Source organism: Lynx rufus, unplaced genomic scaffold (genome assembly GCF_022079265.1).
Source record: "Lynx rufus isolate CCGP_SWC_20201006 ecotype Redwood Valley unplaced genomic scaffold, mLynRuf1.p SCAF_2, whole genome shotgun sequence".
NCBI classification, from domain to species: domain Eukaryota; kingdom Metazoa; phylum Chordata; class Mammalia; order Carnivora; family Felidae; genus Lynx; species Lynx rufus.
The window spans coordinates 210,842,831-211,116,802 of NW_025814834.1; the positions used below are offsets into that span (position 1 = coordinate 210,842,831).

Genomic DNA, 273,972 nt, shown 5'->3' on the forward strand with positions numbered 1-273,972 from the left:
TGCCAGGCCCATCCCAGGCACTGGGGATTCTGCCCTAACAACACAGAAGCTGTCCCTTACCCTTGAGGAGGGTGAGAGATAGCTGGTTGCAACTGAGGGACATTAAGGTTGGGAAGGGGAAGCAGAGGGAGCTGTGGAGTACATTGCAAGGAGATCCAACCAGGGGAGGCTTCCAGGAGGAAATAATATTTAAACTGAGGCTTGAAGGATGTGGAGCAATTACCCAGCAAATGACGGGGGAGGGAAGGGCATTCCAGGCAGAATGAAGATGTGTCTTCACAGAGATGAAGAGATGTCTTCACCGAGAGGTGCTGGGGAATCAGGAGGGGGTGTGAGGGAGGAGGGGGCCAATGGGTGAGGCTGGGAGGTGGGTTTGGCACCCCATCCGGCTTCCTGGACAAAGACGGGGCTACACTTGAGGGAAAGCAAAACTTCCTTGACCTTCTGTGCTGAACAATTCCTTTCAGGAAAGGTCCGAGTCCTTGGCTCATTCCAATCCCTCAGCTTTGGCCCCCTTCCTCTCCTCCTGCCCCGGGCCGAATGGAGGGAGGCCACATCCTCTTGTCACAGGAGAAGCAGGATGTGGAGCTGAACGAAGCCACAGAGACTCTCTTCCTCAACGGCCTCTGCCAGAGTGTCCTCTGTACAGGCCCCGGGGCCCTTCCTGTGGCGCCTCGGACACCATCTTGTTTGACTTGGACGGGGTCCCTGACAGAGAGGACGGATAGGGTGTGGGGGCGCTGAGCCCTGAGCCCCAAGCTTTGAGGAAAGGTTCCAACGAATACTGTCCTCTGCATAGCCAGGATTCTAGTGACGGGGGACAGATGGGACCCCAGTCCCTCACCTGCTCCCTGGGTCACCGCAACATCAAGCCTGGGAGGTGAAGGCTGATTGACCCAAGGGAGCCAGGAGTCGAGGGGAGACTAGATTTCTGTCCTGACCACTGAAAAGTTTATAACACAGAGTTGGGTGAGTGATCCTAGCTGGGGAGGGGTTCCCCCCCATTATTTAATCCACTGAGCCCACCCCACCGCACCCTATTATCCAGATGTAGAAATTGAGGCTCAGGTCACATGACTAATGAGAAGCGGAGGCAAGGCCTGAACCCAGGTCTTCTGACTCCTGGCTCAGCGCTCACTTCCTCCTCTGCTCCTCCCACACGCATGCCTGATGCCCATTTCTGGTGGTTGTGGTGGTGGAAGGGGGTTTCAAGGCCCACACCTGGGCTGTGGTGGATGGGGCTGACAGGTGCTGCAGGAGTTCACCGTTCCCCAGCCCCGAGAGCCTGAACCTCAGCCTCGGGGACAGAGGGAGCTTACAGGCTCCTCTCCCTCCGGGGTCACGCCTCATCAGAGGCTGTCGTTTTCCTGGCCGGTGGCTCCAGAGGCATCAACAAAATGGGCTGAGCAAACACATCTTGCTCAGTTGTTCTAAGACTCTGCGGATGCTTTCCGGCCAGAGACCGCCAGAACCACGCCCCCAACAACGCTGGGCTTCCTGCTCTCCGGGAGGAGGGAGAACACACCCCTCAGAAGGGGCCGGTGAGAGGGAGCTGGTGGGGTCTAAGAAAGGGTCTGGGCTGGAGATGGGTGCTCCTGGGGAGGATTCCAGGGGGGTGGATCCTCGCTCTGGAGCAGGGGTAATGCTGTGACTGGGTATCTTGATCATTTTAATCTAGAAGGGAAGAGGAATGAATTGAAGTGAAAGCTGTGTTTGGCAAAGAGGCAGCTGTCATTCATTTAGCCAGATAGAGGGACATCTGGTCATTTTCGTGGTTTGGGCCATGGTTACTTTTGTCTGTGTTCAGACATGATTACGGAGTGGTCTTGCCTTTGTCTTTTTTTTTTTTTTTAAGTTTATTTATTTATTTTGAGAGAGAGAGAGAGACAGAGGGAATCCCAAGCAGGCTCTGAGAGCTCAGCACAGAGCCTGACGCAGGGCTCAAACTCACAAACGGTGAGATCGGTGAGATGGTGACCTGAGCTGAAACCAAGAATCAGAAGCTTAACCAACTGAGCCACCCAGGCTCCCGGAGGTTTTGCTTTTGTCTTGATCCATCAAGGTCGTTGAGCAGCCTCGTCCGATATTGGCGATCCGTGAAACTGCACTTGTTCCCAGGAGCACAGCATAGCCTGACAGGGAGGGCTCCGCTGTCAGGGGCTGCTTTTCTTTCTCCACATGAGGGGAAACAGCATGGAGCCTACCTGTGAGGAGCCAATGTCAGCCACGCCTTGTCGATCTGTCCCAAAGCTACAGAGGAAGCCAAGAGGCTCCAGAGTCAGACCCGGGTTCAAATCCTACCTTCTTTCAGGCTCTTGGACAAGTCACTTCCCCTCTTGCAACTTCATCCACTAGACAAATATCGAGCAAATACCTGTTGCATGCCGGGGACTGGGGACCTGGGGCAAGTGCACTTAATTCTCTGGGATTCAGTTTACCCCTCCAGAAAATGGGAATCGTACTGGTACCTGATAAATGAGTGCCTATCTCCCAGGGTTACTGTCGGGTTCGATGAAAAACTGCGCGGAGTCTAAAGCACAGTTTGGCACAAGCCAGCTACACTTCCCGGGGTCCCTGCCTCCCTGGCCACCCCTGCCTGGGGGGTCTTCACTAGTGGGGAAGCAGGAGGGGCCCATTCCGTGTACAGCCTGCTTTGGAGAGCGAGTCCCCTACCCACCCTGCCCAAGACTCCAGCTGGTCCCCAAGCAGGTCTATTGGGGGTGCCCCCCCAACAGGGGTGCTCCGTAGTTGCCCGGCCTTTTCCAGAGCAGCGATGCCAATGTGGCTCCTGGGGCCTGGGGAGGCAGCGAGGGTGCCAAGGCTGTGGGGGTGGAAGAAGGCATGCTTCGTCCTGCCTTCTCCAGGCGTGAAGGAGGGGGTGGCGGCAGGAGGGTGTGAGAGGCCAGCCCAGAAGGAAGTTTGTGTGCCCATTGGTGGTGTTGGGGGGAGGGCCCATTACATGGGCCTGAGTGGTGTGGCAGATGGGGGCTCTCGGCCCAGGGCTGTGCGTGGAGGTGCATGTATGTGCGTGAGCAGGATCTGACAGCAGGATGGGGCGCACATTCACGTGTGCGTGGGTGATGTCCCCACCTTGGCGCCTAAGGTCTTGAAAACAACCCGAGTTTAGGATTCAGACTAGCCTGGGTTAATCCCCAGTTTGGGGGACTTTCTGGCTGTGTGAACTTGACCAGGTCACTTACCTGCTCCGAGTTCGATTCATCTGCTCCACAAGTACACCTTGAGCTCTTGTGTGCCGGGGATTGGGCAGACAGGGGCACATAAGGTAGAGCCCAAGCTCTCATGCAACCAGCCTTACTTTCCCCATCTTTAACTTTCTTTTTTTTTTAAGTTTTATTTGTTTAAGTAATCTCTATACCCAAAGTGGGGCTTGAACTTAGATCCCTGAGATCGGGAACAGAGCCAACAGGTGCCCTTTACTTTTCCCATCTTTTTCTTAAGTGTATTTATTTATTTTGAGAGAGAGAGAGCATGAGTGGGGGAAGGGCCGAGAGAGAAAAGGACTGAGAGAACCCCAAGCAGGCTCTGTGCTGTCAGCGCAGATCCCAACGTGGGGCTCAAACCCACGAACCTTGGGATCATGACCCTAGCGGAGATAAGGAGTCGGACGCTTAACTGACTGAGCCACCCGGGGGCCCCTACTTTTCCCATCTTTAAAGTGGAGGCAGCAATATCCACCTCCCAGACAATATCTGTGAACTTCAGGGCATAGGGCCCCCATGCTCGGTGGAGATTGGTTTTCTTCCGGCTTCTGGAAGCCTTGGAGCTGCACCCTTCTCCTAAAGGACACAGCTCTCAGCTGGTGGGAACAGGAGCCAAGGGGGCCCTCCTTCAGGGCATGATCCAGCTCCCAGACTGCCCTTGCTCTGCTCTGCTGGCGTGGGCCCTGGGAATGAGTGGCAAAGGCATCTGGGATGGGTTGGATGAGGTGGGGGCCTTGGCATTCCAAGAACCCTGGCGCCTTCCCAGCACCAGGAAAGAGAAGTTGGTGGGGGGGCAGCCTGGAGGACAAAGATCCTCTGTGGGCCCCCTTCAATCAACCCCACACACCCACCCGGTATGGGCACAGGTGTGGGATGGAAACTCCTCCAACAAGTTAGGACACCCTCTTTCCCCTGGGCGGGGCTCAAGGGGAGGGGGCTGGGGAAAGGGCAGAGGAGATGCCTGCCAACTCCTCACTGGCTGCTGTTTGCACCCAAGCGATGAGCTGGCTCTTGGCTTCACTGCCTTCTCACCTGGCCAGGTGTGCCAGGAGAAGCCGCCTGGCTCCTGCCTGGCTCCGGTCGGCATTCAATGCTCTGGTCCTGCCGGATTTGGGCACAAGAAAGGAAGCTGGGGGAGAATGATCCTGGACCCTTGCTTAGAACCAGATGTCTGATTGCCCTCTCTGCCTGATTTCTCTCTTGGGTCCGCAGCAACTCCTCTGAGTTGTAGCTCCTCTCGAGGGGGAGGCTGGTAGAGCTTCGGGCGCCCCTGGGCCAGAAAAGATGATGCCTGGAGAAGGGGTTCGTGGCTTCTCTTCCACATCAGTGGGCTGCCGTGCGTCTCAGTAAGAATGCCTGCCATTTGCCAGCCCAGAAGGCAGTGGGGGAAGAAAGAGGCTGTTGCTAAGGTAGAAAGGATTCGGGTTACAGCCAAGAGAGCCTCTGCAGCCCCAAGGAGGGATAGCGGAGTCAGAAAGGGATGCTTATGAGGCTGCTGGCCTGATGTGTCTCAGGGCCTGCCTTTGGCAGGGGAGGGGAGACAGGCCAGGGGAGATGGAGAAGAGGGCTGGGGCGGGGATGGGAGGGCCGGGTCCTCACTCCTTCATACCACGTGAAGGGCATGAGGATCCTACCCCCAGCCTACCGCCCCCACCCACCCCCCACACACCCCCAGCCATCTCCATGCAGAGAAGCCAGGCTTGGGAGCTGTATAGTGAGAATTGCAGGGTGATCGTGGGCAAATCCCCGTCACCCCTCTGAGCCTCAGTGTTCCTCTTCTGCATGATGGGTAGATTGTATCTGCCTCTCAGGGCCCAGGTGAGACCACAGCCTGTTACACCAGCAGCCAGATGTGTGAGGTGCTTTGTACATGCCACACCTCCCTGCACATGGTTTAATTTTTCCCTCCCATCAGCCCTCTGAGGCAAGCACCAGTATAGTCCCATTTTACAGTCCCATTTTACTGATGAGAGTCCAAGGAGACTGGTGATAAGCTGGGATGGATCTGCCATGGGCAGGGACCCCCTCTCCCAGAGAGCGGAGTGAGGCAGTCACGGACTGTGGCCAAGTTGAAGGTCACGGCTCATCCCAGACACAGGGGGCTTCTCTTCCAGGCAGGGTCTTCTCTTCCAGTTCCCTTCCCTTAAGCAATGGGTCAGGGCTGCGGAAGCAGCTCTAATGACACTGATTGGCATCCAGGACCCAGGTCTCCCCCCTCTGGCTTGAGGTTCCGCCCACCACCTGCCACCCCCAGCTCCCAGGGTCACCCTGTGACACCTGCTTCCTGGCCAGTTCCAAGCTCACTTTGTTTTATGTTCAAAGAAGATGCAAGGAGTTTAACACGCCGTGGATATGTGTGTAGCTCGTCAGGCTGGAAGGAGGAGCTGGGAATGACCCCAGGCCGCCCACTTGTGCCTGTACTCCTAATTTCATCTACTTGACCTGCATTAAACCTGGCTCCCCACTCCTTTTCCAGGCCCCTGCTGCTGCCCAAGCTGGGGCCTCCTCTCTGTCCTCCTGGCCTCCAGTCTGGTCCCTCCCGGCAGCCTTAGCTGATCACTCCCCTCCCCTGTGCTGAATCCATCAGCGGCCCCACTCTGCTTCCTGACAAATCCTGACTGCTGGGTCTGGCGCTCAGTGCTCTCCCCGTGGTGACCGGCCACGCCAGGGGCCACCTGGGCCCGTGGGGCCTTCTCCTCACCACTGGCTTCCGGGCCCTGAGTCAGCAGCCCTGAGCCTCTTCTAGCAGCGAGGGAGACAATGGTTCCAAGAGTCCCCAGGGGGAACTGAGGCCCAGAGAAGGACTCCGCCTTTTCCAAGTCCTACAGCCGGGCTTTCTGGCAGAGGGGAGCTCCTCTCTCCTGGACCTTTGCTTCCGTGGGCATGGGCCCCTTGGGAGTCAGCTGCCCATGGCCAGGGCTGAGCCCTCCTCCCCTCCTGCATGGCCACCCAGTTTCCTGTAAGCTGGGTGCAAATCAGCCTGTGCATATCACCCCCACGTGCTCTGTGTACCCCTTGGACCTGCTGCCCACATGCCTGCTCCCCGCCTGGGCAGCCTCTGGTCAGCATCCCGCTGCCTCCCTGCTGGTGGCTTTGGGGCACAGGCCTCGTCCCAGGACAGCCTCCTTCCCCAGGCAGGGCGGTCTCCATCCTAGTGCCCCCCCCCCACCCCGGCCCTGCCCTGCCCAGGCGGCCCCCAGCAGGTTGTTTTCTTGGTGCTGGGCCTGGCTCAGCCCCCGGGGCCTGCCAGTCACGTAGCCAAACTTGTTCCTCCTCTCCCGCTGCCCAGGCTGCTGAGCACAGCGGTTTCCTGCTGGGGAGAGCACAATGGAACCCGCCCCTGAGGGACCCACCCTGGGGAGGCGCCAGCCCAGCTGGCTCTGAGTGCTGTGTGACCCGGGACAGAACCCACACCCTCTCTGAGTCGTGGTGTCCCTGGTGAGAAGTGAGGGGGTGAGACAAGGTCACGAGAGAGGCCATCATCTCCAATGCTGATAACAGCGAACTTTCCTTGGGCACTAAGTACAAGCCAGGTGCAGCACCCCCGCATCCTCGCGGCCACCTGTAAGCCCGGCCGGGTCAGAGCCGGGTTAATTCACTTGGCCACAGTGGAATGTCCCTTTTCTGTCCAACCTCCCAGAGTTGCTTCCCCTCTCCTGCAGATTGGAGATCTGCTCTCGCCATCTCTGCCCCCCCGCACCAATCCCCCCAACTCTTGTGTCTCCTTCCTCCTCCTCCTCCTCCTCCCCAGCAGGCACCCACGGAGAAAGGAGAGGAAGTGTTAGAAGGTCGAAAGCGTCACCTGCACCAAGTGCTCCAGGCCTGCTGCCCTGGCTGACAGTTGGGGGGAGGCTTAGGGAGATATGGGGAGGGGGCTGACAATGGGAGGAGGAGAAGAGACAGCGGGGAGAGGGCTGAGGGCTGGAAATGGCCTGCAGGCTGGCCTGGGAAGGAGCTAGCCAGTTGGGGACCAAGAATTACCCAACAAGCCGCCCACCAGAGGGTTTCGGAGGCTGGGAGCCTGAGGTCGTACAGAGTTTTGCTCCCGCCTCCCCACCTCTGGCACAGTACCACCACCAGCCTCGATAATCTCTTCTTCATCTCCAAGTTTGGACCGGGCTCTCCATTCCAGGGCCTGACTCTGAACGAGATCCTCTGAGTGGTGGGCAAAGGGGAAGTGGCCACAGTCCCATGATGGCACTTCCTCAGGACACAGAGATGAGCAGCCCTAGCCTCCCTGCCTGACTCCGTCATGGGTTAGGGTACCGTATGGGTTTCCACGCGAGAATCAGGGAGACAGCAGGGCCTGGGTGCCTGCAGCAAGACCCTGTGGTTCCCCTAGAGGGAACAAGTGGCTACTGTCACTGACGCCCTGTCTCCCAGTCCCCCCGCCCCCAGCCCCGACTTCAGTGTCCGAGGCCTGGCAAACACTCTTGATGACTGACCCCCTCCCCCAGACCTCCAGGATCAGAAGGTGTGACTTTGCTCCTGTGCAGCCATGACCTTCATCCTGCCTGAGTCCCCAGGCCACGGAGGCATCGCAGTGACTCTACTCTGAAGCTCAGGGTCCCCAAAGGAACCAGCCCTAGACAAAGTCCCAGCTGACACATATCCACCCCCCCCCCCACTTTGGCCCATGGGGTGTGGAATCCTAGCCTTGCCTCTCTGAGCCTGTTTCCTCATCAGCACAATGGTCCTCGAATAATCCCCACTTCCTAGGCTGGTCAAGGACCAAAAGCAACAGTGTGCACAAGGACCGTCACCCAGTGAGACGGAAATCCAAAAATTTTTACTATTTTTTTTAATGTTTATTTATTTTTGAGAGAAAGAGAGAGAGAGAGAATGAGCAGGGGAGGGGGAGAGAGAGAGGGAGACACAGAATCCGAAGCAGGCTCCAGGCTCTGAGCTGTCAGCCCAGAGCCAAACACACGGGGCTCAAATTCACGAACTGTGAGCCCATGACCTGAGCCAAAGTCGAATGCTTAACTCACTGGGCCACCGAGGCGCCCCAAGAATTTTTATTTTTAACTGGATGTGCTTGCCGTCACTGTGTGTGTCTTTGCCCCACCTTCTCTCCCACACCTCTTTTTTTGTTTGTTTGTTTTTAAAGATTTTATTTTTAAGTCTCTACACTCCAGATGGGGCTTGAACTCACAACCCCGAGATCAAGAGTCACGTGCTCCACCGACTGAGCCAGTCGCTATTTTTCCTCTCCCGCACTTCTGACTCCCTTATTTCCTTCTTGCCACCTTCGAGGCCCCCAAGCCTGCTGGGAGTGTCCCCCATTGTCACAAAGAGCCCAGAAGCCCACCTCCTCCCCAGCCCACCCCGGACTCCTCCCCAGACAGGCTTTGGCCCTCCTGGCAGGTCTCAAAGCCCGACCGCTGGGCCTCCTCAGACGCCCCCAACCCCAGCTCTTCAGCCGACTAGGGAGTCAGGGCCTAAGGGGGTGGGGGGTGGCAGCTCCAGAATCTACATGTTTAACCGGCTTCCCAGTAGATTCTGATGCCCTCTATCCTACCTGCTGGAGCAGGAACATCCGACACCTTGTGGAGTCCTGGCTGGTTGCTGCCCCCACCCACTGGGGGAAAAAAAAAAAACAAAAAAAAAAACCCTTTCCCAAAGTGTGATTTCTTCCCCACCCGCTTCTAGGACTGGGAAAGCAGGAGCGGGCAGGGCCGGGCTGGGCAGGGCTGGGCAAGGGAGACCAGCGGCGTTGTGCTCGTTTTTAGGGGTTTTCCTCTCCGGCTGGTTCCTAAGCTGAATGCCTGGGTGACTATGGGGACAGAGCCTGATGCAGCCCCTCGTGGGGCACAATAGGAGCTGATGGGGGTGGGGGCTGCATTTACGCTCCTCCCAGAGCCAGGCCAGGGCTTGAAAAATCTTTAAAGTCCCCTTCATGCAGGCGTTATTCCCCCATTTTACAGAGCAGGGGTCTGAGGCTCATCAGGGCCCAGGGGTGTGCTCAAGGGCACACAGCTGAGGAGGGGGCCAGAGAGGTGACTCAGCAAGGGAGTTTAATTTGGGGCTGCACAGGGGCTTGGCTGCTCTTTCCTCCTCCAAACTCCCTCCCTTGCTTCACTATACCCTCCCCCAACTCTGCACCCCTCCCCCCATCTCTCAGGCTGTGTGTCCTCTCCTCCTTCTTCCCCAGGCGGCCCCATCCTCAGCCCCGTCCTCATCACCCTCCCCCAAAGTGGACACAAGCCCCTCATGGCTTCAGCTGCCAAGATCCAAAGCATCAACCTGAGGTCACAACAGCAACATTTAGGGAACTTGCGTGGGCCAGGCCCTGCCGTAGAGGTGTTCCGGAGGTATCAGCCGGCTGGTTGAACCTCACCACAGCGCAGTGAGTAGATGCTGTTACGCGAGGAACACGAGGCCCAGAGAGGTGAAGTAATTTTCTGTAGGGGGCAGAGCCAGGGTTCAAACCCAGGCATCTCCCATACTTCCCTTCCCCTTGTCACCCCTCTGACTTCCAGCCCAGACCTCCCACCCTGGCTTCAGGCTGGACCACCCCTCCCAGTTTCTCTTGAGCCCCCAGCAAGGGGGTCACCAAGCCTGTCTGGCTCCTACCATAGCTCCCATCTCCGTGTCAAGAATTGTTTGTTCCAGGTCTCCTGCTAAACCTAGACTGGGAGCATCTCAGGTCCCCTTCATTCCCGGCCATGTCCCCACACTCAGCTCGGCAAGCTTGGCACACAGTAGGGCCTGAGTCCCTGTTCTAGAAGGAACAAAGGCTTTCCAGCTCAGAATCTGGCCAGAGCCTCCCCCACAGTGCCCTCTGCTGGTCACACCAAACACTGCCCTGGGGCCTTCCAAACATCAGCGCGCAACTGATCCCCATCACCCTAATAACCCCCTGGGTTTAAAAAGCTCCTTTCTTCCTCTGAGCTCAAAGCACTTTCCCATCTGTGATCTCCCTGGCTTGGGACCAGCTGCAGCCTTTCTCTCCCCACTTTACAGAAGCAAACCGAGGCCTGGAGAGGGCGAGCCCCGGCGTGCTGCTGGCAGATCCAGAAAAGAGCTTGTAAGTTTGTTTCTCCAGCCCTCTCGGTTACAGGTGAACAGACTGAGGCCCAGAGGGGAACGGACTTGCTCACATGAGTCCTGGGAAAGAACCTGGTGTCCTAAATACCGTCTGGGGCTCTCCCGCGACATCGAGATCTCTGCAGCTCAGCAAGGGGTGGCCACGTCATTAAACATGAGGAGTCTCTGTTGTCCCATTTGTAAAAGGAACAGAACTTCCTGCTCTGTTCTGCCCGCCCCCCCCCCCGGGGGCAGATGGAGAACATAGAAGCTGTGAGGCGTGAGGCCAGGCGAGGCTGGGTAATGGGAGAACGAGGGCCGTGATCCAAGCCGCAGACATCAGCAGGACCCTCACCCCTGTCTGGCATAAACACAACCCAGGAGGCCACTCCTCTCCAAAACTTGACCTTCCAGTGGGCTGGCACGTTGTGTATGCTGCCCATGCACGTCCTTCCCTGGATGACCTGGTCGGGGTATCAGAGGCGGAAGGTGAAAAGCAGTGGTGGCCAGTCTAACCCCACGTCTCAATTCCTGCCCCCCTGTTACACCCCTCCTGGCTCTTCTCACAATCTGTCAATATCTGTATTTATCTTAGTGACTTGTTAATATCTCTTCGCTGTCAGACTCTAAGTCAGACATTGGCAAGCTTTTTCTGCAAAGGGCCAGATAGGAAATCGTTCTTGCTTTGAGGGCCATACCATTTCAGGCTGTTGTTTTTTTAAAAAATTTTTTAAATGTTTATTTATTTTTGAAGGAGAGAGAGACCGAGTATGAGTGGGGGAGGGGCAGAGAGAGACAGAGACAGAGAGACAGAATCTAAAGCAGGCTCCAGGCTCTGAGCCATCAGCACAGAGCCCGACGTGGGGCTCGAACTCACAGACCGCAAGATCATGACCTGAACCGAAGTTGGATGCTCAACCGACTGAGCCACCCAGGCGCCCCCCCCCCCCATTTCAGGCTGTTGTAAGGTGAAGCAGCCATAGATAGTAGGTAAACAAGTGAGCGTGGGTATGTTTCAATAAAACTTTATTTACAAAAACAGGCCAAGGGCTGGATTTGGCCCAAGGATTATAGTGTGCCGACAACTTCTCTAATCCCCAAGACAGCTGAGACTTGGCTGATTCCTCCCAAGTGTATCCCATTGCTTGGACAGACAACACATTGCAGGCACAGGTTTGATAAATATTGGATGAATGAGGGAGAGAAACAGGAAGACCTATGTGGTGACACCGAGGGACACGTGTGATGTGGACTGATAAGGGGGGAGCAGAGCTTGTGCAAACATCACGAAGCAGGGTTGGAGGGGATGCTGTCCGTCCCCAGGAGTTACCAGGCTCAGAATCCCCCCAGAGGTCAAGGTAGAGGGGAAAGTGAGGGGTCTAAGGGCTGCTGCAGTGTGGCCAGGACTCGGACCCACCCCTGGGGTTACTGGGAGGATTAACAGGACGGGACCAGAAAGGGTCTCGGCACAGCAGCTGGCACGTGATTATGTTGTCGCTGTTATTAACCCAAGCACCCGAAACTGCCCTCAAGTCCTCACCAGTGGCCCCACTTGGGTCAGCGGGACTCTCCCCCACTGAGGATGTGATGAGCACGAGAAAGCCTGTCCGTGGAACAACTGGGGGATGTCTGTCCAAGTGCTAAGGACACACACCCCCTGCTTGCTCACAGACCGGAAGCTTCTCCAGGGCAGGGTTTGGTCTTGCCCCAGTCTCCCCCACGCCCAGCACAGTGGCCGTGTCTCTTCCATCAGACTGGAGGCTTGCCTTTCTCTCTCCTCATCCCACCTAGTCCAGCTTGTTGCCTAGGGGGAAGTGGGGTGGAGGGTGGGGGGTGACTCTGGCCTGTCACCCCACTCCAGCTAGAAGCCCTCAGTCCCAAGCCTGTGCTGGGAATGCACATAGTCTGAGCTCAGCCTGGTCTCCAGAGGTAGCACCCAGCACCTGAACCCTCCCGGTGGAGCCTGGAGTCCCACTGGTTGTGGGGTTCCAGTCCTGGCTCTGCTCCTAACTAGCCTCGGTTCCATCTTTCCTAGGTCTCAGTCGCCACTCTGCACAGTGGGGGTCAGGACCAGGTGACGTCCGAGTTCAGGAGTGTTGCTAGCCTATAGGACACTTTGTGCAGATCTGAATGGAGACAGCGCTCCTTAACAAATAGGTGACACCTCTGTGTTAAGAAAAAGGCACCCCATATGGAGGCAGGCACAGCCCGTGCCAGAGCTCAGGGCTTGCTGACCAGGGGATGGGAAGGGTTCTAGTGCCCTCCCCCTCAGCTGGGCACCCTTGTGCAGGTCGCACGATGCACAGCCTTGAACTGTGGCTGGGTCTGAGTCGCCAGCATGGTACTTTCTGGGTCAGTTGGCCAAGGGAAGAAGGAAGAGGAAGGCAATAAAGATGCTGTCTTGGGCTGCCCCCTGGTGGCCACCTCCTGCATGACACTCACAACTCAGGAAAGCCAGCTCCGGTGTCTCATCTGTCTCTCTTGGTCCGAACAGGGGGGCCTCCTCCCTGCCTGCAGAGATGCAATGCCCAGGGAGTCAGAATCTCAACTTCTGAACCCTGAGAAAGGGATCCTGTCATGAAGCAGCCACTGCGGACCAGGCCCGGGACGGGCACGTTAGAGATAAATTTAGTGCACCTGTTTCCTCACCAGGCTGGGAGCGTCTCCAGGACAGGGGCTGGTCTCTTCCCAGTGTCCCTAGTGCCTGGCACAGTGGCTGTGTCTCCTCCGTCAGACTTAGAGCTCCCTGAGGACTTTGCCTCCCCAATCAGATGGGGGGCTCACCGTCCTCTCTCTCTCTCTCCCTCCCTGTCTCATCCAGTTCAGCTTGTTGCCTAGAGGGTTACAGGGGGAGGGCTCGGACCTGTCACCTCACTCCAGCTAGAAGCCCCCAGGCCCGAGGCTGGAGCTGAGAGCGGCTTTCTTTCTCAGACTTCCCGGAAAGGCCCCAGGCAGGGCTGGGCCTCCAGCGAAACAGGACTGGGGAGGCTGGTCCGGGTCTCAACAGCACCTGAGACTGGGAGACTGGAAGGAAGCTCGGTGTGCAGAGGAGGAAACAGAGCATGGGGCTTCCTGTTGCCCTTTGGATAAAGGGCAGATTTCCGTGTGAGACCCTGTGGAAACCGGCTCCTTTAACCCGCTCCTCCCGCTCTGTGCTCCAGCCACCACCACAGTCCTCTCGTCCTCCTGGGAGTCTGTCCCTCCTCCCACCTCCTGACCCTTCAGACTGTTGCCCATGTCACTCAGGCTGCCAGGCCGAGTCCCACTCCCCCTTCGGCTGTGGACTCGGTCACCATCTCTTCCCCCAGATGCCTTCTGAGGCGCCTAAAGCCGGATAAGGCCCCTCTCTTCCACACTCTCAACAGCTCTTTCCTAGCACTTCTCAGGGTTGTGATTCTCAACTTACCTGGGTCATTACCGGATTAATGCCTCCCTCCCTCCAGCTCTTCTCCCTCCCCCAGTGACGAGGAACCTCATCTGTCTCATTGATGCTTAATCAGTGCTACGCAGGGCTGGGCACATACTAGGTGCTCAGTAAACATCAGTTGGATGAAGGAAAGGTTGCTTGAGTCAGTCTTGGCCCTAATCAGTTTCTAGATGTGTGACCTTGGACAAGTCTCACTTTCTGTCATTCAGTTAACGAATACTTACCGAGCACCCACTAGGCACTGTTCTGGGCATACCCGTCAAACGCAGATCTGCTGGGCTTCCAACTGCTTTCCTGAGAAACCAGTACTGAGATGTGTGAGGCCTGGAGATGGGCAACCCGGAAGTCTTGTCCTCTCCCACTGCCCCCCCCCACCACCGAGACATCAGAAAAGCCAGTCCCCTGTACGCCCCTCAGTATCCCTGCCTCGATACCTTTGTGTACACAGAGCACTCCCCCATCTTTGCCTGCCGAGGTCCCGCTCAACCTTCAAATTCCCACGGCAGGGTCACCAACACCTTGAAGGCATCCCCACGATCCTTGGCAGAAGCAGTTCTGCTCTTACAACACTCGGCTGGCATGGGGATACACCATTTCCACACTGACCCAAGCTCTTTATGCACATGGCTCCCCCCGCCACCCCACCCCCCCCCCCGGCCATGCCACCCCCGATCCCAGAAGCACCTGGGCTTAGACTGAGTGTGATTCATCGCTGTAAGCCTCCGGTTGATTGATCTTTCTCTGGTCAGCCCCTGCAGCGTCTGCTCTCCACGCTCCAGCGCCCAGCCCAGGGCCAGGCACTCAGCGCTGGCTTGTGAATGTCTGTTGCTAAGAACAGCAGCGGCAGGCCATAGAAGCAGGGGCTCTGGATGGATCCCCAAAGTCCTGATGGGAGAATGGGATTCAGGGCACCGCCTGGGCACTCTCTCCCCTGGTCCCCTCACTCATGAGGGCCTCTTTCTCTCCCTGCTCTCCCACAGATGGTGAAGCAAGGAGGGGACTGGGGGGAGGGTAATAGAAGGTCACAGGGCAGATGGACTGTAGGCTGCTCTGGGAAAGGACAGCTTGCCCCCGGGGAAGGACAACCACACATCTTAGAGCTGTCTGGGAATCTGGGAATCGTCAGCTTCGGCAAAATTCCAAGGACTAGGAAGGTGAATGTGGGCGCACAAGGGGGAGCGGCCCACCCCTGCGAGGCCCTGTTTGCAGTGAGTGCCAAGCTGGGCCGACAGGCAGGCGACCCCGGTTGGACTCTCTATCAATTTGCTGTGTGACCTTGGGCAAGCCCGTGCCCCTCTCTGAGCACCAGTCTGCGCACGGACAGGATTGAGTCAGTGTGGAGCTGACCAGCACGAATGCCAGAGGCTGGGATAGCCAGGGCCACCCCACCGCCCCCTGGTCATGTCTCTGAGACGGTGAGCGGGGGACTCTGCGTGGGGCCACTGCCCAGCCTCATCCACCTGTCCCTGTCTTAGGCTGAAGGGGCACAGTGGGCTCCCCAGGCATCCTCTCCCCTGCGAACTGCCCCGTTCTCGGCTGGGGTCCCCCCCCCCACCGTCCCTCCCGCCCCCAGAGCTGCTAGGCTGCCAGCTGGAAACATCAGGAGCTGTGACCAGCGTCCTGCGTCATGGTGAGTCACAGCCATCCCTCCAAGCCAAGCCCTGTCGCCCCACGACGAGAAGAAGAGAAAGGACACCTTGCCCCCCCGCCCCAGGCCATACAGGAAGGGTTCCTCTCTTCTTTCCTTTTCCGCACCAGGGCAGGCCCACACCTGGCACTGTGCAAGGCACGGAGGCATCCAGGGTGACCTGGACAGACTGTCCCTTCAGAGCTATCCTCCCTCAGGCCAGAGTTGGGGGGGTGGGGGCTGCTCTGAGAGGGGCAGCACATGGGGGGCTCTGAGCACACGTGGCTGAACATAGCACTGACTCTAAGGCTGGCACATCTCTCTCGTTCACACCAGCACATAGTAGGCACTTCACGCACATTCATTGAATGAAGATGCCTCAGGCTTCCCGTGGGCGCAGAGAAACTTGGTGAGGCAAGAACGCAGCACACCTGTGTTCACCGTCACGGTTACTCATTTTTAGCCCTAAGTACCTACTATGTGCCAGTCATTTTGCCTATATTTCTCATTCATCCTTACAGCAATCCTGTGAGGTGAGATTTTTTTTTTTACCCCCAATTAACAGATAAGAAAACTGAGGCTCAGGGAGGTGAGGCAACTTGCCCAAGGTCACACAACTTCGTGTGAACTGAGCCAGCATTCACACAGGTCTGCTGACGCCCATGGTTAGAGCCACTCTCCATCCACACCCTACTTCAGACAGGGCACCAGGCCTGGGGTTGGGGGGGGGGGAGACAAAAAGGTCAGCACCCTCCCCCACCCCAGGCCCAGACCCTGCCCTGCCAAAGGCCTCCAGCTCCAACCCACGCTCATGCCTCAAACCTTATTCAGGCCTCAAAACCCTGCACGGCCATCGCCAGGTTTTGGAAGGCAGCCAGCGAACCTGGCTTCCTCACCCGAAAAAGGCGCCCAGGTAGGTGTAGGTGTGAAGATGGGGTGAGATACGAGTGCAAGTCAGTGCTTCAGACGCTGCAGTGCTTGTGCAAGGGAAGGTTCGCTCAGGAGCTGGCTGTGTGAGTGTGTAAGACGTGTGCAAACGCGGATGGCTGCATGTGTGCGCTAGTGTATGCGAGCTCGTGTCCATGAGTGGGTACGGATGCGTGGGACACGCGTGAGCGTGTGCGCGTGAGTGAGCCGCGGTTGCCCCATGAGAAGGGACCCAGGGCTGAGAAGAAGCCCCGCCCAGCCTCTGTGCGGCCAGTGGGCCCGGAGGAGGAGCTGACCCTCAAAGTCGCCTCACAGCCTAAGGGACCTCAGGCAAGCCTTCGGTGAGCCTCAGTTTCTTCCCCTGTTCAATGGGCGGAGTGGAACTGGCGTTACTGCGCTGCGCCAGGCGTCTGGTCCCGATTAAGTTAAGGTGTGTGCTTTGTGCCCCAAATCCTGGAATCTCCGAGTCCCCGCTGCCGGTCCCCTTCCCTGACCTTCAGCCCCCGTCACCAGGTGGCGACGGGTGAGGGTCAGAGGTTCCATCCCCTCTCCCCGGCTCCCCGCCGCTCGCCGTGGCTCCGTCCGTCCAGCCCGGGTCACCCCGCACCCCCGCCGCCACGCCCGCGCCGGGCACCCCCAACCCGCCCCGCCCCGCCCCGCCCCGCCCCGCCCCCGTCCCGCCGACCCCGCCCCCCAGCCGGGGCTGCGGCCACAGGTGCGCGCGGCGGGCGGCGCCGGGCGCTGGGGAAGGGGCGGGGCGCCCTGCGCGCGGCTCTGCGCTCGCGGGCTCGGGGCGCGCGGTCCCCCGGGTCCCCCCGCCCGCCGTGCTGCCCGCGGCTGGCAGGAGCGGGCGCGGCGCGGGAGGCGGCGGCGGGCACGACCCGGCGGGAGCGACGGGGAGCCGAGCGGAGCCCCAGCCCCTTCCCGCCCGCTGCGCCGGCGCCGCGCGTGAGCCCCGGGCCCGCGGAGAGATGAGCGCCCGGCGGCCCGACGCACCCGAGGCGCAGCGGCCCGGCCCCGCGGCCCCGTGATGGGCTCCTGCGTGTCGCGAGGTGAGGGGGCTGCCGGCCCGGGTGGGGGGTCGGGGGCCCGGGGCCCCCAGCCGAGGACGCTCGCACGTCCGCTCGCCGGCTCCCGGGAACCTGGGGGGTGGGAGCGGGGGTGGGGGGCGACCCGGCCTTCGCGACCGGTACCACCCCACGCCACCCCACCGAGCCCCAGGGGACGCGGTGCCCCGGGAGGACGGGGGAGGGGGGCAGCGCGGGGAGAGCACGGGGAGGTCACCGCATCCCCAGCCCGGCTTGGAACCACACCCAGGCAGGTGGCTCGGAGCGGGGTCGCTTCCTAGCCGGCAGCCACACACCCCCTGCCGTGTGCTCTGAGGGGAGGGAGGCTCCTGGTTGCTCCTGGCTTCTCTGGAGAGGCGGTGGGGACACCAGGGGAGCAGGCCGACTCTCCTTCCCACACTCCCCCAAGGCACAGGCCTTCCTTGCCCGACGCGGGCACTTCTGTCCCCTCACCCCAGGCCCCTGTCTTCAGGGTCCCGGAACCCCACGGACAGCAATGGGTTAATGGACATGCACAGGTTATAAAGAAGGTATCCCTCCCCCCACCCTCATCCCTAACGCCTGGTCCCCACCCCCATTCGTGGTCAGGGGACTGGAAGGGACAGAGACAGCTGATGTTCCCAGGAACCCCTGGGCCTTTCTTTCTGCCTCTGAGCTTTCGGCCCTGGCCCCCTCTGCTCTCCTGCACTTCCCAAGGTGGTACCCCAGGAGTGGGAGTGAACTGCCCGGAGGGGTTGGCGGTGGAGTCCTGCACAGAGCAGGGGGGCTGGAGATGGGGGAGGGGGGGCTAGGGGGGTGGAAGTGACTGAGGCCTTGGCCCCAGCTCTGCAGACTGAGGCCAAACCCACTGACCCCAACCACACAGCCAATAGCTTACTTTCAGGGGTTGAGGGATGAACAGGCACTGGGGAGGGGCCGCACAGGCCCCGGAGGGGGTCTTGTCCTGGGGGGGGGTGCTGAGGAAGGAGCGCAGCACCCCTCCCCCATCCTCTGGCCTCTAAGGAGCTCATCAGTCCAAGTGGGACGTTCAGGCTAGTAGCTTGGGGTGTCTCACGAGGGTGTCAGGGCTGGGATCGTGGGTGGGAGTGAGGTTGTGTGAGGTTCACAAACTTATTCATTCATTACGCTGATGTCAGCGCGACACCTACTGTGTGCGTGCTGGGTGGGCGTCTAGCGGAGATGGGTCCGGTACAGCGTCTGCCCTTGTGAGGCCTAAAGCTGGCCAGAGGGGAAGGTAGCTTCAAGGGTTCCGGGAGAGTATTTAAGATCCTTGAGGACTGACAGCCTCTCAGTGTGTTTCCAGAAACCAGAAGGCTCTGGGCAGGCTCTGGGTGTGGGGCAGCTGGGATCTAGTGTTTCCTTGGTGACTGTGTCCCTTCCGCATCACTTGGCCATCCCGCGCCAAGGACCCGAGTGGACCTGTCTGTGAGCTGGAAGGCTGCAGACCCATTGAACACAGCACAGGGGCCAGAGAGGAAGAGATTCCTGCCAAGGTCCTCTGACCCCCCAACCAGGGGCTGGCACCCTCTGCCGTGCCTGTCCGAGGTCACACAGGCACCCTTCCTTCTGCGGCTTGGGCTCCCCAGTGCCCCCGCCAGATCAGTTGTGTGTTCTAACCTTGTCTGCTTCCTGGGGCTTACAGCCCCAACATGCATGGGGCAAGTTGGATGAAGGTCCGGGACCACTTGAGCAGAGGACAACTGTGGTCCCAGGGACCGAAGCACTAAGTGGAGGCCACCCAGCCTCTAATTGTCACTAATACTGTCAGAGTGCTTACAGCTTACTAGGTATTGGTTGGAGCATTTTAGGCACAAGTAGCTAATTTGGGGTAGGTACTACCGCAGAACCCATTTTACAAATGGGGAAACTGCTCAGAGGGGGAGTTGAGTGACCTGAAAATAGCTGACCCTGTGCCCTTCGCCTCCTGCACCACACCCCCAACCCGTAGCCCGGGGGGCCTGGCCTGCTCCTCTCCAGCTACAGGCTTCCGTGAGCTTCCGAGTGTTGTTCTCGGAACACCCAGTGCCAACAACAACCGCTGTCTCCAAGCACTTCGCTGTGCCTGCTACGTAGCCCTGAAGCCAGGCCAGGGATCGCGAGCCTCATGCTATGCCCATACTCAGCCCAGAGCCTGCACCCAGGTGGGGCCGCCGTAGCCAAACCCGAGCCCCGGGTACAGGCCACACCTGGCAGAGACTCCCCATAGCAGCATGGGGCAGCACGTCCCTTCTCTGTGCCAGGCCTGAGAGGTCAGGAGTGCAGACTCTGGAGCTGGCCAGCCTAGGTGCCCATCCACACCATTCACTAGCTCTGTGACCTCAGCAAGTTACTTAACCTTGGATGTGTGTCTCAGTGCTCTCATCTCTAAAATGGGACTAATACCAGTATTGATGTCCTAGGGTTGCTGGGCAGGGATCAAATGACTTAATTCCTGTAGAGCACTCAGACCCGTGCCTGGCCGGAAGTAAGCACTCATAAGTGTTACTATTTGTTTCATTTGAAATGTTTTGTTATCACCGAGATAACAAAGAGACCCTCTTGTCTGGGAAAGGGGAGGCCTCGGAGGCTTCCAGCCCCGTCCTGCCCTCATGACTGCCCTGTGGCAGGCATTTGAGGTACTGAGGACTTGGGGAAAGTCATGGGGACCAGAGTAAGGCAACAAATGCTATTTCCAGGAGCTACTTTGTATTCATCATCTACTAAGCCACCATTTATCAAGGGCTTAGCCTCACCCCGGCTGAGCCTTTACTCCTCTGACCTAGTTTGTCCTCATTCAACCCTGGGAGGGGAGACACGGGGCTCAGAGACAGGAAGAGTCTTACCTGAGGTCACACAGCCAGGACACTGAGAGGCAGGATTTGAATCCAGGTCCGTGGTAGCCCAGCGCCTGAGGAGGGACCCCTTGCCCTTTGCTTTCTGATGTGCCCTACGTGAGAGAGGTACCCAGTGCATGGCCGTGCTTAAAAAAAAAAAAAAACAACTCTCGAATAACTCACGTGGTTGGGGCTTTGCTGCCACCGCTGGTGACAAAGTGTATGTATGGAGCAGGGGGAGTTAATATCTACCTCCCTCTCTCCCGGCTGCAGGTTCTCTCAGGGCCGCCCCATGCCCCTGGCACCCCTCCGCCTGCCCCTCCTGCCCCAGCCGTGTCCTCCAACCAGCCCGTCAGCCTCCTGGCCTCACCCTGGGGCTCTCAGTGCCCTGGGCCCTGGGGTGAGGGCAGAAATTGGAGACTGAAGCCTTTCTTCTGGAAGGTCAGACATCTATGATGTCTGGGAGAAGGCTCCAGTTCTGAAGGGGCCGGCCAGAGCCACCCACAGTGCCCAGGGCCCACTGACCACGCCCCCGTCCCAGCCCCTCAGCTCTTTCTCACCCTGGCCCTGGCAGAGCCAGTGAGCAGTCCGACATGGGCACTGGGGGAGACTGAGGAAGGAGTAGATCGAGCCTTGTTAGGAGCTCACTGTCTGAGGAAAGAAACACAACCTTGCCCGTGGAGTAGTCTAAGTGGGGAGGCAGGGCATGGACACACACACATACACACACACACATGCAGAAAAACTGCTTGAGGAGATCACCACTGGTTAGTGGTTTGAGCACAGTCTCTGGAATTTCAGACTGATTTAGGTTTGAGCCCCCATCTCTGTTCTTATTAGCTGGTGACTTTGCAGAAGTGATTTAACTTCCCTGAGCCTCAGTTTCCCTGTCTGTAAAGTGGGCATAATAGTATCTACTTTGCAGGATTTTAGTGAGGGTTAAACAAGAGATAATGGATGAAAAGGCCTAGGACGGTCAAGGCCTAGGCCCTGAAAAATAGTAGGTGTTCAATAAATAATGGCAGCAAATCACTGCAGGCCAGACTTTGCTCATTAGGGCTAATACAGCCGAGGCCAATCTAGGCAGGCTGCCTGGAGGAGGTGAGGCTAGCACAAGATGAGCTCTAGGATAGCTCATCAAAGAGACTGAGCCACAGGATGGCAGAGGAAATGGAAAGGGGTTGAGGTGTGTGGGAGGTCCTAGAGAAGGGCCCGTTGTCTCCCTCCCATCCTTGGTTGGGGAATGGAAACGGACGCCCTTGCTCTGCATCAACTCACTGACGAAGTTACCGCTGTGGTCCTGGTGACCTATAAACAAATGTCCTGGGGAGCAGAAGGGCACTTTGTCCACTCGAGGCCAGGCCTCTGCCAAGCTCAGAGCGACAGCCTGCTGTCATGGCAGTGACTCACCAGGCAGAGAGGCCAAGGGCTCACTCCCGGTGGCCTCCCTCTGCACAGTCCCCACGGTAAGCTCCAGCCCTAGGGGCAGGACCAGAGGTCACCGGTGGTGACCGCGATCTGTCCACCCGCTCCAGAAAGAGGATCTCAGGTCTGAGAGGGGAGAGGGACAGAGCAGCCGCCGTTTCCGGAGTGTTTGATGTGACGGTGCTTCATCCTCGGCAACCCTTTCCTGAGGATGTGGGGACTCTCATCTCACAGGTGAGAGCCCACAGCTCACAGGGGCTGTGACGCATCTGGGATTGGACCCGGGGCAGGGACTGTAAAAGTGCTCTCCTCAGAGACTCGGACAGGGCCTGGACCTCAGCCGGCCAGCAGCACGCACCCGGGGAGCCCCTGGCTGGAGGACTGCACTGTGCGCTCAGCCACAGGGGTCCTGAGAAGCTTAGAGCCCAAGCTTGGCGGCTATGGGTGGGTGGGTGGGTGGGGGGCACGGTGAGGACCTTTGCACCCCGGCTGCGTATCAGTTACTGTGTGCTTGCTTGCTTGCTTTTTAAGTTTATTTTTATTTATTTTGAGAGAGAGAGAGCAAGTGGGGCCGGGGCAGACAGAGAGGGAGACAGAATCCCAAGCAGGCTCCATGCTGTCAGTGCAGAGCCCGATGGCGGGGCTCGAACCCACGAACCGTGAGATCATGACCTGAGCCGAAACCAAGTTGGGCACTTAACAGACTGACCCACCCAGGCGCCCCTCCTGTGTGCTTTCAAGAGGAAGTTTACCCTCTCTGGGCTGCTGGGAAAGAACGGGGTTACCTTGGGCCCTCCCTGCCCTCCTGGGGTGCAGAGCCCTGGGAGACACTCCAGGGGCAGATGGCAGCCACAATGACTAATGGGCTGGGACGGGAGCACCAAAGAACAGCTAAAGGGGCTAGATGGCTCCGAGGCACGTGTGAGAGGGAGCTGAGCTGCAGACTCACCCAAGGAGCAAGCAGAGAAAACCAGGGTGGGAGCTTGGCAGCAAGAGGGGCTTAGGTTAGACATCAGGAGGAACTGTCTGCAGAAGATTGAGGAGCTGGTGTGAGAAGGCAGGAAGCATCCCTGGTAGGCAGGAGAGAGCTCTGGCTGAAGGCACAGGGACAGAGGACACGTCTGGGTGACACCCCTCTCCTTGCAGGATCAAGATGGCCCCTTCCAAGTTGCTAGGGCAACCAGAGGCTTGTCACTGCTGTGGCCAGGGGAGGTGGGGGAGGGGGCAGGTCTCCAAAGGGGCCTCAGGCCTTGAGGTCAAAGGAGTAGGGTGTGGACCCGGAGAGGAAGGAGGGCACCACCACTGCCTCGGAGAAGGAGATGCCCACAGGAGCGGTGGCCAGGGGTCCCCCCAGGCTGTCCCCAGCCCCCACCCCACATGAAACACTGTGTTTTTCCAGTTGCTGGTGGTGACGAGGCTGCCGGTCCCAGCTGGGCCAAGAACAGCCCGTGACTTCACCCTGGGCTGCTCCATTACCTGACGTCTCCATGGCAACCAGCCTGTGACATCACGGGGCCAAAGTCCTCAGGGGGCGAAGGCAGATTTGGAGGAGGCTCCCAGACGCCACCTGAGGCAGGGGGCAGGAGAGCCGGAGAGGGGCTGAGAGCCAGCAGCCCTCCAAGTCCACCTTGACCAATGACCTTGCTCAAGCCGTGTCTGCTCCAGGCCTTTGACACGGCCTAGCAGCTTCCGCAGGGCTCAGCTCCCCTTACTCTCCAGTCTGCAGACCACACAGTTTTAAAACAGCTTCAGGGACGACCAGGGACCCCTAGAAATATTCCGGCACCTCTCGAAGTTCCCCGGGAGGGCCTGCAGCCGGCACAACTCTGCCTGCACCCCGGCAGGCCCCTGCTTATGCACGCTGGAATGTCAGGAATGGCCACTCTCAGACGTTTTTGACTGGAACCCGTAGCAATAAATACATTTTGCAGCACGACCTAGCACACACATAGAGAATTCTTACCACAGGTGCGTAGGCACACTTGTGTGAGCACATGCGTGTCTGTGCAATTTAAAGTTTCATGGGGCGCCTAGGTGACTTGGTTAAGTGTCCGACTTCAGCTCGGGTCATGATATCGCGGTTTGTGAGTTCGAGCCCCACGTCGGGCTCTGTGCTGACAGCTCAGAGAGCCTGGAGCCTGCTTCGGATTCTGTGTCTCCCTCTCTCTCTGCCCCTCCCCTGCTCACACTCTGTCTCTCTCTCCTTCAAAAATAAATAAGTGTTAAAAAAATAATAATAAACTGAAGTTTCATGAAACAATACTCAACCTGACTCCTCCGTAGGTTCTGGTATTTTCTGTTTTATTTTATCACTTTTTTAACAGACTCTTTTTTTTAAGTTTATTTATTTTGGGGGGGGGTGGGGAATGTGTGTGAGCAGGGGAGGGGCAGACAGAGAGGGAGAGAGAGAATCCTAAGCAGGCTCCATGCTGTCAGTGCTGAGTGAGACGCGGGGCTCGACCTCACAAACCATGAGATCATGACCTGGGCTGAAGTCAAGAGTTCGATGCTTAACTGCCTAAGCCACCCAGGCATCCGTATTTTATTCTATTTTTTAATTTTTAAATGTTTGTTTATTTTTTGAGAGAGAGAGAGAGCACGTGCACACACAAGCAGAGGAGGGGCAGAGAGAGAGAGAGAGAGGGAGACACAGAATCCGAAGCAGGCTCCAGGCTCCCAGCTGTCAGCACAGAGCCCGACGTGGGGCTCGAACCCATAAACTGTGAGGTCATGACCTGAGCTGAAGTCGGATGCTTAACTGACTGAGCCACCCAGGTGCCCCTATTTTATTTTATTCTTTAAAAATATGACCTAGTAAGCGGCTTGCATGACCCACTGAAGGATGTGCCCCTGCTTGAACGCCACCTTGGAGGGGCCTGGAACACGGTCTTTGTACACACGGAGACTCTGAAACCCAGAGAGGGGCAGTCCCAGCTCAGGGACACACAGCCGGGACTCGGGATAAAGAGCAGGATGTGTGGAATGTTCCCGTGTGCAAGCACACGGCTCGGCCCACACTCCTCTTGGCTCCTGGGTGATTGAGCTCTGAGTTCAGGGCGTGGGAATGTCAGTCCTGACTCTCCCTTCCTTTTCTCCAGTCCTGCTTCAGACAGGCTCATTCAGACCTCCCTCAGCTGCCCGCCTGCAACCGCCTCTGGGCCAGTCTCAGGGGATCCTGAGTCCCGTCCAGTGTGGATGGAGACTTTCACCTCACACCCTATTTGGTGTTCCCTTTGGCCGTCCAGTCAGGGCTGGCCGCACCTGAGGGCCACAGCCTGCTTTTTCCTCTGTGGGCCTCCCTCCTCTCTCTGGGTCCCATTCTCCTCTGACATGTTGGGGTCTGGCATGAGGAACTTGTAGAAAAGTGGCCAAGATATTTTTATCCATCTGGAGTTCTAGTGATCTCTGTTGGCTCAAACTGGCTCACTGTTGAGGCCAAAAAAAAAAATTTGTTTTTAATGTTTATTTCTTTTGAGAGAGTGAGAGAGAGAGGCAGGGAGAGAGGGAGACAGAGAATCCCAAGCAGGCTCTGCACTGTCAGCGCAGAGCCTGATGTGGGGCTTGAACTCGCAAACCATCAGATCATGACCTGAGCTGAAATCAAGAGTTGGACGCTTAATCAGCTGAGCCACCCAGGCACCCCTGTTGAGGCAAAGTTTAGTGAGCAATGTGCAGGCCCTGTGGCAGGTGCTGGGACTGTGGTGGTGAATAAAGCTGACGAGGACCAGCCTGTAGACAGCTGATGGTCTACTGAAAGACTGTGAGTAAGGGAAGGGACATACACTGTGTGGTGATGGGCACCATAAGATCACGGGGTAGGAAAGGACAGGTGTCATTAAACAAAATGGCTGGAGACCTCGCTGAGGTTCTAACATCTGAGCAGAGACCCGAATGCAGTGTGGGAGTGAACCTGCGGCTATGTGGGAGGAAAGAGTTCCAGCTGGAGGAACTGAGCAGCCAGTGCAAAGGCCCTGAGGCAGGAATGCGCTGGGCGTGTCTGAGCCATCAGTGTGGCTGGAGTGCAAGAGGGAGAGAGATGGACGTTGAGGTGGCAGGGGGACCACAGGTCCCAGATTAGCATGTGTGAGTTCTGCCAGGGGCCATCTGGGGGGCCTGGCCACTGCAGGGAGATCTGACCTGGTTTGACCTCTTCCATTCTCAGCCCAACTCCCTTGACCCCTAAAGTTGCCCACCTTCCAGCCTCTGAGGCCTGGGGTCCCCTTGTCCTTCATGCAGCCCTCTCAGGGGGCACCAGCAGAAGTCAAACACGGCCCCTTCCTCAGTGTCCTGTTGACCCTTGAGAGACTCATAAGGCAGGCCGTTCCACTCCTCTTCCCGGCCCAGCTGTCTCTCCCCAGCTGTGCAGACACCCAGCCAGGGGTGGGGCGGGTGGGTAAGGATGCTGGCCTCTCTTGTGCCGGCATCCCAGACTTCTGAGAGCCCCCTCACTTCACTTGTGAAGTCAGCAGCGTCAGAAGGGTGGTGGATGGCTGGGGTAGAACAGCCTGTTTCAACCGCCTTGAAGAGGGTGTTTGCTTCCCCTGCCCTTGACAGTGGCTTTCTTCCAAGTGGGGTACCCGGTACGTCTCTGTTCTGCTTTGGATCCTGGTAGGCAATACCTAGAGAACAAGAACAGCCAACTGTCCATTCTACAGATGAAGAAATGGAGGCTCCAAGAGGCAAAGTCAAGGTCCCACAGGTAGTAAAGGGCAGAGCTGGGATTTGAACGGGGCGATCTGGCACCAGAGCGTCACCCAGTTGTCTCTGGACCAGCTCCTCAGGAGCAGACCCTGGAATGAGGATTTGGGTGCAGCTGGTGTATGAAGGAGATCTTCCAGAGGAAACCAGTAAAGGAATGGAGAGAGCAAGGCGGAGGGCAGGGGCCGCAAAGGGTCTGTCGCCCTGCGAGGGTGGCTGCAGCCCCATCCCGCGGGGGGGACTCTGGGCTCTTCAACCCCACACAAAGGGTCATAAACTCGCCTCCGGTTGCCAGAGAGTGGCTCACCCGAAGGAGACACGGTTGTTGCCAGTTGGGAGCTAAGCCCATGGGGCAGGGGCTGTGAATGCACAAAAACAGGAGGAGAAAGCGGCCCAAAGGCACAAGTGAGGCCAGTGGAGCACTCATGCTGTCCTCCGGCTCCCCATCCTCCCCTCCCTGCCAACACCTCCGAAAGCCCCCTAGTCACACTTCAGCCCACGGCCCAGCCCTGCCTCTGGGAGCACCTGATACCTTCCACCTCCGCTTCCTCCAGGAAGCCCTGCTTGCTCCCATGCCATCTGCTCTTGCAGACTCTGCCTGGGCTACCTAAGCCAGAGGAGGGTGGTGGCGGCTAGCGTCCAGCACAGGGACGCTGCAGGCTGGGACCAGCGTCCTGCAGAGACCCCCCTCCCTGCCACGGCCCAGACACCCCTGCTCCTCCAGTCTCCCAGACTCCACGGTTTTGTGCAAGCTGCACACCCCTCCCTCTGCCCACAACACCTTCCTCCTGGCACCCCCTCCTGGCTAGCTCCCCCATCCGCGTGAGGAGTCCGTTCCATCACACCAGGAGAGGGGGTGAAGAACGGGAGCACTCGTGGGTGCTCCTGCCCCCCCCCCCACTGCCCATCAGCCTTGTGTTTGAATGAGGGGCTTTGGGACTGGTTTCCATGCAACTGGGAGCTCCCAGAGGGCAGGGATGAAGTCTTAATCCCGCCTCTGTGCCCAGGTGCTTGGATGGTACAGACATGTATTAAATGGATGCTTAGTGGGAGAAGAAATGAATGGATGCATGAATGAACGAATGAATGAATGAATGAACCAACTAGAATGTCAGCTCCGTGAGGGCAGAAACCATCTCCGTCTTGCTTGTCATTGTTTGTCAGTGTTCCTAGTGCCCGTAACAGAGCCTGGCACGTAGTAGGTGCTCAGCTAATGCTTCGGAACGCATCAGAAAGAAATGCTTACTCAAGTGAATGTAAGGGTGTTCCCAGTTACCCTCTGGAGGTGGAGTCCTCTTCAGTTCAGCCCAAGAATTCAGTCCAGCAAACCCCGCTTCTTCAGTTCAGCCTGTCATCCCTTCAGCAACTTCTGCAAGCCTACTATGTGGTAGGCCCTGAGAATGCATCACGATGGGACTGGTCCCTGCCCTCCCACACATGCTTTTAGCAGACAGCCTGTGCTAACTGCTATAATACAGGCAGAGGTCATTCCACAGTGTCGACAGAACACCCTCTGGGTGCCAGGCCCTGTTCTCTGGTCTTTGCTATGGTCTCTGCTCTCAGGGTCTGGCATTCCCGGAGGGATCGGACACTTCAAAACACAAGAACGTCAAAGAGTGCCGGCTGCTGTAAAGGAAGCTTGGCCCCGGGGGCAGGGAGGGCCCCCTGAGGAGGTGACCTTGAGCCGAGACCTGAGTGACACGGTTCAGGAAGATCTGGGGATGGTGTTCCAGGCGGAGGGGATAGCAAGGACAAAGAACAAGTGGGCCATTTGGGGAGCAGCAGGGAGGCCAGAGCGGCAGAAACAGGGACCAGGCTGGCGTGCAGGGTGAGGGGCTGGCTCTCCCGTCAGGTTCAATGGAAGGAAGCCAGCGGCAGGTTTTCAGCAAAGGTGCAGTCCGACCTGTAGCATCCCTGTGCGGCGGGGTGGACGGTGGGCTGCGTGCCAGGAGAGGAAGCGGGAGGCTGTGGCCCTCTTGTGGTCCAGGTGAGAGAGGCTGATGCCCCCTCGTGGGCAGCAGTGGTGGGGATGGAGAGGGGTAAATCCGGAAGGGAGGTTGGAGAGACAGCCAGCAGGGCTTGCTGGTTGGGAGGGTTGGGGGAAGGCAGCGCGGAGAAAACTGGATTTTTGGTTGGTACAGCCGGGTGGACCATTGCATCATTTTCTAAAATTGGAGAAGTGGAGGAAGATGGGCCCGAGTTTCCTTGAGACACCTGCCGGGCGTCCGTGAAGGGAGTTGGAAATGCAGTGTGGGGCTCAAGCAGAGTCTGGGCTGTGGGTGTGAATGTGGGCGGCAGCCGCTCGCTCTCCGATGAGATGCCCTGGGAGGGAGGAGGGAGATGAGGAGGGGCCGGGAGGGAGCGGAAGGGGGGACCACGGAGGTGGGAGGGAAGCCCGAGATGGGCGTGGCTTGAGAGGGAGGGAGGGGCTGAGAAGCCAATGAACCGCTGGGCTTGGCCAGGTAGTCGAGGGCTTTCTCCGGAGAGGCGACCCGAAAAGGGTGGAGGAGAAAATGGGAGTCCAGGAAGTAGAGGTCGAACACAACTCTAAGCGTGGCCTGGAAGGGGTTGGAGGAGTGGGCACGGAGCTGGGGGGAGCTGGGGTCGGGACCACCACACCGGCGGCCAAGAGGGAGACAGACAGACCGGACGATCACAAGAGCAGAGAGAGAGCAGAGGTCCTGGGCGGGGGGGTGGGGGGGCAAGGCCAGGTCCCAGTCCCTGGTTGGGACGGCTGGTCTGGGCTCGGCTCGGATGGGGTAGGGATAGTTCTTCCTCTGTCATAGGAGGGAGAGCAGATGGTGTGGGCAAAATGCGGGCGGGGTAATGACTTGAGGTAGAAAAATGGGGCCAGAATGGAGCCTGCCGAAGGCCTCTGGATCTCAGTGAGGGACGGGGAAGAGTCAGAAACAGGGCGTGGGGTCGGGGGTGCCAGGATTGCCGGTTTGAGAAGGAAAGACGCCCGAGGGAGCCCGCCTGGCAGGAAGCAAACTTAGCGGTGATGGGAGACAGGTAGAAGGGTCCCCAGACGGTGTCTTGTGCGAGGCCGGCGACTTTCTCCAGCGACATGCAGGTCCAGGCGCAGAGCAGACAGAGGGGAGACTGAACACGGTTGAGACTTGAGGGCGTCCGCGAAGGAGAGCTCAGTCCGCAGGCTGGGCCAGGGCTGGGCCGGGACGGGAGTGAGGGCACCAGGGGCTAGTGGAAAAGAGGAGGGGAAATGGGTTGGAGGTCTCCATGAGGTCAAAAATTCTGGAGTGTGGGTGCTGGAATTAGGGGAAACGGAGGAACAGGCGGATGGGCGATGATTCTCATGGAGGGGACCAGGCGGGAGGAGATCTAGCCGGTCTTCTCATCTGCCATGGCCTTGGGTCTCTGTTTCCTACAAGATGACAAGGGATGATAATATCGTCGTGCCCATCTCTCGGGGCTGGCTTGAACAGGCCCCATAAGGAGGAGAGTGTGCGGTTTTTCTGAGTTCCTCCTGTCATTGTATTTCCAGATCTGTTCACAAGTGCCCACAAGGACTGCCCCATGCCCCAGGGCACGGGTCCTCTGAACCCAGACTTGCCCTCCAGCCGTCCCCCTGCTGTCGCTCCAGACCATGTCACTGGCAAGGTAACTGGTCACCCTTCATCCCCACCTCTGCCCTGGTTCCCAGAGTGTCCCCTACAGCTCCCCACGGGGAGCTGAAACCTTTCCAATCTTCCCTTCCTGCCGCACTTGGCTACTTCCTGTGGGATCAGAGCCCCCAAGGTTTGGTACTCAGTTGAATGAAGGTCTGGGTCACCCTGGGCATCCAGGACTGGACCAGGCTTGTTTAGAAAAGAGAGTCCTGCCTTGGAGATTTTCCCACCCAAATCAACTCAGTCTTGCAGATAACAAGTCCCCCCACCCCCCACCCCCACCCCCTACCACCAGCCCACCAGCCCTTAGCAGCCTGCATTGCCCTCTGGAGGGTAGAGTGCCATTCTTTTTTTTCTTTTTCTTTAAGTTTATTTAAGTAATCTCTGCATCCAACGTGGGGCTCGAACTCACAACCCTGAGATCAGGAGCTGGGTGCTGGGTGACTGAGCCAGCCAAGCGCCCCCAAGGAGTGGCATTCTTAGTCCGGATGCATTAGGAAGAGCTTGCTGGGGGTCTCAAATCGTGCTGCATAATTTCCACCCCCACCCCAGAGGTCGTGGCTTGGACCTACCTGTTGATATAATTATTATATATCTTTTTAGCGCATACACATGCTAAGTGTCATGCTAGGCACTTTGCATCGTGTCATTTGCCTCACGACAACCCGTGAGGTAAATGGTAGTATCACCCCTTTACAGAGGAAGAAACTGACGTTCTGGGATGTTAAGGCATTCGGTTGAGCGCTCCCAGGTGCAAAGTACAGAGTCAAAACTTGAACCCCGGTCGGACCTATGTCCCGCACTCGCTGCCTTGCTGGCAGAGCCACCATTGCCTGCCCCCCGCCCCCCGTCTTTCCCCGCACGGCAAGGGAAACCAGGGCACGACCCAGGAGTAGGCAGACCCCGACCTCGGAATACCAGAAGGCTGACCGACACCACCGCCCCGGGCTCCAGGACCCGTGCCTTCTGCTGGCACTGTGTGCCAGGCCCTGCCTGACCCTCTTTCTCCTCCTGACCCTCTTTCTCCTCTCGTTTTAGGACAAACAGATGGATTTCTGTTGGGATCCTTGGCAGGTCAGTGCGTTTGCCCTTCCCCCGGTCCAGCCAGCCGCGGCTGACACCGTTGCCCCTCACTGTGCAGTGCCCAGCCTGAACGCCCAGTCCTGCCGGCCCTGGGGGAGGGGGGCCCTGACGAGAACAGCGGGGTGGGATGGCCCTGTGGGGGAGGGCACAATCGCTCAGGGAGGGTGCCTCGTGGGGATGGAAGTGGGGAGGGGGGGTGCCCTCTGGCAGGTGCAGGGGGGATGTCATCTGGCCCCTCTCTTCCCCGCAGAGGTGCTTCCAGACCACCAACGGCTACCTGTCTGATTCCAGGTCCTGCTCCAGCAACTACAATGTGGCGGCTCTAGCCACCTCGTCCCTTGTGGGTAGGCCCCGACTGCCCTCTCCTGCCCTGGAGTTAGCATGTCCCCCACCCCTGGACACTAGCCGTGGGGGGGGGGGCAGAGCTGGGCCGCAGAGGGAAGGATCGCAGCCCCGCCCGAGTCACCATTTTCCAGATGCCACGCTCCGGGCCGGGTTCGGCCAGGGGTGGCGACTTGGTGCTCCTGACCCACCCCCCCCACCCCCCGGCCGGGTTAAGTTGTTGGGGTCTCCCCGAAGCCCTGAGGAGCTGGCCCCGAGTCTTCAGATCTCTTCAGCAGATGCAGTCTGCCCGTCACCCCCCCCCCCTTGGGTCGGGTTCCCTAGAAGCAGAGCCCCGGACGAGGATTGTGCGAGTGCTTTATTGAGGGGTAGTTCTGGAGGGCAGTGTGTAGGAGTGAGGGCAGCAGGGCCAGGGGAGGGAGCCCAGCAAAGAGGGGGCCGCACGAGAAACCGTTCTCGGCCTGATACCCCCGGGGAGCTCAGGAGCACGGACAGAACCACTCCCGGTGCTGGCGGATGCTTGGATATTACTGCCCCCCGTTGGTCCCTTGTTGCCCCTGGGAAGGCTCTCCAGCCTCCGGGGCGGCTCTGGGTGAGGCCACTCCTCTCAGCCAAGGGCAGGCTCTGGGGAGGGCTGCAGGCCGGAGGCAGTGGCAGCGGGGAGGTGGGCGCACAGGCCAGCACGGGGTCTGCCGCGCAGGTGGCCCAGAGCACACCTTCTGGGCCGTTCTCAGCGGGCCAGCCTCTTTGCTCACAGGTCTGTCCCATGTACCTCAGGCTCACGTCTCCTTAAATCCCTCACGGCCCTCACGGCCCTCCTTCCGTTTGCCTGGACGCTTTGCCACCTGAAACCCCTTCCCTCTGCAGGGGCCCTGCGGGGTCTCTCGAACCACCTCCTGCAAAGACCTTCGCCGGTTGCCCGCACATCTAGCTTGGGGAGGGGGTCTCCGCCTTCTTCCTCGCCTCCGTCCTCCCCATATTCTCAGTCTTATGGCTCTGGTTTCCTTGGTGGATACCCCGTCTTGCTCAAATATTGCTGTTCCTTGCGTCTTGGCTCTGAGACCCCAGTGACTGTGTGCTCAGCCTTGGTTCAGAGAGATGCTGAATCATGCCTGACAGCCCTTTCTGTCAACTTCCACATCCAGCCAGTCTCCTCCTGAGAACCCTCAGGCCACCCGCACCCCCCCACCACACTGCCCAGCCCCTGTCCTGTCTCTTGCTTCCCTTCAGTGGTATCTGACAGAGCCTCATCTCCACCCTTGGCCCCTTCCCTAACTACGATGCTCTTCCTAAACAGCAGATCTAACCTGTCACTCTCCTGCTCATTACCCTGCTGTGGCTCCCCATTGCTAGAAGGAAAATGTCAGAGTCCTTAGTCTAGCCCCTGAGGGGCTCTCCGACCTCTTCCAGTCTTAGTGTGGCCTCCACGTCTCACCCCTGGTAGTCCTGGAATCATGCCAGATTCTTCGATGCCTTCCTTCTCATCTCATCTCTGAAATAGCCTCCGTCTTGCCTTCTTCTGTCCAATGCACCTACAAACCTACCAACCTGCCTGTAAAGCTCAAACCCCAGTCCACCTCTTCCAGGAAGCCTACCTGGTATACGGCACCCCACTCAGGTCTCCCCTTCAGCAGAGCTGGCACTGGGCTTGGCACAGGAGATGCTCTCTCAGCACTTATTAATTAATGCATAAAGGGAGAGGACCAGGTGGATCTCGAGTGGATCTTTGGGTGGATCTTCTGGGGCAGGAGGGTCTAAACCTGGTCAAAGGGAATGAGGGGTGTGGCAGGTCTGGGGAGGAAGCACCAAGTGGAGGGGAATATTGCCTGAAAGCAGGATGCTGGCGGGGGGGGGGGGGCGGTGCATGGGACCTCCACATGAGTGGGGAGCATCTAAGTGAGGTGGGGGGCCTTGGGGCTTGGGGCCCGTGGGGCACAGAGTGGGCACGGGCATTGGCTGGGCAGGGGGACTTGCACAGATAGATACAGGGCTTTGTGGGTACGAGGCTGTGAGGACGCGGGGCGCTGGGTGAGTACACAGCGATGAATGATTGTAGGGCGTAGGTCATTGGGTGGGCCTGAGGCACGGGGGACCTGGGGTAGCGGGGGTAGGGCCCTGAGCTGGGTTCTGTGTCAGAGCGGTCACCCAGCTGCCCTCCATGCCCCCAGGGGTGGTGCAGAGCATCAAGGACCACATCACGAAGCCCACGGCCATGGCGCGTGGCCGCGTGGCTCACCTCATCGAGTGGAAGGGCTGGCGTGCCCAGCGGCCGGGCTGGGAGCCATCCCCGGCCGAGGATGAGCATTACTGTTGCCTGCCAGACGAGCTGCGGGAGGCCCGCTTTGCTGCAGGTCAGAGGTCGGGGGCGGGGGGGCATGGGGACGGGACCGTAGGGGACCGAGGGTCACCACCTGGGCAGTGTCTAGGCAGGGCAGGGGGTGGACGGGGCATCAGGTGGGCGCTCTGATCACCGGGGCCTGGACGGACAGCCAGCTCACTGCAGAGTGCCAATGCGGCCTGGCACCGAGGCCCTGCCCCCATCTTCTGCCCTGTCCCTGCTGAGCTGAGTCCCGCTGTCCTCCCCCTCCCCCAGGGGTCGCCGAACAGTTTGCCATCACAGAGGCCACACTGAGCGCCTGGTCCTCGCTGGACAATGAGGAGCTTCACCCCGAGAACAGCCCTCAGGACGTCGTCCAGCTACAGGGTACCTCCTGGGCCGGCGCTGGGGCGGGGCAGGCAGAGCAGAGCAGGGCCTGGGTGCCTGCCCTGCCGCCAAACGCACTGTGACCTCGGACAACCCCCCGCCCCCGTCTCCTCAGCCTTGGTTTCTGCATCTGTCCAATGGGGCTGGGGATCCTTGCCCGGCTCACTGCCCAAGGAGAGCTCTAAGGGTAAAGGAGAGAAGAATAATAGTAATAATGCATCGTGGGGATTAAGTGATTACTGTGTTAAGTGCGTATTGTATTATCTCACTTAATCCTCACGACACCTCTACGAAATAGGTCCTGTTATTGTCTCAGGGAAACCGAGGCACCAGGAAACTTGCCCTAGGTTACACAGCTAGAGGCGTCAGAGCCAGGACCTGAACCTTAATCCCTAGCACAACCAACCAGTCTTCTAGAACCCCAGGTCACCCCCAGTTACTGCTTCAGCAGGGCTTGGTCCTGGGTGAAGCCTGCATACCAGCTACTTCATTTAATCCTTCCTCTGACAGCGAGGGGAGGGAAGGGAACGGAGGCCGGGGAAGAACACTGTCCCAATTTTCAGAGCCCAGGATTCAGATTCGAGTCCAGGCAGCACGGCCTGCTTTTAACTCCTCCACTCATTCCACCACCCCTGGAACCCCCAGGGAGAAACGGGCTCAGAGAGGTTCAGTGACTTGCCCAAGATCACACAGCTCAGCAGTGACAAAACACTGGCCTTCACCTTCCCTCACACACCAGGAGAGGGTGAGGAGGGGGTCCGGGACTCCATTCCTCATGCCTCCTCCCCCTCCTGTTGGTTTTCCAGACCTAGAGAACCTCTACCTTCAGGACAGTCTTCTGAGCGGCCCCTCCCAGGATGACAGTCTTCTGGCCTTCTCTTCCCCTGGCCTCTCCCCCGATGGCTGGCCCTCACCCGATGAGCCCCCCATCACAGCTGCCGACCCCCAGCCCCCCAGCCCTGAACAGCAGCATCGGAGGCGGCTGCCTAGGGGCCCAGGGCCTGAGGGTGGGGCCCACCTGCAGGGCTCCCTCCCCTCGGTGGACAGCATCTCCCTCTCAGAGGAGGAGGACGAGGTGTTCTACAACTGAGGTGGGGGCTACGTGGCTCAGAGCCTCCTCATACTGTGACCTTGCCTGGGGGGCAGCCCGGGCATATCAGGACGTCGGGGTCCTGGCTGGGCGACTCTTGACCCCTCAGGGCAGGCAGAGGGTGGGTGCAGAAGGGATGGGGGGGGGGTCAGCACTCCTTGTGGACCACTCTGTGCCTCCGTGGACCTGCCCCAGCAGTGGGAGCCATAATCCCCCTTCTCCCTTCTTTACTTGGCTCAGGTGGGCACCTTCCCCCGCAGGGTTTCTGTCATCAGTGGGCTCAAGGACTCTCAGCAGACACCAGGGCAAGCTGCCCAGAGGACCCTGCAGCTGGGCCCCCAGGCAGACAGACGCAGAAGGGCCTAGGAAACCCACTCGGAGTGGGACCTGGGGCCCCTGCCCTGACCCCGGGGCTCAGTCCTTCCCCCTCCCTCTGTGTTCGTGCCCCCCTCCCTCAGAGGTGGGACAGCCTCTCTGGTAGCTAAGTGTCTGTTCCTCAGCTCCCTTCTTGAGAATCTCTGTCTCTGGAGGGTCTGTTCATCCCTCACTCTCTGAACCTGCTCCCTGGTGCCCCTACCCCCTTCCCTGCACCCTGGAAGGTTCTCTGCAGACATTAAAGTGGTGGATTCACCCAATGAACTTGGCCTGGTCTCTGGGGGAAGGTGTGTCCTTGGGCCCCTGGGATAAGGGGGTTTTAGAGGGACTCGGGGGGGGGGGGCCCTATGCCCCGCCCCTCCCCCCCCCCAACAGGTGGTTCACCCACTGCCAGCCGGCCCGGAGAGGCCCCACGGGAGATGCCCAAGATTCTGCGGAGCACACAGGAGCCACACCCAGGGACGCTGCTTTATCAGCCCAGGCTCAGCCAAGGAGGAAGCTGGGGCTGGGGTGAGGGTAGCTGGACCACAGGGTTCTTCTTATTCGTGAGGACAAGCGTCATAAGACCTGGTGAGGGACCTGCTCTCCTGCTTATTTAGGAGCAGTGGGAGGCCAGGAACTCAGGCCTGCGATGCCCACAGGTGGCCACCAGGGGGCCCCCCAAGAGCTCGCTCAGGGCCCGCACAGGTACGTCAACGCCCTTGGAGCTGAGGTGAGGGGGTCTGCAGCTCTGGGAATCGGCTTTATTTTTCTCAGGAGCCTCTGGTTGGGAGTCCTGCAACCCCCAGAGGGCCTCTGTACCTGCCCTTGGTGACCGCATACACCCCTGTCTTCATTGTAAATTTGGTGACTTTTCGATGAGCACCCACTGTCCGCTGGTTTTCTGCGGTCTCCATTTCTGCTCTGTCCAGGGTGGAACTTGTCCCTTAAGGCACATAGTGCTTGCGTCACCCAGGATGGACCATGGTGACCGTGGGGCCCTCTTTGGTGCTAGGTCGGAGCTGCCCGCTACACTGAGCAGTTGAGCTGGGCGGGAGGTGTGCCGTGATGGGGGAAGAGAGGCAGGGTCCCTGCCCAACCTCCTTCACCAGGGCAGCTGAGGCGCCCTGTTTCGTCTTGCCAGGCTGGCTCACTTTGGGGCTGGTGGGTTTGTCAGGCTGGAAATTGCTTTCTTCAACTAGAACAGAGAAAGAGGGGTTGGGGGGAGGGAGGATGTAGAAGAGGCTAAGAGTGGGGGTTCCAGTATTACCTGACTCTGCTCGGGGTTGATTCTGGGGTGAACGTTGAAGCCAGTGCCCCCCGCCCCCCGCCACTTCACAGATGGAACCATTGAGGTCCAGAGAATGGCAAGACTGGCCACTGGCCACAAAACAGCGGCCAGCCACTCTGGGCCAAGAAGTGGGGCTCATCAGAATCCCGTGAGACCCCTCTAAATTTAGATGGGAGGATACTGGTGCCCCCCTTGCCTCCCCAGCCTGCTAGAGCATGGCTCCTCTGCCTTGCTCCGCCCCTGGGACCCTCGTACCTCCACCCACGACACGGAGCCTACAGCTCTGCCCCGGGACGTCACAGGGAGGGACTGAAGGTTCAGCAGCTCGAAGAGGTTGTGTGCCTGGAGGAGGGGTTGTTAAGAAACATTGGAGGACATGTGCTCAGCCCACCCCTCTAGCTTCAATCTCGCCCTGGCCTGGGGGCTGTGAGCTGAGGTGGAGCCCTGGCCAGGGCTCCGTCCCAGTGGTGCCCACCTGCCTGTCTCTGAGCCTGGGAAGGGTAGGGCGGCCGCGTGCATAGTGGTGGGTGGGAGGCAGGACCCGGGCCTGCAATGTCCACCATGACCACCAGAGGTCTCCAGAGTCCGCGTAAGGGACCAAGGGAAAGGTCGGGTTTATTTAAAGGGATCCAGGATCACCCAGCAGCACAGAAGAGCTGAGGCCTCCCCCAGGTCCCCAACCCCATGTGCCAGGCTCTGTTTTGCAGGGTGGGAGGGGATCAGCATTCAGAGTGATTAAGTAATGTGCCCAAGATCGCACGAGGAGAATACGGTAGAGCTGAAACCGAGACCCATGTGTACCTTTATGCAAAGACACATTTTTAACTACTGTCTCTCTCCACCCAGAGCCTTCTGTTCCCCCAAGCTCTCCCTCTTCCCTTAGTCTTTGCGTCATCCCAAGAATCCTAGGAATAAAGGCTGGAGAGGACAAGGACTGCTGTGTCCATTCCGCAGATGAGGAAGCAGACCCAAGAGAAGGAGACAGCGCGTGCCAAGAAAGCTGGAACCCAAGTTCCCCTCTTGGGCTCTTTCCCTCTACCCCACAGTCCTTGTCTGCCCGCATGCCCACATGCCCGCATGCCCCAACCCTCCCCACTGTCTCCCACTACCTGGTGCAGGGAGGTCTCCGGAGACAGCTGCAGGGTCACTGGCTCCACGGGACAGCCCCCAGCCAAGATGTCCTGGAGACACTGCTGGGGATGGTGGAAAAATCATGGGGGGCCTGGGCCAGCCACCCCTTCCTCCAGGCCGGCCCCCTAGAACCACCTTTCCCAGAGGCCCCCTCCCCTCACGACCCTGCGGACCACTCCCCGTCCTGTACTCACCTGGTGTCCTGGAGCCCAGGAAGGTGGCTCAGCCTGGAGTGCCTGCACCAGGTGGGTCCTTTCCATGGTGCCCACCAGTATCTGGGACTCTGCACAAGTGGAGAGGGAGAGAGCCACATCAGGAAGGAGAAACTTACATTTGCTGGGCACCGACTATGTGCCAAGAACTGTGCTGGGTGTTCTCGTGTCTCTCAGGAACCTACAGCAGCCTATGGGTCAGGAACTATTACCACTCATTTTACAGAAGAGGAAGCTGAGGCTCAGAGGCACAGAGAGGTTGATCGTCTTGCCCAAGGTCACTCAGCTTTTGATGTGGAGGCCTGGTGGTTGAGGGCAGCTGGGTGAGGCTGCCAGGGGGCCGGGAGGTTGCCTGCCCCCCCTGACCGCCCCTGTGGCGGGGCCTCAAGGCAAGAGCGGGTTTGGGAGAACTAGCGTGAAGATATCTGTGCATCACGGCCGGGCTTTGCCCCTCATTTCCCACAGGAAATGCACCGTGTGCTGAGGGCTTGGCAAGCCTCACTCCAGGCCATGACTGGAGCGGGCACAGGTTTGAGGGGGCAGTCCTGGTAGTCTTCCTTCTTGTCAAGCAAAATTAAAACTTTACAGCTAGAAAAAACAAAAACAAAAACAAAAAAACTTTACCACCAGAAAAACAAAAAACAAAAAACTTTACAACTAGAAAAAAAAAAAAACAAAAAAAACCTTTACAACTAGGTAGGTAAATACTCTCCCTTTAAACAACAGCAACGACAACAATAACAATTAAAGCTGTGTCTTAGGTGAGCACCAGGGTCCCACAACCTGCGCCTGTGCTGGTTGGGGGCTCTTTGCTTCCTGTGGCTCTAAGGGTAGAAGTGGACTTTGTCTCGGAGGCCAGTTCTGTCTTTGTTCCAGGAGGTGAAGCCTCTTAGGGGAGTCAGACATATGCAAGTATTTTCAAACGGGATATTTGGTGTATTCTGTGGGATAATGTTAAAGGTATCCCAGTTTGAGTGGGGAGAGGGCCTGGCATTTGGGGTGAGAACCTCCGACAACTCCATATTGCATTGGTCCCTATTTTCCAGGTAGGGAAACTGCAATTCTTAGAGCTTAAGGGGTTTGCCCAGGCTTCTGTTGCTCATAAATGACTTTATGGTCTCTTGGGGTGGGTATGGGGGTGACCCATACAGTTGTGCAGGTTGCTCCCTGAACGAGGCACCTGCTGAAAGGATGAGTGGGCGTCAAAATCCTGCTGTGCTATGCTTGCCAAGTGTGTACCTTGCCTTGTTTGCACATATGGGCTGGCGGTGGCCCGAGTGGACATAGCTGCCTCCCCTGGCATGTCTTTCCCACTCTTACTGTACTTGTCCCAGTGGGAAATGATGCTCTAGCTAGATCCTTCCCCAAGATTCAGCTCGTGTGTCTTTTAACAAAGGTGCCCATCCATTTTTCTCCAAAGGGATCTTTCTCATGGCAACGGGGTTTCAAGAGAGGTGACTAAGCCAGGGAATGCTTGAAGGGAAGACCCTGGTAGTGTTCCTATCTATTTATCCCCACTCCCAAGCACACGAGGACTGGTTTCTAAAATTCCTAAAGGTATCCACAGAGTGAGTGCCATACAAGCCCCCTCTCGTCTCTCATTTAAACATGTCAACCACCCCAAGTAGGGCGGTTGCTATCTCCATTTTACCAGAGAGGAAACCGAGGCTCAAAGAGGTGAAGTGACCCACCTGAGGTCACACAGTTGTAGAGAGAAGATTCAGATTCAGGTGCCTGACAGGTCCCATGCCCTGCTTTCCCTTTCCTGGGCCTGAGCCCCCAAGGCTGAAGAGAAAGGTCGAGGGAATGTCCCCTCCCCACCCGCGCTCCCCCCTTCCTGCCGGGCACCTGTGCTTTCCACCAGGAGGTACTTGGCCATGTCCGTGGAGGTCACGACCTTGACCACTTCCTCCAGCGGTGTGTCCTTGGCCACCGTGGTGATGGTAGCGTTCATGAAGTGCTCCACAGTCACACGGTGAGAGCTGAAGGCGGAAGGGCGCTCCCTTCAGGTCCTGGAGTGGCAGGATATCCAGACCCCAGGACGGGGCAGGGGTACCTGGTTCTTGGCTGTGGGCAGGCGCTGAGACATTCCTAGGAGGAGCAACTAGGGTGGGGAGGAACCTGGGGACCGGCTCACCTATGGCCTGACTCTGGATTCCTAGCTCTCAAACCCCTGTCTCCCCGCCCAGACTGTCTCCGCTTTGGTTTGTTTTACTCGGAAGCCTTCCCTGAAAAACTTCATTTGAAGGGAAGTTTTATGGCAAAATGAAAGAAAGGCTTTCAAGTTTGAAAATCACTGGAGTAGCCACCCCCGTTTTACAGATGGAGAAACTGAGGTCCGGAGCAAGGTGGCAGCTTGCACATGTTGGGAGCTGGGCCTTGGGTCTCAGAGACTCTCAGTCCTGCTTCTCTGGGAACAGAGGCTGCCACGTGAGGACCTCAAAGCCTGATTCCAGCCCCCTGTGTCCCAGTCAGGACAGCAGAGCAGGAGTGGGACAGAGGAGGGGACCTCCCAGATCTGGCGTCGATTCTCTGTGGGACGCGAGCAAGACAAGGCATCTCTCTGAGCGCCAGTTTCCAGCAAATCGGCAATCTCTGTCCTACCGTCATGAGGACAGACTGACGGCTAATGAGACGCAGAGGCCCAGGAGGCCAAGGACTTGCCCAAGGTCATGCAGGGAGCTGGAGAGAGCGCGGACGGGGTGGCTGTGTGTTGGCCTCCTCCATACCACCCAGGTCCAAGGTCAGCCACAGTGAGGGTTTTGTGTCTTCTTTTTTGGAGGTGGGGCCTCACCCCAGCCCACCCAGACCCATCACCCCATCAACCAGCCCAAAGTGGGCACCTCTCACCTGATTTTCCGACCTCGGATCCACGGGAGGTACGGCAGCTTCTTGACAATGATGGTGCCGTCATAGAAGGAAGGCTGGAAGCTCTGGGCGATGGCGTTCGCTGCCAGCACGGCCATCAACACCGGCAACGCGTGCACTATCTGGCCGGTCAGCTCGAAGGCCAGCAGCGCCGTGGAGATGGTGTGGGTCACAGCCCCTGAGAAGGCCGCAGCCCCTGCAGGGGGCAGACCCAGGGCGGGGCGGCTCAGGCCAGGGGCTGGCCTCGTGCAGAGCGCAGAGCCACCCGGGGCTAAGGCCACGTGCTAGACGGCAGCTGTCCAGAGGCCACACGCTGGAGGTGCCCCGGTGGCTGGGCTCGGTGAGGGGGAGCGTGGTAAGGGAGAGTGTGGGGCACCAGGGACAAGACGGGAGCCAGAGAGAGTCACGGGGGCTCAGGGAGGGGGCTCACGGGGAGGCGCAGTGACCGCCCCATGCCCCGCAGGACCACCGGCTGACCCCCCAGGTCCAGCCCAGCTCCGTCATGTCTCCCCGCCCAGGGGGGACTCAGCGCACTCACCTGCCAGGGCGTACCCTCCAGGCATAATGGGGTTGGTGACCCCTCCGGCCACGATGCCCTCAGGGAAGGCGACAGCGAGGGCCTCCCCGATGAGGCGCCCGATGGCAGCTCCTGGCCACAGACAGCAGGGGGAGGGGGAGCCAGGCTGACCCGGCTCCCACAGCCCTCCGTTCCCGGGGACCAACCTCAGTACCCTCGGAGGAGGGAGGGGAGGGGCCAAGAGCCACAGCCCTGCCCCAGGAACCCTGAACCTCTCAGACCCTCAGAACCCCAGACTCACCGAGGATGAATATGGGCATGAAGTAGCCGGCAGGCATGGGGATTGTGGTGGCCAGAATCAGCATCCAGAACTGTGGGCGGCGGGAACCCAGCAGGGCAGAGGTTAGGGGCAACGGGACAGGAGTGGGCGAGAAGAGGGAATAGATGGGGGGACAGGGGAGTGTCCCGGGGGGAAGGGGGTCGCGCGGGCACGCGCCCCCATCGCCGGAGTCTGCTGTTGACCAGGAAGGCGCTGACCGAGGGCAGGAAACCCGTCCTGACAAAGTGCCTACTGTGTGCCTGGCACCGTGCCGAGGGCTTTCCTCTCTTCCTTCTCAACCTTCCCTCCGAGGCCGACACGGCAACCGTTTTGAGAGACGAGGCAACCGAGGCTCAGAGAACTGAAGCAACTTGGCCAGGGTTGCACAGCTGGCGGGAGTCAGATCAGGCGGGCCGGGCGGAAGAGGCCCAGGCCACGGACAAGCATCCCCCTCCCAGGCCGGTCTCCACTCTGTGCGCTCCCCTGGGGGCCCCCTGGCACCCACCTTCATAACCAGGAAGAAGGCGAGGGTCCCAAAGATGGTGAACCGTGGGTGGTACCACTCGAACCACAGGTTCTGGGGGTCGAGCTCCTCAGGCCAGGGCGGGGATGAGTTCCGGGTCATCAGCGCCCACGAGTTGTTGTCGAACAGTGACTCCAGATGCTGCTTCATGGACAGCTGGTGCGGGGGACAGGTCGGTGAGGGGGCTGGGGGGCCCCTTCCCGCCACCCCCCTGCCCTGCCCCTGCCCCGAGTCTTCCTCTGCCCTGTCCCGCCTCGGGAAGGGCTCTGACGTCCCAGAGCTGCGGTGTCCTCGTCTGGAACTCGAGGATGACCCACAGGCTTCCCCTTACGGGTGTGGTGGGGATTACGCGAGATGACGGGCACAAAGTGGGTGACGGATGGCGGGGGGGTTCCCAGCCCTGCACCCCTTACCCGAGAAGCGATGAAGCGGCCCACGCCAGGGGGGTAGGTGATGGAAGCAAGAACCAAGGTGGCCAGGGCGGAATATAGAGGCTTGCTGTGGGGTGGGGGTGGAGGGGGCGGGTAAGCTCCAGTGCTGGCCCCCCTCTTCCCTCACCCCCCCCGGAAGGGGAAAAGGACAAGAGCGGGCCCCACCACCACCCTGGGGGCCGGATCCACTCCAGGGGAGGAACCCAGTGGGACTCAGCCCACCCAGCCCAGGCGGAGCTCCCATCAGGCCACGGGGGCCACGCGTGGCGGGCCTGGGGCAGAGGAGGCCGACTCTGAGATGCCAATGCCAGGGGGCGGGCAAGGTTTGGGGAGGAGAGGGGCTCAGTTAGCCCTTCCGGCTCCATGGGAAAGTGGGCCTTCCGTGGGGGGTGCCAACTCAGTGACAGAGTGAGGGGTTGGTAGCCCAGCAAGCTGGGGGTGGTGGAGGGGTGGCTGAGGGGACCCGGAAAGGGGCTGTTAGGAGAGAACCCGGGCTCCATAAGTGGCGTGTGGGCTAGGAAGGTTTGGGGGGCTCTGTAGGAGGACGACAGTACAGAGGGCAGGGCTCTCTATAAAACAAATCAGGAGGCTGAGAGTAGGGGCCAGGGGGTTGCTCCCTCTGAGAGGTCCCCAGTCCCTGCCCAGAGCCTACCTGGTGGCCAGCAGTTTGGAGGTGACCCGGTTGGTCTTGACAAAACCAAGGAATGTTCGCTGACAGAAGAGGTAAACGCAGCTCAGGATGCCGCAGATGGCCCTGGGGAGGGGAGGGGAGTTCTGGAGCCCCAGCCCGGAAACAGGGTGGCAGTTCAGGCCTGGGGGGGGGGAGGCCCCCAGTGGGGGGCGCTCACTCACCCCAGGGCCACAAAAAAGAAGATCTCTGGCAGGTCGAAGGGGACATCCACCCTGAAATTGGTCTTGTAGAGGGAGGTGATGGTCTCTGGGGAAGGAGGGGAATGATCAGGGACCACGCTCCTACCCCAGCCAAACCCCAGTCCCAGCCTCAACAAACAGGTGTGGGGGTCGTGCCAAGTCCTGCCCCCACGAAGTACCCTTTCCTGGCATTCAAGGCCCCAACAACCAGCCTTTGTCTCTTTGCTCACTGGGCCATCTTGTACTCTCAGGGCCCCCATCCTTCATGCCCAGTACAGGTCGGGAAGGAGAGGGGAGAGGGAGAAAAGAGGGAAAGAGGGGAGGGGGGGGAAGGGACGAGGAGGGAGCCGGGCCTGGGGTCAGGTGGTTTGATGGGGACTCACCCTGCTCGCTGTTGAAGACTGCCAGGAGGCGGAACATGAAGGCCCCGCAGGTGGCAGCGAAGAAGCCCCTCCAGTAATCCCAGACAGAGAAGTGGGAAGACATGACCTCGATGCTGAACAGGACGCCTGAAGGTGATGCTGAGCTTAGAGCCCCACCCCCACCCATCCCAGCACCCTGACGCCTCCCGTCCTGCTCTCCTCTCTCCTTCAGGCCTGCCCTCTCTCTCTTCGGTCCTGACCTGAAGTGAGGGAGGGCAGGCAGGAGCCCAGGGCAGACGCCTGTGTGTGCCTTCCTGGGCCACCTCAATCCCTCCAATAGCCCTAGGGGGTGGGGCCATTCTGGTCCCCATTTTATAGACCAGGAGGTGAGTCTCAGAGGGCTGACCCCACCAGCCCAGGGTCACGCAGGGAAGCTGGATTTCAAACCCGGGTCTGCCTGGCGTAACCCTGAAGTGTCTCAATAAACACGTCCACCCCACCCAGGGGTGGCCGTGCCCTCAAAAGTCTGCTGTAAGAACCAAGATCTCAGCTGGCCCCCATCCCTCCTGCAGGTCCCTCAGCTGGACACAGGAGTGAAGGGATCAGTCCACAGCGGTAGGGGACAGGAGCGGTGTGGGGGGGGCCCCGGGGTGCAGGGAGGGGTGCGAGGGAGGGTCTCACCGCTGAAGGGCGCTGCAAACACTGTGGCCACACCCACCGCGGCCGCTGCCACCAGCATCTCGTTCTGCTTGCTCTTGTTCTGTGCGAGAGGGGATGGGGGGGGAGTCCGGGGCTCAGAGTCAGCCCCCACCCTCCCCTCCTTCTCGTCCCTCCAAGGATGGCCCTCCCTGACTCCCTTACCTCAGGCTCCCCAATGGCCTTGGTGTGCACACGGCCCAGGTAGGCAGCGATCATCACAGACAGGTGCACGAAGGGGCCCTGCGGGGGGGGGGGGGCACAGGGGCGGGGCTTGCCTCTGGTGGGGGGGCGTGTCAGAGCCCTAGCCCCTCCCCCTCGGGGCCCAGGGTTGGGGGAAGGGGGGGCGCAGAGAGAGCCTCATCCAGGCCCGCATGGATACCCGTCCACACCCTTCTTCGTTTCCCTGGTTCTTTTGTCACACGCCTGGGACCCAGCCCGTCTCCTCCCCAAGACTGAGCCCCTGAAGGCAGGCATCGGCCTGAGGCCCCGCTGACCCGGCTTCTGTGGGGCCCTGGGGGGAAAGGCAGAGGGGGCGGGGCGGGATAGGAATGCTCTGCCCATACCACTTTGCCCAGGAAAAGGGTGCTGCCAGTGGCCAGGGTGCAGGTAAGGCCCACGACCTTGGCCCCGAAGTTCTTAATATCCAGGTAGTCCTCCAACACCACGCCTGACAGAATAGTCTTCAGCTCTGGGATTCCAGAACCTTGGCAGGGGATGGACAGGGGGGCAAGAGGAGGCACAGTCTCCAGATTAGACTCTTAACACTTCACCCTGTGCAAAATGTTCCACGCTGTGAACCTGTCGGGTCCTCCAAAACCCTGAGTTGGGATTTGCAAATTCATTTGCAGAGGTGAGGGTCAGAGAGGGGGACGTGAGCTGCCCGTGTCGTTCCGGCTGAGCCTGGCGGACAGCTCTGGCAAGGTGGGGGGAACCCAGGACAGAAGCTCAGGCCACCCGCGGATGTGCCCCTGGAGCTCCCCAGCGCTGGCCTGGCGTGCCCCTCCTCCCTGGGGAACCCGCCACCAGGGCTCCCCGTCACCACCCAGAAGAGCCCTAGGAAAGGAAGCAGAGCCAGCAGTGAGCCAAGAGTCCAGATCTGGCCTTCTCGCTGTGTGACTCTGGGGCAGTGACACGACTCCCCTGAGCCTGGCCTCCCTGGCTGTGAAATGGGGTCACTGCTTCCTGCCTCCCCCCATCAGAAGCCGCGAGGGACAGGAAAAGGCTTTGGCGCGAGGCTCCGCGGTACAAAGCACACAGGCAAATGGCTCACCTCCGGAGAAGGGTGTGATGCTCTGGCTGAAGCCAGAGGAGAAGGAGACCAGGGCCACAGGGTACACAGTCCAGGAGAGATACCGGAGCAGGTGGCTGTCCCCAATCTCCCGGTAGAGCCACTTGTGTGCTGGGGACACCCGGGAGTCAGGGAGCCATCACAGCCTTCAGGTGTCCCCCGACCAGGAAGTGGAGGCTCAAAGAGGGGAGGCCCGGGGCCACCCAGGGAGCAGCAGATCCCCAAATGGAGGGAGACATAGGACCCTGGGTCTATATTCCAGTGTCACCGCTCCCTAGCTGAGTGACCTTGGGCAAGTGACTTAACCTCTGTGAGCCTCTGCTTCCCCATCTGTCAGATGGGCTAGCAGTGGGACTTCCCTCCCAAGGTCATTGTGAGAAAGCTCTCAGATGATGGCCGGGGCATGTGCATAGCAGGTGCTCAGGAGAGCCCCTGAGCAAGTCCGCCAGAGGGGTGTTAGAACCTTCCTGCCCCCTTACCCCGGTTCCTGGGAGATCTCAGGGTGCAGAGAGCCTGCTGAGGCGTGGGAAAAGAAAGGTCTGCGTCTGGTAGCCTGAGCAAGTGCCCTCGCCCGGAGTTACTGAGCCAAGAGCAAGGAGGGAGGGAGGAGAAGAAACAGGGGCAGCAAGAACAGGTGGGCAGAAGCTCGGAGGACGAGCTTGGGCACATCCGGGCCTCTCTTGCTCATCGTGCAGATGAGGAGACTGAGGCCCATAGAGAGGCAGGAGCCTGCCCAGGGTTGCACAGCAAATCAAGAGCAGCGCCTGCACAGACCCAGGCCTCCTCCCTACCCGGAGCCTTCCTCCACCCGCGATGCACCTGGCGGCCCATGTGGCATCCCGAGAGCGTGCGTGGAAGCCCGTGTCCAGAGCAGGAGTGCGTGCCAGGGAGGGGTTACCTCTGACCACGCGCCCGATAGCGAAGTTCATGGCGTAGCTGATCAGGGCCATGAGCACCCCGAGGGTCATCAGGAAGTACCAGTCCTCCCCGACGCGGAACAGCTTCTGCTTCAGCCACTCCAGGCCCCCTGGGGCAGGGGCACTGGGTCATAGCCCGGGACAGGGGTGGGGCGAGCACGGCCCCTTCCCTGGAGGCCTGCTCAGGCTCAGGGCAGGGAGGGCAGGGGCAGTGTGGGGCTGGGGCCATGTGGTCAAGCCCAGGGTGGCCCAGAAGGGGGTCTGCACACGAGGGGCAGAGCAGGAACTTGGACAAGTGAAGGTGGCCGCACGGCGGGCCCTGGCGGGGTACGGAGGCCTGGCACCCTCCCCACCCCACCCCCCACCCACACTGGATACTCATGGAAGAATGATGGGGCAGCAGGGGGTGGGGAGTGTGTGCTGAGAGCCACAGCTTTCCCAGTGTCTCCGCAGGACCCACAGCTTACAGAACACAAGGGGCTAGCAGGACCCCTCCATGTCTCCAGACCCGTGGGGCCATCCTACAGGCCGCACCGGTGTCAGACCAGGCAGCACCCACTGGGCCCGGAGCAAAGCCCCCACTATAGCCATCAGGCCTTGGGACCTGCTCTCCCCAAAGGCAGACAACAGACATCTAGCACGTCTGACCCATAGGCAAAGGGACAGGCAGACAGATCCCTTCCCTCCCGGCCGCCCAGCGATTGTGGGCACATCAAGGCAGGGCAGCTCTTGGACTTCAAGGTGGGTGGGGGAGGTGGGGTCTGGGTAGGTAGGGGTGATGTCCTGAGGGGTCTTCGACAGGGAGAGGAAGGGACCTAGCTCTCACCTCGAATGCCTCTGCGGATGCGGGGACACGGGCCCCATAGCTCCTGAAGAGTCACAGGGCTCCCCGAGGAGCCCTCACGCAGCCCTACCAGCTCTTCCATCGGGTCCCTGAGCAGACAGACAGACAGACAGACCCTTGGTAAGCTGCTCCAGTGGCTTTACCCTGCCACTTGGCCCTTCCAATGCCCCTACTTCCCAGATAAAAAGGAAAAGCGTTTTCCTGTTTGCATGTGTGTGCATGTGTGCGTGTGTGTGTGTGAAGTTACCAGGAGGGGACATAGGTCTGCTGTGCCCTCATCACTAAGGGGGTGCCACCGAGGATGCGGGGTGGGGACCGGGGTTCCTAACTGTGCCCTGTGTCCAGTACCATGTTGATCAAGGCAGGACCCCAAGCCTCAGAACTCCCTTCCCCTGCTGTGGACACAGCTCCTGCTTGGCTCCTTCCACTGCTCAGAGCAATCTCCTTGCCCCGCGGAGTCACTCACTCTGTGGGGTCCCCAGGGGCTGCTCTGACTCCCCCTGCCCATCCCTGAGCCCCCCTCTCCTCTGCTCAGGCCACAGAGGCAGGTAAACCGCAGGCGCTGAAGGAAAGGCCATGAGGATTGAAACGAGGTGCTGGCCCCCTGCCCCCCAGCCTCCTGCCCCAGCCCGACCTGCCCTGGCCCAGCTTCCACCCAACCCAGGCCCTGGCTCCACACCCAGCAGCCCCTCACCTCTGTCCGTTGGCCCTGCTGCGGCCCCAGCCAGCCCTCCTCTAACAGAGACACTTCTGCCCGCAGCCCAGATGCACCTGAGCAGGTATGCGCTCCACCAATCAACATCCTAGGCCCCCCTCCCTCCCCGCCCTGCCCGGGTTTACCCGTGGCCATTAAGAATGTCCTTGACAAACCAACCAGAACTGCCCAGGCCGGTTGAGCCGTGCAGGCCAGAGCGGCCAAGGGGGACCAGGAGCAGGAGCTTCCCGAAACCCAGGACAGCCACACGGAGGGTGGCACTCAAGCACGCTGCAGGTGCCTGCTGTGGGCTGGGGGACATGGGAGAGAGAAACTCCTGCACACCAGCAGGACAGGGAGGGGTCATCTGCGGGGGGGGCTGAGGGTCAGGGCCCTGGATTCTCAGATCGGGGCATGGAAAGGGTTTAAAAAAGCAGAGAAGAGGGGCGCCTGGGTGGCTCAGTCGGTTAAGTATCCGACTCCTGATTGGGGCTCAGGTCATGATCTCATGGTTCGGTTGGTGAGATTGAGCCCCGCGTCAGTCTTGGGGCTGACAGCATGGAACCTGCTTGGGATTCTCCCTCTGCCCCTCCCCCACTCGCTCTCCTCTCTCTCTCTCTCTCTCAAAATGAGTAAATAAACTCAAAGAAGCAGCAGCAGCAGAAGCAGCAGCAGCAGAGAAGGGAGAGGGGAGAAAGCCAGTGGAGCTGGAGGAAGACCTTGGGCAAAGGCGAGGGGCCCCATTGCTGCTGTCCCCTGGCTGTGTGCCAGGCTCTGTGCTCAACCCTCCCCCAAATCCGTGAGCGCTCACAGAAACCCAACGAGGTGGGAGGTATTATCCCATTTTAAAGAAATTGGAGTCTCTGGGGGGTGATGCTTCCGCTCCAAGGTCACAGACACCGAGGGCAGAGCCGGAATTCCCAACCAGGTTGGTCAAACTCCAGCCCGCACACTCTCCACTGCCCACCTTGCTCGGAGATCGGGGGTTGGGGACAGACCTACAAGCTGGAGCAGGGGCAGCGATTTGGGGCACCACAGACCCCCGAGGCCTGGGGAGGAACTTGAACTTGATCCTCACATCCGGCCCTTCTGGTCTCAGAAAACTGCCCTCTCAAACTATAATGCCAAGTGAAAGCCACAGACGGTCCCACCCCAGCAGAGGGTAGGAGTGAGGGCACGAGGGACATGGGGAGGGAACAAGGTTATGTGCCTGCCGCATGCCAGGCCCTTCGTGTTTGCAACACTGTTCATCCTCCCACGGCCTTATGAATCAAGGGCGGTATCACCATTTCACAGCCTCTGATCGAGGATCAGAGAGGTGCCGGCACGTGTCTAAAGTCACACAGCAGAGGCTGAACCCAGCCCTAGGCTGCCTGGCTCCCCCCCCCACCCCCCTGGAGTTCCTTCAGTCCCTGTGGCTTTAATCAGCCAGGGCAAGGGTTTGAGCACAAAGCAACAGATTTGGGTCTGATGCCGCTTTTGGAAAGATTTGGGCAAGAGATTTGGGGTAACTGCCCTCCCTCCCCCCCCCAACCCCCGCCAAAGCTCCTCTGTGAAAATCATCATGGCCCTTCCGTGATAAAATCCTGGCACCCTGAGCCGCTCTCTGCCCCCGGATGCCTGGCCAAGTCCATCCAAAGTAGGGGCGCGTGTGCCTGTCGTGGGAGGTGGTGGGAGGTGGGGTGCGGGCTTGGTGTTCTGCCTGGACCTGGTGGGCCTGGGCCCGCTGTCACCTTGCTGCCACAACCTGCTGACTGTGTACAGTAACAGGAAAACTGTTGAATAGGCTACAATCCCACAGCCGGCATCGGCCGGGCCAGCCTCACCTCCCAGCCCTGGGAGCACCAGGAAGCTGGGGAAAGGACAGCATAGTCCCTCCAAAAGGCATTTTCCTGCGTCATGTCCCAGCAGCAGGCAGGGGGAAGAGTAGGCTCTGCCACCCCCATTGGTCCCTCACCACTCGGAGCCTCGGTGTCCTCTTCTGCCCCAGGAGGAGTCATGGCCGCAGGGGGCTCTCTCTGCCTCATTCGTCGTGAGTCCCCCAGAGCCTAGAACGGTGCCCCCCACGTAGTAGGTGTTCAATAAATACCTGCTGAGTGATGAGTGGTTTCCAAACACAGGCCTGAGCGCTGGCTGCGTGGGGACCTGATGGGAACAGATTCCTGGTCCCTTCCCAAGACCCCAAATCAGAATCTTGGCGCACAGAGGGAAGAGTCTGTGTTTGTCGAACGTCCCCCCCCCCCCCGGATGGTTGGGATGCCCTGGTAGGTTTGGGATTCGAGGTTCTGGGTCATCTCTGAAGTTCCTTCTATCCCTGTGATCTGGAGGGAGAGCATTGCCAGAGACAGGGGAATGGCCTTGATGACCTTCTGAGGTCCCCCCTGGCCACTGAAGTCAGTAGATCCAGTACATTCACGGGCGATGCCTCAGAGACAGGAGGAAGGGGAGGAGGAACGGTGGGCGGGGGTGGGTAACGAGATCTGAGGTCCAGGAGCAGTGACTCAGGCCCTCAGCACCATGACCGTATGTCTGCATTTAGCCCCTGGCTCCTGTTCCCCTGGCGGGCGGCAGGCTTCTGGGCCCCCCACCCCCGCCCCTACCCTCTTTCCATCTCTGGCTCGTGCTGGTAACTTCCTGGCAGCCCTACTGGAACCCCTCGGACAGGACGGGTGACACGGGCCCAGCAGTGATCTCCACCACAGTGACAGACCCCTCTCGCCCCAGCCGCCACTCAGCTCCCGGCTACACCCTGAGCCCGAGGCTGCCCCTGCTGCACATACCCCACCAGCAGCAATAATCACCCCTAGATGGAGCCCCCCCCCTCCACAGATGATGTTCTGTGGGAGCCAAAGCAGAGGAAAACAGTCGCCACCTTCAGGAGCCCCCAATCTGGTGGGGAGAGAGGCAGACCCCTGCACCAGGGGAACCACCAGTCTGGTGGCGGGAGGTGGGGGGGTGAAAACACAGCAGAGAAGTCACAGCCCCAGGAAGACCACATCACAGTGCCAGGCGCTGGGGTGGGCATCTGGGCAAGGGCCCCTGTGTGGCTGCAGCAATCACAGAGGCCTTCGTGGGGGAGGAGGAATCCGAGCTGGTCTGGGCAGGAAAGGCAGGATCTGGAGAACAGAAACCCCACACTGTAGCCTGGGCAGTGCCCACCCCCCCAGAATGGCCTCTCCTGCTTCACCTACTGGCCCTGCATGATGTCAGTCCTGGCTCGGCTGAGCCGTGGGTGGCCAGAGAGGGGTTTCTGGAGCTTCTGGGCTAGCCTGTCTCCATACACATACGGTCAGGTCACCCCAGCCTCCTAGAGGGCTTTGAATCAGACCCATCTGGCCAGCTCTGCCACTTACCCCCGTGCAAGCCCCACCCTCTCCGCGAGGCTCCGCTTCTCTGCCTATAAAATGGGAACAGCGCCTCTGTCCTGAGCTGTGGGGAAACCATATGGGGCCCTGCTGGAAAGCTCACAACCGGGAGGCACTCCAGAAGTCAGAGCTAGAATAATGTCTTCGGGAATTCTCGGTTACCTCTAACCGAAACCCCGCCCACTGCGGTCCTCAGCATCTCCATTGAGCTGGAGGTCAAGTGAACAGTTCCCGGAATACAACATGATAGAACTTTTTTTTTTCTTTTTTTTTTTTTTAAGCAGGGTTCATGCCCAGCACGGAGCCCAAGACAGGATTTGAACTCACGACCCTGAGATCAAGAGTAAGATGCTTAACTGACCGAGGCATGCAGGCACCCCAACCTTCTAAATCTTTAAGGACAATTACCAAATTATCCGCCCTCCTCCCCTGAGTCCTAGCCCTACACCCCACCCCAGCCAAGGACCGCCAGCTTTCTCCTCTTGGGGCCCCAAAATGTCCTGAGAGTAGGGGGAGGGCAAGCATGGAATCTGGGTCCCCATGGGAGCGGGCAGGGGGACAGCTGCACATTCTACTCCCCCCCAATCGAGGGCTGTCTCAGTCTTTCCTAAGAGATGGCTGTAAACATTATCTGCCCTGAGGGAAAGAGTCACCTCACACAAGGGTCCAACAGGTGGGGGTCCTTCACCTACCCCTACCTTCTCACCTTGCACCTCCTACTGTCCCCAGAGCCAGGGGCTCGGGGCCCCACCGCCCTGACTGCCCACCACTTAGATCCCCTCTTGCCAAAGACTGGGATGTTGGGGGAGGGGGGACAGGAAATAGAAAACCCTGTCCTCAAGCAGCTTGCAGTCTGATGGGGGAGGCACAGTCCTTAGAGAGCCCCAGGCCGATGGGGGCACGCAGAGACTCAGAAGCACCACACCCACAAGGTCCTGGGGTGGGCACGGGGGGGTCCGAGTGGCAAGGGGACAGATTGCCCCCGGCCCGCTGCTGCGGAGGCCCCTGGGCTGGAGTTCTCGGCCTGGAATGCTGGGCTGTGAGCTCAGCCTGGGCCTGCGTGTGCCGGACTGTCAGCAGTGCTGCCTCACCGGAGAAGATTTCCAGCCCCCTCCGGGCCGTGGCAAGGCCTAAATTTAGCTAGGAGACAAGGGGCTGGCCCCAAGCCCAGGGACGGTCGGGCCTTATAAAGCGCCGGCAATCAGGGCCCAGCATGCTCCCCCAGAGCCCACACCCTCTGCTGTCCCCCTGCCCGCCTGGCCAGGGCCCGGCCGCCCGCCGTGGATGAGCCACAGGACCTCCTCCACCTTCAGAGCGGAGAGAAGCTTCCATTCCTCCTCCTCGTCCTCCTCATCCTCATCCTCCTCAGCCTCCCGTGCCCTCCCAGCCCAGGACCCGCCCATGGAGAAAGCCTTGAGTATGTTTTCCGAGGATTTTGGCAGCTTCATGAGGCCCCACTCAGAGCCCCGGGCCTTCCCAGGCAAGTTGTCAGGGCTTTGAGGGGAGGGGCGATGCACAGGTAGGGGACACCTGCTCCTGGCCACCTCTGGAGACGGCTGCCGAGCTGCCAAGAACAGGTGCTATACAACCATAGCCACGTGTGGCCACCAGGACAGATGTGGCCAGGGACAGATGTGGCCAGGAGAACAGGTTGGTCTCCAAGGAAGAGTTGTGGCCCCCGGGGTCAGCTATGATGCCAATGGCCACACATGGCCTGTGGCCAGATCCTCGCTGGAGATGTAGGGAGCAGGATGGGGTTGAGGGGTGGGAGGCACCCCCCAGCCTTCAGACACGGTCACATACACATAGTCCTCCCACCTGTGCTGGGTGAGGCCTGGCCCCACCACGGAGAAGGTGGGCTGCGAGAGGTGAGGACAGGTGGGCTGGGGGGTTGGGAACAACAGCTGAGAGGGAGGCGAGGCCTGGGGACCTGCCCCTTTCCCCAAGAGGAGCCAGAGACCCGGGTTCTAGACGCAGGTCTGCCCGGTGCTCAGCTCACAGAAGCCTCCTCCACAGCCCGTTCCGGGGGGCCGGGCAACATCAAGACCCTCGGGGACGCCTATGAGTTTGCAGTGGATGTGAGTGACTTCTCACCTGAAGACATCATTGTCACCACCTCCAACAACCACATCGAGGTGCGGGCTGAGAAGGTGAGCCTGCCCACCCTGTCTGGACCCCGGCTCCACGTCTGTACCCTCTGTACCCCATGCTCCATGCTGGGACCCCAGATCTTGTCCAGTGCCCCTCCCCCGAGCCCCCCCAGAACAAACTAGAGACCTTGCCCCAAGACTCTGAGGTCCTTTCTTTAGGAGCCAAGGGCAGCTGAGGGAGCCACAGGGGAATGGGAGAGGGTGGAGGGATGCAGGGAGGCGGCACCTGAGGAGGTGAGTTGAGGGGGGCCCAGAGGATGGACATAGTGGCTGAGTGGGGACAGCTTTCCTGGCAGGCACATGGGTAGGTAGGGGGCTCACCTGGGAAGCTAGCTGGCAGGGAGGAGCTCCCCCACGTGACATTCCCTCCCCTACCCAGTGGTTCAGCCCCCATCCTCCTGGGATCCTTGACCTGGGCCCCAGGCTGGCCAGAGGCCCTGCAGTTCAGGGTCAGACACACTCCGGACCCACCCCGCACTCCCTCCACCCATGGGCCTCAGGGTCACTGGGTCACTAGGGTCTCTGGGTCCCAGCTCCCAGGAGGCTGAGACCCCGGCGGAGGGTGTGGCCCGGCCTGCACAGGAGCGCTGCACCCTCCCCACCCCCACCCCCAGGGCCCCAGTCACGACTGCCCATCAGAGAGGGCCTGCCAGGCCGCCTCCAGATCCCCCACGGCCTAGCTTCCTCTCCCGAGCAGGGGAGGCTACATGCCCTGGCACCTCTGCCAGGGAAGCTGAGGACTGTGGGCACCAGGACCAGAGGGCAGCACGTGCCAGCCCTGTAACCCCCGCCAGTGACTCAGCCGCCCCAGCCTCCTCTGGACACGATGTGCCGGCCGAGTCGTGGGGGCGGGGCTGCCGGCCCAGCCCAGGCCCCGGACGCCCAGTGCGCCTGGGCATCCCAGGGGGCACGGCCCTGCTGTGTGCTGTCTTCTCTTTGTCCCCCGGGGGCTCTGGATTCTGCCACCGAGCTCCCTCTCTGAGCTGCCACCCCCCCCCCCAAGCCCCTTGCCTCCCCCTGGGAAGCACTGGAAGGCAGCTCTCAGCCACCGCCACCCTGGCCAGCCCCTCTGCTCCCGAGGGTAGAACCCCTTGGCATGTCGGGGCCCGGCTGGGGTGAGAGGAGGAAGACTTGATGTGAGCAGGACGGGGCTGGGGGCATCCGGCCCTGACCCATCACCCCTTCCCTAGCTGGCAGCCGACGGCACAGTCATGAACACCTTCGCTCACAAGTGCCAGCTGCCCGAGGACGTGGACCCCACTTCCGTGACCTCAGCCCTGAGGGAAGACGGCAGCCTCACCATCCGGGCCCGGCGTCACCCACACACGGAGCACGTCCAGCAGACCTTCCGGACAGAGATAAAAATCTGAGGGCCTCCCCTTTCCTGTCCCCCCCACTCCCCCCTTCTCCCCCACTGGCCTGCCAGAGACATTTTCCTCACCTCTCATGACAGCTTGCAGAACATCTCAGCTCAAGTTCCAGGCCCTGACACCATCAGACCCCAGGTGGGTCAACCCCGCCCCCCGCAACTGAGGCCTTCTGCCTCACCTGTGGCCTCCAGATTCCAGATGTGGCCTCTTTCCCTTAATCCAGAATAAAGGGATTGAGATTGGAAAGGGAGACCCCAAAGAACCCACTTTGGGGAAGGGGTCTGGGACAGGCAGGAGCGCTAAGCAAATAATCTGCAGGTCAGACAGATGGACAACTCCTTTGATCTATGGAGTCCCTGCGGGGGACAGGGACCTGGGACCCCCTTGGCCAAGGGGAGCGGGCGAGGAAGAGGCGGATATTAGCGGAGGTGCTGATTCCGGTCGGACAGCCCAGGGGAACCACAGGGGGGCGGCCGTGGCGGGAACCCTCTTCTCTGCCACTCCCCGAGCCCCAAACCAGCTGCCAGGCTCCCTGCTACCCGGTGTCCCCACCCACCAGCTGTGCCAGGGCAGGGCCACACAACGTCTGTACATAGATGGGGTTTTTCCCGATACAGAGGGTTCACGATGAAACTGCAACACTTCTGCCCTCGGTTACCTGCTGTGCCCTCAGGCGAGGCCGGGGGCAGAGGTGGCGGGGCTGGTCCCTCCTCCCACCTGGAGACCTGGGCTCCCGGGGCTGCTTCCGCAGACAGGTCCCCCAGTTGAGGTGAGAGAGAGAACATGGATGGGGCCTTGGGTCTTCAAGGTTGGACCCCGGCTTCTTGCCAACCTTCCCCCGCGGCCAGTCACCTCCCCCCCCACCCTGCCCCTTCTTCAATCAATGAATCTATAAGGCTTGGTGCGTGTACATACAACACGCACGCCTATTGTCCTGTCCTTCAAATACTGAGCATGACCATTGGTTGAGGCTGAATGCAGAACATTCTAAAATCAGATTTTACAATCTCTATTTTTATCAATGGGGAAACTGAGTCTCTGAGTGGTTGAATGCCCACCTTACTCATTAAAGGTTGGATTTGAACCCAGGCTGTGAAAGCTGCTCTCAAACGGCCCCACCCCCAACCCCTCTGTGCACTGGGGAGTAGTTCCCCTCATTTTGTCCCTTATGGCCTATGTCCCCCTGACCCACATCTTCCTGTTGGAGAGAGGGCCCAGACCATGGGAAGAGCCCCCAGCCCGGTTCCCTCCTAGTCTCCAGTCCAGGGCAGGGACCCCCAATCAGCCTTCATGCTGAGGAGCCCCAGACACCTGCAGTGACCCTGGCTCGGTCTCCAACCTACAGATGCAGGGGTGGGGGGAAAGGGGGTGGTTCACAGTAGTTGAGGCCCCCTGGGGCGAGAGGCGGGGCCAGCTTCTGACTTCTGCACCTCTTGGGTCAGTGTTCTATAGGATGGCCTCTGATGTGACCCTGCCATTCTGGGGCCCTGCCATTCTGGGGCCCTTAAGGGACGGCTGGGGGGTGGGAGGGGGCATGGGAGGACCCCAGCATTGTACCCTGCACACACAATAAACCACAGAATCACAGACTTCCGGAGATCACCTGCCTGAAATTCTCAAACTTGGGTCGGGGCTGGAGGCAGCCAGGGGGAGAAACCCCAGGATAGACAGATCTGACTTCCTTGAGATTTGGGGGCAGGGGTGGCACCTCAAGTAAACTTCCAGGACCTCACAGAAATGTGGGTGGCCTGTGGTCTCCTCCCTCAGCTCCCAGACCCACCTGAGCGGGAATCCCAGAATTATTGCCCTGAAAAACCTTGAGGTGCTTTCTCTCCCAACCGCCAGCCCCTGCTGCTACATGCCGAGCACTGTCCCAGGCACAGGGACACCGAGGGTGGGCCAGCTGCACTGTGTCACCTGCCCTCTTGAAGCCCATCTGGTGTCACATGGGCTCTGAGGACCAGACTGGCTGAGTGACTGGGCTCGGGGTCACGCAGAGCCAGGGGCAGAGCAGGGCTGGAACCTGGCTGGAGGGCTGGCTGGTTCGGGGAGTCTGCGTGCTCTCTGGAGGGACCCCACCCCACCCCCAACACCAGCAGGCGCTACTGAAACCCGAGTGCCAGGCAGTCTCCGGTGCAGCTCCGGCTGGCTGCGGGCCGGAGGAGGGGAGGAGAAGGAGAGGGGGCGCGGTATTTCCAGCCTCCGTGACTCACTGATTCCACTGGGCTATTTGCAGCCCCGAGAAACTCACCAGCGCGGGGGTTGGGGGTGGAGCCGGGCCAGCTTCCCAGTCTCCCTCGACCCCTACCCAGGGTCAGGCTCACCTTGGCTTCCCGACCCCAGCGATGCCCCTCCCAGGGTCGCGCGAAGGGGGTGGGGGCTGGGGGCTGGGCCGCTGGCAGCCGGGGCTGAGAAAAGGAGAAGTTTCTCCAGAAGCGGCCAGTGGGGCCGAATACCATCCCCCCCCCAGGCCCCAGAACCATCCCCCCGCCCCCGACCGAGGTTCCTGAGCTGAAGATTTTGCAGGGGACAGAGCAGAGGCTGTCTGAGAGAGCCCTCCGACCAAGGTGACCCTGTGGGAGAGGAGGGCGGGGAGATGGGGACAGCGGGGGCCCTCTTTCATCGGCTCCGCCCCCTGGGCGCCTGGGCTGGCCACAGCGCTTTGTCTCCTCCGCCCCCCACCCTTTCCAGGCTAAATATAGGCCTGGCTGCGGGCCGTGCGCCCCACCCCCACCCCGTGAGGGATAATTTTAGCAGCCCCATTCACTGAGCGCCTAGTGTGTGCCCAGCATGCCGCTCATCCTTGCAAGGATCCTGCAAAGTAGGTACCAAGGAGGTTCAGAGAGGTCAAGCAGCTGGCCCAAGGTCGCCAGCTTGGAAGTGACTTGGCTGAGATTTGAATCCTTGTCTCCGGCTCCAGAAAGCCCCAATCAGGTCCCCTCCCCGCCCCCAACCATACCCGAGGGGGAGGGGCAAGTCAGCTCCCCCGCCCCTGTTCTGGCATCTTCCACCGGAAAGGCAAAGTTGTGCATCTATAGTTTTTGGAGTGGGCCTGTGCAGGAGGGCAGGGGGAGTGGAAAAGATACAGCCTCCTGGGGCCGGAGACCTGTGAGAAGCCCAGGTCAGATGGTGCCGGGGACCCCCAAGGGTGCCAAGGACCTAGAAGTTTCCCTCACTTTTAGGCTCAAAGCCGCCTCCTCCAGAAAGCCTTCTGGAGCTACCAGTTCAGGGGCACAGACAGAACCCAAAGAACCTGAGGCCCAGACTTTATGTTCGAACTTGCCAAGGGTGAAGGCAGACCCACTTGCTTGGCCAGCCCTGTGCCCTTAGGGAGTCAGTCCACACTCCTCTTGGTGTGGTGGGGAACCCAGGCCCAGGGAGGCCCAGCGCCTCGCCCCGGGGTCACCCAGAAGTCAGTGGCCGAGGTGAGATAAAGACCCAGGCCTCCAGACCCTCTGGCCAGGGCATCTCTTCCAGACCAACCCCTTCATGCCATGGACACCTTTCCCCCCAGCCCAGAGACAATTCCCACCTCCCACATTGTACACCCCGCCCCCCCCATCTCTCCCCTCCCCAATCTGCCTGCAATCCTAGTTCCGCAAAGGCAGAAGATGTCTCACTCTGCCCTCTTGCTCCCAACCCTGGCATGGGAAAGGGGCTAAGCGCGAGTTTGTTGGGTGTTTCAAAAAGCCAACCAGCCTCAGTGAATAGTGGAGGGTCGGTCGCAGACTCTGGAGCTACCTCACCTGGGTTCAAATCTTGACTCTGCTGCTTCTGACCTGTGTGATCCTGGGGGAGTCACATAGTCTCTCTGTGCCTCAGTTGCCCCATCTGTAAATGGTGCTCATAGAATCTACTTGCTAGAGGTTTTTTCTTTTAATTTTTTTTTAGTCTATTTATTTTGAGAGAGAGAGAGAAAGAGAGAGAGAGAGTGAACATGAGTGGGAGAGGGACAGACAGAGAGGGAGAGAGAGAGGAGATCCCAAGCAGGCTGAGAGCTAACGGCAGAGGCCACATGGGGCTCGATCTCAGAACCAGGAGATCGTGACCTGAGCTGCAACCAAGAGTTGAAACGAACCAGAGCCACCCAGGCACCCCGCTAAGGTTGTTTTGTAATGCATGTAAGGGACCCGGGACTCGTGTGTGGTGGCTGGCTGTAGCTCACGGGTGCCACACGCTGAAAATGCTACCATTACTGGGTTTAGGTTTGGATCCCGACCTCCTCAGCTTCACCCACACTGTGGCTCCGTGGAGATCGAGACTCAGGCAGGGGGTTCAGAGGAGTTGCCGGATTGGTGCAGCCTCCTGTCCATGAAAAGCAGGTAAGGGCAGAGCTAAAAGGTTCCCTGTCTGGGCCCTGGGGGGCGGAGATGGCAGAGAGAAGCCTCTGGAAGCCTTAGTTTCCTCATCCCATAAGCAAAGATCAGGCACCACCCTTCCGGGGGCTGCCAGAATGCACCAGAGAGAGATGGTGGTTTTGTATAAGCTTAGTAAATGGTAAACTCTTGTTAAAATCGTGCTTGTTTGCCGAATAACAAAAACCAAGACTCCGCCCACCCGGCTTTGCCCTGAGATAACAGAGGGTCCTGAGTGGGTGGTGACTTGAGTACCAGCAGGACTGGTGGTCAAGGCAGGAGTCTCTGGGCAGGGGAGGTGGATTGTTTACAGTCAGCACAGCTGAGCTACCCCACAGCTGGCCTGCGGCTCACTGTCACCAGCCAGCTGGGCCAGTCCCCAGCTCTGAGGCCTTCCAAGGCCCAGACCCAGAGACAATCTTTCATGGGAGTCTGGGGGCTACTAGACAGGGCTGCTGGCCCTAGGGAGCCCCAGAGGGGGGAGGCAGGACTGCAAATCTGCATCTTCCTTCCATTCTCTGTCCCCTCCTTCTCACACAATTTTTTTTAAGTTTATTTTATTTATTTTGAGAGAGAGAGAGACCAAGCATGAGTGGGGTAGGGGCAGAGAGATAGAAAGAGAGAAAATCCGGGGCACCTGGGTGGCTCAGTCGGTTGAGCATCCGACTTCAGCTCAGGTCACAATCTCGCGGTCCATGAGTTCGAGCCCCGCATTGGGCTCTGGGCTGATGGCTCAGAGCCTGGAGCCTGCTTCCGATTCTGTGTCTCCCTCTCTCTCTGCCCCACCCCCGTTCATGCTCTGTCTCTCTCTGTCTCAAAAATAAATAAACGTTAAAAAAAATTAAAAAAAAAAAGAGAAAAGAAAGAGAGAAAATCCACAAGCAGGCTCTACACTATCAGCACGGAGCCCAATACGGGGCTCGAACCCACGACATCAAGAGTTGGATGCTCAACTGATTGAGCCCCCCAGGCGTCCCCTTCTCACACAGTTCTTGACCACCCCCTGTTATATACTCACACTTGAAGGCACTGGGGACGCAGTGCCTAAGCATGGCTACCAACCTGGAAACACATGCATTTACTCACACTTTAACTCACTCACTGGTTCAATGGTCTTTCGTTTATTCATTCCCTCAACAGAATTTCGCTAAGCTCCTACAGTGTGGTTGGTAGGCAGAGCTCTGAGGTCAAATACCTTAATTTCAACCCTGGCTCTGCCACTTGCTAGCTGTGTGACCTCGGGCCAGTTGCTTAACCTACCTGAGCCTCAGTTTCCTCATCTGTAAAATGGGATAATGCCGCGCAGGATTGTGGGTGGCGAGACTAACTGAGCTGCTCTCCTCCACCTGTGTGTTCCACCTCAGTGAGGGCCCTGCTCACCTGCTCAGCCCCACACACTCCCTGCACTCTGCCGGGCCCCAGGCTGGGTCCTCGTAAAACCGTTTGCTGCTGGAACGGATGTGAACGCAGTGCCAGCCGCGTGGCTCAGGGTCATGATGCTGTGGCTTATAGTCACACTCCCTGGGGTTTGGATTTGGGCTCTGCCTCTTTCTGCATCTGTAAAATGGCAATGAAAGTCATACTCACCTCTCCCAGGGGTGATGTGTGATACATATAAAAATATACACAGTCACGGGGCTCCTGGCTGGCTCAGTCAGAAGAACTTGAGACTCTTGATCTCAGGGTTGTGAGTTCGAGCCCCACATCGAGTGGAGAGATTACTAAAAAATAAACTTAAAGTAGGTATACCCATATAGTCATCGAGACCAAGCGGGTGTTGGTTAGAATGAAGGTTTGGCTTCTGAAACCGTGGGCCCCGCTAGGTGGCCCACCCCGGGGCCTTAGCCCCATGCCCAGCAGGTTCCAACTGTCCTCGGCCCGGAACCTATGGGGTGCCCTCGAGTCTGGTGATAGGGCGACACCTGCTGTTCTAAAGTAGGATGTGCAGCCACAGGCCCACCCTCTTCCTTGAGGGCCTCAAACTCCACCTTTGCAGCCATTTCTTTGGGCTCTTCTAATTCAGTGATTCTCAACCAGGGGAGGAGAGAGGAAGGGTAGATGTCATCCACATTACTCTGTCACCACCTCTCTAGTCTAAGTCGTCACCTCCCTTTGCCTGGATTAGGGCGCAGCCTCCAAAGCTTCCCTACCTTCTGGTCCCAGCACAAAAGCTAGAGAAACTTTTTATTTTTTTTTTTTTAAGTAAATGCAACACCCAACACCCAACACGGGGCTTGAACTCACGACCCTGAGATCAAGGGTTGCATTCCCAGGGCACCTAGGTGGTTCAGTCAGAAGAGTGTGTGACTCTTGATCCCAGGGTCCTGAGTTCAAGCCCCAGGATGGTTGTAGAGATTACTTACATAAACTTAAAAAAAAAAAAAGAACAGTCGCATGCTCTACTGGCCCTAGGGGAACCTTTTTTTTAAAGGTGGGTCTGGGCCTGTCACTGCTCACAGTTTCCAGTGGAACCTATCTCAGAATAAAATCTAAAGACCTCATCGTGGCCCATAAGGCATCGCGTGATGTGGTCCCTGCCACTTCTCTGGCAACTGTTTTCTGTACATATGCACACGTTGTCTGTCCCGACTGGAGAATAAGCTCCTTTAGAGGGGGCCCTGTCTGTCCTATCACTGCTCCAGTGCAGGGTCTAGCCCAGAGCCAGGCACACAGCGGGCGCCCAATAAATACTTGGTGACTAAATGAATGAATGCCCTAGCTAGACTGAATGACTCTGGTCCCTTTTCCTGGAACACTCCCCATCCTGGCTCCCTTGCCTTTGTGTGGTTCACTCCACTGGTCAAATCTTAGTCTAGATATCACTTCCTGCAGGAAGCCCTCCCTGATCTCCTCTCCCCAGAATGGACTAGTCACCCTCCTCCAGCCCCAGCATTATCCTGTATACCCTTACTGTTGCACTTATCAGAAGCTAACAGTAATAGTAATAGTCACTTCCTTTCCTGGCTTCCCACCAGGCTGTGAGCTTCTGGAGGACTGAGTTATGTCTGTTCTCTCTGGATCGCCTCTGCCTAGGAGGGATTCTGCTGGGACGAGAGGCCATCAGCCCTCTGGTTAGGAGCAACCCGGGCTTGCCTGGGTGCTAATTCCAACTACACCAGTCTGTGGGGCCTGACTACACCCCTCAGCTCTTCAGACCTCACCTCCCTAATCTGTGCCGCCTCACACTGGCTCTGCAAGGAGGCTGCTTCCCTGGCCTGGAGCAAATGGCCAACACAGGTTTGTAGAAAACCGATGAAATAGCCATTGAATATCTAAATGGACATTCAGCGATCTTAATCAGAAAGCCTTGAGCCACGCTTCCTCGGATGAGTTGATTCAGCATTTCACACAACGCTGTGCCTCTTACACCCTCACACGCGCTCCAGTGACCCCACTTCCTGCGGGGTAACACGACTGCCCTGGGAGGCGGGGACCACCTGGTCCCTTGTATCCCGAGGGGCACATGAGGCTGGTCACAGTAGCTGCTGAGTAAGTAACCGCTCCTGTTTGTATCTGTTCAGACATGATACCCCGTCACCTTTCTGAGCACCTTCTGCCCCCCCTTGAGAAGCAGTTTCCCTTATTTCCCATTTTGGATTGCCTGGGAATTTCCCCCACCTGGTATCCATGCCTCCCGGTGACCTATAGACTTGCACGAGGGTGACTTGCCTGTCGCACTGGGACATCCTGACCCCGCTCTGGCCGGCGCTGGGATCAGATGCCAGCCAGGTGGCCCTGGGGAGTGTGGATTTTCACAGTGCTGGCTTTCTCATCTTTTACTTAAATTATTTTTGAGAGGTAGAGACAGATCATGAGTGGAGGAGGGGCATAGAGAGAGGGAGACACAGAATGTGAAGCAGGCCCCAGGATCTGAGCTGTCAGCACAGAGCCCGACGCGGGGCTCGAACTCACAGAGTGCGAGATCCCGACCTGAGCCAAAGTCAAACGCTTAACTGACTGAGCCACCCGGGCGCCCCTCCTTCTCATCTTTTAGATCACACTTTGCCACTCACGGGGTCAGAAAAGCTTTTTGCCCCAACGGCTTCCCATCCCAGCACCCCATTTCCCTTCCTACATAGTCATTAGTTCATCACTATTCAAAATCATCTTTATTTGGTTACATATTTAGCCCTTTCCCTCTCCCCCACCTGGAGGAGGAGCTCCAAGAAAGCTGTGTCATCTTCCCCAGTACTTTGCAGAGCCTGACGTGGAAGCCGCTCCGTTAGAATTTGCTGTATGAATGGTCTGGTCTCTTTCCATGTGCAGGGGCCTGATCTTGCTTCCGCTGAAAGGCTCGCAAAGATAGGAAGGAGGAAGGTGGATACCCTCGAGTGTGTCCTTGGTGGCTGTTTCAGATGTCCTTTGTCGATCCAATGCCCTTCCTTGGCTCAGGCACAATGACTTCTGCTTGGCTGGGGAAGGGGGGTTGGGTTCTGGGAATTGCAGTCCCCGAGCTCGAGCCTGGTGTGCCAACCCCCTCCTTCATGGGCAGGCTCTTCCAATTAATCTGCCTGCCCACAGACACAGGAGGAGAGGGCTTTGAGCGAGCCTATGACAGTTCCCCAAGCTGAAGACCTCGAGGGCACAGACTTCAAGGGGTTTCCCTTGGCTTCAGGAGCCTCTTGCGGGACCAGTGGACTGACTGGGGAGGAATCTGGGGCCCCGGTCCCTCTGCAGGGTGGCACGGCCCCCCTGGCCTGGGCAAGGCGTCCCCTACCCAGGGGGGCCTCCTGAGTCAGGTGGGGCTGGTTTTCTCCACAGAACAAGATATAAGTCTTCATTGGAGGGGTGACGGTTCCTAGATTAGGACCAGGGGCTCGGGGCAGCACTGGGGGTGCTATCAGGGAGATCTGTCTGCCACGAGCACAGTCGATGACAAAAGTCAGGTGAGCGGGGGGGATGGCCTTCTGATGGCAGCCCGGCTTCCCACCTAGAAGGAGGGAAAAGACCAAAGGTCCGTGTTAGCACAGCGGAGCGTGGTTTCCATTCATGGTTTGGTTTTCGTTCCCTGGTGCCCTCCCTTCCCTTCCCTTCCCTTCCCTTCCCTTCCCTTCCCTTCCCCTCCCCTCCCCTCCCCTCCCCTCCCCTCCCCTCCCTTCCCTTCCCTTCCCTTCCCTTAAAGGGTTTAACAACCCTTCCCTCAAAGGTTGGCTGACACACAAAGACGGGAAGAGAATGGGGTCTAAAAGCATGGATTCCTGCCCCCAGGGAGACCTGAGTTTAAATCCTGGCTTTTCCCGTATCAGCCATCTGAGTGGCTGGAGCAGAGTCCATTGCATCAGGGCTCCTGGTAACCGACTCTGATACACTGGGGGAGGGGGAAGAGTGAGGTTCTGCATTAAAAAAACATTTCTTTTTCTTTATTTAAAATTTTTTCAATGTTTATTTATTTATTTATTTTGAGAGAGAGAGAGAGAGAGAGAGCGAGCAGAGGAGGGGCAGAGAGAGGAGACACAGAATCCAAAGCAGGCTCCAGGCTCTGAGCTGTCAGCGCGGAGCCTGATGCGGGGCTCGAACTCTCAAACTGCAAGATCATGACCGGAGTTGACGTTGGACGCTTAACCGACTCAGCCACCCAAGTGCCTATATGTAGTTATTTTTGAGAGAGAGAGAGAGAGAGAGAGACAGCAGGGAAGATTTTTGATAGACAGAGACAGAGACAAAGACAGCAGGGACCGGGCAGAGCCAGAGGGAGACACAGAATCCCAAACAGCCTGACAGCAGGACTCGAACTCACTCACGAACCATGAGATCAAGACCTGAGCAGAAATTAAGAGTCGGATGCTCAACAGACTGAGCCCCCCAGCCCCCCAGGTTCTGAGTTTTTAACAGGCTCCCAGGGGATGCCGGTGCTGCTGGTCCACAGACCACACTGTTTAGGTAATGAGGTCCTCAAACAGGAGGAAGGTCCTGTCACCTTTTGCAGACGAGGAAAACTGAGACTCCAGTTTGTGCAAATGCTGGTCCTCCCCTCCCAACACAACCTTGTCTTTAGCCTCAGAGCACACCAGGAGCACCTGTGCTGTCGGGCCTGGGAAGGAATTCCTGCCATCTTTCTTTGGTACCCTTCCCACCCAGGTCCAGGATAAGCCCTGAGCCAATCTGCCCATTTATCAACGAAGAAAGTACCAGAGCAGCTCTCTGTGAATCCAAAGCCTGTAGTCCTTTTTTTTTTTTCAATTAATTATTTTTGAGAGACAGACATAGCACAAGTGGGGGAGGGGGGGCAGAGAGAGAGAGAGAGAGAGAGAGAGGGAGACAGAATCCGAAGCGGGCTCCAGGCTCCGAGCTGTCAGCACAGAGCCCGACGTGGGGCTCGAACCCACAAACCGCGAGATCATGACCTGAGCCGAAGTCAGACGCTTAGCCGACTGAACCACCCAGGCGCCCCTAAAGCCTGTACTCTTAAACAATTAACTTTGGAGTTACCGAAACAGCAAATAAATCCATTCTCTCAACTGTATGCCCTTCATCACGACACAGAAGAAAGGAAGCTTACGTTCTGGTAGCTTTGCTGACACAGGAAATAAATGAAGCCCACCCATGGCTTGAGAATCCTGGCGGCTCTGGGGAGCGTATCTGCCCTCCCCAGGCCCCCTTGGCTGGTCTTTGGAAGTGCTGACGCCCCTCCGCCATCGCTTACCCGAACTGGTCTCCACGTCGGTCTCCAGGCCCGTGACCTTGGGGCTGGCCTTTGGGTTGCTGGGGTCTTCTGAGGGGGTCATTGCTGAGGAGCACTTCTCGGCGGCCTCTTCCAGGATGAGGCTCCCCACCCAAAGACCGGATCTGCAGAGTGAATTCCACCAAGAGCCACAGGAACTGGCCTGGGGCAGCTAGGGGATCGCTTTGATCACAGGGTTATGTCAACAGAACTGCTGTTGGGTCGCTGGGAGGCTGGCCTTTTCTACCAAACAGATACTTACGTCTTTTCAACTCCAGCCGCTTCCCACACGTCCTTTGTCTTAGCCTGTCCGGCGTTAAACAAGAAACATGTATTTCTCTTAGAGGCTGGGAAGCCCAAAATCAAGATGTCCACAGATTCCGTGTTTGATGAGGACTCACTGGTTCGTAGATGGCTGTCTTCCTCGCGGAGTCTTCAGGTGGCTGAAAAGACACAAGTACTCTCTGGGGTCTCTTTTATCAGGACACTAATCCTACCCTGAGGGCTTCCTCCTCGTGATCTAATCACCTCCCAAAGGCTCCGCCTCCTAATACCATCACACCGGGATTAGGTTTCAAAATATGAATTTGGGGAGGACACATTCAGTCCACAGCATCCTTTAAATCAACTGTTTTTACTGAAAAAAAAAAATATATATATATACTTTATTATTTTTCGAGGGAAGCATAGTTGACCCACAAGATATATATATTTAATGTTTGTTTATTTTTGAGGCTGGGGAGGGACAGACAGAGAGGGAGACACAGAATCCCAAGCCAGCTCCAGGCTCTGAGCTGTCAGCCCAGAGCCCGATGTGGGGCTCGAACTCACAAACTCAGATCATGACCTGAGCTGAAGTCGGACGCCTAACCGACTGAGCCACCCAGGCGCCCCATAAATAATTTTTTTTTAATTGACTTTTTAAGTAATCTCTACACCCAATGCGGGGCTCAAATTCACAACCCTGAGATCAAGAGTAGCAGGCTCTACCGACTGAGCCAGCCAGGCAGCCCTGTTTTATAACTGGAAGTTTGTAACTCTTAATCCCCTTCACCTATTTTGCTAATTCCCCACATCCACCCCTCTGACAAGCACCAGTTTGTTCTCTGTATTTATGAGTCTGTTTCTGTTTGTTTGCTCATTTACTGGAAATCTACTTTAAAAAGAAAATTAGTATTGCTACATTAAATGGAAACAGTATCACTTCTGTACATCACAAGTAACTCTGTATGGTGTAAGAATAATGGTCCCGCAAAGGTATCCATGCCTTAGTCCCTGGAACCTGCGACTACGTGTGCGGGTACAGCAAAAAGGACTCTGCATTTGTGATTAAGGGTATTCCACTTTTAACATCAGTTCTGATGTATGTGGGTTTTCCCCCCACACCACCAATTAACTCAATTCTGACACCACCTTGCTGGACAGAGCGTCAGATCCCCCAGGTTAAGAGCTCGGTCCCACGTGACTGCCAATTTCCCCCACTGCTCAAGCCAATTGCAATTCCACATTGCCATCTGTGCTTCTGATTTATAGATCAGAGGTTCCCACAACCCCCTCCTTGGGTTGGATTTATTTGCTAGAGCTGCACACAGAAGTCAGAGAAACATTTTATTTACTAGATTACCAGTTTATTATAAAAAGATACAACTCAGGTGAAGCCAGCTGGAGGAAATGCACAGGCGGGGCATGGAAAACGGGGCGTGGAAAACTGAGTGCCCCACTCTTCCCAGAATCTCCTCCATGTGTTCACCAGCCCCAAAGCTCCCTGAACCCTGTCCTTTTGGGTTTTTGGGGTTTTGGGTTTTTTTTGTTTTTTTTGTTTTTTTGAGCATCGCTACAGTGGTGTCATTGATTAAATCATTGGCCATTAGTGACAGAACTCAACCTCTAGCCCCTCTCCCCTTCCAGAGATCACTGGGTGGGGCTGGAAGTTCCAACTCTAATCACTTTGTTGGTTCCCCTGGCAACCAGGCGCACCCTTAAGTGACCTAGGGGCTTTCCAAAAGTCACTTTGTTAACATAACAAAAGACACCTTTCTTGCTCTCTTTCACTAGGGCAATTCCAAAGGCCAAGAACCAGAACATGACTGGAATATATTTCCAGTTTATCCAAATGAGCCACCCAGGCGCCCCAATGGTGTAGTCATTTTAGAAAACCATTTGGCAGTGTGAAAACATATGTCCAAACAAAAACTTGTATGCAAATGTTTAGAGGAGTAGTATTTATAACAGCAAAGGTAAGAATATATACAATAGCAAAGAAGGAAACAGCTCAAATTGTCCATCAACTGATGAATGGATAAATCACGTGTGGTATATTCATACAACACAATATTTATTATTATTATCATTATTTTAAAGTTTCTTTCTTTCTTTTGAGAGAGGGAGGGAGAGGGAGGAGCAGAGAGAAGGGGTGAGAGAATTCCAGTGAGCCCTGATGAGGGCCTCAAACCCACTACTGACCGACCGCAAGATCATGACCTGAGCTGAAACCAAGATGCAGTATTATTTGACTGTAAAAAAAGAGTGAAGTGATGATACCTGCCACAGCAGGGATGAAGCTTGAAAACTACTTGAAAGAAACTACGTGTTGTCTGATTCCATTTATATCAAATGTTCTAAATAGGCAAGGTCATCAACACAAAGTGGATTAGTGGTTGCCAAGGAGCTGGGGCGGGGGAGAGTGATTGCTAATGGGTGTAAGGGTTTCTTTTTGGGGTGATGAAAATGTTCTGAAATTAGACAGTGGTGATGGTTGCATGAGTCCGTGAATATACTAAAAACCACTGAAGTATACGCTTGCAGAAGGTGAATTGTATGGTATATGAATTAAATCTCAATAAAGTTATTATTTCTTTTAAAAGGACACGAGCTCTATCCTACTTCTCTGAATGAACTATATGTATATTTTTTATTGTTTATTTTTGAGGGAGAGACAGAGGGCAAGCAGGTGGGGAACGAGAGAGAAGGAGACAGAATCCGAAGCAGGCTCCAGGCTCTGAGCTGTCAGCCCGACGCAGGGCTCAAACTCATGAACCATAAGATCATGACCTGAGCCAAAGTTGGACGCCTAAACGACTGAGCCACCCAGACACCCCACCGAATGAACTATATTTCCAGGTAACTTTGGCCCTAGTTGATGAGGGAAAAGTTCTTGTTTACAAAAGAATTCCAGCTGGGGCACCTGGGTGGCTCAGTAGGAAAGAGCACTTGACTCTTGATCTCGGTTCCTGAGTTCAGGAGTTTAAGCCCCACATTGGGGGTAGAAGTTACTTAAATAAATAAATAACTTTAAAAGAATCCAGCTAGTAAATGTGGAAAAGAATGATAACATCAGAAATGCATCATTTTACGACCTCTAATGAAATCATTGACTCGAATGAAGAAACTGTTACATGGGAGGTCGATGGGGAACTTTCCAAAGGAGGAATCCAGCTGCTGTCATCCAAACCTGCCACTGGTCTTAGCACCACTGAAGGGGTCTCTGATGGGACTCAAGAGAAGCACTCAGCAGCACCTAGGCACATGTTCTTACTAAAAATGTCATATCCAAATCTACTCAGGCCTCTGCAGCTAATTTACAGGAAATAGGAGGAGAGAAGAGGTGGTCAGATGACAGCACAAGGAAGCAAACGGAGAAATCCAGAATGTGGGACTTTCTACAGGACGTGCTTCCAAAGAATTTTCTTCTTCTTCTCCTCCTCCTCCTCCTCCTTCTTCTTCCTCTTCCTCTTTTAATCTTACATTGTGGAAATGTAAGATGATTTTTGAAGAGTTGCACACTGAGGGGTGCCTGGGTGGCTCAGTCCATTAAGTGTCTGACTTCCACTCAGGTCATGATCTCACAGTTTGTGGGTTTGAGCCCCACGTCGGGCTCTGTGCCGACAGCCTCAAGCGTGCTTCAGATTCTGTGTCTCCCTCTCTCTCTGCCCCTCCCCTGCTTATGCTCTGTCTCTCTCTCTCTCAAAAATAAATCAGCACTGGGGCGCCTGGGTGGCGCAGTCGGTTAAGCGTCCGACTTCAGCCAGGTCACGATCTCGCGGTCCGTGAGTTCGAGCCCCGCGTCAGGCTCTGGGCTGACGGCTCGGAGCCTGGAGCCTGTTTCAGATTCTGTGTCTCCCTCTCTCTCTGCCCCTCCCCCGTTCATGCTCTGTCTCTTTCTGTCCCAAAAATGAATAAACGTTGAAAAAAAATTTAAAAAAAAAAATAAATAAAAATAAATAAATAAATCAGCACTGAAAAAAAAAGTTGCACACTGAACTCTGGCTTTGCTTTATCTTATTTTATTTATTTAGAGAAAGAGAGAGAGGAAGAGAGGGGCAGAGAAGGGGCGGGGAGAGAGAGAATCCCAAGCAGGCTCTGGGTGTGGAGCCTGTCACGGGGCTTGAACTCACCAACCATGAGATCATGACTTGAGCTGAAATCAAGAGTCGGACATTTAAACGACTGAGCCACCCAGGCGCCCCTAGAGATTAGACTTCAGAGATTAAAAAAGGAAAGAAAAAAGGAAAGGAAGGATATATTAGGTACCTTGGATGATGGGCAGATAGAAAATAATATTTTCTCTAGATCTGTTATTTTATTTTATTATTTTACCTAGTACTTTATTGTTTTTTCCTTTCTTTTCCTTTTAAAGCAAGCTGTACACCTAACATGGGCCTCAAACTCATGATGCTGAGATTAAGGGTCACGCACTCCACCGAGTCAGCTGGATACCCTTATTTAAATTTTTTTTTTCAACGTTTATTTATTTTGGGGACAGAGAGAGACAGAGCATGAACGGGTGAGGGGCAGAGAGAGAGAGAGGGAGACACAGAATCGGAAACAGGCTCCAGGCTCCGAGCCATCAGCCCAGAGCCCGACGCGGGGCTCGAACTCACGGACCGCAAGATCGTGACCTGGCTGAAGTCGGACGCTTAACCGACTGCGCCACCCAGGCGCCCCTGGATACCCTTATTTAATCTAGTACTTTGTAATATTTCCAAAATGGAGATGAATTAAAACGTGTGTGTCAAGGACGTATGGCAAGGATGCCTGTGAAGTGTTAAGAAAACTGCTTCATGACAAATAAGCAGAGAAAAAAACTCATTGCGCTTACAAATTCATATACTGTTATTCAACTTGTGATTTTCAACCTGTGTGTAATCAAACTGATCAACGAAATTGTATACACAGACATTTGTCAGTTTCTCTACAACCCTTCGAGTTTACAGCCACAAGTGTTGGTCAACCACTGAGGTTCTCCTCGTGGGCAAATGGCCCACGTGTAAACAATTATTGAGCTTTGGGAGGACATTAGAGTAGGGAGTGGATGGGGTTTTGGTTGGAGACTCCAGAGATGACGAAGAGCCCTGTGTGTCCTTCGGATAGCTAAAGGGAGGGGACAGTGGAGGGGGAAGCCCCGGGTGGAGGGAGTCCCTTAGTTATTAATAGACTAAACAATTGTCCCTAATGAGGAACCAGGCAAGTCACAAGCCTTCACTCATTCCATCAACAAATGTATACTTAGCTCCTGCTCTCAGCCCCGTGGCCCAAATGTTTCGATCCCTTCTTGGATATTATTCTAAGGAGTTTCTGGCATCTCAGCTTCACTTAAAGACCACGGTTGGATCGAGATCTCAATCAACCAACCAACGGTGCCGCTAGAACCATTCTCAGCTGTTAGGGCTGGGACAGTAAAACTCAAAAGTCTGCAACGTGCACTTACATTTATAAATTTGGCCAAATCGAATGCTATGTTCCTTCCTCCCTGACTTAGCATGTCTAAATTTCATGGACAGTCTCTAGGTTTCGGCTCATTTATTAGCTAAGGTTTGCTCTTTCTTTCTTTCTTTCTTTCTTTCTTTCTCTTTCATCACCTCTCTGGCCAGACCATGTGCTTGTTCCCTGGGGCACTCTGGACTGGACTCAGATCTGAGGACAAATAAAGGATGGTGATCTCGGAGAGGAATCAGCCTCTCTTTGTAAAATAACTTCCTCAGATAAGGTCAGTACGTGCTTCCCAGGGAAAGCAGAGTTAGTCTCATTCAATGGGAGGAAGGGGCTGCATCTCTCTGCAAAAGAGTTTTATTGAATTTCGAATTTGGAGAGGCGGGGCATTTAGTCATCTGTATCCACCCAAACACCCCTATTTTGACTCCTAACTGCCACTTGTTCCCATTCAATGCACTTGGCCAGGCTGTGAATACAACTTTATTGCAATTATAGTACAATTCAGCAACCTACAGGATCAGCTCGAATTTTTGGTTGCATAAGCCCTGTAGCTACAAGAGAGGAGATCGAATGTTTAGAGTAGTCACGAATGGCCCTTGCTTCTCTGGTCCTGTCTTGAGCTGAGAATTTAAACCCTAATTTTTTTTTTTTTGAAAGTCTTCAGTGAAATTATGAATAGCCAACCTACCCACGAGTCCTCATTATCCTCATTTTCCCCACAATGTTCAATTGCAGTAACTACTCCATCTACCAAAGCATGTCTTTAATTAGGCACTTTCCCCCAGGCAACAATACTTATTGTGATAAGTGATAACTTCTGTAACTATTTTTTTCCCTGCACAAAATAGGCTAGATTTGCATCACCTTCAAATCTAATGCCCTGACCCCTTGGGGGTCAGTTTCCTGCAGAAATAGAAACCTTGCTGGGCTTTCTCTTTAAACTTTTTACTTTGAAAAAAAAAAAAAAAGAATGTAGGTTCACATGCAATCTTAAGAAACAATACAGAGCAATGCCACCACCTCCTTCTTTACCCAGTTACCCCCACGCTAACATCTTGCAAAACTATAGAACACTATCTCGACCAGGATATTTACATGGATGCAGTCACGGTGCCCAACATTTCCATCACTACAAGGATCCCTCATGTTGTCTCTAGTCTTCCTTTAACCTAAAAGGGATTCAATACAGAAAATTAAGTGTTTGTAACATTATTGGAGGGGCTGAAAGAATGGTCTCTAGACTGGTCCTCTAGTAATGGCTCTCAGAACACCATGGAACTCACCAGTCAGATGCTTTTACTTCTGCCACAGTCAGGAAAATGAGGAATCAAGAAGCCACCACTGAGATTATTTCATTCAACAGATCACCAGCAGGAATCCACGGATCTAGATTTGGGACTAGAAGCTGGTTCCCGGGCGCTGGAATGCTGAGTTTGGCTGTCACCATCTCACAGACGGCTTCTGAACACTAGTGGAGCTGGAGACTGGCCACCATGCACTGTTGAAGACCCCCACACGTGCATGACCTTGCTTGCCAGCCGCAATGAGCTAACATCGGTAGGACAGTTCTTACCAACTTGCAGAACTCATCTGTATCTGGAATTCTAACTGCAACTGAGTGTGGGAAATGGTATTTGAACTTTTTCGATTCTGGAAGGAGTGGGTGGACTATACCCAGCACAGATGGACACAGAGGTAGATCTGTGTCCTTTGTGTCCTTCGTATTGGGAGCACAGGTAGATCTGTGTCCTTCGTATTGGGAGCACAAGAGGGGTCCTATCAGATTTGCTTATGATTTTCTTTAAAAGAAAGAGTGAAGTCAACCTGCTACTGAGTCCCTTTGGTTTTCCTAGTTGTTGTGAAGGGAGGAGTGGTGACTTGGCTGACCCATGTTTGCTGAAGCTCCTTTTCAGGCTAGCCATCATGAATTTGTAGGTAACAGTCTGTCCCTTTGGGTACTTCCTCCAGCTGTGCTTGGCTGTGGGTGCAATCAAAGAGTAAAGGAGAAGCTGGATTTACTGAGGGTTGGAAAGCTTAGCAAACCTGACGAGGGAGTGTGGGGCAAGCTGAGGGCAAAGTACAGGCTAACAGCACCCCCCACGCCCACCCCGGTTGAACATGTGTGATGTTTCTGGGACACTCCTGGCTATCCAAAAACAAAGGAAAGCAGTTCAAGTGCTTGTCATGGTGATGTGGGAAACTAAGGCAAGTGAAAAATCAAATTCCTAATTTAATAGGCCTATAGCCCACTGACAAGTCCTTGAAACAAGCACAGTGACCTCCCTCTAGGATCCCAGCTGCCTCGATGATGACACTTTGCTAGGGGCAAAAGAGAATCTTAACATCATCCCAACCTTGAGGATCCTGTAAGTCTACTTCCTTTATCTCAACTGCTCCAAGATACATGCTGGCAATCCTACTCCAAGCTTATGGCCCCCTGATATACATCTGAAGGGTCTCATGACTAAGGTTTTATTAAATGGTAATAAATGGCATTTCCCTAGCAACAGCTAGCCCCTCAAGGTCCCGGAAAACTTACTTACAAAAATACCTTAGGGACTCACTCTATCCCTGACTGCCCCCCCCCCCCAACCTGAGGGTATATAATGAGTTACCCGTCAGGACCCCAGTGCAGCTCTTCCTGCCCACGGGTCCAGTCCCCGTGTTTTAATAAAATCACCTTTTTGCACCAAAGATGTCTTCAAGAATTCTTTCTTGGCTGTTGGCTCCGGACCACCCCACCATCACCCCAAAACCTCATCAAAACACATACGACAAAAAGACAAGGGAGCAAAGGCGTTCAGGATGGTGACAAGAGTGTGGTTAACATTCATGGGAAATCAACAGGATCAGAAGTGAAGAAAGGAGAGAGCCCACGAACTGTGAGGAAATAGAGAAGTCAATGGCCTAGAGGTGCTTTAAAGTTGGAAAGAGGCCAGAGAAGGACTGTTCACGTCTGCAGACACTTTTTTTTTGTTTCTAGCACCCTCATTCACACCCAGGCTAATCCTGGCTCTGCCCTAAATAGAGAACGGGGTAATGATTGGCTCAGAAGGTAGAAAAACATAAATGGGGATCTGCTGCTTTGGAGCCACACAACTGGTTCACATCTCTGCTCCACCACCTGTAAGATACGTGACAATGGGCAATTCGTTCAACCTTCCTGGGCCTCCGTTTTCTCTTCTTCAAAAGGGGGAGAAAAAAGCCTAACCCCACGGTTAGTGAGAAGATTTAAGGAGATCATGCGCGTAAAGCGCTAAACAGTGCCTGGCACACAGTAAGCGCTGAACGCGGAGAAGCTGTTACTGTTATGTTTGGAACAGAAAACCAAGGAAGGGTTACAATGAGGACAATTCTAAGTGCCGAAGTACTGTGTAATACAGAACTTCTGGGCAGGTAGGCGCATGCGCCTGTCCGCGGTCCTCGGCCGGCGCGGGCGCTGCGCATGCGCCGGAAGTTGCAGCCGGGAAGCCGGCGAGGTCGGTTCCGCCCGACTCTGACATGGCGGCGCCCTTTGTCTGCTCTGAAGTGCCGTCCCCGGCCTTCTCGCGGCCGTGATGCACCTCCCTCTACGGTGGGGTCCGGGACATGGCAGGTGAGGGCCAACAGACGCCCGGGGCCCGGGGAGTCCCGGGAGCCGGGCGGAGGCGGTGAAGGATGGGGCGCAGCGGGACGCCGGGGACGGTTGTGTGGGGGAGGGGAGGGAAGTGGAATGGGAAGGGAACCGGGATTGGGGGGTGACCCCGCGGGGCAAGGGGTTGCGGGGCAGCCGCCAGGCGAGCGAGCGCTGAGGGGGCGAGCGGACCGGCAGTTCCCGCGAGGGAGCGCGAATCGCCTCCCGGCTTGGGTGACACCCCGGCTGGTAGCATCTCCGCCCCCGCCGCCCGGCTGTCACCGTCCCTTGACCTCGCGCGCCGTGGCGGGTGGTCGTTCTGCGGCCGCAGCGTGGCGCGGTGTCGGGGCAGCTCGCGTCGGCGCGTCGGGGGCAGGAGGGCACGGGCTTGCCGGATCAGGAGGTGTTGGCAGAGTGGGAGGTCCATACTGCCCCTGTACAGGATTATTTCATTCATTCCTTCCTTCCACCCGCGGCGGCTAGGCACCTGATAGGTTGTGAGGCTAGAGCGAGTGCGCCAGACAGACTTGATCCTGGTGGAGTGGTTGAAAGTGTGAACTGTGGAGCCAGGCAGCCCGGGTTTGGATCCGGACTCGGTGCTTGCCGGCTGTGTCCTGAAACACGTGAGGTTCTCGCTGTCTGCCCCGGTTTCCTCATCCTTAAAGCAGAGATGGTAATAAAACCTGCCCCCTAAGGTTGTTCTAAAGATTAAATAAGGTAACAGGTGCAAGGTGTGGAGAACCCTTCCTAGCATAACGTAAATGCTGTGTGTGTGTGTTGCTGTGACTGTTCGTTTCGTGGTCATCCCCCAGAGCTCAGAGACTCATGTGGGAGCCGTGGACATAAATACGTGGTTCTGAAACTGCCCTGAAGGAAGAAAAGCATAAAAGTTCTCCTTGCTCGGGAAACAGAGTAGAGGCACCTCACTCAGTCTAGGCGGATCCAGGGAGGCTTTCTCTCCCCAGGAGGCTGAGACCTAACGGACGCAAGAAAAGGGGGAGGATTCTCACCTGAAGACGGGAGTTTGTGAGAAAGTTTAGGGGCTACTGGCATAACTGAATTGAGTTCTCTGCCCTAGAGACAGAGACAAGAGGTAGGACTAAAGAAGCAGGCTGTGGCCTGGTCCTGTGGGACCTTGTGAACCTAGTTAAGGGCTTTTAAGTTTTAGGTTAATGGAAAGCCATGTAAGAATCAGATGTGTGGATTAGAAAGATCACCTGTTTATGTGGAGGAGGCGTTAAAGGGAGCAGGCCTGGAGACCCGTTGAGAGGCTGCTAGAAGAATCCAGGTGAGAAATGAGGGTGGTCTTGAGTTAGGTTAGAGGCAGAGGGTGGGGAGAGAGGTTTTGGAGAACTGGCAAAACTCGGTGGTTACGTAGATGAGCAAGGAGAACTTTTATGCTTTTCTTCCTTCAGGGCAGTATCAGAATCACGTATTTGTGTCTGTGGCTCCTAGGGGCAGAGAGGTGTCGGGACTGACCTCACACTTGTGACCCACAGGTGGTGGTGCCACTCAGTGTGATAGGGAACAGGACGGGGAGTAGCTGTGAGAAGGGAAGATACGTTTAGTTTTGAACACGTTGAAAGCAGGTGCCTGTGGAACAGTCAAGTGGGACTATACAGTGGCGAGCTAGAAGTCGTCCTCCATCAAAAGTCACTGAGGTTGTGGGAGTGGGTGTGCTCACCTAGGGCAAGAGTATATTTCATGGGAAAGCAAGAGTGTCTGAGACCCCCCGGAGGGATGCTAATGCTGTAGCAATGCGGTAACTTGGGCACAGCCTTGTCGCTCTTGCTTTTCAGCATTGTGTTATGTCTTTCTGGTAAGCAGGGGTGTGTGAGGGCTGGGAGAGGGTTCACTCATCTTTGTGTCCCGGGTGGCCGGCACAGGGTCCGGCACGCAGCAGGCCGATAGTGATCCAAACGAACTTGTACTGAGGACTGACTTTGTGCCGGGCTCTGAATTTGCCTGTGTTTCATGGATGAGTGAAAAAGGGCGGCTTTAAGGGAGCAGGTGCCTTGCAGGTTCTCATCCGATTTTCTACTTGGGTGTCTTTGATTCAGGTGATGAGCTGGAGGAGGAGAGCCAAGCTGGAGTTTACGCAAACTGTCAGAAAAGAGTAGCCTGGGCTCCTTGGAAATCTGAGGTATGTCGGTAATGCTCAAGGATGAAACAAACCAGAAGGTCAGCTCGCTTGTCCTTCTCCTCTAGGCTCAGCGCGATTCAAATCACCCTTTCAAGGCAGCTTTTTCTTTCAAGCTATACAGTGAGGACAGTATGCGAGTGTGGTTGGGAGATTGTTGCTGTCATTATTCGTGGTTTACCAATGAAGACCAGACTAGGTTAATCACTGGGCAAATGCTCACACCTTGCTTTAATCAAATACAACCTAACATGCTCCAGCCAAGCAATCCCAAAATACAGTGGCTGAAACAAACTCGAAATTTACTCCTCTCCTCTTGATAATCTAGAAGTAGGCAGTCCAGAGTTGGTAGGGCATCCTGCTCTGTTCTGTGAAGTATCCGGAAATGGGGTTCTAGTGATCATGTGGCTCTCCTTGCTCAAACCCAGATCTCCGTCTCCTGGTCCAAGCTGGCCGCTCCAGCCCCCGCCATTATTGTCTGCACCTCATCTGGCAGACAGTGGGGAGTACATGTTCATTCCTTTTAAGGTTCTAATGTTTAAAGATCTGTATTCTTGTACAGCATGTCCCCAAACATAAGCATCTGGTGTACCACCAAAGAACGAATCATGACTGTCCCAAAGCTGGAGGGAAAGCTGGCTAAGGGAGCCTGCTTGGTCCCTGTGTGACTGGATTGCTGACCCTGGGGCTTGGGCCCAGCCTGAGGGAACGTCCCCTGTATTGGTGACAGAGGGCTGGGCGTTCTCCCCAAGGCAGACTGCTCTGGCTTGCTTGGGCACAGGGAGTCCTGGCTTGTTAATGCATTCAGTGCTTCCTGTGCCCAGCAGGTCAGACGCCATGCCAGGTGCTAGCTAGGGAAGACTGGATCCTGGGAGCAAGGAGCTCTTAGCCGTGTGGGTCATCACCATATAACACAAGGAACACTACAGGGGTCTATTCCCAAGTGTGAGGCGATCCAGGGGAAGGATGACTGATGGTGGAAGGCTCTGCTGACATGGGGGCGGGGAGATCCAGACTGAACAACGTGTTTGGGTTGACATTTGTGAAGCTCCCCTTGTAGGCAGTGAGGACTCTGGTGTTAGGTGTGAATCTCTGTTTAGTGGCTCTGTATCCTGAGGGCCAGTTATGTCACTGCTGTGCCTCAGTTTCCTCCTCTGTCAGATAGGGATAACAGTACCTACACCACAGAATTGTTTTGAGAATTCCCTGTGGGGAAGCTGGGTTGTGTCCTCGCTCAAGGCAGGAATTATCCCGATTGTCCAGAGGGGATCAGCGACCGCTCTGGGAGTTCTGCCAAGCTCTCTGATTAAAGGGGTCCATCTGTGGATTCTCAGAGACCGTACTCTGAATGGTCTGGTGAGGGGTCCTTTGGGAAGAGAAGGATTGCCTCTGCCTGTTGAATTCCCATAAGCTCAAATGCTGCTGGGAAGCCTTCTCTGGGCCCTGCCCGGTCACCCACCCAGCTGAGGGTAGAGCTCCTCCTCCGTTGATTTCTTAGCATCCTGCACTGATGTCTCAATGCATTCCTACCTCACGGGATAATCCTAGGTTTCTCCGTCTCCCCGTTGGCCCGTTGGCATCGTGCAGGCGGGGACGGGGCTTGTTTCTTCCGGTCCCTGGCACATAGCTGGTGCTCAGTAGACATGCTTGGGTGGATGAATGATCAGCCTTGGCTGGCTAGGGAGGAACCAGCAGTCAGGTTGGAGAGAACCCCAGCGTGATGTGGGGTTGGCATGCTGTTGATTAAAGACAGGAGAAACCTGACGGTTTATGTGGTATCTGGCTGGAGTAGGGGTGTAAAATAAAATGGTGACCTGTGAGATTTGACAGTTTAGGCCAGAAGATAGTTCCTCTGTCTTTTTCTAGTAGAGCATGGTTTCTCAACTTTGATTTTTTTTTCAATTTTTATTTTTTAATGTTCATTTGTTTTTGAGAGTGAGAGAGACAGAGTGCGAGTGGGGAAGGGGCAGAGAGAAAGGGAAACACGGAATTGTTTCCCTGAAGTGGGCTCTAGGCTCCCAGCTGTCAGCACAGAGCCTGACATGGGGCTCAAACTCACCACAAGATTCATGCCCTGAGCCGAAGTCGGATGTTTAACCGACGAAGTCGCCCAGGCAGCCCCTTCTCAATCTTGGTGTTACCGACATTCAGAGCTGCGTAAATCTTTGTTGTGAGCTGTCCTGTGCACTTCGGGATGGTTCTAGCATCCCTGGTCTCCACCCATAGATGCCTGTAATACTCACCTACCTCACCAGCTGTGACGATGAAACATGACTCCGGACATTGCCAAACATCTCCTGGGGCCAGATGGTCTCCCGCTAGAAGCCTGCAGTGTAGGGTACTGGTTAGAAGTCAGACATACCTGGACTCTTACTCGTTCTTATACCCACTAGATGTGCCTCTGGACAAAATACTTGGTCTCTCCAAGCCTCAGTTTCTTCCGTTGTAAAATGGGGTTACTGATGACCTCACACATAACTTTATTGGCTGGAATTATTGATGAGGTGATGAATGTGAAATGCTTAGTCGGGTCCCTGACTCCATAATTGGTAACTGGTGTTATTATGTGTTAGGAGAAGAGGACCCTTGAGAGGGTCAAAAAAGAGCGTGCACAATTGTGGAAGAAAAAAAATGTTTGGTATAGGAATACGTACAAGGTACAAAAGTTAGAAGGTTCCAAAGAATGCCTTGTGGGGAGGCGAGTCACCCTTCCATACCTGACCCAGTTCCCCTCCCAGAGAACTGTTAATGGTATCTGTGGATCCTTCCAGAGCTATTCCATGCATGTATATGTCTCTGTGTGTATCTAGGGAGGACCATTTTGTAAGCGTTGAGTGGTTTGATTTTGTTTACAGACACTGAGCTCCTGCGTGTAGAAGGGCAGCCTCTGTGGGCGGGGCTTCAGGGTTTTACTAGTTTGCCACATAAAAGACCAGGTGGCTCACTCTTTACCGTCCTGAAATTCCTCGAAGGATGGTGCTTGCGCGGGTGGTCACAAAAGGGAGGGACCCAGCCTGAGAGAAAATGAAAAACTCCAGATACGTTTGTGTGCACAAAGCATGTTGTCCTGGAGACCACTCCCTCCTTCCTTTGCTGGCCACGGTTTCTAAATGACTGAAATAACAGAGGTCGAAGCGTAAGCATTTACTGAGCGGTTTCCGCACTTGCTGAGGACGTGTGCGCTGTCGGCACAGGTACCCGGCCCTCTCGTGGGTCCCCCGCCACCAGTAGCTACCCATCCAAGGGCCAGTGAAAGTAGACCTCCGGGCTGTAATCGCCACGGATTCATGCAGAAAACCGGGGCTTGGGCTCTGGGCTCGGAGAGTCAAGCCTGCTTGTCAGGAACTGGAGAGATGTAAGCCTTGAACTTCCAAGGAAGGAAGCAGAGGGCCTGGTTAGAAGTGGGAGTTGCTCAGTCCTGTCTAAACAGCCGCCTGCGGAGGCTCGGGGGTGGCGGTTCCCGCTGAGGGCGGGACCACCCCGAAAGCAGGTGCAGTGGGTTCCTGGTAACATCAGAAGCCTCCTCTGACATCTTGACGACTGCAGCTGACACTGCCGTGTGACAAAAGGGGGGCCATTGAGAGTAGATCCTGTGAGCCCTCATCACAGGAGAAAATTGTTTTCCTTCTTTTTTTTTTTTTAAGTTTATTTACTTATTTTGAGAGAGAGAGCACGAGCAGGGGAGGGGCAGAGAGAGGGAGAGAGGGAGGGAGGGAGAGAGAGAGAGAGAGGGAGGGAGGGAGGGAAGGAGGGAGAGAGAGAGAATGAGAATCCCAAGCAGGCTCCACGCTGTCAGCACAGAGCCCAACTCAGGGCTTGAACTCACGAACTGGGAGATCATGACCTGAGCCGAAACCAAGAGTCAGCCCCTTAGCCAACTGAGCCACCCAGGTGCCCCTCTTTATTTTTCTTGTATCTCTGTGAGAAGGAGGATGTCAGCTGCACCTGTTGTGATCACACATCACCATATATGGCAACTCAGACGAGCTGTACACGTTAAACTTACCCAGTGATGTATGTCAATTATTTCTCAGTAAAGCTGGAACCCACCCCCCCCCCAAAAAAAAAGAAAGAAAAAGCACTCAGCTTTTGTCATAAGAGGTCTGGCAGTAGAACCTGTTCCCCCCACCCCACCCACACCACTTCCTATGCTGGAACTGTTATTAATCAAAGCAGCCACTTTCCTGTCCCGAATGGGAGGCACTGGTGCCCAGCGGGAAGCTGTTTCTCCAGGCGCTCCGAGCCTGGTGTGCAGCACGTCCCATTTCGGTAGTCTTGGCAGTGGGGGGCCCCCGTCAGGGACTTTCCTGGTTTACTGTAACTCAGCTGCCCAAGTTCATGCCTCGAAACATTGTTTAGGGGCGCCCGGGTGTCTCGGTTAAGCGTCTGACTCTTGGTTTCGGTTCAGGTCACGATCTCACGGTTTGTGGGTTTGAGCCTTGCATGGGGCTCTGTGCTGGCAGTGTGGAGCCTGCTTGGGATTCTCTCTCTCCCCCTCTGTCTCTCTCTGCCCCACCCCTGCTCACCCTCTCTTTCCCTCTCTCAAAATAAATAACATTTAAAAACAAAAACATTGTTTAAAGTCAGAAAGAACATTGTTTAATTTTGTAAGTTGTTTTTTGTTAAATATTGAGTAGATACAAAGAAATATATACAGCATGAAGAATAGATACAAGGAAACCCATGTACCCATGGCTCCATTTACAAATAAGAATGTTACCGTTTGTTACCTTTGGAACACCCCTCCCTGATCCTATCCTGTCCTGCCCCCGCCCCCAGCTCATCACAGTTTTGCTTTTATCATTCTCTTTACAGTTTCAACCACGTGTGTTTGTATTGCTAAACAATGTGTTGTCTCATTTTGCATGTTTTTGTTTTGTGTTATTTATTTTTTTTTGAGAGAGAGAGAGAGAGAGAGAGCGTGCACATGAGCAGGGGAGGGGCAGAGAGAGAGGGAGATGTGCTCGGACCTGGAGCCTGTCTGAGCTTGCAGCACTGAGCCGGACGCGGGGCTTGAACTCACCAACTGTGAGATCGTGACCTGAGTCGAAGTCCGACACTCAACCGAATGAGCCACCCAGGCACCCCTCATTTTGCATGTTTTGAACTCAATATAATCATGTTGTTTTCTTTAGTTTCTTAAATTGTTGGCTTAATATGGGTTCTTGAGAGTGATGCATGTTGCCTGTAGTTGTATTTCACTTTCACGGATAAAGTTCCCTTGCAGGAGAATTTACTTATCCTTTCTCTTGCTAGCGGACTTCTGGGTTGTTGAGTGTTTTGCTGAGACGGTGTTGCTGTGAGCATTCCTGGCCCCCCCCCCCCCCCCCCCCCCGTGCAGCTTCTGCAGGGTGCACCCTCAGGAGTGTGGCTGAATCTCAGGGTGTGTGACCTTCAGCCCAACCAAATAATGCCTAACGTTTCCAAAGTGCCTTCCCCCGTTTACAGTTCAACTGAAAATTCTGTTTGTTTCACATCCTCCCAACTCTGGTTTTATTAGACTCTAAAAATTTTTCGTAATCTGGGGCACCTGGGTGGCTCAGTGGGTTAAGCAACTAACTGACTTCAGCTCAGGCCATGATCTCACGGTTCATGGGTTCAAGCCCCGTGTCAGGCTCTGTGCTGACAGCTCAGAGCCTGGAGCCTGCTTCGCATTCTGTGTCTCCCTCTCTCTCTCTGTTCCTCCCCTGCTCATTCTCTGTCTCTCAAAAATAAATAAACGTTAAAAAAAGTTTTTTTTAATTTCTAGTAATCTGATGGGAATGACGTCTTGTGTGCTTTTGATTTGCATTTTCATGATTATTAGTGGGCTAAGCATCTTTTCATATACTTATGAAAATTCTTGTTTAACGAGGTCCCACACCCAATGTGGGGCTTGAACTCACGACCCTGAGAGTAAGAGGCATGTGCTCGTCTGACTGAGCCAGCCAGGTGTCCCTTGTATACTTATTCAGGTTTCAGCTGCTGTGAAAAAGCTGCTTAAATCTTTTGCTTATTTCTCTACTGGGTTGTCGATTTTATTTCATTTTATTTATTAATGTTTATTTGTTTTTGAGACAATGTGAGAGACAGAGTACAAGCAGTGGAGGGGCAGACAGAGGGAGACACAGAATCCGAAGCAGGCTCCAGGCTCTGAGCTGTCGGCACAGAGCCCGACGCGGGGCTCAAACTCACAAACCGCGAGATCATGACCTGAACTGAAGTCGGTCGCTCAACTGACTGAGCCACCCGGGCTCCCCTGTCTTTTTATTGTATATGGATTTCTTGTTGTTTTTGGTTTTTGTTTTGTAGACTGGCCCTTTGTCGGTTATATGTGTTGTACCTGTCCGTTTCCTCCTGTTTGTTGCTTTTCACTGTGGTTTTTTTTTAAACAAATTCTTAATTTTAATGTTTATCATTTTTTTTCTTTTATGGTTTGCACTTTCTGTTCCTTTTAAGAACTTCCTTCCTACTTTATAAAAATATTCCCCTGTATGTTGTCGTCCAGACATTTTTTGATTTTGCCTTTTACGTTACGGTCTTTAGTCCATTTAAAATTATTTTTGTGTATGCTATGAGATAGGGGGCTGATTTCTTTTTTCCTTTTTCAAAAATCTCATTATTTAAAACAACTTTTAAGCTTTTTTAATGTTTATTCACTTTTGAGAGAGAGAGCGCATGAGCTGGGGAGGGGCAGAGAGAGGGAGGGAGGCACAGATCTGAGCTGTTGGCACAGAGCCTGATGCGGGGCTGGAACCCAAGAGCAGCATGATCATGACCTGAGCCAAAGTCGGACACTCAGCTGAGTCACCCAGGCACACCTAAAATTTTTTTTTTAATTTTTTTTTCAATGTTTATTTATTTTTGGGACAGAGAGAGACAGAGCATGAACGGGGGAGGGGCAGAGAGAGAGGGAGACACAGAATCGGAAACAGGCTCCAGGCTCTGAGCCATCAGCCCAGAGCCTGACGCGGGGCTTGAACTCACGGACCGCGAGATCGTGACCTGGCTGAAGTCGGACACCCAACCGACTGCGCCACCCAGGCGCCCCTAAAATTTTTTTAATGTTTATTTTTGAGAGAGACAGCATGAGTGGGGGAGGGGCAGGGGGGGGGAGAGAGAGAGAGTCCGTCCAAAGCAGGCTCCAGGCTCTGAACTGTCGGCCCAGAACCTGATGGGGGGCTCATCAGGGGGCCCCCCTGATGGGGGGTGAGATCATGACCTGAGCTGAAGTTGGACGCTTAACCGTCTGAGCCATGCTCCCCCCCAATTTTTTTTTAATGTTTATTTATTTTTGAAGGAGAGATAGAGTGTTAGTGGGTGGGGAGCAGAGAGAGAGACACACAGAATCTGAAAGAGGCTCCAGGCTCTGAGCTGTCAGCACAGAACCCCGACGCGGGGCTCGAACCCACGAACCGCGAGATCATGACCTGAGCCGAAGTTGGCCGCTCAACCGACTGAGCCACCCAGGTGCCCCCCCCATCTTCATTTTAGATCGTGCTTGTCAAATTCCATAAAAAGTTGTTGGGATCCTTTATTAGAATTGTTTTGGAATTTATTCCATATCAATTTGGATAGAGTTGGCATTTTTATGATGTTCAAGTCTTTCATGAACATGGTATATCTTCCAGTTTACATAAATCACCAAAGTCTAACTTTAGTCACTGTCTTCACAGCCTACTGTCAAACAAAGACCTTAGCACACTTTAATTCCCATCACTCCCTCCTTTTATTCTATTGGTGTGCATTTTAGTTCTTTTTTTAAATTTTGGAAGATGCCATTAGTTCAGTATTGTTTGGATTCACTCACTTATTATTGACTACTTTAGTTGGTCCTCATTCTTTCTTGCATTTAATATTTTCATTCTGGGATCACTTTTTGTCTCCCTGAAGTATATCTTTTATAATGTGTGAGTTTGGGCTATCATCTATTTGGGGGCTTTCTAGTGTTTACCAGTTCTGGGGGGGGGGGGGAGGGGATTTTACCTGCCAAGATTTTGGTACAGGCAGTTTCTGTGCAGTCTTTTTTCCATTGACTTATCCTTTGTGGCTCCAGCTTTATTCTGGAGGATTCTCACACGAGACCTCCCTCCTTAGGAGGGAGGGAGAACTTGAGCCCGCTCAGTTCTGCAGGTGCCTTCGATACCCACCCTCAAAGCTCCACTTGCTCTCTGGATTCCAGCCTTTGCTGAATTTTGTTTGACCTCTCAGTGTTCCTCACTGACTTGCCGGTTCTTTGATGCATTTAAAAAAAAATGTCTCACAGTTTTCCTTCAGCATTTGTAGTTGTTTGCTGTGAGACTTGGCCTGGTTACCTGGTGTGCCACGATTCCAGAAATCAGGATGTTTCCGAGTTTTAATCCTGTGTTTCCTCTGGCAGCAGGAAACACTGGAGATTAGAACTAAGACTTAGGGATGTGCGCTAAGGGTTTTCGTAAGATGTTTTGTAACACTCATTAGTATAAGGCGAAGGAGTTGGTAAGTGCCAATTAATGACAGAATTTGCCCTTTGGGGACAGACTAAGGGTCTTTTGAGGCTGGCACTCCATGTCTGCGGAGGTTTTGTCCTTTTCTGAAGTGGAAAGAGCACATCTTTAGAGTATGATGGACTTGGCCTTGAATCTGGGCGTGTCAGTGAGAGCTGGGTCAGCTGACAACCTCTCAGCCTTGGTTTGCTCATCTGCACAGTGGGGGTGATCAGATTAACACTCTTCTCTGGGGATTACTGCGGGTAGTGATGACGTAGCATGTATTCTGGAACACGATGCAGGCAGGCAGGCAGCTACAGCAGCTATCAGTTATTCCCTTTGACGGCATTTTCTCCACGTGCCGCTGCCCTTTGGAAATGACGAGCCTGTGATCTTGGTAACCTCCCAGTTGTTTCACGTGGTGGAGCTGATTACATATTAGCAAGGCTGTTTTCTCCGGGCACAGGCACACGGTCCCCCCCCACAGTCCTTTACCAGGACTCACAGTTTTTCCCAGCTGGGCGAAATCCCCATCCGATTGGGAAATCGCCGCATCTGTACCGTGGGCTCTCTGATCAGCTACTCACATCCAAGCATTAGTTTTTACCCAACCAACGAATGCATTAAAAATTCCCATCAGTATCAGCAGGCCGCCATCTAGACAAAATGTACCATTTCATGATCCTGAGAACACGCCCTGGCCCGCAGTGGAAACTGTCAGTCTTTTAGATTTTTGCCCGCCCTGTTCTGGAAGTGGTATCTCGTACTTCTTTATATTTCTTTATTAGGCTGAATGTCTTTTTTTCTGTATAGAATACATTGACCACCTGTGTTTCTTTTGTGAATTGCCTCGTCATTTCCTTGACTCATTTTTCTGTTGGGAGATTTTTTTTTTCTTGTTAATTTTTAATAGCTTTATTGAGGTACCCATGCAGCACCCATTTAAAGCGTACAGTTGGGGTGCTGGGTGGCTCAGTTGGTGAAGCAGCTGACTTCGGCTCAGGTCATGATCTCACGTCTCGTGGGTTTGAGCCCCACATCGGGCTCTGTGCTGACTGCTCAGAGCCTGGAGCCTGCTTTGGATTCTGTGTCTCCCTGTCTCTGTCCCTCCCTCACTCACACTGTCTGCCTGCCTCTCTCTCTCTCTCTCAAAAATAAACATTAAAAAAAAAGTGTACAATTAAATGGCTTGCAGTATATTCCCAGAGTTGCACGACTATCACCTCTCTCTATTTTCAGAACATTTGTATTATCTCGAAAGAAACCCATTACCAGTCACTCTTTGTTTCCCTCTGTCTCCCTGAGCCCTAGTAGGCAGTCATTATCTATCCTTATGGATATGCCTGTTCCGGGCATTTCATGTGAATGGAATCCTGTAACTTGTGGTCTTTTGGCTGCCTTCATTTAGCATAATATTTTCCAGGTTCATTCATGTTGTAGCATATATTTTTACTTTTTGTTTTGTTTAAGTAACCTTGACGCCCAGTGTGGAGCTCAACGTGGGGCTTGAACTCATGACCCTGCGATCAAGACCTGAGCTGAGCTCACGAGTCAGATTCTTAACAGACTGAGCCACCCAGGCACCCCTTTATCATTACTTTTTTATTGTCCAGTATTCTATTGCCTGGACCCACCACGTTTTATTTATCCATCAGTTGACGGACATTTGGGTTGTTTCCACCTTTTGACTATTACAAGTAATGCTGCCGTGAACATTTGTGTACAAGCTTTTACGGGGACATAACGTTTTCATTGTTGTTTGTATGAGGAGCCTTTTGTATAACAAGAGTGTTAACTCTTATTTGCAACATAGGCTGCAAATATTCACCCCTAATTTATATTTACATTTGGGAAGTTGAGAAGATAAGGGTAAAATGATGAAACAGAACGTTTAGGGGCACCTGGCTGGCCTGGGTCAGTGGTGCGTGTGGCTCTTGATCTCAGGGTTGTGAGTTTGAGCCCCGTGTTGCATGTAGAGATTACATAAAAATAAACTCTTAAAAAAAAAAAAGGAACAGAACATTTAGAATGCTGACCAGTCTTCCATACTTCTAAGAATTAAGTGTATGTGCCGACTTCCCCCACTGTGGCCCCAGTAAGTGGCCCCTTGGGGCTGGTCTGCATACCTCAGAGGGCTGCTGCAAGCTCTCTTTCTGTACCTGTTTGTGTCTCTCTCAGGCCTTAGGACCGGGAAACAGGAACCAGGCAGCAACTAGGGGTGCTTTCCAAGTTTCTCTCGGAAGCTCCCACTCCAAAGCGACTGGCTGAAAAACCACCAGCGTTTGCGAGTCAATCAATCGTTAAAAGGCTTCCAGCAGCTTTGCTGATTCACGGCTGTTGCAGGTGGAGGGGATTGGAGGGGCTGGAGGTCAGCCAGAGCTGTTTGTTCAAGGGCAAGCGCTGGGGCCCTGAGCTTCCTGAATCCTCCCAGGGCTGTTGTCCAGAAACTGTTCTAGAGCTGCCCTTTAGCAGCTGGAGTTGAGGAGCACAGCAGTTTTAAAAAACCATTGGAGGGGCGCCTGGGTGGCTCCGTTGGTTAAGTGGCCGACTTCGGCTCAGGTCATGATCTTACACTCCGTGAGTTCGAGCCCCGCGTCGGGCTCTGTGCTGACAGCTCAGAGCCTGGAGCCCGCTTCAGATTCTGTGTCTCCCTCTCTCTCTGCCCCTCCCCTGCTCATGCTCTGTCTCTCTGTGTCTCAAAAATAAATAAAAACATTAAAAAAAATTAAAAAAAAAATCATTGGAAATGGAGACATTGAGTTCTTGACCACTTGTTATCCAGGCCTAACATAACCCAAAATAGCCCTCTAAAATATCCTTGTACTCATTTAGTTTTCCTCAGTCAAGTTTTACAAAATATTTTCAGTCGAACCAACTATCTGGAATAGTAAGTAGACAATTTGGTGCTGGCTTCTGCTGTGCATAGTTCTGTATCCGAATATATATGTCCTGTGTAGCTCTTGTCCATCTCAAGATTTCCCATACAGGGAAGGTTTTTGTTTTTTTAAATGTTTGATTTTGCGAGGGAGAGTGTGAGTGGGGGAGGAGCAGAGAGGGAGGAGGACAGAGGATCCAAAGCAGGTTCTGCACTGACAGCACAGAGCCCGATGAAGGGCTCGAACCCACGAACTGCAAACTCATGGCCTGAGCCAAAGTCAGATGCTCAACAGACTGAGCCACCCAGGCGTCCTCCAATATAGGGAAAGTTTTTTTTTTTAATTTTTTCTTTTTAACCTTTATTTCTTTTTGAGACAGAGAGAGACAGAGCATGAACGGGGGAGGGTCAGAGAGAGAGGGAGACACAGAATCTGAAACAGGCTCCAGGCTCTGAGCTGTCAGCACAGAGCCCGACGCGGGGCTTGAACTCACGGACCGCGAGATTGTGACCTGAGCCAAAGTCGGACGCTTAACTGAGTGAGCCACCCAGGCGCCCCGTATAGGGAAAGTTTTAAATGAAAGTCTGCTCAGTGCTGGGTTACAGTCTCATTTTTGTCGCTCGCTTAGTATCTGTTATACATTTGTCATCTGGCAGTCTTATTGGTGAAAGCATTTATTCAACATTTATTAAATCTTCACACTAGAAGGGATCTTAGCAGTCACGAATCCTAGTGAGGAAACAAGCCGAGGAAAAGTCACGTGAAATGCATGTGCTACGTTGAAGTCTGAATACATCCACTCCCAAACAGTTGGCACTCAACTTCCTTTTTCCTTTTGGCTTGGGTCCCAACCCTGACTAGTATCATGGGACAACTAATCCTTCCTTTGGGATTGTCATGTTCTACCTGCTTTCTCAATGAAAGCCCCGGTGTTCCTCCAGAATCATCGTGTTCTTTGCAGAGAGCAGGTAGGTGACTTTTGCCATCAAGGATGAGCACTGCAGCCTGTGTTTTGGTAAGCATTGCCATTTGCAGGGCCTTTTCCTTGTCGTCTTTCATTTCATGGGGGCCTGGTGAGATTTCACATCTTCTTTGAGAAGAAGTTGGCATCAGATTCCCCTTTCTCCTTCGGTATCGCTAGCGTGGGTTCACGTGCAGCTGGAATGATGGTCGCCGGCAGCCGCGTTATGCAGCGGGAACTTGTATCCTCATCATCCCCATTTCAGGAAAGGAACCCGAGGTGCTCGGCCCGCTTTGGTTTGATGCCGAGGCAGGAGGGGGTGACTGGGGCCAGGGGTCCGGCAAGTCCCTGAGGCCGCACGCAGAGCTGCGTGTGAGCCTCTCTGGAAGGTCATCACGGCGTCCGAGCGGCTCGGCCGCACCTGGCAAAGGCCGCCGGCTGCTCTTCTAGGGGATTTTCACTTTTGTCCCCGTAAGGAATTTCTACTCATAAAGATTTCTCAGGTGACACATTCATTGTGCAAATTACCATAATTTTCCATTTCCCCTATGAGAAATGTTTTCCCGTTGAGAAGTTTTGAGTCACCAGGTCTCGTAGAAAATGTCTTAGAGGTTTTATAGTAAAGAGAAATGAAGGCGCTCAGGCATTGTGGACACTGTCTTTCTCCTTTCTTCCTTCTTCCTTTTTTTTACTTGGTTTGACTTTGTTAATGGCTAACATTTAGAAGTGGTAAAAGAGAATGCAGAAAGGATGTGCCCTGGCAAGTACAGCTCCTTCCTGCCCTTGCCCTGCTCCTCCGAGGGCCCCTCCCCTGTGTCTTGTACTTCTGGTGACATATGAGCTAGGATGTCACAGCCTGGGCTGATGGTTTTGCACAGACCGCACGGCCCGGCTTCCCCTAGGAAGGGTCAGGTTCCGAGTGTGTTAAGGGACTTTGAGCCGCTCCGAGAAGAGGTACTCAACATTTTTCAAAGGATGTTACAATGTTTAATGGGCAGGCCATTTGCACGGGTTGCCCTGAAAGGTCCGTGTGAATGTGTGCACCCTCCTGGTGCCAGCTGGGGGTGACATTGCCTCATTTTTCCCATCCCAAGGGTCCAGCACTGTGGGACTTTCTAACCGCTTTTTCTGCTTCTGGCCCTTCCTCTTTGAGTCTGTTCTCCATACTGATGCAGCCAGAGTGACCTTTCAGAAATGTGAACCTCACCGCGGCCCCCCCTTGCTCAAACCCCCGGCAAGGCTCCCGACGGCCAGGCATGAACGCGGGGTCCTGGCACGGTGGGCATGGCCCTGTGTGCCTGGCTCTGGCCTGTCCCTCCAGCTGCATTTCTCACCACGTTTTCCACTCAGTCATTTCTCTTGGGATGCTGAGGTGTGCTGTCCCTCCCCCACCTGGTCCCGAGCCCGTGCACCAGTTTTTCTCCTGAACGCACCCCGTTGCGTATGCTGTCCTCTTCTCTGAACATCCTTCTTGCCTTTGTTCGTGTGTCTTGTTGGCTGTGACCAGGTACCGTATCCTCCTGTGGCACCCCTTCAGAACTCAGCAGAGGATGGCGACGGGGTCTGGAACCTTCTCCCCGGTGAAAGGTCCATGAAGGTGGGCTTCTAGGCCTGACCTTGTTCCCGGGGGGCCGCCAGCTCCCATCAGGTCACCTGCACTGGGCAGTCCTCTGCGGTTGGTTTCAAGTATAAGTCTGCTACACTGTCCCCTCGGCCACCACATGTGAAGTTTAGACCCCCGAATCCAACCGTAGTTAACCTCAGTGGGCAACCCGCCTCAGGCTTTCTGCCGAAGAGACACAGTAACAGAGGCCTCACAGCAGAAGTTTGAAGCCAGATGGACACAACGCCCGAAACCTGAGTGCCCTTTTGTCACGTTGGACCAGGCCGTGGCTCCCTCCTCTCTGTCCCCCTGCTGTGGAGAGGAGCCGCGTGCCTCAATGGCAAAGGGGGCTCGCTTGGGATAACCTGGTTTGGTTTGTTTTAATTCATTTTTTCCCCTTTTTGTTCAACTGTGTATCAGTCACAGACCTGTGTTAAGAGAAATGGGCTGCTTGGGTGGCTTACTCAAGCGTCTGACTCTCGGTTTCACCTCAGGTCATGATCTCCTGTTTTTGTGGGTTTGAGCCCTGCGTGGGCAGTGCAGAGCCTGCTTGGGATTCTCCCTCTCCCCCCCCTCCCCCCCCCTCCCCCCCCCTCCCCCCCCCTCCCCCCCCCTCCCCCCCCCTCCCCCCCCTCCCCCCCTCTCCCCCCCTCTCCCCCCCTCTCCCCCCCTCTCCCCCCCTCTCCCCCCCTCTCCCCCCCTCTCCCCCCCTCTCCCCCTCTCTCCCCCTCCCCCGCTCATGCTGTCTCTCTCTCAAAATAAATAAACTTAAAAAAAAAAGATGTAATATTTGATTCTACCTTTGCCTGTATTTGTGCAGTATGACCTGTTATTTCTCTGTCTCTCTTTTTTAAAGTTTATTTTTGAGAGAGAGAGAGTACGAGCGCCCTGTGGGGGAGGGGCAGAGAGAGAGAGAAGGGGAGAGAGAGTCCCAAGCAGGTTCCGCACTGTCAGTGCGGAGCCCGACGCGGGGCTCGAACTCACAAACCACAAGATCTTGACCTGAGCCAAAACCAAGAGTTGGACGCTTAACTGACCGAACCACCCAGCACCCCTGTGTTGTGTCTTTAGCCCTCACAGTGGTGTGGTGGTTTTCCTGGTGAATGGGTGAGCAGCCTAGAACCCGGAGAAGCTTGCCTGAGGCCACCCTGGCAAGACCGGAGCCAGGATTCATTTGCACATCCTTTGATCTGAATCTGCTGGTGTCTCCTCTTCTTTGTCCAGTATGTGCTCCCATGGGGACCCCGGTCCGCCCTGGTCCTGTGTTTGTCACCACCGGCCCTCCTGTGGCCGTCTCAGCCGGTACACCAGCCTCGCTCGTCGCCTCAGGGAATGGCCCCAAGCACTCGGCCAGTTTCTCAGAGAACAATTTAGAGTCCTCCTTGACTCCTTTCTTTCCTGGCATCAGCTGACTGTTGTCTCTACCGCCTGCCTGGGTGCGGGGCCTCCATTGCTTGCCTCTCCCTGCCTCCCTGCTGTTCCTCTGTCCCCTCCTGCCTCCTTCACGCCCCTCTGCACCCAGTCCCCTGGGGTCCCCAGTGCACTTAGAAGAAACTCCAAAGCCCGACTTGCCTCTGATCAACCTGAGTGATCTCCGCCTCTGCCGCTGCCCGCCCCGTGCCCCCCCCCCTCCCCCCAGCTTCCTCCTTTCCAGGCGCCCAGCCCCTTTGTCAAGGTCATGCCTGTCTCAGGGCCTTTGGGTTTACTCTTCCTTGTTCCTGCAACAGTCTCTGGGCTTCTACGGCAACAATGTGGCTTTCTCTTCCACTTCATTCAGGTCTTGGCTTAAACATCACCTCCTCAGAGAGGCCTTCCTTGACTGTTTTCTTAAATATGAAACAGCCTCTGCCTCTCGTCTCCTCATCTTCTTGCACCTTCTTCACAACACTTAACACGTGAGATTGTATATCATATTTATTACCCGCCCTCCCCCGAGGCCTTGTAGCTCTAATGTACAGGCACAGAGCAGACACTCCTCCAGTGTCTGTGAAAGGCTGTTGTCTCTGGGTCTGTTTCCCGATTTAGGGGCTCAGGACCCTTAGAGGGGAAGGTGATAGTTAGGTAGCCACGCAGCTGTATTGCGCGCCCCCCCCCCCCCCGGTTCTCTGTATATTGAAGGAGATTTCTCATTCTTACAACCTCTCAAATGCACAGAGATGCTGTTGTGATTAGTAGGAGGGAAATGATTTTTCATAGTGGTCTTTGTCTATTATTTTCTCCATTAACAAGCACCGGAAGTACGATTATCATCTCAGGAGGGTCCTCAGAATATTTGACCTCGAGTTAGTCACACTCAAAAAGTCCAGGAATAGGGGCGCCTGGGCAGCTCAGTCAGTTGGGCTTCTGACTCTTGATTTCAGCTCAGATCATGAGCTCATGGTTTGTGGCTTCGGGCTGTGCATTTATAGCGTGGAGCCTGCTTGCTATTCTCTGTCTCCCTCTCTCTGTCCATCCCCATCCCCCACTTGCATGTGTGCATGCTCTCTCAAAATAAATAAACATTAAAAAAAAAAAAAAAAGGCCAGGAATCACCTACCTCTCTGTACAGGCCTCTTCCCCGACTTGATTTGTAATCGTGTGATGCCAAGGTCCTGGGGTCAGTGCTGTCAACAGCTGTGAGGAGGAAGTCAGTCTGTCCCACCAGCAGTGAGTTTATTAAACCAGGGGAGACCAGGCAAAGTAGCAGCCTTGTTTCAGGCTATGTCAGTGCTCAGGGAGTATTGGGGTGGAGGGGCCGGGGGGTGTGTTGGGAGAATGATAAAATGCCACCAAGTCCCACATATTCTGATTTTGTCTTTTTTGGAAGCAAAGCCCTTAACTCACCCTCTGTCAAGCTCTTAAGAGTGCCCAGAGCAGGTCCTAGCATGATGGATTCTGAACTGGCATGGGCACGCCGGGATCTGGGACAGCCCTTTCCTCAGGGCCGGCCAACCTTCCCACCGGGCCACATTCCTGGAGCGGTGGGCTCCATCGGGGGTCAGGGAAGGGGATGCCTGTTCCCTGTTCAGAAGCGTGGTTAAGTGTTCAAGATAATGGGGGTTGTAGAATTTGAAAAGCAGAGGCAGTTGTACAGTTTAACTTTATATTTAGGTATTATTTTTAGAGTTTTAAAAATCCGTGGTTTTTTTGTCACACGGACTTCAAAGAAAATGCTACTGAATCTTGGCTGGTGGGAACGTGTAGAGGGCAGCAGTTGATTTTCAGAGTGGGGCCATTACCCAGTGGAAGATGAAGTATCAGAATCTGGGCCTGTTGGGAAGGCCAAGTCCGTTTGCGTGTTCACCCTAAAGGGGAAATTGATTTTTAAAAGTTTGAGAAACACAAGCTTAATATCAGAGCCGTCCTTGCCGGGCAAAGAGGAAGGTGCTAGAAGAGCTGGTTTTGTTGGCATCTGCCCCTCTGCCACGTTGTGCTGGAAAGGGACAGCTCGTCACACTGGGCGGGCGGGTGGGTGGGCGGGCTGGGCCGGGCCGGGCCGGCAGGTCTCACAGTTACAAGGCTGGCCTGCTGTGACCTTCCATGTCTTTGGCCTGAGTTTGTGTGCGCTCAGCTGTAGACGGGATCTACCTGTGTTTCTAGAAGATCTGGAATGCCGAGCGACTGGAAGCTGAAGGGTGATCCTTCTTACCTGCCCCCGGACATGACACGGCTGTGTCACGTCCGGGCCTGCACCCGGGCACGTTGTGTTCTGGGAGCTGGGGACTGCTGTTTCTCAAGGCCAGCGTCTCCTCGCGGTAGGCCAGTTGTTTCCTGGCTTGGTGGCTTCCCTCTGCGTGCAGTTCGGTGCTTGCTAATAACCCGGGTAATATTTCACGTTTGACAGGTGCCCCTTTGACTCTGAGATGGGGCGGTGCTATGTGGACCCACTTAGAGCTGTGGGCAGGTGCTCCAGCCTTCACCCGGCAGCACCCGTGGGGCTTAACAGAGCAGTTGTTCAATATAAAGTGCTTCCCCCACAGAGAAAGTAGCTCTGGATGGTTCTTGCCCAGTGCTCCTCCCTTCACGCCTTCCCTCTCTTAATGTTAATTGGGCTCTGGGATTTTTCCAGATTGCTTTTAGAAAGAATAATGGGTTATGATTACAACTTCCTAACAAGGTCAAGTCACTAAATAGTTACCGGGTGCACCCAAGGTACCCAGCATAAAAGGATATGTAGAAACCATCTGATACGATCTTCGGCCTAAAAATACAGCCATAGTTTGCATCTTTCTTTCCTGGTAGCGTTCGTTTCTGAGTGTTTACCGTATGTCAGGCACTGTACAGGTGCTGTGCTTACATTTATCTCCTGTAAGCCTGTAACACACGTGGGAAGTGGTCCCACTGGCCCCGTTTTGCCAGGGGAGGAGCTTTGCTGGAGACGCACGGCTGGTGTGGGTGGCAGAAGCTGGACTCGGGTCCCACCTGGCCCGACCCCAGAGGCCCTGTCGCTGCGGTGCTGAACTGCCTCTCGCCTCCTGGAGTCCCGGAGGCCGCGGTGCGGAACTTGACTCTCAGAGTGGCCGTGTTCTTAGTTCTCAGTTGGTCGGGTGGTGCCGTGCGCGTGTTGAAGAGACGTCGTGAGTGCCATTTCGTCGTGGGTGGGGGCGGGGGCGTGGGGACCTGGGATCCAGATTTTGTTGAATTGCTTGCATTTCACCACCCAAGGAGAAGCCCTTCTTATGGCCTCATCTGCTTGCGGATGTTTGGGAACTGCGGGAACGGGAGGGACCGTGTTTGCCGTGGCCAGCCCCCCGCACACCCCACTCGAGTCCGCTGAAACCTGACAGACACCCAGTGAGAGAGGCCAGGAGCGTGCTTGGAAATAACCCCATCTCTGCAGGCTTGAGTGTAGCACCTGTCCCTCTCTCTTTTCTTACTGAAAGTTGTGTCAACTTTGGAGAAATGGTACCGTACGGAAGTATATGGATTGTGTGTGTGTGATTTAGATAATACATCTAGGTGTGTCCAAGTAAAGAGACGGAATGCTCTCAGGGTCTCAGAAGACCTCTGCTTGCCCCTCCTGCCATCCGGACAGAACCATCGTCCTGGGTGTTCTGGTACTCACTGCCTTCACGGTTTTGCCGGCTGGGTCCGCTCTCCCTCGCTGGGAGCAACCACCTTGAAACTCAGTGACTTCAACTATTGGCGGTTTGTTACTTCTCCCGATGTTGGGGGTTGACTGGGCAGTTTCTTTTGTTCCATGAGGCGTTGAGGTCGTTCATGTGACTGTTTAATAGCTGGCCTGGAAGGTCCAGGAAAGTTCTCTCATACTGCTGTCAGCCAGGGCCTCCGAGTTCATCGTGTGCCTCTGGAGGCCCCTCCACGTGTCTTGTCTCTCCAGCAGGCACAGTCCCTGCCTCTTGGTGAGAGTCATCACAGGGCCCCCACCTGCAGTTGGAATCTTCTGGCACAGGGGGAGCGGTTGGCGGCCATCCCGAGAAGGGTGCCCACGCCGTCCGTCCGTGTCCGGTCGCTTAGTCGGGCCTGTTGGGAATCATGCCCCAGGCGCTCTCCAGGTCCCTTTTCGTCCCCGAATGAATTCTTTGTGGGGCAGGCCGGGGCTGTACATCCAGCCAGGTTGGTGGCTGTCCCCAGAGCCTGGGAAGTCGGCCCCGTTCCGCAGGGATAACCACAGAGCAGCTGGTGGCGTCCTGGGGAAGGTGCCCGAGTGCAGTGAGTGAGTGGAAGGTCAGGCCAGTTTCTTGAGTGGGCCAGTCGGGTGCCGGTTTGGGGCTTCATCTTCTACATCTAACGTGAGGACTTTGTGGGCTCTGTTCTGTTTGCATTTTCTCTAGTTCGAAGCTCTTAGGGTCTTCTAGTAGTTTTCTCTAAGGCCCACCTTTATTGCTCGAAAGCAAGGAGAAAGAAGGCAGCAGGGGCCCCCCACACTTTGGCCTGAGCGAAGGCATCGCAGAGCCGGCCAGGGGCCGGGGGAACCGCACTCGAGCACTGACGCTGGTGACCAGAGGCGGCTGGGCTGTTGCTCTTGTACCATTTCAGGTCTCTCCTCAGACGGTGACTCCGAGTGTGCGCGGGGGTGGACAGCCGCCCGGGCCCGCGGGACCCACGCATGTGGCTGTGCGGCCCAGGCAGGTGCGGGGTCTCCACGCCCTCACCTCTTCCTGGAGCCTCTAAACCTGGCCGGATCGCGGTGGGGTCCTGTCTCCATGGAGTGTAAAAGAGGAAACAGGACACAGTGGGAGGACTGCCGTGATCATTCTAGAGCATTTCATGCCACCTCTGGTGCCCCTGTTCTCGCTCAGCCCCTCTGAGGGAAGGGCCCGGCCAGCTGGCCCCTCACCTGCTTGCCACATCACCTTGAGGAGACAGGGGCTGGTGGAGCTTTCTAGCAGGCTGGGCCAGCTGGTGGAGGCAGCTGGGGGCCTCTGAGCCCCATCTGGGGGGGCGGGTTGTGGCCTGCCTGTGGGCACCCCCGCTGAGCCCGAGCCCCCACGGCTGCGCTCGCCCTCCCCGGGGCTGATGGCAGGACTGGGCTTGTGAGCCTGGTGTGGCCGGCGCCGCCTTCTTTCTCTTCCTTCCTTGTCCTTCCCCCTCACATTCCCCGTTTCTTTCGCTGCTTCCTCTCTTATCCTCTCCCCTTTTCTCTCTTCCATTTCTTTCTTTGATTTTGTTAGAACAGGTGCCCTTTAGGAGTGTTTCTCTGTTGGGACAGCTTTGGGACAGCTACAGAGGACTCTGGAGACCCCCACACCCATGTTTGGGGAGGAGCCCACTTCTGGGCGGCAGCTGGCAGCGGAAGAGCGTGGTTAGCGTTGGGGAGGGGACATTCCCCGTGGGCACCTCTGCTCTCCTGGGGGTGGGGGACACTGGAGGTACCGGGCCACCAGCCACCCTCTCCCAGGACCTTTACTGGCCCCCCCACAGCCTCTGAAATGAAAGCCCCTGCCCACCCCCATGTCCAGCCCCAGGAGAGCCTGCTTCGTGCCCTTTCCCTGGAAGCTGAGGCCGTACGGCGGCACGATGGCTCCTCGCGGCCTTGGGTGCCCTGCCACCCCGGACTGATCGGCCCCTTCCACCCTGTTGGCCGGGAGTCTCTTCTCAGGTTTACTTTCGCAGCAAGTTAGGTCGCGTTCCAAGCTGGAGGGCGAGGGCCCTGGGACCAGCTCTGTGCCTCGGGGGTGGGTGGGTGGGTGGGGGTGGGGTGTCAGCTGATGCCCCCTGGTGGTTTGTGTACCTGGGAGACCCTTCCTCCCAGCTCAGTTTTCGGGTTGGCTGCTGGCGAAGGCGAGGGAGCTCCGAATGGGCTTACCCTGAAGCTGATGGAACATCTGCCCCCTAGGCCTCTGGTTGTCCTCCCTTCTGCTCTCCAGACGCGCTTCACCTGGGCCTCAGAGGACACAGGCAGCGACTGGTGACTGGGGCTCGGGGGCTGCCCGTGCTCCCACGCACTCACCTGTCTGCTCAAGTGCCTTTTTCTGTCGTGAGAGGACAGCTGTACGGGTGAGCCGGCCCAGGCCTCTCCTTGCCACCTGCCTTTGGTTCCACGTATGCCGGGCCTGGACTGAACTGCTTTCAGATGCTAGGCCTGAGTGCCCTGGCCTAGGTGTTTAACCCGCGGACTGGACATTGGTTCTTGTCCATGTTCTCCAGAAACAGAAAGGTTTCTGGAGAAAGCAGACACCTTCCTTCCCCGCTTTTTCCAGAGATGAAAGACAGAGAAGGATGCCTTCACAGGTGTCGCGTGTCAGCCGTGGCCTTTGCTTTGGTGGCTCCCTGCTGCTGCTGGCTGGCTCGGCTCCAGAGCGGGTTGCTCAGTGGACACCGAAGGCCTCCCCTCTGGACTCCAGGGCCGGCTCCTGGCGCTTCCCTGCTGACTCGCGCTCCAGCCATTGGCACCGCGACGGAACGGAGAACCGGGAAGCCGTGGCTCTGTCTGGGAGCTTGTGTGTGGAGGCTGGGACCAAAGGACCGTCCTGGGGACGTCGGAGGGAGGGAAAGGGTGTTTCTGGGTCCCCAGCAACAGCTTCTCTGAACTCGTGGCTCAGAGGAAGGCTGGCACGTGGGGCGCACAGTCTGTTGCCATTGCCACATCCCCCCCTTACTCCTTGGAGCCCCGCCTGCCGCGCGGCGACTTCCCCCAGCTCCGCAAATACGTGGCCCCGCTTCTGAACCGTTTCCAGACACCACAGGGTGGGTGGGCTTTTGGTCCTTCGGGGCTGATCTGCGCTGGCTAAGCCCCTCGTGTGGAGGCGTGGCTTTCCTCGTGGCTCCTCGCGGCGGCCCGACCGCCATACATGGTCACTGCGGCTGCAGCAGCACCGGTGACTCACCCCCAGGAGGCTGATTTAACTGAACAGCAGGAGCCAGTGAGGGGCTGCTGCACCCTGGGGGCTGGGAGCCCCAAAGTGTCGTTCTCACCTGCCCGGAAACAGCCCGGGGGCAGCTCCGAGCAGGCCCAGACCTCGGATGCCGGGCCAGGGCACCGACAGCCTGGTCCTGGTGGATCAACGTGATGCGGTCCCAGGAGTGGGGCGTTGACTTTTATTTTGAAGTTGGGTCTTTCTTGAACTGAGGGCCCGCTGCTTTCCCTATAAAATGCTGGTCTTGAGACTGACTCTGGTGTGGTGCTGCTGGGGAGGAGAGGGCTGCTTTAGATACTTATTTAGTCACGGCCTGTGGTAGTTCGTGATTGTTGGGCGCCGGGCCATGGAATTTTTCTGAGCATTTTCGCGTGAGACTGTTGGGATTTCCAGGCCTTTGTGTGAGGCCTCTGGCAGAGAAACTGCAGCCAGCCCAGCAGCTCTTGGGGTCAGGGCCAGAGCTATTCCTCCTCCGGGGACAGCCTGGAGACGGTTCTGGAGGCAGAGGACCTTATGCAGTTTCCTGAGCCTGTGAATCAGAGAGAGAGAGAGAGGGAGAGGGAGAGGGAGAGAGAGATCCCTCTCTCCTGGACTTTGCCAGAGCCCTGTGGGTGCAGCGGGAGAGGGTCCATTGCTGAAATGCCGGGTGACGAGACATCTGTCACCTGTGCGTGGCAGAATGGGAAAAGTAAGAACAAAGTAGAAAGGTTTTCAAGGCCAAATGTATCGAATTGAAAGAGCTGTCCTTTTTTTCTAAAATTATGTCATGCGTTGTTTTCATTAAAAAAATGTTAAACTGACCATGTCTTTTTCTTAAATGCTCACCGCAATCCGTGTTTTGTGTTTGTTTTTTGATTTTTTTTTTTTAATGTTTGTTACCTGGCAGAACGCAAAGGTGGCCGTTTTGTGTTGGTCCCTCCATGCTTGCGGTTGGGAACTTTGCTGGCCAGTAAACCCGGGGCTCTAGGAGCTTTGGCTTGCAGAGGAAGTCTGGAGTGATTTTACCCCTTGTGGATTTGTTTGAATTCTCCCCATCTCCCCCCTCATTTCTCACCTGGGAATTTGGGGGGGCGACTGTCAGGCTGGCTGGCCCCCTGTCTCTGTGCTAACGCAAAGGCCCTTTGGCTCTCCCCAGCCATGGACTTTCCCCAGCACAGCCAGCACGTCTTGGAGCAGCTGAACCAGCAGCGGCAGCTGGGGCTTCTGTGTGACTGCACTTTTGTGGTGGACGGTGTTGACTTCAAGGCCCACAAAGCAGTGCTGGCGGCCTGCAGCGAGTACTTCAAGATGCTCTTCGTGGACCAGAAGGACGTGGTGCACCTGGACATCAGTAACGCGGCAGGTACCCCGTTGGGTCCAGGGCCAGGCTCCGTGAGGGTCGGGGGCCGTGGCTGGCTCTGCGCCGCGCACGGCCCTCCCGGGAGCGGCCCCTCCGAGGCGTCAGGTGCACAGGCCGCCCACACGGGTGCTGCCACGAGTGTATGAGCACCAAGCTCCTACCGCATTCTCGACCGGGAGCCGGGTGGTAAGAGGAGAACTGACGAGGGAGGGCTCACTCTCAGCCGGAGTGAACTAGGACAGGCTCGTCAAGAGGGACAGAGAACAGGTGGGCTCTCGGCCCCCGACCCCTTCCCATTGCTGAGTCGGTCCCGAACCCCTACTCCAGTGCTAACTATGATGGAGATGGGAGGGGTGTCAGGAAACCTTGCAGTTGAGGAAGGAACGGGGCCTGGATTTGGCTCTGGCCCGGAACCGCATGACGCGCCATGGGAAGGTCAGGGCAAAGTGCCGTGCCCCCATCTTACCGGTACGGAAGCTGAGACCCAGAGAGGTCAGGTGACTGGCCTGGAGGTCAGATACTTCGTGGCAGAGCCCTGAGGAAAGCCAGTGCCGACACCCTCGTGTTGGGGCGCCCTCCGGTGGTAGGGTGCAGCGGCTGGCCAGAGCTTACCCTGGGGGGGGGGGGGTGTTCCCACTGCCGTCCTCTGTGCAGGGTAGAGGTTTACACCCTGGTCCTCCGTGCAGGGCGGGTGTTTTTCCTCTCGGTTCTCTGTTCACACCCTCTGTCCTTGGTGCAGGGTGGGCGTTCACCCCCGCTGTCCCCCGTGCAGGGCGGCCATCGTACCCCCTGCCCTGTGCGGGTGTGCTTCATCTCGGAGGCCGCCGTCTGGGCCGAGGACCCCCAGGCTGTCCGCCTACCTGCCAGCACGGGAGATGGGGGGACGGCGGCCCGCCACTCCACTTTTCCCAAATCCCTGGATCCTGCGACCGAGTGGAGTGGCAGAGCCGGCTGGAAAAGCCAGGCCCCGCGAGGTCCGTGATGGCTGTCTGTGTCCTTGGCAGGCCTCGGGCAGGTGCTGGAGTTTATGTACACGGCCAAGCTGAGCCTGAGCCCTGAGAACGTGGACGACGTGCTGGCTGTGGCCAGCTTCCTGCAGATGCAGGACATCGTCACGGCCTGCCACGCCCTCAAGTCCCTCGCCGAGCCCGCTGGCAGCCCCGGGGAGACTACGGTGGCCTCAGCCACGGAAGGTGAGGTTATGGCCAGGCTGTTCCTGAACACGTGGCTTTGGCTGGGGTGCTGTCTCTGACTCTCTGGGCCTCAGCGTCCTCGCCCGGCCCTGCCCGTGTCACGGGGTGCTAGTCTCAGGAAGGCCTCCCGAGGGGCTTGTCGTCTGCCTACCCCTCCCCCCCCCTTTACCCACTTCCCGTGTGCTCTGCTGCTCCAGAGGGCTGGGGGTGCGCTCGGCCCAGGCCCCTGCGCGTGGGGTCGTTCCTCCAGCAGCTCTCCCTGCTCGCGCCCTTCCCCCTGACGCCAGGGGTGGGCCAGGCTCTCGTGGTACCCCTCGCGGAGAGCCCGTCTCCCTCCTGAGCACGGAGCTCTGATGGGCGGTATTGCTTTGCGTGTGAGGTCTGCTCCGTGACCAGGGCGGGAGCCCCCGCGGAAGCAGCAGCCGGGACTGTTTATTCTGTGCTCAGCCGGTGGCCTGGCATGGAGTGGGTGCCCGATGAGCAGTCTGGTCAGCCAATATGTAGATGTCTCCCCAGGGAGGATCTGGAAGAGCCAGCAAGTTCTGGGCCACCTCGCCCCTCCAGGCGGTGGGCGCGTGGTGGGAAATGGCAAGACTGTCCCGTTCCATCTCCAGGAGGAGACAAGAGAGCCAAAGAGGAAAAGGCGGCTGCTGCCGTGCTGAGCGAGCTGGACCCGGCCGGAAGCGGTCCACCCACGGGCCCAGACAGGGAGCCCAAGGAGGAGCGGGGCGGCCAGGCTGAGAGCACGGCCAGCGGTGAGTTGTGCCGCCGAGTCTGTCACCTCCTGGCAGCCTGGGCCCTGGGGCAGTGAGCGGCCTCCTGGGGGGGTGCCTCCTGGGGCTGGGACAGCCGTTCACTCCAAGGCACCTGCTGCAGCGAGAGCACGGGCACAAGTAGCCTGAGTTTGGACGTGCGGCACCCATCGCCCCGCGCCGGGCCACAGCCACTCCCCGGGGGCCTGGTCCAGGGGAGCCATCCGGCTGCCGGAGGGAGGGTCCTCACGCAGCCTCGGTGTTCCCACCCCCCACCCAGGTGCCGAGCAGACAGAGAAGGCCGACGCCCCCCGGGAGCCGCCCTCCGTGGAGCCCAAGCCCGACCCCACGAGCAGCATGGCTGCTGCGGAGGCCGAGGCCGCCTTGTCGGAGAGCTCGGAGCAAGGTGCCCTGCCACCAGCCCGGCCGGGCGGCCGTCGCTCACGCGTCCCCCAGGGCTCCTTCCCCCACCCCCCACCCCCCAGCCCCCAAGCTGATCCTGCTCCGACTCAGGCTTTAGCTTCGGCCGAGGCCGTCTTGCCATTGTCAACTCCTGACCGCTGTCTCGGTTGTGCACCCCGGCTGGGCTTCTCTCGGCGCGGACGTGTTGCTGACGCGGCCTCAGTGTGGCTGCTGCGTCCCGGCCGCCCCCCGCACCCGCTGTGCCGCCAGTCCGGCTTCCCCGGGGGTGGAGGCCCAGTCCCACCTCCCAGCAGCGAGCGGCCTGTTCCGCAGTGTCCTCTGCCCTCTCCCCGGCCGGCACCAGGGCCGCTTGTCTGTGGTGGCCACGCCGAGCTGGCCCCTGCAGGGGACTCGCGCACACAGGGAGGGCTGCGGAGACGAGCCCTCGTCCTTCGCTGGCTCTGAGGCCCCTTCCGGCCCTCCCGAGCGCCTCAGTGCCCACCCTTCTCCGGCAGAAATGGAGGTGGAGCCGGCCAGGAAAGGAGAAGAGCAGGAGGATGAAGGCGCAGCGGCCGCCGAGGTCAAGGAAGAGGGGCCGCCGCTGGAGAAGGGGGAGCCCCCCGAGGAGAGCGAGGAGTCTGCCAGCACGGACTCGGGCCAGGAGCTGGGCACCGAGGCCCGGGGCCCGCGCTCGGGCACCTACGGCGACCGCACCGAGTCCAAGGCCTACGGCTCGGTCATCCACAAGTGCGAGGTGCGGCCCTCCCCTCGCTCCCCCCACCCCCCCGCCTCTGCCCCCGACCCTCGCGGCCCCGCAGTCCCTGATGCCCGCCCCCCGCTGCGCCCTGCAGGACTGCGGGAAGGAGTTCACGCACACGGGCAACTTCAAGCGGCACATCCGCATCCACACGGGCGAGAAGCCCTTCTCGTGCCGGGAGTGCAGCAAGGCCTTCTCGGACCCGGCCGCCTGCAAGGCCCACGAGAAGACGCACAGGTACGCCGCCCCGGCCGCCCCCCCCCCCCCCCCCCCCCCCGGCAGGGCCCCGGCCTCTGGGAGCCCAGCGACCGTCCCCTCTCCCTGTCGCCCTGTGACCACCAGCCCGCTGAAGCCGTACGGCTGCGAGGAGTGCGGCAAGAGCTACCGGCTCATCAGCCTGCTGAACCTGCACAAGAAGCGGCACTCGGGCGAGGCGCGCTACCGCTGCGGGGACTGCGGCAAGCTGTTCACCACGTCGGGCAACCTGAAGCGCCACCAGCTGGTGCACAGCGGCGAGAAGCCCTACCAGTGCGACTACTGCGGCCGCTCCTTCTCCGACCCCACCTCCAAGATGCGCCACCTGGAGACCCACGACACCGACAAGGAGCACAAGTGCCCGCACTGCGACAAGAAGTTCAACCAGGTGCGTGCCGACGGAGCGGCAAGGAGGGCCGGCCGCGCCGGGGACCGAAGCAGACGGGGCCCTGCCCCGGCGAAGCTCTGACCGCTCTGCCGGGGAATCTGGGGCGGGAGGTGGTGGCTCGGGCCCCAGAGACCCGGGGCAGGGGTGGGGGTGGTTTTCCCTTCTCGCCTCCGGGACCTGGAACATTCCACGGGCCTCGAGGAAGGACGGAGTGGGAAGTTCGCCAGCGGGAGGGGTGGCCGGGGCCGGGTGCGCGGGGTGGCCCCCTCTGACCCCCGCCTGGGTGCAGGTGGGGAATCTGAAGGCCCACCTGAAGATCCACATCGCGGACGGGCCCCTCAAGTGCCGAGAGTGTGGGAAGCAGTTCACCACCTCAGGTAGGGCCGGGGCTGCCCCGGCTGCCCTCGCGTCGCGCCCCTCCGCTCCTTGCCCCCCTCCCCGCCGGCGCTCACGCGGGCCCTCCTGCATCCCGCCGCAGGGAACCTCAAGCGGCACCTTCGGATCCACAGCGGGGAGAAGCCCTACGTGTGCATCCACTGCCAGCGGCAGTTCGCGGACCCCGGCGCTCTGCAGCGGCACGTCCGCATCCACACAGGTGGCCGGGCCGGGCTGGGTGGCGGGCGCCCGGAGGCTGGGGAGGGCGCTCGGGGAGGAGCGGGCGCCGACACCTTCTCCCGTCGCCTCCCCCTGTCCCCAGGCGAGAAGCCGTGCCAGTGCGTGATGTGCGGCAAGGCCTTCACCCAGGCCAGCTCCCTCATCGCGCACGTGCGCCAGCACACCGGCGAGAAGCCCTACGTCTGCGAGCGCTGCGGCAAGAGGTCCTGCCCCGCCCGTCCGTCCCTCCCATGCCCGGCGCCCTGCACGGCGAAGGGGGTCAGGAAGCGAACCTAGAGCTCAATTGGGAACTGGGTGGACGGCTGCCCGGCCCCGGGCGTAGGCCCCGGGGCTCGGCTCCGGTCCCGCAGCCACGCCGGAGACGCCTGCCCGGCTCCCCCCCGGCTCCCCCCGGCTCCCCCGCCATCCTGGGCCCTGGCTTGTGCAGCTCGGTGCCAGCCCCCTCCCTCTGCGGCCCTGCAGGTTCGTCCAGTCCAGCCAGTTGGCCAATCACATCCGCCACCATGACAACATCCGCCCTCACAAGTGCAGTGTGTGCAGCAAGGCCTTCGTGAACGTGGGGGACCTGTCCAAGCACATCATCATCCACACTGGTGAGCCCGTGCCCACTTGCCTGTCTGTCCCTGGGCGGGGGGGGGGGGGGGGGGGGTGGCGGGGGCGGTGGGAAGGGAGGGCCCTCCAGATCCCAGCCTTGGGCACTGGCCCTTGCTGCAGGTGGCCTTGAAGGAGGTTCAGTTCAAAGGAGGACCCCATTTAGAGTTTCTAGAAGGTGCAGTGGCCACTGGACGCTTCTGTGCAGCCCTGGTGGCTGCCCCAGAGCACTCGCTACTGGAAAAGACAGGGCTCTGGGGCAGCTGGAGGCCACTGAGGTCCTCCCCCCCGCCCCCCCCCTCCCAACGGCAGGCGAGAACCTTGCCTCCCCCCTCAGGAGAGAAGCCCTACCTGTGTGACAAGTGCGGTCGTGGCTTCAACCGCGTGGACAACCTGCGCTCCCACGTGAAGACCGTGCACCAGGGCAAGGCGGGCATCAAAATCCTGGAGCCAGAGGAGGGCGGGGAGGTCAGCGTGGTCACCGTGGATGACATGGTCACGCTGGCCACCGAAGCGCTGGCGGCAACCGCTGTCACTCAGCTCACAGGTGCGGGCCGCGGGCAGCAGGGGCTGGTCGCGGGCAGCCGGCCTCTGGGGTGGTGGCGACGGGCAGGTGCCTTTGGCCTTAGGCCCCTTGGACTTTGCCCACAGTGGTGCCAGTGGGGGCCGCGGTGACCGCCGACGAGACGGAAGTCCTTAAGGCCGAGATCAGCAAAGCTGTGAAGCAAGTCCAGGAGGAAGGTGAGGGGGCCGCCCGGGGCGTGAACACCTGTGAACCCCCGAGGGTTCCCCCCATCCTGACCGCAGCCCTCCGCCTCCCGCAGACCCCAACACCCACATCCTCTATGCCTGCGACTCCTGTGGGGACAAGTTCCTGGACGCTAACAGCCTCGCCCAGCACGTGCGGATCCACACGGCCCAGGCGCTGGTCATGTTCCAGACGGACGCGGACTTCTACCAGCAGTACGGGCCGGGCGGCACGTGGCCGGCCGGGCAGGTGCTGCAGGCCGGGGAGCTGGTCTTCCGCCCTCGGGACGGGGCCGACGGCCAGCCTGCTCTGGCGGAGACGCCCCCCACCGCCCCTGAATGTCCACCGCCTGCTGAGTGAGCAGGCGTCTCTCCTCTGACTGTTTATTTAAGGATGGACGGCGCCCTAGATCTGAGACGGGTGGCCCCGCTCCCTAGAGAATAAATTGGATTATTTTCTAACGCTGCCTATAGCTCCCTGTGGGGTTGGGGGCCGGGGCTGTCAGAGCCGGGCCGATGCTCCACCCGGGGAGCTTCTTGGCCAAGCCAGGCCGTCCCTCGTGCAGAAGGGGCCGGTGCCTCCGGACCGGTCGAGAGAAAAGCTGGCTTCCTTGTCCTCAGTCGGGGTGTGGGCGGCACGCCTGGGGCCAGAGAGACGGTGGCTCCGCGCACCCCCGTCCCCTCGGCCGGTTTCCTCCTCGGGCTTCTCACCTGTTCGGCTCCGGGACCCGACCTCCCCGCCCCCCCCCTGCCCCGCTGGGTTGGCTTAACCAGGATCCAGGCAACCCACAGAGCCCCGCTCAGAAGCCCACTCAGCCAGAGCAGCAAGGTAGGCGGAGAGCCAGGCCCCCCCGGCCACAGTTCGTTGGGCTTGGGGAAGCAGGCGCGCCCCGCCCTCACCTCACAGGATCAAGGCCGAGCTAAGTGCCATCTTTGGGGAACATCTGTTTGCCGTGCATCGGCGGGAGTCTACGACCAGGCCCTGGGCCCGGAGACGCGTGGGCCGGGGGCTTTGTTGGGGGTGGGGGGCACCGCGAGCGCCGCCGTCGGCGGGAGACGTGATGCCGTCTCTGCCCCGTGTCTACAGTTCGCTCCCGGCAGCCGTGATCCCTCCCTCAGAGACGGCACCACCCCCTCAGCAAAAGCACAGGCCCGTTACGAGCCCCGTGACCGTCCCATGTGAGACCCCGAGCCCGTGGTCCCCGTGTTCCTGTTGCCCCATCCTCCTTTCGGGCTGTGCCGCCTCGGGGCCGGCCTGCTCCAGACCTGGAGGAGGAAGAGGCGAGAGACAGACACCAGAGTTCGCTCGAGGGGTTTCTGAGTTTGCATGGGCCGGGGGGAGCGGGGCGTAGTTTTTCCTGTATCCAACGTTGAAGTGCCTTCCGCGTTACCCAAGAACAAGTTCGGTCTGTGACAGAAATCTCTTTTGTATAAAACAAAACGATGCTTGGGGAGGATTAAGTGGCAGAAAAGAGACAGGTCCCATGTAGACTTGGGGAAGGAAACAAGTGGGACGAGGGCTAGCTGTTCCCATAAGCAAAGGACCCTCGGTCCTCCCACCCAAGTGACAATCACATTCACACTGGACGTGTTTTGTATTTTTTAATAAAGTTTGTAATCCAATGGACACACAAAACAAAACTGCGCTGAGAAAACCAGTTTCATAAATTAATAAGTGTTAGGAAGTTGGGGGGAGAGGTCAAGGTAACGGGAAGAGGGGAAGCCAGTCTTTTTTGTACAGTCTTTTTGTGTGTGTGACACTTCAAATCGCGGGGGCCGGGCCCGTGCTGTAACGAAGCGCACTTATACAAATGAGTGACAATACAAAGTCTGAGTATGAAAATAAGATTTTCTCTGAAAACACATTTTTGGCACAGATTAAAAAAAATGTATGTCAGGGGAATTTGATTTTTTTTAAGTCAGTATTATATATATTTATATATATTATATATTTATATATACACACATCCCAAGTTCTGCATATCCCACCAAGAAAGAAAATCCTTCTGTTTGCTCTTTGATTGTAAACTGTACATCCGGGTGAATCACAGATGGTGGCAGCAGGAGAATTAAGAAAGGTGACACATCCAAATGAGCAAGGGGAAGGGCGGGGTGGGGACCAAACAACCCAATGAAATGTTCCTTGACCCCGGCGTTTCAGCAGAAGCCTGAAGTCCTGCGTTAGAGTCCTCGATGCGTGTTCAGGTACACCCAGACATCCAGAGTGTCACAGCCCGTCTTCACTGTGCAAAAGTCCAAGTCACTAATTTAGTGCAAAGGCAGTTCTGTTTTGTTTCTTAAAAACAAAAACAACAAAAAATTAATTCCACTGCCCAGTTCCTTTTCTCCAAGAGGAGGAGGGAAACCCAGCCCCAAGGTGCCTGCAGAGTCCATCGGTTGGTGGTCTGTCCTTGGGCTAAATGTCATGTAAACATACAAGTAGCAGCACCACTGCCCAGAGGGGTCTGTCCGACTGAGCCGGGTGGGCGGGCTCGAGGGCGAGGCTGGCATCTGGCAGTGGAGTACGTCCCCTGCGGCAGCTTCTTCCTCCACTTGACTGGGTTGTCCTGTGTTTACTTTTTGCTGCAGAGCCTCGGGGAAATACACCGAGCGGTGGCTGTTCAGTGGCTCACACAGAGGCAATGACAATCATGAGGTGGGGAGAGATATTGGAGATGCTGGCGAGGAGGTCAGGGGCCAGACGGGACAGGTGGCTCTCCGAGAACTCACAGGGCGGGAAGATCTGTAGCACATAGGCGGGCTGGAGAAGAGGACAAGAGAGGGAGAAAAGTGGGATCCCCCGCCTCCGCATCGGTCACCCCACTACCGCTCTTCCAACCACTCCCGACTGGGGGCCCTGATGGGGCCCAACACAGAGCTGGGGGGAGTCCTGTTTCCCGGGGAACTAACCTCTCCGTGACTTTGTCCAGCAGATGAAACCTACAAGGTGTCAGAAAAACTAACACGAACTAAACTATCCTCCTGGGAACCTCTTCCACAGCATTAGGCTAAGAACCTCCGCCGTCTCAGCTGTTCTTGGGTTGTCTCCAGGAGGGGCAAGGACGGCCCCTCGTCTACACTCTGCTTGCCTGTTGCCTCTATCCAGATTGCCCTGTGCCCGCCTCCGGACTATTCTGGTCGGCACTGGTAACCAAGCCACCAGCTTAGATCGGCCCCACACATGTGTGCCCCGAGCGAGGACACCAGGCTGACCTGATTGGAGCCGGGGTTGGGAACGTTGATGATCCCTGCCGCCTGCTTGGCCTGCAGATAGGTGATGAAGGCCGCCTTGAGGGACTCAGTTTGGCTCACGACATCCTCTTGGTCACGGCCACAGGGCAGAGCCAGCAGCAGACAGTAATCTGTCTCCACCTGTGGCAGAAGCGTAGCCGTCAGTGACCAGGGGCCTCCCCCGGAAGACAGCAGCCCAGGCAGAGGCTTGTCCAACCCAGGGGTTCAGCTCCTGCGTCCACAAAAGGCCCCCTTTCTGAGGTGACCTTCAAGTCTACCCTATTTTTTGACTGAAAAAAAAAAAGGTTTCTGAATCTAGAGGCATTTTACACCCCCTCCGCCCCCCCCACTGGAGACCAAACACAGCAGGAATGCCACTACCACGGCCAGCCGGGGAGACAGGCAGGTGGGGGCGCCCCACGTCCTCCCTCGCGGGCAGGGCAGTTACTTGCCTGGGCCCTGAGACTTACCGTCATCCTCCGGGCAACCCCTTCCAGCTGGGAGGTCTCCAGCCGCATCCTCTGGGCAATCCTCAGCGGGGGGCCTCCTTCAGAAAGCGGCAGAGACCGATGTGCCAGGACGTTGTTGCCGGAGACAAAGTGGAGCTGCACGGCAGCCGTGTCGTTCTTGAGGGCCAGCAGGCCCTGCCACACGATGGGGTACTTCTGCTCTCGGGGAGATAGACAGGAAGTGAGCGCAGGGCTGGAGAGCAGAGCCCCGCCGGACGTGGCCCCGGGCAACAGCTCGCTAGTCTAAGTGGGGGCTTCAGGGCACTGAACGCCGCGCAGGGCTCGGAGGGGAGCGGGGCAGGGGCCCTGGCCAGGCTTACCTTCAGAAGCTGGACCATGTCCACGGGCCTCTGGGAAGTCAAGTGTGGAGAAGAATCTGGCTTGGGGGTGGCCTGGGCTTCAGTGTGCGTCAGGGCCAGTCCTGGAGGGGTGCTGGGGCTTGAGGTCGTGGGGACAAACGACGGCTGCTTTGGGGCAGCCTGAGCTGGGAGAGGGGCCGGGAGGTCAGGCTTCATGGAGACAGACACAGGTGACGGGTAGGAGGTCTGACTTGTTTCTGCCTGTGCCCTCTGGACCTGGGCATGAGGCTCGGCTGGCCTGTTTGTGGGGACGGTTGGGAGACGAGGCTGTTCGACTCCCGTCTGGGTCCCCTTCGCCTCCTGGGAGACCTGAGGCATCTTGCTGCTTGGTGGCTGGCCTGGCTGGCTGAGCTGGGAGGGCTGGCAGGGCTGCGTGGGCTGTGCAGGCTGTGTGGACTGCACAGGCTGGACAGGCTGTGTAGACTGCGCAGGCTGAGCGGGCTGCAAGGGCTCACCTTCAGGAGCCGGGCCCTGGAGTTCGGCGGGAGAGAGGGGGACAGAGTAAAGAGCCTGTTGTGCCCAGCACCCTGCCCCGCACCAACTGGCCATGGGTTTCTGGGCAGGGTCAGCCTCAGGCACCTCCGGTGAGCCAGGCCCACGGTGGCGATCCTCTTGGGCACTCGGGATTGAAGGTTCTGGTGGGAGGTCACCCGCTCGCTCCCCCCTCCTCCCCCCCTGCAGCCAGTAGCCACCTCCTGGTTCCCACAGCTCCTTCCCGTGTTTCCGCCCTCTGCACTATGACCTGATCCCCTCATCCTGCAATTTAGGGAGCTCCTCTTTAAACTCACGAAAACGGCAACACATTTCGGGGACCTCACTGGCGTCTCAACCGCTATAGGGAGTAAGGCTGATCTGTGGCACTCACCTGAGCGGGAGCCTTGGTCCGAGGAGGTAGACCGATGGAGGCGGCAGCAGGAAACTGCGTGTGTGTGAGCTGCGCGGGGCTGTGGTAGGTGCGGATGTCTCCGTATCTGTACTCCTGAAACAGCTCCCCGCTGGAGTGCACGATCTGCACCCCATGGGTCACCACCACGGGTGGGGTGAGAGGCAGCCCCTGGAGCTGGCTGCTGGGGGTGACCGTGAGGATGCGGGCCTCACCGTGGGGGGCGGGGGCTGGCGCGGCTTTGGCATCTGCGGTCTTGGCGGCGTCTTTCCCGGGCTGCTGAGGGACCTTGCTGGCTGGTGGCACCTTCACTACCCCGTCGGCTGCCCGGGGCTGCTCGCTGACTGCCGTCACGTGCGGATGCACCATGATCCTCACGTCCCGGGGCACGGTGTACGGGTGCAGTCGGTACTCAGACTGCATGACCAGCACCTCTGACTGCACAGGGGCCGCAGCTCGAGCAACAGGGAGGTGATAATGCACTTCTTCCTCTGCAGGGTGTTGGGGGGCCAAGGCCGGCACGCCAGCTGTGGCTGGCTGCGGTGTGCCTGCACGCTGTGGGGCCCGGACCTCTATCTGCTGGGGCTGCAGAGGGGCCCTCGGAGAGTGAAGGGTCTCTGGCCGGATGCTGTAGGTGATGCTGGGCAGCGTGGGAGTGTTCATTCTCACCTCACCCTGGGACAGGTGGCTGAGGGACACGGTCTGGGTGATGCTGTGCGGGGGCATGATGACAGACTGCTCCGGGTGTATGCTAGAGATGAACTGAGGCACAGGAATGCCCGCAGCCAGCATGACCGTGGCATTAGTGGAGAGCGCGGTGGACGTGGTGCTGCTGGGGTGGCACGCTCTCGGGAAGGGGGTCGGAGCGGGCCCGCTGGGGCGAGGAGAATGCGCATCTGGCTTTGTGGCTGCCAAATGGGAGACCGTTCGATCTGTCGGGGTACTGGGCCCCGAGGCGACGTGGTTCACTTCTGTAGGCAGTTTGCTGGGCAGAGCAGGAGGGTGGTGGGGAGTGAGCGCAGACCCCAGGTTAGCCGGCTGAAGGACCTTGGTCTCTATTTTGAGGGTGACGGGGTCAGCAAGCTTTTTATTAGTGGTGACTATGCTTGGGGTGAGGACCAGCTGGTTGTGAACCAGCACTGGGGGTGTGTTTATGCCCTGGGTGAGAACCTTCACTGTGCCACCCTGGGTGACAGGGGTGGACACAGAGAGGTGAATGGGCTCGGGCTTCTCCAGGGATGGACGGTCAGCCTTAACAGATGAAATCACAGGAGATGCGTTGTACGTCTGGGCAGTCAGTACCAGAGTAGAATGGGTGGCCACGTTGGCATAGCCTGAAGGGGCCTGGGGGCCTTTGGGCGAAGGCTGCGCTGGTGCGACAGCATCTGGTTTGACCTGGGACTTGGACACTGACTGCTGAAATTCGATGTCCATTGCACTGGCGGGGGGGATCTGGCTAATCTTGGCGCTGATCCGCTGCGGGCCTTCAGTCTTCTGCCCCGAATAGCTCAGGAGCACGACCCCTTCGGATGTGTTCACACGCAGGCCGGCACCAGAGCCCGTGTCTGCTGGACGGTCGTCAATCACCGACATAGACCCCGGGTGGAACCGACTGTTTTCATTAGTGCTCGGTCTGGGTTTGCACTTTGCTGACGGTGTAATCACTGCACCTGCCACAGTTACCGCACCTGTTGTGGCAGTCACACTGCCAGAGGCAGCGGTCACTGCACCTGCTGTGACTGTCACTGCGCCTGCATTCATGGCGCCCGCAGCGGCGTTCACCGCGCCCACGGTGGCGTTCACCGCACCCGCAGCGGCGTTCACCGTGCCCACGGTGGCGTTCACCGGGGTGGTGAGAACGTTCACTGGCCCCGTCAGAACGTTCACGGGCCCCTTTAGGACGTTCACGGGGCCGGCAGGAGTGTTTACCAAACCTTTCAGCGTGGTCACCGGGCCCTTCACAGAGCTTTTGAGGGCATTCACCGGGCCGGTAAGGGCATTCACTGGGACCAAGGACACATTCACGAGGCCCGTCAGAGCGCTCACCAGGCCAGTCAGGGTTTGAGGAGCTGGTTTTGCCAGAGTGATCTTTTGCGAGTTCTCCAAATCAATGCTCACGGGCATCCGACTAATAACAGAAGTAATTTTGGGAGCAATGACTGGAGCCACCTTTTCCTTTTCAGTGGCTACTGGAGCCTCTGGGGCCTGTGTGTCAGAGGTGTTGGTTACTGGAGCTGCTGGTTTTTCTTCTAAAAGAGGCTTTTTAGACTCAACTGGAGGAGGGGGTGGTGCCTCATGCAGGCAAGGGGCGGCACTGACAGGCTCTGCAATGGCAGTCGTGACACTCGTGGAAGTGACGCCAGTGGCGGAGACGTATTTGGGGTCCATGAGGATCTTCCTCAGCGTACTGGAGCTGGTGTCGATGTCAGAAGCTTTCGTGTCTGGGGGAAGAGCTGGAGATGGGGTGGACTGAGCCCGAGGCTCCTCCTGCCTTGTGATCCACTCTGTGACCTTCGTAGAGGAGCTCTGGTGTGGGACCCCCCCAGAGGCGACAGGAGGTGGGAGCTTTGCTGCAGTTACAGAAGGAATTGGGGGGGTGGGTGTGCTGGAGTCACTGGGTGGGGTCACTGGGTCACTTTCGATGATGGAATGCACCTTGAATCTGGCTTGAGGCTCATCCTCCACTGGTGCTGGCTGGGAGGGCGGGGGAAGGTCTGGGAGTGCAGATGCTCTGGTCGGTGTCTTTTCTTCCACGCTGCTGTCTTGGGACAAGTTCTCCAGGGATGGGGTCTTGCTTGGGTCAGAAGAACAGGACTCAGGTGGAGCGGACTGGGGCTTTTCTCTCTGCTTCTCTTCCTGTGGCGCTTCTGGGGGTGGCGCCGCCCTCCCCTCATTTGTAGCAGGACTCTTGCTTTGACCTTGGTCAGGTTCAGAGACGGGAGTCTCTGTACTGACCCCCGTTTTCTTATTTGTATTCCGTTTGCGGCGTGATCGAGTTGTCTTCTGGCGCCCTTTCTCTTTCCGAGCAAGAGGGACTTCTGCTTCTTTTGATCCTTTGGCTTCTGGCACTGGCTGGGAGGGTTCGCTGCTGTTCCCTCCAGCTTCCTTGGTATCTGCTGGGCCTGCTGAGGGGTCAGGGGCACTGACTGGTGGCCCAGAAGATTCTGTGGCAGCCTCGGTCTCCAAGATGCCGGACACAGCCTCGTGGGTCTCAGGCTCCATTCCCTCCCCAGGGGGCCGCAGCACTTGAGGACGGGTCTGTAGATCTGCCTGTGGTTCTGCAGGGTAAGGGGGGGCTGCTGGGAAGTTTTCTGGCTCCCCAGAAATGTCATTGATGATGGAGCCAATGGCCGCAGCCAGTTCTGTTTCACTTGCTTGGTGTGCGGGCTTGTCCCCATCCTCTGTGGAGAGGCCCTCTGGTGCATCGGTGGCCGCCGCCTTGAAGGCCGCGGAGGTGGTCTCTGTGAGCTTCGCGATGTTCTCCACGGCCTGCTCCAGCTCCATCTGCCTGGCTAACTGATTTGGTTCTGGGGACGGCGTAGTGGCAGACACATCTTCCTTCTCCTCCGGTTCCTTCTCCAGATGGGCCGGATCGCTGTTCAACTGGGAAGACAAACTCCCCTCCTTCTGGGGACTCTCGCTCTTCTCAGGGGGACCCGCCACTACCTCAGCTTCCTTTTCCACTGCTGGCCCCGCAGGGCCCGCGGCCACGCTGGGACTCGCACCAGTATCCGCGGTTTTCAGATTTGCAGATTTGTCCGCTGCTGACCTAGAGTTTCGAGATCTCCCTCTCTTTGACTTGGAGTTTTTTTCAGGGGCTGCTTTTTTCTCCACCACTTCAACTGCAGGGGCTTCCGGTACATTTTTGTCTGTGCCAATTTCTTTTTTGTCACGTTTCTGTTCATTTCCTGCTTCTTCTTTATCAGCCTTGGACTTTGTATTATTTTCTTTCACATTGACCTGGGGACTCACCTCAGTGGCCGCCTCCAGACGTTCAGCATCAACTTTTGGCTCGTTTTTGCCCCTTTTCCCTTGTGGGCCACCAGCAGCTCCTGATTTTTGGGCTCGTGGGGACCTCCATCCCTCCGCTGGTTTGAGCGTCTCAACTGGTTCTTTGGCCTCGGTCTCCTCATCTTCTTCAGCTCGACGGCGTGTTTTCGGAGGCCTTCCCCTCCGTGGGGTCGTGGGAACTGCCGCGGCCTCCTGCAGCTCTCGCTCCAGTCTCTTCCTGGTCACTCGTGGCTGCTCAGTGGGCTCCTTGACGGGAGAGCGGCTCTCGTGGTCTCCCATGGTTGCATAGACACTCCTCACGTTCCGGCGCCTCGTTCGGCTGAGGGGCAAGCTTGGTTCTGGGTGTTCTGGATCTGCCGTGGCATTTTTAGAGGCGGTCCTTGTAATCTTCTCTGCCTCCATCTTCAATTCTAAAAGCTTCTGTGCTTCTCCCCGCGGAGAATTGGACCGCTTGAGTTTCTCCCGGTCTATCCGCTCGCTCTTCCGGGTGACAGGCTTCTCCACAGTACTTGCTGCGGTGGCCTGAACAGGGGTCTTGGAACGCTTACTTTTGTTTGGCTTTTTATCTTTCGTGGCAACCGGAGGATCGACTTCAATGTCTTCAGCAGCTTGAGGCTGAACCTCAGGGACAACTTCAGCTTTTGGATTTGCACTGGGCTCAACATTAGCAGCTGAGTTTGGCTTTTCCACTTTGGGCTCATCAGCGTCCTCAGGCTTCTGAGTCGGTTTTGAAAGCGGTTGGGCACTGTCGGGTTCTGGATCTACAGTGACCTCAACCTGAGAAAATGAGGCCCCAGGAGTTGGAGGCTTGGTGTCCAGATAAGGCAGCTGGTCACCTGATGAACTTTCTTCAACAACTGATGGAGTCCTGGCAGCATCTTTATTGGCGTCCGCTCCTGGGGGCAGGTCGCCTTGCTCGGTTTGCTGCACAGCAGTGGGAGCCTGCTCAGACACAGGCTTTGCTTCTTCTGAGGCAGAGGCTGGCTCCCTGGGCTTCTCTTCTGTCACCAAAGGCACCTCCCCTGCTTTTTCACCTGCTGTCGCCTTTTCCGGTGATGACGATACTGACTCTGGAGTTACAGCTGTGACGGCAGGAGGCCCAGTGGGAAGGGGGGTCTTCGGTTCCACCTCTTTACTCTCAGAGGCAGATTCTGGGGTCTCAGGATGATCCTCTGTATCTTCCTGTTTTTCAGCCTCTTTGGGTTTTTGGTCTTTTTCCTTTTCTTTCTGTTGCATTCGCGTGAGTTCCATAAATCTGCTATGGAAAAGAACTACTGGCTCTTGAATCACGTCAGCCGTGCTGTTTGCTCCATCAGATGCCTGCCTCCCATACAACCTGCCAGCAACGAAGTCTGATTCCTCGTCTTTTCTCTCCAGATGCTGCAATCGCTTGGAATCTTGTTCAAAGATTGAGCTGTGTAAAAAACGAGAAGCAAATAATTCTTGTCTTTCCTGTTCTTCTTCTTTATGGTCATCTTTTTTATCATCCATTTTTCCTTCGGAATCAGTCCGAATTTTCTTCTTTTTCATGTACCAGGATGGAATAGGTCTTGGAGCAGAGTCAACCTTCTCTTTATCTTTGTTGTTTCGAAAATTGGCAAAACGGGAGTCCCAATCAAGAAAAGACCAGTTTTCTTCTCGAGATGAAGAGAGGGACTTAGCTCTTTCAAGCAAAGCCTTCGTGTCTGGTGTGATTGTCTTATCCAGTGCAAAAGAGTAAAATTTGTTCCTTTCTAAAGAACTGGAGAGTCTTTCCTCTCGCTCACGTAGCTTGTCTTCTCTGTCCCTCAATAAAAAAGACAACCGAGAACTTTCATATAGTGCAGAGGCTCTGGGTGAGTGGGATTTGTGTTCACCGTCTTCATCAGAATCAGAAGGCACCTCCCCAGGTTCCAAGTCACGTACAGACCTCTTTCGAAGGCTGTCTCTCTTAATTATGCTGTTTGGGAAACTCACATCAAATCTGCTGGCATCTTGTTTCATTTGAGAATCCCACCGGTTTAGTTCATCTTCAGAATTCAAGACAGAGAGCTTTATTTTGGCCATGTCTGCCATCTGTTCTCTCCTGCTAGAATCATAAGGATTAAATTTTAAAGACTCTTCTCTGACTGTGATATTAGAATAGGGGAGACCTTTTTCATCTACTTTAGGAGACCCTCTTACTGACATGAGCCTAGGGGAGCCTATAGGGTCGTCGTCTTCATGGAAAGAGCCATGTCGGATGCTGGGAGAACCGCCAGCCCTTTCAGAATCTTCACTGATCTGGCGTGAACTTCTGTAATTCCTCTCTCTCTTGGTGCAGACATCAAAATCCACGTGGTCCATCCTTTTCTTTTTGCTAGGAGGAGAGTCGTCAGTAACATCTTGGGGGGGTTTGCCTACCTCGTGAACCAAACTACGTCTTTCATATTCATCTACATCTTTTTTAGGACTGCCAAACTTCTCAGACTTGGCTATTTCCATCTCCATCTGCTGTTTTCTCCGACTCTGCTCCATTTGTTTTCGGTAACTCTGCGTGTGATCAATATCAATGCCAATTTTTTCTTCAGTATTTACTGAATGTGGTTTCTCTTGGCTTGGTTTACATTCAAGTGTTTCATCACGAAGACTGCAATAGTTTTTCCTAATATCTTCTCTCTCTGGTCCCTGATCATCTAATAATTGCAGCTGTTTGAGTTGTGGTTTTGAGGGAATAGGTTTTTTTGACTGGATTTCTTGATTTTCCACAGAGTCACAAACTGGTTCTCCCAGCCTTGCTTGTAGGTCTGAGTTGGGCCTTGAGCCAGTCCCAACAGAAACGCTGGCAAGCTCCTGACACTCTTTGGGGCTGGGAGCAGCATTAAGTCTGTCTAGTTTTATTTTCTTAGATTCTCGTTTAAGAATTTCTTTCCTCGCAGGCTTTCTTTCTGACTCTCCTTCCCTCAGCAGAAGGATGTCTCTAGAGGATAGGTCAGGCTGCTTTTTTAAAAGTACCCGAGCTTCCTCCATCTCTGGACTACTTTTCTTGACTTCTGATTTTTGCTTTTCTACTTTCAAATTGGAATCTGCAAAGCGCCGCTTCCTTGCTTCCAGCTTCTCCAAGTCTGCAGCGCTGACCCCATCAGCAGTCTGCTCTGGTTTTAGGTGCTTCCTGGATTTAAGCCTGCCTTCCTTATCTACCACTTCTATGTGGCTTGACAGGCCCTTTTCCTTTGGCACTTTCATTCGAGCCGGTTCCAGTTTAGACAAGTCAGACTTTGCGGGCTCTGTCTGACAGACCTGAAGTTTCTGATCTAGGGCAGAAGACTTGGCAGTGTCATTATCAAGCTTGGCTTTCAGCTTTTCCAAGGGAGTATGGTCAATAACTTTCCCCTCTTTTTCTTTCACTCGGGTCAAAACTACACAGGGCATGAGCTCGAGGCGGTTTTTTGCTATCCCTTCTTTGTCAGCTTTTTCTCTGCTCAGTTTGTTAGAACTCCTTGATTTTTCGGGGCTCTGTTCCCTCTCATTTTCTTGGTCTGTCTCTGAAGACTGAGAACTAGGAGAATGAACTTTTCCTTTTCGTTTCTGCTTTTCAGTTTTGTCCTTTTCCACTTTCTCCTTCCTTATTAAGCGTCTCTCTCTTTCCACTCTCTCAGGATCAAAAGTCCTTTCTTTATCTGCCTTTTCATTTTTTGTATAGCGTTCCAAACGAGATTTGTCCAGTTTTTCATATCTTGGAGGGGAAAGTGAGCTACAGCTTCCACTCCGATCTGAGGACCTGCTGTAAATCCTCCTCTCTGAGTCACTCGGCAGCCGCTCGGACTGTGAGGGAGAGGTGCCAGGGCTCTGGGGGCGCCGCAGGTGCACCGGGCTCTGACTGCGCTCACTTGGCCGCCTCTCGTGGTCTCGGTCTCGGTCAGACTCAAATCTTTCGCGTTCTCTTTCTCGTTCCCTTTGCCTGTAACTGTATTCCCGAATATCCTGTTCATAAGGATCATTTCTGTAATCCCTGTATTCCCGAGGATCGTCATAGTATCGTGATTCATAGTAGTCTCCTTGGTAAGTTTCCCATTCTGAATAAAATTCTCTCCCTCGAGCTGGATAGTCCCGTCTGGAGTCCTCAGGATATGTGCCCGGAGTACGAACATTCTCATAATACGTACGATCTTGGCTATAGTCATAAGATCCCCTTCGTTCCTCTCTATCAAATTCAAAAAAGAATATATTAGTTCTTTTGTGTCCTTGTCATTTACACATTTAATCACACATATGAGATTAAAAGCCCTATTCTAAAAATCTTTGCCATTATTTAATCATTAGACTTGGATGGTCCAATATGGTACATAGCCGCAATTTACATGTGGCTATCAGTAACTTAAAATTTGAGATGTGACTATAAAATACACATTGGACTTGGTACATTTATCTTTTAAAAAAGAAACCCTTCAAATAATTTAGATTGATTACATGTTGAAATGGTAATATTTTAAAGCTATGAGTTAAATGAAATTAATGTCACCTTTTTTCCCCACATTTTTATGTCTACCAGAAAATTTAAAACTGGTTCAGTCGATTAAAAATGCAACTTGATTTCAGTTCAGGTCATGATCTCATGGTTTGTGGGATCAAGCCCCACATGGGGTCCACGCTGACAGTGTACAGCCTATTTGGGATTCTCTCTCTCTCTCCCTCTCTGCCCCTCACATGTGTGCATGCTCTCTCTCAAATGAAATAAATGAGCTTAAAAAAAATTTAAAACCACAGTTTAGTCTACATGTTTCTACTGGATGACACTTCAGCCCCCCCCCCTTTTTTTGGTATGAGGTGGTATGACATAATGATCACTAGTATATTACACAGTATCACATCCCCACACTTCTGAGTCTTTCATCTTTTCTGCCAAAAATATTCTTACCACAATCTGGGAAAAAAACGTACTACTGGTAAAAATAGTTTAATTAAAATATTAAATATTAAAAAATATTTTAATTGAAATCCTCCCACCTATGTGACCCACAGGATACTGATAACACATCTATCTCAATTCACAGTTTAAAAAAGCATGCTGGGGGCCAGTCTCCCTAGGCTGTCTCCTCACTTGTAACATGATGGCAACCTTTCCTCAGAAGGTTCTTAAGATTAAATAAGATAACATTTGTAAGAATTTTCCTAACATAATGTGAAGACCTTCAGTCATATTGTTACTTTTCCCCAACCCATGAACTGATTACAAGCTTTGTGAAAGGATTCCTCAATTGTAAAGGAATTCACCATGGTTTTCTCTTACAGTGACCTATAGGGGGCATTTAAGATAAGATTAAATTTACACACAAGAACATGTATGATAGATAAAATGAAATTCACCCATAACAGAGACTAATTCTTTCACTCTCGTTCACTCTCCATTTTTGTTCTCTCAAGCAGGTCATGCATTCTACAAAGTACTGCCATTAGTGGCTCACTGACACAAAAATCTAGAACTTAAGCCCCTAATGGCATGAGCTTTGTCTCCTTGGCTACAATTTTTTCTAGCTCTTGTAACAGTGCTTGACTCATAGGAAGGACTGAAATATCTATTGAAAGAATGAACCTTAGAAAAATATGTCAGTGGGGTTTCTGGGTGGCTCAGTTGGTTAAGCGTCTCTTTCAGGTCACGATCTCGCAGTTTGTGAGTTCAAGCCCCGTGTTGGGCGTTATGCTAACAGTATGGGGGCTGCTTGGAATTCTCTCTGCCTCTCCCCTGTTCACACATACGTGTGTACATGCTTTCTCAAAAAAAAAAAAAAAAGGGGGGGGGGAGGGAGGAGAGGAGAGGAAAATATGTGAAAGCTACTACTGGGTGTTGTTCCAATACACTCTCCACAGCAAATGAAGTATCTAAAGACTTAATATCCAAACACTAGAAGCATCACACATTATTATATATATTTGTATGGCATTTCTCAGTCCAAAAAGAGTATTTTTTTTTTTACATTATCTAGGTTATTTTTTTTAATGTTTATTTATTTTTGAGAGAGAGACCAGAGCGTGAGTGGGGGAGGGGCAGAGAGAGATGGAGACACAGAATCCGAAGCAGGATCCAGGCTTCAAGCTGTCAGCACAGAGTCCAACATGGGGCTTGAACTCACAAACCGCAAGATGGTGACCCGAGCCAAAGTCAGACACTCAACAAACTGAAGCACCTAGGCACCCCTATGTTATTTAATTGGTTTTGAGATGGTCTCTCTTAGAGTTCCACAGGAATCAGAGTCTTTGCCTAAATAATAGCCAGCCATCTTGCAAATGTTACTAGGCATGGAACTTGGCTAATTCATTGCCACCATAAATTCCAAGGAAGTACCATTTTCAAATATACTGTATGCTTTCTTTTTAAAAGAAATGTTTAGGGGCGCCTGGGTGGCGCAGTCGGTTAGGCGTCCGACTTCAGCCAGGTCACGATCTCGCGGTCCGGGAGTTCGAGCCCCGCGTCGGGCTCTGGGCTGATGGCTCGGAGCCTGGAGCCTGTTTCCGATTCTGTGTCTCCCTCTCTCTCTGCCCCTCCCCCGTTCATGCTCTGTCTCTCTCTGTCCCAAAAATAAAATAAACGTTGAAAAAAAAAATTTAAAAGAAATGTTTATATGAGAGAGAGAGAAAGAGAGAGAGCACGCGCGCGCAGGCACTCGCACACGAGTGGGGGAGGGGCAGAGAGAGAATCCCAAACAGTTCCACGCTGTCAGCGCACAGAGCCCAACGCAAGGCTCGATCTCATGAATCATGAGATCATGACCTAAGCTGAAATCAAGAGTCAGACGCTTAACCAACCGTGCCACCCAGGCACCCTACTTTCATGCTAATATAAAATGATTAAGACACCTAGAATGGCCACTAGTTCACTGCCCACATTAACAGTAGGCTTGAGAGATGTTTTAATCAGACTACAACTATACCCAAAAATATGAAAATATTTACAGAAGTTGAAGGTATATGTGTAAATGTTAGTGCTGGAGCACTGTTCAGTTTAATAAATACTGATTTTGCACATATTTTGCTGGGCCTTATGACTACCAAAAGAAATGAGTGTTCCTGTCCTCAAAGAACTCAAGTAAGAGACAGTACAACTCAACACTGAACCTTGGACAAAAGGGTGTTCAGGAACCTGGAAAAGCCAGGTTTTCAGAACTCTGTTCACATGACTGCACAATATCCCAATTCCCCTAAGTAGGTGGGAAATTCATCTAAAGCATAATAGGCTCTTGTAAATTTATCTTGAGAATCATTTTGGTAAAGTATAAAGCTCCATGCACCAGCAGGAAGGAGCACTGGGTTTATCTCCAGACTAAAGTCTTAGCCTGTGACCTTATCAGCAAGGCGATCTGATCTTCGGTTCCACTAAAAGTAACACAAGATAAGAAGGAATAAATGAAATGCTACTTTTAAACTGCAGAACCCTATGCAAATCGGTCACTGTTTGCATTCCTGAGGGAAACTACCATTAGAAGTAAACCATTTTTTCATTCATTCATTTATTACGCATTCAGTGGGATGGCTTCCTTCCACTCTATATGAAGGGCAGATATCCTCAAGTTCAACTGCAAAGAGTGCACTCCATAAGCACTGCCATCTAAAAAAAAATGGGGCAAAACTGGGTCACACCCTTCTGCTTCCTACTTTAGGAGATAAACTCCATTCAAAAGGGATAAATAACCACGGGTAAAAACCAAAGAACAAAGCCAGAGCCAGAACGTCAGTAAAATGAGTGAATTTAAAAGTGGTAATATACAAAAATTAACACCCACACAGCATTATCCAACCCTCACAAGACACTATTCTTTGAAAAATATTTAATGTATGCATAGAGGATTTTAATGGATGTTTTGTCTTAGGTGCCACCAGACCACCAACACACTTCGTACTGGCATATGGGTAAGAATTCCTGTAAGTACTAAAAATGTTAAAAATGACTTTGAACTGCTACTTGGGGAGCCAGGGTGGAGACCTTTTTTCTCTCTCCACAGACACATATATTCTCATGCATATGCACATGTATGCTCTCACGTGTGTGCGCGTTCCCTCTCTCTCTCTCTCTCACACACATACACACACACACACACAACACACAACACAGAAAAACCTTATATCGAAACCGACATTCCGGCTAGAGGGCTGTGGACTCCAGTCTACTAAGTGAAAAACCATCAAATCTTTATAGAAGTTCAGGCTTTTGGGAATTTGGCTGTGGGGTACATTTTTCATTAAAACAAAACAAAACAAAACAAAACAAAACAAAACCTCCTCACGGCTGCCTGGCTGGCTTGGTTGGTAGAGCGTGTGACACTTGATCTGGAGGTTGTAAGTCTGAGCTCACATTTTGGGTATAGAGATTACTTAAAAATAAAATCTTTAAAAAAAATAAAAATAAAAAACTTTCCCGGCATTCACTGAACGTTGTTCAATATTCCACAAGGAAAGGACTCAAAAACTATATACCTTCTTCTGTAACTTAAAAACAAAGTGGCAAAACATGCAGTAAAAAGGGAATCAATGTATTCAACAGGTTTCTGGCAGCACAATCAGGATCTGACTCATACTTGTAGAACCCCTTTTATACTTGAACTAGAGTGTCTAAAGGCATTTTTCACACGCAGCCTTTTGTTTAATGCATACGTACAGGGGTGGAGATCCAGTGGTAACATTCCAGGACACTTAATCACAGAGACATGTTTGGACAAACAGCCTGACCACGTGGATAATAGTTTCCATTTTCTTTTTAGTTTTTTGAGAGAGCACACATGCGCAAGGAAGGGGCAAAGGGGGAGAGAGGATCCCAAGCAGGCTCCACTGATCAGCACAGTGCCCAACATGGGGCTTGATCCCACGACCTCAATTATGACCTGAGCCAAAATCAAGAGTCAGACACTCAACTGACTGAGCACCGCCCCCACCCCTCCCGCAACACACCCTGATAGTTTCCATTTTCAAATATGATCAGCTATTGAAGCACTTGGTGACACTATGTTACGATGTTTTTAACATATCCAGTCTAAAAAAGAATCAATCATCAGTTTGGGGGCAGTTGTACGCTAACAGAGATAGCCTGGTTCAAACTGTGAGAACTTAAATGATTCTGAACTGCAATGTTTCCTACAAATAGCAGAAAAAAATATCAAATACTGTACTACAGTACCATGACTGAAAAAAATCAACAACAGGAAGTAAGGTTTACTTTTTATGTTGCTAAAGTTACCAATTTATATACGCTTTGGCTGATTCACAAATTATTATTTAAAAGATCTGAATTCAAAACAAAGTTCTTGGTAATCTTTAAAAAAATTTTTTTAATTGTATGGGCACATGCATGGTGATAATCTGGATGTTGTCATTACTAAATAAATATACAGGGCACTTAATAGTTTGTAACGCCCTTTAACATGTTATCATATTTAATTTAAAACTGTAAGGCAGGATATTTGTACATAAAGTTATAATTTAGCAAAATAGTAACTCTTTCAAATTATAGGGCTTTCAGTGAGAAATGTATTTAGGTTACCCTAAATCCCATGAGCCACATGAAAACTGAATTCATAAAAATAAACCTGTGTTTCTGTATGGGTGGATAAAAGGAAAGGAGTTTTTGGGGGATGAATTTAGAAATAAGGAGTGAAAAATAAAATTTAATTCTATATAAATTTTATGTATTTGAAATTTTAAAATTCAAGTTATGCTGATAGGTTTAAAATACATACCTTATTGCTTGGGGGGAAAAAAAATACATACCTTCTTTCTGCTAACATTTCATAAAAGTCTCTGATATCTTGACCAGACTTTTCCATACAGTGATAAAATGCCAGCTGGCTTTCCCGATTTGCAAAATCCACCTTAAAAACAAAGAATAGCAGGTGTTTGATTCAAGTTTCAGATTTTTAAAATGGAAAGTGTTATTGGATTTGAAAATCCTTCCCAACACAACCCTCTAGATAAACTTCAAGTAAGAGCAATCTATCTCAACTAAGTTAAACAGTCCTAACTGGAACTGTATTTTGTTAACTCGAAATCTCTTTCAAGTTCAATACAAATCTTGACAACGAGGTATACTTTATTATTTTTTAATGTAAACTCTATGCCCACTGTAAGGCTTGAACTCATGACCCTGAAATTAAGAGTCTTATGTTCTACCACCTGATCCAGCCAGGTGCCCCAATAAAGAAGTATAATTAAAAGTTCTAGAACCCAGGGGCACCTAGGTGGCTCAGATGGTTAAGCATCAGACTCCTGATTTCAGTTCAGGTCATGATCTCACTGTGGGTTCGAGCCCCACACTGGGCTCTGATGCTGACAGTGCCTGCTTGGGATTCTCTCTTTCTCTCCCCCTTCCTCACTCACACATTCTCTCTCTTCCTCTCTCAAAAATTAAATAGAAAAAAAAAATTTTTTTTAAGTTCCAGAGTCCAATACTGAAGGAGTGGAAAAGGCAAAATGGAAAACTGAAACGATACCTATCAGGATTCTAGGTTGCCAAGTAATCAGATCAATGAAATCCAGCAATCTATATGTATATTTGCTGGAATCAGTTAGAAAATACAAAACATTTAAACTTCACTCACAGCTGGGCCTCAGAGTCGTTATTAAAAGACTATGATACCTGTTATCTATTAATATCTTATTTCAATCGAACCACCATAGGTATTAAGTGCATACATTTCTTCAAGTTCTCCTGAACCAAAGTTTTTTAAACAAAAACACCAGACAAAAGATTGTATGTTCAGTGGTTACCCACTCTCTAGAAGAGGAGGAAAGAGGAAGAGAGGATCATTCCGGAAACTGGAATGACTGACACTTCAAGTTCCTGGGATGCATACACCCACAAGTGAATGCGGGCCAGCCTACTCCAAGAGTCTACATGTAAGCATTGGGTACCTGGGATGTGGAGAGGCACATTTCCTTGAACAACACAATTTTTAGGGAAGGTTCTGTGGTTAATGACCCTGTGCCCTCAAGCAGCCAAATGTAAAAATAGTAACGTTCCCCTTAAGAACGGGACATACGGCACACTTGCTGTAAACCACGTCCCTTGCTGGCCGCCCACAAAATGCCAGTTATTAAGAGGGTGGGGTCTCAATGCGATTTTGTTTTACTTCTGTTTAGTCATTCTGCACACCTTAATTTTATTCCCACCGATTTTCCTCCCCTTGGTCTCTTTTACAGCTGCTTGCGCATATTCAATTTCATTGTAGAGGACCAGGGCCATGCCTTTTAAGCGGTCAAACACCACCTGTAAAAAACAAAACAAAAACCAAATAAGAGCCTCATCCACCAGACTCATTGTCAGTCCCAAGAAAATCTTAGGTCACAAGGACACTGCCAAAAAAAAAGAAAAACAAAAACAAACAAACATTTTCTCTAATTCTAGAAAAAATGTCAGGGCTTTTCCCAGTGAAGATAATAAAACGTGTAGGGACTGTTTACAATTGCGGCTACCGTGCCTTGAGGTACATTATGCCTTTATTTTGTCTTTCTTTATTTTCCATGTTGACTAAGTTCTGTACTGTGTACTTAAGTAGGCATTCTTGTAGTTTGGGCTCAAAAAAAAAAAAAAAAAAAAATCAACACCCCTGAAAGAGAAAAAAATGTAGAACACTGAATCAACAATAAATTTCAGTGGATTTTGGTTAATCACCAATAAATTTCAGTGAATTTTGGTTAAAACAAGCATTATTAACTTAAAGCTACTGGATTTTTCCATTTATACTAGCAGTCTTTATGATGTGTATTTGTCCAAACAACAAAAGCTACATTTAAAGAAATGCTGAAATTATACACCACGCCACCACAGTGTAACTCTGCTCTCAAGAAGGGAGTTCAAACTCTACTTTCACATAATGGAATGGGGCCCACAGACCCTTTTCCTGTTGTTTATGGGTATGTTACACCTTATAAACTTTGACTAGATGAACACTGTATGATTGTCCCTTTAAAGTCATCTTCTTTTTTAACAAATAAAGTCTAATGACATATTTGTGTGATTGTAAATAATTAGATAATTAGACTAATTTTCATGTGAGATAAAATAATAAAAACCTCTAAAAAACCTTCTATTTAACAGTATCATGCAAATTAGTTTCAAAATTAATCATCATGGCTAGTTCAAAATAGTTTTTCAAAATACTTCCTCACATCGTAAACTAACAGATGCAAAAGCCCTTCTACAACAAATTACTAGTAATTTTTAAAGAAAAGAAAACGTCAACATTAAGAACTGGGGCTGACAGGACAGAATTCCAAGAACAGGGAGTCAGAAGTAACCTGACACCAACACCAAAACCTCCCACCTACCTTTACCACAGGACCATATCGGCAGAAATGGCGTGTTAAATACTGATCCGACACATTTGAAGAAAGCCCGTCTAACCACACGCAGTTTGTAGGCATGCTCTTTCCAAAACCCAGCTGAACAGGAGAGGTGAAATTTCTATTAGTAAAGTCACCAATTATTCAACTACAGAATTCTGAAAAAATCTGTCTTCTGTAGGAATCTTATCAACCATCATCCCAAGGGAGAAACATCTGGTTAAAATCAAACAGAAATGTACACAAGAGTGATCCTGCCAGGCTAAGTACTAATTCAGCTTACAGTACAAGAGGATGAGGGTGCAGAGAATTATATTACCTTTACTGTTATCTAACTGTACTGCAATTTGAAATAATGAGACACACACACACACAAACACTCCAAATCATAACGGTGTAATAACTTATGCAAAGTCCTTTACCTTGAGGCGATTATTTCCAAGGTACTCTCCATCCATCTTCTTAATAGCCTTACAAACGCTGGCAATATCACAGTACTGCAAGAATGCGTACTGAGGAACTCCATTTACTTTCTTAATATCAATATCCTGAAAAAGCCAATTAGTACCAATTAGTGACAGGCCAACAGGAAAATAAATCAGAATAAACTAAGCCCAAACAAAGTGCATATTCCTCAAAACAGTCATATTCCCCAAAATCATTTTCTTAGTTAAAACCATACATTGCAATACAACTGTAAATAGCCTGAAAGACTACACAACACAGCATTTGTAGTCACAACCATGAAATCCTTCCTCTGTGAAATTCTTTGCAGAAGAGAAAGTGCAAACTCAAAGTTTAAAATTCACAATACCTGTGTTAAGACAAATTTATGAAGAAAAAGGCTGTGCTTGATTCAGCAGCACATATACTAAAATTGGAACAGTACAGAGATTAATAAAGGCAGCCTATTTAATAAAAACCTAAGAAATACAGTTGACCCTTGAACAACAGGGGGCTGGGGGCAAGGGAGTTAGTTAGGGCACCCACCTCCAAGGCAGTTGAAAATCCACATATAACTTTTGACTCCCACCAAACTTAACCACTCATACCCTACTGCTGACCAGAAGCCTTGCTGATAACATGGTTAATTAACACATATTCTGTAAAAGTTATTATACTATATCCTTAAAGTAAGCTGGAAGAAAGAGAATGTTATTAAGAAAATCATAAGAAGAAAAGTCCACATATAAGCAGATCCATGCAGTTAAAACCCATGCTGTTCAAGGGTAAACTGTAATTCGCTTCTGCAATAATCTAAAAACCTTTATTAGTGGCTGGCTGGCCATTTAAAATACAGTATCTGAGAAGAATAAGAATGAGAAAGAAATCAAGTTTTCAAAAAAGTGATCCTAAATTTTTAAAATATGCAATCCTAAATTAGAAGACTCATTCAATGTATCAGTGTATCTAACTGAACCAAGCCTGGTGACTGATATATATAGTAATAATCTCTCATATCCAGAATGAATAAATATATAAATACCTGAACTACCTTGTGAAGATGTATCAGAACACCATCCCTTGATTAAAGAAACAGTCTATAAAAGGCAAAGCCCCATCTCTTTTTTTTTTTTTTAAGTTTATTTATTAAGTAATCTCCACACCCAACGTGGGTCTCGAACTCAGGACCCTGAGGTCAAAAGTCATGTGCTCTTTCAACTGAGCCAGCCAGGCGCCCTTAACTCCAATTCTTTAGAAAGACTGAAACCTGTACTCATGCATGACACTCTGGTCCTGCCTACTTCACTACTTAGACAAAGTGGTATAAAACAGCTGGCTTACACATGAAAATGGTCCAGAGAAACCAGATACGTGGATTGCAAAACTTACACTTGAACAATAATGACCCATATGGTGATTATCTGAAGTATTCTGTAAATCACAATATTTAAGCCTTTTTAAGGGTCATAAGCCAATAATCAAAAGCTGAAACAGAGCAAAATGAATAATGCATTTGAAGAGCAGTTTGAGGAATCCTTAAAAAAAGCAGTAGTTTATACTTAAAATAGTTCTTTTTTTTTTCTTTTAAATAGGCTTCACCCCCAGCGAGAAGCCCAATGCAGGGCTTGAGCTCACAACCCTGAGATCAAGACCTGAGCTGAGATTCAGTGTCGGACGCTCAATGGCATAAGCCACCCAGGCACCCCTATACTCAAAACAGTTCTAAGTAATGGTAAATAGGAACTGACTTTCACCAAAATGTAGAACGCAACAATCCAGAATAACTCCATGTAAGAGAAATGGTCTCCAAAGAATATTGGTGGGTAGGCTCACTACAAGGGTTCTTCTAGCTACAGCATAATCTATCAATAAGCAGCAGACCATTTCCCCTAAGTTTGTGTGTCATTAAAATAGTTACCCTCGTGAGCAATTGCAAACATGGAATAATGGTTTTCAAACAGAATAGGACATGGCCACTTATTAAGCATGGATCTTAAACACTATAATCACTCCATTTGTAGCAACCCTGCTGATGAAAATGTATCTATGTACACAAATACAATTTCTTACACTCCTCCAAAATTCAAAGTAGCAGCCACATTCAAATAAAAGTATATCTGAAAGTTTTATCAACTCATAGACTCATAAATGCTAAGCAGCAAAATAAATAAAACTTTTCTATCACAGAAAAGGCTGGAGCCCAGGTAGGTAAGTGAACTCATCTAAGTAGGCAGTACGGCTGGAATTAGAGTGTGTGATAAAAGAACTTAAAATCATTGAAATTCAAGAAAGGAAAATGAATGTTTTGCTGTTTCTCTAAATATATAGCTTGTTTTTTCTTACTTTGTACCAACCATTTCTATCTCTTGCTCCTAGTCCCTTTGAGGTTTAGGTCAACTACAAGCACAAATATTTTATTCACTAGATTGTATCATTTAAAAAAAGTAAGAATTTTTACTCCCAACATTAGTGTATAAATAAGGATGGATAGATGGACAGACACATACACACACACACACACACACCTGAAAGATTAACAGTAACTGTTCTTACCCAGCACGTTTTTTTACTCTCTAAAGTCCAAATATACACAATTTTCTTGCTGTTACTAATACAAAGTCTAGGAAAGACAGAAGTAATTTCCCTATTTTTTTCAAACACAAAACAAAATAGTATATATATATCCCAAGGGTACAAAGCTGTAACCAAACTATTTTCACTATAAAGTGACTCAAGTTTTGAGTCACGAGGAACAGAAAAACCCTTCGAATTCCTAAATTTAATAATGACTTGCAAAATATAAAAAGTGATTCTAATTAAAATTTCAAAACAGAACTGAGGTTCCAGCATGACATCCACATTCCAGTAAATCCCCAAGGTACTTCTGACGTGAATTGTGATAACACAATACTCCTATACTAAGTTGCTGCTTCTTTCTTACAGACTTCTCTTCTTTTATTTTCCTTCCCACCCACAGGACTAGATATGGCTTTAAACAGTACTCGATGGACAAAGAAAATAAGAAAAATGGATAGAAAAATACATATATATAAATAAAACAAAGACAAATACCTATTATATAGTTTTATATACACACATAAAACAGTCCCCCAAGGAGTTTTGCCAGACCATCTTTTAGCAGGAGTTAACAACACAGGGCAAACGAGAAAAGTATTTGTTACACCATCTAAATATCATCTTTCCAAATATAATCTTGTACTATGCTTTATGTTTTACGACAAAGATCTAAAACTTTTTACTGTAAAAAAAACAACATACCACAATTTCTCCGAAGCGCTGGAAGATGTTGCGAAGGTCATGATAAGTAGTGGTTTTTTCAAGGTTGCCAATAAAGAGGGTTCTTGTTGCTTTGGGGTGAAATTCATCTATCCTTTCATCCAAAGGACGAAATTCATTTTCACTTTCCGTTTCTGTTAAGTGGGATGGGGGCAGAGTAAAAAGAGAAGAGGGTTGTTGTTTTTTTTTTTCTTTTTCTTTTTTAGGTAATCTCTATACCCAATGTAGGGTTCAAACTCACAACACCAAGATCAAAAGTCACATGCCCTACAGACTGAGCCAGCCAGGCACCCCAAAACAGAAGAATGTTTTAATGTATATTTAGATATCACAGGAAAATCTATACTTAAGAAGCTAAATCTCTGAAATACTGGGTGTGAATACTCATACAATCTGGAAAAGGTATATACAGCTTCAGAAATAGCTGCCTTTTGCTTAACTCCAAAGGCTAAAGAAACTTGTCAAAAAAACTTAGGGGTAAGTAACTCTTTCTTTGATCTTCAAAACAGAAAAGTGGACTGAATTTCAGTCTGCTAAGTTCATTTGTTTTAAAAATAATCACTAACACAGAAATAGATTTTAAACCCCAGCAAAAACAGCAATTACTTAAGCCTAATCTTAGGTTCCAAAAATTCTGCAGCAGGCTCTCAATGGGAAGTATAAAACTACAATCTGAAACACACGTGAAAGTCAACTGAAAACAGGCCAGCTTCATTACTTAATTTGCTTTTCAGCATTTTATAAAATATTTAGCATTTTGCATCTCTGTTAATTAACAGAGCCCAACCATCTAAATGTCGCGATTTTTAGATACAAGAAGAGTAATTGTATGCAAACTGACTGGAGCAGTACTTCTGAAACTGCTGCCACATGGGCCCCAATGACACACACAGGGAGACCACACGCCACTCCTAAGGTTTCTATTTCTTATGATTAAAGCCCTGGTTTAGTGTCTAATTCAAGCACAACCTTTCTCTAAAGCTCCATTTTAAACACGGTCCAGCGCAGAATATTCAATGTTTTGTTGATAATAACTATACACAGCCTATTATGTTCTCTTTTTTTAATGTAAAACAAAGCCACACAAAAAAATTAACAATTAACTGACTGAAACAAACTGTTTAGAGACAGGCACTAAATATTACTGATGTCACCAACAACACTGATACTGAAAAGATTCAACTTCTGAGCTGCTGAGTGAATTCAGACAGAACACACCTCACTCCCGATTCCAGTCTGACTGCTCTAATGGCAGCTCAGCTTAATCTTACTGGTGTCATCAAAGAATATGTACTTTCAGAGACTCAAGTGGACCCAGAAACTGCCAGGGTTCCTGTACCTGTCTCCATACTGTATTTTGATCATATCTCCCAGGGGAGATCTCATTTCAAGATCAACTAGGTCTTCTTGAAACTAATAGAGGGCACATATTTAGGAATATTGCATTTAAAAAGGGAGAAAAAATGAAAAAGAAAAGAAAAAATAATTCAGACACATCTTAAGGTTTATACTCCAAAAGGCAGAATCAGAAAGATAGAACATAATTTGCAACCATTAAAATCGTATGTACTGGCTTCATTTCCACCAAATAAATAGCTCAATAAAAATTTCAAAATCAGAAGGGGCGCCTGGGTGGCGCAGTCGGTTAAGCGTCCGACTTCAGCCAGGTCACGATCTCGCGGTCCGTGAGTTCGAGCCCCGCGTCGGGCTCTGGGCTGATGGCTCAGAGCCTGGAGCCTGTTTCTGATTCTGTGTCTCCCTCTCTCTCTGCCCCTCCCCCGTTCATGCTCTGTCTCTCTCTGTCCCAAAAATAAATAAACGTTGAAGAAAAAAAAAAATTAAAAAAAAAAATTTCAAAATCAGAAATTCAGTTTAACAAAGATTTTTAAAAAGTGTATTTTCCACATGTAATCTATTTAACCTTCATGACCAGTTCAGGTCTTAATGCCTGCATGTCAATGTAAAAAAACTCTTTTATCTTCGCAATTTCATGTTTAAGGGATTGTAATGATCTATCTGCATAGAACTAAGAAAGCACAATCTTAGAAGCCACCTGGGGTCTATATGCAAAGTTGGGCTTCTTGGATTTGGATCTTTCTAACAAGAGGTCCCTGACCTAAGGAAGCAATCAGCTCCATACATTTCAGTACAAAACATTTTATGACTTAACCATCCAACAACAATTCCAACCAAGTCTCCATACTCGCATTCAACTGCTTTCAAATATCCCATTCGACAAGTGTTTCATGCTGTCCCACCTGGAAAAAGTACGTTCAAGCTTTCCTACGCCTCAACCAACCAAACTTCTCAAAATCTTCACTAGCAGGTGTGGTTAAAGCCCAGGTGCTAACTGATTAGGTAAAATGCATTTTTTACAGTGAAAATGACAAGCCAGCCCCACGACTTGGGAGATCTGAGGGCCATCTATTGTTAAAGGCCCTGAATTAGATCCCCGCTACTCAATAATTATATGTGGCTCTAACAACTTCCTACAATATGTTATATGACATTCTAAATATTATTCCTTAGGTCAATTGTGACCTGTTCTGAATGTGTTAAAGAACTCCTGAGTTGTACTTAGCTCAGTATAACTTAAGAGAGTACATCTCAAACTTGGAAGAGGAGGGAACATGAGGGCATTACCTATAATCCCTTTGAATTCTTGTGTTTATCATAAAATTATGCACGTTTTACAATCTTCCCTCTAGCAACTCTGTGCCTATTTTTTTTTAATTCTTTTTTAAACATTTATTTATTATTGAGAGACAGACACAGAGTGTGAGCGGGGGAGGGGTAGAGAGAGGGGAAGACACAGAATCTGAAGTAGGCTCTGGGCTCCGAGCTGTCGGCACAGAGCCCGACACGGGGCTCGAACTCACGAACTGTGAGATCATGCCGAGCCTAACCAACTGATCAGTCGCCTAACCAACTGAGCCACCCAGGTGCCCCCGTGCCTGTTTTAATACATACAAATAACATTTACACAATCTTACCAGGGAAATTCTATTTTTTCCCTCTTAACTGTCAAAACAATGAATATTATAAGAAAATAGGCTATGTTTGCCCTAAAATTCCATTCAAAGTTTTAGGTGTGTGTTTTTGTTTTGTTTTAAAATAAAGCTCTACAGCCAATATGGGACTTGAACGCACAACCCTGAGATCAAGAGTCACATATTCTACCAACTGAGCCAGCACCCCTCAAAGTCTTAGTCTTAAAGTTGGTCTCAGCTACATAATGTGACTGCCTAATTTAAACATTTCTCCACAAATTTACTTACAAGCTGCCTTAAACTGGAAGGTTCCCAAACTTGAATATGTGAATTCTGAACCATTAGGCTGGGACAAGGTGAAAGGTCTGCACTATAGGTGGTTCTGAAACACGATAAACACTGACCCGAGCCATGCCTGAGAAGACTTCCTGCCTTACAACAGGTCTTACAGGTAGATTCAAACTAATAAAATGTCCCCTTGAAACTCTCAATGGGTCACACTCTTAAGATTTAGTCCTGCTTTTCTTTGTCACTAAGCTTTCAAGGTCATGGAAACTAGGACAACAGATCTAATTTGTGCTGGGCATAACAGAAATAAAAGCAGTCTAACTAGTCCCTCCGATCAATGTAGCAAGTCGTCTGTTTCTTAATTCAGGGTAACTCTGATGTCATTCTCCAAAGAACTATCTCCTTATCTCATTCAATTCAATCCTTTTGGGAAGACAGGACTCAACAAAGGGCCAAATTGTGCCTTTCAGCCTCTTAGAAGTCAGCATTTCTCCCTTAAAGAAACAGAACAATTTTCACCCTCCCTAACCAAAACAACATAATTTTATTAACTTGAAAAACAAATATAACCAGTCTTTAAAACAGAAGACACTGGAAGTATGTCAACAAATAAAGTTGGAATAGTGTCCCAATTCAGGGTAAGATGTGACCTTTTCATAAGGTGAAATATAAATCTTACTAAAAATTAGCCTCCTTGTCTCTTACCTGGCCCTATCCATGCTGTTACTTCAATCTGCATGCCAAAGAAAAGTTTTCCTTTTGATGCAGTCAATGCTTTTTCTTGGTCCTCTTGCTGCCGAAAGAATACCAAACCATACCTCTCTTCTGAAGTTCCATGGATCTGCACTGACGTCACCTTTCCAAATTTCTTAAATTCATGGAAAAGGCCATCTTTAAGGCTTGTATCTAAATCCCCACCCAAAAAAACAAGGTGCTTATTTTTCTAGTTCAGTTACAATTCAATTAAAACAAGCTACAAAATCTCTGGCTTGATTTTTGACCTAAGTTTTGTTAGCATATGAACCTTTTAAATAAAATAACTAAAATGGTATTCATAATTTTCCTCATTTAAAATGTTAATATTTTGAAATGGGTTTCCTATCATAGTTTTATATCCAAAATTATTTCAGATAACACAGGACTCCAGGCCAATATAATAAAATTAACTGAAAATAGCATTTCTATAATTCACATCAAATTTCCCCTAATATCAAAATACTTAATCCAGTAAGTATATTTACTAAAAACTAAACGTGTTTTCTTCATATAACACTCACCACACAATCTTTGTATATGTATATACAATGGGCACAATAACGTATATATGTACATATATATGTGATATAGTAAATACAAATAACATGCAAGCTTCATACACGTAACAACCTAGAAACCACATACAGTTATGATAATCCCTTGCTTTTCCTTACATGGCATTTAAATAGTAATGAACCACAAAAAAGCCTGCTGTCACTACAAGACAGAATTTAAGTTGCCCAGCCTCATATTCCCCAACAGTAGCAGAGAGGAAAGTACAGTAACCCAAAACTTTACCTGTAGAGCGTACTGGGAGATTCTGAACCTTGATTCCAAAACTTTTACGCGGCTCATCTTTCTCCAGGGATGAAAGCAACTGGGAAGTGGGTGCTGGGACTGCTGCAGATTGAACTGATCGGGCTGGAGAGTCATCACTTGAACTACTGCTGGAGTCAGTGCTGCAGAAGTGCAAAAAAAAGACAAACAGAAAATGAATACATATAAAACTTCTGAAAAATCAACAAGTGGCAATAATTACAAGCAACAATCTACATTTTAGGTCTGGGATTTCTGGACACCCTCCCCTCTCTCCACACCCTATTTCAACCCCCCCTTGGAAGGCAGAACAAACACTGGCCTGAGACTGTGGAAGCAAAAGTAACAATCTTCTACCACCACAGTCCCCCAAAAGACAAGTGTTGTATTCTGTGCAAAATGTGAACAACGTTTTCCAAATGAAGTTAAGCCTGCAAATGCAGTTCACTTAAAGGTGGTAATAAAAGAACAGTGAATTGGGATGCCTGGGTGACTCAGTCCACCTAGTGGTTGAGGGTCTGACTCTTGGACAGGGGCTCAGGTCATGATCCCAGGGTTGTGGGATGAAGCCCTGCGTTGGGCTCCATGTGGAGCCTGCTTGAGATTCTCTCCCTCGCCCTCTTTCCCTTTACCCCTCTCCCCCCGATAGTGCTCTCTCCAAAAGGGAGGAAGGGAGGAGGAAGAAAGAAAAAAATTCTTTTTTTTTTCTTTTTTAAAACCATGGTGAATATATGGGTTTTGGATTCAGAGACTGCAATTCAAATCCTGACTTAGATGTAGAGCACATATCCTTGGACAAGTAACTTCACCTCTTGCTAAGCCTTAGTTTCCACATCTGCAAAATGGAAATAATGGAAGCACCTATCTTGCAGGGTTATGAAGTAAAATAACCCACAGGTTTACTGAGTTTCTACTCTGACAGCAATCAACAAGCAAAGTGGCACTGCTGTTACCACCGTCGTCACTACTACCGCTGCTGCTACTGCCACCACCGCCATCTCAGGGACATCTTAGTTTTGAAGAAAACAAAAACATCCAAAATAATTTCCTAGGTTTTTAATTTTTAAATATTTGAGGGACTAATGAAATACTACGTAAATTACTTGAGTCTTGTTGGTTTAAGCTCTTTTCTCTGTAAGAAATGTGAGAAATGAGTCAATGAAACTGAATTTATTACTCTTCAGTTTGATACAATCCTCAAAGGGGGAGACAGTTGAAAGACAAGGAGAAAACATTACCACATTCAGATTAAGAGAGAGAGATACCGAAACAAATTTATGATGTCTGAGATCTGTATGAATAATAGGAAAGTCTCTTTTTAGCACCAGACGAGCAAAGACTGCCATGGTTTTGTTCTAACATCTCAAATATATTAATAAAAAAGCTATTTACAGGGTCTGCTATTTAAAGGTTTCTGAAATTTTGCTTCACACTCTTCCCCTCCCTACTGTGGAAGCCTTATCTTTTAAGCAAATAACTCTGGTGGGAGGGGGGTGGTTAATCCACCTCGAACACACTAGAGGGAAGACCTGATAGTTTTTGTCATTTGGGCTAAAACTGCAGCTCTCACAGCCAATACAATCTCTAAACCAGCCAGATAAGTAAATCCAACCAAGGAACTAAGGCAAATTTGCCTTTGCTTTTTTAAAAATTAAGAAATGCTGTAAGAAAACAGAGTACTATAACTAAGAACATACACAACATTTTTACTTAGCTCTCACGTGCTAAGGCAAAAATGAAAGCTTGATAAGGTTATCAGAGCACCCATAAGTTTGAAACAGAAATAAACCAAAGCCAGTAAGATCCAAAAGGACATATCTGAGTTACAAAATACGAACTACTAGGGATAGAAGTCTCAAGACAGAACCGCAGATTGTCACAGCCAGGCCTCCTATACATGACTAGGCTTCAGTTTTCCCTATAAAAATAATTTTTTTCCTAGATCATTCAGTAAAAGCAGGGCTACTAGCACCAAGTGATGTTCATTCAAATTAAGGGTTAATAAAAGTAATCTTCTATTTTTAGCACAGAAGGGAAAAAAATGCTTGTTTTATGTATTAAGTACTCCAAGTAATACAAGATTACTGACTAGGCCACCATTTGATTACAGTATAGAATATGTTATGACTTAACTTAATTCCAATGAATCACAAAAAAACCATTAAGGAAAATAATTACAATTCTACTGATATTATAAACACCAAAAATTCCTTAGCAACAGTGGGTAAACAAATATGGGTAAGAGAATTTCTGCCATTGAAACAATCAGGAGGCAACAAAAACCAAGTTCTAGATAAGTCTGTGTTATAAAAATGGAAAACAAGGTGACCAATGGGAACAATGACTTTAAAGTACAAAATAATGATAGAAATTAGATTTGTCATAAATGCCATCACAATTTTGGTGAATTCCCTGCTACCACACTAATTTTGAAACAAGATGTAGAATTTAACTGGCAGAATTATCTGCTGACCAATTTGAAGTGGTAACTACAAAAGGGAAAGGTTTTTAAAGCTTTACAAAACCTTACAAAATGATAAAATGATTCAACTTTTGAGTTCACATTTCAATATGCTAACCTAATCTGCAATGTGCATTTCCAGTGTGGTCTGTTAAATGTACGATGGATTTTAAGATCATGAATCAAAACGGGGGCACAAATTTAGACCCCCAAATATTTTTCAGTTCTACTAAATTGACAGAAGGCCCAAATGCCCAGAAGCCTGTGTCATTTTTTAAATTTTTTTTTAAATGTTTTATTTTATTTTTGAGAAAGAGAGAGAGACAGAGCACGAGAGGGGGCGAGACAGAGACAGAGAGGGAGACACAGAATCTGAAGCAGGCTCCAGGCTCCGAGCTGTCAGCACAGAGCCTGATGTGGGGCCCAACATGGGGACTGAACTCGGGAATGGTGAGATCATGACCTGAGCCAAAGTCGGATGCTCAACCAACTGAGCCACCCAGATGCCCCAAAGCTGTGTTGTTTTTAATTTTTAGAAAATTCTTATTTTCATAATTTTGCTAAAACTAAAGAATCACCAGGGCCCTGGGGGGCTCAGTCGGTTAAGCATCTGACTTCAGCTCAGGTAATGATCTCAGAGTTTGTGGGTTTGAGGCCCATGTTGGGCTCTGCACTGACAGCAAGGTGCCTGCTTCGGATTCTCTGTCTTCCTCTCTCTCGGCCTCTCCCCCACTCACACTCTCTCAAAAATAAATAAATAAATAAATAAACATTAAAAAAACAAAAAACAAAACTGAAGAATCACAACGTTCACCAAAGCTTTCTTGAAAGCCAAAAGTAGTTAGTCAGAATCTATTCCAATCTAAATTGTCTTAAAGTAGTAGTGATATTATCAGCTAAGTTTTAAGAAAGTGAATTTTAAATTCATAAAGCCACATCAATATTACATTTTCAACATCAATATTAAATTTTTTAATGTTTATTTATTTTTGACAGACTGTGAGCAAGGAAGGGGCAGAGAGAGGAGTGGGGGACACAGGGTCCAAAGCAGGCTCCACGCTGACAGTAGTGAGCCTGATGTGGAGCTCAAAGTCACAAATTGTGGATCATGAAGTCGGATGCTCAACAGCTGAGCCACCGAGGTGCCCTCAACATTAATATTACAATTCAACATCTAAATGGTAGAACTGGGGAAAAAAAATAACCCACAGTTTAAAAGAAATCTAGTTACACTGTTCTTAAACACCTAAGACAAGTAGGCTAAATTACTTCTTACATGTGCGCAGAATTTTTCACTAAGATTACTAAGAAAACTAAGAAGTAGATCTAAAAATTTCCACAATGAAGAAATACAACAAACAACTAGTTACTTGACAATTCTTTTTTTTTTTTTAATTTTTTTTTTTAACGTTTTTATTTTATTTTTGAGACAGAGAGAGACCGAGCATGAAGGAGGGAGGGGCAGAGAGAGAAGGAGACACAGAATCGGAAGCAGGCTCCAGGCTCTGAGCCATCAGCCCAGAGCCCGACACGGGGCTCGAACTCACGGACCGTGAGATCGTGACCTGAGCTGAAGTCGGACGCTTAACCGACTGCATCACCCAGGCGCCCCAACAATTCTTTTTTTTAATGGTAAGTATCTTTATAGGAACCATGTTTTACCAATAAAAGGGAAAATAAAATGCAAAAATTACAAAAGGCAATTTATCAGGAAACAGATAAAAAGAAATGAACATAAAGGTGTACTAAAGGGCACCTGAGCTCGCAATGCAGTTGTAGGAGCAATGATTAGGAGTACATGAAAGCAGGTGGCCTACCAACACAACTATATGGAAGATACTGGTTAGTGCCCAGGTAAGAACCTGTGACAGGGAGCCCTATCCTTTGCATGGAGGCCACCGCTTGAGGAGAAGCCCACCTCCCTGAGCCCTGCTGGAACCCTGCTGCCTCCCTCCAACTGCCTCATCCAGCTGGACCAGCTCTGCTCCAGTGCAGGTATCCACATCAGTGAACCATTCCCCTGTGTGGGGAGTGGCACCTACAGCTCTAGAATCCCCATCTCACAGGTCTCTCCTTGCTGTGTCTACAGGGCCTAGGCTTCCAGGGAAGGGACAAGGCCCTCTGGCTGAGGGCAGTAGCTCAGGAACCTCGATATAACATTAAGAGAACAGAATCTGGAATGCCAGGATTCATTAACCCCAAATTACAGTGTCCAATAATCAACTATCCCTATTCCTACAGCCATTTTATACACAGAAATACAGTGAACACTTGACTCTTAACACTGAAAATGTCAAGGCACTGGGTATACTATTTATAAAATGACTCAGGGCTAAATTTGCTCATACACAAGAGTAGCATCTAATGACAGACATCAACATCTGTATCCCTGTATTTGTAAACACTTGATTATTATAAATATTTACTTATGTTGGTTTTGTTTTTTTTAATTTGGGAGAGAGAGAGAGAGAGAGAGAGAATGCAAACAGGGAAGAAGGGCAGAGGGACAGAATCTCATGCAGGCTCCACGCTCGAGGTGGGGCTCAACCTCACGAGCTAAGCCGAAATCAAGGGTTGGACACTCAACCTACTAAGCCACCCAGGCACCCCTATGTTGGCTTTTTGAAAGCTCAAAGATTAAAAAACATTTAACCAAATTAAGTTAAGAAACAAAAATCTGGCATAAATGGAAAAAGGAGCAATTAAAGCAACTAGAAAACTCTGCAATTAAAACAGTTAAGAGGGTCTATTTGTTAAATGCAGATATAATCTCAAGTGCCAATTTTCCAACCACCTCTCTTCTATCAGAAAGCTAATAATTTTCTCTCTACATAATATACAAGCTTGAATCAATAAGGAAAAAGATGCAAAATGCAGCTTTTCCATCAGGCTTTGGCAATTCAAAACGTGCCCACTGTCCTCATGCTTCCATGAAATGAAGGGGAAAATCATATAATTTCTTACTTAAATGGGATGTGTTACCACACCAGGTAATAACCCCTCTGTATCCGATGTCTCATAGGTCCAAATGTTCAAGATAATCATGGTTTTTTAGTGCAGCAGTTCTTTCAATGGGGGTCCCAGTATCCTTTCAGGGGGTCTGTGAGGTCCTCCTTACTTCAATTACACATCTGTGTGAGGCCAGATCTTCATATACTTCACACACACACAAATTATAATAACAGTCTGAATACAGAGTAGTTATGAGAATCTATCTACTTAAACCAGACTTTAAAGAGATTAGCAAAGATAAATAAAAAAACACCAGTCATCTCACTATTTTTGGTTTTAAAAAATAGTTGTATCACACCAGCTGAAGCTCTAAAATTGGCTAGGGAAGTTCCTCCCCAGAAGCAGACATCATCTTGAGGTGAACAGCTCCCCTAGGATCAGGGATGAAGATCTTCATCTCCAACATGAAACCTTTATTCCTTTTGCCTTTTCTTGCTTTTTGCTTTTCTTTTGCTTTTGACCCTACTTGCCTTTTTTCTGTTAATGCACAGGAAGACAATGTTCCTTAACTCTGGCGATTGTCACTAAATCTATCACTAAGGCCACAAAACTGCACAATAAAAGTCCTTAGAATTTCTTCCTAAGGCGGTTTGAGATAACAGAAGTGCTTTAGATTACTTATGGGCTGAACAGTGTACCACAGCAAAGTACCACACAGGTACTTTTTGCTTGTACCTGGATCAACACCTCTGGTATCACAGCACATATCAGAAATTAACAAACAGGCCACCTAGCTAAAACAGGCTGATGCCCCTCCAGGTACATTCTTTAATTTATCTGACTTCAACTGGTTTGGCTCATAGGGTCCTAAGGAGCATATTTCAATCTTTGGCATTATACAACTGACAGTCATTATTGCTGTCTCCCTAATGGGCTATATATATTCTCTCAAGGGTCTTAAATTCATGTTTATAGCCATTAGCAGCACATCAGATGGTCTCACCAGGCTTGGAGAAACAGAAATGAGATGCAACACCAAAATGAACAGCAAAAACAATTCTTTCATGGACTTGACTTCACAACCTATGGGTTTTAGTGAGAGTGGCATTAATACTAAATTTTTAGTTCCACTCTCACTTATTAGAGGATGACCAAAAGTGGGGGTTGGGGAGGGGAGTTGTTAAATTAATTAAAGAAGGAGGCCATTAGACTGAGGTGGTTCTAATACCTTAAACAGGCTATGTAAGCAAACCAAAACCTAAGCCTGCACATGCCTCAAGGTTAAGAAATCAAATACAAAGACAGCCCATCACAAACAGACAAGGAAGCTTTTCCAAATAAGGCAAATGCAAAGATATAACTGATCAAATGATTTCCTTGCTTTGCTTCCACACCTTTTCTCTATTAAAAGCCTTACCCTACCTCCTGTTGGTGGAGCTATCCTAACCACTTCTGGTTTGGCACTGACCAATTTAAACTGATTTTTGCTCAAATTACTAAGAGAAAGAGAGAGTGAGAAAGTTATATCAAATGAAATAAAAAACAGAAGTTTCAAATTAAAAGTCTTAATTTCGAATATGGCAAATGTCAATAAATACTACAATAAACAAAAGATAATACTTTCAGAATATAGAAGGATCCTGAGCCCAGGAAGTAAAACAAAACAAAAACAAAAAACAAAAAAGCCACTAGTTTAATAGGCAGTCTGATGTGATCCCAATTCCATTTTCAACTCTACCACTTCTAATGTACCTGAGTTAACCTCAGTATTATAACTCTGCTTTTTATAAGAAAGGGGAAAGAAATACTCAACTGTGTGGTCTAGAGTAAGATACCTCTTTTTGTCTCTCTCAGCTTTAATTTAGCTAGTGAGTTACCAGATCTCATGGCCTTCAAAGGTCCTGCTAACTCTAGGGGTCTATGCTACACCACCTACCTCCAGCCACTCATCTCTGATAGCTCCCAAATACCTATAGCATAAAGTCCACAGTCTTCAACAAGGGAGAGAGGATCCTTTACAACTTGGACCCAAACTAATTTTCTGACTGATCCTTCTCACTCCCTTGTCTTGACCCTCTTACCCCACCCACTAATCATCTATCCATATAAGAGCAATGTATCAGGGGACACCTGGATGGCTCAGTCGGTAGAGCATGCAACTCTCTGGGGTTGTGAGTTTGAGCCTCAAGCTGGGTGTAGAGATTACTCAAAAACAAAATCTTAAAAAAAAAAAAAAAAAAAGAGCAATATATCAGTTTCTAGTCATGGGTATCTTTTTTTTTCTTATTAGACATTAACTCATTGGTTAGATTACTTCCTCTCTACTCCTTAATTTTCTTGTAATGTAAACGGTGATACTTGTGAAGGTTGTGGTAAGGGTTTAACAAGTTAATGATTATAAAAGGCATAAGCACTATGCCTAGCATACAGCAAGCACATAAGAGCTATTGCCCATACCATTCCTATTGAAGGCACTTTTATTTTTAAATTTTTTTTCTTTCTTTTTTTTTTTTGTTTTTTTGAGAGACAGAGAGTGTGAGCAGGGGAGAGGGGCAAAGGGAGAGAGAGAATCTTAAGAAGGCTCCGAGAGAATCTTAAGAAGGCTCCACGCTCAGCTTGAAGCCCAAGGCAGGGCTTGATCCCACGACCCTGCGATTGTGACCTGACCCAAAATCAACAGTGGGATGTTCAATCAACTGAGTCACTCAGGCGCCCCTTGAAGACACCTTCCTGTCCCTCCTTGCCTGCCCTGCCTTCAAGAATCAGCTCCAATGTTAACTGTCTTCTCTGTAGCTGTTCCTGACATCCCGCTCCACCCCACTACATTCACTGGTTTCTTACTTTTACTATAACGTCTACCTCAAACTTCACTCTATATTGTAGCTACTCATTTTTGAAAGACCAATAATGAATTCATCTTTGCAGACACAGAACCTAGTATGGTGCCCGATACGTAATGGATGTGCCTGTAAGAAATTACAGATTGGAATTGTGAAAATGAATGAAATTAATACCTAGGAAAGCACACCAAGCTCCATAAAATGAAGGTATTAACTAAACTCAGTATCAAAGAGTAAAATGAAATTTCTATTTTTTTAATTTGTAAAATTTTTTTACAGTTTGAGAGTGACTGAGCACAAGTGTGTGGGGGGGGAGGGGGGAATATGAACATGAATGAAAATGAATGAGAATGAATCCCAATCAGGCTGCACACTATCAGTGCAGAGCCCAACATGGGGCTCAAACTCACAAACCGTGAGATCATGACCTAAGCTGAGACCATGAGTCAGATGCCTAACCTAACTGAGCTACCCAGGTGCCCCAAAATGAAATTTCTGATAAGATATTACTTTGGAGCAAATTCTACAAGGTTATTTCTTTCTTCTTTAATGTTTCACTGTCAGCTCAGAGCCTGGAGCCTGCTTCGGATTCTCTGTCTCCTTCTGTCTCTGCCCCTCCCCAACTTGTGCTCGGTCTCTCAAAAATAAATAAATGTAAAAAAAATAAAATAAAAAAAAAGAATGGCTGTTCTAAGTTTCTAGAACTTTAATAATTTTTTTTAAATTTATGTATTTATTTTGAGAGAGCAAGAGTGGGGTAGGGGCAGAGAGAGAATCCCAAGCAGGCTCTGCACTGTTCAGCAGAGTGCACTGTCTGGACTGTTTATTTTTGAGAGAGATAGACAGTACAAGCAGGGGAGGGACAGACAGAGAGGAAGACACAGAATCTGAAGCGGGCTCCAGGCTCTGAGCTGATCAGCACAGAGCCCAACGCGGGGCTTGAGGTCACAAACCGTGAGATCATGACCTGAGCTGAAGTCAGATGCTTAACCGACTGAGCCACCCAGGCGCCCCAGGTTCCAGAACTTTAAACACTAATAACCTGACTGAAAAATCACAGAGATCTATAAAAACAAAAACACTGCATGCATTTCATGCATCCTGTTACCTCGACCGTGGGACATTTTTGGTAGTCATAACTGTGGGTGGGGGTGAGGTTATTACTTCCATCTCGTGCACAGAGGCCAAAGATGCTGTTAAACATCCTACAGTGCATAGGGGAGCCCCACGAAAAAGGATTATCCATGAGCAGTGAATAGTCCAACACTGAAAACCCCTGCCTACATTCTTTAACTACTTTCCCTTTTTTTGAAAACCCAACATGCTAATTTTAAGCTCCAATTCAAACATGGGATCCTTTAAAGGAACTGTTCTTATTACTATTACTTCATAAAAATATTTGAATTCCAAAACTTACAGAAAAAAATGAAGAAAAAAAGGTCAATTTCTGAAAATTAGACTACTCAAGAAGCTGTCACTCAATTTTAGAAAACATGATAAAAAGAGAAACTGCTAACAGCTTTTTACAATATGTGCTTCATCATGTCAATAACAGAGTCACAATTCTTGTAGAAAAACTGTTTTCACGTAAATAATGGGTGAAATACACAACACTGCATCCCATATTCTAGTAAGGTTTACATCAATGGAAAATATTCTATTCATATTAAAATGGTTTCTTAGTTCAATAGCTTTCTTTACTCTCAACCTAGGGATTCAGGGTGGTAGTTTAGTATCACAATCAGATTTTTCCCCACCAAAGTACCATGTTCAGAAGAATTGGTAAAACTTCTACTTGAATAAAGAGCTTAATGGGGTATTTTGTTTTATAAACTTGAAGACATTTTATTTTTTTCAAGTTTATTTATTTGAGAGCTAGAGAGAGAGAGAGCAAGTGGGGGAGGAGCAGAGAGAGGGAAACAGAGAATCCCAAGCAGGGCTCAAGCTCAAGAACCGTGAGATCATAACCTGAGCCGAAACCAAGAGTTGGACACTACTAAGCGACCCAGGCGCCCAAGACATTTTAAATTTGCCTTTATGGGGCTCCTGGGTGGCTCAGTCAGTTAAAACATCTAACTTCAACTAAGGTCATGATCTCACAGTTTGTGAGCTTGAGCCCCACATCAAGCTCTGTGCTGAGCTCAGAGCCTGGAGCCTGCTTCAGATTCTGTGTCTCCCTCTCTTTCTGGCCCTTCCCCACTCACACTGTCTGTCAAAACAACAACAACAACAACAAAAAACCATTATGGAGATTTTTTTTTTTTTTTTTCAACGCTTTTATTTATTTTTGGGACAGAGAGAGACAGAGCATGAACGGGGGAGGGGCAGAGAGAGAGGGAGACACAGAATCGGAAACAGGCTCCAGGCTCCGAGCCATCAGCCCAGAGCCTGACGCGGGGCTTGAACTCACGGACCGCGAGATCGTGACCTGGCTGAAGTCGGACGCTTAACCGACTGCGCCACCCAGGCGCCCCCCATTATGGAGATATCTATATGTATATCTCTAAATCTACAATGGAATACTATTCAGTCTTTAAAAAGAAGCAAATCCTGCCATTTGTAATAACATTGGTGGGCCTAGAGGTCATTGTGCTGGGTGAAATAGGTCAGATAAAGACAAATACTGCATGGTATCACTTATGTGTGGAACTAAAGGAAAAAACCCATATAAACAGAGATGGTGGTTGCCAGGAGGGTGATGGAAGTGGAGAGAGGCTGGCAAAGAACACAAGCGTTCAGTTGTAAGATGAATAAGTTCTGAGGATCTGAAGTATAACCTGGTCACTATAGTATTGTGTAACTGAAACTTGCTGAGTAGAATGTAAGTGTTCTCACCGAAGGAAAAAAAAAAAGAGAGAGAGAAGGTAAATATGTGAGGTGATGGATGTGTTAATTAAGTCAAGTCAAATGTGGGGATCCTTTCACAAAGTACACATATATCAAATCACTTTATATACTTCAAATATACTACAATTTTATTTGTCACTTACAGCTCAATAAAGCTGAATAAGCACACATGTGAAAAAATAAACATTAAAAAAATAAAAAGTTTAAACTTGCCTTTAAAAACAATAGAACAGCAAAAAAAAAAATTAGATGCAAAAATGGGCACCTGTGAACTTGAATAGACATTTCTCCAAAGAAGATACACAAATGGCCAAAAAGCACATGAAAAGATGATACTCAACACGACTAATCATTAGAGACATTCAAATCAAACCACAATGAGATACTACTTCACACTCATTAGGATGACTATTATAAAAAAAACAATATAACTAGTGTTGACAAGGATGAAAAGAAATCAGAACCCTTATGCATTGCTGATGGGAAGGCAAAATGGTTACAGACACCATAAAAAAAACAGTATGGCAGTTCCTCAAAAGTGCAATTAGCATATGATTCAGCAATTCTACTTCCGGGTATATAGCCAAAAGAACTGGAAACAAGCAGGTTTACTGCAGTGGTGAAATGGGACCTGTAACATTTTCTGCGAGACTCATGAAGGAGAGTGGAAGTAACAAGACTTTTCAATATTAGAAACCAAGAATAGTAATTTTAGGTCATTTGCCAAAATATCAATTAATATACTACTTCCTACACTTTGACTTCTAGGGTCTAAAGTAAAAAAAAAAATTAGATCCCAAAGGTTACAAGTGGGGTATTTTTGAAGTATGACCGTATTCAAGTGGAGATCAAAGAAGCCCAACTGAAAGAACTGTGGAGTAACAGTGACAACTGGAGACTGAACCAAAGTTCTTTTTAAAAAGGGGCTGTTTTGGAGGTGCTTGGCTGGCTCAGTCAGTTCGAGCCCCACGATGGGTGCACAGATTACTTAAAAATAAAATCAGGGGTTAAAAAATAACATAACATAACATGAAATAAAATAAAATAAAATAAAATAAAATGAAATAAAATAAAATGAAATCAGGGGTGCCTGGCTGGCTTAGTCAGTTTAGCGAACGACTCTTGATTTTGGCTCAGGTCATGATCCCAGGGTGGGATTGAGCCCTGTGTCAGGCTTTGCACTGAGCATCGAGTCTGCTTAAGACTCTCTCCCTCTCCCCCTCTCCCCTGCTCATGCGCTCTCTCTCTGAAATAAAACATATACATATATATAAAAAGTTTTTTAAAACTTAAAATCTTTCGGGGCGCCTGGGTGGCGCAGTTGGTTAAGCATCCGACTTCAGCCAGGTCACGATCTCGCGGTCCGTGAGTTCGAGCCCTGCGTCAGGCTCTGGGCTGATGGCTCAGAGCCTGGAGCCTGTTTCCGATTCTGTGTCTCCCTCTCTCTCTGCCCCTCCCCCGTTCATGCTCTGTCTCTCTCTGTCCCAAAAATAAATAAACGTTGAAAAAAAAAATTAAAAAAAAAAACAAAAAAAAAACTTAAAATCTTTCAAGGGCACCTGGCTGGTTCTGTTGAGAGAGCATGTAACTCTTGATCTTGGGGTCATGCGTTCGAGCCCCACGGTGGGTGTAGAAATTACTTAAAAATAAAATCTTATAAATAAATAAATAAGCAATATGGCTGTTCTGAAGATTAGGATTTTGACTTTGGAGGAACTAAGGTGATTGGCAGTGGAAGGAATTACATGTAAAATTCCTTAAATAAGAACGGACTTAAAAAAAAAAGGATTGAAAAGAGGGACTCCAAGAGATACTTGTACACACACATTCAGAGCATGTTTATTTTTCAGAGAGAGACTGCATGCACACAAGCAGAAGAGGGGCAGAGAGAGAGGGAGACAGAGAATTGGAGCAGGCTCCAGGCTCCAAGCTGCCAGCACAGAGCCTGACAAAGGGCTGGAACCCACGAACCGTGACATCATGACCTGAGCCCAAGTTGAATGCTTAACTGACAGACACCCACACACCCCATAGCATGTTTAACAGCCAAAAAGTAGAAGGAAGCAACCAAAGTGTCCATCAAAAGAGGACTGGTTAAACAAAGGATAATATCAATATAAAACTGAACACTATTCAGCCTTTGAAAGGGAGGAACTTGAATGCTCATAGTTAAAGACTAGACGGAAACTATAACTCAAAAAAAGTTAACCTGAATGAACCTTGAGGACATTACGCTAAATGAAATTAGCCAGTCACAAAAGGACAAATCTTTTGTGATTCCACTCCCAGAAGATATCAAACATAGTCACGTTCATAGAGACAGGAAGTAGAATGGTGGCTACCAGGGGCTGGGGGAGGGAGAATTAGAAACTGCTGAAGGGATATGGAGTTTCAGTTTGGAAAGATAAAAAGGTTATGGAGATGGATGGTGGTGATGGTTGCACAACAATGTAAATGTGCGCTGAAACTACACACTTAAAAATGGCTAAAATGGGTGGGAGGGACATGCCTGTCTCAGTCAGTAGAGCATGACACCCTTGATCTAGGGGTCACAAGTCCAAGCCCCAGGCTGGGTGTAGAGATAGAAATTACTTAAAAAAAAAAAAAAAAGTTAGATGGTAAATATTATGTTATTTTGCCACACACACATACGACCTAAAAAGTAAAATACAAAGTGAATAGTTCTCTTTATGCCTTAGAAAAAGATGAGAGATTCCAAACCAGTCAATGAAACAGGATACCTGCTGCTTGCTGTCAATAAAGCTCTGCTAAATCAAAGGGTCTCACAACCTGGTTGATCCACGTAAAGTTCCTCAGAAATCATTTCAGAGGGATAAGTTAGCTCTAACTGGTGATTCTGCAACTACTGCAAAAGACATGGGGAAATCATTATGCGCTCAACTGTATCAATGATAAATTAAGCTCTTTAGAACCAAAGGTAATGAAAAGTTGTCTAAATTCTTTAAATATAGGATACTTACTGAGAAAAACTATTGATACATTAAAAAATGGAATTGTAGGGGTGCCTGAGTGGGTCAGTCAGTTAAGCGTCCAACTCTTTATTTCAGCTCAAGTCATGATCCCAGGATTGTGGGATGGAGCCCCATGTCGGGCTCCATGCTGACCACAAAGCTTGCTTGGGATTCTCTCTCTGTCTCTGCCTCTGTCCCCCTCTCGCTCTCTAAAATAAAATAAAAAATAAAATTCTTAAAAAAAAAAAAGTAAGTAAAATAAACTATTACTAAAAATCAGGTGACTTTACAAGGCCCTAAAATTCCCTAGTTAATTAAAAATTTTTAGATGATGGGGGTGCAGGGGCACCTGGGTGGCTCAGTCGGTTAAGCATCTGACTTCAGCTCAGGTCATGATCTCATGGTTAGTGAATTCGAGCCCTGCATCGGGCTCTGTGCTGACAGCTCGGAGCCTGGAGCCCGTTTTGGATTCTGTTTCCCTCTCTCTGCCCCTCCCTTGCTTGCACTTTGTCTCTCTCTCAAAAATAAACAAACATTAAAAAACAAAAGACTAGCTTGTCTTGAGGAAAAAAATGGGGGTGCCTGGGCGGCTCAGTCAGTTAAGTGTCTGACTTGATTTCAGCTCAGGTCACGGTCTTACCATTTGTGAGTTTGAGCCCCATATTGAGCTCTGCACTGACGGCATGGAGTGTGCTTGGGATCCTCTGTCTTCCTTGCTCTCTGTCCCTCCGCCTCCCCCCCCACTCTCTCTCAAAAATAAACAAACATTTAAAAAAAATTTTTTAAGATGATGGACTAGCAGATAGATACCTAGTCACAAGTGCTGACTACAATTTTATGTTCAGATTTAGGGGATGGAGGTATGGGGCCAATATATGATTAGATTCTGCTGCTACAGACAGATACTGCTACTAGTGGGTAAAGTAAAAACCTTATCTTTATACGTACTGTCACTGTGTCCAAAACACCTTGCCTCAGAATTACTTTTGGCTTAAATTCCTAAGAGCCTGGGCTCACAGAGTCATTACGTTCTTGGCAAACCCTTAGGAGTCAGAAAATCTGCTACTCAAGTAACTTAAAGCAAAAAGCAACAAAACATGCCTTATCCCTGAAAGTTATAAGGAGATATAACATGTCTGCCGAAGGAACAAGAAATCCTATATGGCAGCAAAGTCTTTGTACATCCATGGGATGACTTATTCAAGGGACAAACTGGAAGAAATCTAAACTGTCAATTATAACAAAGGGGATTTTTCTCATAGGCAGTATATAAAACAGATGTATTTCTTGTTTGAAAAACCAAAATGTTTCAAAACACATAAACCGAGAAAGCACACAGATTAAGTGAAACTGCAGTATTTTTTATTCCAAATGGTTACGTGCAACTGCTGTAGCCTTTACCAAACCCAGAAGTAAATTTGAACTTTGAGTTTTGCCTCTCTCCAACTGAACTTTGGTGCTAATTACATCTCTATCCTATCCAGAATAAAAAAGAAGTGCTATTTCTCACTTCTGAACTCTCTGTTAAGGCAGTTCTAGACCCAAGAGGTTAGAAGGGCACCTAATTCCCCAGCAGGAAGCCTAAAGCCATCTACTATTTGGTTTACTTACTTACTTACTTACTTATTAATGACTTCAAATTACGAAGAAACTCCAGCCTAAAGTCTTTCTGCTTAAACAACTCCTGCAGTTTCTTCCAGTGGAAACAAACTCAAAAGCTACAGTCCAAATGGCTCCAACAACCATGACACAGCACTATCAGGAGGCCAGTCTGCCCTCCCCTCCACCATGGAAAATGATGTTCAAAGAAGTACCAACTCCCCCAGTTTTGGTTATATAAATCATGTCTAGAAGCACACGGGTGTCTATTAAAGAGTCTTATTCTAATTCCAACACCCAAATTCCACTGTATGTTAATAGACACATTTTAAACCTGTATCAAAAAATATAAACATCACTTAAAAATTACTTTCAAAAGCTTACGGTGTTTTTTTTAATTATTAAAAAAAATTACTCTGATTAAAATGATTTCATTTTCTTCTTGGGGGATTAAACTATTTGGAGGTCTAGATATTAAACTTTTTCAAAAGCTAAAATATTCCCTTAGCCACCCTGGAAATCAACATGCATTTTTGCCCGACCAAAATGAAATCTGTTAAGGATGGAATCTGGAAGTAGTTCAGTCTGTATTTTAGGCTTACGAGTCCCAAGAACCTTTTCCATCAGTCCATAATTTCAAAGAGCACAGAGGCTCTTAGAATTAAAATAAAAAGAATGTATTCTATTTTTCTTTAAACATGACAAAAAGCACTAAACGGATGCAGATTACTTCGTGACACTGTAATCTGGATAGAGCCTGCTTCTACAACAGTGCTGTCCAATAAAATTTACTACAAACCAAAAATTTTAACTTTTAAGTAGTCACAATTTAAAAAGTAAAAAGAAACAGGGGAACTTTAATAATGTATTTTTTATTTAATGTAATATATACTCAAAATATTATTTCAACATGCAGTCAATGTAAAAATTACTAATACTTTTTTGGCTACATCTTCAAAATTCAGTGTATATTTTTTAATTTTTTTTTTTTAACGTTTATTTATTTTTGAGACAGAGAGAGACAGAGCATGAACAGGGGAGGGGCAGAGAGAGAGGGAGACACAGAATCGGAAGCAGGCTCCAGGCTCTGAGCCATCAGCCCAGAGCCCGATGCGGGGCTCGAACCCACGGACCGTGAGATCGTGACCTGAGCTGAAGTCGGAGGCTTAACCGACTGAGCCACCCAGGCGCCCCCAGTGTATATTTTTTAATAGTTCTACTGAGATATAATTTCACACCAGAAAAGTGAGCCATTTAAAAGTACACTACTAATGATTTTTAGTATATTTATGGAGTTAGGCAATCATCATGATGATGTAACTTTAGTACATTTGCATCACCCCAAAAAGACACCTCATTACTATTAGCAGTTACTCCCCATTCTCTTCCACCCCCCGCCGTAGGTAATCACTAATCTACTTTGTGTCTGTATAAGTTCACCTATTCTGGATGTTTCATATCAACAGAATCATATAGTATGCAGCCTTTTATATTGGCTTCTTTCACTTAGCATGTTTTTTGCAGTTTGTCCATGTTATAGCACAGATCAGTACCGGTGCAAAGACTAACCAAATTTCAAGTGCTCAAAGGCCACATGTGGCCAGTGGACAACACTGGGCAAACTAGTTCTAGAACCAAAAAGCTCCTCAATAAACAAGCATATCACCTGTTAAATAAGAGACCACGTTAAAGGCATGAGAATCCTTAAAGAGAAATGCCATTTATGATAGGCAACAAGTGAGAGATTAGTATTTTAAAATAATTGTTATAGTATATATGAAAACCATTATGAAAAACTAATGCCAAGGTATTTGATAAAGCCACAAGTATTTCTCATTATAATTCCAGATAGCTACAACAAATGGGCAAAGTGATTCTTAAAGGCATAAATTAACTACTTGTGAAAGTACATAATTAGCAGAAAAAGTGGAACTTAGTTCCAGGGTACCTACCGCTTACACTTTAAAAAACTACCTTCATTGATGATTTAAAACAAACAAAAATACCCACCATCCCTTGTTCAGAATTATACCAACAATTCTACACAAGTTGAAAAGTTTTTAGTTTAATGACATTAAGAAAACCTCAAATGGTTATTAAGTAATAAACCAAATTTAAACAAAAATGTGTAACCCAGGGCACCTGGGTGGCTCAGTCGGTTAAGCATCCGACTTCAGCTCAGGTCCTGATCTCACAGCTCGTGAGTTCAAGTCCCACACTGGGCTCTGTGCGGACAACTCAGACCCTGGAGCCTGCTTTGCATTCTGCGTCTCCCTCTCTCTCTCTGCCCCTCCCCCACTTGTGCCCTGTCTCTCTCAAAAATAAACATTTAAAAATAATAAAAAATAAAAATTTCTAACCCTATTTTACTGAGCTCTATATAATGTTTTCCCACCTGATTCTATGAATATATTTTACTACCCTCATGGTAGCATATATTTCTAATCTCTTCTGCACCAAGGAAAATTTTCAGAGTATGACTAAGATTTTTAAGAGAAACTAACTCTATTGTGCAAAGTTAATCTTAAAATATATTTCACTCATAATTTTGTTCATCTGGAAGAAAAAGTTCATTTACTGTACAAAGTGGATTTAGGAAGATGTTCTACAGAGGTCAATTTATACAATTTCTAGCAGCATAAACTCTAGTAGCATATAATTTAATAAATGATCACACAATTTAAATAAATTACCAGAGGGTACTCTTTCTCACAAGAGAAGTAATCACAAAACTACCCTCTATAAAGGCAATCTTTCACTTTATACTCTAAGACACAGATTTAAAAATATAATAGGGGAAGGTGCTTGTAATAAAATCTTGGCAAATTCTGAGCTTCAGAAAATGGTAATGTTTAATTTACTTTAAAATGAGATTAGCACATTTTCCTTTACATCTGTGATGGATGATCCCTTATTCAGGGCAGGGTGAAATTATACCAGGGTTTCTGAGAATGACCTCTAAATGTAAACAACCCCAAAAAAAGATAAAAGAGAAGAACACCAAAACTACTCCTTAACCATAAGTAAACTTTTACCATAAGTAAAAAAGATTAAGAGGTTTCAATATCATTCCAAAAGTCTGAAACATAAGCAAAGTTATGGAAATTTCCATTTTCTATATAGCCTTGGCATCCACAAAGACAAAAATAAACTTACTCTTTTATTTGAGGCTTTAATTTGTGGCTTAGTGACTTCTGGGTGTTCTCTGATGAGGAATTAGGCCATGTTTAATCGCTTAATTCCCTTATTTCTCAAAGAGGAAAGCTAAGTTCTTTATATGCGCAAAGTAGCTATGACACTAAAAATTTGCAATTTAAACGTAACATTTTTTTAAAGAGTTTGCTTCCAAGTCAAACAAAATTCTGCACAGTATTTTTAATTTTAAAATTTGTTGTTTAGGATTTTAATCTGAATTACTCTTTGTTAATTTTAAAGCAACATTTAAAAAGTTTACTTCAAGATTAAAATTCACAAGATATGGAGTCACAAGTTTACCCCCAAACCTATTTTCATTTCTTCCACCTAACAATCAAATTAATCAAAATAAACCCCAAGCACAACCCAAATGAAAAGAATGAAAAGGTGTAAGGGAGAGACAGTTCATCACTTAAAACAGACTAACTTAACTAAAAGCAAATTCCTGGGGAACTCTGGAAATTAAATAAATTTTGGGTAATATATTATGCTTTATCACCAAATGCAAACCACATCATTATTACCCAAGCAGTGGTATGGCAGATGCTGTTTGTCAAGCCCTGGCTTTTAAAGGGCAGAAGACAAAAAATTACAGTGAAAGCAAGGGAGAAAAAAGGCAAAGCACTGAAAACAGCAGCATTCACACCAGCTTCTAGTCTCAAGCTCCTTACTAGATCTGAAAGGCCTCCCCCTAGGAATGAACCGGCTTAACTGGCAGCCACTTCACAGCTTGCTCCTCCCTACTGCCTGCCCAGTCACAGCCCAGAAACTTCCGCAGTCCCCGCCCCACCCCCTGGGCTGAGGGCTGGGCAGAAACTCTGGCAAAATAAGGAAGCCTCTGGGAGGTGGCAAGCAGCCAACTCAAACTGGATGATTCCAGTTTAGGCTGGTCTGACTCAAAAACAAGCAGTTCTTAGCCTTCCTCACAACATTCAGGCACACTGACTGCCCAGGCAGCACACAATGAGCTCTCCTCATTTGCTCTCAGGGTTAAATCTACCCGGTTCTCATCTCCCTAGTAGCAGGGAATCTTAAGTGAAAGCAAGATTCTCAGTGCAGAGCAAATATGGATCAGCCTAGCACTTGTTTCCAAAACTGCCTATTCCATACAGAACCCTGACAACATCTATTACCTACGGAAAGCTCCTCTAAAATTTTTATACTTGACAAAAAGAGGAAAAGCCATAAAGGAAATCAATCTATTTATAGATCTCCACAATGGAAGTTAAGCCCATCAAAGCAATCAGGAAGCAAACACCTCCATTTTCCATATTATGCATTAAAAAGGCTTGGCTAGTAAGCGCCTGGGTGGCTCAGTCTGTTAAGCAGCCAACTTTGGCTCAGGTCATGATCTCACAGTTCACGAGTTCGAGCCCAACATCGGGCTCTGTGCTGACAGCTCAGAGCCTGGAGCCTGCTTCAGATTCTGGGTTTCCCTCTCTCTCTGCCACTCCCCCACTCACGCTCTGTTTCTCTCCAATCAATCAGTCAGTCAATCAATAAGATTAAAAAAAAAGGCCTGGCTAGCTAATATGACCCCAAAAGACAGAAGATTGTGTGTAGCTTATTTCCCCAAAAAACAAACTATACCGCAGCTTAGAAAGGAATGTGCTTCAAAAATGTGGGCTCTTCAACTGATGCTGGGAATGGAAAAAGATACAATAATACACACACACACACACACACACACACACACACTCACTGGGGTTTACTCTCCAATGCACACACTGGTAAACATTTATTCCATGCTGCTCAATAGCCCCAAAATGGCATTAAAGAGGGAATGACCAAATGTTGGTTCTTGTGGACAGTAGTGGTATTTAATGGAGCCACTCAAAATATGGGGAGACTTTATGTATATTTTTTTTAATATTTACTTATTTTGAGAGAGAGAGAGAGAGAGAGAAAGTGAGTGCGCTCGAGTTAGGGAGGGGCAGACAGAGAGAGAGAGAGAAAAAGAGAATCCCAAGCAGATTCAGCACTGTCAGCACAAAGCCCAACTCGGGGCTCGATCTCACAAATCATGAGATGACCAAGAGTTGGACACTTAACCGACTGAGTCACCCAGGGGCCCCTATGTGTATTTGAAATCTAGTAATTTTCTCCAGGATTGCAGACACACTAATATGCTTGCTGTCCTTTCCCACCCCCAACCCTTCTCCCTCCAAAATTGGTAACTTTTTAAAGAACTTAAAAACCTGTCATCTATACTTCTTCATTTTAGTAATAAAGAAACAATTTTTTCTATGGAAAAAAAAAAGAACGTAGATACCGTTATCTCAAGGAGAATAGTTAATCATAAAGTCAATGAAACCACTAGATGGCTTTTATTTAATTTCATCACAAGTAAGAATTCAAAATTTTGGGGCACCTGGGTGGCTCAGTCAGTTAAGCATCCGATGTCCCCTCGGGTCATGATCTCAGGGTTCATGGGTTCGAGCCCTGCATCAGGCTCTGGGCTGACAGCTCAGAGCCTGGAGCCTACTTCAGATTTTGTGTCTCCCTCTCTCTCTGCCCCTCCCCTGCTCATGCTCTGTCTCTCAAAAATGAGTAAAAGCGTTAAAAAAAATTTTTTTTAGAGTTGAAGATTTCAAGATAAAAACTGTATTATTGGAAATAGGCAACGAATACGTTTCATTTACAATACTGACTTTCAGCAAAACATTCTCCCTTTTGAAATCTAAAGTAATTTCAGCTGTCTAAAAAAGTAAAGGGGGCACCTGGGTGGCTGAGTCAGTTAAGTGTCCGACTTCAGCTCAGGTCACGATCTCACAGTTCTTGAGTTGAGCCCCATGTCGGGCTCGTGCTAACAGCTCAGAGTCTGGAGAGAGGGCGGGGGGAGAGGGAGAGAGAGAGAAAGTGTGTGTGTCTCTGCCCCTCCCCCGATCTCTCTCTCAAAAAGAGAAACATTAACGAAGAAATTTTTTTAAATAAAAAAAAACAGTAAAAATGAGGCATAAGTACAAAATAAACAGGCCAAGAATGGTTGTGAAATCCATAAATAAATCAGCTATTTAAAATGCCTTAAAATGGAGGGTGCCTGGGTGGCTCAGTCTGTTAAACATCTGATTCTTGGTTTCAGCTTAGGTCATGATCTCATGGTTCATGAGACTGAGTCCCACGTCAGGTCCTGTGTGGACAGCATGGAGCCTGCTTGGAGTTCCCTCTCCCTCTGCTGTCTCCTGCTCCACATTCATATTCTCTCTCTCTCTCTCTCTCTCTCTCTCTCTCTCTCTCAAATACACTTTAAAAGAAATGCGTTACAATGGTGTTAGGTTTAAAATAAGCATGCAAATATTTTCATTTTATATGAAAGGGACAAAAAATAAAGATCTCTCCTGAGAATATTTATTATCCTTGACTTTGGCTTCATAAAGGCTTAAACCTTTACTGTCCCTCCTTGAAAGTCCTATGAATTCTCCCAAAACATACACTTCACTTGTTATCCTCAAATCAATATACATCTGAATTGTCTATTTTCACATTTTAGCTAGCATAATTTATGTTTCAATGGTTTCTGTGCATGGGTATGTTCTCTTTACACAAAGAACAACAACAACAAAAATCTCATTTCAATTTAAGCAACTCATCTCAAACTGACAGGTACAAACATCAAAGAGGAGAAAGGTTGGTATTATGCAATAAAATCAACTTCATTTCTGCTCTCACTTCAATCCTACGCAGCTACAAACAGAAGAGTTGGAGGGAAATATCATGGTTTCTAAACACCAGTTTCCCAAATACAGTTTGATTTGTTGTGTCACTTTTTCCTGAGATTAACACAAACTATTTTGGCCCTCCTAAATACATCTGAGAATGAGGAATCAGCGCAACAAAACCAAATTTTATCTCCAAATAAATCCAGAAGTTATCTGCCTATTCATTATTATAGATAAGAGATCACTTTTGATGGTAAAAATTAAACAAATGTGTCTCTAAGATTAAACATTACAACAAACACCAACAAACTATTAATTCCTTTAGCACTTAAAAAAACTGGTTTTTAGGGTGCATGGCTAGCCCAGTTGATCTTGTGGTGGTGAGCTCAAGTCCCACAATTGGGTGCAGAGATTACTTAAAGATAAATTCTTTAGAGGCACCTGGGTGACTTAGTGGGTTAAGTGTCAGACTCTTGGTTTCAGCTCAGGTCATGAACTCACAGTTCATGAGTTCCAGCCCTCTGTCAGGCTTTGCACGGAAAGCACAGAGCCTGCTTGGGATTCTCTCTCCCTCTTGGCCTGGGTGGCTCATGATCTCACAGTTCATGAGTTCCAGCCCCACAGAACCCACTTTGGGTCCTCTGTCCCCCCCCACCCTGCCCCTCCCCTACTCTCTTTCTCATCTCTCCCCCTCCCAAAATAAGCATTAAAAATAAATTTAAAAAAATAAATTAAAATTTTTAAAAAGCATAAAAAAATAAAACCTTAAAAAAAACGAAAGTGACTTTTATTTTGTGTATATATATTAAAACCACTGCCATAACTGACAATTTCCAGCACATTATATATCATAGTAAATTGTATAGGCAGGTAATAAAATGAGTGTTCCTTCCCCAAATCAACATTCCAAATAAACATACTTGTAAAATAAGAGAAATGAAAAATACACGGTCACTATTAATCCCAATGGCTTCCCTCTCACATAATCAGCTTCGTCCATATTCTTTCACAAGCCTGCAAGATGACAGTAATTTTGGAAATTTTTCTACACAAACTTGAAAGAAAATTCTCTCTCCCTACTTAACAACCACCAGCCTCCTCATTAAATCACAGACAAAAGGGTATTTGAATAAAACTCCCCCTTGGGGCACCTGGATGGCTCAGTCGATTGAGCATCCATCCGACTTCGGCTCAGGTCATGATCTCACCGTTCGGGAGTTCAAGCCCTGCTTCGGGCTCTGTGCTGACAGCTCAGGGCCTGGAGCCCGCTTCAGATTCTGTGTCTCCCTCTTTCTCTGCCCCTCCCTCGCTTGCACTCGGTCTCTCTGTATCTCTCTCAAAAATAAATAAACATTAAAAAAAATTTTTTTAACTCCCCCTCTAGTAAACTGTAATCTATAACGTCTTGACCGTTCACAAAATGACTAGCAGAATTGGTCTTTATAGAATAAAAAGCTCTTTAGCACTTTTAACTGTATCTGTTGTAAAAATCCAGAATGTGTTCAATATTCTAATTACTGTTAAAATATACTTCAGGAAAAATAATCTTAAATTGTCTACCATTAGAAATGAGTAGGGTTATGACAACTTTGATATAATTTACTCAAAAATATAAAAGAGGAGCGTCTGAGTGGCTCAGTTGGTTGAATGTATAACTCTTGATTTCGGCTCAGGTCATGATCCCAGGGTCGTGGGATTGAGCCCCACATCAGGCTCTGTGCTGAGAGTGGAGCCTGCTTGATTCCCTCCCTCCCTCCCTCTCTCTCTCCCTCCCCTCCCCCCCATGCCCCTCTCCCCAGCTCACGTGCACACTCTCTCTAAAATAAATAAAATTTTAAAACATATATATGTAAAAGAAATATAAAAGTGAGGTCTACAAATAATACTAGCCAAAGAAGAAGTTTCATTTCCCTTTCAATAAGAAGTAAATCATTTCAATTGCAAAGGTAAGACATTAGACAAGATAGGGGCTTTAGCATAAATCACACCATATCTTAATACAGCATCACAGCTGAAGAGTCTGATTGCTCCAAAATTTTTAAAAATATTTACTTATTTTTGAGAGAGAGAGAGAGAGAAGCAGAGAGAGAGAGGGAAAGAGAATCCCAAGCAGGCTCTGCACTGTCAGCATAGAGCCTGACGTGGGGCTCCAATTCATGAACTGCGAGATCATGACCTGAGCCAAAATCAAGAGCCAGATACTTAACTGACTGAGCCACCCAGGCTCCCCTAAGTTCTTTTATTTTTAAGTTTATTTACTTATTTTGAGAGAGAGAGAGAGAGAGAGAGAGCGCGCGCGCGCGAACACGAGAGAACGAGTAGGGGAGGGATAGACAGAGAGGGAGAGAAAGAATCCCAAGCAGGCTCCGCACTGTCAGCACAGAGCCTGACAAGGTCTCAAGACTGTGACATCATGACCTGAGGCAAAACCAAGAGTTGGACACTTAACCCACTGAGCCACCCATGGCTGTTCTAAGTTCTATAGGCTTTTCTCGTTACTTTAAATAAACACCACAAATGTCAGTTTTCCTGATCTAGAATGTAAGAAAAAAAAGAGTATCTCTCTCTGTCTTCCCCTTTGCTGTCCCCAAGCTTCTTCCTTAAATCTTCCAACTATGGGGGCACCTGGCTGGCTCAGTTAGTAGAGCATGTGACTCATGATCTCAGAGTCGTTGATCTCAGGGTTGTGAGTTCAAATCCCACAGTAGACATGGAGCCTACTTAAAAAAAAAAAATCTTCCAACTATGACAACATAAAAAAATTCTAGTAATGTAATAACTATACCAAAAAAAAAAAAAACCCATGAAATTTCACAGGTATTTTCTAAATCAACTTATTCTAATTTTAAAACTCTATATAGGTAAAAAAGCTTGCCGTATATTCAGATTTACTCAAACAGGTAACTAAGCACAATTTAACGCCACATGGCTTACCAAAAGCCACAAAGAGAAAAGAGACAATGAGATGTTATCTGCTAGTTATTTTCATGCAGTTTTCTTTGCTTACTACTATATTCATTTTCTTTCCACCTAAATACCTATTTTTGTGACTAAAAAGAATTAAAATCTGTAGTTACTGGACATATTTAGAAAGACAAACCAACAGAGTTCAGAAGAACAAAAAGGCAAAGGTTGACCAGAGCCCAAAAAGCTTTTAAGGGAGAGGATGGGGCTGCCTTTGGAAAGTTGAAAAGATGCACCTAGCCATACACCCAGATTAATAAAATTTTACATGTTAGCTCTTAATTAGACACATACATAGTTTTTGTTTTGTATTAGCCATTGCAAATGCTTAATCTAAACTAGTTCTATTCTTGGGCACCTAGCTGGCTCAATCAGAAGAGCATGCAACTCCTGATCTCAGGGTCAAGAGTTGAGCCCCATGCTGGGTACAGAGATTTCTAAAAATAGATAGACAGACAGAGAGAGAGAGAGAGAGAGAGAGAGAGAGAGAGAGAGAGAGATAGAAGCTAGCACGCAAGCTTTGATAATATATAAATAAAATAAACTAGTTTTATTCTTGGGGCTCCATACAAACCATCTTATTCTATAGATCTGGTGCACAACACAATATTTGTTAAATAGATGGCTGAATGTAAATTCAAAAGTTAACTTTATACTAAAAAGAGATTTAGAGAAGTAATCTATTGAATAGGAGGGAATGGAATAAGAAAATGTTTCAGATTATCCAAATCTCAACTCTCTCCTTTTACCCTTTTCATCCATTTCCCCCTCATTCATTCAGTAAACTTCTGTAAGGTGTAAAATCAACAACTAACTGCCAGGATACCCTTTCAGCAATCTGGTGAAGTCTATATACCACTTTTCAAATAGTGTTTCTAAATACATGAAGTAAAGTAAATAGGAATAAAAGGGAAAACAATTATATTGACATGGTTATTAAAAGATTTAAGTTTTGTGGTATAGTAATGTCTTCACTGACATTAAATTACAATACTTAACATTGAGTTTAATAACTGCTTCCCAGTAATGATGACTAGAAGCCCAATTCTGAGATACCTGCAGAATTACCTGTGGATTTATACTGGTAACAAAGTAACTCATACTGTTAGTACCACTGGTTTTTGATGCCTATTTTCATAATGGGAGGCAATACTTAATTTCAGTTATATGTTACTAGTAAGTGAAAAGATGTCATTTTCCTGATCCAAGTTCAGGGACCCTAAGCTAGGCCAATCATCTTTGGTTGTGATTGAAGTAAACAACTGGGAAACAAAGGACAATCAAAACCTACTTTAAGGGGCACCTGGGTGGTTCAGTCAATTAAGCATCTGTCTCTTGGTTTCAGCTCCGGTCATGATCTCACAATTCATGAGATCAAGCCTCACATGTGGTTCTGTGCTGACAGTGCTGAACCTGCTTGGGATTCTCTCTCTCCCTCTCTCTGCCCCTCCCCAACTCATGCTTGCTCTCTCTCTCTCTCAAAAATAAACAAACATAAAAAAAAAAACCAAAACTTTAAGATTATTGGGAAAGTTTATGAACTAATTTAAGTTCCATAAATTCTTCTTCAATTCCCTTAACCTATATTAAAGAAAATTCATTAACATGATAGGAAAAAGAAACTATAGAAATAAAGTATGTTCAAGTTCAATTAGGACTTTGAAAATAAATGCTTTTGTGGAATTTACATATTTAAAATTTTCTGCTGGAAAGAACAGTGACTTCCTAAACCATGACAGAGAAAGAGACAGAGCATCATAGGGCTGCACATAGGGAAGTTCTTTTTTAATTAAAAAAATTTTTTTTCAATTTTTAATTTTTTTTTTTTTTTTTTTTTTTTTTGAGAGAGAGAGACAGAGAGAGAGAGAGCGCGAGCAGGGTAGGGGCAGAGAGAGGGAGGCACAAAAACCAAAGCAGGCTCCAGGCTCTGAGCTGTCAGCACAGAGCCCAATGCGGGGCTTGAACTCACAAACTGAGATCATGACCTGAGCCAAAGTTGGACACACTGACTGAGCCACCCAGGTGTTCCCACATGGAAGTTTTTATACCGTTAAGTCCCAGTTCTCACCAGTTAAATACTGATAACAGTTATGCAGAAACTGTAGGTGTGTCATTCATAAAGACTTCACAACCAAACTGCTATTAATCCCATGTTTACTCATTTGAAATGCACTGCTAGGAATCTGTTCACCAAAGTTCTAATAATTAAGGGGGATGGAGAGTGATTAACTTCCCATGTCATGCAGACAGAATACAAGCTTGTTTCTATAGCTAGAACTGAACTATATTTTATCTACTACAAAATGTTAATCTTAAACATTTTTAAAGACCTTGGAAGGTCATAGTTTCACAGTCATAAAGTTTTAAAGATTAGAAAAAAGAACTTATTTCTTCCAAAAGGAAATTGAACATTGTGAATCTATATAACATCTCAAAATACTGCACTCTGAAGTCAACATAATAAAGGAGAAGAGGGCATTTGATAAAAAGGAGGCTGAAGCCAGGGATAAGAGATATGCTCTGCACACCAAAAGACTATTTCCCACACTTGTTTCAATCACAGTATCAAATCTTTTAGCTATTTACAACAATTTTGCTTTATCCTGTGTTAACTAAGAACTGTAACCAAGTATTTCAACTATTTATTGAACATGTACTTTGAGACAGACAATAGACTAGGCTCTGTGGTGTGCACAAAGGAAGACCTGGTCCTGTTCTCACAGGATAGCATCAAAAGGTCCATCACTGAGTCCCATCTCCAAAAAATTCATTCTGTTTTTCCACAAATCAACATAATCTGATTCTTACTATGTCTCTCCTGCTTGTCCCAACTTAGGCATTCTCAGAGTCCAAGTTTTCCTTTTCCAAACTACTGAAATAGGCTCCTAACTGCAGTCTCTGCCTTTCCTATTCTAAGTCACCAAATGCCCTTCTAAAGCACAGACCTCAACAAACTATCTCCCTTCTCAAAATCTTTCAACCACTCATCTCTGCATGAAGAATCAAACCCAAATTCATTATCATGGCTAAGTCACTCTAAATTATTTGCTGTTTGTAAAACATTCTTCCACCACTTGTACCTCTTCAGGTTGTTCCTTCAGCCCACAATGTTCCCTGTCTAGCCTAAAACTCACCTCTCCTCTTGTTAAAATCCTACACATCCCTCATATCCCTAAATCATAAAAACTTCCATCCCCAAGTATCAATCAGGCAGGTGACAGAGGAGGAAATATCTTCTACTGATTGTAATTTAGTACCCCTGCAGATTTTCTAAGCTCATCCTGCCTTTGTGGCAGTTATCTTTCTGACTGTAAATATTCAGAAGCATATAACTGCTCCTTTTGCTTATATGAACAGGAATTAACTTCACCAAATTGATCAGATGACTTTTGGGTTCAAGCTTTTGAGCCTACAATGCTAAGGGTTAGATACCAAACCACTATCACTCCCACTAAGTACAATCCTGAAGGCACTAAATGATGTTTCATTTTGACCCAATAAAATGCCATGGCATCCCTTTAATGAGATAGGTTTATGGAAAATGACTAAAACCTAAACACTTTAATTCCATGTAGGAGAAAGTGGGACATGACAAGACTTTATAATCAGCTTATAGAACTTGAATGAATCTCACGGCACCTGGGTGGCTCAGTCGGCTGAGTGTCTGACTTGAGCTCAGGTCATGACCTCACTCACAGTTAATGAGTTTGAGCCCCACACTGGGCTCGCTGCTGTCAGCAGAGCCCATTTGAGATCTTCTGTCCTCTTCTCTCTGCCCTTCTCCTGCTTGCACTCTCTCAAAAATAAACAGTAAAAAAAAAAAAAAAAAAAAAAAAAAGAATTCAAATGAATCTAGTCAATCATTTACCTCAACAATATACCAAAAATAAAATCAAGAGAAGTTAAGGGTTTTCTTTTTCTTTTTGATGTTTATTTGAGAGAGAACAAGAGAACAAGAACGCAACCAAGAGCAGGGGAGGGGCATGGTGAGAGAGAAAGAGAGACAATGAGCTCAAACTCACAAACCATGAGATCATGACCTGAGCTGACACCATAGTCAGACAGACGCTTAACTGACTGAGCCATCCAGGCACCCCAGTTAAGGGTTTTCATCCATGTGAGAGCTGAAAGATAAGGGTTTTCATCCTTGACAGAGGCTGCAAATGTGGAGCCAGAACCTAATTTTCCCCAATTACATGATCATTTACTTTTCTTAAATTAATTCTAAGCAGGCAATACTAAAAGAGAAATAATTAATCTGGGCATTTTAATCAGGTCAAAAAATTCGTATCCTGTAAATTTAAAATATATACCCCCTAAATATAAAACTATGGTATCTGTGACAAATAGATTGAAAAACAGTAACCGGAAATGGAAAATGATTAAAGATTATCAACTGAATAATAATAGCTAGCAATTATTAAAGGCAGCATTTATTAAATATATAGAGGCATCAAGCTCAGCATGTGAAATACATTCTTTCATTTCAATCTTCACATAATTTTAAAGCACGATTCTCATAAGAGATGAGAAGCTGAGGCATAGAGAGCAACTTGTCCAAGTAACGTGTCCAAGATTATTAAAATGAGTAATAAGCTCTACTGTCTACCTAGATCTATGATAAACTTCGAAGCTCTTTCCTGTTAAGTTTACCTTCGAGTTATTATTTTCATCTTTAGGGTAAAACTCCTTTGTAAAAAAATTCCCAACTAATGAAATTAGCTCACTCAAGCCTTAGTGAACAGCTAAGTTACAACCTGCGTTTAAAGAAAGCTTTTCTACTTGAGTTTATAAATTGGCTACCACTTTGTTGTTAAAATTAGTTAAAAGGTATTCATAAGTTCATTTAGTCATTGATATTAAATGTGTCAACAATATATTTCACCAATACATCTTTAACCAAACAGCTTTTATGAATTTCCAACCAAAATAATAGAAATAAGTTAGCATTATACACCCAAGCAATTAAAAACTGTAGAGATACCACATTTTCAATGGCACAGGATTTACTTCATTCAGCTAAAGTTACCGTTTTTCTGCCTCTTTTGGCCATTTTAATATTGAGCATCTGAAACATGAAACAGTATTTGCAAATTGCTTAATTTCAGTTATCAGACAGAATGAATTCAATGGCCACCCGCTAATCAAAGCTTCTTCATTCGTACATGATCCAAGATTACTTACTTTTAAAAATATTACTATGCTACAAATCATTACCACTGATTGTTGAGAATTTGAGACAATTTATTCAACAGCTTGTCTGTTATAACAAAAGGCTGTTAACCTACCTGTCACTGCTGGTACTACTGCTGCTGCTGATTGAATCACTACTGGAGGATCTACTCCTAGAGCCGCTGCCGCTAGGGGACCTTGTGGGTCTAGACGCTTGGCTAGCCAGCCTCTGAGGAGACTGATTTCTAGACTGGGATGAATGTGGTGACCGACTCCTGCTGTGCTGGTAATTCCGCTCTGGCCTTCTGCCTCGTACCTCCCGGGTAATATCATCCCTGTAGATATCCCTGTGTACCACACTGGGCAGTGTAAACTGCTCCCGAGCCCTAGGTTCGTATCGGGGGTCATGAGCATCAAAACGGTTTGGACTTCGACTCCGAGAAGTATAATAGAGCCCATGTTGTAAAGTCCGCTCGCGAGGATCTCTATAGTAATCCTGATCGTAATGTCTTGTCCGATCAAATCCTCCCGTCCCCCGTTCATGGTGTCCATAGGCACTATGTTCATAAGCACGCTCCCTGTTATCTGAAGCCCTGCATTTAGGAGGGGGGAAAAATATTTAATCAATCAGAAAAGGGCAAGCAAAACTAAAAGCAAGTCATGCAAACATTCACTTCAGCATTGTCTGTCTGCAACTGGTCATTTTCTAAACAGCATTAACCTACTTAGTAAGCAAATACTACCAAGCTTAACATTTTACTTGACTCCAAATATTACCTTCACAGCTGAGCAATCATTGTGTATATCGGGCTTTCATGACTAGTGTTCTGCAAGTCAGCTGCTCTTTTTATTAGGGATTTTCTGGCTTACATACAGAAATATACATATACCATCTCCTTTTCACTTGTAGTTAAATGGAACAAGAAGAGACTACCATTTTAATATCAACGTTTTCTATACTTCCATCTGATTATAATATACACCAAACTTTTACTTACTTAGCAAATTTATTTTAGGCAAAATTTCCATCATACATTTTAACACAGACATGAAAGCCCTATTGCAATGTATGTCCCAGCAGTAAGAGGGCATTTTCAAAAAAGTCCAGAAAAAAATTTTAAGTGTGACTTTTTCTCACTTTTGACTTCTTGGGTAATTATAAAAACTATTAGATTATGTAAATTGCTGTGCCCAAGCAATCACATTTAATAACAGAAATGGAATCTTAAAAGAAAAAGAAAACCACTTAGGATATCAAAATGATGGGTTGACACATGCTGTTCTATGGCAAATTTAATTAAAGGATAAACATTATTTTATCTCATGGTGCTATCAAATTCTACAGAATTTTTAAAACGCCTATTCCATGATTCGACGTGTTAATATTTGTACTTAATGGTTACAGGAAATATGTTCTCTTAGGTTTTAGCTAAACTCAAATTGCCTCTGATGAAATCAGCCAATTTTGGGAACTGTAAGATATTCGAAGGTTGCTATCAGCAATGGTTTAACTTAAAGGTATTTTTTGTCGGACAAGAATATTTGCCAACCTACGGTTACAAAAACTGTTGTTGCATATGTTCCATTACACACATGCAATTCTGTGCTAGTATTAAAAACAAATTCTAATCCTATGAAGAAATCTTAACATTTTCTACTTTTGTAGGAAACCAGAACTCATTTCCTGAGTTCCTAAAAGACCATTTCATTACTTGAATCTGAATTTGAGAGTTTCTTCTCAACCTTATCTTTGGATTAATCTATCAAAGCATTAAGGAATAACAAAAGAAACAGAAGAATTAGGATCTGAAAAAAAATCTTAAAACTAATACTATGCCCCCAATATATACATAGATCCTTATCTCTCCACTAATCTTCATTTACAGCCACCATTTCACTTAGTAGCAACCATACCTTCCCAGGCTGTTTTTGCTATTTGCTGCTACGATGTAAAGCAACTGGCAGGGCAAAAAATTCAGTAATATCTTTCCTTTTTAAATGTATTAAATAACTTTCTCCTTTCTAAATTTGCTACATTGCTGGCATTTGGATAGATATTTCAATGCCTAACAAACAATAGGGTTTCCTTTGAGATTTAAAGAGAAAATTTCACAAATAATTCAATTAGCACCCTATCAAATGTTAATTGGTAAAAGCTGTTATTAATGATATACCAGAAGCAATAAGCAATAGTTCTAGGAGAATTACTTCTACAGCTGATATTTTATAAATATGCGAAGTTCTTATCCATTAGGAAGATACAGAAGGCAGGCACAAGAGCTAGCAGAGCTGAAATCTAATAGCTATTCTTTGATTCATCTATTAGTACTAAATACTTCTAGAGTTAGTGGGGGGAAAAAAAGAGAGAGTTTGACTTGGGTTAGGAGAGGGGCTAATATACACAGGTCAGGACATACCAACCTTTTCCAAGTGTGGAAACACGACCTATAATCCCAATTAAATCTAGGGAGAGAATTGTGAACATAACTTCCCCAATTTTGGCCCCTCTTACGGGGGTAATCCACCTTCTTAATGGGCAAGGGTGTCAAATGATATTTAGATGAACCACAAGGAAAAAAATCTTAGTGACCAGATAAAATAATTCCACTGGAAGCAAGTAGTCCCAGACAAACTGTAACTCTCAAACCCCCAGACTTCTTTCTTGAGATAGCAGACAATTATAAATTCATCCACATTTATAAAAATTTCCAGCCCTAAGTATGAATCAGGCAGCTGACAGAAGAGGAAATATCTCTAGGATTCCACCAAATGAGGAAGTAACAGTTGTTCGCCAATAGTTCACCTTTGTAGCCATCCAGCACAGTCAATTTTGATTGCTGTATCCGCAACTGATCGTCACCATGTGTTCAACGCTAAAGTACCTTTAATTGGACAGCAACTTGTTTAAGAAACAAAACAGTAATCCTCTTCCCCTGGGCTAATGGAATCTTGACTGCATGACATCCCATACATTCCAGCAATCAGAAAAGCATGGCTATATTCCAAGATTTAGAAACATTCATTATCTCAATTTTCCCCCATTCCATCAAGGAGTATAATTCCAACATGGAAACTGTGTAGATCCAAAATGGAAAAAAATCAAACAGTGCCTTCACTCTTCTTCATCCAAGTACAGATTTCCAGATTAAAGTATTGTTTGTAGAATCCAAGCGGTTGAATCATTATGGTCTGCTAGGTTTTTTGTGACAATCCAATTCGTTTGTACACTTTATGTAGTGAAAATTGAGAAGCAGATATCAACTTCTAAAAGAATCTGTAGGCTCTAATATTCCAGATATATTCCATATAGTACAACCACAAATCTGTAGCCAAATAGCTCCATCAGATAGCAGAGATATATCCAAGGAAGGCCTTCACATTATCCAAGAGAAGGAATAGTTAACTCTAGAAGACAGGTAACTCCAAAAATGATACTGCCATACAAAATCTTCCACCACTTTACATCTCAGGAGTAGATATCCAACCAGCTGCAGGAAATATCCTCTACGATTCCACAAGATACCAGCCACTGGGAAGAAATCACTTCCGTTTCCAACCCAAAATAGGAAACATTGAGAATGCCCAAAACTTTAAATCCATCTGGGGCCCCTAAATATGAGTTTCTGTTTCTCACCATATCAAATACAAAATACCTGCCTACAGAAACCTTGGAACTTACCCATCAAGTCTCCGCTCATAACGTCCTTCTCGTGCATGAAGTGATGGTGGGGGGCCATAAGCAGGCCCTCCACCACCTCCTCTGAACCCAGAAACCTCTCTACTACGAGATGCTATGGAAACTGTATCATCCAATCCCCGAGCAGCACTCGGAATGGTGCCTGGTTCATTATAATCCGTGCGTAGGTCTCTATCTCCCATTTTGTTGACTGAGTTGTGAGCTTTCTGTGCACTTTTGATGTCCACAAAATCCACAAAGGCAGCCACTCCTCCTTCAGATCCCCTCTTGGGGAGAATTTTGACACTTTCCACGCGGCCATATCTGGAAAAAATAAAACCAACATTATTGTTGCATAGGAATAATTTTCCAAAAACAGTTTTTGAGAATTTGCTTCATATTTTTAGACAATTTACATTGTCTATGAACATGGGAGGAATTGCAAAGTGACACTTGGAACGGCTTTCACACTCACACTTTTCTTTCCTGGGGCAAAAATGTACACATTTTTAAAAATCTTTCCTTCTTTGAACAAGAGAAAAAGAGCATGCACACAAGCAGGGAAGGGGCAGAGGGAGAGTGAATCTTAAGTAGGCTCCGTGTCTAGCACAGAGCTCAGCACAGAGCCTGGTGTGGTGAGATCATGACCTGAGCCTAATTTAAGAGTTGGGAGACTTAACCAACTGAACCAGTAAAGCGTCCCTACAAATTTTTTTTTAAAGTAAGCTCTATACCAACACGGAGCTTTGAACTCATGACCCCTGAGAACTAGAGTCATAAGCTCTACTGACTGAGCCAGCCAGGAACCCCAAAAGTTCACAAATGTTTTAACCATTTTATTGTTCTCACTTCTTAAACACAGTATTTACTAAATTACTTTCCCCTTCAAGAAACAGCTGAAATGAATCTCTCAGAAGTTTTAGGAATTTTCACATCCTAAAAAAAGATATTAAACCTAAGATTGTTCAATGTTACTTAGAAATCTTTAAAGATGTTTATTAAGGTAAAAATTGTGACTGATAACAGCTACTTTAGATTTCATTTTAACTCAATAAGTGAAAATGGTCTTAATGAAAAAATGAGATGATTTCATATCTTAAAGGTAAAATAAATCCAGTATTGTGTGTCTACTTATTTTCCAGTGTCAGTCTAATTTTTTTAATGCAGTTTTCTGCTATTTAATTTCTTCAGGAGGTTAAAACTATTAAAACATAATTTAGGCATAGTTAGAATTGTTTTTCATACAAATTAATAAATTTGAGAAAATCTTTTGATAGACCATATGTTCCCATTTTTATTAAAAAATCATTATGTTTGCAAAGAAAAATTTTAGGACACCTTTTATATTTTGAAGCATATATATAAGAAATACCAGGACTTGGAATTTTAAAAGTCATGAAATTTCTACAAATTTCATTAGGAGTTAATTATGTTTTATGTACTTGCAATTTGGCATTTTAGAAAGGCAGGCACAGCACTTTTAAATATAGCGTTCGTATTTGCTGACAACCCAAAATCATAATTTTACACTTCCCCTGAAGAAGCTGACATTATCAGAAAGCAGAACTTTCCTCTTTACATCCTGTAGTATGATTTAAGTTACTATCTCTCACAAGGGAAACATAACCCTAAAACTCAATTTCATCCGGCAACTGAACTAAAAGTAACAAGATTATTTGTTAATGAAGTAATGAAAGGATCTTTTTAATATGGGAAAAAATTGTTCGAAATTGAAATAGTTCTTTTCTTTCCATACAAACATTAAATAATACCTTCCATTATATCTGACAAAGGACTTGTATCCAGAATACAAAAAACCTTATAACTCAACCCATTTTTTTTAAATAGGCAAAACACTTCAACAAAGAAGACACACAGATGGCAGATAAACAGTAAAATATGCTCGAAATTATTAGTCATTAGGGAAATGCAAATCAAAACCACCACGAGATACCACTTCACACCCACTAGGATGACTATTGGGGGGGGGGGAAGAACGAGTGTTGACAAGAATGAGGAGAAATTTGAAATCTAGTGCAGAGCTGGTAGAACTGTAAAATGGTGCAGCAACTGTGGAAAAGTTTGGCATTTTCCCAAAAAGTTAAGCATAGAATTACCATATGACCCAGCAATTCCACTCCTTTAAGAAATGGAAACTGGTGCTCAAATAATTATGCAGACAGCAGTGTTCACTGAAGCATTATTCACAACAGTCAAAAGATGGAAACAATCCAAGTGTCTACCAATGAATTAATAAGATGTGAAATACACATAAATGGAATAGTACATTAAGACATAAATAGATGGGGCACCTGGGTAGCCCAATAAGTTAAGCATCCAACTCTTGATTTCGGCTCAGGTCATGATCTCATGGTTTGTGAGAGTTCGAGCCCCGTGTTGGGCTATGTGCTGACAGCATGGAGCCTGCTTAGAATTTTCTCTCCCCGCCCCTCCCCTGCTCGCTCTCTCTCAAAAATAAACTTAAAAAAAAAAAAAAGAGAGAGAGAGAGAGATGTAAAAAGAAACAAAGTTCTGATACATGCTACAACATGGATAAAAATTTGAAACATCATACTAAATGAAATAAGCTGGACAAAATGGGAAAATATTACCTTATGATTCCACTTGTATGAGGTATCTAGAATAGGCAAATTCATCAAAACAGAAAGTAGAATAGAGGTTACCAGGAGCTGGGAGAAGGGGGAAATGGGAGTTATTGCTTAATGGGTATGGAATTTCCATATGGGATGAAAAAATTCTAGAAATAGATGGTGGTGATGGTTATATATAACACTGTGAATGTACTTAATGCCACTGAACTGTATACCTAAAAATGGTTAAAATAATTTTATAGTATGTATATTTTACCACACCCACAAAGTTTATCACTAAACAGAAGGATGCATACATAGGTTTTTCTACTAAAAAAGAAAAAAGAGGGAAGCAGCAGAGGGAAGCAACTCCCCATTAAAAAAAGTTAGTTAGCCGAAGAATAATACAAGGAAAACAAATGTTTAAGCTTATGTCTTGAATAATAAAGAGCTAAATGCAATACTGAAAGAGGGACCAGATAATCCACAGATAATGCAGATAAGGTGGGCTCACCATCTCTATTCTTTTTCTAAATATCTACCTGTCTATTTATTTAGAGTGTGTGCGCATTGTGCAAGAAGGGGAGGGAGAGAGGGAGGGAGAGAGGGAGGGAGAGAGGGAGAGGAAGGGGGAGAGGGAGAGGAAGGGAGAGAGGGAGGAAGGGAGAGAGGGAGGAAGGGAGAGAGGGAGGAAGGGAGAGACAGAGACAGAGAATCTGTGCTGTCAGCATAGAGCCCAATGCAGAGCTTGATCCCTTGAACCCAACCAGGAGATCATGACCTGAGCGGAAACCTCAACTGACTGAACCACCCAGGTGCCCCTCTATCATTTTTATATTAAGGAAAGCACACTTTGGAAAGAAAACACATACAAATCTATCTTCCAATTTAACAAAGGAGAACTTAATCAGATATTACAATTCTATATTACTCTTCTACAATGTGAAGACTGGAAATTTCCAAATTAAAAAAAAAAAAAAAGCCAACTCTTCATACCATGAACACTCAACTGGTAAATACAACATCCTGACTTTTGTCTACGCTTTCTGAAACAACACATTTTCTACAGTTTTCAAGTATTCCTCAAGTATCAAGATGCGACATTTATCTGACGTTTACTAATTAAAAAAAAAAAAGAAACCATAATTAGACACTGTTTCCTTTCTGAACTATATCAAGCAGTAGATACAGGTTTTCAGAGAACCTATGGAGTATTTTCCAGTAATACATACAAAATAACTTTTTCTAAAATTACAGTGTCACTGGTTGTGTTACTATCTCATTTATAATTTTTAAAGAATTAAGAGAAACTAAGTTTAAAATAAATGAGAACATAAAGCTAATAAATTGTGTTTGATGGTTATAAGCTGCAGTATATAACAATCTTATAGGTTTGTCTCCAAAACCAGTCAAAAAACAATACTAAATTGGTTTCTGGTTGGTCAAAAACCTTCAAAATTAAAAAATATTAAATTTATCAACACACACTGTATTCTTCTGAATTTTTAAGAGTCAATGTAAAAATTACCCAAAAGAGGAACACCTGGCTGGCTCCATCAGTAGAGCATAAGACTCTTACTAAGATCTCTGGGTCATGAGTTCAAGCCTCATGTTGAGTGTGAAGCCTACTTAGAATTAAAAAAAAAAAAAAAAAAAAAAAGTTATCCAAAATAATACCGGGTCTGGTGAAATGTTTGGTCTCCTTTCAGCAATGGACAATTTATGTAACAAGCACTGACCATCGTTAGCAGTTCCTTGAAGAATATAATTTCACTGAATTAATGGCCTCAGAGCTCACATTAGAAAGCAATATTGACATAGTTGAGGAAAAGCATGGGAGTATAAGAGACTAAGAACCCAATTCAATTAATTATATGCTTTTTAATAAGTACTGTTCTAGGCACTTGATGCATATCAGGGAGCAAAACAAAGATCCCCAGTCTCAGGGAATTTAATTATAATTTAGTCCTGATAGGTGAAGAGTCCTCCTATTCTAAACTGTTTTTATCAACTCTACAAGAAGCTTACTCTATAATTTCCAAAGCAACACCATTACATAAAGCTAAAGACATTAGTATGCTAAAACCCAATGAATTCTCCCAATACCTCTTCTTTCCAAGAAGGCACTGTACTCAACCATTAATGGCTGGGTTACCATTAAAATTCAATAATTAATTTTAATCCTAGTTTTTGCAACAGACCTTACCAATAAGCAATAGTAAAGAACAGCCACATACAGTACTGCCTTTTCACACAAAGCCTCCTGCTACAGAAAACAATCCTCCCCAAGTCATTTTTGAAACAAGACAACAGGTCCACTCCGCTTAGAAAATACAATCAAATTCTACATCTACTTTGCCCAGTTAACTCCTAGAGTTAAAAGATCCCCTCTGAGTCTTTTATGATTACTAACATTACTTCTGCATTTTCAGGTAAAGAGATCCTTTCTAAAGCTTCAATGCTGTCCTGCTATCCCAGGTAAGAGTTAATAGAATTATGGGGTGCCTGGGTAGCTCAGTCTGTTGAGCTTCTGACTTCAGCTCAGTCATGATCTCACAGTTCACGTTGGGCTCTGTGCTGACAGCTGGGAGCCTGGAGCCTGCTTCTGATTCTGTGTCTCCCTCTCTCTGCCCCTCCCCTGCTCGTACTCTGCCTCTCTCTCTCATAAATAAAAAACACTAAAAAATTTTGTAAGGAAGAGTTACAGAATTATATACAAGAACAATATCAGCTTCTCTGATGAGGCATGCAATTAACCTACACATCTACTCATGTAAAATGCAAAATATCATTTTCCAAACATTATATGTTTTATCAAACTACCAATAGCTTTGTGTATTTCCCACCCTTCCATCCCATTATGGCCAACATGTTGCTTATTCAAAAGCAAATGGCCAATAGGCACAGAGAGAAACAAAGCAAAGATCAAATGAACATGTCATAAGGTATAAAAAGGCCTAAAAGATAAACATTAAAGCTTGGTTAGGCTACCTAGAATAGCAGAGAAAAGAGGGACACCAGGTGGCTTAGTCAGTTGGGCATCTGACTTGATTTCAGCTAAGGTCATGACCCCAGGGTCTTGGGATCAGGCGAGCCTGCTTCCTATTTTTCTCTCTCCCTCTGCCCCCTCTACCCTGCTCATGCTGTCTCTCAATCAATCAATCAATCAATCAATAGTAGAGACAAGAAAACGTGTGTTTGTTTTTTATACTATAAAAAGATCCAAAATCATTCGTCTTTCAAACTCAGACAGTTGGGTAATAAACACATTCATTACAACTACTAAACTATCTGGAATAACACAGTAACATCAACACTTACATTAATTACCTTTTCATAGCAATAACTTTTACAAAGGAATTGCTAATTTATAAATCAACCCATTTGATCTTATATTTATACCAAAAGGCTAGTTTCCCCTCTTATGTCAGACTTTTACTTCCTATACCAGTGACTGGAAATACTTCAGGCAATCCCAAAGACAGAATCCTCAGCAACTTGTTATGTTGTAAGAGCACCTAATTAGAGCTTGCCACATTTTTCTTATAGAATTGTGGGTGAAAAAACATTTTTATTGTGATAAAATGCAATATAAGCTAACCATTTTTTTTAAAAAGTAAGCTCTATGCCCAACATGGGGCTTGAATTCACGACCCTGAGATCAAGAGTCATGTGCTCTACCAACTGAGCCTGCCAGTTGGTATTTTAACCATTTTTAAGTGTACAATTCCAATCTTTTAAAATTAAAGTTATTGCTTGTCATCAATTTAACAGAGGTAGATATTAAAGCTACCTCATTCACAATTACTGATATCCCCAGATTTCAACACATTAAATGTGGTGTACAACTCAGAATCACATACTTAGATTCCAAAATGCCTACAATTTGGACATAGCCAAATAAGGTATTTGTAACATGTCTCATTGTAACAGTTAAATTAAAACCCAAAGTAAAACTTAAATTTTAACAGTGACCTAGAATGACAAAATAAATTTACATTATTAGCATGACAATGATAAAAGGTAATGGTCTTATTTTATCCAAAAACAAATATCAAAAATTGATATAAACCCACAAAAACAGGGAAATAATACTTGCAAACTATGTATCTGGTAAAGAGTTCTTACAATTAAATCTAAAAATGAATGCAGTTTAAAAATACACAGGGGTGGCTGGGTGGCTCAGTGGGTTAAGCGTCTGACTCTTAATTTCAGCTCAGGTCATGATCTCACGGTTCAGGAGTTCTAGCCCCACAAGAGGGGCTCTGTGCTGACAGTGCAGAGCCTGCTTGGATTCTCTCTCCTTCTCTCTCTGCCCTCCCCCCGCTTGTGTGCTCACTTTCTCAAAGTAAATAAATAAAAGCCTAAAAAAAATCTTTTCTAAGAACAGGCAAAGGTTGGGGCACCTGGCTGGCTTAGCTAGTGGAGCATGAAACTCTTGATCTCGAGGCCGTGAGTTCAAGCCCCATGTTGGGTATGGAGCTTACTTTAAAAAATAAATAAATGTATTACCTAAAAAAATATATGATCTGGCACTCAGCGACTATGAAGCTGGGCAGATCTCATCTGGATGATGGCATGGATTTCACTGTCCTCCCAGCCTTTCCACCTTCTCCTGAAACCCCTCAAAATAAATGGTTTGAACAAAAAAATTTTTTACATAGGGGCACCTGGGTGGCTCAGTCCATTGAGCGTCCGACTTCGGCTCAGGTCATGATCTCGCAGTTCGTGGGTTCAAGCCCCGCATCAGGCTCTGTGCTGACAGCTCAGAGCCTGGAGCCTGCTTCGGATTCTATGTCTCCCTGTCTCTCTGCCCCTCCCCCGCTCACACTCTGTCTCTGAAAAATGAATAAATGTTAAAAATTTTTAAAAAAAATTTTTTTACATAGATGTATGTATATGTGCATGTATACGTATGTCCATACAATGGAATGCAGTTTGTCCATAGAAAGGGATGAGCCTCGAAGACATTATGCTAAATGAAAAAAAACCAGTCACATATTGTATAATTCCATATATTATATGAAACATCCAAAAGACAAATTCATAGAAATATAAAGCAGATTAGTGGTTGCCAGGGCCTGAGGAGAAGGGAGAATGGGGAGTGCCTGCTAACGCACGTAGAGTTTCACTATGCTGTAATGAAAATGTTCTTGAAATTAGTAGTGATGGTTGCCCAACTCTGATTATACTCAAAACAACTGGATTGTATGCCTTTTTTTAAAGATACATATACACATATATACATATACCTATATATATACATATATGTACACATACATACGTGTATATATACAGTACATAAATTCTACAGCCACCAAGGGGCTCAAACTCACTACCCTGAGATCAAGAGTCACATGCTCTACCGAATGAGCCAGCCAGGCACTCCTGAACCGTACACTTTAAAAGGATGAGTGTTATGGAATGTGGATTATATCTCAATAAAACTTACTAAAAGAAAAAGATGGGGCATCTGGATGGCCCAGTCTGTTGAGCATCTCTCTTTTTTCTTTTTAATATACATTTTTTGGGAGAGCATAAGCAGGGGAACGGCAGAGACAGAGGGAGAGAGGATCTGAAGCAGGCTCTATGCTGACAGTTTAACAGCAGTAAACTCGATGTGGGGCTCATGACCTGAGCTGAAACTGGATACTCTACCGAACTGAGCCACCCAGGCGCCCCGAGCATCTGAGTGTCGATTTCGGCTTGAGTCATGATCCCAGGCTTGTGGGATTAAGTCCCGCATTGGGCTCTGCAATGAGCATGGAGCCTGCTTAAGATTTTCTCTCTCCCTGTGCCCTTCTCCCCTACTCCCACTCTAAAATAAAAATAAAAAATAAATAAAAATAAAAGAAAAAATATAGGGGCTCCTGGCTGTCTCAGTCATAAGAAATATATGTATGATAAAATAGTGCCTGTCGGGGCGCCTGGGTGGCTCAGTCGGTTGAGCGGCCGACTTCGGCTCAGGTCACGATCTCGCAGTCCGTGAGTTCGAGCCCCGCATCGGGCTCTGTGCTGACAGCTCGGAGCCTGGAGCCTGTTTCAGATTCTGTGTCTCCCTCTCTCTGACCCTCCCCCGTTCATGCTCTGTTTCTCTCTGTCTCAAAAATAGATAAACGTTAAAAAAAAAAAATTAAAAAAAAAATAGTGCCTGTCGCTGTCCTTTAATACGAAAGATTTTGTATCTCCTTTAGTCATGAGCATCTGTTATGTAAACACAAATCAACTGCATGCTGTGTTGTCTATAACTGGGCACACTTGGAAGACATTTTCTATTTCAAGTATGCCTGGCTGGGAAGATAAGTAACCCACTACTGATGACAACCACTATCTGCCACCTTCATGTCACAATGACACAGAATTTCTTTCAGTAAATCTACTGTGAAATAAATTTATATAGAAAGTAGATTTAAAGCTATTTTTAAACAACATATTCTTGTTTTAATCATGCTTTCTTTTGCCTAAGTACAAATAATTACTAAAGATGGCAAAAGACAGACTGAGAATCCCTAAAGCCAGCAAAAGACAGCCCTAGTCTCACTAGAGAAAAAAAGCTAATACCGTGAGAGATGTTTCTCTACTTGGAGGGATGAAGGGAGGACTGGAGAAAAACAAGAGGAGGAGAAGAATGATTTGTAACAATTTGCCAATATGTGTTATCTCTCTGCAAAGCAAAAAAAAACACAAACAAACAAACAACAAAAAAAACACCTATTAATTTGTTGTATAATCTTGGGTCTGGGAAAGACTTTCAACGGTAAAAGCTCTTTTTTTTTTTTTTTTTTTTTTTTAGAGAGAGAAAGAGGGTGCGTGCACTCGAGCAGGGTTGGGGCAGAGAGAGGGAAACAGGATCAGAAGAAGGTTCTGTACCAACAGCACAGAGCCCAGTGTGGGGCTCAAACCTGAACCAGGAGATCATGACCTGAGCCAAAGTCGGACACTCAACAAAATGAGACATCCAGGATCCCCTCTCTGTTTTCTTTAAACTTTATTTATTTTGAGAGAGAAAGAGAGCTGGGGAGGGGCAGAGAGAAGAGGGAGAAAGAGAATCCCAAGCAGGCTCTATGCTGTGAGCACAGAGCCTGACAGAGGCAGGGAGGCTAGAACTCACAAACCATGAGATCATGACCTGAGCCAAAAGAGTGGGATGCTTAACCGACTGAGCCACCCAGGTGCCCCGGGGTAAAACCTCTAAATCATAAAGAAAAAGACCACATAAACCACATAAAAATTACAGTTCCTAATAGCAAAATACTGTCAAAAAATGGGGGGAAATACTTGTAACACATGAGAAATAAAATGTTTCCCTAAATATACAAACAGCTCTTACAAATCAAGGGACACAGAGGCCCCAACAACAAAAAAAACAGGCAAAATATTTTAACATAAAGTTCTTTTCAAATACGCACATACACATAGGGAGCACCTGGCTGGTTCAGCCAGTGGAGCAGGAGACTCTTGATCTTGGGGTTTGGGGTTCAAGCCCCACACTGGGTGTGGAGATTACATAAAAATAAACAAATAAGATATGCACATACACATAAATAGTAAACAAAAGAAATACACTCAAAAAAGTTGCTAAATTTCAAACTTCTGAAAATCCGAATTTTAAAAATCTGAATTTTTAAAAAGGTACCACATAACACAAAGACCTAAATTAATAATACCGAAGTACTAGCCTGAGTAGAATAGCCATTTCATAACACTCTCTGCAGGAGTATAAATTAGAAAAACCTCTTAGGAAGGTAATTTTATAGTATCGATTGGAACTAAGTACACATCCCCAGAAATTCCATTCACAGGGATTGATCATGTATATGTAATTGCATGTGTCTGCAAACAGTATACAAGATTGCTTACTGCAATACTGCTTATAACCGTAAAAAAAACAAAGCAACCACCATTTCACTTTGTCTGTATGAATTTAACTGCTTTACGTACCTACTATAAGTAGAATAATACAATATTTATCCTTTTGAGATTTGCCTTATTTCACTTAGCGTAATTTTTTTTAAACAGGCGAAAATCAATTTAATAGGTGTACATACAGGAAATCCACATAGACATGGGATTCCCTCACTGAGCATAACTTCTTCAAGGTACATCCATCTGTAGCATGGGTCAGAATGTCCTTCCTTTCTAAGGCTGAGTGATATTGCATTGTATGTTTTCTGTTTATCCATTCATGGGTCATGAACACTATGGCTGCTTCCATCTTTTGGCTATTGTGAATAATGCTGCTATGATCACAGATTACTTTTTACATATGAAAAACTATTTATTGGTTCTACTTAGGAGGGTCTAAGAAAACCTGAAAACCGAAGAACTTAATTCGAGCAACAAAACTATACTCATTTGTTAACCTAATCCATGGTGAGTGCCTAGAATGCTGTACATGAAAATTTGATTGGGGCGCCTGGGTGGCTCAGTCGGTTAAGCGTGCAACTTCAGCTCAGGTCATGATCTCGCGGTCTGTGGGTTCGAGCCCCGCGTCGGGCTCTATGCTGACAGCTCAGAGCCTGGAGCCTGTTTCAGATTCTGTGTCTCTCTCTTTCTCTGACCCTCACCCTGTTCATGCTGTCTCAAAAATAAATAAATGTTAAAAAAAAAAAAAATTAAAAAAAAAAGAGAAGAAAATTTGATGACTCACTCTTGAGAAAAATGTTTTCGAGGTAAAGCCTTAAATGACAAAATTCTTCAGAACTATTACAGGCATCATTACGTCAGTGAAAAAAATGCATTATTTCACACCAATCTAATGAGAAACTATTTACTAAGTAAAATTAATTTTAGGGAGTGCCTGGCTGGCTCAGTCAGTAGAGCATGCACCTCGATCTCAGGGTCGTGAGTTCAAGCCCCATGGTGGGCATAGAGTTTATTCAAAATTTTAACTTTTAACAATTTTTAATTTTTAACAAAAGGATAATGCTCAACTGATACGTACACCTCTGAAAGATTATTCAATTATGAGAAAAAATTCCAAAGATTCTATAAATTTTTATTTTTTACATTTTTATTTAAGTAATCTCTACATACAACATGGGGCTCACACTCAAGATGCCGAGATCAAGAGTCACACACTCCTCCAACTGAGCCAGCCGGACTCCCCAATTCTATAATCTTTAGATCCTACTGGTGAGATCAATAGGAAGTCTGAATCTATTAGACAATTTTAGAACTAATTCATAAAGTTTTTCTCTAGAGAAAAGGAGAAAGGAGTCTGTACTGCAAGAATCAAATTATATAGTGCAAGAATATGATGACCACCAAGTTAACTTCTAGACATTTGTTCTCACAATAATTCATGAATAACTTCATTAATGTGTCTGATTTACACAGGACTTTTCTGGGAAAAGCTCAAGTATAATTGTAAATAGAAGCAAATGATTATTTATGATCAACCATTTCTTAAAGTAATGACAATGAATAAAGCAGTTAGGTGAAGAAAAAGGAGCAAGGCAAGCTGATCAAAATAAAGGGAAGGCCGGGGCACCTGGGTGGCTCATTCGGTTAAGTGTCCGACTTTGGCTCAGGTCATGATTTCGCAGTTCATGGGTTCGAGCCCCGCATGGGTCCTCTGTGCTGACAGCTCAGAGCCTGGAGCCTGCTTCAGATTCGGTCTCCATCTCTCTCTGCTCCTTTCCTGCTCATGCACGCTCTCGCTCGTGCTCACTCTAACACACACATACACATATAAATAAAACATTAAAAAGCTTAAAAAAAGGGGAGGGGGGAGGATGAGGTGCCTGGGCAGCTCAGTGGATTGAACATCCGACTCTTGATTTCAACTTGGTTTGTGATCTCACAGTTCCTGGGATCAAGCCGTGCGTGGGGCTCTGCACCGACAGCAAAGAGCCTGCTTGGGTTCTCCCTCTCCCTCCCTCCCTTAATAAACTTAAGAAAAAGAAAAAAGGGGAGGCTGGAGAGAACAAAGTTGAAGTGGCAGAAGCCAAGAGAATAAAAAATAGCAAAAATCTACATCAAGAATTCCTAGTCAGAATGCAAAGGGCTCTTTGAAAACGTGCTTCCTACCTGACTTAATAGGACTATTACTAACAACTGCTGAGAAGAAATTCATTTTTAACCTTATGACTAACTTCCTAGTAAAATGATAATTTAAAAAATGACTTTGGGAAATTTATGAAGACTTCCAGTATTTCACTTGACTAGTGACTTTTATCCTTATTTCATACTACATGGTTGCTAAGATAAAATAGAATCAAGACAAAATGTATCCCACCTTTTGTTAATATACATAAATTCCATATTCTTTTTTATACACCATTATGAGTACTTCTGTAAACTCTTTGAAGACTACCTCTACTCTCAGATTTAGGAAATGAGCTCACAGTATCACTCCTGAATCTTAAAAGGCCTATAGTTTTTGGGTGTTTTTTTTTTTGTTTGTTTGTTTTTTTTGCTCAGTTCCATTGTTTTATAAACTTTTAAGTAAATATGCTTCCCAATACGGAACCTTGGCATGAAATTAATCCCATCAAATTAAAAAAAAAAATAAGTCATTAGTCTCCATGCCAATCGTTTTGTTAAATGTACCAACTTCCCCAGTCAACATTTTAATCTGGTTAATCTTTAAAACTAAAAAGCTTTTTCTACAAACAAAAAGTCTTTTAGGAAGAATAAAAACATTCGGAAAAAAACTCAGAAAAAACATTTTTTTTTATTTTTTTTCATGTTTATTTATTTTTTAGAGAGAGAAGGACAAAGCATGATGGGGGGAGGGGCAGAGAGAGAAGGAGAGACAGAACCTGAACCAGGCTCCAGGCTCTGAGCTAACAGCACAGAGCCTAAAGCGGGGCTCAAACTCACGGACCGTGAGATCATGACCTGACCTGAAGACGGACACTTAGCCGGCTGAGCCACCCAGGCGCCCCAGAAAAACATTTTTAAAACAAAATTTCCAGTAAGATCAACACAAGGGAAATCAAGTGTCATAACCCTGTGAGACCCAAAGCTGTGATGAAAGTTCCTTTTATACATCTACTTTTAGAATGACAAAGCAAACCTATGCTGAAAAAGATGATCTGTGTCAAAAACCACTGTGGAAAGCGCTACTTATAGAGAGGTGTGGGTGATAAGAAAAACTAGAGTATATCCCTATACTTCAGATTGGTGTAACAAAACATATACACCATTTAAAAAATTCACTGCAATATAATTTAAAACTATTTAAAACTTTACAAACACCACTTAAGTCTTGACCCAAAAAGTTGTTTGTTTTTTTTTTAATGTTTTTATTTTTGAGAGAGAGAGACAGAGCTTGAACAGGGAAGGGCAGAGAGAGAGGGAGACACAGAACCGAAGCAAGCTCCCAGGCTCCCAGTTGTTAGCACAGAGCCCGACGTGGGGCTTGAACTCGTTCACCGCGAGATCATGACCTGAGCCGAAGTTGGACCTCAATTGATTGAGCCTCAGAAAGACTACTTTTGATTGAGGAGCATAGCTCATTAGTAGAATGATTCATTTCAAAGTAACTGATAACACCAATGTTTTGTATGATGGATACAACACTACTTGTAGATATTAAACTCTTTTATAATCCAAATGAAGTTTAATATATACTTTTTAAAACTTTATAGCATTCTTTGGGAATGCAAGCTGGTGCAGCCACTCTGGAAAACAGTATGGAGGTTCCTCAAAAAACTAAAAATAGAACTACCTTATGACCCAGCAATGGCACTACTAGGCATTTATCCACAGGATACAGGTGTGCTGTTTCGAAGGGACACATACACCCCCATGTTTACAGCAGCACTATCAACAATAGCCAAAGTATGGAAGGACCCCAAATGTCCATCGATGGATGGACGGATAAAGATGTGGTATGTATATATGTGTGTGTGTACACATATACAATGGAGTATTACTCGGCAGTCAAAAAGAACAACATCTTGCCATTTGCAACTACGTGGATGGAACTGGAGGGTATTACGCTAAGTGAAATTAGTCAGAGAAAGACAAAAATCATATGACTTCACCCATATGAAGATTTTAAGAGACAAAACAAATGAACATAAGGGAAGGGAAACAAAAATAATATAAAAACAGGGAGGGGGACAAAACAGAAGAAACTCAAATATGAAGAATAAACTGAGGGTTACTGGAGGGGTTGTGGGAGGGAGGATGGGCTAAATGGGTAAGGGGCACTAAGGAATCTACCCCTGAAATCACTGTTGCACTATATGCTAACTAATTTGGATGTAAATTTTAAGAAATAAGATTTTAAAAAGTTAAATTAAATTTTAAAAATTAAAAAAAAAAAAACTTTATAGCATTCCAGTAACCTTTATGCATAATGAAGAATGACAGCTATAACAAGATTTCTTAAACTGGAAAGACCCTATGAATCTTATAAAATCAACCCACTGAGTTTCTGGGAGAAATTAAATGTACCCACTTTAAATTTTTTTTTTCAACGTTTATTTATTTTGGGGACAGAGAGAGACAGAGCATGAATGGGGGAGGGGCAGAGAGAGAGGGAGACACAGAATCGGAAACAGGCTCCAGGCTCTGAGCCATCAGCCCAGAGCCTGACGCGGGGCTCGAACTCACGGACCGCGAGATCGTGACCTGGCTGAAGTCGGACGCTTAACCGACTGCGCCACCCAGGCGCCCCTAAATGTACCCACTTTAGATTAATATATGTGTTAATGAAGACTTAAAGCATCTTATTTTATATACAGCATCACATATTAACTGAATTTTAAGTGCTCTCTATAAACTTAAGATTTTTGCAAACCTAGTTTTCTCTGACTAAAGTCTGGCCCACCAGAAGAAGTCAGTACCTATTACAGCATGTAATTCTAACTATGATGTGCCTGAAATTCAGATCACTGAAAGAATTCAACCTGACTAAAAGAACCTTAGAAATCTAAAGATTCCATTATTCGTAGGCTAAAACTAGGGGTAAGAAGGGAATGTAAGAACTGAAAAACAAAACAAACAACCCATGATAAAAACAGCAGTTCTAATCGCTAAGAATGCAACCAAAAAAAAAAAAAAAAAAAAGGAGGGGTGGGAATCAAGCTATTCACAGGACACAATCTTTGCTTTCTAGTCAAAGTTTTTTGAAGATTTTAACTTTCTCAGCTCAACCTTTCTATGTCAAAGTTAAAATCAATACTTAAGGGGAGCCTTGGTGGCTCAGTGGATTAAATGTCAGATTCTTGATTTTGATTCTCGATCTCAGTTTGTGGGTTTGAGCCCTGCGTCAGGCTCCACACCGACAGTGTGGACCCTGCTTAGGATTCTCTCTCTGACCCTCCCCGCCCTTTCTCTCTCACGTGTAAGCACGCTCTCTCACAAAATGAAGAAACTTTAAAAAAAAAAAAAAAAAAAAAGCAGTTAAATCATTCTTGGGGCACCTGGGTGGCTCAGTAGGTTGAGCATCCGACTTCTGCTCAGGTCATGATCTCACACTTTGTGGGTTCAAGCCCCCCATCAAACTCTGTGCTGACAGCTTAGAGTCTGGAGCCTGCTTTGGATTCTGTGTCTCCCTCTCTCTCTGCCCCTCCCCTGCTCACAATCTGTCTCTCTCAAAAAATAAAATAAAACGTAAAAAGAAAAAAAAATTAAACCAATGGTTAACCTTTTTGTGCCCTGGAATGCTTTGATGGTCTGGTGATACCTATAAATCCTTTCTCAGAATAGTATTATTGAAATTAAAATACACGGAACAATAAAGAAAACCGATTATATTGAAATACAGTATCAAAATATTTTTATTTCTTAAGTGTTTATTTTGAGAGCAAGCGGGGGAGGGACAGAATCCCAAGGAAAAGAGAGAGAATCCCAAACAGGCTCTGCACTGTTAGCAGAGGACGTGGGGCTCCATCTCACAAACCTTGAGATCATGACCTGGGCTGAAAGACTCAGACACTTAACCAAATGAGCCACCCAGGTGCCCCTATTAAAATATTTATATATATAATTCTATTCATAAAAAAAATCAGAGGACAAAGGTGATATTAACATATACCAAAAGATAACGTTATCACCAAAATTCACACAGCAAGAAACTGTACAGAACAATCAACCTGGTTAGCAACAAATAAAGTTGTAAGTAAAGAACCAAATTAAAACCTATTAGGGGCACCTGAATGGCTCAGTAGGTTAAGCATCTGACTTCAGCTCAAGTCACAATCTCACGGTCTATGAGTTGGAGCTCTGCATCAGGCTCTGTGCTGACAGCCCAGAAACTGGAGCTTGCTTCAGATTCTGTGTCTCCCTGTCTGCCACTCCTCTGCTCACACACTCTCTCTCAAAAAATAAAAATAAAAACAAAACCTATAGATTAGCAGGGCACCTGGGTAGCTCAGTCAGTTAATTGAACTGCTCTTGGTTTTGCTCAGGTCACCATCTCACAGTTGGTGAGTTCGAGCCCTGAGTTGAGCTCTGTGCTGACAGCTTGAAGACTGCTTTGGATTCTCTCTCCCTCCCTCTCTGCCTTCTCCCCTGCTTGTGCGCATGCTATCTCAAAAAATAAATAATATTAAAAATAATAAACCTACAGATTAGGGACACCTGGGTGATTCACTCGGTTGATCATGACTCTTGATTTGACTTTTTTTTTAATTTCTCTAAATCTTTTTTTCAATGTTTACTTATTTATTTGGGGGGAGAGGGGGGCAGTGAGGAAGGGAGACAGAATCCCAAGCAGGCTCTGCACTGTCAGCACAGAGCCAGATGTGGGGCTCAAACCCACAAACTGCAAGACCATGACCTGAGCCGAAATCAAGAGTCAGCTGCCTAACCAACTGAGCCACCCAGGTGCCCCTTGATTTTGGCTCATGATCCCAGGGCCATGGGACTGAGCCTCAAGTCGGGCTCTGCTCTGAGCACAGAGCCTGCTTGGGATTCATTCTCTCTCTCCCTCCCCCTCCTACTCTGGCCCTCTCCCCACTCATGTTCTCTCTCTCTAAAATAAAATTTAAAAATTAAACATTAAAAAACCTATGGATTAAAAGACTTCAATTATCAAAATGTTCATTAATAAGTAAATAAACAGGGCTACCTAGGTGGCTCAGTCGGTTAAGCATGAGACTCTTGATTTTGGCTCAGGTCATAGTCCCACGGTTTGTAGGTTCAAGCCCCACGTCAGGGTCTGCACTGACAGTATGGAGACTACTTGTGATTCTATCTCCCTCTCTCTCTCTGCAGCCCCCCCAACTCTCTCTCAAAATAAATAAACTTTAAAAAAATAAGTAAACAAACTGTGGTATCATGACTACGATGGTAGTGGTTGTTACAACAATGCCTACATTTCTCAAAATTCAACAAGCTCTACATTTAAAATAGGTACTGTAAATTAAGCCTCAATAAAAAAAATTGTAGGGGGGTGCGGGTGCCTGGGTAGTCAGTCAGTTGAGCGTCCGACTTCAGCTAAGGTCATGATCTCACAGTTCATGGGTTTGCGCCCCGTGTCAGGCTCTGTGCTGACAGCTCGGAGCCTGGATCCTGCTTCGGATTCTGTGTCTCCCTCTCTCTCTGCTCTTCCCCTGCTCGTGCTCTCTCTCTCTCTCTCAAAAATAAAAATTTTTCATAAAAAAATTTCATAAAAATTTTTATGAAAAAAAATTTTTTAATAAAAAATTTTTTGTTTAATTTGAAAGAGAGGGAGAGAAAGAGAGCACGAGCAGAGGAGAGCAGCAGAGGAAGAGGGAGAATTCCTAGCAGGCTCCATGCTCAGTGTGGAGCAGGACACAAGGCTTGATCCCATGACCCTGGGATCATGAACCTGAGTCAAAATCAAGAGTCAGATGCTCAACCAATTGAGCCACCTAGGCACCCCCTCAATACAACTTTTTAAAGTTTATTTATTAAAGTACTCTCTATGTCCAATGTGGGGCTTGAACTTATAAACCCTGAGATCAGGAGTCACGTGCTCCACCAACTGAACCAGCCAGGTGTTCCTTCCCCCCTTTTAAATTTTTTAAATAAAAATTTTAAAAATTACATATTGCCAATTATAATTTGTGTACCTTATATAGAAACTGAGTTTTTTTGTTTTAATGTTTATTTATTTTTGACAGAGAGAGAGACAGAGCATAAGCAGGGGAGGGGCAGAGAAAGAGGGAGACACAGAATCGAAAGCAGGCTCCAGGCTCTGAGCTGACAGCACAGAGCCCGATGCGGGGCTTGAACTCACAGACCGCGAGATCATGACCTGAGCTGAAGGTGGACGCTCAACCGACTGAGCCACCCAAGTGCCCCAGCAACTGAGTTTTTAAAAAAAGATTCTTAAAACAATTACAAATGTGAATACTGACTGGGTATTTGAAATAGGAGGGGCGCCTGGGTGGCTTGGTCGGTTAAACGTCTGACTTCAGCTCAGGTCATGATCTCGCGGTCTGTGAGTTCGAGCCCCACGTCGGGCTCTGTGCTGACAGCTCAGAGCCTGGAGCTGATTCAGATTCTGTGTCTCCCTCTCTCTCTGACCCTCCCCTGTTCATGTTCTGTCTCTCTGCATCTCAAAAATAAATAAACGTTAAAAAATTTAAAAAAAAAAAAGGAATACAGATCTCCAAACATTCCTTATCTTCTAGACATAAATACTGAAATATTTATGGATAAAGTAAGATGTCTGGAATCTACTTCAAAATAATACAAACTCCACCATTCCCTTGTGCCAAAGAATAAGGGTCTTAACTCATTAAGGAACCCCTTGGATGGGGACCAAGAGTATCAAGAGGGAGGAGAAAAATAAAGCTGAGTGCAGCCACCATGGACAAGAGTATGAAGGTTCCTCAAAACATTAAAAACAGAATTACTATATGATCCAGCAATTCCACTTCTGGGTATTTATCCAGAGAAAATGAAACACTAATTTGAAAAGATATGTGCATCCCCATGTTCACTGCAGCATAATTTACAACAGCCAACACATGGAAACAACCTAAGTATCCATGGACTAAAGAACAGATACAGAAGAGGTAGTGCATACATACACGATAGAGTACTATACAGCCATAAAAAGAGGGAAATCTTGCTATTTGAAACAATGTGGACAGATCTTGAGGGCATTATACTAAATGAACTAAGTCAGAGAAAGAGAAATAACGTGATCTCATTTATATGTAGAATCTTAAAAACAACAATAAAAACCACAAACTCATAGATACAGAGAACAGATTAGTGGTGGGGGCAATGAGCAGAAGGGTGAATTGAAAGGGGGTCAAGGGGGCGCCTGGGTGGCGCAGTCGGTTAAGCGTCCGACTTCAGCCAGGTCACGATCTCACGGTCCGTGAGTTCGAGCCCCGCGTCAGGCTCTGGGCTGATGGCTCGGAGCCTGGAGCCTGTTTCCGATTCTGTGTCTCCCTCTCTCTCTGCCCCTCCCCCGTTCATGCTCTGTCTCTCTCTGTCCCAAAAATAAATAAACGTTGAAAAAAAAATTTAAAAAAAAAAAAAAAAAAGAAAGGGGGTCAAAAGGTACAAACTTGTAGTTAGAAAATAGTTGTGGGGCTGTATTAAGACTCTGTTAAGCACGAAACTCTTGATTTCGGTTCAGGTCATCATCTCACAGTTATTGAGTTCGAACCCCGCGCCAGACTCTGCGCTGACCATGCAGAGCATACTTAGGATTCTCTGTCTCACTCTCTCTCTCCCCCCTGAAATAATTAAACACTTTAAGAAGTAAAATAAAATCTTCAAAATAAAGAGTCCTCATCAGAAGTAATTATGTATAGTGACAGGGGTTAACTAGACTTATATGGTGGCCATACTGAAGTATATACAAGTACCAAGTCATTATGTTACATAATTAGTTTCAAATATACATCAATTATAATTCAATTTTTAAAAAAATGCTAAAGTCCATAAGGTTTGGAGGAAGGTAGGGCCAAGGCAAATTTTGCTGAGATACCACACAAAGTGAGTAACTAACAACAAAATAAATAAATGAAGCACTGATAATTCCTAATATTATTCCCAACAAGCTCCTTTCTCACTATCCCTCTTCTATGTGACCTAGCATATAATAAAGCCCAGACTGATCCAGTGATTAACTTCATCTCACAAAGTCAGTGGTAGAACTAGAACCAAAACTAAAATTTTAAGAGTGGGACAGTTCTAAATGGGTTTTAACCAGAGAGGCAGGTAAATTTACTCATCCACAAGTTGTCTCCTATGAGAGAAAAAATTGAGGGCAAAAACATTCAAGTCATTTCCAGTCCTACCTTCCTTTTGTTTCCCTTGTCCCTCATCCCCAAATGTTGGTTTTCCAAAGAAATGTACCTAGAGATGGCATCTGGATATGTGCTACACTGAGAATATAACTGGGCAAATAAGTAAATATACTGAGAGGAATTGGAGATAGGTTTCTAAGAAAAAATTTACGGAGTGCCTGGGTGGCTCAGTGGGTTAACCATCCGACTTCGGCTCAGGTCATGATCTTGCGGTTTGTGAATTCGACCCCCGTGTTGGGCTCTGTGCTGACAGCTCGGAGCCTGCTTTGGATTCTGTGTCTCCCTCTCTCTCTGCCCTTCCCCCGCTCATGCTCTCTCTCAAAAATAAATAAACATTGTTTAAAAATTTACAAACTTGGAAATGGGAGGTTAGAAAGAATCCTTTTGTACTGGAGCACGTGAATATTTTTAACAATGTGACCTTGAGATACAGATATGGTATATACATGAAAATGTGTATACACACACACACACACACACACACACACACACACACACACACACACACAGAGGTATATACACACAACACACAGCTTTGTAGCCAAGGGTAAACTGAGCATCCAGATCTTGGTTTCTAAATACCATCCTACACTAAAAAAAACCCAGGACTTCTTGAGGAAATGGTTGATTACAGGACTGGGGCAAGGAAAGTACATGGTAAGTCTTTGTTGTACCTACAATAAATGCTCAAGAGAGTAATGGGGAGATATCAAAAGGACACAGTAGCCTGTTTGAAGGAGCTTGCACTGGCCAAATCTAGAACAATTTGGGTATCAAATAAACCCTGGACTAAAATTCAACCGAAAAAAAAAAAAAAAAAAAGAAATCATGAGTATTATATACACATGTAAAGTTTGTGTCTACAGAAGACTAAATATAGAAGCAATCACAGCAGTATATAATAAAGGCAAGACTTATCATTAGATACTAAGGCTAGTGGCTATAGGCTTGATAATGGAAGAAAGACTATCTGCATAATAGTGCAATATCTCCCCATAAAATGCTAATCAAATACAAAGGGGGAAATAGTAAAAACATTAACCTGACTAGGTGAGCAAAGTTAAACTATCACCAGTGGTGGGATGGATCCATATCATCTGTCTCCTTATAGGTTACTGTGAGAAGGGCACAGAATCATTTGTGGTATTCTTGCCAAAAATGCATGACATGATCTGGTCAGGAGGATACTGGCTAGACTCAGGTGGAGGGTCATTCTGCAGAATGAAAGATCCATGCTATGTAAGACTACCAGGCACATGAAAACTAGGGTAAGACTGAGGTCCATAGGTGGCTTAGTCAGATAAGCATCTGACTTCTGCTCAGGTCATGATTTCAGTCGGCATGGGGCTCTGATCCTCTGTCCCCCTCTCTGCCCCTCCCCTGCTCATGCTTGGTCTCAAAAATAAACAAATAAAAAAAAAAAAAGAGAGAGAGAAGTTAATGGAGTAAATGTATCAAAATGCTAACAATTGGGGAATTTGGGTGAAAGGGGTGTGGGAATTCCTTGCACCATTCATGAACTATTTCAAAATAAATTATAAATGGAAAAAAATAACACTGGTAGGAAAGAATTGGATCTAAGTGTGGACAGGCCTTCATTCTGATGTATCAAATGCCATCTTTTCAAAGAGGCCTTACTTACTCCCCCCACCAACATGGCTCTCCATCCCCTCCTTTGCTTTATTTTTCTTCATAAGGCAGGACAAGCCACGATTGACGGTTGTTGGGGCTAAATGAGGAGTACGTGGGATTCATTTACTATTTTTGTATATGTTCAAATTTCTCCAAAGTATAACTTTTACACATAAGTTAGTAATGTATATGCATCTTTATTAATGCATTAAAGTACCTAGCAGCAGGTCTAATTGCTACTTTAGTTTCCAAATCGTGATAAGCATAAATGATTCACACAGAAATGGGGAAGTGAAAAGGAACCTGTGCAACAAATGTAAGGTGAAATATGAAAACACTTGATTTGTGTTGGTGAAACCACAGGTACTATTCATACTACCATGTTGATAATACCATGATACTATTTTCTTGAAGAAAGTGATAAGCAATGTAAGTATTTCCCATTTGAATGTTCCCACAAATATTCCTTAACTCTAACAACCGGAGCAATTCTTTATATAATAAAAAATCTTTTTTTTTTTTTTTTAATGTTTATTTTTGAGAGAGAGAGAGCGAGCAAGCACAAGCCGGGGTGGGGCAGAAACACAGAGGGAGACACAGAATCTGAAACAGACTCCAGGCTCTGAGTTGTCAACACAGAACCTGAAGTGGGGCTCGAACTGATGGAGCAGAAGATCATGACCTGAACTGAAGTCAGATGCTAAACTGATTGAGCCACCCAGGCGCCCCTATAATAAAAATCTTTAACTGCGCTAAATTTCAATTCATCTCTATACTCAAGATGAACTCCTTAAATACAAAAATTCACTAAATTTAAGTCAGGATAGAGATATTCCTTTGTGGGTTTTTTAGATGTTTACCATTTTCAATTTAGCAGACACAGACATAATGTAGGGGGGAAAAACCTGAATATTATAATACTCTAGAATTATACCGAGATCATTTTTTTATGGCAAAGCATATTTCCACACACTGAAAACCAATTAGATAGTACACAAAAATTATATGGTTTCTAAAAAATACTTAAACATTCTCACTGGTTTCCACAACAGAGTATGCTATTTTCACTCACAATATGAGTAGCTCTAAGACAAATAATAGTAAGTAAAAATAAAGTAAGTAGGGAAGGTTAGAAATTTAACTACAGAAAAATACTACTTTGTTTTGTCTCCTTGTTCAGCAGACTAATATATATATGTTGGTGTCAAGGGCTTGCACATTTATTTCAAATCATCCAATAAGGAAATTCAGGAGCCCAATTTTAATAAATATATACACTGAAGGAATTTGCAGACTACAATGCTTACTCTAAATGCTGTGGACTAATTAACTACAGCTCAAACACTAGATTTTTTAAAGTAACAGAGAAATACACCGTCTCCAATTGGATATACTAGTTTTCAAGAACTACTGCAAACATTTTTTTAAATTTTAGCAAAATTTCAAAGGAGAAGGTGAGACTCAGAAGACCATTTGGAAAAACTTTCACATTACCACTATCCTTATAACTTGTATATAAATTTTCCCAAAGCATGAGTGCTCACAAGATTAAAAGTGTCTCATAAATCAAGCCTGAATTCGCTTCATGAGCATACCAAACAATACAATGCCTGAGCAATCACCAGTCTACAAGAAAGGTAGTTGGAAAAAGGTGCCCTTTACACAAGTCAAACACCACCATTCTTCTGGGCACTGAGCCCTGTTTTCCTCTAATCTGCCAGAGACATTCTACTCAGGAAGTAAAAAAACATTTCAAGCATTCTATGTGATTTTTTAATGCTATTTCTCAAGATAACTGATTTTTTTTTATTTTTAAAACGTACAAAAGCCCATCATGAAAACAGATTATCAAAATTATAACATTCAAAATCAGAGATGTTTCTACATAGAAACTGGCTAGGCTCTAAAAAAGAAACGACGTAGCAATGATGTAAGGCTAGGGTGAGTCAAATCTGTTTTAAGTCTAAAAATATATCTAGTTATAGAATACTAAAGAAATGGAAACTCTTCCACTATATTTTTATTGTGTCCCAAAAGTAAAGATATCCAGATACATGTAACACATAACATACATTCCAGAGATTTAAGCTCAGAAAACCACTGAAAGAAGACCTTTGAAATTAGCAAAACCAAAATACATTTTTAAATAGGTCTCATTCTTTGACAAATTTTTTACATAAGCTGCTACCCTGCTCTATATCTGCACAATCTTTAACGTATTCTCAGTAACTGGACATGGGAAGAACCTGAATATGCAATTTACTTATTATCTACAAATAAGATATAAAGAATTTTAGATTCTTTAAAGGGCTCTATTCGTTTGTTCATTCTAATTCAGGGAATCATCTTTGCATACACCTCTCTTACAACTAAAAGACAGCAACCAATTGTTGTGTAACTCCTCCCTTCCCCCCTTCCACCCAGCTAACATACAAAGGAAAGGACTTTCTCTATTGTGCAAATTCAGTCCCTGCAATAGATCTTTGTTAACTAAAATCTGATTCAGAAATAGTCCTCATTTAATTTTTTTCAACCAGCATATTAAAAGCTGTAAAGATAATGAACACAACAAATGTGTTCTTATTGCAAGAGGGTAAAGCCAAATTTTGAAAATGCCCTGATTACACTTTAAAGATTTGGTCATTCTTTAGTATGGAAGAAAAAAAGCCAGATCAGCATCCCTCTCTCAATCTATTTTTCACCAAAAACACTGATCGAAATGTAAATAATAAAAAAAAAATTTTTGGTTCTGACCCTTCCCCCACCCCCCCCACAAGTACCTCTAAACTGCCAGCTCCCTAAACTGGCTTAATCTTAAAAAAAAAAAAAAAAAAATTACTACAAAAGCCTAATCAGTGTTACAAGAATAATCATTTTGAAAACGTTTTATATAATGTATTCCCAGTATACACCTCTTAATCCTGTAAAACACTTATCAGTTAATGTAATTAGCTAGGGAAAGGGAAAAGGCTGGTAAAAGGCATTGTAGGGTTTCTCGCATTTTGATTTCTAGAAAACACCAGAAGTGAGTATCCTTAAATTTCCTTGCAGAGCTGTCATTCTGGTACAACTACCTTTTTATCCCTTTTACTTAAATTACTCAAATTTCATTTTCCTCCCAGTAGCAATCACACATTTTACAAAACATTTTTTACAACAGGGATAAAACGCTTTGAATTCCTCCAAACAGGGTCCATTTAGCTCCACAGCTGGAGAAGCAAAAACATTTCTTGTACATGTTTAAGAATAAACAAGAAACCAAAAATGGAGATTACCTGTCAGTAGGAAGTGGGAGAATGGGAACTGGGAATCCCGAGGTCAGGGGTGAAGGGGAAATTTTTCTCTATAAATCTTTTAGTCTTTAAACCCTTAAGAATGCAATGCCTATTTAAAGAAGAACGTTTGTTTAAAGTTTTTAAATATCGCTTTTAAAATAATGGAGTTTGGTGGACACACGGTCTGCTTAGTTTTAAAATAATCTGCTTTTATCAGCAGCATCTGCTTTTGCTCTGCAATAGGTGAGATACTCCTTTAAACGCAGTCGCGAGCACTGTGCCGGCTAAGCCCTCTTTAATACAGTAACGTTCCTCCAGACCTCGGCTTTCGAAGGCAGCTCGCATCCTCCGCCCCCTCCTCCCTCGGTGCATTCTGAGATCTGCTCGGCTGATTCCCACATAAAGTGGGTCCTGGCCGCCATTTTAGAAAGTCATTCACACAAGCCGGACCGCAGCACCAACCACTTAAAAACCTCCCCAAACTCCCCTGCACGATTTCCTCTTTCCTTTCCCTAACCCCTCATCTTGAGAGGAGTCAAACTCCCTGCAAGAGGCATGCAATGTCTCTGGAATGTGCATAACGCGAAATGACACGTCTGGCCACAGAACACTGAGGAGCAAAGCGAATGCTGCAATGCACGTGTTTGCACGTCGGTACAGACGAATTTCCCAGGCAGAGACCCACAGACAAAGTCCACCAGGGGTTAAAAGTGACCACATCTAAGTGGTTCTTCCACTCCAATAATCTGCACCTCCAAGATTTTCCCACTAAAGCAGTGAAGATACTGGGGCTGTGGGTGGGGGTAATGGGTGGAGCAGCGCCAGGGAGAGAAAGTTCCCATCTGCCTCCCAACTGAGCCCAAGGTCTCGATCCCCTTTATCACAATGGACAGAGGTGAGTTTTTGCTCCCTGCCTCGCCCTGCCTGGTTTCTCAGCACAACGTAGTAAACACCGGGAGAGTCCCTGGAAGCGCGCCTCCCCCAGCCCTGCCTAGGACAGCGCTAGCAGGTTATGAATGGCCTCACTATTGCCGGCTCCTTTTCACACGCGGACACGCGCAGACGCGCGCTCCAGCGGTGAAGATTTAATACCCCAGTAACAGCAACCACCAACAGAATCAATGATCCTCCATTTAAAAGACAGAGTGGAGCGCTGCTGCCTCTGCTTCCATTTCCTTATCCAAGCAGCTCCAGAGCAAGCGACGCAATCTATTTTTCCCATGGTGACTCACTAATAAGGGCGCTCCATAATTTCCTTCACTCACTAGATAGTAAGGGGAATTAAGAGGAAACCAAACTTAAAATCTTTGAGGATTTTGAATATCGGAAAATACAGTAATTTTCAAAGGCAATCACAGATTTGCTACAGTCCTTCTCATTTTGCACCAAGCCTAAGTAAACCGTCACTTCCAGCGTTTGATGCCGAGGACTCTATCCGTTACGGTACACGTATGTTTCACAAAGAAAGCAAGCGCCTAAATACTACTGTAGAGGAAAGATGGATCAAAAACAACACAGATTCCTATATTTCACACACAAAACACATTCTGGGAAGTTTAAAAAAGCAGCTACGTGTTCTAATCTTAAAAGACTTGCTTTTTCCTAACCACCGAGTAAAAACTCTGGGTGGGAGGGAATCTCTTTTTACAGGCGGCCCCTACGCGCTAACCCGGCGCGGCCCCGGAGGCAGAGAGCCTGAGGCTTTCGGGCTCCGACACGAACTGGGTACCGTCCTACCTGAGGTGGGCCTTCCCCGGCAAGCCCTCGGTCCCCACCGTCCTCCTCGCCCAGGGACCCCAGACGGCTGAAAGCGGCCAGGAAGGCGAAGGAGCCAAAACAGGCGCACCAACTTATTTTCAGACACCATCCTCTCTAGCCAACCCCACAAAAAGGAAAAAAAGGAAAAAAAAAAAAAAACCCAAAACACAGAAAAGAAAAAAATGTGCGCTTGCTATTTCCCTTTAGTTTCTAGATCTGTAAGTCCTTGGTGAGAGGTGCCTGGAACCTCGTAGTGTCTCCCCAATTCTGAGATGCACCTACACCACCTACCAAGACTTCTGCCTGGGTCAAACCTCTCCTCTCACACAAACCCCTCTGTAGGTCAGACATTTCCGTCAGTCCGCAAGGCGAGGAGCGGGAGCTGCTGCGGGACTCCGGCGTTGGCCGCGCCGGGGTGGGGGTCCCTAGTAGGCAGGGGTCCGGGGCGGCGGCGCGCAAGGATGCGACCCCACCGCCGCCCGGCGCCGGCTCCGGGGAGGCCGGGCGACAGCCTCCTCCTGGCTAGGTAAGGAGAGGGCGGCAATGGGGCCGCGCCGCCGAGGCCGAGGCCCAACGCCGCGACGCGGGCCGAGCGGCGACCAGCCAGCCGCGCGCTCCTCGCACCCGTCCGTGGGTCTGGCCCGGGTCCCCTCAGCAGTTCCGCGCACCACGGGGAGGGGCCGGCAACGGGCCGGACGGGCAAGCAGCGCCTGAGGAGAAAGCGCGGCCCCGGGCCGCGTGTCACTCACCGTTTGAAATGCTCGATGATCTTCTCTTCCCGCACATTCTCCGGTAAGTTGCCCACCCAGAGGTGCCTGGTTTCCCGGACCATGCTGGGCGGTGTGCCGGCGACCGCTGGTGCGGGTTCTCCCTCGCCGGCTTCGTACGAGCCCGTCAGCGCCGGGAGGCGGGCGCCGGGGCGGCGGCGGCGGCGGCTGCGGCGGTGGCGTCGGCAGCGGCGGCGGCTCCTCCGGCTCCCCCCCGTGCAGAGACCATCCCTCTCCCCCAGGTTCTGACTCTCGGGCCTCGCAGCTCCGCTCTGCCGCCACCACACACCCGAAGCCGACCCTCGCGCTCCGGCGGCGCATGCGCCCGGGCGGCGGCGGCGGGCGGGGGAGCGGGGAGGAGGGGCGAGCGGGACCCGGGCGGCAGCGACTACGACGAAGCTGGCGCTGTGGCAGCCGGACGCTTCCCACCGGCGCGCGCGTCCCGCCTCCCTCGCCGCGGGCGCGCGCGCGTCCGCCCTCCCGCCGAGGCCGAGGCGCCGAGTTCCTCCCAGCCGGCGCGCAGGCGCGCGGGGGAGGGAGGGACACGGGGTCGGGAAGGAACGCTCGCGCGCCGGGTCCCGGTGCGCAGGCGCGCAGTCGCGCGAGGAGCCGGCCGCGGGGCGGGCGCTCAGTCAGGCTTGGGGCTCTGCGCGTGCGGGGGCAGAGACGGCCTCCTGCCCCTCGAGCAGGGGTTCCAGGCGCCGGTCTGGAGGAAGAAGAGAGAGAAAGGGGGTTGGTTTTGATAGGGCTGCGTGTCAAAGCGGCTGCCAGTGCCCCTCCTAGGAGAAGCCAAGACTTCTTCCCCTGCTCACCCTTCGGCCAGGAGCTGGCGGTTTCCGGGCAGTTGGATCCCCGCCTGCTTGGGAAAGTGTCAGAACAGGGCCGCCCTTCTCTCTGCCCAGTGAAGCAGTGACAGCTTCAAAAACCCATTCCTCTCAAGAATCATTAGCTTGTAACGTTAAGCAACTTTATTTTATATAAGATTGCGAAACCTTTTGCAAGCTATCCTAGCTGATCGTTACAGGATACCAGGAATAGAACTGAAATGAGAAGGCTACGTATCTAATATTGTATAAAGGATTCATATAGAGATTTACTGTAATTTAACATTTAAGCATAGAAACGGATCAGACCTCTGGCCTTTCCAGGCCTAAAGGCCTTTAAAGACCACAGTAGAACTTTTATATCAAGACCAGTTTGCAACCCTGGAGAAAACCCACAAAATTAAGGCAATTGTACTGAGTCCAGAAAAATGGAATTGTTTAAATTTTCTTTTCCATTTTTTATCTACAAAAATAACGTATCAAAGGCGTGGAGCTTCAAGTACATACCAGATTGTAAATATTTGGTCTCATTCACTGTCTCCTTAAATAGGAGCCAACTTACCACCAAACTATGCTGTTTTGAATTGAAAAATATGGTCACCATAATCAATGGCACTAATACCCGGATCACCTGTGCATAATTAGTTTCTTTCGTTCCCACAGACAGTAATGCTCCCAAGTAGTTTTGTTGTTGTTTGCCACATAGTCTAACGTAAGTTTCTTAATGATTGTCAGACTTAGAGTCACATCAACTGTCTTGTATTTGGTTTAATAATGGTCTATACTAAATAAATAACCTTGATCTCAGCAGGTCTGATGAATTGAGATAATCTCCCCTCTTTTTAGGACGTTCAAAAGTCTAAGCAAGCCCCCACTTTAAACAGTTGCAACAATTACAGTACAAGATGTGCTAGCTCAGGAGCTAACTTTACCATCCATTTGAAATGATTTTTGGAATTTTGACAAGTTACTTCTCAAACTTCTAGATTCTAAGGTAATTTAACTAGTTTTTATGCTATTTTCCTAGCTTATGTTTACACGTTTTCTATTTCAACTTTTTTTTTTTTTTTTTTTTTTTTTTACTGTTTGGGAACTTCAGTAAGTCAGAAACAGAAAGAGGTGGTGGCAAAGAGTTAGAAACAGAAAAGCCCTACCCTAATAGTGGCACTCATTCATAATTTAGTTAAGGTATTAGTGCCACCCCAGAGGTTCGTCTTGTCTTCATGCAAATCAGTCATTAAATGAAATGGAAATGTGTGTTCTTGAAAATATTCTGGAATTGATTTCTCAGTAAAAGCACATCAAACCACATTCAGATGTAGGATAAGTCATTTACATTTGGCCATTTCTCTGTCACATCAACTATCACATAAGGAGTGTCAGGCCAGCACCCTATTAACCTAAACCCCTGAACTATATAGCCCTGTATATACAGATGCAGTTAGCGTTGAACTAAAATGCATGTTTCCATGAAGCATGAATTTCAATATAAGCAACCACAATTTGAAACACATTTTAAAATATGATGTAAATGATTTATTTAAAACCTGATAGGCTATGAATTAGCTGAAACCTCTTGGAAAAGACCAAAGTGTCACCATGAAGAACAGAAGAGATTCAGCTCAACTGCATTAAGAGGGGCAACTAACAAAGACGAGGATTCAGAAAATAGGGTCTTGCACTTAGAGAAGGGGATATCTCACCTTGAATGCAGACTTCAGTTAAAATCATGCTGAAGAAAAATTCAAGGGCTGAAAAAAAAAAAGGGGGGGGGGGCTTTTAGATGCAAAATCAGGAGAGACTAATTAGAGTAATTATTAAATATGGTATCCATCTAGGACTCCCACAGAACAATAAAAGGATAAACTAGAACAAAATAAGAACCAGTTAAGATGTTTTATACTACTTTCTGCACAGCACAATAATTAGGGGACATTAAGTGAAAATTAAAGCAACATGTTTACCAACTAAAATTTTTTTTAACATAACGCAAATTGTTAAGCAAAATTGAATTAAATTCTCCCAAAGACCTTTACAGATCACAGACTGTCAAAAAGATTAGGTACAAATGTCAAATTAAGAGAGTATCAGTTCTCGTTTTGCCAGAGATTTACCAAACTGAGAAACAGTCTCTCTCTAACAAGATTAAGGCTATAGCAAAATCCCATCAAATGTCATTTGATACCACCTGATACTCAGGATCTCTTGAAGTGTTAGTCAGAATACCTGTCGGGCACCAAAAATAGCAACCGAAGTATTCATGTTAGTTTCCTGGGCTTTTAAAAATCTGATGTGTATTTCTAAAAAGAGAATTCAGTTTATAAAATGTCAACATACATCAACTAAATAGATATATAGATTATTTAATGAATAAAACAAATTTCAATTCTTATCTGTTCAAATTCTTTTTTTTTTAATTTTTTTTTTCAACGTTTATTTTTTTGGGGACAGAGAGAGACAGAGCATGAACGGGGGAGGGGCAGAGAGAGAGGGAGACACAGAATCGGAAACAGGCTCCAGGCTCTGAGCCATCAGCCCAGAGCCCGACACGGGGCTCGAACTCACGGACCTCGAGATCGTGACCTGGCTGAAGTCGGACGCTTAACCGACTGTGCTACCCAGGTGCCCCTTATCTGTTCAAATTCTTAATGTGCTCCTTTGATGCCAAAATATATATATATATATATATATACACACTATATATGTGTATATATAGTATATATATGTAGTATTTTTATATGTTGTATATATACATAGTATATATATAGTATATATGCATATAGTGTATGTGTGTGTGTGTATATATATATACTATATATATAGTGTATATACATACATATAGCAATTTAGGTAGGAAGTCTGTCCATCTTTGTTAAAGTTAATAGTTGCAGGTTAAAAATATTGCCCATATTCCTTACTGATTCTTTCAGCATAACAAACGCTGCTTGACCATGAATTGAAAAACACTGAAGAAAAAAACATTGATGGTATGAATGAGAGACCTTAATGTATAATGGAATAACCCTTGGATTAAGAGTTAAAAATTCCAGTTCCAATTTTGTCACTGGCTATATGACCTAGGCAAATCAATTAAATCCTCAAAAGTCTCAATATCCTTATCTGCAAAATGAAGATAAAAAATATGCTTTCTCTACCAAAAATGGTTGCTAGAAGTATCAAAGAAGATAACATATGTAAAAGAATTTGGAAGAAACACACCATAAAAATATCACAAATACTAATAAGTTGACCACTAACTTCATATTTACATCAAAAATAAGCATCAGTTGGGGCGCCTGGGTGGCTCAGTCGGTTGAGCGTCCGACTTTGGCTCAGGTCATGATCTCACGGCTCGTGAGTTCGAGCCCTGCGTCGGGCTCTGTACTGACAGCTCAAGAGCCTGGAGCCTGCTTCTGCTTCTGTGTCTCCCTCTCTTTCTGCTCCTAACCCACTCACATTCTGTCTCTGTCTCTTTCAAAAATAAACAAACATTAAGAAAAAAACTTTTTAATAAAAAAAAATAAGCATCAGTTGAAAGAACATACTATTACCAATTTTCACAGTTATAGCCAAGTCCTATAGTCAAATCAAAATGCACTAATTGCATATTAAGTGCGCAGTTTCTGGTTTTTGTGGGTTTTCGCTGACTTTTTCTATTGCAAATCTCCTAATAACAACAAAACTGGTAAGTGCATGCCCTTTGCACAGCCCCAAATCAAGTATTTGATTTTTTTTCAGTGCCTTTCATTTTTATTGGCAATGTATCAGGAAACACTGGGAAAGCTTTTCTCTGTATCTGTCCTTGTTACAAAATATTTACAAAAGCAGAATTTCTTCATAAGCACTTATCTTTGTATGTTTTCAATAGCAAGGCAACCCACTCTGTTATTCTAGTTTTTAAATTATTTTAACAATAACTGATGCTCACTGAAAAAGATCAAAAGTAGGTTGCGATCTCTCCTTTCATCTATGATAAGTGGATAGTGAAGTGAATAACCTCATTTAAGTATTACAGATAATTCAGAAAGGTAACATTAAAGCAGAGCCATTTGCAAAGGGAAATTAAAATAGATGTTTTTAATCAGGTCTTACTTTCACACTGTGAGGAGCTCCCGTATTTAACATGCTAGATGTGCTCAAAGAGTTCAGTCATGCATAATGGAAGCCCAGTTGGAGAAAGCATCTGAGCCTCAAACTCGGGCTTTGAATGCTACCCCAGCCAATAGAGCAGATAAATTAATATCAACATTTGAGCAGGAGGACAGAATCGTTACCAGATATTTAACAAGATTTTGGTTACAAATCTAGTCCCAAGCAATTAAAACTAAACTGTTTCATGACAACACATATACTTAAGATACAAGCGCTTGTTTCTAAAGGCATCATGTAAAAATACCTTAACGGGCTCTAAAATGATCAAAGCCTATTTGACAATACAAATTCCTTCTATTATTAGAAACAGTTTTCCAAACAGTAGAAATGAAACAGACAACACTGCTATATTATTCTCAAAGAGTGTTTGACATATTGCTAGTTCTGAGAGTCAACTGGTGAAAGGCAGACTTGTCCATTAACAGACTTATTTTGATATAGCAGGCTCACTCTGGTGGAATTATATATACATAAATTATCAGAACTTCCATCAATTGAACATTAGCCAGCTAGCTCTCTAAATCATTCTTTCAGCAGGCTAACATTTCATCATCTATTTTCCTGTTCAACCCTCCAAGAAAGCTAAATAATTTATCCCACGTTTTTAGTTTTCCAGAAACGAATGTAATGGCTGATATTTTCTTATAAAAAATCAATTCGTATGTTTCTGCCATTTCCCAGGAAAGTTGCTGAAAGTAACTTTTTTCCCTCTATGAGGAAATACTGCTAATGTACCTAATATTTACAATTACGAACACGATTTATTAACATTTATGGCATTGGAAAAAATGGACTGGGAGGATATTTTCAAATATATTAATCACAGCTGTGCCTATGTGGTAGAATTTTTTTTTTTAATTTTAATTCTACTAAAGTTAACAGCCAGTGTTAGTTTCAGGTGTATAATACAGTGATTCAGCAATTCTATACTGAGTGCTCATGATGACAAGCGTACCCTTAATCCCCTTCACCTATTTCACCCATCCCCTCACCCACCTCACCTGAAATTTAAATTTTTAAGAAGTTTTTTTTCATCTATATTTTCTTAAAATTTTCTTCTACACCTTCTTCAGTTAACATATACTGCTTTTATAATTAGAAAAAGCTGTAATAAAATGACTTTTCGAAGTCAGCATCTGGGTTACTTCAGTTAAGGGTTTCTCTGAAATGTTGATGCTGGACTCTACTAAATTAACATATTTAACAGATCCCATGTGAACAAAATGTTATTCACTATGTTAATTCAGAGATTTCATTCAACCTTTTAAACCCCTGCTGCTAATCCTCATGGGAGAAAAGACTAACCCTCTTCACTAGAAGTGCTATACTTTAATCAAAACACCTCATGTATTGCAGATTGTAACTTTTAAACATCAGGAAGTCAGCAGAATACAAATCATGCAAATCAAGGCTACTGATTAATTCAAAGACTACTATCAAAGTATAGTTGATGGAATCTCAAAAACAGTAATACCAAATAAAATGTGTTTAGTAACTTGTTATATAGGTTTTGAAATTTTCAGCAGACTCAGGGGATTTAAGCTTCCCTGCTCTAGTTTGAAGTAGAAAATTTAGACAAAAAATTATTTATATGTACTCATTCAAAATGTTTTGAAAACTGTTTCCATTTCAATTCAATTATTATTGTTTGATAATAATGCCTCTTTAAATCACATCACTGCCTCGAATATTTTGCATTACTCGTCAGGAGGGTAATGATTGCTAATTTTATATAATTCGACATTAGAAACCTTTTGGCTTAAGATAAAACCACACTATTTAAAGACAAGGTAGGACATGATGCCTTTCTGAATTAAATACTGGAATTATTTTTCAGGCTTTAAAAAATTAAATTTCGGTATTTTGATGGAGACACTCATTGAATTTTTTTCACGCCATATACTACAAGAGTCATGGAAGCCACTTCTTACGCTTCTTTTTGGTAAATACTTTGGCTGAAAAGAGAATGCCTCAGGATAACTCTTAAAGGATGCTTGATTAAAATGGTCATTAAAATGGTTTCTCTAAGAAAACAGAATCATTAAGAGTCAGAACTAAAGACTTCACTGTATACTGTAGTTAGCTGGCAGAAGGGGCAGGATGGGATGAACTACTAAAAGGGGTCTATGTTTTCCCCACCACACAAGATGATATAAACACACACCCAAGCATAAACCTTTCCCTTAAATTCACTCGAAAGTGGCTTCAAAACGGGGTACTCTTGTCTTTCACAATTTTCAACTTAAGTATATATATCGTTCCCCTCAGGATCAGTTTCCAGAGATCCTAATTATCAGACCCCAATAAGAACTTTGTTTTTATGCCTATTTAAAATTATAAAAGGTACAAATAAATGTAAAAAAGCTTTAAAAAAAATCGGGGGTGCCTGGCTGGTTCGGTGGATAGAGCATGAGCATGCGACCCTTGATCTTGGGAGTCTTGAGTTCAAGGCCCAAGTTGGTATAGAGTTTACTTTAAAAAAAAAATAAAAACATTGTTTAATTACAAAACGTACAAACAAAATCTTCCCCTTATTTAGTGGTGTTGCCCTTACTTCCCTTACTTTAGGGACTTTGACTTCAAAGACTCTCATTAACCATAATTTGTTAGGATAGAATCTCTAACCTAAATTCTGCGAATTCAAAGGACAGTTAATCTGGTCATTTCCAAGCTTCAAATTACAGCCTTGTTAGCAGGGGGAGAATTCTATTGCTTGCCAGTGCCTCAACGCAGCCTCTGGATAGCTTTTCATATACTAAGAGTTCTGTTAGGAATGTGGCACCAACTCAAAATTCCCACCAGGAAGAAAGATCTTCCTTCCTTAGGACCCACTGCGTGGCTCCGCCCAGAGCCTTGACCTGACCTGACCTCGGACTTTGCGTGGTCAATGGTGCACGCGCACCTGCGGGCAAGTTAGCACTGCCCAACAACTTCAGAGCCAAAATGCGGCTCTCGACCATAAAATGTCTGTCTCTAGGAGCCCCCAAGGTGCCTTCCTCGCGAACAAGCTCCCTCTTTTAAACCTTACATCTATCAGGATCTGAAGGTACGTTACACGCTAAACGAATATAGGAAGGCAATTACTCCACCAGTGAAACGAATGTCCTTCAAAAGGGGGCAAGGAAACAAAGCTCAGGACTGGAGACAGCAGACCTCCATGCCCTGCCAAGGGAACCTCACTTAGCCTGCTGGATTTCAGAAACGGGCTGGCATGGGGAGCGGATTACAAGGCAACATAAAAGAGCTTGGGGGGGGGGGGACTTTAAGAACCCACAACCCTGGCAGTAACTTCCACCACACTTCTAAGGGGACAGGAAAAGAAAACTAAAACCAAAGGCACCTTGAGAAACACTAAAAGCTGTTACTATGGTTACCACTCGGCGAGCTCAATTCTGCCCAGAGAGACCGAGCAGTACGCCCAGGCCCTTTGTCCGCATCCACATACCAAGCACAAACCTAGCGGCCAGCCACACCAAAGGCTTACGTCTGCGACGGAGGGAGGCGTTCCAAATAAAGGACACCTTTATTTTGGTTTAGTGAGCAAGAACTGCAGGCAGCGCCTGAGGGAAGCCGGCGCGGCCACCACCTTGTCCCTGGGCCAGGGCTGTTCCCGCCCCCTCCCCGTTTGGAAAAGGCTCCACCACACTTGCAGGCACCGAATCCGGTCAGGAGCCGGACCAAACATGGCGCAGGCAGGCGTGGAAGGGAACCAACCAGACACAGTCCGAGCTCATCCCTTCGGCACAAAGGGAAGGCTCAGCTCCGGGAAAGCCGCGAACAGAATTGTTAACCCCTCAAGACGCTACAGTTTCCCCGAGTGGGAGCTGAGGAAACAGTGAGTAGGACGCAACCGAGTGGCTCAGACGCACTTCATAGCGAAGACGCTACCGCAACCGGCGCGGAGAACACAGCTCGCCGGAGACGACCTGCTGCGCAGGCGCGCGGAGCAACGACGCGAGCGCTTCGGCCCTGCCCCTCCCCCCCCCCTTCTCTCAAAGGCCAGGGGAGTTGCCCCAACGCGCTGGCGCAACGACGGAACGTGGGGGGGGCGGGGGGGGGAGGGGAGGAAAACCTGTTCCCTTCATTGTGAGAGCGAACGGCCCCGCCCCTCACGCGCGCGCGCACGCCCCACTCTCACACTTGCACACGCGCGCGCCGAACTTGCCGCCCAATCCGGCGCGCATGCTCCGGGAGGGAGGCGGCGGCTGAGCCTGCGGCTTTTTGGTGTTTCCCTGAGAAGTTTCTGGAAAGACGGAGCCCAAGGGAAGCTGGGGGATGGGGAGCACAGGGAAGCGACCGTTTGAGAGAAAGAAAGCGAAACATCCAAAACACACCGACACCGCCCAGCTTCCATCCATCACGTCATGGCCGAGGCAAAGCCCAAGGCCACCAAAACCCTCACGCCACGGGGCGGGGGGGGGGGGGGGAAGCTTGGGGACTGCAGCAGCCGCTCCTTCCTCTGCCTGTGCCCAGCCCCGAGACCCCTGACCACGGGGAGAAGGGAGAGGGCAAGGGGGGAGCGATGAAAAATCTAAAACGCTCACTGGAGGTTTGCGTGGGGTGCAAGCCGACATCCGCCCTCTGGAGCTGCCCGTGCACTCGTGGGCCGCCCGTGGCTCTCCTCTGGGTCTCGAGCGTGGGCTCCGCATTGAGATTCTACGCGGCTGCCGAAGTGCTGGTTCGGGAACTCCTTAACCCCTGTTTCCTCAATCTCCCCCTCATTTGGGGGGGGGGGGTGTCATTTGGTCCCTCTTCCTGTCTTCACTTTGATGGCCAAGAGCTAAAGCTGCGGGCGTGCAGACACTAGAAAGGGGTGCTCCCTGCCCGCGCCAGCCCGAGGAGCGTCTTGGGCGGGCAGGGGTCGCCTGGTTGTTGTGCGACGTTCAGTTCTCTCCAGGTTTTGGCCCCTTAAGTGAGAGCCTCCGGCAGTGGGGCAAGTTTGGAAGCGCAAAGGCGGCACACGCACAAAGGCGCCGCCTGGTTTGCGGAGTCGAGAAGCGGCCGCCGGCGTGTGGGGCGCGAAGGCGTACCAGTGCCCAGGGAGGATCGCCCCCGACCGCCACCACAAGGAAGCCCGGGCGGGCATTGTCGCGCTCGGGGGGCGGAGGGGGGGGGAGCGGGGAGAGGCCCGCGGCGCCTTTTATTTCTCCGTCGGCGCCGGCTCGGGACTTGGCGCGGCTGCCATTTTGTGGCGCGGCCGCCATTTCGCGGGGCCGAGGGGGCAGCGGGGCGGGGGAGGGGCGCGCGCCGCCGCGGCCGGCGGGGGGCGGGGCTGGCGACGGCGCCCGGGCAGCCCCCAGCAGCAAAGGCGAGCGCGTCCCCTTTGTTCTTCGCCTCTGGGCTGGGGCTCCGCCGCCGTGCCGCAGCGCTGCGGGCGCAGGGCGTGTGTCCCCCCCCCCCCGCCTAGCCGCGGAGGGGCGTGCGCCCAGTCCCAAGTCCCCTCTGCCCTCTGAGCCCTTCCAAAGGGAGGCCCGTCACCCCTACCCTCGCTCGGTGAAGGGAGTGCGTTTTGTTGGGCCGTGCCCCGAACACCACCGTGGGAAGCCGTGGTTCACCCTGAGAATGAAGGCGCTTTGGGAGCCTCGTGCGGTGGGGGTAGCAGATCGGTTTGGATGCCACTGCCTTGAACCGTAGTGGCGCCCCGCAAATAGAAGAGTGCCGGGCCACGCGAGCTGGGAGACCTGACAAAGGTGCCGAGCGCTAGCGTAACCGAGAGGTCGGGCTCTTTAAAGAAAGAAAAGTGTCTTTGAAGTGCTGCCGGCGGGAGGAGAGCCGAGACGTTGCCGTTCATTGGCCGGCCGCGAGGCACGCACTGCGCAACTGGTTTCCGATAGGTTTTATGGCCCATTATTTCGATCTGAGCCATAAACTGGAACAATAGATTGGAATATTTTATTTCTGTCTGTTGAGAACATCTTCCATTTCGCTTCTTTTTTAAGCCCCTTACGAGTATGTAAATAGCAAATTGACTCAATAAAATATTACGAGCCTTCCAGTGTCATTTCGAATCCTGAAAGAGCTATTGTTTTTCTGATTTCAAGGGAATATTAAAATGTGAATCTTGGCATTTTAATGTTCACTTTGCGGCTGGAATCAACAAAGCCAGGAAATTCAAGAGTAATGCTTCTATATTTGTCTTCCAGTCTTTGCTTTTTGTGCAAGGTATTTTTGTTTAATGGGTTTGGGTGTTTTGGTTTTTTTTTCAGTTTTGTTTTTCTTCACAGCAACATGAATTCATAAGCGAGCCAGCCTTTTCTGGCTCAGGTCCCCATGTCTTTTGGTGTTACAGCTACAGTAGGATTGATTCCCCCTCCCCTTACTATGTATAATGGGGGGGGGGCTGGTTATCTGTTTTAGTAATAGGGGAGTTAAACGCATAATGATAGGATGGAAAGTTAAAAAAATAGATTATCGTTGAGGGAACAGATCAGGATTTGATGGCTTCCAGATGAAAAACATTTTAGGAGTAGCTGTTAGATCCCAAATTTTGTCTCCATTTCAGTATGACTAAAAGCACTGCCTGGAATTTTAATTTCTTATACTCTATCTCAATATTCTGCAAAGCACAATATGTTTTTTGTGTATTGAGAACTTACGAAATAAATTGTTTTTAAAACACTGTCACTTTTTGTACAACCAAAATTAAGTAGTATGAAACTATTAGCTTTATTGGGAATTAGGACAGAATAAGGCAGACAAAACATGCCTTTAAGAGCTAGGCAGTTGAAATTTATAGAGTGATTACACAGTCCTTTCACTTTGTAGAGCTGTAGAAGGATCTGTTTTAACAATTCTGATTCCTACAATTTGTTTTTATTTATAAAACATGTTATTTCCCACCTTTAACTCTTACACTTAACACGAAAAGCACACCCCCTTTCTGTACAAAATATTTGCAGTTTGTATTTTCTTTAGAGTGGGTGCTATTTAGCACTGTTCACCTGTCCCTTATGACCAGTGCCATACATTTGCAAAACAGTTGAACAGAAATTCAGGAAGCTTCTCTCCCATCCTAATGTCGGTCTCAAAAACACGTTCCAACTTGCTATGCCAAAAGGCTAAACAGTATTAAACAGGTGGGCTTTAAATGTGCAGAGCCAAGTTCAAATAAGCAGATTCTGAATTACAACAATCTCATGATCTGCCTGCCCTTGGAGTTAAAGTGCTTTGTATGTCCTCCTAGGACTGGTTTCATTTAGTCAAACCACGCAGGACTAGAGAATTCCACGATCACCAATCCATTGTTCCTATAGAGTTCTTTCTTTTTAAACTGAGCTTCTTAATTTGTACTGTTTTGTGTTCCCTGAAGAAAGATTGGATGTTCACCAGAACCTTTAATTAAACCAAGATTCTTATAGACAGCCAGGGCAGAATCAAAGTGGTATGTGCTAGGCCCTTGGGCTTATTTTTTTGACGTTTGGTGAAGATTGTGTGCAGCTTTTCTAAACAACATAGAAACGCTGAAGATCTCTAGCCATTGTTACAGGAAAGGGCAGTTTTCATGCCAAATTCTAGCATAGGAGGGAATTTAAAACAATAACAGTAATAACCTTTCCCTGGTAAGGATAAGTAAGCTCTTCTAGAGACTTTAGTAATATGGGAAGTTCTTCAAAATATTTTGGCAGCAGTGAAGCACTCCCACGTGCTGGAATAGTCTTCCCCTTTGAGGCAAAACTCAGAAATTCAGCACTTCAGAAGTACTGGAGTTCAAAGAACAAATCTTTGCGGCCAACAGTATGTTTCTTAGGAAAATAGAAACACGTCTATGAAAATAAAAAAGACCCTGGAACAACCCAACATTTGTCTTGCCAGAGTACAAGATTCCTGGTAATTGTGCAGTTTATATGAAACCTGTAGATTTAACATTTTGGCATCATGGTTTAGATGGCCTGTACAGACAATACATCAAAAAGACTTCTGGGGGCGCCTGGGTGGCTCAGTCGGTTAAACGTCTGACTTTAGCTCAGGTCATGATCTCACAGTTTGTGGGTTTGAGCCCCTCATCAGCCTCCGGGCTGTCAGCACAGAAGCCTGCTTGGGATTCTGTGTCTGCCTCTCTCTCTGCCCTTCCCCCGCTCATGCTCTGTCTCTTTCAAAAATAAACACTGAAAAAAAAAAAAAAAGTGTTCTGAAAGTCAAGCTCTTTATTACTTTGTTTATGTAACAAGTTTTGAGCATCAACTTCGTGCCACATCCTATTCCAAGTACTTAGGATATATTGCTGAAGACAGCAATCAGATTGCTATTCTCATGAAGCTTAGCTGGTTTGGGAAGGGGGGTGCAGGGGGGATGGTGGGAGGGGGAGAAGAGGCAATGAATATAATCCACAGGAAAATGGGGCACCTGGGTTGCTCAGTTGGTTAGGCCTCCGACCTTGGCTCAGGTCCTGATCTCGCGGTGCGTGAGTTCAAGCCTCGCATCGGGCTGTGTGCTGACAGTTTGGAGCCTGGAGCCTGCTTCAGATTCTGTGTCTCCCTCTCTCTCTGCCCCTTCCCTGCTCACACTCTCTCTCTCTTCCTCAAAAATAAATAAACCTTAAAAAAAAATTTAATCTACAGGAAAATAATAGCAACAGTAAGTGCTAGGGTGAAACTATAGAGACACATAATAAATGAAGTGGGTGTTGCAATTGAGATGGGGTGGTCAGAGTGGGCCTCATTAAGAAGGGACTTGAAGGGTGCCTGGGTGGCTCGGTTGAGTGTCTGACTCTTGACTTCAGCTCAGGTCGTGACACCAGGGTCGTGGGATCGAGCTCCATGTCCGGCTCCACACTGAGTATGGAGCCTGCTTAAGATCTCTCTCTCTCATTCTCTCTCTCTCTCTCCCTCTCCCCTTCTGGCCCCTCCTCATCTCGCACGTGCTCTCTCTCTTTCTCTCAAATAAAATTTTAAAAAGCAAAAGAAGATACTCGAGTAAAGACTGGAAGAAACTAAGGGACCAAACTGGCTATTTAGGGAGGTGATTCCACAGAGATGGAACAGGAAGTGCAAAGGTCCTCAGGTAGGAGCATGACTGGCACATCTAAATCTAGCAAGGAAATCACTGTGGCTGGAACGGAATGAACAATGGAGAGAGTGTAAGAGATGATGAGGTCAGAGGTTAGGGGAGTAGGGGCAGGTCTATAGAACCTGGAAGGCCACGGGGGAGGACTTTAGCTTTGAATCCGCATGGAGGTGTTGCATAGGTGACTTGGGTTTTGAGAGCTATTGAGAATAAGAGGCTAAGGATAGAAACAGGACCCCATGCGGGGGCTATTTCAGTAATCTAAGAGATGGGGGTGGCTTCGGTGGCTAAGGGATCCTGGATATATTTTGAAAGTAAACCCAGAGGCCTTGCTGATGGATTGAACATAGAGTTGATAAAAAGAGGAGCCTGAGGGTTTTGACCTGAGCAACTAGGAAGATTGAGTTGCAATCAACTGAAATAGGGAACACTGGCTAGAACTGTTTTATAGAGGAATATGAAAAGCTCAGTTTTAGATCTGTTCAGTTTGAGATATTTATTAGATGGAGACATTAGGTAGGTGGCTGGATATGGGTCTCGAGTTCAGGAAGAAGTTCTGAAGATCTATATATTTATATATTATTCAGGAGATCTATTATACATACCTATATTGTGTCTGTGCGACGGTGTGAGAGAGTGGGAAAGAGGAGAGGGGAGGGGAGAGGGAGAGAGAGAGTTGGGAGTTGTCAACATATGAATGGAATTTAAAGTCTGAAACTGGATGAGATCACCAAGGGAGTAAGTGTAGTTATAGAAGAGAACCAGGAAAGCCCTGGGGCATTTTGACGCTTAAGAAAGAGATCTCAGAAGTCAGTAACTTGCAAAGCAACTGAGAAGGAGCAAACCAGTTAGGGAGGAGAAAAACCAAGAGAGGGTAGTGTCCAGGAAGTCAGAGGAAGAAACTGAAGGAGAGAGTGATCTGTTGTGGGATGCCGTGGTGAGGTTAAGGTGAGGCAGGATTGACTGTTGGAGCACCGTGGAGGTCTTTGGCGACCTTGACAAGAGAAGTTTTGGTGGAGTAGTGGGGCAAGAGCCTGCCTGGACTAGATTGAAGAAAAAAATTAGCGAGTCTGGAATCACTTTGGGAAAAGTCCTACAGTGGATTTGGAGGGGAAGATGCCAGGGGTGGTGATGGTTGAAAGTACCTTCAGTTTCAGAAAGTTCCTGGATCTTTTAGCTTTGCCTCTGTCCCATAATGACATGATCGGTATACACTTTCTTTGGAAAAAACAACTACTTCCTATAAAATCTGCAAATTCTCAACTTGGAGTTTGGTCAACACTTGGAAGAATTTGGTCAGTAGGACAAGGAATCTAGCAGAGAGCTTTTCCTGGAGTTTATATAACCATCAATGCTCACCAGCAGTCTGGAGTGCTTAGAGATACAGCCAAGCAGACTTTGCCCTGGTTTCTCAAGCGTGTACCTCAATAATCCCTGATGACTCTGCAGCTTTTGTTGGACTTCCTGTAAAAAGCCTTAGACCAATGATGGCAAACTGACTCTATCACAAGAATGGGAATGCCCTAAGAGTTAAGTGCCCTTTCAACAGGTTTCCTGTACCTGTCATATTGGAGACTGCTTGAGTAACAGCAATTGCCAGTGAATGACAGTTAACTAGATTGGCCATGTGCTTTATTTGAAAACGTATTTATCATCCTGGGCTTGAGCTCCACCGTTAGAATCCTGCATACTGATAAATATAGTTAAGTTAAAATTTTTATTTTCAATTATATTACCTGGTCATTTCTTATAGGAGCATGTGATAAAATACAGATATAAAATATTATGTATATATTAGCCTAAAACATTTATGCTGAATAGTCACCTTTGAAACCATCTTTATTTGGAAGCATTTATCAATTTGGATGAAGCCTAGAATATTATATGATTGAATTTATATTTTCTTTTTTTTTTAATTTTTTTTAACGTTTATTTATTTTTGAGATAGAGAGAGACAGAGCATGAATGGGGGAGGGTCAGAGAGAGGGAGACAGAATCTGAAACAGGCTCCAGGCTCTGAGCTGTCAGCACAGAGCCCAACACAAGACTCGAACTCACGGACCGCGAGATCATGACCTGAGCCGAAGTCGGCCGCTTAACCGACTGAGCCACCCAGGCGCCCCTGAATTTATATTTTCTAATACTCATGAAACATTGCACCGGCTAGCTTATGCAGTCTTAAACCATTTTTCCCTTGTCCTGGCCCACACAACGCTTGCATCAGTTACCCTGATTTGCCCTGTAGTGATCCATTTGGGGGCCAAGGAAGACCGTCTCCCTACAATAGAATATCAGAATATCAGAATATCAGAATCCTAGGCCAGTCTGATACATCTGCCTTGTGGGACTTTTTCACACCTCCTGAAAATCACTGATGTAGAACTTAAATATAGCTGAGGCACAAATGGTCTTTTCCTTTACAAACCAGTTAGTTGACTTGAGATTTATTTCTAATGGTATGAGTGCATCAGTTGCTGGCACAGAGGATATGTCATAAATAATTGACTTCCTTGAGAGGTCCAAGACTACTACATTTTTTAAAAGACATATCTCCTTTCTTCTTATTTATTTATTTATTCATTTATTCACTTATTTATTTTTTAGTAAGCTCTATGCCCCAATGTGGGACTTGAACTCACAACCCCAAGATCAAGAGTTGCATGCTCTACTGAGGAAGCCAGGCGCCCCATATATACTTTCTTACTTTAAAAAAAGTATACCAATAGCCAAATTACGGAAAGAGCCTAAATGTCCATCAACTGACGAATGGATAAAGAAATTGTGGTTCATATACACAGTGGAATACTATGTGGCAATGAGAAAGAATGAAATATGGCCTTTTGTAGCAACGTGGATGGAACTGGAGAGTGTTATCCTAAGTGAAATAAGTCCTACAGAGAAAGATACCATATGTTTTCACTCCTATGTGGATCCTGAGAAACTTAACAGAAGTCCATGGGGGGAGGGGAAGAAAAACAAAAAAAGAGGTTAGAGAGGGAGAGAGCCAAAGCACAAGAGACTCTTAAAAACTGAGAACTGAGGGTTGATGGGGAGTGGGAGGGAGGGGAGGGTGGGTGATGGGTATCGAGGAGGGCACCTGTTGGGATGAGCACTGGGTGTTGTATGGAAACCAATTTGACAATAAATTTCATATTAAAAAATAAATTAACTAAAAATAAATTTTAAAAGTATAGCATCTATTATATTGGGGAAAATGAAATTATTTGTACAGATATCATGCTGGATTTTTTTTTAACTTTATTTATTTATTTTGAGAGAGAGAGAGAAAGAGAGCACAAGCTGGAGAGGAATAGAGAGGGAGAGAATCCCAGACAGGATCCGCACTGTCAATACAGAGCTCGATGTGGGGCTCAAACTCAGGAACCATGACATCAGGACCTGAGCCGAAATCAAGAGTCAGACGCTAATCGGAGTAAGCCACTCAGGTGCCCCATGCTGGATGTTTCTAACCATTGATTATAGTTCTGCCTTTTGAAGAAAAACAGAACCAGTTTTGGGGTTTTTTTTGTGACAAGTCTTCTGAATATTTGAATTTCCTTATCTTTGTGTGAACCATCCTTACATTTGTTCAGTAAATACTTGATTGACATTTAAATTAGAGAATGGGAGGAGTTGGCTGTAAAAGGAGAACAGAAAAATGGAGAGGTAGCTGGTGAGGGATGAGTGGCTGGGGAAAATGGGATCTAGGGAAGTTTGCTTGTTTTTAAGATGGAAGAAATTACAAGACTCTTTTATACCACTGCTTATACGGTGGATAACTGATGTGGGCAGGAGAGTTTGACCGGATGCAGATTCTTAAGTAGGGGAGAAGGACTGCATACGGGAAGGAACTGGCTTTGGATAGGAATATAAAATGGTTCATCTGTCTCAGCCAATTAAACGGAACATGCACTTTCCCCATGGGGGCCAGTGTGCAAGGCTGTAAACAGTCGCCTCTTTGGTAGTGTGGGCAGAGTGTTGCTTGTATGATTTGCCTTAAGGGACCTTGGAGACAGTGGACATTCATGTCTGATCTCAGGCTATCTCCAATCTAGACTCCAGACGTATGCAGGTACCTTTGGAAAGCCTCAGGGCACAGTGACCAGGGTCCACACTGGCCCAGTCATCATGTCCAAGCTGCAGAACAAGGAGCATATGATTCAAGCTCTAAGCAGGGCCAAGTTCAAGTTCCCTGGTGGCTGGCGGATCCACATCTTCAAGGAGTGGGGTTTTACTGAGTTTAATGTGGACGGATTTAAAGACACCGTGGCTGAAAAGCTCCCCAGGTGGCTGTGGGGTCAAATACAGCTGCAGTGGCGGCCCTCTGAACAAATGGCTTGCCCTGCCCTCTGGAGAACCTTGGCAATGCCCCCTCTTGTGGCAGCCCCATCAATAAATCTTAGTCCCTTCCTGTCCAAAAATAATAAATTGATAGATAGATAGAAATAGTTCATCTAAAAAAAATAATAAATTGATAGAAATAGTTCATCTAAAAAAAAAATAGTTCATCTAGTGAGAGACCAGAAGCTGTAATACATGGATGTAAAATGCTGGTAAACAGATGTGGTTGAACAAGTCTATACAAGAAATGCCACGATACACTAAGAGACAGTGTCAGGACCAGGAAGTTATCTACGCTTCATTTTCCCCGACTGAATATGAGAATAATGATACAGCACACCAGTCAAAAGGTTTCGATTTACTTCCTATATTCTTGGTCATGTCTCTTAAACGTTTTTGGCAAGATCTTTGTGTGGCTTTGCCACTAAACTAACCTAATGTCTGGCAAACAGTAGTTGTTCAATAAACATTCACCGAGTTAGTTTCAAAAACAGAGTTGTTTTGAAGATCCAGTAAAACAAAGAATGGATGTAAAAAAAAAGTGCTTTGTAGTCTGAGAAATGCGATTCAAATCCAAGGTGTATATGTTCAGGAGAGTCAGGATAAAGTTCACTGGGTTTTTTTTGACTCCTTAAATGAGAAACATTATGTAAATGTGGAAACATGGTCATTGTTATGGAGACTTTTTTTTTTTTCGTCTTAAAACAATTTTTTAAGTTTATTTATTTATTCTCAGAGAGAGGGCGCGTGAGCAGGGGAGGGCCAGGAGACAGCGAGAGAGAATCCCAAGCAGGCTCTGCACTGACACGTAGCCCGATGCGGGACTCAAACTCACAAAACTGTGACATCATGATCTGAGCCAAGATCAAGAGCTGGATGCTCAGGGAGCCTAGGTGGCTCAGTCGGTTAAGCGTCTAACCTTGGCTCAGGTCATGATCTCATGGTTCTTGAGTTCAAGCCTTGTGTCAGGCCCTGTGCTGACAGTTCAGAGCCTGGAGCCTGCTTTGGGTTTTGTGTCTCCCTCTCTCTCTGCCCCTCCCCTGGTTGCTCTCTGTCTCTCTCTCTTGAAAATAAATAAACATTAAAAAATAAAAAAAAAATAAAAAAGAGCCAGATGCTTAACCAACTGAGCCATCCAGGCGCCCCATAGACTTTTTTTTTTCCCTTAGAGGAATAGAGCAAAACCTAAAGTGTCTGTGAACTAGCTTGTCAACTTTGGCCTTTTAACCCGTCTAATGTCACAGAATTGAAAAAGTATAAAAAGGCCAAAAAACCCAAAACCATCTAAGTCAGCCAGCTGTATACAAGTATCATAAAGTTCCAAGTTACATTTATAATACTGAGCACATAAGTATTGTATTACCTTTCCTTTTCTTCCTTCCTTTGTTTTGCCTTGTTTTTTGGTAGATTATAATTTCCAAAATAAATACAAATTGGGGATGTGGATTTACTTTTCCAGGTAACAATAAAGTTTCAAATTTGTTGATGTTTCTGCTGAGAATTTCTTTTTTTTATTTATTAAAAAAATTGTTTTTAATGTTTATTTTTGAGAGAGACAGAGACAGAACATGAGTGTGTTAGGGGCAGAGAGAGGAAGACACAGAATTCAAAGCAGGCTCCAGGCTCCGAGCTGTCAGCACAGAGCCCGACGCGGGGCTCGAACTCACAAGCTGTGAGATCATGACCTGAGCTGAAGTCAGACGCTCAACCGACTGAGCCACCCAGGCGCCCCACTACTGAGAATTTCTTAAGGTACCCAAGTACACCAGTCTATTTTCATGATAAATCTATATGATCTTCACACATATTGTAGGACTGATGTGGACCAAAGCTCTAGCTGATAAGAAAAACTAAGAAAAAAAAAAAAAAACCCATTCAGTGCATGTGTATTTTCTTACCAGGATTACAGGAGGTAATATACTTGAGCCCTGGAGTTTGAAAGCAATTTCCTATATGCTATGATTTGTTTGTTTGTTTTTAATATATATATTTTTGAGTTAACTCTGTCCCCAACATGGGGCTTGAACTCATGACCCCAAGAGGAAGAGCCTCATTCTCTATCGACTTGAGCCAGCCAGGCACCCCACGCTAAGTAAAGTTTTATTCCCTAGGAGAAGCTCTTATCTGTGATTCTGACAGAATATCTGTGAGGAGAAGTAAATCAACTCAATGCCATCATTTTCAATTTTTCGTCATTATCACTGGCGATTAGATATTACATAATTAGCTACGGTCATACGAGAGGATTCAGCAGAGCAGTTTAGGATTAAATTTAGGAATTAGACATTAGGAACTCACCAGGATCCCATAAGTGTTTTTAAGTTGTTGTAATACGGGATGCTTAATTAGACCTCCAGCCTAGTTCCTGCTGTTACCCAGCACCGGGCCTTTTAGGATTACCTAGGAAAAAAAATACTCAGTTCTCAGAAAATCTCAGAAGTCACGCTCAGGCTGAGGAAAGATATTTGCTGAGTAATGCAGCTCAGTCCCCTTCCTTGTAAAGCCGGAACTGCCATATGTGTTTTTTCCAATTAGCCCCACCAGATTTCTTCTAGGCATGATTGGGTGTCCTCGAGCCAACCATTCTGCCTCTGGGGATTTACGCATTCTCGGTGAAATTTCTCTACGCCATCTGATGTGATAGTCTCCCTCTACAGGTTTCCTGTTCTGGGTCACATTGAAGGATTGTGCCACCTGGTCTTAACCTACTTCTGTCTCCCGCTGCCTCGGTAAAGAACAACAGTGTTGACCTCCACAGAATGGATCTGCCCTCACAGTAACATCCGTCCACCTTGCACCTTGCACCGGCCACCTTTTAATCGGGAGGATCCCCAGACCCGCTGCAAACATTAATTACGCTTCATAAATACCTCACTGATACTAGGCTGCAAGCCCCAGTAGCCCCATTTTATGATTAGGCTTCCCCAAATGAGATGGAACCTTTGCTTCAGCCCGCTCAGAACAGGGACAAATCTGGGTCATGAGCACAGCTCCCCTCGCCTACTTAAAACTGCCCCTAGGGCTGTAGGAGAACTAATTTTCTCCCCATCCTCCCCCAATACCCAGAAAGTAGTGTTTTTATTTTGTTTTATGTTTTAATTTTTTTATTCATTTATTCATTTTTGAGAGACAGAGAGAGACAGAGTGTGAGCAGGGGAGGGGGACACAGGATTGGAAGCAGACTCCAGGCTCTGACCTGTCAGCACTGAGCCCGACACCGGGCTCAAACCCACAGACCGTGAGATCATGACCTGAGCCGAAGTCAGTTGCTTAACCGATTGAGCCACCGAGGTGTCCCTCCCTGCACCTTCTCACTCATTCTAAAGCTTAGATCCGGCCTGTGTGTGTGAGGAGCAGAGAGAAGCCATACAAAAGGGCTAAGGACCAAGCGGTCATTGTCATAATAAACCCAGAAGCTTCTTATCTGCTTTGATGTGGTAGTGTAGTGAAAAGAGCCCTGACAGGGAGCCAAGAGTTCTCAACTGACCATTGGCAGACTGTGTGATCTCAGGCCGGTCATTTTTTTCTCTCTGTGTCTCAATTCCTCAACAGAACGGGAGCTGCTGGTCTAGTCCAGGGGTCAGCCAAGTTCTGCAAAAGGCCAGATCATACCATGTGGGGCTTGATGAGCCATATTGTCTCTGTGGCAACTACTCAGCTCTGGCACCGTCGCTCAAAAGCATCCACAGACAAACTGTAAGCAAATGAGTGTGGAGATGTTCCAATAAAACTTTATTATGGAAACGAAATTTTGAATTTCATGTAATATTCCCATGTCACGAAGCATTATTCTTCTTTCAATTATTTTTTGAACCATTTAAAAATGTAAAAAAAAAAAAATGTTTAGTGCTCAGGCTGTAGGAAAAAATAGGCAGTGAGCCAGATCTGGCCCAGGGCTAAAGTTTGCCAACTTCTAGACTAGATAATCTCAGAGAGCCCTTCCGGTTGAATCTTCTACACGTTTAAAAGTCGACTTAACTATAGTTCCTGTTTGTTTCTTTTTCTTGGAAGACACATGCCCTTCCAGCGTGATAGAAGGGACATTAGAAGACACATTGACTCCCCCAAAAAAGATGTCTGCCAACTTCATACTGGTTGGCTTTAAACACTAGCAGTTCTTGTTTCTTGTTTCTTTTTTTAAAGATACTTATTTATCTTGAGCAGTGGAGGGGCAGAGAGAGAGAGAGGGAGACAGAGAATCTCAAGCAGGTTCCACGCTGTCAGCACAGAGCCCAGCGCCGGGCTTGGTCCCACGAATTTCAAGATCATGACCTGAACTAAAATCAGATGTCAGAGGCCCAACCGACTGAGTTTGAGCCAGGCACCCCGCATTGATTTAAGATTCATCCCTCATGCAAATGCGATATTCTTACATCCGAAAAAATACATTTAACTTTATCGTCAGTACATCTTAACGAGGATGTGACAGAAAGTTGAATGTGGATTTGGAGAGGAGCGGAGGCCCAGACACTGTGTCTGGAAACATAAAATGGTGTATTTATAACTGTATATGCAAAGGTGGGCTGAGAGAAGGAAGAAGCAGGCTTTTCCCCACTCCTCAGCTTTGCAGAGTTCTGACCCCCCACTTGGGGTCCATGTGCCAGTCCTCTTTAAGGAATGAGCGCTTGATCAGGGGTCCAGGAAAACTGGGTCTCAGCCTAGCTTGTGGCTTGCTAGGTAAGAGGGAAATCATTTGCCTTCAGCTTCCTCATCTACAATATGAGGATGACGACCCTGCTGTGCACCGTGCAAAGCTGAGCATATGTACGAGTGCCTGTGAGCTCTACAATGCCCCAACAACGTCCAGAATGTAAGGAGCATTTGCCCGGTTGCATTAGCCACCTCCCACTGACTAGCAAGCTATAGTCCTTCCCTTCAACTGTAATGTTGCCGCCCACTCTTTTTTTTTTTTTTTTTTTTTTTTAAGTAAGCTCCACACCAACATGGGGCTCGAACTCATAACATCAAGACCAAGACTTGCACATTCCATCTGCTGAGCCAGCCAGGTGCCCCCCAGAAACCCACTCTTGTCTCGACGCTAATGGGCCATCCTTGGGTGGGGTTTCCACCTGACTCCGGTGGATCGCTGCCCTGAAACAAAGAACAGCCTGCCCCGTTGCCCACAGAACCAACCAGTTTCAGCTCGAAGAAGATGTCACATGACCGACACCAAGATGGTATTTCAGAATTTCTTCAGGACTGAAATTCTGATTTACGTTTGCATCTGCTTCAGAGATGTGCTCAGTGATGGATTGGACCCCAGCCTCTTCCCACAGCGGTCTTCTCCCCTCCCTTTCCGCTTCTCAGGCCCACCCCCACCCCATGCACTTCAAGAGTCACCTCCAAGAATGTATCCCTCTCCAGTCCCCTCTGGACTCCGAGGTCTTAGAGCAGTTTCTTTATTGTCATTCATTTTGGCCTTTTTTTCTACCCATACTCATGTGGTTTCATGCCTGATCGCCCTAACCAGATTGTCTGCTTCTAACGTTTTTATTTATTTTTGGGACAGAGAGAGACAGAGCATGAACGGGGGAGGGGCAGAGAGAGAGGGAGACACAGAATCGGAACAGGCTCCAGGCTCTGAGCCATCAGCCCAGAGCCTGACGCGGGGCTCGAACTCACGGAGCGCGAGATCGTGACCTGGCTGAAGTCGGACGCCTAACCGACTGCGCCACCCAGGCGCCCCAGATTGTCTGCTTCTAGAGGGCAGGAACTCATCCACGCCAACTTTAGAGCTGGAAGGAATCTTGATGTTTATTCCCTTACTACATCGTCTCGTCTAATGCCCAAACCACTTTATGACGTCTCTGACAACTGTTGCTTTGGTCTCTTGCAGGCCTCTGGTTCTGGGGCCCTCCTTACCTGAAGAGGTCTGGCTCAATGTAGGAATATAAGAAGATGCTAAACAGGGGGCGACTGGCTGTTTCAGTCGGAAGAGCGTGGGACTCTTGATCTCGGGGTCATGAATTCAAGCCCCACATGGGGTGTGGGGTCTACTTAAAATAAATAAATCCGCTTAAAAATAAAGATGCTAAATACAATGTTGTTGAATTCAAGCTACTTCTCCCTTAAGGCTGAGTCTGTCCTTGGCTGGGAGTGGGATACACAAGAAGGAGAACATTGAGGCACGAACAACATTTTGGCTAAACATGTTGGGGAATGTTTCCAACAATCTTATGTCCAGGCTATATAATTCACGTGTTGTGATTCAGCTCTTGCCCAGTGTTATTTAGGGTAAGTGAATTACAAAATATCAACTCAATTACCTCTTTTTTTTCTCCCTCAGGAGAGGCTTGGAGCATAATCATTCGGGATGACATTCAACTAGGGGCTGGACAGGCATTTCATCCATGCAGCTAACACTTGGTAGGAGCTGTGCCGCTTTCAAAGCCCTTTCCAAGACTTCAGCTCATTAGAACTTTTTGATGGAAGCAGAATTACCATAAATCTATAAAGGAAGAAACTAAAACTTGAATTTGGGGGCACCTGGGTGGCTTAGTCGGTTAAGTGGCCGACTGCAGCTCAGGTCACGATCTGGCAGTCCGTGAGTTCAAGCCCGGCGTCAGGCTCTGTGCTGACAGCTCAGAGCCTGGAACCTGCTTCGGATTCTGTGTCTCCCTCTCTCTCTGCCCCTCCCATGCTCGTGCTCTGTCTCGGTCTCCCAAACATAAATAAACATTAAAAAAAAATGTTTTAAAACTTGAATGTGGTTCCGAGGGTGACAGAGGCTCCTTAAACCCTGGTGTTCAGTGTCCAAAAAGTCTAGTGCTCTGTTTCCCTAAGGGAGACAGTCATTCATCTAAAAAAAAACCTGACATTCTTTTTTTTTTTTAATTTTTTTTTCAACGTTTTTTATTTATTTTTGGGACAGAGAGAGACAGAGCATGAACGGGGGAGGGGCAGAGAGAGGGAGACACAGAATCGGAAACAGGCTCCAGGCTCGGAGCCATCAGCCCAGAGCCTGACGCAGGGCTCGAACTCACGGACCGCGAGATCGTGACCTGGCTGAAGTCGGACGCTTAACCGACTGCGCCACCCAGGCACCCCAAAAACCTGACATTCTAAGTAGAGTTCACTCTGTCTTGCAAAGGCTGCATTTGGCCCTGGAGAAAGGTTCAGGGTCAATGACTACATATGGATACAGATTCCTCCGATGCCAGAATCCCGGATAAGTGGCAGGGACCAGCCAAATACCTCTCTAGCCTTTCCCCGCCTCCAGTCTCCCCTTCTGTCCACTAGAGATGTAAGCAAATTCCCCAGATTGCCCCTGCCCAGTTCTGTGAAATGTTTACCTGTGTGCCAGGATCGACCTATATGTCCAACAGGGGTTGCTTCCCAGGCGGCATGATTTCAGGGGCTCCTGGGTGCTGCTGCTGGCCTCCTCCCCCATCCCGCCCCACTCAGTGGCTAGCTCAGCTGAAATGTCACTGCTAGAACTTCTCTCCTTTGCTTGAAGTGTGATCCCTGTTAAATTCAGAGACACCTTGGGAGCGGTGTCATTTTAACACCATTAGCAATCACAGATCTGGGTGAACGGGTTTCAGAGTCTTTCTTAAGAGTAGTGGGGTTTCTTTCAGGGAGAAAATGAAACAAACCACACGAGTCATGAATATTAATTACGGAAAAGGAAGCCTACTGGAACACAGCAGGAAAGACTCCCAGAGCAGACCCGCAGCACGATGTGAACAGCACTGCCAACCTGCGCAAAGGGTGAGCTGGGGAGTGAGTGGTCCTGGGATCATCTGTAGCCCATTTGGAGAGACGTGCAATGGAACTAATCTCACTATGTGCTACACAAATCAATCCAGATGTTAAGTGTGAAAACCAAACCCTACAACTTACAGAAAAAGATAGGATGATTGTTATGAGCTCAAGGTAAACAAGACTTTCTTAAAATTAAACGCAAAAGCAGAAACAACAACAGGGGCGCCTGGGTGGCTCAGTTCATTAAGCATCTGACTTCAGCTCAGGTCATGATCTCACCATTCATGAGTTCGAGCCCTGCATCGGGCTCTGTGCTGTCAGGGCAGAGACTGCTTCAGATCCTCTGTCCCCCCTCTCTTGCTGCCCCTTCCTAGCTCATGCTCTCTCTCTCTCTCTCTCTTAAAAATAAATAAGTATTAAAAAATTAAAACAAAACAAAACAAAACAAAAAAAACAACAAACAAAAGCAACACAGACCACAAAGGAAAGAATCGATGCAATAACTCCACCAAAACAAAAGATATCTTAAGACAGAGATTGTCAACTCTGGCTGCACATGAGAATCACCTGAGGAGCTTTTGAAAAATCCTAGTACCCCGTCTCCTCCGGGGGTAGGTCTTAGGTACAGCCTCACCCCTAACACTTGCAGGGCCTAGAACAAGAGTAGCAGTGGAGGGGCGCCTGGCTGGCTCAGTCGGTGGAGCATGTGACTCTTGATCTTGGGGTTGTGAGTTCGATCCCCACGTTGGGGGTAGCATTTACTTAAAAAAAGAAAAAAAGAAGGAGTACCAGTGGAGATTCACCTAACGAGGTCTAAATATGTAACAGCTACAAATCAAGCCAACAAATTGCTAAATAAAATATTTTTCTATCTTCCCATCTTGACAAATAAACCTTCATAACAATTTGGGTGCCCGGACCAAGGTAGAAGGGGGTCATGGGTTTTGCAGGGTGTTGAGGGGGGCGGGCACATCCCTCGGGCTGTGTGGACTCGATACTGAGCAGGGTCTTCTAAAGCAGAGCCCAGGGCAGGGGTCCCTCCTACCCTGGTCTTAGGGTAGAACTGCCTGAGCACCTGTACTTTTTTGTTGCCAACCTTTCATCGATGTTCATACATATAGATACATGCATAGAAAAGTACGCAAATTATATAGGCATACGGCTTGATGAATGTTCATAAATATATCCATTAAGGATATATATGGGGCGCCTGGGTGGCTCAGTCGGTTAAATATCCGACTTCAGCTCAGGTCACGATCTCATGGTCCGTGAGTACGAGCCCCGCCTTGGGCTCTGTGCTGACGGCTCAGAGCCTGGAGCCTGCTTCCGATTCTGCGTCTCCCTCTCTCTCTGCCCCTCCCCGTTCATGCTCTGTCTCTCTCTGTCTCAAAAATAAATAAAAACGTTAAAAAATTTTTTTAAAAATGATACATAAATATACCAGAGAATTTTTTTTAAGTACTCTCTATATTCAACGTGAGGCTCGAACTCACAACCCTGAGATCAAGAGTCACATGCAGGGTACCTCAGTGGCTCAGTCAGTTAAGCAACTGACTGTTGGTTTCGGCTCAGGTCACGATCTCATGGTTTGTGAGTTCAAGCCCCACATCGGGCTCTGTGCTGGCAGTGTGGAGCCTGCTTGGGATTCTCTCCTTTCCCCTCACTCTCTGCCCCTCCCCCTCTTGTGCGCGCGCAAGTGTCTCTCTCTCTCTCTCTGTGTCTCTCAAACAAATCAACTTAAAAAAAAAAAAAAGAGTCGCATGCTCTACTGACTGAGCCAGCCAGGTGTCCCTCGTAAAAAAATTTTTTAAAGAGAAATAGCAACAAAAAGAAAGGACTGTTAAACACAAAATTTCGGGTAGTGGTTTCCTCTGGTGTGGACCAGGGGATGGGACAGAGAAAGACACATAATCAATAATTCCTAAATTGGGCATCAAAAGCACACAGTTTATTATGCCTTCTAAGTTACATATGTCACATACATTCTTTTGGACATCCTCAAATCCACTCAGGGTCCTGTCATCTAGGGGCATTCAGCTTAAAGACAACTTAATCCTGGATATTTCAAATACTCCCGGCAGAATTACTGCAATTGATTATCTTGGCTCCTCCAAAAAACAAAACAGAACTTTCTATGAAGAAAGGGAAAAGGAAGCACGTGTCATAAATTTTAAAACAATCCAATGCAACGAGGTTATGTTTTAATCTTTTTTAAAAAAACGGATTACAAATAAAATGCATAACACATAAAATGTGAGCACTATATAAATCCACAGCACAAGAAATAAAACTTCCCCAAAACGTTCTGTCCTGAAGTCAACATTGTCAACAGTGAGGTATGTATTCCTCAACCTTTTCTAAATGTAGAAACAGGACTATTGATTTTTGCAGAAATGAGATTATTCTAGATAAACCCTTCCGAACCTTGCTTTTCCATCTAGCAACGGTCTCTTGAACAGATTTTCCCTCCACGAGGTCATCTTTCAGAGACAAGAGCAGGTGGAAATGGAAAACACCTTCCCCTTTCTGCCTGACACACTCATCTCTGAAAATCCAGCCCAAGTATCACCTCCATGAATCCATGCGATGCCAGGGTCAGGGAGACCCCAGAGATCTGCCAGTCTGCCCCTCCCCCATGTTACCAACAGGGGAACTGAGCCTTGGGAAAGACTGGCATTTGGCCCAAGTTTACCCAACAGATAGCCGCTGAGCAGGGGGTAGAGCCCTGGTGCCGAGCTCTGTGCATCCATCGTAGAAGTTGCTTCCCTGGGACCCATCACGCGCTGTTTCTTATCACAAAATCCCATTGTGTATGTACATGCACCTGATCTCACCTAAACGAGGATATCATATGTCCACTCATTGAACCAAAATTTATGGAGGGCCTACCATGTGTCAGACAGCAGTGAACTGGACAGAGAAGGTTCCGGTCTTACAGCACAGAAGTGTGGAGATGAAAACAAAGTAGGTGTGTGATGTGACAGAGAATGGTAGGCACCCAACCATCATGTGCTGTGGCTTGTCGCCCCAGACAGGAGTGAGAGAAGACACCCAGCAGACAACTTTAAACTTGTGTCCCCTTACCAGGCCACGCAGTCTGTGATCTGTTGTGTGTATTTTTAGAATCCCCATCATCTTCTTTTTTTCTTTTTAATTTTTTTAACGTTTATTTATTATTGAGAGACAGACACAGAGCGTGAGCAGGGGAGGGGGTAGAGAGAGGGGGAGACCCAGAATCTGAAGTAGGCTCCAGGCTCTGCGCTGTCAGCACAGAGCCCGATGCAGGGCTCGAACTCACAAACTGTGAGATCATGACCTGAGCTGAAGTCTGTCGCCCAACCAACTGAGCCACCAGGCACCCTATAGAATTCCCATCATCTTCTGATTAGCAGAACCACATTGTGATTTGTGTGTCTTTAAAGGGGTTAATTTGTTTAATGTAAACATTTAAAATGTACTATAATTTGGGGGGCACTGGGTGGCTCAGCTGGTTGAATGTCTGACTTCGGCTTAGCTCATGATCTCGAGGTTCATGAGTTTGAGCCCCCCATTAGGCTCATTGCTGTCAGTACAGAGCCTGCTTTGGATCCTCTGCCCCCCTCTCTTTGCCCCTCTCCTGCTTGCACTCGCTTTCTCAAATATAAATAAAACATTAAAAAATTATAAAATGTACTATAATTCTTGTAAAGCTATTTTAGCATTTCTTCATTTGGTAATGCACTGGGAGCACGGTCCCCCCGACCCCCAACCACGGAAGCATTCCAGAGTCCTCTGAGTCTCTACGGGACCCTAATTTCGAGGTACGTGTCAACTCCTCGAAGGCAGGAAGAAGTCCTAATGTTCTGCCCACAGCTGTATTTATATTTGTTGGGGAGATCATTATCAAAGAGAAGTTCACCACTGTGTGCTCTAGCCTGCATGGGAAAATAAGGCAGATAAATCACCCAACAGACAGCCCGACTTGGGACTTATCTCCCCAGAATGCTCAGAGAACATACCTAGCTGTCCTCCTCCAGGGACTTTGTTTACTCTGTCCTGAGTGTGCAGTCAGTATGAACTGGGAGCCAGGGAAGTTTGAGCCAGGGGAAGAGACCCCAGCCTCCAGGGACAAGTCCATAAGTTGGGAGGTGACGGGCTGATCTCAGGGACAAGTCCCTGGGATCAGCAGGGGCTTCTCACTTGTCCCTAAGGAGACAGCATAGAGTTGGAGGCATTTGGTCTCTGAAGCAGATTGTCTCTTTTCCACTGCTGGTCCCAGGGGTCAGACGCTGTTTCCACTGTTCATGTGGCGTGTGGGAGAGGAAAATACAAAAATAGGCTTGGCCAGGTGCAGTGGCACCTGCCTTGTGGGCCAGAGGGGAGCCTGCGGCGGGCTGCTCGGTGTTGTAAGCCAGCTAGCCTACACATCGCCCTTGTTTTTTGTTTTCAGTTATACAAATACACGTTTATCTTAGTCCATCTGGGTTGCTGTAACAAAATACCATAGACTGGATAGCTTATAAGCAACAGAAATTTATTTTCTGGGCTGCCTGGGGAGCTTAGGTTCAGGTCACGATCTCACCGTTCTTGAGCTCGAGCCCCTCATCGGGCTTTCTGCTGTCGGCACAGAGCCTGCTTCAGATCCTCTGTCTCCCCCCGTCTCTGCCCTTGCCCCGCTCATGCTCAGTCGCTCACTCTCTCTCAAAATAAATAAATAAACATTCAAAAAAAGAAATTTATTTTCTCACAGCTCTGGACACTGGGAAGTCTAAGACCAAGGGACCAGCGGATTCAGAGTCTGGTGAGGACTCGCTTCCTAGTTCACAGACACGTATTTTTTTGTTATATCTTCACATGGAGGAAGGGGTGAGGGATCTCTGTGGGGACTCTTCCTCTTCCTTTTTATTTATGTATTTAAATTTTTAAATGTTTATTTATTTTTGAGAGAAAGAGAGACAGAGCAAGGCCAGGGGAAGGGCAGAGAGAGAGGGAGACATAGAATCTGAAGCAGGCTCCAGGCTCTGAGCTGTCAGTACAGAGCCTGACACAGGGCTCGAACTCACGAACTGTGAGATCATGACCTGAGCCAAAGTCAGATGCTCAACCGACTGAGCCACCCAGGTGCCCCTTTATTTATTTATTTTAAGAGAGAGACTGAGAGAGAAAGAGGGAGAGCAAAGTGTGGGCGGGGGAGAGAGAGAGGGAGAATCCCAAGCTGTCTCCACATTGTCAGCAAAGAGCCCGACACAGAACTCAATCCCACAGACCATGAGATCATGACCTGAGCTGAAATCAAGAGTTGGACGCTGAGCTGACTAAGTCACCCAGGCGCCCCTTAAAGATTTTATTTTTAAGCGATCTCTACCTCCAATGTGGGGCTTGAACCCACAACCCCAAGATCAAGAGTCACAAATTCCACAGACTGATCCAGCCAGGTACCCCTTGGATGATTATTCTTTTTAAAAATATTTACTTTTTTATTATTACTAAAGAAATCCATACTCCCATCAAAAACAAAAAGGAAACAATGGAAAGTGAAAATGACCGACATTTAAGTCCCAGTCGCAACGCTCAAGATAATTAATATGTGGTCTTACAGATTTTTCTGTTCCTGCGTTCAAACATTTTTTTTTAATTTTTTAACGTTTTATTATTTATTTTTGAGACAGAGAGAGACAGAGCATGAACGGGGGAGGGGCAGAGAGAGAGGGAGACACAGAATCTGAAACAGGTTCCAGGCTCTGAGCGGTCAGCACAGAGCCCGACGCGGGGCTCGAACTCACGGACCTCGAGATCGTGACCTGAGCTGAAGTCGGCCGCTTAACTGACTGAGCCACCCAGGCGCCCCAGTTCAAACATTTTTTAAACAAAAATGGAGTTGTTCAGGAGTGCCTGGGTGGCTCAGTCGGTTAAGTGTCCAACTTCGGCTCAGGTCATGATCTCATGGTTTGTGGGTTCGAGCCTCGCATCGGGCTCTGTGCTGACAGCTCAGAGCCTGGAGCCTGCTTCGGATTCTGTGTCTCTTTCTCTCTCTTCCCCTCCCCCACTCATGCTCTGTCTCTCTCTGTCTCAAAAATAAAAAATAAAACAAAAAAAAATTGTAAACAAAAATGGAGTTGTTCCATGCACGCCGTTCTGTGATTTGTTTTACCTGCTCTCAAAATGTTTTGGTTCATTCAGACAACAAATGTTTATTGAGCCCCTACTGTGTGCTCAGAAGTTAGAGATCCAGCAATGTCCTTGCCTTCAAAGAATTTGCATTCTAGTGGAGGCGAAACAAAAACACAACAAGCAGGGGTGAAACCCAAGAAAGAAATGACAAGTGAGAAAAGCCAACAGGAAGGCAGTTTGTATGGTTTTATGTCATCTTTTGGCGATTCTGCAGGGCGCAGTGGAGTTTCCAGCCTTTCTGTCACCAGTGATGCTGCAAGGAACATCTTTGCGACATAAATTTGCATGTCTAGAGGAGCAGATCTTTTTCTTTCTAGGGCTGGCATCTGTTGCCATAGCCACAGCCGAAAGGGGGCTCTGGGGAACATCAGGACGTGGGGGGCAGAGGGAAGGGGGAGCTGCAGCGCAGGGAGCGAGCACTGGGTTCGGAGTCACACTGGAGAACAAACCACCGCTCTGCCATTTGCCTCCCCTCCCTGAACCTCCCCCTTTGCAACACGGGGAACCCTCTAATCTCGCAGGGTTATCGCGAGGATCACACATCAATTTTCCCCATGTGCTTCCTGGAACAGACATAGCATTTTGTTCTTACATCCATCCACTCCTCAAACAGCTTTGAGACAGCCGTCAAAATACATTCAATAGGGACGGAGTTCCCTCGTGAGCAAATGAGCAGATTTTGTTAAGTGCCATTTCCTTTCCGTGCGTAGGAGGGGTAGAGCCTTGCTATTTAAATTGTGATCTGGGGACCAGCAGCCCTGACTTCACCTGGGAGCTTGTCAGAAGGACAGAATTGCCATCCCACTTCAGACCCATTGGTTCAATACTTGCATATTAACAAGATGCCCAGGATTTCACACGCACACGTAGTCTGAGAAGCACTGGTTTAAAGTAGAAGGTTAAATGGCAGATAGAGTTAACTATCTCTTCACATCTCGATTAGAGATTGAAGAGGTTGTGACCTAAAACATTCTTCCGGGTTGAATCTGGTCTACCAGGGGACTCATCCTCCTAGGGAGAGAACTTGACAAGACCAGGTCATTTCCCTGATCTGTTTCTCGAACCAGGTGTGGGAATCTAGGCTGCCTTAAAATCTTGAGCTGTCAGGCCTGGGAAGGGCCTGAGAGGTCTTCATTCCAGCTCAGCGGCTGCCCTGCCCACCCTTGCCCCACCCCCACGTCACAGGTGAGGCCCTGAGAAGGGCTGTAATTTGCTCAGTTACACACCCACCTAGTGGTGGCCTCAGTCCCGGCTCCCAGCCAGTCCTTCCTTCTGGTCTCAAAGTTTGGCCCACTATTTTTTTCTATGGATTCGGCCCCTCTTTTTCGAAAACGTGATTTTTTAAAATACTGGTTTGTTACAAAAGAATGAAGTGCCTATTGGAAAGAATTCAAACAACATAAAAATTGCCCCGACACCTCCACGCTTCGGTATCTATCTACTCAAGAGAAAGGAAAACATAAGTCACATGCAACACCTGTACACGAGTGTCGACAGCAGCACTATTTGTAATAGCCGAAAATGGAAATAACCCAAGTGTCCATCAGCTGGTAAATGGACAAACAACACGGTGTATTCATGCAATGAAATATCTGATAATTCAAAAGGACAAAGTACCGATACGTGCTACAACATGGGTGTGTACCTTGCAAACATGCTAAGAAAGAAAGAAGCCGGCCCTGAAAGACCACATAGGATTCCGTTTATAGAAACATCCAGATTAGGCAAACCCAACGAAACAGAAAGTAGATTAGTGGTTGCCAGGGGCTGGTGGGTGGGGAAATGGTTAAGTGACTCCTCATGGGTAGAGGTTTCCTTTTCGGGGGGTGTAGGGTTTCCTTTTGGGGTGATCAAGATGTTCTGAAATTAGGCAGTGGTCATGGCTGTACAACACTGTGAATATACCAAAAACTGCATGTGAAAAAAACCCTTAAAAGGGTGATTTTATGGTATGTGACTGACACCTCCATCAAGCTGTTCTAAAAAAACAAAACAAAAAAAAAAACGGTAGAAGAAAATAAAATACTCTTTAAGTCACCCTGCCCCAAGTAGCTACTCATTCACACCATAAATACTCACTGAGGGCCGGTTCCGAGCAGTCTGTGGGTTGAGGACTCCATGTGAAGCAAATCTCACCTCCGATAAGCAATGGTCACCCCAATATCCAGAGCCCCATGACCAGTGCCTGCACGGCTGCAGACTTTCCACCACTGACACTGAACCCTCACCTCCTTCCTTTCCCTCTGGTAACCCAAGCTCTACCCATCCAGGAAGTCCAGCCCTGCTCACTGGCCACCCCTGCCCCCAACCAGGCCACCAGCCACCTCTTCCACCTCTCCATCCTTACACCAGCCTCACCTGACAAAAGTCCAGTACTGGGCAGGAGAAAAAAACCCACTCTGAATTCACGCTATGCGTCCCCACTGGGCCCTTAGCGTTGCCAGACGCCACGGCCATTTTCTCCCCCTGACTGTTGCACACCCAGTCTGTAAAACGGGGACAGTAATGGTTCTGCTCGGGGCTATTGGCTGCATTAGATCCTGACACATAGTAGGCCCTCAAGCGGGGACAGCCACTGGGGTTATGATCTGTGGTCTGCAGTCCAGGGCTCCCTGGGAACCTGGTCTCTGGGGAGACCCCCGCCGCGGTCATTTGTTTTGTTCCACTGGCTGGGAAGCCATGGGTTCTTTGCCATGTCTGATCATCCTCCCGGTGAGAGGGGGGGACGTGGCTCAGGGCAGTGAAATGCATGACCGAGTTCAGCAGTAGGAGAGGGAAGGTTACAACTTCCTGCCGCCGACCTCCCACAGGGTGGGTCAAGCCTGAGTCAGATGGCCAGGGCCAAAATGGAAACTTACCAGGGCCTCAGAAAGGGTGTGTGGAGGAGTTGGGGGTGCAGACAGCCGGCACCCCAGTCTGGAGAGAGGGGGAGGATGGCTGCCCCAGGAATCCGGGCTGTGCCTCCCTCCAGGGAGCTGGATCAAGGCCCAGAGGAAGGAGGAAGTGTGAACATGGCTCCCCAGTGACTCACTTCACCCATCTGGGGCAAGTCAACTCTCACCCCTGCCGGAAGCCCACTTGCCTCCCACCCCGGGAATCATCCCGCCGGGTCAGCCTACTCATAACACTGACCCCGATCCGCCCACGGTCTTCTTTGTCCTCCACCTCTCTGTGGAGGTGTTGAGATGTTTGCAGGTGCCTGCCTGGGTCTAAAAGTAGGTCTTAGCAGATAATAGTGGCAGCCGGAGGGGTGGGAAAACCCTGTTCTACAAGTCAGGACACCTGGGGCTGTGCCACTAACCAGCTGGGTGGGCCTGCCAGGTCTCACAGCCTCTCTGGGCTCTAGTCTCCACTTCTTCAAGAACGGGAAGCTGGATTCCATGTCCTACCCGTCCCTTGGCTCTGGAATTCTACCAGGGCTTGGGAACTCACCGGCTGGCCACTGCCCTTAGGGAAAAAGTCCCACCCTCTCCGCCCAGCCCAAGAGGCCCTTGCTGATTTGGTCCTGCCTCTGGGAATCTCATCCTCCCTCTTCCCACACACAACCCCAGCAACATTCAGCTGGGCCTAGCTAAGAGAGCAAGCTCCTGGAATGCTCTCGGTACAGCACCTTCACTGGCTGACGCCCACTCCTCCATTGGGCCCCAGCTTGGTGAACACTCTTCGGCCTTCCTCTCCAGGCCTGCCAGCCGTGCGCGTCCTCCTGCGGGGCTGTTCTCTTATCTCTCTTCCCCATTAAACTGAGCTCTCAACTGAGGGCAGGCACCTGCATACGGAAGGGTCAAAGAATGTTTTATGAATGAAGGAAGGAACAAATGAATGAAACTTGAGCTCCGGACAAATGGTTTCCTCCCTCCACATGGGGCCTCCGTGCGGCCACCCCAGAGCTCTGCCCGGCCCAGGATGGGGTGCTGGTCGGAGGGGGGCAGATTTTCAAGGGAGGCTCCAGCTGGGTTCTGGCCACGCCACAGCCCCAGCTGCCTGGCCCATGACTCACGGCCCCCAGAGTTTCCTCAGCCCTCCCTCATCAACCCTTCCCTTCTCGAATCTGCCTTCTGATCCGGCCTTTGATCAGGCCTTCAGGGCTAATATCTCTCGGCTTCTCTCCTGCTCTCCCCAGTGTCTCCCCATGAACTTCTGATCCCCACTGGCTTTAAAGGACCAGCTGGAGAGTCCTTGGCTGTATTGTTTTCTGAGGAATCCTTGCTTTGTTTACAGAAAGGACAATATCTGTCACACACGCTGGCTAAAGGTCACCGTGAATTTCTGTGACCCACCTCACCACCCCCACCCCTCATCTGACATCTGTCTCCTGGTTTCTGGGGTGGAGGGGAGCCCCAGCACTTTCCGCACCCCACCCTAGCACCCCCAGGCTCGACAGGCCACCCGGGTTAGGGAATGCCATCTCCAAAGCACTTGTTTACATAGCCTGCCTGGCCATAGCCATCTGGGGCCACGAGGTGGGGTGGGGGAGGGGGAGGGGCTTGCTCCAGTCCTGAGAACAATTGTGAATCCACTTCCCCTTCTGGGCCTCCATCAGTGAAACTCCTCCTTCCCCCAGCTCAGCACATGCCCATTTGCAAAAGTATCTGATGGCCTTTGTGTGTCCTCTTGTCCATGACAGGCAGTGCCCCCCACCCCCCACCCCGCCAGAACTCATAGGCTTTCCCTCTTTGTCCGCTTACCTTTTTAGGAAGAAACTTTTCATTTGGGAATAGGTTCAGATTTGCAGAAATGTTGCAAAGATCACAGAGTTTCCTTACACTCTTCACCCTTTTGTTAACATCTTACAAAACCACAGCGCATTTGTTAAAAGGAGGAAACCAATGCCGGCCTGCTGCTATTCACCAAACTCCAGACCTCATTCCATCTCACCAGTTTTTCCACAAAGGTCCTTTTTCCATCCCGGGATCCCATCCAGGGAAACACACTGCCTTTAGTTACCTGCTATTTAATCCCCCTTAAAGGTGATGACAAAGGTATAGACATCGCTCAGAGGCCAGTGCAGTGCAGAGAGGGATTAGGACTCGGCACTTAAATGTTTATTTATTTATTGTGAGAGACAGAGGGCGCCAGCAGGGGAGGGGCAGAGAGAGAGGGAGAGAGAATCCCAGGCAGGCTCCGTGCCGTCAGTGCAGAGCCCGACTCAGGGCTTGAACTCACAGACCACAAGATCATGACCCGAACTGAAATCAAGAGTCAGAGGCTTAAGTGACTGAGCCATCCAGGTGCCCTGGGATGTGACATTTAGAGCTAGAAGTCACCAGTAGTGCGGCCTCCGGCCCCGTAGGCCACTTATCTGGAGGATGGGATCACAGGTAGTTAACTTCAAGGCAGGAGTGAGGACGGAATGAGATCATGTCTGTAGGCATCTTCCTGCCCACAAGTTGGCAGCTGCTGTTATTATGACCCTCAGCACCATCATTATGAAGGGGCCCAGATCTCCTCAAGACTCCAGGTTCTTTGCTAAGGATTATGTTTAAGATTTCTTTTTTAAAGTAATCTCTACCCCCCACAAGGGGCTCAAATTTACAACCCCAAGAGCAAGTCGCATGCTTTTCCTGACGGAGCCAGTCAGGTGCCCCTTGTTAAGGATGAGGTTTAGACCAGCCCCTGCCACTCACCCTATGGGCACCTTTACTGGGGAATAAGTCGGGCCTCACAGACTTTGCTTTGACTCGGCGCTAAAGATGAACAGAAATCCTAGGGTGTAGTCCCACTGTGGCCACTGGCTGCGGGTCCTTGGGCAATTCACGGCATCCCCCCTCAGCCTCAGTTTCCTCATCTGTAAGATGGGGATTGCAGAGATGTTGGGGGGACTCTGTGGGACAGTGCCCAGCAGCTGGTAGTTCGAGCAGACCTCTGGCCCCTAAGGGTGAGGGGCAGGGAGGTCACAGGCTGGGTCTCCCAGCCAGTCAGGCCTGGTTCTCATTCAGGTCGGCTTCTGTCTAGGTGCGGCCCTCCCAGGCAGGCTACATAACCCTGCTGAGACCTAGCTTCCCATCAGGGATAATCAATCATCCTAACCTCCCCAGCCTCACCCCAAACAAGCATTCAGGATATAAGCCAGCTTCCACTGCCCCTCCTTACCCTCAGGCCTAAAGAGGTTGTGTCTCAAGGTCAAGTAACTGGTTGACCTTGCTAAGACCCTATCCCATCCACCTGAGCATGACCCTCCCGCTCTCCGACTCACTCGGAGACTCCTCTGGGGGCAGATGCCTACTGCATCTGGTTTTTTTTTTTTAAACATTTATTCAATTTTGAAAGACGAAGAGAGATAGAGCGTGAGCAGGGGTAGGGCAGAAGGAGAGGGAGACATAGGATCCGAAGCAGGCTCCAGACTCTGAGCTGTCAGCACAGACCCCGACGCGGGGCTCGAACTCACAGACCGAGAGATCATGACCTGAGCTGAAGTCAGCCGCTTCACTGACTGAGCCACCCAGGGGCCCCATGCCTGCTGCATCTAAACTCAGAGGAACACAGATGCCCTGCCAGTGACCTCACCCCCTCTCCCACCTAAATGTGCCATCTGTAAACACCCGATGAAGGAAGTGCTACAGACAATTTTCAAAAAAAGGTAAAATCATGACTCCTACGCAGATATAAAATGAACATGTATCAGATAATGTTACCGGCTCAAAGAGGCAACAGAGCATTCACATGTATAGGCCGGGAATATTGAAATACATGTGCAAATGGAGGCAAAACTAGTTATTCACAAGGGGGCAAAGGGGTCTATACCAGACAAGACAGAATTAATTGATCCATTGCCCACAATTTACAGTTGTAAAATAATAATGAAAGGCTAGGGGTGCCTGGCTGGCTCAGTAGGTAGAGCATATGCCACCCTTAATGTCAGGGTCGTGAGTTCAAGCCCCACACCAGGCGTGGAGCCTATTTAAAAAAAATAAAATAAAAAAATAATGAAAGGCTAGAATCTTACCCCGGAAGGGTGTGCTGGGTGCAGACATAGTTTTCCACTGAAGTACACATTTTCTGCAGAAGGAGGGCCATGAATAGGTACACTCCGTGGTCTGTAATCTGGTGATCATTCACGAGATGAGTATGATTCACACACTATGAATGATGCAAGGTCCTTTCTGAAAGAGTTGGGGAAATTACTTCTCACTTGCAAGTGAGAGGCCTACAGCCTAAAAGATGAGGGGCCCAAGACATTTAAGGGTTTTTCTCAGCAGGAGTTTTTTGTTTTTTGTTTTTTGTTTTTTTTTTAAATAGGCTCCATGCCCAACATGAGGCTCAAACTCATGACCCTGAGATCAAGTCATGTGCTCTATTGACTGAGCCAGCCAGGTGCCCCTGGATATATATATATATATTTTTAAGTATAGTTGACACACATTTTTTCAGCTGGATTTAGGCATCTGTGTTACACAATGGGTTCTGGAACATTCTAGAATGTGTTTGTGATGTGTAGTTTTCACTCGACCTGGTTTGGTACTGACTCTGCCGTGCAGCCCTGGGTAATTACACCAACTCTCTGATGTTCAGCTTCCTTGTCTTTGAACTGGGATATTAATAGCGCCTACTTCATAGATTATTTTTTTTAATGAGTAGCCATTCACCTTATGAGAACTGTATTTTATTTTATTTACTTTTTAATTTTTTTGTTTATTTATTTATTTTGAGAAAGAGAGAGAGTGTGAACAAGCAGAGGGGCAGAGAGGAGAGACAGAATCCCAAGCAGGCTCTGTGTCATCAGCACAGAGTCCCATGCGGGGCTCGAACTCACAAACTGTGAGATCATGACGTGAGCTGAGATCAAGAGTCGGATGCTTAACCGACTGTGCCACCCAGGTGCCCGAAGAACTGAATTAAAAATTTTTTTAATGTTTATTTTTTTATGAGAGAGAGAGAGAGAGAGTGTGAGCAGAGGAGGGGCAGAGTGGGGGTGGGGGGGAGACACAGAATCCGAAGCAGGCTCCAGGCTCTGAGCTGTTAGCACAGAGCCCGACACGGGGCTCGAATTCACAAATCGTGAGATCATGACCTGAGCCTAAGTCAGACACTTAACTGACTGAGCCATCCCGGCACCCCCAGAACTATATTTTAAATGGATAGAACCATTACTTTGAAAATATCCTGTGGTTACACTGGGGTTCTTCCCTACCAGCCCAGCCTTCTCTCCCCCTTCATCCTGATCCCCTTCTCTCCATGAATCTCTTATTTCCACCATTCGTGTCCCTAGCAGAGTAGGGGGCAGCATTTGGTTGCTGTGGAGGGGCTGGCACATGCTGGTGCCTCTTGACACATAGGTATGGCTTTTGAGTAAGGAGAACCCTGTAGAGGAGGTGATGAGCAGAAAGGCTCAGTGTTACCAGCAACCTCATGCTGTCCTTTGTCCCGCCTATGTGCTTCCTGAGTCCAGGCTCCCAGGCATCAGCGTGGAGGGCTGGCAGCGTGGGAGTTCCCAGATGGGACTCTCCTAGCAGGTGGGACTTTGGGCAGATGAGGAATTGTCTCCCGACGTGGGTCTCCTTCCTAGAGGGTGTGTTTCAGTTGCAGTAATTTCACAGCCACACGGTTCACTCTCTACTTGTCCAAGTCATTTTCTTCTCTCCTCTTCACTACAGCCACGAGCAGGAGGCAGACAGGGATTATTGCTTCTGGAGAAACTGAGGACCCCATCAGGGGCGTGAGAACCTCGGCGCCCCTGTGCTCCATGCCCAGTTTGCTAGCCCATGCTGCCCCCTGGTGGCCGGGCCCAGCACCTGCCTTCAAGAAGTCTTGGTCACCTAGCATTTCCCTGGGTTTGCAAAGAGCAATGGCCAGCCTTCATGAGCACCCCGATCGGGAGGATGACCTCTCAGGACCCCTACGTCATCTTTTATTTTTTTCAATTTTTTAAAAGTTTATTTATTTTGAGAGAGAGCGAGAACGGGGAAGGGCAGAGAGAGAGAGGGAGAGAGAGAATCCCAAGCAGTCTCCACGTCGTCAGAGCAGAGCCTGATGCGGGGTTCAAACTCACGAACCAGGAGATCACGACCTGAGCTGAAGCCAGGAGTCCAAAGCTTAACTGAGCCACCCAGGTACCCCTCAAGACTCCTACATCACTTTATCAGCCCCTCTCCCTGTCTCCGAGCATTAAATATATTCACGCATATATTTAATTGCAAAATATATATAACATTACGCAAATCATCATAACCATTTGTAAGCATGTACAGACAGTTCAGTGGCTTTTTTAAAGCACCTTCACACTGTTGTCCAACCACGGCCTCCAATCATTTCCAGAATTTTTTGTCTTGCAAACTGAAAGTCTGTATTCGTTAAATAACTCCCTCTTCCCCCTCCCTCCAGCCCCTAACTGACCACCCTTCTTTCTGTCTCTGTGAATTGGGCTACACTAAGTACCTCACAGAAGTGGAATCAGACAGTATTTGCCTTTTTGTGACCGGCTAATTTCACACCGCAGAGAGCTCCCTAGAAGTGTCCCCTCCTGGAGTGATGTACAGCCCGGAAGCCTAAAGCATCCCCAGAATTCCATCCACATATCATTGCTGGAAACACACCCAACCAGAAATAAGCTGGAGCACGAGGAACCACAGCACAAGGTGACATATTAATGATAGGAAAACCTGAATGGAACCAAACCTGGTGACTGAAAAAGCAAGGGGGCCCCTGGCACACGGGAGCCGGCCTGGTCCTCACAGCTGGGCCGAGCTGCGCTCCTCCGGTCCCCCTGCTCACTGTAGTCGTGTCCTGAGCACAGCGGCTCCCGCTGCAAAACTGGCCAGCACCCTCCCCTGTGAGCTGCTGCCGCCTGCCTACCAGCCCTGGCTGTCGCGCCACCTCCTGGATGTAAATGAATCAAGCCTCTCAGTCTGTCACCCCTGCTTCCTGATGGCACACGTGGGGGCAAACTCTCACTGCTCCGAATCCTCCCCCAAACCCCTCATTGCCAGCGCGTCCTGGAGTCCCCCCCACCCAACACCTGCAAACTGAGACGCCCTACGGTTCCCCCACGCCGTGTGGCCTCCGGGGCTGCAGCAAGGATGAGAAACACGGCTTTGTGGACTGCAGGCCTGTCTCCTGTCTCCCCCCCCGCCCCCCAGGCCTCTGATTGACAGGCATCCACAGGACCCTCGAGGAACGCTAGGCGCTGCTGGCCAGCCCCAGGGGAGAACCCTCACCAGCCCAACACTTCTCTCTTTCTGGCACAGCGATCCTCTTTGATAGAGGTCAGCATTGCTCTCATCTTACAAATGGGGAAATCAAGGCTCCGGGCGGCTGGCTTGCCCACACCCCTCAGTAGCAGAGGCCAGGTCTGAGCACCCCCCAAGGCCAGAGCTCCTTCCCACCACGCACTCTTCTCTCTGGAGCTGTGCTCCCGACACAAGCCCAGTTGTTAGAGTGAGGACAGAGGATGAACCAGCTCACAGGGACGGCGGTCCTGCTCTCGTGGAGACAGCATATCCCCGGGGCGAGCGCTGACTCTGCGGAATGGTCTGGTGGCTCCAGAGGACCTCCCGCAGCAGAGGCTCCGCTCTGGGCACCCTGCAGCCAGCCTTGCTGGGCGCGAGGAGGGGCAGGATTTTCTCCATCTGCTGAGCCGAGCCCCAGTTTGGGGGCACCTGAACGATCACGCCCCAGTGAGCAGATGCCCAACAGACATTTTTCCAGGTACGACCAAAGGCCAGCGTTTACCTGGGTGAGATCTTGGTAGGAACACAGACAGACTTCTACTAGGTATGCATTTATTTTCACGTGTAACAGGAAAAAACATAACTAGCACATCACCATGTGACTGCGGGATATATTGCATAGCACAGGACTAAAGTTTGAAGTAAGTAAAATTAAAAAGTAGGTGTGAGTCAAAGGAAATCTTAAGGAAAAGAGAAGAGGAGAGCCTCGGTTAGGACAAAAATTGTGGAGGTGGTATGGGAGGGCCCCGAGTGTGGGGCTCACTCCCCAAGCTTTGAGTAAGAAGCTGGGCTCTGTGAGGCCCCTAAGGGGCTCTACAGAGAAACCCCGCTCCCCGCCCTCGTACTTGGAGCCCAGGGCATCCGCAGAGGAGCGTGTGCTGCATCCAGACGACCCAGGGAGGCAAGTACTTTGTTTCATTTGTTCACGCCCTACAGAACGTCTTAGAAGTTACAAAGCAACAGGAGTGCCTGGGTGTCTCAGTCAGTTGGGTGTCCGACTTCCGCCCAGGTCATGATCTCACCGTCCGCGAGTTCGAGTCCCACATCAGGCTCTCTGCTGACAGCTCAGAGCCTGGAGCCTGCTTCGGATTCTGTGTCTCCTTCTCTCTCTGCCCCTCCCCCCACTAGCACTCTGTCTGTCTCTCTCTCTCTCTTTCAAAAATAAAATGAAAACACTAAAAAAAAAAAAAAAAGTTACAAAGCAACAAAGTGATTTTCCTTAAAAGGGAAGGAGAATCTTCTAGGTACAGCCTTGAGGAAGCAGTGGTCATAAGGCAGCCTATGTTGGAGGGTCCAAGTGGGACTTGGGGGCGGGGCATAAACAGGGGGGCTGAACAGACAACCTTGGCAGTGTCCTTGGAGGAGTGTGTGCATGTGGGGAGGTTTGTGCGCACGGCCCCCGTCAAGGCTGTAGGAGGAAAACTCCGAGTTCCTGGTACCCTGTTCCCCAGCAAACTATTGGCACTTCATCAATGTCTGTTGAATCACTGTCGCACATGGGAGGAGCGCCAGAAGGCAGGGCAGAGGGGTTGCTGACGTCCTTGGACGTCAGCATACAGCACCCTCTCCTCCTGCCCCTGCTGTTCAGGTTCATGCCTGAGTCTGCTGCCCACATCAGCGTGACATGTCCCCCCGGTGAGAAGTCCACGGTTGCCACCATTAGGTCACATTCTTGTACATTTATGAAACATTGCCTATTAAGATCCCCACCTCGCCCCAAATCCAAAGAATGTTTCTCATCATATAAATCTCAAAATTTTAAAAAAAGGGCTGTTAAAGGAGGACCCTGGAGTTCTACTCAAACAGCTCAGTCCTGCAAGCCAGAGCTGGTCTTACGCCCCCTACTGGACAGCTACAGGGTATCATCTAAAGACTCACCCCAACTCACCCATGGAAATGGGGGTCAAGGCCAGTGCTCGAGAGGGGCACGACCCTAGGAGACGGGAAACCTGGCCATGATGTTCAAGGTATGGAAGCCTTCCAGAGCCCAGAGGGCAGAAGGAGGAGTGGGAAGTCTGAGGGGCACTGTCCAGCAGCCTTGGAGCTGGGAGGGGGGTGGGGCTGGGGTGGCTCAGCCCCTCACGTCCCGGACATGGTGGGCAGAGCTGCAGGCTGGCCCCTGTCATGGCTCAGAAGGAGAGTGTGCAAAAGTGGGTCAGAAAGGCAAACCGAGTCGGGAAAGGTCCTCCCCCCCGCCCCCAGTCCAGGGCTAGTGGGCAGCTCACAGCCCCAGGGCCCAGTGGGGGCCCTCAGCAGCACCCTGCAGCACTCCGCTCCACGTGGCACGGCTTGCAGAAGAGACGGTTGTTCAGCGGGTAGCAGCCTTGGTCTGTGGGCTCCACAGACAGGAGGGTCCTGCAGTCCTGCGGGAAACGAGGCACAAGTGGACGGACCCCAGCCTGAGCCCTGCAGCCCGGAGCCCGCATGGGGCGGGGACTCCCCCAGCATCTGTGGATGAATTTCACTGAACGAATGTACTCCCTAAGGGCCAGAGAAGCCTAGGGGCACATTCGATGCGGGCTTTCAGCCACACAGAGGTGTGAGTGATGAGGGCAGAGTCAGCTGAGGGGAGACCTGAGGACACTCGGAGAATCATGGACACTGAGGGATGATGGAAAGATCTAGAAGGGCCTTAATGAGCGCCTGGCAGCCCTTTGAGAACATAAGCTCTGTGAGGCCATAACCCCGTTTACCGCTAGGCCCCACCTAGACCAGAGACTAGTATATCACACGCATACAATAAACATCTGAAGGAGTAACTGAATCTAGTCCAGTCGCTTCATTTTACAGATGGGGAAACTGAGGGTCTGGGGAAGGAGGGGCTTGCCCCAGACCAGAGAGCTGGTTCCAGAGCTGGGACAGGACAGGTTTCCAGGCTGAGTTCAGTGGTCCCTTTTTGCTCCCCTGTCTGTACGGCTTCAACACTGGTACAAACTTTAATAGTTCTTATTTTTCAAATCACCAAAGGATTTTGGATCAAGGAGGATGGGGATTCGAGGCCCAAACCTTGCCCACCTTACCATTCTGCCACAGCCCATACCTCATCGGGGCCTCACCTGTACACACACTGGAGAGGGACAATGGGAACAGTTGATGTCCAGGGGCCTGGCTCAGGGCACGGCTGGCATCCTCTGGAATCCGCATGGATCAGACCAGAGGGGCTGGTCCCCAGAGAGACAACTTGGGTCCTGTTGGGTCCTGGCTGCCATCTGGGCCCAGCACAGCCAAGGGAGAAGGGCGCCCTCATGTGTCTCTTCCCTGAAACTGCACCTCAAGTCCCACAGGGGACCGCAGGCAATTTAATGCCAAGGATCTGTGCTATTTCAAATGGCCACTTGTTTGGTATTCCGAGAGTACCAAGTGTCCAACCTAAGGTCCCCAAGGGCCATATGTGACCTCTCATGTATGTATGTATGTAATCTCTATACCTACCGTGGGGCTCGAACTCAAGACCCCAAGATCAATAGTCACATACTCCCCTGACTGAGCCAGCCAGGTGCCCCTGACCTCTCCTAATTTAGAATCAAGTGAGGAAACACCCCTATTATGACTGAGTCACAGTCTGCGAGGGAGCTGAGGGGTGGTGGAAAGCTGGCTAGACCCGAGTCAGACGGACAAGGGTTGGAACCACTTTTCTCTGCCTCAGTTTATCATCCCTCACCTGAGATGGCACCTTGAAGCCCATTTCCCTCCCCTTCCCTTGAAATGTAACTGCCACAGTCTGAGCTGACTGCTAGCAGCAGGGGGATGACACTCATGGCCACCTTCGCCAAGCTGACCAAGGGCACGCAGGGAGGGCCTATTTGCTCACCAGCCAGGCTCAGGGAAAAGTGAATCACCACTGGGCCTTAATGAGGGCTAGGGTGGTGATAAAAGCTCTTGAATGACATCATTGTTCTTTCAAGATGTGTTATCAGCTGGACCTTGAGCCATAACCAACGCGCAACATAACATGGGCAATATGTCAACTTCTCTCCAAGCCCCCTTGTCACCAGCAGTGCAAACAGCCTCTTGGCTCCAAGCATGTGTATAAATAAGTGCAAAATAAAATAAATGTTTGGAATTGCTCATGGACTGATTAAGAGATCTCCTCTGAGACACTCAGAGATTTCCTCTGGGACACCCCACGGATGGCACCCATAAAAGTAACTACCTTTGTCCCCATCCCCAGAGACGCCAGATCCATCAGCAACATGGGGGTGGCAGAGGAAGCGCCAGGGGAGGCCTCTGAGAGCCTCCCCAGCAGGACTGACTCCGTAATTGCAGAGTCCAGGGGCAAAGTGCAAAGCCGAGATCCTTGTTCAAAGAGGAAGCACTTCAAGTAGGTGACAGCAGAGCTCGGAAGCAAGCAGGGGACCCCACTGAGCGGGAGACCCTGTGCAACTCGGGGGGCATTTCTTGCTGGGGCTACAGCACCGCCTTGAAGCAGCCTCCCCATCTCAGCCTCACTCCACCCTGTAGCCTGAGGTCCAGACTCCTTAGCTTTGGCACAGGAGGCCCTTTTCTTTCCTCTGGCCTCATTGCTACCACACCCTTTGGCACATTCCACTACAGACAAACCTAAAAACTTCCCCCGCTCGGATTCTTCAGGCTTGCTTGTGCCACCGTGGGGTTTTACAGGCCTGCGCCTCTTTTCTGGACTTTCTCCCCCCCCCCCCCCCCCCCCCTCTGAATGCCTGGCGAACTCCTGCTCATCCTGCAGGACTCTGGTGAAGCATCGCCTCCTCCACAAGATCGCCTTTGATTCCACCACCCTGGTTGGACTTGATCACTGCCTTCTTTGTCCCAAAGCTGATTTGTACATGCTCTTTCGCCTGGAGACGATGTCTGTGCCGTGCGTCTGCCCAGCATCCCTCCCTTCCTAGGGTTGTGGCAACTCCTGTCTCCTATGGTTCTGTTTTGCCGGCCCCAGGGGTAGGCAATTGTAGCCCCGGCCAGTGATTGGTCCAGAATGGACATGTGACCCAGGCTGGGCCAATCAGAGCCCTTCTAGGGACTACACCGGTTCCCTTGATGAGGTTTCTAAGTTGGAAGATGTTAAAGCTGGATCATCGGTGGCCAGGCATGTATCCGCCTCCTCACAGAGGATGTTAGCCCACAGGAAGAGGAAACAAAGCAAACACACAAAATAGGCAGCACCGAGATGGAGAGTGAGCCTTGATTATCCGATCAATAACCCCACCATCAGCCTTCCCATGAGATTCTCCTTGAGGAAAAGCAGGATGACCTTGGTTTTTACCGTCTCTCGGAGCTTTCATTATTAGACACTATTTGCAATTATCTCCATTCTTATTTGCCTTCACTACTGAGCTGTGAGCATTTGAGAGCAGAGCCCCCACCCTGACTGGTCACCGTGTCCCAGTGCCCAGCGCAGGCCCGGCACCCCACGGGCTCTCGGCAGGGCTCCGGGGCCGTGCGGATAGCGCGTCCCCAACTCCTCATTGCCCTACTCACCTCACACCTGTAGCAATTTTCATGGAAGTTCCTCCCCATGCACTCGATTTTGAAGGCATCCTTCCCGTCTCGAGGGATGATGGGGTTCTCACAGATGCTGCACACAGGGGCGAATTTCCTAGAGGGAAGGGAACCCACGCTCGAGGCGCTCAGCCCAGGACCGCAGAAATTAGCTGTGGGAGCCGGGGCGGCTCTAGTTGGCCTCCGGAGCTATTTCAGATGTGTTGCCATGTGACTGCACCTGGAGCCACAACCACAAACGCCTCTTTCTTCCTGGCAGGAGCGGATGGAGAGTCCTGTGTAATTAGACCCGGCTTCCCAGGGTATAATCAGCTCGAGCCAAGGAAGTGACTGGGGGAATGTTTGAATTTGACAAAGCAGAGAAATCTGCTGTGTGTTCACTGGGGCTTAACCCCGTTTCATTTATCTCGTATTGTGGGTCACTGTTTTTTTTTCCCCCTTCCTCTTCCCTTTCTTTTTAACAGGCACAGCTGCCCTTGTGCAGTGAGCAACTCCAGGACAGGGGCTGAGCCTCAGGCAGAGCGTGTTCTAAGGCGAGCTACTGGGGTCTGGGGGGTTTGAATCGTAGCTTCACACTTATCAGCTGGGAGAATTGTCGGCTGCCTGCCTCAGTTTCCACATTGTAAAACAGAACCCTTCAGAGTACCTGCCTGCCTATTAATCCCCAGGCTTGGGGATAAAAGGGCCTAATCCACGCAGAGCGGCTGGCCCGACGCAGGTACCCAGAGCATCAGCTGCAAGCAGGTGTGTGGGACAGGCCACCTGGTTTCTGGGAGCCCAGAGACCGCAGGAAAGCTCTGCTCCGGCCCCGAGAGCTCAGGCTCGGTGGCTCTGCTCTGGTGGGGTCCCACCCGGTGCGCGGAGTCCCCTCCCGTACCTATAGAAGTCGTCCAGGCAGTACACTTCATTCTGGTTGTCCAGGGCAAAGCTCTCATCGCCAATGCACCGGGCACAGGTTACACAGGTGAAGCAGGTGGGGTGGAAGGCCTGGCCCAGGGCCCTGATGATGTGTTCCCGGACCACCTCGCCACACTTGCCACACTTCTCCAGAGTGTCCTGGGACAGAGGGACACTGCCTCAGAGCCATCCCATGGGTGTGCCCACTCTGAGCCAGAAGGGGTTTTCCGGCTGGCTACCCACAGGGGCCCAGAAGGGCAGGGGTACAGGAGACGGGCTCAGCCTGAAACTATCACCCCCAAACCTCTACCGCTGCTTAAAATGAGTCGAGCTTGGCAAAGGTATCCTTGGCCCACAGTGAGGAAACCTGCCAAGAAGCTATTACCGCATTTTTTGTTACTAAGACATGCTTAGGGCCCGTGTCCACTAGGGCCCATGGGAGAAATCTCTCTTAAACCTCAGAGTCAGGAAGAGGAACGCCTGGAAGAGCTGATATGCTTTTGACCTTGTAGACAATAAACCTTGAAACTCTTAACCTTCTGCATCAGGCCACTTGAAAGCTCAGAGTCAGATTCCATGCTCACCTGGAGGAATTCCACCTTTAGGAATGACTATAGGGGTCTTTTATTCATGTATTTGGGGTACTAACTTTCCCTCTGGTCTCATCTCACTTTCTACTTTGATTTTCCTCTCTTCGATATATATATATATATATATGTATATATATATATATACATATATATACATACACATATATATGTATAATATATATAATATTATATGTAATATAATATATATTTATATATTGTATCTGTATTATATATTTATATATTATATATAGAAGATATTTATATTTATAATATATATTTATTAAATTAACTATGATTTAAATTTTAAATTAAATAAATTTAAATAAGTAAATTTAAATAAATCAATTTAAATAAATCTAATATAAATAAATATATAAAAATATAAATAGATAATATATAAATATAACATATTTATAATGTATATTTATTAAATTAAATATTAATATAAATTAAAATATAAATATATTCATATTTATAATACATAAACATATAACATATAAATATATAAATAATATATAAAACGTATAATATATACATACATTTTGATTTAATGTTTATTTTTGAGAGAGAGAGAGAGACAGCTCATGAGTGTGAGTGGGGAGGGGCAGAGAGAGGGAGACAGAGGATCAAAGAAGGCTCGGGCTTGAACTCATGAACTGTGAGATCGTGACCTGAGAGCTGAAGTCGGACACTTAACCGACTGAGCCACCCAGGTGCCCACGATTTATTTTTAAAGTTTACTTATTTATTTTGAGAGAAAGAGAGAGAGAGCATGAGTAGGGGAGGGCAGAGAGAGAAAGGGAGAGAGAGAATCCCAACTAGGCTGTGGAGCCTGGCCCTGGGCTGAATCCCACGAACGGTGAGATCATGACTTGAGCCTAAATCAAGAGTCAGATGCTTAAAGGACTGAGCCACCCAGGTGCCCCTCTGATTTCTTTATCTATCTTTTACATTTTATTGTGGTAAGAACACTTAATGTGAGGTCTACCCTCTTAACAAATGTTTACGTGTACAACATTACTATAGGTATGGGTATTTGTGCATTCTTACAAGCTGCCTCAAATCCCTTCTGGAATGAGGATTAAGGGGGTGGGGAAGGGAGGGAGGGAGAGAGAGAGAGAGAGAGAGAGAGAGGTTACTGAGCAAAGATCCTCCAGCCTGTCCACCTTCTCACCTCTCTTCTAGGCAGGTCTCTTCTGTTCCTGGCTGTGCTCCTGTTTGTTTATTTAACCTGAGCTCATCTGGACAGATAGGTATGTTTGCCTAAGCTGCCTATAATCTGCTCATATTTGGTGGGGACAGCATTGTCCCCTCTCCGTGTCCTGGGGGCCTCCCTCCCCTCCCTAGAACACTGCCCGAGTCTTCCTCCTGCCGCTTCCAGCTGTCAGCCCACCCTGGCCCCAGCTTCCCCTCAGTGACTCACCTCTGCCTGGCTGCAAGGTGAGAGAAGAGGACAAGACTGTCCTCCACTGTCACGGTGATGGGGGTCAGAGGGATGGGGTGGGGATGGCCTGACTCCTTGCTGCTCCCACCGTGTGCCTTGCTGGCTGTGGTAAGACGGAGACTGGCTGAGACTATCATCAGATCATTCGGGTTTTTCTAGATTATTCCAGCTCCAAATAGTCTACCTCCTTGAACCAGTAGTTTTCAAACTGCGACGTGTACCAGAATCACCGGAGAGACTGTTAAAAGTGCAGATCGCCAGGTGCTACCCACCCGCAAGAACAAGGTGAGGCCCGCACACACCCAGGTGACGTGTCTGTGAGTGGTCTTTATGCCACACACCAGCGAGTTAGCAACTCTAACTTCGTGGCATCCAAACCGGCTCTCCCAGACCGCATTTGGTACCCAGAGGTGAGACAGAAGACCACGGACAGGCTCCAGAACCAGAAGGGTCTGGGGGAGAATCCCGGCTCCACCGCCTTCTGGCCGGTGACCTTGTGTGGCAGGCTGGGCCAATGCCCCCAAGACATACAGGCCCTAATCCCTGGAACCTGTGACTACTTTCAGGGGCAAAGGAGATGGCAGATGTGATTGAGTTCATGGTCCTGACATGGGGGGATTACCCTGGGTGGGCCCTAAATGCCATCCCAAGGGTCCCTGTAAGGGGGACGCAGAGGGAGATGTGATGCCGAAGAAGGAACCGGGACGCTGAAGCAAGATGCCACCCTGCTGGCTCTGAAGGTGGGCAAAGAAATCAGAGTCTGCAAGGGATGCAGCTGAAGAAGCGGGAAGAGGTAAGGAAGCAGATTCTCCCCTAGAGCCTCTGGAAGGAGTGCGGACGTGCCTTTGGACTTCCGACCTCCAGAACCGTAAGAGAACAAATGAGTGTCGTTTGAAGCCATCAAACAACGGTTGCGGTAATTTGTTAGAGCGGCCACAGGAAACTAATACACCTTGGCTGAGCTCCTTCCTCTCTCTGAGCCTCAGCTTCCTCGTCTGTGAAGTGGGTCAGTGGTGCCTGCCTCCCAGGATGATTGTGGGGAATGAAATAATGGGACGCCTTCCAAGGGCCCAGCACAGCGCCTGGGACCTGGAGGCCTAGCCGCAGGGGTTACCTGGTAGCAGGATTCACAGAGGGGCCGCCCGTCCTTCTGGTAGAAGCTCTGCCCGGCCAACTGGCGGCGACAGGTGCGGCACGTAAAGCACCGGGCGTGGTATTGCCTCTTCATGGCTTCCACGGCCAGCTCTCGGGGGGACACGGTCTTGTGGCAGAAGGCACAGACGTCTGGGGTAGAGACACAGGTTGTAAGCCCTCCGGTCCCGGAGTACTGCACCCAGGCGCCCCCCGGAACAAGGCCCTGGGGGTCGTGAGTGTGGCCTCATTTCAGGAGGAGCAGTAAGAAGGAATGTGACCAGCCTCTGAACGCCTAAATCAGGGCCGCCTGGCTGGCTCCATCGGTGGAGCTCGCGACTCTTGATCTTGGGGTCGCGGGTCTGAGCCCCACACCGGGTGTAGAGATTACTTAAAAATAAAATCTTGGGGCGCCTGGGTGGCGCAGTCGGTTAAGCGTCTGACTTCAGCCAGGTCACCATCTCGCGGTCCGTGAGTTCGAGCCCCGCGTCAGGCTCTGGGCTGATGGCTCGGAGCCTGGAGCCTATGTCCGATTCTGTGTCTCCCTCTCTCTCTGCCCCTCCCCCATTCATGCTCTGTCTCTCTCTGTCCCAAAAAGAAATAAACGTTGAAAAAAAAAATTTAAAAATAAAATCTTAAAGGGGCACCTGGGTGGCTCAGTCGGTGAAGCGTCTGACTTCGGCTCAGGTCATGATCTCAGGGTTCATGAGTTTGAGCCCCGCATCAGACTCTGTGCTGACAGCTCAGAGCCTGGAGCCTGCTTCGGATTCTGGGTCTCCCTCTCGCACTGCCCCTCCCCTGCTTGCGCTCTGTCTCTCTCTCTCAAAAATAAATAAACATCAAAAAAAAAAAAAAAAGGAAAGAAAGAAAGAAAGAAAGAAAGAAAGAAAGAAAGAAAGCAAGCAAGCCTAAATCAAAGGACACAGCATCAAGGGGCGCATGGGTGGCTCAGTCAGTTAAGTGTCTGGCTCTTGATTTCCGCTCAGGTCATGATCTCGCGGTTTGTGAGTTCAAGTCCTGCAAAAGGCTCTGCACTGACAGCACGGAGCCTGCTTGGGATTCTCTCCCTCTCTCCCCCTGCCCATCCTCCTCCTCTCTCTCTCTCTAAAAATAAATAAACATTAAAAAAAGAAGAACACTGTCAGGACAAACGGGTTGCCATCTGCAAAAATTTAAAGGAGGGTCCACCGTGACACATTTATACCCAGACAATTCCAAACGTATCAGAGATCTAAGTGTGAAAAATGAAACCACAGGACTAGAAGAAACCAGAGAATTATTTCATAACCTCAGGGTAGAGAAGGCTTTTGGTGCATGGTAAGCACTTAATAGCTGCTAATTAAATGGGTAACACACGGGGCCAAGGAGGCTGCGGGCAGTCACGCCCTCATTGGGTAGCAGATGGGGAGGACCGCGAAGGATAATTTCGCAAAAAGATCAAAGTTATGAATGCACCTACCCTTTGCCCACAGTATCTCCTCTCCCAGAAATTCTCTCACAAACCTACACACAGGCAAAGTGACCTACGTGCAGGGCAATTCGTCTCAGCCTTATTTGTCACAGCAAGAAACCACCTAAGTGCCCATCCGCAGGCGACTGGTCGAATGCATACGGCAGGGCCCTGGGAAAGAATACTATGCACCTGTGAAAAAGGACCCACTTTCTGTTCTGATGTGGAACGAGCTCTAAGATGCTGGAAGGAAAGAAAGCCAAGAGCAGAGCAGCACAGAGTTTGCTGCTATTTGTGGAAAAATGGGCAGGGTTGGAGGGGGGGACACGTACTTGTATTTGCTTGCGTATGCATAACCTATCTCAGGGAGGATATGTGACACATTGACAACAGAGGCTGTCGATCTGGCAGGAAACTGGGTGATACAGGGATGGGGGCAAAGGGGAGGCTTTTCACGGCGTACCTTTTCATGCTTCTTGTTTTGTCTACGTGAGAACATTGTGTGTTCAAAAAACTAAACGGTGAAAAAATTCAAGCCATTCTGCTATCACAGCACATTTTGCAGAGCAATATTTATTTATTTGCTTATTTATTTTTATTTATTTTTTTAATGATTTTTTTTTCAACGTTTATTTATTTTTGGGACAGAGAGAGACAGAGCATGAACGGGCGAGGGGCAGAGAGAGAGGGAGACACAGAATCGGAAACAGGCTCCAGGCTCTGAGCCATCAGCCCAGAGCCCGACGCGGGGCTCGAACTCACGGACCGCGAGATCGTGACCTGGCTGAAGTCGGACGCCCAACCGAACCGACTGCGCCACCCAGGCGCCCCGCTTATTTATTTTTAAATGTTTATTTTTGAGAGAGAGAGAACGAGCATGTGCGGGGGAGGGGCAGAGAGACAAGGGGACAGGGGATCTGAAGCAGGCTCCATGCGGCCGGCAGAGAGCCCGACGTGGGGCTCAAACCCACAAACCGTGAGACCATGACCTGAGCCGAAGTCAGACACTCAATCGACTGCACCACCCAGCTGCCCCTATTTATTTATATATTTAAAAGTTTATTTTTTTATTTTGAGAGAGAGAGAGAGAGAGAGAGAGAGAGGAAGAGTGAGTGAGCAGAGGAGCAGCAGAGAGAGAGGGAGAGAGAATCCCAAGCAGGCTCCGCGCTGTCAGCGTGGAGCCCGACGGCAGGCCTTGAACTCAGGAACCGTGAGATCGTGACCTGAGCCAAAACCAAGAGTCAGACGCTTAACCGACTGAACCACTCAGGTGCCCCTTGCTGATCAATATTTAAATGGATTTCAGTTATAAAGGAAAAAGGTAAATCGAGGTACAGTTCCAAGGCCCATCACTGAACCGTGAGTGGAGACAGATGCTGTGGCCGCTGCTCTCCTACTTCCCCACCTGGAAGTTCATGCTTGTGCAGTGAGGGCCCCCGGGGACCACCCAGAAGCCTTCCACGCCTGAGCCTGTACCTGTGGATGCCTCTCTCTCGTGGAAGCCAACAGGCTCTTCTGGGGGAGGCGGCAGCTCTTCCGAGGGCCGGGGGGGACTGGGCCGAGGCTGGAGTGGAGGCCTCTCTTCCAGGGACTGTGGGGACATGGAAGGGAGGGCAGGAGAGGTGACCTCCAGTGGGGACCGCACACGGGCCTCTCAGCTCTGCTCCTCCTCTGGTGGCACTGGGCACAATTAGCCCCACTGCTCAGAGGAGGGAACCAAGGCGCAGAGAAGCAAGCGACCTAACGTCACTCAGTAGGAAGGTACCACCGGGGCCCCAAACTACTTCCTTCTGAGGAATCGCCTGGAATCGTTTTTCCTTGGCCTGGAATCCCCCCCATTTCTACAACGGCCTCTGTTAAGGGCAGAGGATTAAAAATATCTTCTCAGAGCTGAAAGGGGTACTCGAGCGGAAAGAGGGTGGGGAGCCCCTTCTCCAGGGACCTTGAAAAACATGACCAATTTTTAGCAACTTGAAAGCTTCAAAGAGGGATGGCCGTCAAGCAGGAGCAACCTCCAGGCTTAAGTCCCTGAAAGGCGCAGACTAGCCCTCGCCCTCCCTCGGCCCCCGGGGCTCTGTCTGGGGGTCGGCAGTACCTGTGGTGGGGGTGGGGGTGGGGGCAGATGCAGCTGCTCTAAGTCCGAAATGAGGGAGGCCCCCGTCGGGGCAGGGGGCTCCTCATCAGGAGACGGCGGCGGAGGTGGGAGGAGGTCCAGGTCCGGGAGTGCGTCCTCGCCATCCAGGGTAGGAGGAGGGGGAGAACACCCTGCAACCAAAAGGGGAGAGAGGCTTGGAGGGAGTCTCTCTCTGCAGGTGGACAGAAGAGGTGTCCGCTTTCCCAGAAGGCCGTGCAGCGTGAGGGGCTAAGAGCTCAGGTCCAGGGTCACCGAGACCTGGGTTCTGCCTCTGGCTCTGCCACTGACTTGCTGTGGGTCCTTAGGCAAGAGACTCAATCTCTCTGGATCTGTTTGCTTAGTTGAAAAATGGCTATCAATCTTTGCGGGCTGTTGTGAGGGTTAAGTGAGGTGGGACAGGTAAAATGGCGCAGGCTCCAAAAACAGCACCGGTCAGAACCCTCCAGAACAGGGGTGCCGGGGTGGCTCCGTCGGTTAAGCGTCCGACTTCAGCTCAGCTCGTGATCTCACAGTTCGTGGGTTCAGGCCCCGTGTCGGGCTCTGTGTTGACAGCTCGGAGCCTGGAGCCTGCTTTGGATTCTGTGTCTCCCTCTCTCTCTGCCCCTTTCCCACTCGCTCTCTCTCTCTCAAAAGTAAATAAAAACATTTTAAAAATGTATAAAAAATTAGCATCCCTTATTCCTTTTTACTTTTTTTCCATGTGGATACTAGAACATTATTTTAATTTATTTTTTAATATTTTTAATGTCTACTTATTTTTAGAGAGAGAAAGAGAGAGAGTGCAAGAAGGGGAGGGTCAGAGACAGAGAGGGAGACACAGAATCCGAAGCAGACTCCAGGCTCCGAGCCGTCGGCACAGAGCGCGACGCGAGGCTCGAACTCACGAACTGCAAGATCACGATCTGAGCCGAAGTCAGATGCTCAACCGACCGAGCCACCCAGGTGCTCCAAACCATGGGAGACAAATACAGAGAACAAACAGGGTTGCTGGGGGGGAGGTGGGTGGTGGGGGGGGATGGGCTAAATGGGGGATGGGCATTAAGCGGGGGACTTACTGGGATGAGCACTGGGTGCTGTAAGTGATGAATCACTAAATTCTACTCCTGAAACCATTGTTACGCTATATGTTAACTAACTTGGATTGAAATAACATTTAGAAAAATAATAAAAAAATAAATCACAAAAGTAAAAAAGAAAACAGAAATGGAATAGACGATACAAATGTGGCAAAATCTTATCAACTGTTGATACTGGATCCAGGATAAGCAGGATTCCTCTAGCTGCTCTATTCTGTGTATGTTCGAAAATTTCATTAAAAAAAAAAAAAAAAAGAACCCAATAGCAAACGCTAGTACATACCCCGGCATGAAGTCATGTTCAAGGTTAGCGTAGCTTAACGCCTGCAGGGAAGGCTGAGGCCCACGCGGTGGGGGGCGGGGGGGGGGGGCCTGGATCCCAGGGCTCTGCACAGGGAGGAGGAGGAGGGCTGGGTCTCACCCAGTTCCTGCCTCAGCCCCAGGCTCTGCTCTGTCCAGGAATGCTCACTATACTGTGGGGGTGACCTCCACCCCTCCATGCTGTCCTGTCGAGGCACTGCCCAGCTTCCCTGGAGGAGGCGACTGGGGGTCAGGCCCTGAAAATCCTCTGTTGGCTGCCATGTGCAGGGAGAGCACGATTCTTAGTGCCCCAGGGAGAGAGGGCACGGAGTCTGGTCCGCGTCTGCCCTCCGTCCCCCTCCTATGTCTGGGGCACAAGGCAGGCCAGGCCTCACAAGGTCAGACTCCCTTCACACCCATGGAAAGCAGATGGAAAGTGCCTGAGGCCCTGCCCCCTAAAGACCTGGGCTCTGTCCCATTCCCTGCTGATTCACGGGGGCACCTCTCTGGGCTTCAGGTTTCTTGTCCATTCGAGAAAGATAATGAGCCCCTTCTGCTTTCTCCCAAGGACTGAGGGACTGTACAGATGGGAAGATTATTCTAGACCTGTGAGTAAGCCACAGAATCATCTGGGGGCTTGCTCAAAGGCAGATGGTGAGCCCCACCCCCAGAGCTTCTGACTCAGCAGGCTTGGGGGGAAGTGCCTGATAATTTACATTTTTGAAAAGTTCCCAGGTGAAGCTGCTGGTTCAAAGGCCACACTTCATTTTTTGTCTAAGTTTATTTATTTTGGGAGAAACAGAGACAGCACAAGTGGCAGAGGGGTAGAGAGAGAGGGAGAGAGAGACAGAACCCCAAGCAGGCTCCATGCTCTCAGCACAGAGCCAGACACGGGGTTCGAACTCACAAACCATGGGATCCTGACCTGAGCCGAAACCAAGAGTCAGATGTTTAACTGACTGAGCCTCCCAGGCGCCGCCCCACAAAGGCCACACTTTGAAAACTAGTCTTTCAAAGGCACCTGGGGGGCTCAGTTGGTTAAGCGTCTGACTCTTGATTTCGGCTCAGGTCATGGTTCTTGAGTTCGAGCCCCTCATCTGGCTCTGTGCTTACAGTGCAGAGTCTGCTTGGGATTCTCTCTCTCTCTCTGTTCCTCCCTAGCTCTCTCTCTCTCTGTCTCTCAAGAAAGAGAGAAAGAGAGAAAGAGAGAAAGAGAGAAAGAGAGAAAGAGAAAGAAAGAGAAAGAAAGAGAGAAAGAAAGAAAGAAAACCAGTCTTCTACTCCCCAAGCTTCTCCTGCTTACTGCCTTTGGGCTAAAACAACAGTTCTCGAGTGTGGTCCCCCCACGGAAGCGTCAGCATTACCTGGATATGTGTAAGAAATGCAAATTCTCTGGCCCCACCGCAGACCTGCTGAATCAGAAACACCCGGGGTGGGGCCCAGCTGGCTCTGTTTGAACAAGCCCCTCATGGAGCTGAGGCTGCTCCAGTGTGAGAGCCTTGCTCCAGATGAGCTCAAGTGAGTCAGGAACCGGATCACGGAGAGGCAGAGGCACGCTCAGGCCTCTCCGGGACCTGCCTTCTGTCCCCAGCCAGGATAGGAATTCAAGACAGAGAGGGGCTTGAGGCCACCGGGCGGGTGTGCAGAGGACCCCGGGCGATTCTGTTCGAGTGGCCACGAGCAGGAAGAGGAGAAGCAGCTTTTTAGAGAGAAGCCGAGAAAAACTGACTTCTGACTGTGAGCTGGTGCATCCGTGTAAGTGCACGCGAACATCTAGAGGGGAGTGGGGACCGCCGCCAGGATGAAAGGGCCAAAGAGACGTGTGTGGATTGCCCAGGGGACAAGTACTGGATGGGGCATCAGGGGACAGCCTGCAGCAGAGATGGCTCCCGCTTTGTGTTCTGTGCTCAGACCAGACTCATGACCAAGCTGCTCACCTAGAACCTGTCTCACTCAAGTGAGGCCGAACCCCAAGATTCCCCGCGCTCTGCCCGTTTGCCAGTTTAGCAAGCGAAACGGCGGGCCGGCCGCTGCTAGGCACCCCTCCCAGGCTCTGGCTTTGTTGCCATAAAATCCACCCATCCCAGGATCCGATGACCCATGAAAATGTCCCGGAAACGTTGGCGTCTGGGCATCTAAACTATGTTTCCTGGACTCCCTCTCCTATGCAGAAGGGACGTAAGTTTCTTCAACTGGATCACCTGTCCTGATGTGTGAATTCCGGTCATCGTGGTCCTGGTTCTACATGGAAGCACCTGGAAGAGGCTGTGTTCTTGTGATGTGTGGTTAGGAAGGAAAGATCGGTTCACAAGGTTGGGTCGTATGAAGAGGCATGTTGCACGAACGTCCGTGCATTCCCACACGTGTATACGCGTGGCCCTTTCTCCTGCCCCTTTCTGGCCACCTGGAATTGGCAGTTCTACTGGTCTTTAGGTGGTTTGTGTGGTGATGGACGCACAGGGCTGCCCTAGCCTTGCTCGGGGACAGCAGGTCCCAGGGGGGCCTCCGGAGGGTTGTCCTTGATGTCTCTTTGCCTCCCGATTCCACCTGGTGTCCCATTAGTCAAGACATCCCCTGCCCCAGGCCCCTGGATTGTCCTTCTTCCTTGTTTCTACCCAACCAACAGCTGAGACTCCACGGAGTGGCAGGGAGAGAGGACCGGAAGGCTCTCTGTCACCACGGCAGCAGAGCCAGGCACACGGTAAAGAAAAGCCATTTATGACGCAGATCCGTTCTGTGATGGGTGTGTCATATACACGACCAAATTTCCATTTTCCAGAGCAGGGAACCAAGTGAAGAAACAGCTTGCGTAAGACCACACAGCACGTGAGTGGCAGAGCCCGCGAGAGAATAAAACCCCCTCCGAGGTCCTCCGACACGCCCGATGCATTCCTGCCGCAGGGCCTTTGCACTTGCTGTTCCCGCGGGCCAGCTCTATCCTGTCATTCAGGTCTTATCAGAGCTGAAATGTCACCTCCTTGGAGAAGCCATCCTGACTACCCCCTAAAAAGTTGTACTCCGCACCTCTCCACCATGTTTTATTTCCGTACAGCACTTGTGTCTCCCCAACATCATATAATTTTGTCATCTGTTTCCCCCGCTAAGATTTAAGTTTCCTGTAGGCTGAAAGCCTTGTCTTCCTTTACTTGTCCCCAGCGCCTGGCCCAGAAAAGTAACAGCAGGTAACACATTTAACACTTTCTACGTGGCAGGCGCTGGCCTCAACGTATGTTTTACTTCTTCCATTCCTCACAACAACCCTCTGAGGAAGGTACTATCATTACGCCCACTTTATAGATTAGGAAACTGAGGAACAGAGAAGAGCCAGGATTCAAACCTAGGCAGGTGGGTTTGCGTCTGCCTGGCACATAGTAGGTGCTTGATGAATGAATGAATGAATGAATGAATGAATAACGTCAGAGTCGGCCCCTTCCTCCCCACCTCAGTGCTGCCTCTGAGCCAACCTTCTGCCCAGCCCCTCACCCTCTTACCTCCATTGGAGAGCTGAGATGGTACAGCTGGCCCTGGGGCTGCGGCCTTGGCAGGTGGAGTCCAAAGGCTGGGCCTCCCTGCCGAGCCAGCCCCGGGTGCCTTGGTGGGAGCAGGGGGCTCCCGGGAGCGGCCAGGCCGGGCCTCGCAAGCTGCCCGCCTCACTTCCTCGGCCACAGCCTCATCCCGACGCGGGGGTGCCAGCGTGATGAAGACAGACGAGGCGACCCTCTTCTCAGGCTTCGAGGCCATCGTCTCCGCTCCTGGTGGTGCTGGGGACAGAGCGGGGCACAGGCTTGGGCAGGGCTTAGGGCACAGGGATGTGCTCCACCTAGACAGACAGACATCCCCAGGGCATCGAGCCTCCCTTCTCCTGACAAGACAGGAGCAGCCGCTCTACTGTGCCAGCGGCCCGGGCCAGCCCCACCGGAGACAAAGGGCCTGGGGACGTCCTTTGGGGGAGGGTGGGCGTCCACCAGGTGACTTGGCCGCAGGGATGGGACCCAAGGGTCCTGACCGCCCCTCCCCCGCCAACCTACACACCTGGGGGAGCAAAGGGCAGCCCTGCCCTGCTCACCTCACAAATGATTAATTTTCCTCAAGTGCGAGGCTCCTGCCGGCCCTCTGGTTCCCCACCCCCGGTGCTGGTCCCAGCCCAGGGCCCGGCCTGCCACTGGGCCACACCCCAGTTACCTCCCTCCCCTGGGATCCAATTCTCCTGGGAGGGAGGAAGTTCCGGGGGTCCAGGCCAGCTCTGCTGGGGGAGGGAGACAGCGTCAACTGTCAGAGCACAGGGGTGGGTCCCAGGAGGCAGAAGGGGACAGGAAAACAATCAGAGCTGCTGTTGATCAAGACCTACCCTGCCCGCGCTGCCGTAAGCACTTTCTGCCCCCTCACTTCTAAATCCTCCCAGCTGTTGGGGGAGAGGCACTAGGACTATCCTGACAGATGAGGAAACAAAGGTTCAGAGAGGTAAAGTCACTTGTTCGGGGTCACACAGCAGCGGAGCTGGAATTTGGACGCAGGGCCCAGGCTCTTGGCCACTCGGCCCTGCCACCCTCTCCCAGCCCAGCCCACAAGCCCGCATCCTTCTCTCTGTGTCAACCTCTGTATCCAATCAAGTCTTGATTCTATCGTCAGACTCTCTCACTCTGTCCCATCTCCAAAACCAGGCCCTGGTTCAGGCAGGGGTGGGAGCCCCAGTGGTCTCCATTCCTGCTTCCTGCCTTGATCTTCCTAGACCATAAATCTGTCTCCCTGTTACTCAAAAGCCTGCCATGGCTCCTACTAGCAAATTCCTCTGGCTTCAACTTCTTTTTTGACCACCCTGGACCATTCACCTTTTCTCAACTTTCTCTCTTACCTGCCTTGGCGTGTTTCCACCCCCTGGTTTTCCTCCCCTGCCCCTACCCCAGGGTGAGCGTCAGTTTTTTCAGCTCAGACATCACCTCTCCACAAAACCTCCCCTGATTCCTGACCCTCTCCCTGGGGCAGCTGTCTGCTTCCTCAGGGTGATGACAGCCCATCACAGGACATACTGGCTCACGGTCACCATGTCTGCTCCTACTCCCCAAGTGACTGCATGTGACTTCAGCTATGCCCGCAATCTTTGTAACCCAAGTCCAGAGTGGGCATCAGAGCATGAATCTGGGAGCAGAGCGGCATTCCTGATGTCAAGGGCCCCATTTTCCATCTCCCAGGTTGTGCCTGCAAACAGTAACCTCCAGGGCCAAGGCTGAGGGGGGCCATGCGGGTGGGGGGAAGGCAAGTGACCACATTCAGCCAGGAGGACTCCTCACTGGGCTCCCAGGGGTGAAAAGCACCCCTTCTTTCTAACTCACTCTGTGGCTGAGCCACTCTGACATGGCCTCAAAGCCCAGCCCACAGGTACATGGAGAGAAGAGTTAACAGGGACCCAGAGAGTGAGTCTCAAGAAGTGGGGCTGAGGGCCCCGAGGGACCCTAATGACAGACTTGGAGCCCGAGTGGCCACTCACAAGGCCCCCTCTGTATCTCAAAGCCACTGGCCACCTGGGTCTCTCTTGGTGACTGAAGGAATGACAGCAGCAAACAATACATGCCCCTCAGTTCCTCTTAAATTGGTTTACACGTTTGGTTAAAACATATAGCTCAGTCTGATTAATAAAACTATCCGTTCCTGAATAAGGAACCCAACATAGGAAGAGAGCTTTAAAAGTTCTTCAAAAGTACTTTCCTTTGGGGGCCCCGGGTGGCTCAGTCGATTAAGCATATGACTCTTGGTTTCGGCTCAGGTCACGATCTCACGGTCCCGTGAGTCTGAGCCCCACGTCAGGCTCTGCACTGACAGTGTGGAGCCTGCTTGGGATTCTCTCTCTCCCTCATTTTCTCAAAATAAATACATAAATTTAAAAAACAAATGAAGAAAAGTACTGTCCTTTTGTTTCTTGTTCTGGAAGTGATGTCTGGAAGTGTGTAGACTTATGTGAGCTGTCCTAGTGATATAAAACCATATGGTTTTGGGGCGCCTGGGTGGCTCAGTCGGTTGAGCGTCCGACTTCAGCTCAGGTCATGATCTCGCGGTCCGTGAGTTCGAGCCCCGCGTCGGGCTCTGTGCTGACAGCTCAGAGCCTGGAGCCTGTTTCAGATTCTGTGTCTCCCTCTCTCTGACCCTCCCCCGTTCATGCTCTGTCTCTCTCAGTCTCAAAAATAAATAAACGTTAAAAAAAAAAAAAAAAAACCATATGGTTTTATCCTTTGCCTTTACACTTTGTTACGAGTTTAAGAGTCTATTTTTGTAAGCGGTTTTCAGAGATTTACATCCAAGAAACAACAACAATGGCACTTGCTGTGTGCCAGGCACCGCGGTACAAGCTTTCTGAGTCTCAAAACGCACCTGAGTCGCAAAACAGCCCGTTACACCCCCACTTTACAGGTAGTGCCATGTGAGGCCCCGAGAGGTTAAGTGATTTTTCTAGGCCGTCTCGGCAGATGCAGAATTCTAAATGAGCACCACTTGACCCGAGTCCCAGGGTGTCCTTGGACCTGAGATGCCACACTTTTCCTTCCCTGGATGGTACGGGGGCCTCCAAATCCTCAGCCTGTTTTCACCCCAGCGTGGCCCAGTCCAGATCTATTATCCTGTGGTCAGTCATTCTGGGCTCATCCCCAGACAGAATGCTGTGGATGCCCCCTCCGCCTCCCTCCCACCCTGCTCTGACCCCCACTCCGTCCCAGCCCACTCCTCTGGGAAGTCAGATCTGCGGGTTTCTCGGAAAACATCCAAGGCAAACGTCCTAGTTGTGAGGCCAGATGTTCACAGCTGGGCAGCTCCACACCCCCACCCCTACCCCTCCCTGTGGTTCCCGGCAGGGACTTCTTTGGGGCCCCGGGGGAAGGGGTCGAGCTGGGATGTTCAAAAGCCTGTCAGTCAGGCCCAGGGCTGCTAGGAGAGGGAGCCTAGGCCTCCCTCTGGTCCCACTGCCCCCAGGTCACCCCAGAGCTGGGGGGGGCGGTATGTGTGAGAAAGCTCCCTGTGGGGCTACTGGCCAGCAGCACCCAGGGGACCCTCCTCCCCCATCCTTCCTCCCGCAGAGGGCGAATCTGAGATCCAGTTGGGTAAGCGGAGAAAGTGGGAACAAAGGGAAAGAAAGTCATTTCCTGTCAAGAGGAAGGAAGGAGGCTGAGATCCAGCCAGCCAGCCACCCAGCCCGGCTTTAGGCTGCAGCCCAGGGCAGGGGACAGGCTGCCTGAGCTGGAGAGCCTCCCGGTAGTGCCCCCCTCCTTCCCTTCCTTCCTACTCCTTCAAACCCCCTCCGAAAAACTCTGGAACCACCTGTAAGCTTTGTTCTTTAATACTTTGACCAAGCAATCTATGCTTGGTTCAGAATTAGATTTGCGGGGGTGGGGGGTGGTGGCAATGAGACGGTGCCCACCCCCACCGCTGAGGACCCCGCAGCCTTGGGTAGAGGCTCCCCTTCCCCCTCTCCTACCTCAGGGAAGCCAAGGAAGCACACGGAGCTGGATTCACCCCGGGCCCCACCTCTTTCCTGCTGGGTGACCCTGAGCAGGACACTGACCCTCTCTGGGCCTCAGTTTTTTCACCAAGTGAGAATTAAAAAGGTCTGTCCTGAAAGGTGGTTGGCAGACAGGGCACAAGGAGAGAAGGTGCGGGAGATCTCGGTACTAGGTAGGTGCCAGGAGCCAGCTGGTTATCCAAGCTCCTGATGAGGAGAAGCCCCCAGCCGCTGGGCTGGCTTGGGGGGCCTGGGAGGACCCGACTTGGCCTCCGTCGTTAAGAGCAGGAATCTGGGCGCTGCCCAGGCTCTTCCTGGGGTCCTCGGGGATGGGCTGGAGGGGGATCCACGCCAAGACGCCCCCACGGCACACCCCTTCCCAGCCCCCCCCCCCCAGGGATTTGAGGCCCACAGAGGGGCGGCCCTGGGGCCCCTCCTCTCCCCTCGCCTGACCCGGGCTGGGTAAAGGGGCCCGGAGCTCCCCCGAGCTCCGGAAACCCGGCGCCCTCCCGCAGGCAGCCAAGCTGGGCGACCGGCCGGGTCACGGTGGGGCGCCGCCGGGGACTTTAATTCGATCCATGTGCGGGACGCTGTCCTCTTTGTGCGGGAGCTTCCGCCCTGCCCACCTCTTCTCCTGGCGCCCCTGCTCCCGGGCAGGGACACCGGTCCTCCCCCGGCTCCGGGGACAGAGACCGGGGGCTGGGACGGGAGGCGGCCCCCCGCCCCCCCCTCCCCGGAGCGCCGGGGCTGGGGTCCCGACCCCGGGGGGAGGGGAACGGGGGGGGGAGGAGGGCTCCGGCCAGGGGCGGCCCGCGCTGTCACCTGTGTGCGGCCGGGGCAGGGACGCAAGGACAGGATCCCCCCTCGCCCCGCTTACCTGCGTCGCCCGCGCCCCCGGCGGCTCCGGTCCGACGCCCGAGCGAGCAGAGCCGGGAGCGGCGCGGCGCCTCCCGCCCCCTCCGCCCTCCCCGCCCCTCGGCTCCCTCCGCCCCGCCGCCCCGGCCGCCTTACCATAAAAGGTGAAGCTCAGGGGGAGGGGGCCCGGGGTTCCCGCCGGCGGAAGCGGCCCCTACCTGCCCCCCCACCTGCCCGGCCTCGCCCCGCGCCGCCCCCGCCGCCCGCCCTTTGTTCCCTCGACCCCTCCTCCCGGCTCCAGGGCCCAGTCCCGGGGTGGGAGGCCTCCCCCGCTGCCCACTCCCCTGCCTTTGCGCGCCCTCCGGGGTCCTTGCCCCCTCCCCCTTCCCTAGGTCACCTGGGTTGGCGGCCCCACCTGCCCGGTCGGGTGGAAGGGGGGTGGGGGGTACTTACGTCGGAGTTTGGCCTCAGATCTCCTAGGGTCCTAAGAGTCAGGTGGACCTGGATTCCAAGGCCATTCACTAACCGAGTGACCCTGGGCAGTCACTCCGCCTCCTGGAGCCTCCGTCTCTTGTCTGTAAAATGGGAGTGATGGCTGCCTGGGGTCAGCCTGAGGATAAAAGAGGATAATGACGTGAGAAGCACCGGGGTAGCCAGTGGTCAGTATATACTGGGCTTGGGGCTTTTTTAGGGGGTGACCCTGGGTGGGTGTCTCAGGTGTCCAGGGGAACAGGTCATCTCAGTTTGCTGTCATCACTGCTTGTGGGGATTTGTAAGCCCTTGGGTCCCAGTGTCCCCCGCCCCCCCCCCCCCCCCCCCCCCCCCCCGGGGCAGAGGCCCCTTCAGGAAGCCGGCTAGGCAGGGCCCAGTCAGCAATCAGGTCACCTGGTTTGCCACTCCGGTTCCAGTCTCTGACTCTCTCCCACCTCCTGCGCTCCCCCCCACCCCCTCCTCCAAGCCAAAGTAGATAGAATTTGGAGAGGGGAGGAGTAAACAGAGCCTCGGCCCTGGGACAGGAGATAGAGCCTGGATGGGCCGCCTGGGTCCCTGGAGGCCTCGGGGAACATTGCTGGGAAAAGGAATCTGGGTCTGATTCAGAGGCAGATTGTTCTTTTGATTAAAGCCACAGCAGCTGAGGCCAGAGGAGTGCTGGACCCAGCGGCATCTGGGGGAAGAGGCCAGGCAGCGTCTGGCTTTCCCCTGTGGCCCAAGTTACAGTCGCGCTGGCCAGGATGGCTCTGGTGTTGCTCCCGAGGGAGGGGCTCAAGCGCAGGGGGGTCGTGAGGGGGTACTTGGATCCCTCACCTCTCCTCCTCTTCCTCCTCCCAGCCTCTCTAAGTCCCGCACCCACTTTTGTCATCCTCTTTTATGGACCGTCTCAGCCACGTTGCAATAACAACATCGTAGGAGCTACTGACTTCGACATCTGCAGGCGCCCCACCTACAGACCTTTCCACTGAATCTCCAGGACGGCCCCGTGCGGCAGGGCTGGTTCTTTCCGCTTCACAGTTGAGGAAACTGAGGCTCCGAGAGGTGCGAGGCCACACGAGGGGCGAGTGGCAGAGCTGGGTTCAAATCCGAACCAGCCAGTGCCCCTGGGTGCACACACGGCTGTGCTGGGCCTGTGGCCCCTGTGCACCTGCGGCCCTCACAGATGCAGAAGTGGAGGCTTGAGGGCGGAGGGGACTTAGACTCCAGGCTGCCTGGGGCCTGGGTCAGGCTCATTTCCCACCCCCACCCCCGCCCCCTCCCTGCAGCACTTCTTGGAGCAGTCTTCCCCAGGAGGAAGGAGGGGGCTGCTGACTGCCAGAGATGGGAAGGACCTTAACAGAGGAAGGTGCGATCCAGGGGTTTGCAGATAGTTTGGGCCCTAGAACCCCCTTTTCCAGCGTTTTGTGACCCAGAAGCTTATTTAAAACAGATAAAAATGGGGCCACCGTCCCTCATTTTCATATCCCCTGAGGCACCTCACTGCGCCCCCTGCACGGGACAATGAGGCACCGAAGGGTTGAGCTGGGGCCTCATCCAAAGTCACACCAACTCCATCTGGGGCCCAGACCTCTGCACATCTGCTCTGGGTTAAGACTGGCTGGGGAAGGGGGAAGGTCGAAGGGACATGTGGAGGTCCAGCTGCCACCACCTACCTGCTGTCCAGCACCCCCGGCCACCCGTGCCACCTCCGTCTCTGCTCCCGCGTGGAGAGTAGTGTCCTGGTTAAGGCTGTCCCACACCAGCCCGGATGGTGTCAGTGTCACCTTGGCAGGTGCCAAGCTTCCTGCAACGGAAACCCAGGAGGTGCATTGGATGGGAACACACGCCCTTTGTCCGCAGGCTCAGAGAGGCCCTTCTCCCTCCCCGTCTCCATCCTGCTAGCCTTGGACCAGCTCTCTCCCAAGCCATTGAGCAAAGGGCCTCCATCTTTTATTAGGGCTGTGGCATCTGAGACCCCAGGTGGCAGGGAGGGGGTGGGAGAGAGGTTGGGGGGAAAGACCCAGGGCAGTGCGGACATTTGCTGTCCAGTCAGAGGGCAACGTGGCACCCACTGCCCACAGAAGAGGGCTTTGATGCAACAGACATGGTGGGGCACCTACTGTGTGCTAACAACGAGTGGAGGAGCCCAAGGGAATCACGTCAGACATAATTAATCCTTGTCCCCACGGAACTTATGGAGAGTTGGGGGAGATCAACATGTAACACAAATTAATGTAATAACTACCATTGTATCACGGTGACCATAATATAATGGTGATATGTGCCATGATGGAATGAGCAAGGGGCTGCGACAGAGTAAGGGGTACGGGTGGCGGTAGGGGAGGCCTCTCTGGGGGGTGGGTGACATATGGGCTGAGATGAGGAAGGGCCAGCCATGAGAACAGAGGAGGACACTCCAAGGACGGGGAGTCAGGAGGAAATACATGGGCTTTGAGGTCAGACTTCAGCTTAACTCCCAGCATTCTGGTGCTGGCTATGACCTTGGACAAACTCCTTCCCTCTCTGAGGCTCTTGTTTCCTCACCTATAACATAGGGGAGGGGCACCTGGCTTACTCAGTCCGTGGAGCACAGGACTCCTGTGGGGTCATGAGTTTGAGTTACACACTGGGTGCAGAGATTACTTAAAAATAAAATGTATTTTTTGGTTTTATTTATTTGGGGCCTCTGGTAGCTCAGTTGGCTAAGCGGCCAACTTCGTTCGGTTCAGGTCATGATCTCACGGTTCGTGAGTTCAAGCCCCGTGTTGGGCTCTGTGCTTTTAGCACATAAATAATAAACATAAATAAGTGTTTATTTATTTTTGAGAGAGACAGACAGAGAGAGAGCACGCAAGCCGGGGGAGGGCAAAGAGAGAGGGGAACAGAGGATCCGAAGCCAGCTCCGTGCTAACAGCAGCAAGCCCCACGTGGGGCTCGAACTCACAAACCGTGAGATCATGACCTGAGCCGAAGTCGGATGCTTAACCGATTGAGCCACTCAGATGCCCCAAAAGTGAAATCTTAAAAAAAAACAAACAAACAGGGGCACCTGGGTGGCTCAGTTGGTTAAACATCCAACTTTAGCTCAGGTCATGATGTCACGGTTCGTGAGTTCAAGCCCCACATCAGGCTCTGTGCCGACAGCTCAGAGCCTGGAGCCTGCTTCAGATTCTCTCTCTCTCTGCCCCTCCCCTGCTCACACTCTGTCTCTCTCTCTCTCTCAAAAATAAATAAACATTAAGAAAATTAAACCAAAACAAAAAACAGAGGTGCTGCGCTGGATACCCTCAAATGGGGACAGGAATGCTTCCCTTTGCAGACCTGTTGCGGACGGAGGCACTGAAAGGGTACCCCCCAGAGCCTGGCCCATAGTTAGTGACCACCAAGTAGCAGTGGCTATTCTCCCATCACTCTTGCCTGGTCTCTGGAGATCTCGGTCCACACAGTCCATATGCTCTGGAACTAGATCCAGGAACAGGGACAAGTTTTCCTGTGCCACAGCCCTCACTGGCCCAGAGACCTTGGGATGCCAGGACTCAGCAATTCCTGCAAAACGCACAAGTTGGGGTTGGAGGTCTCAGGTAGCTGCATATACACATCACATGTGAAGCAGCGTAGTGATGGGTAGTAAGCAGTTAGGAGCTTGGGCTTTGGAATCAGACCTATCTGAATTTGGATCTTGGCTCTCCCGCTTCTTAGCTCTGTGATCTTGAGCAAGTCACGTAATCTTTCTGTACCTTGGGTTTTCTCCTGAGGAGACAGAGAAAACCGTTCCTTCCAGGTGGTTCTGAAAGCTGGGCGGCGGTGGGGGGCGGGCAGATAATGCATGAAAAATGCATAACACAGGGTTACAATTCCTCAGTAGAGAATCAGTGTATTAACAGCTGTATTAACAGCTCCTGGCAAGTGAAATGCACATATGCTCATCTTCCTGTACCCGGAAGCAGTCCCCTGGACAAGACGGGGGAAGTGGGCCTCTTCATTCCCTTCCTCCCCTGAGATGGGCTTCTGCGGTTCCTGCTTCGGCTGCCTGAATCGGGGCCTGCCTCTCCATCCCCTTACTCAGATGTGTTCACTGATCCTTCACACCAGAAGGGCACGACTGAGACTCAGTTATAGTCCCTTGGCTGGGTGGGGCGGGGTGGACTAGAGGCCACGGTCAGCCTCTGGGCTACGTGCCCCACCTCCATCATCTGTTCAGTCCACTCCACAAATGGACTTCATTTGAACCTAGGTAGCCTGGCTCCAGGCAGCTTTACTGAATGGGCCCAGTGTGTAGGGAAAACGTTTGAAAACCAAGGGAGGGGAGAGGGGCACCCGGCGGGGGAGGGGGCTCAGTCAGGGTAAGCATCTGACTCTTGATTTCAGCTCAGGTCATGATCTCATGGTGTATGGGTTCGAGCCCCACATCGGGCCCCACGCTGACCGTGTGGAGCCTGCTTGGGATTCTCTCTCTCCCTCTCCCTCTCTCTCTCTGCCCCTCCCCAGCTTGCTCTCTCTCAAAAACAAACTTAAAAAACCAAAGGGGAGCAAACCGGGCCACATTATAGCCACATAAATTCCCCTCCTCTCAGGCCCCAAGCCTATGTCCACTTGGGCCATGCAGGGCCCAGCTTCCCAGAGCTGGCTGTGATAACATCGTCTGGGTCTTAATCCCCTCCTGGTCTGGGGGCCTGAGCTGGCACTGTCTGGGCTGGTTGGTTCCCACGGCCAGACCGTTGCTTAGCAAATCAGCACGGGCTCCATGGAGGGGGCCAGAGGCTCAGCAGGCTGGGAAGGCCCCTCTTTGGCCCTGGCCTTGAAGGTCAGAGCCCCTTCTGTGGGCAGAGAGGAGGAAATCCTGGTGTCCGTCCCTTTGGGGGTCCCCGAGGTTGCCCCAGGCCCTTGGCTGCTTGCCAAGGCTGAGCCCCTATTCAAACACCTCACTGGTCCCATCTCCCTGCTTGAGCCCCCACCCCCACTGGGAGCCCCCACCCTTGGCTTCATCTTTCTTAGCACCCCAGTTCCTGAGACCCCTTCTTCCCCCCAGCTGGCCTCCCTACTTCTCTCTTAGCCAAGGTGGGTTTACTGTGAGTGTAGGCCTCTCCGTGGTAGGGGCCCCTGTGAGGGTTGCTGGGAGTTACAGAGTGTTCTAGGAAGGGAGGTAGCCAGGTCGCACTCAGGAAGCATTTTCCATTAAGTGCCCTTGGCACACCGCCCAGGGAGATGTCAGAAGAAGGCACCCAAGTCTCCAGGCCTCCAGCAATTTGTTATGCTTTCTCTTTATCATTCTGTCACTACCCACTTCAATGCAAATTTTGTATTCTTTTTCCTAAAGGGGGCCCTTAACATTGGACTGGCCCTGCCTTACTCCTTACAACCCATCTCCACCCTGATGGCCAGACCATCTCGCTAGAGCAGGATGTGATCCTCACGAGCCCCCACCCCTGCTCCTCACCCAGCCCCTCCGGGGCTCCTGCTGCTTCCAGGGAGGAAAATGCCAAGCCCTCCCGTGACCCTGGGCCATCTGGCCGCAGCCAGCCTCCGCAACCCACCGCATCTCCCACTGCTGTGCCCCTCGCGCCCTCTGCTCAGCCACGGGGACCTTTCTTTAGTCCCTCAGGCATCTCAGCACCTGGGCTGCCGCACCACGCCCCCCCCCCCCCCCCCGAACGTTCAGGACTCAGTGTCAACAGCTCCTTGTCGGTTAGGCCTCCCTGAGCCCACATCACACACATCATAACACCTGGCCTTCCCGTCAACGCCAACCGCACCTGCGTGAAGGGCCCTGCTCTGCCCCAGATGCCTCCCATCTCACTCACCCAGTTCTTCAGGCTGAAAAGCCGAGAGCCCTGGATTCTTCTCATTCTATCAAACCCACATCTAATTGATCAGGAAGTCCTATGGACCCTTCGAAATCCATGCATGTCCAACCACTTCTGACTACCTCCATGGCTACCATTTTGGTTCAAGCCCTGGGTTCTTGCCAGGGTTAGTATCATCTCACCTGGGTAATTTCACATGCTTCCAAACTGGCTTGTTTCTGCGCTATTCTACAAACAGCAAGGGGAGGAATCCTTTAAAAATGTAAGTCACTTGGGGCGCCCGGGTGGCTCAGTCGGTTCAGCATCTGACTTCAGCTCAGGTCACGAGCTCGCGGTTCGGGAGTTCCATCGGGCTCTGTGCTGACGGCTCGGAGCCTGGATCCTGCTTTGGATTCTGTGTTTCCCTCTCTCTCTGCCCCTCCCCTTCCTGTGCTCTGTCTCTCTCAAAAAATTTTAAAAATTTTAAATAAATTTAAATAAATAAATTTTAAAAAATTAAATAAATTTAAATAAATTAATTAAAAAAATTTTAAAAAACCCAAAACACTGGGCTACAAAAAGACTGTGACTTCTGTCCTGCATGTCTTTTCTCTCTGTGTCCCTTACTGGCTTGCTCTGAGGGACACCAGCTCCCCTGTTGGGAGCTGTCTATGGGGAGGCCCACATGGCGAGGAACGAAGGGAGACCCCTGGCCAAAAGCCAGAGAGGAGCTGAGACTCTCAGCCCGGTAGCCTGTAAGAAACTGAATCCTGTCAACAGCCGTGTGAGTGAGCTTGGAAGTGGACCCTACCCCGGTCAAGCCTCACGATGTCACCGGAGCCTTGGCCCACGTCTTGACTGCGGTCTGTGAGGAGACCCTGAGCCAGAGGCCCCAGCCAGCCTGTGGGACCCAACCCACAAAAAAGCGCGAGACAGTCAGTGTCTATTGTTTTAAGCTGCTAACTTTTGGGGCCGTTTGTAACACAGCTGTGGATCACAAGTACACTCACCTTAGCTTGTCCCAGTCTCCCGCCGACAGAGTGACTTACCCAGCTGTACTTTTCCTTGCGGCACAGTTACTACAGGCCAGAGCCTGGCCCCGTGCAGATGTTCAATAATTACTTGTGAATGAGTGACTAGGGTAAGGCATGCGGGATGCCCAAAGGGACAATGCCATAGCTCAGAAGGGGCGAAGTGGGAGTTCAGGAGGGGGGAGGCCGGTTCACCCCAATCCCAGCTGCCCTGGAGGCTACTACCCCCTTCTAGCAGAGACTGGGGGCCCCGGTCTCCCTCCTCTTCGGAAGGATGCTGGTCAGAGCGCAGGACTCGAACTCTCATGGTCTCTGAGAGAAGTCCCAGCTTCATACCCCATTCCAGACCATACCTTCTGGATTTCCTCTGCTCTTTGGACTTCAGGCCTCTTTTCCTTTGTTTGGGATGGAGATTTGCTAAACGCCTCACTTAGAGTGATCTAATTTTTATACCCTTGTCAGACTTTTTCATAAAAATAATTTAATAGATAAGAAAAGAATCCTAGTCCAACCCACGTGGCCCATTTTTTTGTTTGGAAATGGTCCCTGTGTCCATAAAAAGGAAAGGACTGCCAAATCCAATCCCCTCCCAGCCCTGTCCCCACTGGGTCCCAGGCTGTGCTAGGGGCCAAGAGGCCAGAGAACCTTCCAGCAAAAACATCAGGCCCGAGTTGGAACCTGGTGCCCATTCTGGGTCTGGCAAGGGCTGGCTGGGTGCCCAACTAACTGAGCCATTTCCTCCCAGACTGGGACAAGTTTCCTGCCCAGAGGGAACTGAACGCACTCCCAGGCAGAGGGGGGCTGGGTCCTGGATTGAGGGAGGGGCAGCCACAGGCATTTCCCCCACCTCGGCTACTTTGGGGCTGAGAGGCCCATCTGGGGGTAAGGTGGCAGAGAGCAAAGGGTCAGGGATTAGGCTTGGACTGTCAGTTGGGTGGCCATTTCTGGAGGAATGAGCTGAAACCACCCTGTCCAGGCTTGGGGCCAGCCTGCCCCATGTCCCAGGTGTGTCCCAGGGTGGGGAGCGGAGAATCCTACCCCAGACTCTGTCCTGAGGCAGTAGCCTTTGGGTGACCACGGTGGCCTTTGCTGAGAAGCAGGGCTTGCCAGAACCTGGAATCCTCCAAGAATCTTCTCCCCTCACCTCCTCCCTGACGTCTCCTCCACCCTCCTAGACAATCTGACCCTCACAACCCCCAGGAGGCCTGGAAGCTGGGAGTCTCCTTTGCCCTGTGGGGCCCCTCCTGGGAAAGGGCCCTGAGCTGGGCCTTCAGTCCCTGTGGAAACTGCCCTGTGGGCTGGATGCTCGGGCCGGAGTAACATGGCTGTGATGGAGCCTCAGATTACCCTGCTCACAAGGTGGCTGCAACCATATTCCAGAACCTTCCAGGAATGGACCTGCCATATTTTATGTGCACCTCGGTTGGTTTCCGTGGCCCCAGTTCTTCCAACAAGAGGGGGGTAGCAGGAGGCATGCAAAGCACTTGAGCTCTGGGAGTCAGGCCACCTGGATTCAAATCCTGACTTAGCCACCAACTAGCTCAGTGACCTTGAGCAAGTTACATAACCTCTCTGAGCCTGTTTCTGAATCTGTAAAAAGGGATAACAGTACCTGCCTCTTGAGGCTGATGTCAGAACCAAACGAGATCATAAAAGTGCTCGACATAGTGCTTGGCACATGGTCAGCACCCTACACATGGCAATTTTTCTTCTCACGGGCTCAGAGAGTGGCAGCGAAGCCCCCAAGGACACACAGCAAGTAAGCAGAGGAGCTGGTACCCAACCTTTTCCCAGATAGTCTGTTGCCTCCCCGGGCTGGGCCCTGCAGGAAATACGAGGCTGAACGAAGCTGAAACGGCAAGGATCGTCACGGTCTTAGCCGAGCCTCCCTTTAGCTGGTTCTCAGCCTAGGATGGGACGGAAGGTGGGCACCATCCACCCGCGACCGCAGGTGGGTGCTAGACCACGCGTCCAGGCTAGACCACATCCGCATGGCTTCCTCAGCCACCTCAGTACTGAACTCCCCAACACCAGGGGACCCAGCCGGCATGTATCCCCGGGGCCCGCCCCAGACAGAGGAGCTGTGTGGCCTCAG

At 49.7% G+C, this 273,972-nt stretch overlaps 7 protein-coding genes and 1 non-coding gene across 17 annotated transcripts; 4 read left to right on the top strand and 4 right to left on the bottom strand.

Annotated features, from left to right (window-relative positions):
• Positions 1 to 25,329: 25,329 nt before the first annotated feature.
• Positions 25,330 to 35,079, top strand: FAM131C (family with sequence similarity 131 member C). Its single transcript, XM_047083304.1, has 7 exons — positions 25,330 to 25,351; positions 29,737 to 29,852; positions 30,899 to 30,934; positions 31,194 to 31,287; positions 33,454 to 33,636; positions 33,879 to 33,989; positions 34,796 to 35,079. The coding sequence occupies exons 1-7, from the start codon at positions 25,330 to 25,332 to the stop codon at positions 35,077 to 35,079; spliced, it is 846 nt and encodes a 281-aa protein (XP_046939260.1).
• Positions 35,080 to 36,583: 1,504 nt separating this feature from the next.
• Positions 36,584 to 47,787, bottom strand: CLCNKA (chloride voltage-gated channel Ka). Of its 3 annotated transcripts, none has more exons than XM_047084779.1 (19): positions 47,688 to 47,787; positions 46,843 to 46,971; positions 45,927 to 46,055; positions 45,220 to 45,359; positions 44,819 to 44,896; positions 44,639 to 44,717; positions 43,979 to 44,104; positions 43,578 to 43,662; positions 43,378 to 43,479; positions 42,708 to 42,792; positions 42,277 to 42,450; positions 41,754 to 41,823; positions 41,474 to 41,584; positions 40,918 to 41,131; positions 39,916 to 40,049; positions 38,050 to 38,138; positions 37,834 to 37,914; positions 36,980 to 37,066; positions 36,584 to 36,631 (listed from the first exon to the last, which is right to left on the bottom strand). In XM_047084779.1, the coding sequence occupies exons 1-19, from the start codon at positions 47,785 to 47,787 to the stop codon at positions 36,584 to 36,586; spliced, it is 2,061 nt and encodes a 686-aa protein (XP_046940735.1). The 3 variants fall into 3 exon arrangements, with proteins under 3 accessions (XP_046940735.1, XP_046940734.1, XP_046940736.1); XM_047084778.1 differs by having other exon boundaries at positions 37,834 to 37,917; XM_047084780.1 differs by lacking the exon at positions 45,927 to 46,055 and having other exon boundaries at positions 37,834 to 37,917.
• Positions 47,788 to 53,048: 5,261 nt separating this feature from the next.
• On the top strand, positions 53,049 to 55,284 carry HSPB7 (heat shock protein family B (small) member 7). Of its 7 annotated transcripts, none has more exons than XM_047086059.1 (3): positions 53,049 to 53,244; positions 53,766 to 53,914; positions 55,105 to 55,284. In XM_047086059.1, the coding sequence occupies exons 1-3, from the start codon at positions 53,049 to 53,051 to the stop codon at positions 55,282 to 55,284; spliced, it is 525 nt and encodes a 174-aa protein (XP_046942015.1). The 7 variants fall into 7 exon arrangements, with proteins under 7 accessions (XP_046942015.1, XP_046942016.1, XP_046942018.1 ...); XM_047086060.1 differs by having other exon boundaries at positions 53,769 to 53,914; XM_047086062.1 differs by having other exon boundaries at positions 53,769 to 53,899.
• An 8,857-nt stretch (positions 55,285 to 64,141) lies between these two features.
• On the bottom strand, positions 64,142 to 66,364 carry SRARP (steroid receptor associated and regulated protein). Its single transcript, XM_047083639.1, has 2 exons — positions 66,283 to 66,364; positions 64,142 to 64,569 (listed from the first exon to the last, which is right to left on the bottom strand). Exons 1-2 carry the CDS (start codon positions 66,362 to 66,364, stop codon positions 64,142 to 64,144), a joined length of 510 nt encoding a protein of 169 aa, XP_046939595.1.
• A 9,140-nt stretch (positions 66,365 to 75,504) lies between these two features.
• On the top strand, positions 75,505 to 107,453 carry ZBTB17 (zinc finger and BTB domain containing 17). Its single transcript, XM_047082831.1, has 16 exons — positions 75,505 to 75,607; positions 77,686 to 77,768; positions 101,088 to 101,294; positions 102,296 to 102,484; positions 103,099 to 103,239; positions 103,517 to 103,642; positions 104,154 to 104,392; positions 104,490 to 104,632; positions 104,738 to 105,038; positions 105,328 to 105,415; positions 105,517 to 105,633; positions 105,736 to 105,856; positions 106,116 to 106,246; positions 106,582 to 106,791; positions 106,896 to 106,985; positions 107,069 to 107,453. Exons 3-16 carry the CDS (start codon positions 101,090 to 101,092, stop codon positions 107,350 to 107,352), a joined length of 2,385 nt encoding a protein of 794 aa, XP_046938787.1. The 5' UTR covers positions 75,505 to 75,607; positions 77,686 to 77,768; positions 101,088 to 101,089; the 3' UTR covers positions 107,353 to 107,453.
• A 1,127-nt stretch (positions 107,454 to 108,580) lies between these two features.
• Positions 108,581 to 199,743, bottom strand: SPEN (spen family transcriptional repressor). 2 transcript variants are annotated; one of them, XM_047082829.1, is made up of 15 exons: positions 199,403 to 199,743; positions 171,201 to 171,521; positions 167,638 to 168,114; positions 136,843 to 137,003; positions 135,994 to 136,194; positions 131,993 to 132,144; positions 128,692 to 128,817; positions 128,255 to 128,368; positions 127,080 to 127,193; positions 125,699 to 125,799; positions 111,956 to 120,146; positions 111,052 to 111,561; positions 110,693 to 110,887; positions 110,205 to 110,363; positions 108,581 to 109,752 (listed from the first exon to the last, which is right to left on the bottom strand). In XM_047082829.1, the coding sequence occupies exons 1-15, from the start codon at positions 199,483 to 199,485 to the stop codon at positions 109,621 to 109,623; spliced, it is 11,037 nt and encodes a 3,678-aa protein (XP_046938785.1). In that variant the 5' UTR covers positions 199,486 to 199,743; the 3' UTR covers positions 108,581 to 109,620. The 2 variants fall into 2 exon arrangements, with proteins under 2 accessions (XP_046938785.1, XP_046938786.1); XM_047082830.1 differs by lacking the exon at positions 167,638 to 168,114 and having other exon boundaries at positions 199,403 to 199,742.
• Positions 199,744 to 217,285: 17,542 nt separating this feature from the next.
• Positions 217,286 to 217,417, top strand: LOC124516810 (small nucleolar RNA SNORA70). The gene has a single exon (XR_006963199.1). It is a non-coding gene; the product is annotated as a small nucleolar RNA SNORA70 (small nucleolar RNA).
• A 25,496-nt stretch (positions 217,418 to 242,913) lies between these two features.
• On the bottom strand, positions 242,914 to 259,995 carry FBLIM1 (filamin binding LIM protein 1). The gene is made up of 7 exons (XM_047084890.1): positions 259,746 to 259,995; positions 254,840 to 255,009; positions 254,221 to 254,335; positions 251,278 to 251,447; positions 248,110 to 248,288; positions 247,212 to 247,329; positions 242,914 to 244,120 (listed from the first exon to the last, which is right to left on the bottom strand). The coding sequence occupies exons 1-7, from the start codon at positions 259,993 to 259,995 to the stop codon at positions 244,007 to 244,009; spliced, it is 1,116 nt and encodes a 371-aa protein (XP_046940846.1). The 3' UTR covers positions 242,914 to 244,006.
• Positions 259,996 to 273,972: the final 13,977 nt, after the last annotated feature.

Coding starts and splice junctions, on each gene's coding strand:
- SRARP (XM_047083639.1), bottom strand. CDS start 66,364: ATGACCCCCTCAGAAGACCCCAGCAACCCAAAGGCCAGCCCCAAGGTC. Junction 64,570..66,282: donor CGACGTGGAGACCAGTTCGG/GTAAGCGATGGC, acceptor CCCTCCTTCTAG/GTGGGAAGCCGGGCTGCCAT.
- FBLIM1 (XM_047084890.1), bottom strand. CDS start 259,995: ATGGCCTCGAAGCCTGAGAAGAGGGTCGCCTCGTCTGTCTTCATCACG. Junction 248,289..251,277: donor TCTGTGAATCCTGCTACCAG/GTAACCCCTGCG, acceptor CCTCTGTCCCAG/GACACTCTGGAGAAGTGTGG. Junction 244,121..247,211: donor AAAATTGCTACAGGTGTGAG/GTGAGTAGGGCA, acceptor CGTTTCCCGCAG/GACTGCAGGACCCTCCTGTC.
- FAM131C (XM_047083304.1), top strand. CDS start 25,330: ATGGGCACCATAAGATCACGGG. Junction 25,352..29,736: donor GGGCACCATAAGATCACGGG/GTAGGAAAGGAC, acceptor TTGTATTTCCAG/ATCTGTTCACAAGTGCCCAC. Junction 31,288..33,453: donor AGCCACCTCGTCCCTTGTGG/GTAGGCCCCGAC, acceptor CCATGCCCCCAG/GGGTGGTGCAGAGCATCAAG.
- HSPB7 (XM_047086059.1), top strand. CDS start 53,049: ATGAGCCACAGGACCTCCTCCACCTTCAGAGCGGAGAGAAGCTTCCAT. Junction 53,245..53,765: donor AGAGCCCCGGGCCTTCCCAG/GCAAGTTGTCAG, acceptor CTCAGCTCACAG/AAGCCTCCTCCACAGCCCGT. Junction 53,915..55,104: donor TCGAGGTGCGGGCTGAGAAG/GTGAGCCTGCCC, acceptor CCCCTTCCCTAG/CTGGCAGCCGACGGCACAGT.
- SPEN (XM_047082829.1), bottom strand. CDS start 199,485: ATGGTCCGGGAAACCAGGCACCTCTGGGTGGGCAACTTACCGGAGAAT. Junction 132,145..135,993: donor AACAGCATGGATAGGGCCAG/GTAAGAGACAAG, acceptor CCCACTTAACAG/AAACGGAAAGTGAAAATGAA. Junction 120,147..125,698: donor GAAATGTTAGCAGAAAGAAG/GTATGTATTTTT, acceptor TGAATTTGATAG/AGAGGAACGAAGGGGATCTT.
- ZBTB17 (XM_047082831.1), top strand. CDS start 101,090: ATGGACTTTCCCCAGCACAGCCAGCACGTCTTGGAGCAGCTGAACCAG. Junction 101,295..102,295: donor GGACATCAGTAACGCGGCAG/GTACCCCGTTGG, acceptor TGTCCTTGGCAG/GCCTCGGGCAGGTGCTGGAG. Junction 102,485..103,098: donor GGTGGCCTCAGCCACGGAAG/GTGAGGTTATGG, acceptor TTCCATCTCCAG/GAGGAGACAAGAGAGCCAAA.
- CLCNKA (XM_047084778.1), bottom strand. CDS start 47,787: ATGGAAGAGCTGGTAGGGCTGCGTGAGGGCTCCTCGGGGAGCCCTGTG. Junction 44,897..45,219: donor CCCTTTTCCTGGGCAAAGTG/GTATGGGCAGAG, acceptor CCCCCCCCGCAG/GGCCCCTTCGTGCACCTGTC. Junction 40,050..40,917: donor ATCCGAGGTCGGAAAATCAG/GTGAGAGGTGCC, acceptor TTCCGCCTTCAG/CTCTCACCGTGTGACTGTGG.